Source organism: Ceratotherium simum, chromosome 32 (genome assembly GCF_057802395.1).
Source record: "Ceratotherium simum simum isolate JZ-2026a chromosome 32, ASM5780239v1, whole genome shotgun sequence".
Lineage (NCBI taxonomy): Eukaryota > Metazoa > Chordata > Mammalia > Perissodactyla > Rhinocerotidae > Ceratotherium > Ceratotherium simum.
The window spans coordinates 12512220-12799274 of record NC_141931.1 but is presented as its reverse complement, the minus strand read 5'-3'; the positions used below and the strand labels follow the sequence as shown (position 1 = coordinate 12799274).

The window sequence follows — 287055 nt, the reverse complement described above, 5'->3', positions numbered from 1 at the left end:
AATTCCTGGGTGAGGCTATCTCCAATCCAAGATGTCAAGTTTGGAAACTGACCTTGAAAGAATGAAGGATTTGTCTGCTGTGTTTTCAAATTGCCAACCCTTTCACTAAGTTAGGTGCTAGCAGATGTGGAGGCCTGTGTATACTATGGCTTATTCTGACACAAAATTCACTGTCTAGAAAATATTGATTTGTAGCTATTCTGTTTCAGAGATTAAAAGGATCAAATGACAGTATTAACTATAACTATTGCATTTACCAGTTGGTTAAGGGCCTTTGGGCTTTTAAAATTTGTCTATGTAATATTTTTCTAGTAATATGAATAATTATGTTTTGTTTTTAAGAAGTCTGGGTAGGCCTTAAAATTAGATAGATATTCAGTGATATGACTTTAAAGAATGGTGAGTTTTATTGTTTTTGTAATAATCAGTAAGTTTTTAAAAAAATTTAGGCAGTATATGAAAGGATAAAGCTAAAGGCAAAAACTTCACTCCAAATCTCACAACCCAGAAAATAGTTATTAACAAGTTAACATAATTCCAAATGCCTCTGAACCTTTGTACAGACAGAAAAACTTTTAGAAAAGTATATTCATGCTATACTATTTTAAAATAGAAAATAAAAGTTATAGCAGTTTGCTCTTTTCATGGAAGATGGAGTTTTTACTTTTTTTGTTTATTTCAGTGGGTTTAGGAAAAAGGTCTCAGTGATAAATTAGGGATAAATATAAAATATTTATAAATGGCCTCCTTTTATTAATGATTCACTAGTATTTGCTATAGAGATTTTAAGTGCTATTTATGGCTTGTCAGTTTTACAACATTCGATCAAGAATATTATACTAATAACATAATTTTGCAAGGTAGTTTGGTATAGATATTTATACAGTAAATAAAGCCTCTAATTTTCCCCATGTGTATAGAATTTGTGGTAATGCACTCTTGCTAAAATTTATACTAAAATATACAACTTATACATTACTGATGGCAAATGTTTATTCCAAGTGTTTTGTATATAAAGAAGTCCAACTCTTTGAGAACTACTGTAATTTATATCGAGTTCTCTGTTTTTTGAGTTTCCATAGCATGTATAGTTTAAATCATACAAATGTAATTATAATGCCAAAGAGAATGTCATCATTCTCCCATTTTTTTTCTTCACTAACTCAAGTATGACCTTTTTCCTAGCTGAGCGAAATGTGCCCTGTTCTCTTCAGGCCCCAGTGGCACTCAGCATTGTGGGAAGCACACAGCAGAACTAGCAGCGGGCTGGACAGAGTGTCAGGGCAGCAAGGCTCTCTGTGGTCAAGTCTCTTCAAGTCCCTAGGCTTTAGTTTTCTGAAATATGATAGTTGAGTGCAGAAGAGCACAGGCTCTAGAGTTGGAGAGCCACATTAGAATCTCAAACTACTACATCCTGACTCAGTGGCCTTCTGAAAGCTACTAATAGCAGCCATCTCATAGGATGCTGAGGACTAAACAAGGTTGAGTGGTGAGCACAGGGCCTGGTATGTAGTAAGCACTGCCACCACTAGTCTATATGAAATCTTTGTGTAAACAGAAAAAGGTGCATAGTCCTCAAGACTCTTTACTTCCATCTGGCAGAAATTGTTGTGATAGTCTGATTTTGTTAAAGCAAGACACTTTACTGCCATCTGCTGGAAAATTCTCTTAAATATGCAAATCCGTGATGTCTACCATGCGAACCACGCCCCCTTAGATGTGCTGGTGCCTTTGTGCAATACACAATCTGCAGAACTGTACACATAAGTGCTCAATAGATTGTATTTGCTACCCTTCACTTTTGTAAATGGGGTTTGGAAGAGAATTCCAGGTAAACAATGCTATTGTGTGAAGCAATTCATTTTAAAAAATCAAGGAGTCAAAGTTAATCTCTAGAAAAGAATCAGCCTTTTGTTACAAAGTCTGGAAACATTTGGGCTTACTGTTTCCCTCATTTCCTACTTCCCCCACAGAAAAGTATGTTCTACGATAAAACCTGCAATTTAAGTTAGCAGAGATACTAATTAAGCCATTACTTTTGCATTTATAAACACTGAATGTAAGACCAAATTAGAGGACCTATTTTATATATGCAAAAGCAAAGCATATTTTGGAATAATCTATATAGCCTTTTAATCTTGATTTTTAAAATTGGGTCAAGAATATATCATTATTGCAAGATGGCATATCTCTGGAAAGCAACTCTGCTGGAGCTCCATTCAGTTTTCTCCATCCTGGAACCTGGGCTGGGATATGACAGGTTTCTCTCTCTTCTAGCCAAATAGTCCCTATTGAAGGGACCATTATAGTCCCTTTTTGCACACAAAAGGGAAAATGTGGCTCATTTTCATACGTAGCAGTACAATCACAAAGAAGACTGACTAAAGTTGGATGAGGGAGAGTTTATTGATAATGGAAACACTCTCCCAGGATATAGGATTTATCACCCTAGCAAGGACTCCAGATGTTAGGTTGGCTCTTGGAAGCCTGGAGAAAGCAACAGCCCACCTAAGTGAAGTGGAAATGCCACAACTGCCATGGCAGACTGGAAGACGATATCAAATGGCTTAGAGGGGTGGGCATGCTAAGGTGCATATGCTATGTAGGGATGGAAAACCCCCCAGCTGACTCTGTTCTAAGAGAAGCCCCAGAGAACACACATTTACCAAAGTGATAAGGAATGCGTTGTTAAGAGTGTAACAATCACTGAGAACCTCCGTGGCAGCGCTCTTCTGCATGCCGGGCTCACCGGAGGAGACACTGTTACAGAACTGGGTTCCTTAATAGGGATGACAGAATCCTGAAATAATAGAAGCCAGGTGACAGTACTTAACTGTCAGAAGCAAGGTGTGTGCAATTATTGCAATGAGTTGCAAAATTGGTGTGGCATCCAGGGACCCAATCCATAGAGAGCTATAAGATTGTTAAAAGAACTCAATGTTCCTAAAGGCAAGATAAATAGGCAGTCAATAATGGTATCAATTTATAAAATCGCAATTTATAAAATAATCACAGAAAGCAATGCTGACTCCCCAATACAACACCAACCCTCAAGAAGACCAACCAACCATTTGGAGGTAAGTTGACTGCATTGGACCTCTTCCACCCTAGAAGAGGCAGGAATTCATTTTGACTAGGATTGTTATATATGCCGGGTATGAGTTTTCTTTTCCTATCCACAGGGCCCCAGCCAGCACCACCCTCTGAGGACTTAAGAATGCTTGATCTACTGACATAAGATCCCATACAACATTGCCTGGGATCAAAGAGTCCACTGGTCCTATCCCATATTGCACGGCTTCTAAGTCACTGGCGTGACAGAAAGGTGGAATGGCCTCTTAAAGACACACCTAAGGCTCCCACTTAGAGATGATACACCATGAGGTTGAGATGCCACCCTAAATCAATAATGATTATATTGTGCTGCATCCCCAATAGGTATAATACATGGGTCCAGGAACCATGGGGGGACGTAGGCATGGTCCTGCTTACTTTAATCCCCAGAGGTATACCTGGAGAGTTCATGCTTCCTGTCCCCAAAACTTTAGATTCTGTGGGTCAAGAGGTCTTGGTTCCCAGGGGGGTAATACATCATCAGTGGATACAGAGTCCCATTGTACTTCTCACTACAGCTGCCACTCAGTCACTTCAGTCTCCTTATGCCAAGAGACCAGCAGGAAAGGAATCCCTGTACTAGCAGAGATCACTGACCCTGATCAGCAGGAGGAGGTAGGGCTCTGTTACAGAATGCAGGGAGGGAAGAATGTTTGGCACACAGATGATTCCATGCGGGTCCCTTGAGGCTCCCATGCCCAGTTTTAACAGTAAACAGACAAGAACGAAAGCCTTGGTGACCAGGGCCTAAGATTCTTGGAGATGACGGTCTGGGTCACCCCACCAGGCAATCTGCCGAGAGCAGCATGGTTGCTAGCTGAGGCTGAGGCAAACCTAGAATGCACGGTGGAGAAGGGAATAAAGTATCACTTAGGCTGGAGATCCACCGCAGCTGCAGCAACTGTAGTTTTCCCACTAACCTTCTCATAAGTTTCCCCAGCAATAAAGGCCAACCAGAATCCTGGAGTTGTTGGTTACTAGGTGGGAGAACTTGCTGTAAGAAGCAAGTGGATCTGAGCACCAAAAGAGGTGAACTATAACAAATACTCCAGTGCTCCACCCATATCTGCTCTTCAGGGCCAAGGGCCAATGTACCCATCCTCCAGCTCCTGCTATTTTTCTAGTCACACCTTTTGTATCCTTACCACAGATAAGAACTGAATTAAATCTTCAACCACAACCAGAATGAACCTTAATAATTTGCTACATCTTAAAATTCACACCTTAAGTTGAACCAAAAAAAATTTAAGAACACTTAGGCAACTAGTTCAAATTGGAATCAAACTAAAGCACAACATCAAATTTTCTCAGATCCAAGCCCAAACCAAAGTTCTAGACACTTTGCACATATAACCCTGGGTAGACCCTCTGTGGCCTTAGCAGCCCTTGCTAATTAGAAGCTCCTGACTTTCCTCTGGCAGCTTAGCCGATAAATGTCTTCCAACGTGTGCTCCCACTTGAGGTTAGAATTTTTTTTAATTAACTTGCACTCAGTTATGTATTTGGTTCAGATGGGGAAGAAAACATCAGTTATTTCCCAAAAAGTAATTCCACACTCACCCAACATCATATGCTCCAGCTCGCGTCATAAAAATAAGTGACACCTGGCTGTGGTTCATTATGAAGCCATCTCAGTTCTCACCTGATGTAGCCTAATTTGAATACAGGGAGTAAAATCTTAACCTCATTAACAATGAGACTGCCTCATAGCTCAGGCAAAATCCTTGGGTTTCTCATCCAAGGGGGTGAGGGGAGGGAGTTAAAGAACCAGTATTCATGTGAAAAATTATTCTTTGAAGCCCTTAGATTGTTGCTCACACGAGAGATACAGGTCTGAGTTTAAGCCATGAGGGCAGGAACCATTCATCTTTGCATCCAGCATAGCACTTAGCATAGTTGCCTGGCACTCAGTAGGAGATCAATAAATAATTATCGAATGAATGAATCCGGCTGCAGAGTTCCATGAGCCATCCGGGTTGTTGGCTTTTTTCTGAAAGTGTAGCTCCCTCAAGCAAGAATAGGCTCTTTTCAAGCTCTATTCTGTCAGGACTGCTGCCACTTTGTTCATTCATACTCGGCTTCGGAATCTGGCTGTGCTATCAGCCACATCCTCTCAACTCAAGTTAGCAGTGCCTGAAGTAGTTCTTCTTAGGACTTTAAAATGCTAGACAAAGGACCAGTTTCAATGCAAAGAACCCACACTGTAGGATGACTGGGAGTTGGTAGCTGAGTCATTAATGGCAGCCCATCGAAGGAATTCAGCTTCTGAGGTCCTGGGCCAGCTCTCTCTGAGGAAGGCTTGGTTGTTCAACTCTTCCTTGGATTCCATGGGACACCCAAGTATCTGTCCAGTAAATTTACTTTTACTTAAGTTCTCTCCAGCTGGTTTCCATTATTTGCAAAGAGAAGAAAAGCTTTTTAGAGGAAACCAGTGTACCTAAGTTGGATGCTGGCAGAGTGACGGTGTCGCTGAAGGAAGTGGTGGGATGTAGGAAGGAAAGCTGAGTGGGGAGTTGGGGTGAAGGCTCTAAAAACAATCACCTTTCTGCCAAGAGTCAGCTGTGGACAAGAGGCTGCCAACCCGACTGTTGACCAGAGCTCAGCAGGGGGCTGCCTAGGGCCACACTGAGTAAGGTTGGTTTTCAAATACTCATTTCAAAAGCTGAATGCTTTCTCTCTGCCCTCCTCTCTGCTTTGGAATCTCGCCTATAGTTCTTGTTTTGAGTCTCCCAACCACATGTTTTGAGTTTCCTTCCCTCAGCTTCTTTTCTTTACCTTCCAAGGTGCTAACTAACTGACAAAAAGAGGGCCACACGGTCTTCTCTTTGATTCCAGGATAATTCTCTGAATTATTAGCCCTTTTATGGAGCCCAAGAAAGGGACTTAAATGGTGACTTAATCCTTGCCCCTTTTCTCCATCTTCCCAAGTATCTCATTGTGAGAATGTGGAAGGCAAATCCTGCTTCTGGTTCAAGGCTTCTATTTAGATGAGTTTATTGGGAGAAGGAGAGGCTAAATTAGGAGAAAGAGAGTTGTGAATTTACAAAAACTACACTAAATCTATGTGGGAAGAGGGAACGAATAGAGGAGGAATTTGGACTATTTATTTGCAGCATGTCTTACTGACAGTTAAATACAGTGGTTTGCTCTGTTTTCTGCCACTCGAGGGTTATTTAATTAAATTCATGACCTAGGATGCTAACCAGCCCCACATCTAAAATAATTGCTTCTCTGTTGGTGAGATGTAAAGCCAGATTGATTTTCCCCCGGCCGATAGCTCTCCTTTCTGAGTCATGAATGTCATCTCCACTCTCCTCCCCACGTAATTTGATCTCTGTATTTGATCCCTATTTAGTAATACACTTTGCTAAACAGATGTCTGAGTAATTAAAATCCCACATGGGCACATTCGGCAGTGAGTTACATCTATTTAATAGGCAGCTTAGAAACTTTTCACCCTCGGCTTTCTCCTATCCTGGTGTCATATGTCACTGGCCTGTAGCAGGCTTTAAAAATTAGAGTTCAAACCTGCTATGGTGTTTTCCTGCATTCAGAAAGCCTCCTTTTACATTTTCTGACCATGTTTTCCTCACAACTCCCTGATCTCTTTCTCCTTCAACTCACCTGGATTTTCTGTTCCGTTTTCCACCAGCGTTCAAATTCTCACTGGATGAATCATCCTACATTTCCTTCATGCCAGCACCAGCAATTAAAAAAAAAATCAGAACAAAGTTGTTATAACCATGGATTAAGAGTGCCTTTTATTTTTTTCCCCTGAGGCATAGCCAAATATTTCAGTCTGAACAATCCCCCCATTTTTTTTTTTTTTTAACTATTTGAGATCAAATACTGGAAACCTGTTTGGTTGCTACAGGTCACTGAAGGATTTTGATGGCAAAGAATTATAGAAGGAAAGAATGCATGTTTGGAGCAGGAAAGGGAAGTTAGGGAGGGCTTATTACATGGAATTTACTCGCTTTTGAGAGAGGATTTAGATGGAAATTTATTTATGAAAATGTTTATATCTAAAGAGACAATGTTCTTATGATAAACTTATGCCACTGATATCACATTACATAAAACTTGAGGTTAATGCTGTAATTTACAGTAGGTAAGGAATTTCCCTTGCGGTTGATGATGCATATCGATATTCAGAACATTTTGAAATAAGTAAAGAATATATGTATCTTTTCTGATACCTATCAATTCAGACTTGAACAAAATCAGATAAAGGAGTGGGCAACAGTCATACTAGCAAAAGGATTCTTTATCTTCTTGCTTTTAAATAGATAGCAGTCCAGTGCATTTAACACGGATCATTTCATAAAAGTAAGTTTCTCAGAACATGCATGTTTCTTGTGAAGTTCCTTTGTAGTCACAATATTGCAGAATAAAAAAATAATGTGATCAAAAAGCAAGCAACAAGTTCAGAAGTTAACTAATACTGTTTTAGTTCTGTGTAAGCAAATTCTAAAAGTATTTGCATAAACTTTATTATCATGATAGTATTTAAAAACTAGGTGAAAATTCTACTGTGCAATGGGAGCTTCATTTTGGTGGTTTAGACACAACTTCTAGCCTTGTTATTTAAACTAGTAACGGACAGGTAAGTAAACAGGCACATAAATTAACAAGATTCTTAGACAAACAATGACATGGAATAGGAGCTAGCACTTCAGGAAGGTAGATGAGTTCAACATGATGGGAATGCTGTGGATGTGATTTCTTTGACTTTCGATCATCTAGCTTCTTTAGAGACCTGATAGCTTGTGAGCTGGAATGATTTCCATTCTCACAGTGCTCAGGATAACCTCCCCTTGCCTGTTCCCAGCTCCCTTCCCCTCCATGCAGCTTGTGTTTAATCTACTTAAAACACTTCTTTCTCTGATTCCAGCCTTGTAAGCCTTGTTTTCCCCCCAGTCACTCCTTACCACATGTCCAACCATGCTCTGCTGTCAGCTTCTTTCAGATCATTAAAAAAAAAAAAAAAAGAGGGCCAGCCCGGTGTAGTAGTGGTTAAGTTCACGTGCTCTACTTCAGAGTCCTGGGGTTTGCAGGTTCAGATCCTGGGCACAGACCTACACTGCTCATCAAACCATGCTGTGGCGGCATCCCACATACAAAGTAGAGGAAGACTGGCACAGATGTTAGCTCAGGGACAATCTTTCTCAAGCAAAACAATAAAAAATAAAAGAGGAAGATTGGCAACAGATGTTAGCTCAGAGCCAATCTTCCTTACTAAAAAAAAAAAAAAAAGACTACCAATTCCAATAACCCGTTTCTGGCTTCCCACTGCTTTAGTATAAATTGGGGAGAATATTTCCTAACCTGCTCACAAAGTTGTGAGGGTCAAATGAGCTCCTGTGGATGAAAGGGCTTTGTATATGGTTACATGTGGCCAAGGAGCTTGGGCTCCAGCTCTGACTGACTGGCCCAAATACAGCTTCTAGCATTTTCTAGCTGTGTGAACTGTAGCAAGCTACTTAACTTTTCTGTACTTCAGCTTCCTAATAGGGAAAATGGAGATCATAAAAGTACCTAAATCCTGGGGTTGTTTGGTGATGATTACGTGAGACAATTCATGCATATTACGAGGTCAGAACATGCTTAGAACAGTCCCAGCTTCAAGTCCCCTAAGTGCTAGCACAAGTGTAGGCATCAGACGGTGTTTCCCATTGAGGTCAGCCAACTTCCTCAGAGCCTCCAATCACTCCAGCCTGGGGCCTCCGGGACCTGTCCTCCTTTGGGCTGGTATAGCCAGACTATATCCCTTGGGCGTGGTCTGTGACAGCTAAGGATGGGGTGGGATGTAAGAATCCTGGATGAGCACGTGGATTTGAGGATTGGCAGGAGCTTTTAATAGTCGCCTCTCTCTTGAAATCCTGTTCACTCAGCTCAGCTTCTCCTCTAACGACTTTATTTCAGATGATTTGTTTATGATGATATTTCAGTTTGATGCCTCTTTGTACTTAAAGCCACAAAGATACATCCTTCCTACTCTGTAAAATGGGGATAGTAAGAGTGTCTGCCCCTGGGCCTGTAATGAGATAAATCAAGTGAACCTCTTCCAGAGAATCTTCCTGGAAGCACAGTATTCTAGAGGTACTTTTGAAAAAGAAACTGGAGTAAAAAGCATGTGTAATCCAAATATCACCTTGTACACATGAAAAGAGGTGGAAACAAACAAAACAAAACATATAGACAACAAAAACCTAGCATTCTCAAAATGGGACAAATGATTCTTCCAAATGAATTCTCTTCTTCAGCATGGTTCCCTCTGAGTTGATGCCCATAATACAGTGCTGTTGTTGCCCAAAAGGTGTTGGAATTTCTTTTTTGAAAAGGCTTTTAAGGACTTTGGTGCAAATACTAACTGTGCCATTTTATGATATTTATGACAAATATCTGTCTACTTTGCAACTTATTTAATATTGTTTATAATTTTTTGACATACAGATGTTCTAAAATGCTTGTGCAGATAGAATGCTTTCATTATTTTGGAGTTGGTTCTTTCCCATCCAAGAATCACTTAACTATTCACTTATACTTTCTTTTACAGTTTCATTTTCACATTTGCCTCTTTAATCCATCTGGGATGTATTTCAGTATATAGTAGGAACTGAGCATCTAATCTGATTTTTTTTTCCTCCCAGACGATTGGCTGGTCCTCTTAGTACCAGTTATTGAATAATCCACATCCTCCTCATTGGTGATGCTTCATTTATTGGTATATTGAATTTTCTTTCAGGGCTCTGTTCTGAGATATTAATCTATTTATCAATCTTTTCTCAGTAGTTCAAAATCATTGTAATTATTGTAGCTTTATAATATGTATTAACATCTGGTTCAGTGAATCTCCTGTTATTACTCTTCCTTTTCAAAAGTATTCTGGCTACTCTCTCCTGTTTTTCCTCCAAACGGAAATTAATTTTTTTCAACTTCAAAAAAATCCCATTGGAATTTTGGTTAAAATCACAAATAAAGGAATAGGTACATTTATCTAGGAGAATAACAGATTCCTCAATCTTCTTGCTTTTGTGTTTTCTCTTTCTCTCTTTTTTTATATAGATCCCCTCCAGTTCTCGCCAATATTTATATGTGAATAGGATTTTTAAAAAAATATATTTCCCACAGGTTATTGCTGGATCATTGGAAAAGTTATTGATTTTTTAATAGTTACCTTATAATAGCTTTTCAACCAGATCTCTTGAGTTTTCTAGGCAAAAGTATCATCTGCAAATAAAGGCAATTTTTCTTCTGCTTTTCAATATTTTACCTATTTCTGTTTCTTGTCTTATTGTAGAATTATTTCCGCATAATTTTAAAGAATAGTGGTGATAGTAGGCATCTTTATACCTGATTTTAATAATGCCTCTACTGTCATATCATTAAGTATGGAAATTTAAAAATATACCCAAAAGTAGACTGAATAGTAAAACAAACTCTCATGTGACCACCACCTAGCCTCAACAATTATCAACATTTTTGCATTCACTTATATGCTGGATTATAAATTAATCCAGCCTTTTTGAATGCCAACTTGGAAATATCTATCCAAAAATGAATCCAGCAATTCCACTGCTATGCATTAATCCTACAAGTACACCAGCACTAATAGGCAAAGATATTCAAGGATGCTCACTGTCACTGTATATAATTGCATAAAACTAGAAAATAGCCTAAATGTTCCCCAATAGATGAGTGAAAAATTATGGTGAATTCATATAATAGTACTCAGCTATTATGAAAAATTTTGGTATATCTATGTGCTGATTCGGGAAGAGGTCCAAGGTATTTTATATAATGAAAAAAGCAAGTGCAGAACAATATGTACAGTATGATTCTATTTTTTTTTCAAAGTGGATAGTCATATGCTTTTATGTGCATGGAAAATTTCTGGAAGGATATGTAAGAAACTGTTAATAGAGGTTACCTCTGGGAAGGAGAATGAGGAGTGGTGACAGGAGGTTGAGGAATTAACTTTACACTTTCTCCTCTTCCTTACAGTTTGGCTGCCTTACCATTAGCATTATTATTATTATAAAATCTTACTAAAAGATCTGATGTTGGCTACTGGTTTAATATTTACTAAGAGGTTTTTAAAAATGTATTTGTTGTTTTAATCAAGAGGAGGTGTTAGATTTTTATCATCTATTGAGATGACAGGGTTTTTTTAATTATATGCTCTAAAAGTATAATTTGTTATTTCAATTATTTTCCTATTATTAAAACATCTTGGCATTTCTAGGAAAAAATCTACCTGATCATGTTAAAAATGAAGTACTTCATTGAATTTAATTTGTTGGTATTTTCAGGGGGAATTCTAGCATTGGATTTCTTATGTGAGTTTATATTTTTTGAGTGTTCTTTTTGTACCATTTTTGATAGACTTTATATTTGCTTCATAAAAATGAATTAAATTTTAATATCTTTATGCATTTAGAAAGAGAATTATATATCCTTCAAAATTTGCAAGAATTTGACTATATAATTTCTAGGGCTGAGACTTTTTTGATTTCTTCTCTGGATTTGATCACTTAGTTTTTCTACTTCTTCTTGATTCAATTTGGGTAATTTATGTTTTTCCAGAAAAAAAAAATGTATTAGCACATAGCTAACTACACATAGTATTCTCATATAATTAAAAAAAAAAAATTCTCCATATCTGTTATGCCTCCTTTCTCCTTTATAATTTTATTTATATTTTTTCTCTCTCTTTTTTTTTATTAAATAGGTTTGCCAGATATTTCTCTACTTTCTTCCTGTTTTTTCCAAAGAAGTACTTTTGGAATTGATAAATAATTGTTTACTGTTTTCTGATTCATTAATTTCTGTTTCAATCTTTAATTCTCCTTTTCTTGGAGTTTAATTTTTTAAAAAGCATTACTCATTTAAAGTTCATTTAACTCTATTCTTTCTTGTTCAGTTTTTCCCTGCTAAACAATGTTACTAAGCTTAGTCTGGTTTCAAATGACTTTTGGGTATTTCTAAAAATTAAACCTACTCTCAGAAGAGGTAGATTTGCTATCAAGGATGATGTCATTTAAAAGAATGTGACTCAGCCTCTTGTGGCAAATTTTCAAAGAATTCTAAAAATGGTTGAGTAGTAACAGCCATACAATTACAGCAAGCTTATGACCTGTTCTGAGGGGTCCAACACCTATTTGTACATATAAAACCTGTATGTTTGCTAGGACATTATCTGCCCTCAGATTCTGGAAAGAATCAAGTGCCAGGATTTAAAGAGAAGCTCTCACATTTGCCTGATGGTATGTGCTCTGATACTCTATGTCTGTAACCCAAGGTATTTTCAAATGTTTCTTTTTGTGACTATGTATTTACATACATTATGTGTACAGCCTGGCTTCATATTTGCTTATGATTGGATTAATCTCCAATAAAACATTTTTCAAACGCAAAGATTAAAAATTGTTCACATGATAGGAACATGTGAACATGACAAAGTTTTCTCTGCAAAAATCAATTCACTCTGATGATGTAGATGAAGGCAGAACATATTTTTAAAAATAATGTTTAATGCCCTGATAGGCCAGTTTATAAGCAATAAAAATAAGTCTCTAATAAAAAATACTATGCCAATAGGAAGGTAGATTTGCAGGTGTGACCTCCGTATGTAGAAGATCATCAGATCCCTCTGTTTGTAGATTATGTAACAGTGTTTAAGTGACCAGGAAAGGGAGGATTTTGTGGTCAAGAAAGTGGAAATGTCCTATTTAACATATGACCCTGGCCAGTGCCATCTCAAATTACTGTTGATCAAGTTACAGATGGTTGGCAAGCCAGGAGGAAGGGAAGAGAAATGTCCAACAAACCTGCAATAAACAGGAGGCCACAAAGCCAGTGGCTGTTATCATTAAAAATAGGAACTTACTAAATATTTAAAATAATGCAAAGAAAAATTGTTTTGCAAACCATTCTGGACCAGAAGTTGCTTTAAAAGGCTTCAACATATCTTCCCCTGATAATAAGATTTTAGGGAAGATAGAACATGGCTTTGTGAATGAACCAAAAACATATAACTAGACCCCCCCACCACAGAGACTAATAGCTTTATGATCATGTTTGAAAAGCATTTTCTTTGTTTTGCACCCACATGCATCTTAAGTTTTTCAAGCTTCCAAATATTTAAAACATATAAGTGCCTGTGCTCTAGGAATTTACCGTTGAAGGAAACACCACTAAGAACCAATAAATGGAAAACCAACCTTTTATCTCTACCAACTTCAAACAGAGGCACATATATATAAATTTATGTATTTAGCATTGGTCTCATCTGGTTGCCTTTTACAGTAGCAGTTTAGGGCTAATAGGACAGTAAGCCAGAGCCAAAAATCATCTTCATTTTGTTTGTTATCGTGGCTGTGAAATTTTCAGTAAAGCACAGACCTAAAGCCCAAGTGCTGCTAAAGGATTACCTAGAAAGCAGAGCCTGAGGCCAAATTTAAGTGCTAAGATTTTATTACCAGGTGTAATCCCAGGGCAGCCAGGGTGAGGAGAAATGCAAAGGCAAGCAAATACAAGGCAGTGCATCACTGAGCTTAAAACTTCACAAGAAAGTACTGCTGACTGCTCAGTCCCAAAAGACAGCTTCCAGACAAGCCATGCACAACCATTATGCCTGGGGACCCTCCGGCTATGGAGAAAAAGGGGAGGAGTTTATATGATGGCTAATTCTTGCTTTCTGTCCTCTTTGGTGCAAGTTTAACTCATGGGGCTCTAATGGGCCCACTCTTCTGGGTGTTCCACCTGCCCCTCCAGGCAACTGCCAGGGAAGCAAGAGCATGCTGAACCCCAGGGTCTTTTCACCTGAGTCTGGGACTGGTGGGAGGAGCCAGAGCCTTCTACCATCAGAGCCGTGGAGTGAAGGATGCAGTGCCAAAGCCTGACCCTCGCCCGGGGGAAGGCTGTCCTCAGGGAAAGCCACAGCAGTGGAAGCCAGATCTGTACACTGAGCAAAAGGCTAAGATGGGGATGGTGGCGGTAGGATTGAGCAAATCAAGGGAGGTGCCTAAAGCGGGTCTGGAAAGTGCATCCTTCTTGGACCTGAGCTATTCCGAGTGCTGCAGTCCGCTGATTCTCAGTGCACGAGAATGAACCACTCCCTTCAGAGACAGCACCCATTTCGCTCTCAGATTTTGTAAATCGGAAATTTTTTCCACCAACCTGTCCCTTATTCCTCAACTCCCCCTAGCCACTACTTTAACTTTTTTCCCCCAACGTTTTTTTGAGGTGTAATTCGAATGCAATAAAACGCACCCATTTGAAGACTACAGTGTGATGCATTTTGGCAACTGTTATCTGTCCTGTAGCTACCACTCCTATCAAGATACGGAATTGTTCCATCACCCCCAAAGTTCCCTCTGCTCTTTGCATTCCATCCTCTCCCGTTTCACCCCTCCCAAGGCAACTGCTTTCTGTAACTAGTTTTGCCTCTTCTAGAATTTCATAAAAACGGAATCAGACTATGCTCTTTTGTGTTTACCCTTTCCCCCACAGCATAGTGTTTCTGATCTCCATCCATGTCGCCGCGTGGATTAACACCGCGTCCCTTTTTACTGCTCGCTCTATTTTGGAGGCATTACTATTTACGCTCAAGGTCGGGCATTGTTACCTGCATTAGCTCACTTGGAATCCTCCCCACCATCCCGCTTCACAGGAGAGGGACCCGAGGCTCGGGCAGTCAGTCACCCTGGCTGCCACGCACGCCACGGCCCGGAGCCCGACCTGCGGCACCTGCTGTCAAGCCGGAGGGGGCAGACCGGGCCGGACAAACAGCCAGGCCCCGGGCGCAGGCCCTGCCCAGGCGCCCGCCCCCTCTGCCGCCGCCGCCCCAGCCGCCGGCCTCCCGGGCTGCCTGCTCCCGCTGAGCGGCCCGCGGCGGCTCCCCCAGGGACACAGGCAGCGCCGCCGCGGGGTTAAGCGCCGCCGCGCACACAGGCAGTGAGGGCAGCCGGGGCCGCCGCTTTCCGCGGACGCGTCAGCGCGCGGTCCTGGAAGCGCGCCCGGGCGGCTCACCCCGCGCCGCCCGGGCGTTTCCCTCCGCGCGCGGACGGCGCTACTTCCCGGCGAGGCCGCACCGCTGCGCTGCCTCCTCCGCCCGAGGCAGGAGGCGCGGCGGGTCTGCGCTGCCGCTTCCCGGGGTGGGCGACGCGTCCGCGCCCGCTGGCAACGGGCGAGCCAGCAGACTGGCTCGGAGTCGTCGTCTCTTCCTCCAGGCCCTCCTCGTGAGGATATTCGGAGCCTTCGTGTTGAGGACGCGGCGGAAACAAAGCAGATGGGGTCTGCGCCGTGGCGCGCAGCGGCCTGGCCGCCGCCTGACGGGAGAGCAGCTCGCTCGTCCTGACGCGGAACGTGGTGTTGGGGGCAGCACGGGGACGCACAGAGGAGCTTTGTCTGCCGAAAAGAGCTGCTGCGAAACGGCCTCTGGGAATGGCCGCCGTCAGGGGCGCGCGGGGAACCCCGGCGACTTTTCCCCTCCCATCAAAGAAAGGAAAACCTGCGTTTTTCCTCAGTACGTTTTCAGTCAGATGCGAGGCTCAGTGTCTGCGGTGGTAGAGAGCGCCCATCCACCGTCCCTGACTCTATCTCCTTCAATATTTTATTCTTTGGTTTTTATTGGCTTATGCTACTCTTAAAATTGTGTGCGTGACCAGGTTCTCGGTGGACCCTTGTGACGTCTTGTCTTTTCCTCAGAAGTGACGGAACTGGGACACTGGAGGGGGACGACGCTCACACGGGCTGAGAGCCCGAGTCCACCGCGGCGCCTCAGACAGGCTGTGACGGAGCGGCCAGCCTGAGGGAGCTGTGAGGAGAGAGCGGGAGGAGCGTGGGGCTGCTGGGGGTTGTTATTTTGGGATCCCATGACTCTATGATTTGTATGAATATCCTATGAAAGTGGCGAGAACATGGGGGGCAACTGAACCTGAGAAGGGGGCTTCCAGTCAGCTGGGAAGGCTCTGTTTGATTACAGCCACCTGCCGTGACAGAAAAGAGGGAGGTGGAACGTTGTTGGATAGCACTGAAGCGGGGGGTTAGTGCTGCCAGTCACTGCTTGTCTCCCAGACTCCTGATAGCAACTGCCTGATAATATTGCATGTTTTCCGTATTTATTTATCGGTCTCTCTCCCCACTTGGTATAAACCTGTGAGAGCTGGCAGTCGTTTGTTCGCTGCAGTTCCCTGGAGCCTAGCACAGTACCTGGCAAAGTACTTGCTGTTTTGTCAATATTTACTGAGGCAGTGAATTAAAAATCACAACACATTATTTAAAGGCATTGTGGGGAAAAAAGTAAATAAAGGCATTGTGAGAAGCACAAAACCAAAAGCCACATGACACAAGGGAAAGTTCTCTCTTCAAACTTAACTTTTTTCGTTTTGGAGCCATAGGTGAGGAATAGCAGAGAGAGAGTCGCTCCACTATTCCATTTCCCAAAGAAGAAGAATGAAAGAAGGGAGCTCTCACTTCCAGGATGCTTTCACTTCATTCTAGGGGTTGATTTTCTGAGGTAAGCCCACCAAAAATCCGTGAGGAAATGGAAGCCCTTTCTTATTGCTCGTCTGTGACCCTGGGATACGTGCACACCTCCATCTGGGACATCGGGCTTTGGGACGTTCAGAACACCTACAAGACAGACATCAGTGTGCCATAAATATTTTTCTCTGCTAGGGTTTCTGTATCATGTACTTGGAGACTCATCTGGGGACTGTGTTTCACATGAAAATGAGCTGGCTAAATCCTGCTGCTGCCTGGACACCCTTTCAAAACTTGCCCCTCAGGATGCTGATTCATAAATGATGGATTAGTTTCGAAGGAAGGGAAAATGGAGTGCTTACTTTGAGAGTGAAGAGGATCAGAATAAGCTCACCTGAGGAATGTCCTCTGTCTCAACCTCCCTTCTTTGGAACTTTTGGTTCGGAAAGGGCCATGCCTTGGCTGGGAAAGTTTATAAGACCTGTCAGAGTATACCTGACAGGTTGGAAAGTTCTTCATAAAAAATAAGTTTAAGATGTCGTATCTCAATGCCTCAATCATCCTGTAATCGTAGCATCCTGGTATTCAAAACGAGGTATCCTGAGAAATCATTCACTCCTAGAGAATACTACGTTTATTGAGCATCTATTATGTGTCAGGCATTGTTCTAGATGCTGTAGATATAGCAGTGAAAAAAAAAAACAAAAATCCCTCCCCTGTTTTATATTGTTCCGCTCCCAGGCCCCTTCCATCCTTTCACTGCAACTTTTTTCTTCCCTTGTTTTTGCCTCTCATTTCCCACCTACTTCACCCCTTTTTCAAAACTCATTTCTATTTTCTGTCTTTCACTTCATCCAAAATACGAACATATCAAAAATATGTGATGAAATGAATTTTAAAATTTAAGTCCTTTAAAAAACCTAACTTTTTACTGGAAAGAAATCCATTCCTCATATTTTTCTTTTTATGGCTATAATTTTTAAAAGTTTAAAAGTGATCTTCCTGGTTTCCTTCAGTTGGCTATTGTGTAAGGGAAGATAATTACTTTCCAGTCACCTTTCACCCTTCGATGAGGATTTTCCATTCACCCAGACTTTGCCTGACCATACCAATCTTATAGTATGATATACAATAAAACATAATGTGGAGAACAGTGATATTAAACAAATTGAACTCGTTTTTTGAAATAGAGGTGTTCCTTTCCCAGACTTTATTTTTTTAAGGAGTAAACTGAATGTTGGCTTTGAGACTCAGAATATAAATGTACAATAAGGTTTTAGTGTACACACAGTACCAGAAGGAATTTTCCAGCCTATTTTATCTTAGTTGTACCAACTCTGCTCTTTTTCACCAGTTTTCTCCCTTTCCTTCAATCTATAATGCTCACTGGCCCAAAAGTTCACTGAAGGCTATGGCTTAGCTACAATACTCCTCCTTCCCCATTTCACAGTTAAATGTGTTGTATTTCAAAGTTGCTTAAGCATTCTTCTGAACTCTCCCTATATTCCTGCTCATTCTCTTCGGCCTTAACTGAGGAAGCAAACTAACCGTCTCTCTGTCCTTCATCCTCACTCCCTCCCCACCCCAATTGCTCAAGCCTAGGGGTTAGAGCTGGATTACCCGACATGCTAGTGATTCTCAATCCTGGTTGGCATGTTAGAATCACTAGAGAGACTTTTTAAGAATACTGGCTTCTTGAACTACCCCTGACCAATTAAATTAGAATCTGTGGAGTTAGAGTCCCTTCACTGGTATTTTTATAAAGCTCTCAAGGAGATTCTAGTGAAAGCCAGTTTGAGAAGCAGTACAGTGGGTAGCTCAAGTATCTGTCTAAGGCAGTGCTTCTTAAACTTTAGTGCTTCAGACTCACCTGAAGGGCTTATTAAAACAGATTGCTAGGTCCTACATCCTTAGTTTCTGATTCAGTAGATTTGGGGTGGGGCCCAAGAATTAACATTTCTAGCAAGTTCACAGGTGATGCGGATGCTGCTGGTTCAGGGATCACACTTTGAGAACCACTGTTCTAGGACACCAGCAAAAACAGGGGCACCAAGAAAAAATGAGAGAAAAAAAATCAGATTGATATTTCAAACAAATATGATAGTTACTTCAAAGTAACTATCATGGTGCTAATCAGAAACTTTTGGGGCTTCTTTACCTTTATTTTATGGTTTAGTATGATTTTTGATTTAGAATTGTATTTGACAAGAGAGATGGAACTCCCATAATTCTTTCATTGCTAGGGGTGGCAATGAAGTCTTAATCAAGTCCTAAAAGTCTTAATCAAGCCCTACAGTTAAGTCCCCCACAAGCCAATGCATCTCTTCATGTAAACCTCAGCTTTCACTCTTCCATGAGAATGTTTCCTTCACCAGATTTTCCCTGACCATAACAAGTCTTATAGTAGCCCACACCAAAACATCATATGGAGAATAGCAAAGTAAAACACAGACACACACACACATACATAAGCACAAGCGGATCTCTCACTTCTCCCAAGAGAAAGCCGTAAGGCAGAAACAGTGTTCGTCTTCCAGGTGATAGGCAAATGTATCTTGCATGTTCAACCTTATGACAGAGAACTTGACACATGGAGGGCATGCAAATATCATTGCAGAGGACCTGTCAGGGTTATGAAAATGAAAGGTACTTTTGCTTTTGAATAACTTTCCCATCTGTTTTTGCAGTTTATCTTCTCTCTACCAGCCCATAAGATATTTCTATTTTACATGGAGAAAATCAGCTTTCAAACTTGCCCAGAAGCATACAGTTCATTAGGTATGAAGTGAGGTCTCTTGGCTCCTAAACTCTGCATTCTTTTCTCTCAAACATGCTGTAATTCTAATGCCAGAACACTGGATCTGAAGGGAAGAGAGAAAGAATTTGAGATTTTTTTTTTAATGCTGTAGAAGTGAAGTCTAAGAAAAACGTCCTACAGTTTTCAAGTCCTTGTAAGTAACGGTTATCATGTAGTTAGAAAGAATTTAGATGCAATTTATGATACCTGAGGGAAGAACAATATGAAAAGGGAGTAAAGAGAAGTAGAAAAGATTTAAGGTAAAACATCTGTACATTTAGCTAATAGTCCTAGGGCCTGAAAGGAATTCTGTTGGACCTTAAAAGAAAACAGGGCAAAAGACCCATCATTTCAGTTAACTACTGCTGTTACAAGCCACCACCAAATTAGGTAGCTTAAGCCAAGACCATTTTATTTGCTCATGATTCTTTGGGTTCGGAGTTCAGACAGGGCACAGTGAGGATGGCGCTTCTCTGCTCCACGTCGTCTTGACTGAGGTGCCTCCACTGGGGCTGGAGGATCCAAGGTGGCCTCATGTACGTGTCTGGGCCTTAGTGCTAACCGTCAGATGGGGTACCTTGGTTCTCTTCCACATTGCCCCCGCAATGTGGTCTTACATAATTCAGTAGCCTAGCTCAAGCATTTTTACATGGTGGCTGTCTTCCAAGGGGCTGAAAGGGATTACACAGCATAACTTTCAGCATATTCTCTTGGTCAAAGCAAGTCAGAGGGCCAGCATGGATTCCAGAGATTGGGAAATAGAGTCCACTCTTGATGGGAGAATGGTACAGGTACATTGCAAAAGGGATGTAGTTATGCTGAGTGAAAGAAGCCAGACACAAAAGAGTGCGTGATATATGATTCTATTTATATGAAATTCTAGAAAAGGCAAACTAATCTAGAGTGACAGAAAAGCACATCATTGGTTGTCTTGGGCTGGCGGGTGGGGATTGACAGCAAAAGGACATGAGGGAACTTTTGGGGATGATAGAAATGTTCTGTACCTTGATTGTGGTAGTGTATACACAGGTATACACATTTGTCAAAATTTGTGCATTTTATTATAATTATTAAGTAATACAGAATATTAGGTATACGGAAAAAAAGGGTAGGAAATAGGAGGTAGGAGGGACCATGGTGACCATCTTCAGAAATAATCTACTGTATGTAAAAACTTAGATCTGAAGGAAACTTTGAAGATCGTCTGGTCCAGTGCCTTCATTTTACAGATAAGGAAAGAGAAGCCCAGAAGGAGGAAATGCCGAAAGATACTGTGCTAGGTAGTGACAAAACCAGGGTTGAAACCCAGACTCCTGACCGCAGTCTTCCTGTCACTTCTTGAACAGCCTCTAAGAAGATTAGGGAAAAGGATGCTCTGGGCCTGTGTTCCACTGAAACTCACTTAGATGTGAGCATGTCTGGGAATAAGGGCTGGATCATGTGAGCTGTCGCTATCCCTTTACACTCTAGAAGTTTCCAGGGGTCTCCAATGGTCGGTATGAAAAGTCAGGACAAGAGTTGTGGGCTCTGTTCCTAGTTCTGTGAGACTAGGCACAAGTTCCTACAACTACTCCGTAAGTCGATGTCTATAATAAAGGTGAATAGAGAATATTTATAAATAGAATTGAACACTGGGGGGGAAAAAAAAGAGAGCAGCTATTCCACAGCCACCTGCTGTCTGCAGTGCTATCTTTGGGTTTCCTAGGAGGAAATTGGTGGGAAAGGACAAGGAGGGCTATGGAACTATCAAAACAGTACTATGTTCTTAGGTTTTACTAAGTTAATAAACCCACCTTTCAGGCTTGTAAGGTAAGAATTATTGCTAGCTTTCATAAAGTGTTCCATATAGTAATGTAGAGTTGAAATGATAATAAATAGTATTGCAACTCATAGTAATATGCAAACATTAGAACATATTTAGGGAATTTGAAAAAGCACATACAGTCCATTCCCTATCTTTAGTACACTTGCTTTACTCAGACAAAAATGACTTTGAACCTTGTCCAAAGTGTCTCAGATATTTGTCAGATATATTCAACTCCTTTGGATGCCAAAGAACCTTTTTAAAAAATATCTACAAGAAATGGCAGAATGCTGTGGACTGAAATGATCTGCGGCTGGTACATCAGAGAGTAATACCCTGCTGGTTGCAGGCACTTACCCAGAGAACTGTGGACTTGAACTGTAGATAGAATCTGAACCTTTTGCTAACACAAAGTCACTTTGGAAATTAGTTACCAAAACACTATAAAATGAATGATTCAGCAAGGGAAGTTTTTTCAACAGAACATCACTCTGATAGATTTCTGAAGCTTGGGTTTTTCTTCATTTTAGTTTTGGGTTGTTTCCCCATTTTTCTAATACTTATATCTTAAAAATTATTCATAGTGAATTTTTTATTAAATGAGAGGGCACTGATTTGCATCTTGAAGTTGTGGTCTCTGTCTCAAAGCTGCTGACTGGGAGGAGCCTGTTCATTCACAAACTTGAAATGCAGTTGCAGAATAACTCTGCTGGCCTAACACTAACGCCTGGTGGAAAGCGGTGCATTTATGGAAGTAGTTCAAGCCAAAGAAGTCTACTCTTGTTTGGATTACCCTATCCGAGCAGTGCTTTGGTCCTGAATGGATTCCCCTTGGTTTAAGTTGGGTTAAAGTGGGGAAAACAAAATGGGATGTAAGGGAAATCAGCCTGGGGCTCTCTTGTAGCCTAACCTCAGCAACCCTCCAAAATTTAGCTTCCTCTAGGCCAGACATTCTCAACTCTTTAGACCTTCTTAAAACTTACATTTCCACTCCATGGCTGCCACATTTTGAAATATCTGGCCTACCCAGCATGTAGTATTGTTCATAACCCTTTACTCAGGTACACGCACGTTGTGGTAAGGTTTTTTTCAATAGCGTTGGGAACCATGTACAGATCACCAGTACTAACCTTGGAACTCAGGAACCCAGCATGACACAAAACTCACAAGGGAGACACACCAAGACTTCTAGATCTTCTACATCCCTGCCAACCTGGCTCCCACTTCCCACCATCTCTGCTGTTCCTCTGGAATTGATGGTTGTTTTAATCGCCTCCTATTCATGCCATTGGTGAGGGAGTGATTCCCCCCCAGAGTTATGGGGATGGCCAGACACTGGACAGATGAGATTGACAGCAGTTTATTAGTTACCTATACTCATGGACAGGGGGAGGAGATCACCGCATACCCGGCCACGTGGAGGTTGCACTCAGGAACTGAATGAACAACCAGGAGCTGTGGGGGGCAGGCTTTTTTGTAGTATCAAAAGGGATGGGTTGCCTCCTGGCTCTCATGGGAGGATGTGATTGCTTGTTTGAGTTCTGAGGGCTGGCAGGGAACTGAAACGCACCACCCAGGGATATGCAGGAGTGCCACCTGGTCCATTTGATAAGGAAGGTGGTTTGGCTAGGGGACCTTAGAGTGAGGCAAAGGATGCAGGCCAAACTTTTCTAGTTAATACTTTCAATTTGTCACATAGCAAATGATTGCTGAATATTTTTGTGTGCCAGCACTAGATTAGGCATGGAGACTTACAGTGAATGGAACATAGTCCTTGTTTTTAAGGAGTCAGGGGAGGAGAATGAAGGACGTAAGCAAATGGTCACAATACAGAGCAATGGGTTTATGCATGTGCTGTGAGAGCACAGTTATGGGAGCAGTTCCTCCAGCCTGGGCACAGTGAAAGTCTCCACAGGGACAAGGGACAGTGGCCCCTGAGCTGGCCTTGAAGGATGAGTAGGAGTATGCCCGTCAGAGAAGGGAGAGATGGGAGCATCATATCGGAGGGATCAGCATGACCAAAGGTGGAAATGATCAAGTGATAAAAATAAGTTAAATGTTTAAAATAAGTGACAAATAGTCCAGCAAAGGCTGGGGGTAGAGGGTGGGTGGTGTTAGCATAGGGATGGGGGCAGGGATGGACACTGTCTCAGAGAGGGCAGCCTGGCATAGTCAGGGACGTTGTGCCAGGAGAGCTGCCCTGGGAGCTTTCTGCTTCTCTCACCCTCTACTCTCCACATTTCCCTCCAGTCCTTCTTTCTCCCCAGGCCTCTTCTCATATTTGAAGCATCAGATTCTGTCCTTATACTAAATGGGGGACAGGTGATGGGGGAGGGAGCAGGGAGAGATGAGATGAGAGGGAATGAGAGGAGCGTGCTACGGTTGCTGAGGAAGTGACAAGAATCACCTTCACTCACCTGACCATCTTACCAAAGGCTGCCTCTGAATACATGTGTAAAATATTATGCCAATCACTTAAGGTGCCAAGGGTCCCAGCCACAGGCCAGGCCAGCTGGGCACCTCCCAGAACCTTGTCAAGAGTGCTCAGATCCCCTGCCCTCTCATCTCCTACTCCTTCTCTGCTGCTCTTGGAATCTTCTCCATCCTCTCTCCTGCTCCCCTTGGCCAAGATGATCAGCTCTGTAAAAGCCACAAACCTCTACACACTGAGGAGGCAGGAACTAAGCAGCTGATTTTCCTGGAGTAGAAACAAGGGAGAGAGAGTTGAAGATATTTTTATCCAGTTAAGGAACACTGCCGTCAATGTTCCTACCTGAGACAGATAGATCTTTGAGCTGTCTTTATTTTCTTATACAATTCTCTGCCTTCACGTGTCCCAATCTCTTGGGTTGGAAATTGCCTCCCTTTCCTTTCTCCCTGTGTTCTCTTCTGGAAACTCCTACTCATCTTTCAAAACCTAGTTCAAAAGTCACCTCCTTAAGAAGCCTCCCTCAGGCAAACTAGTTGCTACCTCCTCCCTTAGCAACTATTTTACACTTTTTTAAAACACTGAACACATTGATGATAATTCTGTTTGCATTGCATTTCCTTCACTCATCTAAATTTCTGAGGCATTTTTGTTTCCATAGCAACCAGCAGTAACAGACACATAGTAGGTATTCAATAAAATGTGAATGAATAAAAGGGGATGAAAGCCGAAGAAAAAATTTTAAAAATCATACGTATGGATCAAGCTTCCAACTACCAATTTACAGAAAATAGAGTACAGAAAAGGATGTTAAGTGCCCCCCCAGGATACAATCAGCAAAATCTTGAGAGAGGAAACTCTTTAGGACAAACAACCCACTTTCTTGAAAAATAAATTGCAAGGGGGGGAAAAAGAGAGATGGAAGAGGATCAGCAATTTAAAAGAGACTTAGAAGACCTATGAATCAATCACAAAGCATGGACTTTATTTGGATTTGGATTTTTTAAAAAATATTACATTATGACGTGTATAAGACTGGAAATTTGAACATTGATTGACTGGATATTTGATGACTTTAAGGACTGATTGTTAATTGTTTTAGATGTGATAATGGTGTTATATTTATTTTGAAAAGAGATAGTCATTATATTTTAGAGATAAGAACGGAAACATTTATAGGTGAAATTATATGTCTGGAATTTTCTTCAAAATAGGACAGGAGGGAGGAGGTGGATGAGCGTGTGAATGGGGCAGGGTTGGCCATGGGGTTGGTGGTTGTGGGGCTGAGTGATGGGCACAGAAAGAATCAACCCTATACATATTTTTATGTATGCTTGAAATTTTTATTGCATTGTTTAAAAACAATGAAGAATTTTTAAAAATCTTGAGTGTTTCACATTTACATTTTGTGGGACAGTAACTATTTTAGTAACAGAATTAAAATTACTCCTCACCTCAATGTGAAAAAATTTTGAAGTTTAATGTATGCATATGTTTGGTTTTATTATGTACTTGTGCTAGAATATTTTCCAAAGAAAAAAAATTTATTTAAAAAAAAATAAGTAAAGCCAATTGGAAAATAGTCTTTATATTTAGAAATTCACTTTCTTAACTAATTTTTAGGAACACATCTGTTTTCTCAAGGGGATATCTATAGTGATATCTAGTTGAATCAATCAACTAGTAAACTATAGCATCTTAATATTATTACCAGTTGCAGACAGTTCTTAGATGCAAAGCAAATTTGGAAAAATGGTTTCTAAGCACAATCGTCAACAACATTAGCAATAAATAGATTTTGAAGTTTGTTCACTTCCACAAAGTCCAAAGTTCTATAAGTTAAACAGTGGGTTTCCAAGGGTGCTTATCGGTGTGGTTAAACAAGGTGTGGTGATACCCACACGGGCAGTGCTTTTGGAAAAAAAACTTCTTTGAATCAGTTTGCACGATATTGGTTACTTAGAAAGAACATTTTATTATCTGTATCTTCAACTTAACATTGCCTTCGATGTTTTTTTATGATAAATATATTGTAAAACTCAAAGATTATATATCAAAACTTGTATTTTCTTTTATCAGACTTACCCAACGTAATCTGAGGATGAGGGGTCATTTTCCCGACTCCCAGCTCCCCAAACTCTCACCGTGCCATTTATGGACGCTGAATCACTTGGTCCTTGGAACTGATGGTTACCATTAAATGTGTGTTTCATTAACATAGCAATGTTATATGTACAAGTTTAATTTAAAATATTTCTCAGTTTAATTAAAAGTACATCTCAGGGGATGGCCTGGTGGCATAGTGGTTAAGTTCGGGTGCTCTGCTTCAGCAGCCCGGGGTTTGCAGGTTTGGATCCCAGGCACGGACCTATACATCACTCATCAAGGCATGCTATGGTGGCATCCCATATGCAAAATAGAGGAAGATGGGCACAGATGTTAGCTCAGGGCTGATCTTCCTAACCAAAAAAAAAAAAAAAACTATGTCTCAGTTTCAGATGTATCTTGAGACTGTTTTTAAGGTGTGTGTGAGTGTTGTATAACTGGAAAGTGGCGGGGAGGGTAAAAACCAACCGTTATGCAATGTCTACTGTGCCAGCTAACGTGCTAAGTACTTTTCAGATATTGTTTCATTTAAGCCTCCCAATATGCAGTCAAGAAGAGCTTTACTATTTCCACTTTGCAGATGGGGAAAGTAAGGCTAAGAAAAAATAAGGAACTTTTCCAATCTCACATGTTGGGCAAAAGAAGCCAGACACAAGAGAGTCAATACTATGATTTCATTTCTATAAAAGTAAGATGTTTATATTAAAATATAAAAACATTTTCTAAGGATAAACTAGTCTGTGGTGTTAGAAATTAGGATCGTAGTAGGCCGGCCCTGTGGCTTAGCGGTTAAGTGCACGCACTCCGCTATTGGCGGCCTGGGGTTCGGATCCCAGGCGCGCACCAACACACTGCCTCTCCGGCCATGCTGAGGCCGCGTCCCACATACAGCAACTAGAAGGATGTGCAACTATGACATACAACTATCTACTGGGGCTTTGGGGAAGAAAAAAAGGAGGAGGATTGGCAATAGATGTTAGCTCAGAGCCGGTCTTCCTCAGCAAAAAGAGGAGGACTAGCATGGATGTTAGCTCAGGGCTGATCTCCCTCACAAAAAAAAAAAAAAAAAGAAATTAGGATCGTAGTTATGTGGGATAGTGACTGGGCGTGATGGAGTTCTGGGGTGCTGGTAATGTGCTGCCTCTTGATAAAGCTGCTTGTTACATGTGTCTGTTCACTTCGTGAAAATTCATTATGCTGTGCACTTGTGATTGGTCCACTGTTTTGTATGTATGTTATATGTCAATACAATTTACAAAAATGTGCAGCGAGGTCTTTGAAACTTCTCTGTTAAAGAAAGTCTTTAAAATCGTTGGTTAACTCTGACATTGTTTCTTTATTAGGAGAAGTGAACTAAATTCTGAAATCTTGTAGCATTTATAATATACAAACATCATGAGGCTTTATGTATTATTTGAAATGATTAGTCTCAAAAATTTTCTATAAAATAGTAGTTTTCTATTTACAGAAAAAGCCCATTTGCTAGCATTTTTGTAAGAAGCATTTATAAGCATTTTGTAAGAACCATATGAGTTTTTGTAGCCTGAAACTGCTTTTACATTATATCTGCTTCTTTAGAACAAAACTGTTTGCTGTTTTGTTAAGGAACTTAGAGAAATCAGTTTCTGAAGGCCAATAGCTGATTATTTCTAATCCATCAGTTTGCTAATACAGTCATATGTCACTTAACAATGGGGGTACATTCTGAGAAATGCACTCTTAGGCAATTTTGTTGTGCGAACATCATAGAGTGTACTTACACAAACCTAGATAGTATACCCTACTACACATCTAGGCTTATGATACTAATCTTATGGGACCACCATTGTATATGTGGTCTGTCATTGGCCGAAATGTTGTTATGCAACACACGACTGTAAAATAAAACACAAGAAAGCGAAAAATTCCTGGCATCAGAGTGAAATTATAATACAAAATTTCTTAAAACCGCCAGTAAACTGATATCAGTGCCACCCTGGGCCTAGAGAAGCAAAAACACAGTTTGGCATTCATACCAGTGTAAGGTGCATCACAGCTGCTCAAAGGGAGCTGTGACTATAATGTAATACAGGATTAGTAATGCTTTAAATTCAAACTCTGCCAATATACTGTGGCGTGATTAAAATCAATATGGTAAGTGTTGAGCCGGCCCTGTGGCTTAGTGGTTAAGTGTGTGTGCTCCGCTGTTGGCGGCCCGGGTTCGGATCCCGGGCGTGCACCGACGCACCGCTACTCCGGCCATGCTGAGGCCACGTCCCACATACAGCAACTAGAAGGCTGTGCAACTATGACATACAGCTATCTACTGGGGCTTTGGGGAAAAAAATAAATAAATAAAAATTTAAATATGGTAAGTGTTAAGTGAACAGTGGCCAAATGCTATGATAATAGCCCTCAATCCAACCCATTACAATGCTCCTCCTTTCCCACCAAGTTGAACGGTGAATCTGTTTTCAGGAGCTGATTTATTTCTTCCCAGCTCCTACACTTACATCCCCCTCCTTGGTTATTTTGTTGAGTAGAGAAGTCACCTTAAATCGCAAGGTCCCAAGCCAACTTTTCAAAAGGTGTCCCCTTGTAGCCCGATGTTTCCAGAAGTACCCTCAGCATTTCCTTCTTCTATAGGGCCTCATATAATACTAATAGTAGCAGTAGCAGCAGTAATAGTAATGGTATCAATAACAACAACAATAATAACAACAGCTAACATTTATATAATATTTTCTGTGTAGTAGGAGCTTGTTTTAGTCAGTTCGGGCTGCCATAACAGAATATCATAGACTGAGTGGCTTAAACTACAAACATTGATTTCTCACAGTTCTGGAGTCTGGGAAGTCAAGATCAAGGTGCTGGTGTGTCTGGTGTCTGGTGAGAGCCCACTTCCTCGTCTGCAGATGGCTGACTTCTCATGTTGTATCCTCACATGGTGGAAAGTGGAGAGAAGGCAAGCTCTCATGTCTCTTCTTATAAGGGCACTAATCCCATTCATGAGGGCTCCACTCTCATGACCTAATCACCTCCCAAAGGCCACCCTCCTCCTAATATCATCACCTTGGGGATTAGGATTTCAACATGAATTTTGGGGGGACACAAACATTCAGATATTAAACCATTTAATCCTGCCAACAACTCAGTAAGGCAACTATTAAACTATCACCCTCTTCGTTCCATTATATAGGGGAGAAAACTGAGGCACAGAGAGATGAGGGGATTTGTCTGAGGTCATGTAGCTAGTAGGGGAAGGAGTCAGGATTCTGGCTCTGGGCACCGATTCCCAACCTTGATTGCACTTTGGATTCACCTGGAGAGCTTTTTAGACTCTGGTGCCTGGGTTTCACCTGCAGTGCCCCCCACCCCCACCCCCACCCCCACCCCCAATTCCGGATTCTAATTTAATTGGTCAGGGATTTTTTTAATGATCCTTGGGCAATTCTAATGAGCTGCCAGTTTTGGTGCCTCTGGTCTGGGGCCTGGCATCTTGGCATGATAATATGCAGTCCGTGAGAAGCCCTTGAGCAGACACTATATCTTGGTTCCTATGACTTTCCCCATACTGGTTAAAGGAACAGTCAATGGAAGAAGTCTTGTTCATGAAGTAATGACAACTCCCGGGCTTTTCTTTTACCTAGCCACTGGGTCTTAGGCAAGTTCCTCAGGAGTTCCTGCAGTTTTTTCATCTGCAAAGCAAAGGGTTTGAATTGAATGATCTCCTGGTTCCTTCCAGTGCTATGAGTCTACGAAATCAATATATATCCATGAGTGGATGATCCACAGAAAATGTTTAATCTGAGGACTAGCTTCCTTCAGTCAACCTTCTTATCAATTGGTGTATGCCCAAGGAATGCACATCAATTTTATTTTTGGCCCAAGCAGAACATAATGAGGAAGGAAAGAGCCATGTGTGTTTGCATGTGTACATGTGAAAATCATTCAAAAGATAAATTAAATGATTTGGAGGGATTATCTGCTGTTTTGGATTATCCACATCACTGCTCCCTCCAATAGCGCTGATAATTGAAAGTTGCCTGTGGTCTGATTGCTGACAGCTGAAGGATCCATGTTGCCAAGGAAGCTATGGCTGTGTGCCAAGTAACGACCTGATTACTCATCCTTCTCTCTGTGCTGTCCCAGCACTCCATACTCTTCCCTCACCAGAGCGGTGTCCAGTTGCAGGAGCGTGGAAGAGAACAGCAAGTCCTCAAAATGAACAGTCCCTATTTTCTGAGGTAGAAAATACATTAGAGTGACTTTTCATCCCTCCTCAGGTCCTTTGCTCATGGACTACTTGTAGTCTACTTGTAGCCTATACCTAAGACAATAATTAAATCAAGGCGGGTCTGCATAGTCACACTGGCTTTCTACATGGAGGGTTCTGGCAAAATGCTCTCTCTTCTTCAATCTGATGCATATGGAGGTTGCCCAAAATAGTTTCTCAGAGGCTCCAAGATCAGACAAATGACCATGGCCAAGAGGCTAAGCCTTATTCCCCGTGGCTTTACAGGGACTGAGCTTAAACGAATAATTATCCTCAGCACATAGTTAATTTGGAGTGTCAGTCATATAGAATTCTGACAGCCATTTCTAAAACCAGTTTTAAACACTTGGCTTTCACCAGGGTATTAAGCGGGCATTGAACTTATGACTTCAGGGCAGTTGCACTGATGGCGGACGGCATGATCTCTGGACCACACCACCTGAAGGAGTGCCCCGTCAATGGAAAAGAGCCCACTTGGATTTCTCCATGGCCTGGGCTAATATCAGGGCTAAGGGATACTTCGTGCCATGGCAATTTGTGGACTTCAAAGGCATTCCCTGTCCTTGACTCAGTCAGTGGCCTCAGCACAGAGTCCCACAGTCCCTGAGAGGCCACGTTCTGATTTTTATTGGGTGCGCCCACCAGAGGCCAGCTCTGCACTGGTCTGCTGGGGCTTTCAGTGCTGGGACTCCAGGGCTCACCTCCGGGTTGTGTCCCCTCAACTCTGGGAAAAACCCCAAGGACAAGGGTGGCTCTACTCACCACCAGAACTGTCCTGGCTCGCAGGTTTGGCATTCCCTGTGGTAGAGTCAGCCAGACCTCAGGCACCTGCACCATCTGAGAGGCCTGGCGTCCGCTCAGTAATGGTGATTATTTCACTGAGAACCAGTCTGATTTTTACATAAATTTCAAACAAATCTTTTAAGAGTAGAGTCCTATCCTGGAGGCAGCCGGAGGGGGAGAAATTCCCTCTTAGAACATGAGCTTTGAAGTCGATTCCGACAGCTATCTTGCTCTGAGCTTTTCATGAATACAGTTGTAAACTGATTTGGGAGTTTGTCCTAATGGGCTGGAAAATATAGCTTTCCTGTGTGGGGTGGCTCAGTGAAGCCACTATTTTAAAACCATTGGAGCCCTGCAAAGAGCCCCCCTCCAACGAGATTGTTCTTGACACTTCCTGAGATCAATATAAAGAAGTTGAACCTGTGTTTCTATTGGCAGAATAGGCGAGTTCTCAGACACTCGGACACTGATTTGAGCATAGATTTGTGCCTAGACCACATAAAGAGATTACTCTGGTATCTAAGCCCTATAGGATATGTGATTTCACTATTTATACATGTCTATAGATATAACTTACTAGCTTGTCTTAATGCCTTTCTTCCAAAGAACAATTTATTTTGCCTTTAGAAAACACATTGATTTTTAAGTAATAATATAGTTTTATGAAAGAACTTCAGCCTGGTCTAAAATTGTTTTGCTGATCTGCACATTCCAGGTTTACTGGGGTGTAGAATACCAAATTGATGTCCTCTTTATCTGTTCACTATATTACTTTACGACTTTACCTATCGCCCTGAGAATACTTGTTGATAAGCATTGAGACCTATTACATTTTCCTAGTCATTGAAGGAATGTAAACTGAAACTAGAAGATAATGATTTCCCACCCATCAAATAGTCACATTAGCAAGGAAACTAATATTGCCACATATTGCTGGTGTGACATCTAGGAACATCTCCTGACACAGAATTACTTTTAAATAGGAGGAAAAGTTTTATGTACAAGTTACTCAGTACTAGTCTATTTTATAATAATAAAAAAAGTTGAAAAAACCTAAATATCTGATTACAAGGGTATCTTTGAATGACTAGCCATATTGCAATTAAAAATGGCTCTAATGGAGAGCATTGAAAATGTTTATGATATACAGCTAAGTGAGAAAGCAGCCTATAGCACAGAGTGTGAACAATGGCAACTATGTTTAAATAAAACACAAACAACCATGTATAAAATCTGTTTCTGGAGATAACGTCCACCTGCCTCCTTCAGTGGGTGCTCAGCACCTTAAGATAAAGCCCTGAAATTTAAGGCAATTCCTAGCTGAGCCCAGCCTCCCCTCCACTCCCACACTGCCCTGCTTCCATGAGACCAGCCTGCTTGCCAATGCACCCTGCCTCTGGACCTTTGCACGCGCAGTTCTCTTGTGCGGAAAATGCTTCTCTCTTCCCCATCTCAGTTCATCCCCCGGCTCTCCTTGACAAGTGTGTTTTGTACCATATGTTGATCATTTAAGGTCTTGCATTCTGCTCTAATTTTTCATGTGCTTTCATTTTTTTCATATTCATGCAAAGCAGATTTCAGGTACCCAAAAAGATGAAAGCTCCTAGGAGGCACGTGATTATTTTATCATATTTACTAAACATACCCTGGGATGTATTTCATGAACAAACCAAAGAGTTACAGGTACCCAAATCCCTTGCTGCGGGTCCCAGGGAAACTAGCAATCAGTGCTAAGTGATCCAGCCAAAAGTGGAATAAAGTTGTGTTCGAAAAGTCTTAACTCACATTGCATGACAAACTAATATTTGTGACTTAGATGCGAGGTCGCTGGCCCTGGTAGTGGCAGAGCCAGTGACTGTGAGAGAAAGGACTTGGAAGTGATGCAGCTGCCTTATGAGCCTGCACCCGGGACACTGCCCTGGTCTCCCCAAGTTCTGACCCAAGCTTGGTGCTGAGCGTTTATCCCCAGACTGGACCCTGGTTCCTATTAAACAGACTAGCCCAAGGTTGGTGGGAAGCAAAGTATCAGGCAATCTAAATAACACATAATGAAAATAGAAATGCTATATAAATCTGCCATGATTAGAAACCTACAGATCAGGAGCTGGGGCAGAATGCATGATGGCGACTACAGAATGTCCCTGAATATTATTTCTGACAATACAAAATCAATTTACATTTACTATATTTTAGAATAACCAACACACCCATATTATTTGATATCACTAACGATAGCTGCAATTGAATCTTAATGTGGTTTGTAAGCATATTCAGCAGAGGTTTATTATTTCTGAAAACGTTTCATGTAATCACAGCACTTTATCGCTGGAATTGCCAGGTTTAGTGATACAGATATATTAGATTCATAATTAAAATGCTGTTGTCTATTAATGCTACCACAGCATTTTCTCTGGAGCAGATACTTAAAAAAAAATCCTCTACATTTTCAAGGATGAGTGAACTCCTCCGTGAGGAGACATTCCCCCCTACACATGTTTATTTATTCCTATGATCAATCCAGGGAAGAATAGAGCATTATAAGAATGAGTGCTAATGAGGCCTAAGAGCACAAAAGTGGAGATGGTCATCACCTTGCCCAAACTGTGAATTAGTCCCTCCAGACTAACCACCTCTTCCGTGGTTTTAAAGTGGTGTCAATTCTGAAGGCTTGTTAAACAATGTGGTCAGAGTCATCATAGAAAAAAATATAAAGATATAAGGAAAGTTGTTTTTTAAGAAGGTTCCAGTATGGTCAGAATAGCTTATCCTATGCCCTACTCTATGGTTTAGGGAGCGACGAGGAGTCTGGTCCCCACCTGTTACCCATAGGGCTCTGGGGCAAGAGAGGATTTCCATTTATTTGCCATAACTGGGCAAACACAGTGAAGCCGGCTGACAGGCAAGAGTGAGGCAGGAGTGGACCTGGGTTGGAAGGGCAGTGGAAAAGGGTCCAGGACCATTCCTGCAGGTGTCCCTGCCCTCTACCAGCTAGGTGGTCAAAAATCTAAAAGGGTTTGGAGAGTGCTGCTCTTGGAAAGCAACAGTATATTTCCCCATGGGTGCCTAGGTGCCTCTGGCCTAAAGGAAACCAGACTTCTGGGTTTCATGCAAACCAAGGATTGGCCCCTAAAGGCTCATAATATCCTCAGATTCTTGTATAAGCTCTTTTGGCCCCTTTTGTTGACTTTTCATGAAAATCTGTATTGATAAAATGGAATTGACTAGAGCAAAGGCATCCAGCCTTTTACCACAAGAACTCTTTTTAGTATTCCCCAGCATGGACAAAAGAAGTAATCACTAATTGGTTTTCCGCTTTAAGTTCAGAGCATCTGATCAGCAGAAGGGACAAATACTCCCCCAAATTGTTGATGTACTTCTAGCCAAATGCCATGGCTCACAGCGTTTTAATCAGACTCTTACAGCGGGTCCGTGTATGATAGTTGTTAGACTTTTGGAAATCCTTAAAATAGTCTGAGGTCTCCTTTCACTGTCGTGAAGACTCTTGACAAACTGGGGCTTGTTGTGTTGAGCAGAGCAGAATCTGGGGAGGTAGAGAGGCTGGAGCAACCCGATGGAGATGCTGTGGGTCAAATGGCAGCTGGGGGCTGAGGATTCACACACCTCCTGTGACTGTGGTGGAGATGGAAGGTGGGAACTCCCAAGGTGCTGAACCATCCGTTTCCAGGTGTGGGGGTGGTTCTCCAAGAGATAGAAAGGGAAACACTTAAACTAGGTGATCCAGGGGACACAAAGATTAAACAACAACAGCAACAGCACAAAGATAAGTATTTTTAGAGCTTTCCAAAAAGCTTAAAAATGGTAAAAAGAAAAACACAAGGAGAGAATGAATAATCAAGTGTGCCCTCAGACCACAGGAGACAGATGTGTGTTAAAAGAAGGGGAGGACCATTTCAACAGGGGAAACTAGATTTAGTGAGCAGGTGCCACGTGCCAGACATTGGGTCAGGTGCTTTGTGGGGCTGGATTTTCTTACAGTAGCACAGTGAGGATCACACAGATTGTCCTCATGCCTTGTCCCCACGGACTCATGGCCAAATGCCAGCATGAAGGGGATCGTAGTCAGAGCAACAACAGTAACATCAACACCAACGGCAACAGGTCATGTTTATTGAGCCCTGACCAGGTTCAGGCACCAGGATGAGCCTTTTACCTGCATCAATTCGTTCAGTCCTGAGGACATCCTGATTATAGAGGTACTACCATGATCACCCCCATTTTACAGCTGGAAAAACTGAGGCACAGTGACTTGTCCCAGGCCAGGAAGCTAGAGAGAAGAGTGTCTGGGACCCAAATCCCAAGTCCGTCTGACTTCAGAGGCCTTGCTTATAATAATTAGACTGGGTAAACAGGAGGGGATAAAAATGAAGAGCTGCTTCACTAAAATTTCCACAGTACACAGAGAGCTAAACAGGCAGTCTCAGTGGCCATGGAGGTGGAGGCACGCATAACATGGAGCCTCGGGGCCGCGTGTGGACTGAGGCAGGCCCTGCAGCACCCAGCTCCCCCCACTCCCAGCCATACGTGGCTGCCTGCCATGAGTTGGGACAGAAAAGAAGGAAAACTGCACACTGACATGGGAACCAAGAGAGACGACTTCCACTCTCTCCAACCATCCCTTCCTCCCAAAGTCCTGCAAGTGTTTGGGAGGAATCTGGGAATCTGAGAGGAGGGCTGGAGCTCCCGCTGGGTGAGTGATACTGTGTCCTGAGAAATACGAGATTGTGACTATGGACTGGACACTGTTTTTACTCCCCAACTGGTGGGCCTGGGAAATACGGCTTACATTTCCAGGATATGAGTAGTCTGGCTGGCTGATGGGTCTCGCATCTTTTTGACATCTGTGTAGTTATTTTCTTTTTTTTTTTAATTTTTTTTAAAATTTTTATTTATTTATTTTTCCCCCAAAGCCCCAGTAGACAGTTGTATGCCACAGCTGCACATCCCTCTAGCCGCTGCACGTGGGACGCGGCCTCAGCATGGCCGGAGAAGCGGCGCGTTGGCGCGCGCCCGGGATCCGAACCCGGGCCAGCAGCAGCGGAGCGCGCGCACCTAATGGCTAAGCCACAGGGCCGCCCCTGTGTAGTTATTTTCTGAGTTGGAGTTCAAGCTTCTTTTATGCAAAGACTTCACCTGCTCCTTTGTACAGGATTTTGCTAAGTGTTGCATGAATTTCAACGTTTTGTCTCTTTTTTATGATGATGGCAAATATTACTAGGCGATAGGGATCTTCTTCAATTAAAGAGCTTCAAAGCTCTTTAATTCCAGAGGATTCTCTCCTTAACAAATACTTGGTATATTTTTCTTAGAAATGAGGAAGATGTTCCACTGCTATTTTTAAATCATTGGGTTGAGTATGTTCACAGTGTGTTAGTTCTTTTGTCTGATGGTGACACACCTTAGATTTAGTGGGTTTGAGCCCCATCTAGACCATTATTTGTCATTTGACTGCTCAGCCATCAAGTAGATTGCTTTACGATCTGATTTGATTGTTAGAGACTACCAAAGTAACCAGGAGACCACAGAAGGATGGTTCTTAGCAGGCTCTCATTGTGTCACTGCTCCACGACTTACAGTGGCTCCCCATTGCCCTTGGCATTCACCCGAAACTCCAGCCCACACTCCTATTCCTCCCAGTCATGCAGCATACAAATGTGTGCCGCATTTCATGCCTCAGCTCCTGCCTGCTCAGGGGCCTCCACCCTGTGGGGAGCTCTGGAGGAGAAACGTGCTTCACTTCCCATAGCCAGCACACTGAGGTAACTAAATGAAGACATGCTCAATCAATTTATAATTAACATACTATTCAATGGCCTGACAAGCATCACGCATTCCGAAAACCAAAGAAAGGATTTGGAATGACTGTTTTCAAGAGTGGAAAGGGAAAAAAAAAAGCTTTAAATAAGGACCGTTTACATTTGTCAGCATCTCTACCTGAAATAATAAAAAACAGAGAGCAGAAACAGCTTCATGAAAAACAGCCCGTTCAGAACCACTGAGATATATTAAAAGACACACCAGCACAGACGTTCTGCCACTTTAAAAATGTTTTGAATCCCTAATGCCAAGCAGGATGCTGGGGGCTTCTTGCAGCCAGCACCAAGTGTTGGGAAAACATAAAAAAACAAAAACAAAAAAAAACCCCTCCATGTTGACTCAGCCAAAGTAAACATTTCATTACTCCCATAATAGAGACAACTTCTTGATGGAGTGATGAAATTCCAGGTAGCCAGCTTTTCAGGTTGTATTGTACAGGCAATTTTCAGAGACACTTACTAATAGCGTGCGTGATGAAGTATTGAATTTGATCGGTTGGAGGGAGATAGAAGGTGAAAGACAGCACTGTGAGTTAGTGGAATAGGGCGCTATCAGGGGATCTGATGGATGATTGAACCCAAGGACTAGTGTGCAATGTACTAGGTGCTTGCTGACAACACCCAGAAACTTAAAAATAAACTAGTTGTTGAAAATGCAAGGAGACTGTCTCCAGGGGACATGCTAAAAGAACAAATCTCAGGCTGGTTTGTGGAATTTTTTAAAAAAGAAGAAAGAAAAGAAGGGAGGAAGAGAGTGAGAGAGAGAGAGGAAGGGAGACAGAGAGAGAAAGGGAGGAAGAAGGAGGAAGGAAGGAAGGGATGGAGGAAGGAAAAGAGAAGAAAAGCAATGACTTAAATGGCTTTGTAATTTTCCCTACTATTCACATAAGTAGCAATCACCCAGACATTCTTCAAGGCATTTCCTCATATTTTATCTGGTTTCATTCTCATCACAACCCTGAGGGAACCATTTCTTAAGTGAGGAAATGAACACACAGAGGTTAAATGACTCACCCAGGATGATCAAGCCAACAGGTCAAGGAGTGCGGACCACAGCCAATCCTCTTAACAAGCAAGCCAAGAGGGCCTGTTCTGTATTATGGAATGAACTTTCATGCCTCTTGCCTAGGGTCCCTCTGTCCTCGTGTTATTGTTCAAGTCACCATATGGAATGATTTAGAGAAAGTCTCTCTGAAGGCAGGGGCAAGGACTTAATGATGCCCAGAGATCCCCAGCCACATGACGGTTTTCCTGTGATTCTAAAAATGCATAGTGGGCCTCTGTGGAAACGGAGTCCCATGTGCAGGAAGTTGGACTTGGGCTCCGTTTCTCGTCATTGATCAGTTGCACATGTTGAGAAAGGGCATAAAAGGAGAAAAACAGATGTTCATTGATGGTCTATCTTCCTAAGGAGATCTCGTTGCTTGTCAACCAGTAGTCCTCATCCGGATCATGAGGACCTCACATAAAGTCCAGTTGACAGAGTGAGAACTCTGAATTTAGGTGGCTTCTTCCTGGAGTCTGCACCCAAGGCTCCTCATTCCCTAATCTGCTGGGCTCAAAACACTGGTGGAGTCTACACCCCTCAATCCCTGATGGTAGGCAGGCGATGGAGGCTCTCTGAGGGTGTGGGGTGGCTGAGAGGGGTCTTTGGGATGAATTTCTCTCTCTGATACTCAGATCATCTCCTGCAGAAAACCTGCTGCCTTTTTGACTCTGCAATCATTTAATGTGGTGACGAGTTGCCATAGTAACGTGATTCCTGCATCAGGTTGACATAAATTCATGCTTGCCTGGTTTAAAAAGAAAAATCGGACATTCAGTCCCTGTCAGAGAACTTATACATAGGAGCAGAGAGCAGCTATAAATCCTGACTCTGTTATTATTTTTTAACTTTTTAGCATGGGTTTGAACATATACAAAAGCGGAGACAAGTCTAACGAAGCTTCATGTGTCTGTCGCCAGCTTCAACAATTATCAACACAAGGCCAGTCTTGTTTCATTTCTGTACTCCTTCCTTCTCCAGCCCCCACCCACTGTATTATTTTTAAACAAATCCCAGCTATCATATCATTTCATCCACAAATACTTCAGTATGAGTCTCTAAAAGATAAGGACTCTATTTTTAACAAATGATTCTCACATGAATAGTAAACAGAAGATTAAAAAAAAAGGAGATTTCAGAACACAAATTCTGCCTTTCTCCCAAACCAAATTATTTAAACTGCATCTATTTCTTTTTATCAATATCTCTACTTCAGATATGACTTACATTTTGGCTTAAAATATAACAGCACTACGTAGCAGACAAAGTTCCAAGTACTTTACACGAATCATCTCATTTAATCCTTCCAACAACCTTGTGCAGTAGATACTAATACTATCCCATGTTACAGATGAGGAAAATGCGGCACAGGGAGGTTAACACCTTGGCCAATATCAAACACATGGAACGTGTAAATAAGCGAATACATTGTTTTTAGCTCCTAGTCAGGGCTAATCTTACCATTGAGATGGCTGCATGTTTAGTTTACAATTTGCAGCTTGTCAAGCAGAGCCTGCTCTCCTGTGATTTGCATTCCCGTACCTATTCCTAAGACTTGTGGGCCAGCCCTGTGGCATAGTGGTTAAGTTTGGTGCACTCTGCTTTGGCGGCCCAGGTTTGCAGGTTCAGATCCTGGGTGTGGACCTACACCACTCGTCAAGCTATGCTGTGGCAGAGACCCATACACAAAATGGAGGAAGACTGGCACAGATGTTAGCTCAGAGCAAATCTTCCTCACCAAAAAAACAAAAAAAAAAGAAAAAAAGTTGACATTAAAATCTTATGGAGCAGAAACTAAGAAGCATGCTAGGTGATTTAAGACTTATCCTCAAGACAACCACCTATCTTTATCCCCACAAGTATATTTTCAACTGTTGTATATATTCTATTAAATCCTGAACAAAGTCTTCCAATGGAAACTTTTGGAAGGTTTGAGCCCTGAGAGGCAGTGCCATGAGGTAGCCACCATGCTGGATGATGTTGCTCAAACACCTATTGGCTGTGTGACAGAAGGCAAGCAGCTGTACCTCAGCTCCTGGTGGGTACCCTTGCCCCGTCAAAACCCGACCACATTGTGTTGCTCTTATATCCTCACTGGTCTGTGTCCTTAGAGGCTCCTTGAGGCAGGAGCCAATCTGCCATACGTTGGTTTGGCTGTTTGTTCTTTCTCTGTATCTGAGCACTGAAACTGGCTCATGGTAAATAAGTTTTTCCAGATATTATGATTCTCTGAGTTCTTTTTATTTTTCTTTTGAATCAAGCAAATAATGACGTATCTGGCAGTGACTAAAATTCAGAATAGATAAAAGAAGCCATGTAACTCAGAGAAAATACAAATTTTTAAATCGAGGGGAAAGATGTTCTTGTCTGATGTTCCACCATGTCTGCCCACACTGACATTATTGAGTGTACAATTTTCCGATGCCTTGATAGACGTAGTCTTTGGAGTTGATCTTGGGAAAAGTTAGCAGTATTTTATCTGAAGTACAACATTTAACATTTATCTGAAGTTTAACGTTTTAGTGTTTAAGATTCTTAAGCTGAATTATTATTACTAATGGTTATTTTAGGTTTGTAAGAGATAGGCAAATATACAGAACAAGATCTGAAGAGGTACAGTTAAAGTCAATATTAACACAATGTTTAAGTATTTCCAAGTTATCGCAAAATACTTTCCTCACACTTAATAATACAGTAAGAAGATCATCCAGGTTTTCTGAGACTATTCTGGTTTTAAATATTTGCCCTATTGTTCCCACACGTATTTACCAGATCAGATGCCAGGTTTTGGTTTAGAAAATATTACTGTACACAGACAGCTAATAACAGTGTTAAACTTATGCATTGACTTGACACTTGACTTTCTTAAACAAGCTTGTGCTTCTTTCTGTATTTTATTCCAGGTGGCAGCAAATACTGAAACTATTGCGTATGATGTGTGCTGGGATTATATTGAAAATGATTTTTTTTTTAAAAATGTAACTGTGTAGTCTATATAGTTCAAGCCATTTCCTGAGAAATAGAAATGACCCTAGGCAAACACTGTACAAAAAACCAGAAGTTTGGTAATTTGCTCTGCCTTTTTGCTTACTATAAAAATATAGGAAACAATTTAACATATATGTCACTCATCACCTATTTTGTACATTTTTGTCGAGAAAGATTCTAAAAATGGTATTTTTGATACTGAAAGGTGTGTGTTGGTGCAGCTCATAATTGAGAAATCTCGAATTCCAGTTCAGCCAACTGACTTCTTTGTCACCATTGAGAAATGGCTTGATTTGGTGCGGCTCTCTGTAACCTGTCCCAAAGGGGATACATACGAGTCATTCCCTCTGGTTGTTGTAGAAGATGGTGAAACATCACTACAGTAAATGCCTAGGATATGCAGTCACATGTCTACGCAGTGATTCAGCATTCAACAAATATTTATTTGATACATATTTACTTTTCTACCAAAAAAATAGTCATGGATGTTATTCCAGGTTCTTGGACCCTTCACTTCCTAACTCCACACCCCTTGATTCACCCCGGAGTTGTTTTTTAACTCAACAAAAATAACCTGGAAACTGAAAAATATGTATACTGAGTGCAAAAAAGGGTTTGAAAGTGCAGAAGTCACGGTGACCGTGCCGCGGGTGAGCTGGAGGGGAAGCTTACCTGCGCGCCCTCACAGGCCCGGCAGGATGTATTGATTCCAAAAGCTTGAGAACAAAATGCAACACTCCTGCTAGATCCCCTGTGCCCCCAGGGTGCTCTCTGAGCCCGTCCCATGCTGGAAAGGCTCCAGCTCTCAAGGCAGAGGGATGGCCCTCTCACAAGCTCTCATTGGCCTTTGCCCCCACATCTCTTCGCTATTGGACACAGAGCAGGCAGGGATGTTGGCCAAATGTCATTACTGTCAATGAGAACTTCCTGCTAAATTAAATGCGACCCCTCGTCAGAAACAACATTTAAAATTGTGCTTTCTTTTGAAGCAGAGTCTGAGTGTGCCCATTTCAGAGCTCTCAGAGAAGCGGCGTTCACACCTGTATTTAACCAAAGCTCGTGATGCTAGTGCAAATCACTGACACGAGGGCTGGCCTCACTTTCCAGTCTGCAGAGTTCACCCTTCAGGCCTCTTTCAGAAACCTGTGGACAGCGGATGGAAAAATCACCTATACTGAGAGTCAGATAGTGTTGCCTTTATCTGAGAGTAAAAAAAGCCTTTTGTTGCTGCTCCCATTACAATTCAGGAGAAGCATAGAGCAAGGTCTCAATTTTACCTAAGAAATGACACCTAAAACTTTATATTTGTTTTTATTTTACTTATTTATTTATTTATTTATTTTTGCCAAGGAAGATTGTCCCTCAGCTAACATCTGTGCCCATCTTCCTCTACTTTGTATGTGGGACACCGCCACAGCATGGCCTGATGAGCCGTGCGTAGGTCTGCACCTGGGATCCGAACCTGCAAACCCCAGGACGAAGGAGCAGAGTGCGAGAGCTTAACCACTACACCACTGGGCCGGCTGCTATATTTGTTTTTGTTGATGTAAAGTTACAGTCCCTGAAACAGGTAAGGCCACTCTTTCTGGTATCATTTATTTTAAATGCAGGCATAATTCTACGGACAATAACAAATCCTGGGATGGCTTGTTGGAAGAACCAAAGCTGAAAGACTTTGAGAAGTAAATAACCCAAGAGATACCAACTTACTCTTAAACAGAACTTGGCCCCAAGATAGTAAAGTGGGTTATCAGTAATAGCTACATTTATTGAGACTTACTATGTTACAAGTACTGTGCTAAGGATATTACATGGATTACCTGATGGAATTTTCACAATAAGTAAGAAAAGTGGTAGTGTGATAATCAATTTTTAGAGGAGGAAACTGAGGCTTGGAGGTATGAACTTGTCCAAGGTCATCCAGCTAGCAAGTGGTAAAGCCTGGCAGGATTCAAATTCCCCTGCTTACTCTAATGCCTATGCTCTGTCTATCATGCCACACTATCTCTTCTAGGCTATGGATTACTCTCTCCCTCAACAGCCACGTGAGTCAGGCCATTTGAGTCAGTAAGAGTGATTTCTTTGTTCATAGGTGTTAGAACTTCATATTTTAGTTATAAGTGTGCCCAGAAGAATAAGGAAAGGAGTTGGCAGAAGTGAAATGTATTTATTATAATTCATTTTCAGAATTCTTAAAACTCCTTGAGAAATTGTATAATAGTTAAATGTTTTAAGCTAAATGAGGGAACTAACTGTAATTCTGTACATACTTTATTTTAGGATCCGGAATATGTGTTCAATTTAGTTATAAAGTGACTTTCTACAGAGTGAATGCTATTTTCCCGTTGAGTTTTCCCACTGATGAAAACTGTTGTCTATTTTTCACAGGAAATTATCCTGACTTAAAAGGGTTAAAATTATAGGAATGATCATATAGGACATCCTGGAAAACATTGTAGGAGGCTTTCATCATGTTTCCAAGTCAGGTATGGCCCCTCTCCCGTATTTTCCTACTATTATGTCTTCTCTCCTCCTAGATCACAGAGATTTCTCCCAGGAGAGAGGTTGGCTTCTCACAAATTCTTGGTGCTCTCCTTTGGACTGAGCATTTATTGAACCTTGTAGAGCTGGGAATTGCATATGACCACCATGACACCCATTAGTATGTCTTCTGCTCCACCCCTCCTGTGACTAGATTGCCCCTCATTCCTATGGACATAGGGGCAATTCCTTCACGGCCCGGCATATAAATGTTACAGCCCCACCCACCTGCCTTCTCTCCTTCAGAACCTTGTATCCATCTGTAGACTGGACATCTCTACTTGCCTGTCCTCTGGACACCTCAAATTCTTATATCTGAGATCAGACAAGACATCTTCCTCCCCAAATCTGCTCTTTCTCCAGCATTCCCCCTCCATCAACGGCTCTACCATCCATTCAGTCCCCCAAACAGAAACCCACGGTCTTCTTCACTCTCTCCTCTCTTCATTCCCCACATCCAATTGGTGGCCAGGCTTTGCCTCTACTTCCTCTGGAACCTAATCCCTTCTATCCATCCACAGTTCATTCTCAGATCAGATCTGCTTATTTCTCACCTGCATCAATGCCACGGTTCTTCCTCAACACCCACTTTAGGCACCTTCTCTGGAAGGCTTTTCTTGCCTACCTGCACCCCTCGTTTGGGCTCAATGCCCTATATGTTCACAATGCCTCTTGTGCATATCTCTGTCACAACACTTATCCTGTGTACCCTAACTGTATATTTACTTTTGTATCTCACCCCAATGCACCATAAGCTTCTTGAGGGTGGAGATTCTGGCTTATTTATGAATAGCCAGCTCCAAACAGTGCCTGACACTTGGTCATTACTCATTAATGTCTGTTGAGTAAGTGGAGGAGATTTTGCAGCTGGCCCTGTCGTCAGTGTTCCTGGGGAGATCTTGTCAGGATTGTGTGTGATTACACAGCTTATCCACCTGGGCCTTTGGCTAGGCTTGTCAGGAGTTACATTTCCTTTTCCTTTGTATCTCTGTGGTAATAATGAACAAGAACACAGCAAAATCACAGGTCAAACCGTGCTCAAACCTAGGGATTCAGTTTTTAGGCTCCATAGAGTTAACACATCTGTTTTCTACATTATTGAAAACCCAGCACACAATATACTACAATAGCTATTCAAAAATTAATAACAATAGAAGGGCCGGCCCAGTGGTGTAGTGGTTAAGTTCACACACTCTGCTTCAGTGGCCCGGGGTTCGAGGGTCTGGATCCCAGGTGCAGACCTACACACCACGCATCAAGCCATACTATGGCAGTGTCCCACATGCAAAATAGAGGGAGATTGGTACAGACGTTAGCTCAGGGACAATCTTCCTCAAGCAAAAAAGAGGAAGATTGGCAACAGATGTTAGCTCAGGGCCAATCTTCCTCACCAAAAAAAAAAAATTTAATAACAATAGAAACAATAATATAATATTTGTCACTTACTGAATGCTTCCAGTATGTTTCCTATTCTGAGCGTTAGTGCATATGTCATTTAATCCTCACAACAATTTTATAAAGTTGGTATTACTATCCCCATTTTACAGTTGAGGGCACAGAGTTAAGTGACATGCTTAAGGTCACCTGCAAGTCAGTGCTGGCACCAGGTGTGGACCCGGCTGTCTAATTCCAGAGGCCACACTCATTAGTCACTACTGCGTGAACGAGTGCACACACGACTCTGTGTCATGCACTACTCAGCCGAACTGTCAGCCAGTGAGTGACAGCTGCTGAAATATGATTTGTAAGCATAGAAAAACACAGATTTTTGTTTCTGACATCCTTTCTGATAGTCACAACTTACCCAAATTCAGGCAAATAATTTAAAATATCACACATGCTAAGTTGTTTGACATTATGTCTTTCCTTAGCTATAATTAAAAGTAGACTTCATTAAAAAGGCATTTTTCCTCAAAAAATTCATATTCTCTTCCTCCCCAGAATTATCTTTCTGGAACATATTTGTTCATATTACTTGGTTTGTGTAGGAATTGAGATTCTTTTTTTTTTTTAGAATGGGCAGAAAATATATTTATGCTAATTACACAGATTTTTGAATCTTATTTTGTCACGGTAAAAGAATGAAAACCATCTGCTCGCTGCCACCCACACCTTTTGAACAGTCTTCTAGCCTCATTGGCTTGGTTTTTACTTGTGGCCTGGGAAAGAGGACATGGGCCAGACTTGTGTTGGCACAAAATGGCCTGACTCTAAAAGCTATGTTAGCCAAAAATGTCTTCTGAACGGCAGCTCCGGGAATTACTGACAGAAACGTCCTCTGACACGACCAGCTTCAACCACGTGTGGTCAGATGGTCTCCACCCCGCTGGGCAGGTTTATGAGTGTCCTGAAAATAGTTGTGCATGATTGGTGAATGGCAAAGAGGAGAAATATGACCTTAAATTTCATGTTTTCTCTCTGACATCCACTACTCTGTATTACCAACCATAAAAATGTGATCCACTGAGACTGCTATCATGAAGCACCACAGAAATGAAGAGGAAATTAGATTCTATCAATTGAGTGCTTTACTCACCTATTTATAACGTATGTCTGCACCAAGTTCTGGGTTATAGTATCCATGTTCACAATGATGTATGACCTTTGTTTGTTTTTTTCCTCATTGTTGAGCACCAGTCCTAAGTTTGTAAATGTCGCTTAAAAACACATCTTTAGGGGTTATACCATGTGTCAAATTCTCAATGACTTAAGGAAATGTGGAACACTTTTGTTACAGTTAGGTGAATCAGTGATGTATGACAAAATTGCCAAAATGTACTTAAAAACAATTCCCCCAAGAGCTGTGCATGAATGAGTGCATTAATTATCGCTCCAATATTAAGAACTTAAAAACAAAGAAACTGTTTTCAAAATTGTTAAGCCACCCCAGTAAGCTTCCCAGATTGACTCATCCCCCAATTTGTCTGGTTTCTTAAGAAGCATGATTAGACTATACTCGCGGTAGAGAAGAAAATGTTCTAGAACAGAGAACAATCAATAGCTTAAATTGTGTCCAAAAGATTATTATTGAACTAAATGATTAGCAACTTATTAAGACAACATTAGATTAATAGCTCTTTAACATCCTTTGAAATTGAAAAATTTGAAATATAAAGTTGGAATTGAAAGGTTGTGGGAAAATTTTTAGTAAAGTGTGTATGTATGTGGGAGAAACTATACAAATACCTTTGCAATATTTGTGTGACAATATTTCAAATATAAGATTTAATGTTTTCTATGCAAAAGTGGAGTATATTAGGTGTATGCAACTGTTGAAACTCATAAAACTATAACTTGAGGTCTCTGCATTTCACTATGTATATGTAAATTTTACCTCAATTTAAACAAACCCTCAAACTCTCAAGGTCATCAAAAACAAGGAAAGTCTGAGAAACTGTCACTGCCTAAGAAGACTTGAGGACTAAATGTGAAATCTTGGATGGGATCCAAGAACAGAAAAAGGAAAAAAAAAAAATGAATGAAATCCAAATGAAGTATGGAGTCAAGTTAATAACAATGTATCAGTATTGGTTGATTAGTTGTGACAAATGTACCACACTAATGTAAGATATTAACATCAAGGGAAACTGGGGGCTGGGTGTAGGAAAACAGCCACTTTTCTGCAAGTCTGAAACTATTCCAAAATTTTAAAAGCTTATTTTAAAAAATAGAAACAAGCGGGATAAGGGGAGGTGGAGGAAAGGATAACATGGCAGTTACCCCAAGACACTACTGGAAGGTCAAGGAAATGAAAATGAAAATATCGGTATACATTATCTATTTCAAGAAATAACTGTGAACTAGCCATAAAGAGCAAACGTTTTTAATCTTCTGGGCATTAGCGTTGAATACATTACCCCTCTATCAGATTTACTTTCCCATGATAAAACCGAAATTGTCATCATTATCCCATTATGTTTTTAGCTGGGCTCACGTTAAAAAGGGTTGTACACATACAAATGGCAATGGACAGAATAAACAGTATAGTTTTTATTTTCGACGTACTATATTCCTCATTGTAAATTATCTAGTGCCACCGTTCCGTCCTGTTTAACTCCACCATCCATGAGTTACAGGCATTCTTTATATGGATAAATAGAAAAATTCATTTCGTGCCTGCCAAGATGTTTTCTTCTCAGGTGAGTGTGTGTATAGAGAGATGTGTAAAGAAAACTCGCTTACAATGCCATCTATGTCTCTTTGTTAATACGCCTTTATGCTATAATCCATAATCATTACAATTAAGTCCTACTGATGCCCCTTGTAATAAACAGGGAGTCTTCCTCATCGTTTATTGATGTGGGTGCTAACCAACCCTCGGGGCGGATCGGATGGGCCGAGCACAACGGTAAAGCAGTGTCTGGTCTGGTGTTGCCACATATGGGCCTGGGTGCCAGAGGCAGGGTACCCACAGGATGCAGCAGGATCCTTCCTTTGCGGCGCGCAGCTCCATCGGGAACACCCCTTGCGACGACAAATTCCTCTTTTTCCAGTTAATAGCTGTGGGACAGAGGCTGGTGGGGAGGCCCCGAGCTGACGTAGACTGAGACGACGAGGAGGAAGACCGGGAGGAGGAAGACGCTGGCTGCCGCCGCGGCCACGGCGAAGAGCTCCATCCTCCTCCCGCAGCCGGGACCGCCCGCTGCCAGGAGGCGCCGCGTTGCCATGGGAACCGCGGCGGCGCCCCCGCGGAACCCGCGTTTGTGACGCGAGAATCGACCCGAGCGGAGGCCCGCGCTTCCTCCCCGCCCCCACCACGCGTGCGGGGAAAACAGACTCGGACCGCGGCGTGAGGTGCGATTGCAAACGCCTCGTAAGCGTTGGCCGGTGGCTGAGAGTCCGGCCGCGCGGGGAGGCCGGTGCAGGACCGGCCCACGCAGCCCCTCCTTCCCCGCCGCACTCCCCAGGCCGGGGGCACGACCCGGGGCGCAGAGAGCCCCTCTCGCCCGTCCCAGGCTTCCGCGACGCCCTCGGACCCCGCACGGCGGAGGAACCGCAGCGCAGCCCCGCAGAAGGAGAAAGGTGGAGGGCCGACGTGAGTTTTCGCAGAACCGCCCCGAAGCGAGGCCGCCTGGAATCCTCCTCGCCCCTGCCCCGCGGCCTCTCCAGGGGAGGGAGGGAGCATAAAAGACGTTTACCCCGAGTCCTAGTTGTTGGCACAGTTCCTTAACACGCCGTCTGTCCCGGGAACTAGAAACAGATTGCAGGAAGGCAATGTTTGGGTAATTAATAAAGGGACAATAACGGGGCTTCCGAACCGCTGACTGCCCCGAGCCGGGCCGCGGGCCGGGCGGGGGCCCTGCGAGGTGCTCGGCGCCCTCGGGACGCACGGACAGCAGTTCCTTAGGGGGTCCAAACCCCGGCGCGACTTTCACCATTCACGTAGTTAGGAGAAACGCAGAAGGCGGACGATCCCCATTTCGCCCACCAAACTTTCTCCTCCCGGGTCACTGGCGGAGCTCCTGGCGCCGGAGACATCCAGGCCCTGCGCCTGGGCCTGAAAAATCCGCCTCCAGGGAGCGAAGGGCTTGTGGCTCTGGGCTATAAATATTAATAAGCTGAGAGGTTCGGGCATAATTATCTGCCTTTAATTGCAACTCAACCAAAAATCCAGCCCACTGCCACTCAGGCCCCCCTAAATCGAGATTGCTGGGTTTCGGTGTCAGGAGACTCCCTGGGCTCCAAGTCGTTCTTGGTGTCCGCTGCCCAACACGGAAACCATATGCTGCGCCTCGCCGCCTGTTAACATCACCTTCCGAGAGATTCGAGCTGACGCCCCTTCGACTTTCATTCTGTCGCCTGCTTCCGCGGCCGCCTCATGTCCCCAATTTCTCTCCCTGCCACCAGAGGACCCCGCGTCTATCCCCCCACCCCCAGACCTCGTGCTACTAAAGCAATAATCTAAGGGGTTTGACACACCGGGGCGGCCCCTGGAGGGGTGGGGTTCGCCCAGGGTTTGACCCGAAGGCACCTGTGGTGGCCCCGGCCCCGCTGCGCACAGGAAACCAGCCCTAGCGGCTCCGCCACGGCTGGGGCGCTCCGGTCCGCAGGCTCGATCTCCCCGGTGTCCCGCTGCGTCGGGGCCTCTCTGCCCCACACCCCGCCAGCCCGCTCCTTCCCCGAGGGCTCCTCCCTATGCCCCTAAGGAGCCGCGCGCGGTAGAGCAGGGGCGCGGGCTCAGCGCGCTCTCCCCGGGTCGGAGGTTGGGGCTGGGGTCGTGGGCTGGTGCATTTCGCCGCGCTTTCTCGCCGCGAGCCACCAAAGCTGAGAGCCAGGGTTTCGGCGCGGCTCCGGGGATGCTCAGCCCCGTGCTGGCTGCTCCCATCGCCCAGGACCCCCGGCCGGCGGGCTCCCGGGCGGGCTCAGGGGGTCGCCAGGAAAGGCCCGGGGTGCGGGCTCCCGCCGTCTGTCCTGCGGGCTTCGACAGCGCTGACCCACACTCCGGCCCACGCCTCCTCTGGGTGTCCGGGGGCTTGCCGAGCCGAAAGGAGGCCCCTGCTCGCTCCCCAAGCGCCGGAGCCAGCAGCAGGAAGAGGCTCTGCGACACCTAGGCGCCCGGGACGCGGGAAGGACCCCAGCCGCTCTCCTTCCGTGAGCCCTTTCGGGAGGACACATCGCCCGTCGGGCCTCCAGAGGCCCAGCTTTCTGCGCGAGAACCTGGCGACTCAGATTTCTAAGGCACCGTCGTAGGCCAGGAGGAGCTGCCGAATTGTTTCCTGCCCACTTATTTCTGTTCGAGAAGTTGAGTGCTAACGCACAGCTGCCCAAGCGGAGAGGTGCTGTCCACTCCCTAAGGGATTATTATGACCATTTAAAAATATTAATGTCCATTTACTTGATACATCCCTATTTAAATTGCATCAAGAGGAAAGTTCGAAATGCAAAATAGGATTTAGGTAAAACACCCACAGCAGTTAAATTAGTACCCATTTTATTTAAGTTAAAAATGCAGACCCATCACGGAGGTCCAATTAAAAGACACCACGTGCCCTACAACTGGAAGCATCAATTATCAGACTGTAGTGGTCACCGAGTTTCATGAATGTTAACTGTCCATTGAAATGACAAAAAGAGATCCACCTCGGAGGTCAGATGCTTGTAGCTATGTGAATTGTAGGCAGTTTCTGCAAGTTAGCTCCAGAGGCAAGATCAGCTTTTTTGCTGACCAAGTCAGTTTTCTGTAAAGTTAACATAGGCTCAAGGTTCTGGCAGCAAATGGTTAATTGCAGCCCAGAGCTGGGAGGACCCGTTTTGGTGGTCAGGGCAGGAGGTCAGTGCCAACCGCCATTAGCACTGTGGTTTGGCATCTTCCCCATTCTGCTCCCACTATCCAGCACCCAGGTCACTAGTGTGGGAAAGTAAGCTGTAGTTAGTGGCCTGGGAGGAGGTGAGGTTGAGGGCATGAGTTGCAAGACAAATGGAGGTGGCAGCAGTGGGCATTGGGACTGGCATGGGTTTTCTTTATTATTATTCCTGCACCCAGGCGGTGTTGGGTAGTTGTTAAAAGACTCAGAACTACATGAAGACAATGTGGAGTTGGCCTTCTCTAAAGGGAAGTTGAACTTGAGCTGCCTGGTTTAGAATCAGGCCTCGAGCCTGCACGGAGTAACCAGTGTTGTATCCCACTTTGCTTTCTGCCATGGTGGGTGGAGGCAGGCAGTGCTGGGAGGGGGCCAGCTACAAAGGCCTCCTGTCCCTTAGAGCACAGGAAAGCATCTGGAAATCTGCTAGTGGGAGTATTTCTCCGATTGTCTTGGAAACTCTTTCATCTCGACCAAGAAGGGTTTCACAAGGCTGAGACAGGCATTTAGAAACTGTTCTTTGCTAATGACAGTCTTGGGATCTCTCTCTCTCTCTTACACCCACCCACCCACCCACACAGACATACAAATCTGCCCTTTTTGCATTTTGTGTTAGTTAAACTTTTTAGCTTGATAAAGATCAAAGTCACGTACCAACTTGTCTCTCCAAAACCCTACACACGACTCCGAGTCCTCCCTGGCAGTTAAAGTCTGGAAGCTGTTTTTGACTTCTGCTGGTTCAGCCTCACCCCGTTCCTCCCCAGATGATGCAATACGAGAACAGGGCCCAGAAAGCTGCTGGGTCTGTCACCAGCCAGCTGAGTCTGGCCTCGAGGTGCCAGACTTTACCAAACAAGAGCTCTGCTGAGTGATCTTCCCTCCACCCTGGAGCTGCGACAGGAATGACAACATAACACCTTCCATTTTTGTAAGACCTTAGTGCTGACAAAAGTCTTGCTAGTTCCTTACAACAACTTCTTATCTGCATTTCGAGTTGAAGGAACTGAAGCCCCGGAGAGGTTAAGTGATTAGGCCAAGGCCATGTGGCGAGATGGGGGTCTTGTGAGTCTGTCCCTGGGCTGTTGCTACCACAGCTGTCACTCTAAAGTAACAGTAAACACTGTGAACTCGACTCAGTATTTACCCTGGAATTCACATTGCGTCTCCACTCTGTTTGGCCAGAGGTGGATGTAACACAACTCTCAGCAGCAGAGAAACTAATGGGTGCCCAACAAGAAACTGGGTGCAGTCTAGGCTGCAAAGCCAAAGACTCAGGTGGAGCCAGACCTTCCCACAGGACAAGGCCTTCCAGCTGGGGGACGTTACCTGAGGAAGTGGAAGCCCCTCTTTACAAAGACAGCAGAGCACAGGGGATTCCCCCCATGGTGGTGCTGGGTCCCGTGTTTCTTCTCTTCTGTCCCCTCCACCCTTGCCTGCCTTACTGGACACAGGCCCAGGCAGCTGGGCTTGATTAGCAGTGCAAGCCACGGACTGGGACAGTTTTTTTAGCCTCAGAAGCTGCAGGGTGTGACATTTATTAGCACTAGACATTGAACAATCTCAGGCCTGTAGTGCCTCCTGTATTTTATATAGCATAGACACCCAGACACGCCCGCCATTCATGGTCATGAAAACAAACTCTCATCTACACCTGGCTAGGTCTTGAGACTGTGAGACAGGGATCAAAAAGAATCGAATGTAGTCTTTCTCTCTTTTGCTTGGATTTTCATATTTGCTACTTAGAGTTGCTCATGTCCTCAGCCTGGTGGCATGGAAAATACTGGAATGAGGTAGGAAGGTTTATCAGAAGAGAGAAGATGGTATCTTTGATGTAGGGCCGGGGCTAACAAGTGTTTGAGGATTTGAAGATTTTTGTAAACTACTTATAACTGTATGAAAATTTGTGCTCAGCTGCTGTCCGCCAAAGCAGTGAGTCTGATTGGTCATGATAGCTGACATTTATGAGCACTAACTGTGTACCTGGCACTGTGCTGTCTCATTTCACCTTCATGACAACTCTATGGGGTCGTCAGTATGACCGTACCCATTTTACAGCTGAGAAAACTGAGGCATAGAGCTGTTCTGTAACAGTGTCAGTAAGTAGCAGAGTCAAGATTTGACTAAATTTTGTTCACCTGTGAACTAGCACAAGCCATCAGTCAAACGGGTGGAGCTGGTCTCACCGAACTTGTGGTCACTAATGCCAAGTGGCTTCATTTGGAAAGTAAGTCTTGACTATCTTAGCAGGAACACGAATCAAGTTTTTTTCCTCCTCCTTCCTCCCCCGCTCCCCATTAGAGCTGAGATTCCTGTGGTCGTGCCTGGAGGAAGGTGGCAAGTGGTTAAAAATGGGAGATTAGTTGCCATGAGTTCCCCTTGTAACCTATGACCCAAAGAGCTCCTCGTCGGCAGAGCCCCAAGCCGAATCCAGCCGGGCTGAAGTGTGCTAAGGAAATACCTGGTACCAGTCACTCAACATTCGATGTGTCTTAGGGCAGTGACCGTAGTGCCTTTCACACGGATTGTGTGTGTTTACAGTCCACAAAGTATACTCACTCGTGGCCTGTCATTTCAGATGTTTCCTCTTTGCACTGGGGCTTATCTCTAATTGTGGAATGAAAGGCTGTGTCCCTTGTTAGAAAGATCCCGGGCCACGCCAGCCTGCCCCAGATAGAACCGAGTGACTCGCTGTGCCCTCTAAAGGAGGAGAAGGCAGACGTGCCGCCCTCGGGTCAAAAGGAGGCAGTCTTACCCAGACACTCCCACAGGGGTTTCACTTCGTTGGGATGTGTGCTGTTTGCTCACATTTCAACTTGTTCTCCTCAATTGTTCCCAAATCAGAGTTTGGAAACCCCGCTATCTGCCGGCGATCTGCAGCAGGGCACAGAGCTGCTTTTCCTCCTAACAATCTATTTGCTCTCGGGTGACATTCAGGCAAGAGACTGGATCCAGGATGTCAGAGTAATTTCTCCAGAAAGGGGATGTGTGTTGAAGGAATTTCAGGCATCTTTTTTCTCTTCCTCCTTTTTTCCTGTCTTCGGCAAGACAGAAAGGGGGACAATCACATGCAGGTTTCCTCATATGAGTAGAAGATTCCGGTTCAGTTCCCAGGTGCGTACACCCTCTGCTGTCGCCTCTGCTTCTGTCGGCTCTATTAGGAACATTTCCAGCTCTGTGACCTCCTCCCCTTTGTTACAGGGCTGGGACTAGGTGAGGTGAGTGAGATATTTGCCTTGTGAACAAAATTTAAGGCAGTTGGTGCAAAAAATTCAGTATCAAGATAAATATTTTAATGCAATATTTAAAAAAATCAAAATTAACACAAAAAAGTCCACCATGAAGAAATAATCAAAATTTTAAATAAAAGCAGTGTTGCTGACGTTTCCTTTTGCCTCAAGCTTCAGGAGGGCTTGTCATGGTCCTGCTTTCTTGTTTATCTTTCTCTTAGGTCAGAGGAAATGAGAGAGGCGGCAGGGATAAAGCTAACTGAAATCGAGGTAATAAACCAGAGAAACGAAAGGTGAACAAAGTGAAACCAAAAGTAAAATAATGCGTTGAAAATAAGAGAGAGGATGAGAGGAAGTGACTAGGTTAATATATAAATAGCTTTTTATGAGTGCCCATTAAAGATTGTCATAGAGAACTGTTCGACTCTCAAGCTGTTATCTTGTTTTCAGTAATTGTTAAAAACCTTGCTATAGTTCAAAGTGTTTTTAGACACTTTTGTATTTCCCTTAGTCCTCCAAACATCTTTTTTAATAACAATACTCTGTGTTTTTAGGGTGCTGCTTTATTTTTCAAAACACTTTGTTTTTGCATATTATTTAATTTATTCTTCTCACATCGAAAGAGTTAGGTACGGCATGTTATCTAGTCTCAGAAAATGAGTAGATGGAATTGGAGAAGAAAAGGAAAAACCGTTTCCTGCATGCCAGGCCCTGAGTTAGATGCTCTCCATATGTTTTATTTATTTCCCCAATAACCCAGGGTTATGGATATGGTCAGCTCCTTTTTACAGATCCTGAAACTGAAATCCAGGGGAATGGGTTAATTAGTTAGTAATATTCTCAAAATATTTATTTCCTAAAAAATATGTCTTTGTTCTGGTGATTTTGGTTGTCAGGGAAGCTAAAAAAAGACCAATTAGACTAAGTTTTATTCTAGTACCAAAAAATGTTTTATGCCTCCATATCTAGTCAAAGTGACTCCAAGTTTTTCTCTTTGCTTCTTCTGAATAGCCTGTATGTACCTTTGCCAGAATGAGTCAACTTCCAAAGTGCTAGTTTGAGAGAAGTAGAGGGTCTCCTAAGGTGGAAATGTTTTGAATTAAATAGATGTAAATGATTGGTTAGGAAAGTGATTGAGTCTTTTTTCTTCTCTACAAAGTGTATTTAGTTTATTTAATATGCTGAAAACATGCTTAAAGTGTGGAATCATTCTTGTGTGGCCTGATTTTAGTACACTAATTAATTTTGTAAATAGAAGTATAACTATTAAAATAATGTTTAATCAACCACAATCCCCCCTTATATAACTATTTTTATTTTTGAATAATGCATTCACATGAACAGTTTCAATAAAAGTAAGCATATTATTTTATATTTTACTTAATATATTATTGTATAAACATCTCATGATTTCTGTAGCCTTCATTCTAAGAAAATGGCTATGCAAATTGTTTTACTGATTTACCGCAATATATTAAACCATGCCTCTGAAATGAAAAGTTAAGTTGTTTCAATTTTATTTTTTGGTCTTTAATTGCTAATGATAAATGCAGTCTGCTACTTATTAAGCACTTGCTCTGTGCCAGGCACTATGCTAGGCTCTTTAAAAGCATATACGATTTCACTTAAGGCTTGCAGAAGCCCTAGAAGGTAGGTTTTATTAATCTTGTACAGACTTGGAAACTGAGGCACAGAGTGGTGGTGGCAGACACGGGAAGGGGCTGAGCTGGGATTCAGAGTCAGCTCAGGCTGCACTCCCCCACGTGTTTTCAGTCACTCTGACAATCGAGATTGCCATGCCCCTACCTTTAGGCTTTTACTGATCAATTTCTGGAGAAGAAAAAATCTTTTTGCCTTTTCCTATGCCCTGCCATTTGCTTTCTGAGAGGGTTGCAATGGTGTATCATCCTTCTAGCAATGAAGAAGAGAACCAGTCTCACCTTCACCTTGATAACATTGGATGTTGTTATTACTTTAAAAAGATGCTACCTGGGCAGGTGTAAAATCGCAGCTTGTGGTGGTTCTGTGTAGTGCTTTGATTACAAATGAGGATAGATACATTTTTTACAGGTTTGCTAATTTGTCTTTCCTCTCATATGTGAATTGTGGTTAATATACTTTGCCCATTTATCTACTGGTGTCAATGTTTTCCTTATGAATTTGAGTGATCTCTTTATATTTTATACATCATCCTCTTTGTCTTTCAGAGCTGATTAAAATATTATCCTAGTCTGTGGTTGACCTTGTAATTTTTTGTAGACTACATTTAAAAAAGTAGTTTCTTGATTTAAATGATCAATTTTGCAGCACTGCCAGATGACTCAGTGGTGATGTGATTATTATACAGTATTATTTATCGAAACTAATTGAAGTTGATCATTTGAAGTTAGTTCGGGGTGAATTTCCTTTACTCTAACAAGTCAAGCTCAAGCTTTGCTGGAATATGGATCATATTTCTGCCATTTTCTATCATTGAAGTCAGAGACGCTTGAATAAAATCATGTAATTAGAGTAAACTTATGTAGCATTTATGTTTCTCTTTAAAAGTAATAACTTACATTTATTTTAACAGAATCCAGCATAGGCATCTCTGATTTTTATGTTTTTAGGTGTAAAAACATTTTAAAAAAAGAATAGAGACGATATTTTATTCGGGTCAACATGAGTAACGTGAAAGAATAGATTAGGTTGTTAACTCAGATTTAGTCTTCACCTTCCTCTTCCTGTACTTTCCCAAAATGGAAAAGAAAAATTTTCTGTAATCTTACTAGGTCATCTGCCAGACAGCCTCTGGGGACTACGAATGACTGCCTCCCCTAATTATAAAGCGCTTCTGAGGTGGAAATACCACGTACCTCAGAGTTAGTCTTTCCTAATTTAAGGTGTAATCTCTGACTATACACCTTAAAGTTGTGTATTTTACACAACACACACAAACATCGACTCTTTTAAAACTCATTCATGGAGGTTTTTTATTTTTGTTTAAAAAAATCTGCTCATGGGTAGTTACCAAGGCCCAGGAGCACACCCATTAGTGAAGAGAAGTCGCATGAGTAGAAGGTGTTACTCTCCCCGACTGAGTCCCCCCACCACACACAAAGTCCCTGTCTGTAAAGGTTCACCCCTAGGTGGTTCTCAGTTCTCCAGCGTCCGCCAGAGCTGGCACCACGGGCGAATCAGCACTTTGGGTAGAGTCAGACACTCCCTCACTTTTTCCTTTTTAATGTGGGAGAATATGTGTCTTCGGACATGTTGAAAGTTTCTTTGCTGCAAATACACAGAGAACAAATCTAAGTGTAAAAAGAAGTCAGGAAAATAAAACGATTACAGAGCAGTGTCTGCTCTTGGGCAATGTCAGCAGTCACCACCCCTTTGTCTTCGTGGCCACCAGTAGCCTTTACCTGGCCACATTTCCTTTCCAGAAAGGTGGCCAGAAGCAGAGACCTCTCGTTTCTCTTGGAGACCATCAACTTTTACCAAAGCTCTGCCACCAAAAATGAGTTATGTACTCTTAGAATATCTGAAGGGCTTACTGAGGTGAAGTTCAAAAATACAAATGAGTTGGAATAGGTTATATTTTACTTCCAACAGATGCTTCAAAATTGTTCAAAGCACAGTAGCTTCAGAAAACAGGATATCCTTGAACCATGAAGTTAATTTGACCCATGTGGTGTCCAGAATACCGAGGAATCCATCCTGAGAAGGGTGTACTGCCAGTGCACTCTCTCTCTCTCTCATGTTCTTCTGGGCTGCGCTATATAATCTGTTTATCCTTTGGCCTTCCTTCTCCAATTCTGACATCTTTACAGATGCTTTTCTTCCTGAATGGGTTGTATGCCCAGGCTTGCAATGTCCCTTTAAAAATCTCAACATTCACATATAAAAGAAGTGTACAAAGCCCTTTTTTGAGAAAGAAGAGTGAGAAACTGTCCTCTGCTGGCTGATGCATTGTCCTTTTCAAGAAAGCCAATTTATTTTAAACAAACTTATTGTTTACATTTTAAAAAATTCACCTGATCTTCCTCCTACATGAAGGGAAGGAGAGTCACTTAATGTAAAGACCCAGAAAAATCCTATTGGAGGAAAGATGGTGATAGTTCATAACTGCAAGTTTGAATTCAGCAGCCATTATTTATTGTATCAAAATAGTTGTTGCACTCTCTTGGTTACATTTTAGCTTCCCACGTTTGTGGAAGACCTCATCAGCAGTTCTTGGTGATTTTTGTAGACCAGAATATATTCACTTATTTTCTCTGAGGTCAAGTGTGTAAGAGCATTTTCTCTCACAGGTTGTCTTCAGCAATAAAGCTCAAGGAATACTGGAATATAAAGTGAATGCCATATCGATTTAATAGTAGCTTTTAAATGAAGTGGAAGGACCTGTGTTTAGTTAATTCAGTCATTTGTTCAGCAAACATTTATTACATGCCTGTCGCATGCCCCACTGGAAGAAGCATCTGCCAGTCCCTCTGTACTTGCTAAACCAGAGGTGTCAAACCATGTCGTCATGGCGGCCGTTTCTGTGGCTCTTCCCACCCATAATTTTATTTAATCTTCTGAATAGTGTCCAGGTAGGCATTATTACTCTCATTTTAAACATCCAGAAGCTGAGCCTTACATGGTTTCTCTCTCTCAAGCTGGTAACAGTGGAGCTGGGCTTCGCCCCACTTGGCCTAACTCCAAGTTTGGGCCTGGAATGACTTTAGGTCCCTGACAAGTTCTCCTTCAAAAGAATACTGAGGATGGAATAAAGATAGGAGGGTTGAAACTGAGGGAATCATGAAAAGTGTGAACTAAAGTCACTTTATGTCTTTTACTGTCAGTTTCATTGTGGCTGCTGATTTATTTTTAGCAGCCTGTTGTTGCCTGTTTATTGATGAAGTCATCACTCCTTAATTTAAAATTGTGGAAGTATTGTTCTAGGCCTCTAGTCATCAGTCCCCACTGGTCTCTAATACCTTGCAGCTTCCCAGGGGTTAGGTAAATCTGACCCACCTCCTCCAAGGAGCCCTCTGTGATCACTCAGGCCATGCTGCTCTCTCTTGTCTTAGACTTCCAAGCACGACCACCTACCCCTTTCACTGCGGGCTGCTCCTGAACCGTTTTCCTGTTCATGACCAGGGCAGGCCTCTCTCGTGCATTTCTTTGCAATCCTCTCTGGTGCCTTGCCCGTGGTACGCCCCTACTAAATATTTGCTAAATGTAGGAACACCACTTACTGCTTTTGAGCAATCACAGAGGTGAAAAAGACTGCCTAGTTTCATGAGGTGTTAAGTTCTCTGAAAACAGCAAGACCTCGGCAGGTGGAAAGGCTCTGCTAAAAATCGCTGTCAGTTGTTTGTTACTCCCCAAAGAAGCCAGCCTGAGAGACACGGAGTCCATGGTTCATAAAGACCGGATAAATGTTTTATATGGAAAATAAATTAGCAAATTCACTGTCAAATTCCAAATGACAAGGAAGCATGGAAAGTCACAGTTTAACTTCCTTAACAAACGTGTCACAGACAGCCAGATGACAGAGCCTGTCAGAGAAGCCATGTGTCACTTTGGGAACAGATTGCTGTCTGACATGCAGCCTACATTCCCAGGCCCATCCCTTAAGACTGGAAGAAGAATGAAATCTCACAAAACCATTTGTCATTTGACTGTACCAAAGTTTCCCTTCAATTTTGTGGGTATTTTGAAGATGTGTAGATTCCCACTTGTGAACAGCAGTGCTGTCATGGGAGTCTTTTATGGGAAGTAAAAAATATTTGAAAATCTACTCCAATTACATCATTTCGTGTACTTTGGGGTTTTGCTCGTGGCAGACATGTTATGAGTCAGATAGGGCAGACCCTACTCATTTCTTTGTCATAAAGACTTCCCAGATCTGGCCCTGGCTGCTAAGTGTATCACTGTTTGATGGATGTAATGGGGAAGTAAGAATTGCCGCACTAAAAATATGCCGAAGTATTCGGAGAGGCTGGTAGAGATAATGATGAGGGTATCGTTATCAGTGATGAGATAAGGGCAACAGTATGCTTGTGGAATGAAACTCCTAACAGAATCAGTGAACTTGTTCACAGCCCACCAGTTCAACGACAGACATGTATTGGGCACCTGCTGTTTGTCAGGTGCTGTGTTAGGTGCTGGAGAAACAATATGAAGTCGACATAGCTGCTGTTCCCCAGAAGATTGCAGTGGAGCAGGTCACACCCTGTGTCATGAGAAGAGCTGTGATAGACTTAGGTGCCCATAGTCCTTGAAGAGTTCCGCGAATTCACTTCCGGAAAATCAACTTCACTGAGTCCTCAGTCCATCACATCTCACACTTAAAAATCACGTGCAAAGAGAATATGGATCCTTTTATTGCTGAAGAAGTGGCACCTGGTGTCTCTGAGCAGCCTTATATATTAAACATAGCCCTAAATTTTGTTTTTCTTGCTCAAATGAAACATCAGGTTACTATGGCTCATGGATGAAACTTAAGTGGGACAAAACTCCAACATAAAAATAAAACCTCACTAATACAAAAGAAAGCATGGCATAATAAATGGAAAAATAGTAATAATAATAAAGGTATTAGAGGCAGACAGATCTAGGCTCAAATCCTTGCCTCAGCTGTGTGACACAGGGTGGCTTTCTCAGCTTGGCACATAGTAACTGGTAGCTAATACTATTGATGATTCTAATATCAGTAATGGACGCCATTCATTCATCAGAGCAACTGCCCGCGAAGAGGAAGAGACTCTAACTGCTCTGACGGTGGGTCTGGGAGCTCTCAGGGAAGCAGGGAGCTAGAAGTGATTTAGAAGAAAGGATTTATTGTAGGGATTAGATGATGGCATGTTCCTGCTGCCTCTGAGCCTGGGGCCTTCCTGAAGTCACTTTAGGTCGGCAGGGCCAGCAGTTGGAAGGAAAATCTGGATGCAAATAGGAGAGAGTGAGAACAAACTGGAATCCACAGGAACAAACTGGAACTTGCATTTTCTCTCATTAACCCCAACCTTGAGTAACAGGAGACATGCAGAAGGAGTTGGCACCCTTTGCCTTGGAGCTGCGTGCAGACCAAAGGTGCTGCTCCTCACCGACAAGGCAGGCCAGCAGATCATGGGCATGGGCTGCAGTGGCCCCTGGTGTCCCTCACTGACCTTCAGGGTGTCATGGCTGCCACTTGGCTCCTGCCTTCCAATCCAGTGCAAATTTCTCCTGGCCAAATCTCACCTGGAACCATGCTGGGAAGGGAATTCTGGGGAAGAGTTGCAGCTTAGCTAAACTGACACGGAATGAATCGCCACAGAAGGAAACTTACATTGCTGCGCAGCCGCAGAGCAGGCTGTTCACCTTCTCTGGATTCCTGTCCCTCCTCACTCTTCCCCCATGATAAAACAGACATGGTGCCTACTCTCATGACTCTTCCAGTCTAATGGGTGGGAGACATTAATTAAATAACCACATACATAAATGTAAAATTTCAACTATGGTTAGTGCCATGAGGGAGAGGGTACATGGTGCTCTTGAGAATGCACAAAAGGAGGATTTCACCTGATCTAATAAAAACACCTGAAATTCAATGATTAAAGTATCACTTCTCTAAAAACTCCAGATTTATCTAGAAGCACTGAGGATGCTGTTGATTTTCATCGACTCCTAAGGTCAGTCTCAGACCACCATCATCACTGATACACAACCATCATGGTGGACCAGAATGAGGAGAGCTGAAGATTATATCAAGATCTGGAGAGATTTCTTGTCGTTGTGTTATTATCTGACAAGTTAACTCTTTAGGGAATTCCAGTTCATGGACCGACAGAAATGCTGAGTCACAGAGAAGGGGGATTGGAATGGAAAGGTTAAGCAGCAACACACACCCGTGTTGCTTACCCAGTGTCCCAACAGGACATCCCATGGATTGAACCAATTTTCAACCGTAAGTCCTGGTACAACTCAGATTACTGTACGAATGTGTCACCTCAGTTGCTGAATGGACAATTTAAATATGCTCCAACTTTTTGTAAATGAACTACTTTTTCCAAAGTAGCATACAGATACTGACGTAATGCATGCTACACAAAGACAGGAACTTGTTTTTCTTGTTCCCTGTTTGCACACCTGGCATAGTCCCTGCCATGTGGTAGGTGCTCAGTAAGTGACCTGGTCAGCTCGAGCTGCTATGACAAAATACTATAGACTGAGTGGCTTATAAACAGCAGGAATTTATTTCTCATGGTTCTGGAGGCTGGTATGTCCAAGATCAAGGTGCTGGCAGATTCGCTGTCTGGTGAGAGCCCACTTCCCGGTTCATGGGTGGCTGTCTTCTCACATAACCTCACATGGTAGAAGGGATGAGGGACCTCTCTGGGGCCTCTTGTATAAGGGCACTAACCCCATTCATGAAGGCTCCACCCTCATGACCTAATCACCTCCCAAAGTCCCCACCATCACATTGAAGAGTAGGTTGCAACATACGAATTTTGGGGAGACACAAGCGTTCAATCTATAGCACTATTAGTTGAATGAATGAATCCATCCAAATGACAGGTTGGATGTCAGGATCTGCTTCGTATGTCAGGTTGCTATACTGTAACAAATATTTCGTCTTCTTCTAACAGCAGGAAAGTATAAAGAGTTTCACACTTGCATCAGGATTTGTCCAAATCAAGATCTTCCTGTATCTGGGGTCTACCATCGCCCTGACTGCTAACTTGGCTTTGACCCTCAGCTCTGGAGTGCCCTTTGGGTTCTCCATACATGGATGGAGGCAGTTGTTGTCCAGTGTTGACTCACCCCTCAGTCACCACCTCTGACTCTCATATGCGCCAAACCCAACTTGTCTCTTTGGTTTGCCCTGACGCTCAGTTTATAGAGATTCGGCTTTCTGTTTCTTGGATCTTTGTTCTATCTCTGATCTTACTCCTGCTGCCCATTCCCCACATGATCTACAGTTGTCACACCTCCAGCATATGAAGGCCAGCGTGTCAGCCGAGGCCCACAGGCTGGAACAACCCATGGGTGAGTTACCTGACATCTACACGGCAGCCACCAGCATCGTAGGTGCTGCTGAGTGGTGCCATCATAGATGTCCCAGGAGTGATTTCCTGGAGTTATATTGACTAGATGCAGAGTGAAGGGGTTAGTCCTATTTCTTAAAATGCTTTTGAAATTAGATGCCAGTCTAATTTTTTTGGTAATACTTTTGCTTAAAAAAAAAAGCAAGCTTTTCTGATTATAAGAGTAAAACATGCTCATTATAGATAATTTGCAAAACACAAGGCGTTATAAAGAAGGCACATTATCCATAGCTTACTATCTGGAGAGAATCACTGTGAACACTTAGACCCTGTTTAGATGGCACAAGGTAGGAGCCATGCCTTATGGAGTATGTGTTGTGTAAGCTACAGGGAGCACTCCCTTCCTAATCCAGGGGACTACCCATCTTGTGTTTTTCAGACGGCCCCAGAGCTGGGTGTGATAATCTAGTTTCTAAGCTGTCTTCCCTGCTGCTGTCAGAGCATCTTCCTAGAGCACAAATCTCATCTTGTCACTCCTCCCTATACCTTCCAGATAAAGTCTGTCCTCTTCGCATGACACACAAGCCTTTCTTTCTTCTTCTGTTTTTTTTTTTTGGTAATCAGCTTTATTGAGGCATAATTTACATACAATAAAATTCACTGATGTTACCTGTATAGCTCAATGAGCTTTGACAGACGTGTTTATCCATGGAACCACCACCGTCACCATCAGGTCATAGAACAATTTGCTCATTTCTTTTTGATACCACCCTCCCCTTGTCTCCAGTCCCTGCTTCATGTCAGTGTAATTTTGCCTTTTTAAAAGAATTTCATATAAAAGGAATCTTAGAGGATGTAGTATTTTGTGTCTGGCTTCCTTTCACTTATTAAAATGCTTTTTCTGTTTATCCATGATGTCGTGTGTATCAGATGTTTGTTCTTTTTCATGGTTACCTAGTATTATTCCATTGTATATATGCCCCAAACCCAACTTGTCTCTTTGGTTTGCCCAAAAAGCATACCATCATTTGCTCTTTGCTCTTTGAACAAACATATGTGAACGTATCATAATTAGTTTATCCATTCACCACTTGATGGACATTTGGGTTATTTCTAGTTTTTCACAATTCTGAATAAATCTGTTAGGAACATTTTTGTACCAGTCTTTGTGTGAGCATGTGTTTTAATTTCTCTCAGATAAATTACTAGGAGTGGGATTGCTGCATTGCATGGTAAGTATGTTTTTAACTTGATAAGAATCTCACAAACTGTTTGCACTGTGGCCAGAACGTTTCACAGTCCCTCCACTAGCATTTGAGAGCTCCAGTCATTCCACATCCTCACCAACATCTGGTATCATCCATTTTTTAAATTTTAGTCGTTCTAGTGGGTTACACGAGGCTTTTTAAGCTCATTTTATCAGCCGCCAAGTGGCCTTGTCCTGCTCTGGTCACATGGAGTCACACTCAGTTCTGGACACAGCTGCTGGCATGCTGCTTCCTCAAGTGACCAGCTTTCCCATGGGAACCCCCTGCCTTTCTCAAGGCTGAACCGGGGTCCTTGCTCTGGCACCCTCAGTCTCCAGTGCACATCAATCCTCACTGTGTTGGGTTTTTTTCTGCCTTCTCCTCTCAACTCAAAGTTGAGGGGCAGGACTAAAGAGTGGGAGGAAGTTTCCACATCTTTGCATCCCAGTGTCTACCAGAGAGTAAAGAATTATTTGTTGAGTGAAATAATGAAGAAAAAAATCTTAAGGCTTTAATATGTTTTCTAATTGACAGGATTCACTCTCCATCAAAACATGCACTCAGCCATTCTTCCAAGAATGGATTCCTGCCCATTGTCTCTCCATGAGCACCTTGGCCTTCATTTGCAAGAAAGCCACTGATGCATCCAGCCTCAGACTATGAGACACAAAACCAATAGACCTTAGTGGGACTGGGGCTCTGACTTTAACGACTCTGTGCCCATCGAAGCTGTTCGCTTATTCAAAAGTGTCTATCAAACACTCACCACGTGCAAGTACTTTGCTGGGTTCTGAGGGTACCATCCAGAAGGGCTTCAGGAAGGGGGGAACGTGGGTGAGCATCGGACAAAGCTGGAGTCATGTGGAGAGACCAGAGAAAGGTGTTCCTGGTTGCAGAGTTCCTGATTACAGAGCAGAAGGGTGGATCTAAGTCTGTCCTGTTCACACAGTGAGGTCCCAGTTAGAGCAGGGTTAGAACAGAGTTCTCCCTGTGGAGAACTGCAGCCTCTGTGATCAGAGGTGTCCATGACCAGTTGGGGGAGGCTCTGGAATGCTTGGTGAGGGGGATTGAATTGTGTCTTACAGGCAAGGGGCTGGGGGGAGGTGGGGGAAGCCTTGTTTATGTATTTATTTATTTATAACAGGGTAACAAAGTGATGAGGTCAGTATTTCAGGAAAGGATTCTGATAACCACTGGCTTTCTGGGCTCCAGGACCTCGCAGAAATGTTTCACACCTTTAGCAGCCAGGCTGGTCTCCACTCACCGAGTCTGCTTCCTCAGGACATTCACTGATACCGTAAGACCATGTCTGATGATATGTGGTCTTCCAGGTTGGATGGCTTTCCCTCTGTCCTGGCCCCATCAACAGTGGAGCAACGCTAGTGGGTAACAAGTCTAGTTTTGTTCGACTGTACTAGTCATCCATCAGGTAAGAAAAATGAACGTTGGCACAGTGACTTAGAGTTTACCGGACACCTAGGAGTTCCTAGATTCCTGGGAGATGTGGCTCTCAAGGGGCATCTTGTATAATTATGAGTATGACCACCTAGGACTCTTCTCTGTAGGCAGCTCACTGTGCCCTTGAGGGGAGGGCTTCCACAAAGTTCTGCTCAGTGGCTCGCGGACTCCTTGGTAGACGTGGGGTGAGTCCCCTGGGGCTAGGCTCAGGGACTGGGGCGGGGGTCATTGCAACTGAGAAGACAGAAGGTGCCCTCTGCACCACTGCATTTTTGATCTGTCCTCAAAGGGCACAGGCTTCCTCTGCGAACCTGCCATACTCTCAGGGAATGACCATCTTCACCTCTCACACTAGGAAATCCCCACTCGGGGGTCCCACGTGCAGAAGATTCTGTGAAGACCCCCCATAAGGCAGTTCAGGGTCTGTGAACTGCCATAAGGCAGTGTGGGCTTTACTGCCTCTTTAGACGGCTGGAAACAACATGCAGCTGGTGTGACTGAGGGAAGCAGAGCTGTCACCAGGGCTGCACCGTGGTTCTCAAAAGATGGTCCTCACCATCACCTTTTGTTTATAAACTGTTAGAGGAAATATAAAACACTGTAAATTCAAATAACCTCAAGAATATGTCTAGGGCATGAAGGGAGTCCGAGTCCCTGCACAGAACCCTGTGTCCGGAGGGGCCTCATCTTGTCCTTCTGATGGGGACTGCTCAGTCCCCTGGTGAGGCTCCTAAGGGAGGCGGCACAGCCTCAGTCCTGGATCCGTGTTTCCTGGCAAGTCTGTGTTCTCTCTCGACGTCACTACCTCAGCTCATTTCTCTCTCTCCTGTCCTCGCTCAGAATGGAAACCATCTGGCCAACCTCCTCCTCCTTGGAGGTGGTGGTTGAGTTCTGCCCTCTCACATTTTCCTCTGTAGCTTGTAGCCCTTCGTCACTTGCTGGGCATCTGAGGTACCGTGTCAGCATGAACACTCATTACCTGCCCGCCTTGTCCCGCTGCCTCCGCTCCTCCTTGGAAGCAGGTGGCGTATTCCATGTTGAATACATTAAAAAGAAAGAAAAAAGAAACCCTCCTGGTTTGTTGTTAGACCGGCTGCTTGTTAGAGACACAGTCTTCATTCCAGTGAAGTATATTCTAAACCACATGAAGGAGCTTCATGTGTGGAAAGTAATTTTTCTTCAGCAGTTGTCAGAGGCAGTGATTGAAAAAGTGTAAGTTGCCAGGTAAATTAATTAGCCAGTGAAGGGAGATATAAATATTGCTTAGTTACACATATGCAAAGGTGTTTCCTCTTCCAGGAGTGGAAGAAGTCCCGGATGGTGGAGGTCGGGATGCAAAGAGCTGCATTTAAGAGACCTGACCCTCCCTCTGGGGCGGCACTGGCCAGGCAGTGGTGAGCTGATCTGGGGAGGGTGAACGTGGAGTAGTGACAACTGGCTAACTCAGGAAGAAACCATCAGCAATTAGTAGTCAGGGAGTGGTCATCAGCAACGTGAGGGCCTGGCAGAGATGTCTGGGGGGAGGGGCCTTAGGGCAGAGAAAGAGCATTTTCAAATGGGGTCCCCAAATTACAACATTAATTTCAATGAGTTTGGATTAATGAGTATCGCTTCCCTTGGGTTCCTCCCAAATTTGGACAGAAAGAATATAGAATGAAAGGAAAGTGAGGAGATGTGAGGAGAGAGAGGGAAAAAGGACTCAGCCATTTGTAAAGTAAATGAAAAATTACTTGGTGAAATCAGACCAGGCCTGCGAGGTCTTTGACTGCTGGGAAATGCCAGTTTGTACCCGGTCATTTAGGTTGTTAAACCAGCTGTCATTGGATAGTAAAGAAAGAGCTGTTTAAATTTTGGCAGCTTGATAGACTTTTTTAAAACCTCTTTTGCAAGGTTGATTTTAACATAAATCTTGAGCAAGCATAACATGTAAAACACCACTCAGGGCCATTACAGTTATGTTAAGGTTTTATTTTCTCGCCAGCGGGATTTCTCTCTCTGCTGGTATTGTATGTGCCTGCCAAAACCATATAAAAAGCGTTCATGGAGAAAAGTTTCCAGTGCCAGCAGCCAATCCAGTTCTTTCCCAAATCTGAAGGTTAACACGGGGCCTGGAGCCTGGTGGGAAATAGATGTTAGAAAAGATGCTGAGTGGGGAACGCGCGAAGGGAAGATGAATGCATTCAGTGTCCAGCGGTCCCAGCCTCAGGGGAAGGATGCAGATGCTTCAATTCATCACAGTTAAAGCTGAAAAGACACAGAAGTTGGTGGTGTTTTTCAGTGACGTTTATCTTCTCATCTGTCACGAGTTGTTTTCTGCCAACCTGGATAAGCTGCAAAAAAAAAAAAAAAACCCCAAACCAAACCCTGCAGTTCACAATCATCGATATTCCCATTTGCACTTTTTACACAAATTTATGCCAACACACACCATCCTGTTTCCCCTCCCCCTTTTAAAATTAGGAATTATAGAAGGTCATAGGAAAAAAAAAACATTGTCTATAGTAAGTAATGGCGTTGATGAAAAACTCACACACACACACACACACACACACCCTTCCTGTGGTATTTAGAGTTACACAAACCTGTCTTGAGCTGACAGTCATATTTTTACACTGTGACATAGGCCGTATATTAGGACCATCGAGATGATAGATAAGAATTCTGAAGTCCCTGGTGATTACACTGTATGAGGAAGCCTTTGTTTAGCTGTTGGCAGCGTTCACAGGACAATGGACTTTGAGTGATATATGCAAATGTGTCCTTTTCCCATTACGGAAAGTGACCTTTATGATTAGATTGGAATAGCAACATCAATTCCTGGGTTAATATGACTTATTGGCCTAAAGGGAGGGAGCATGTTCTCCTAGCAAGATTTAAAAACTAGGAACTAGACACGTTCAATTCTACCCTTCACTGTGCTGCAGGATTCTTGTGCGATGCTAGAGAAATCCACCTTTGTGTGCCTTGTTTGCTTGCTTTGGAAATCAGGGGAAACATCTTTCCCAGGAGTGTTATGAGCCTTTAATAGTTTCACATGAAAGTCAGAAGAGATGGCTTAAATAATGTGATGACATATCAGATCCCCATACAGGACACTTTTCAGATTATTCTAAGCCCCAGTGGTATTGGCTGATTCAGGCCAGATTCAGAGATGTGCATGTCAATAAAAATGATTTTTATTTATTTAATTTTTTTATTATTTTTGTGTGTGTGTGAGGAAGATTAGCCTTGAGCTAACATCCATTGCCAATCCTCCTCCTCTTGCTGAGGAGCACTGGCCCTGAGCTAACATCTGTGCCCATCTTCCTCTATTTTATATGGGACATCTGCCACAGCATGGCTTGATAAGCAGTGCGTAGGTCCATGCCCGGGATGCGAACCCCGGGCCGCCGAAACAGAGTACACGAACTCAACCACTACACCACCAGGCTGGCCCAATAAAAATCATTTTTAAACGGAGTTGAGTTATTGTTTATTTGCAAACTGGTCATGTTGCAGCTAAATACAGAAAAGATAAGAAGGTGATTTTCCTGGAGGAGTGGTGTGGCCTCACCAAGCAAACTGCTCCCTCCAGCCACCCCCGAAGCAGGCACTGTGAGGTCAGGCTCTTGCTCTCACTTCAGGGGCAGTGGGTTTAGCTGTAAGTTAATGGCTCTTTCCATACTCATCATTATTATTTATTTGCCTTGTCATAACAACTTTACATTTTTTTGTATTTTGTTTTTGAGGAAGATTGGCCCTGAGCTAACGTCTGTTGCTAATCTTCCTCCTTTTGTTTTCCCCTCTTGTCTCCCCATAGCCCCAGTAGATAATTGTATGTCATAGTTGTACATCCTTCTAGTTGCTCTATGTGGGACATGCCTTAGCATGGCTCGATGAGCGGTGCATAGATCTGTGCCCAGGATCCGAACCTGCGAACCCCGGGCCACCGAAGCAGAGTGCATGAACTTAACTGCTATGCTACCGGGCCAGCCCCGAAACTTTACATTTTTTAAATGCCTTAAAATAACTTGACCAGTTTCTCCAAGTCAACATGTATTAAGAATTGGGGGAGAACGACAGACTAACTGAAAGACAGAGCAGGAAAAAAAAAAAATGAAAAGTAGTGTTATCATTTAAAGGAAGGAAGCACCAGCTGCTGTGAGAAAGGAGATGCCAGTACTTTCAGTTAATTAAAAAAAGTAAAGACAAGGTTTGCAACTGCGTGAACATTTATATGGGTTACACTTACTGTTTGCAAATAAAGACCCATTTTAAAGCGCTGCTGAAGTGTATGTATCAAAAGAAACTGACATTAGCTTGTTAATATATTGTTCCATGTGAAAGAGGCATTTGGCTGGGTTTCCTATTGGTTGGGTTAAAATGGTTAAGTACTTAATTGCTTAGAAAGTAATCCTATTATTTCAGATTTCATGCATAATGAATTTCTTTTCCCCTAATTTGAGGAATTATGAAGGGAAAGTGAGATTCTCTGGGAAGTTTATTTTTGAAAAAGCACTTGACAGATGCTGTAACATCTAGGCAGCCTCGGTCAGGAAGAGGCTACTGGCGGTAGATCAAGGAGCGGGTACCCGAGGGTGACTATGTGAAGCCCACGTGACAGTCAAATGAGGTGATGTCTGCCTTTGGTTCCGAGCATGAAATCACCCTAAAAACATGACTTGTTAGAAGTGGGGCATAAATGAATACTTTGTTTCATTAAAGCCTCTAATATTTCTTATAGGAAGTTGTGCATTTGAGGCAATGTCTTGGTCCCAGCATTTAATAGTAAATTTGCGCACCCAGGAGAAGTTTGGGGGAAACAGGGCATGCCTTTATTTCACCATTTCTCTCACAAATGACTAGACAAGAAGGTGATTACAAACAGACGGGGAGACAAGGACAGATGGTCAGAGGAGGTGTTGGGTGAATGGAGGAATTTCCAGCACCACGGAGCTCCCAGTACATAACGCGGGCGTCCGTAGAGATTTGTTCTGTGGACGGATGACTGGATGGACCCAGTGACAGATTTTGTGATCACAAAGAAAGGTCGGTCAATGCTTTTCCTTGTAGAACCCCCCACCCCCCACCTCAAATGATTGGGAAATGGGGACTTCTGATTAAGTTGATTAATATGCCCTAAATGAACCACTTAATTTCAAAAAAGTGTTCAAAGGCCTTAATAACATTTACACCACACAGACCAATCCAGCCATGATTTATGGGATTCTTTGATGAGTCCTAAAGCCCTTTGGGATATTGCAGTGCCTGCGCATCATTTATCATTGCACAGTTCAGCAGAAGCATTCTGTAAATTCTTGTTTTCAGATAACTTTGATTCTTGATAAATAGGAATTTATTTTACTTACATTTTTATTCTTGCTTTTAGGTTATGAAACGTGCTATTGTCTCACCTATGCTTGAAATTTTGACGGGCGAATTTTGCAGTCGGGGCTACCACAGCATTGACCTCTGTTGATGCGTTTGACCTTTGCTAAGTGGGATTCTCTGAAGTGGGCTGCTGGGGGCTCTGAGAAAGGGACCTTCTAGAAGTGAGAAGAATCTGCTAATTTAAGCCACAAGCGAAAAATTGAGGTTTTGGAATTTGTGTCATTGGGTTTCTCTTGGTGACCTTAACTATATTGACAATTCAATGGGATTGACATCTTTTTTTCTTATGCTTTTTAATCTTTTTCATTGTTCTTCAAAAATATTTTTAGGAAGTTTTCATTATTTAGATTTTTTAGTTTAGTAAAACATCTAAGGATCACTTATTCACAACATCCAAGAAGCTGAGAATTCCTCTCCTTTACCTCTCCATCCCTCTGTCTCCCCAAGACAGAGACCACACCCATCAACATGCTTTCCCCAAATGCCTATTCCAATAAAGCTTTTTTTTTTTTCTGAGTTGCCTTATAGCGCCTCTAAGATTACTCTGACAGACGGTGTGCACACACATTTTACCTGTGGAGAAAAATCAGGGCGAAGCCATCAGTCAGAGAGCTAGGTTTCAGGAGGATGTTGAGCAAGTAGCTAGATGATGATGAGACAAGGTGAAGGTGAAGAAAAATATGTCTAACACGTTGTTACAACACCTTCAGATAAAATTCTAGTCCCAACAGAAAAGCCATCAGAGCTACTTGCATACCAGGGACTGCAAAGCTGAGGTTTTTTTTGTTTTTTTTTTTTTATAATTTTATTTATTTATTTTTCTTCCCCCAAAGTCCCAGCAGATAGTTGTATGTCATAGTTGCACAGCCTTCTAGTTGCTGTATGTGGGACGCGGCCTCAGCATGGCCGGAGAAGCGGTGCGTCGGTGCACGCCCGGGGTCCGAACCCGGGCCGCCAGCAGCAGAGCACGCGCACTTAACCACTAAGCCACCAGGCCAGCCCAGAAGCTGTTTTTCTCTCACTGGAGGTGAGAGTCTGTCACATTATCTGCCTGGGAGAAAATTTTCATTGGAAGGTTGGTGAGTGGGGTGAATGGTCAGCCAGAACTCCATACCCACTCGTGTTTCCTCTTCGTTTCCCCCAGAGCCTGGGCTCCTGACGCAGTCCACCAGTTCTATGAAGTTAGAACCTTCTCCTCACTGTGTTGCTTTCTAGAACTGCCTAAAACAGTTTTCTAGAACTTTCTGATTCCGTTTGGTGACCCATTTGTTCCTGCTACCTTGGAGTCTACCTTGTTGTACCTACAAATCAAATCATAACCCTAAAACGTTGACCTTGCCCCGACATATTAAATTAGACATGGCTGACCTTGCTCCAAGACATCATATGAATATACAAGAAAGGAAGAATGAACGAGATAGAAGGACAATTGTCTGATAATTTGGTCCATAAATAGAAAGGAATGGAAACCATGGATGAAGACAGAACATTGACATACCTCTTATAACCATACAGCATCTGCAATATTGTACTCATCAATCATATTAGACAATTTTATGGAAATGATTCAGTTATTCCTTCTAAATTAATAACTTATGAATAGCTGATGAATACCCACAGTTCTGAATGATCTAGGGGACATAAGCACCTACTGTGTGCTAAGTCCTAAAACCGGTGCATCACATATATTATCTCAGTTAATCATTATAACTACCACATGAACAGATAATATTTTCCCTTTCTATAAATGTGGAAATGGAGGCTCAGAAGCCTGCCCAGGGTCATGCTGCAGAGGTGGGATTCAACCTCAAATCTGAATGATTTTAAAGTCTGTGCTCTTCTTATGATGGGATATGAAAGAAGAACCTCGAGGCTTTTCACTTGGGAGTGCAGAGTGTGCTAGGAAGACACATATCTACTCACAGGCAGCTAGCAGAGAACAGGGCCCAGACCCTGAGTATGATGGTCCCCATGGGGTGGTCACGCCTGCTGGGTACCCCTAGCCTACAGTTCTGGCATGACGTCACAGTTATCTTTCATCCTAGCCTGGAAGCTCCTTTAGTTCGTTTAATTTTACACGATCAGTAGCTCACACAAAGCTTAGTGTGTGGTAGGAGCACAATACAATTCGCTAAACAAGAGATTATGATGCATATTCTGCATAATCAAATCCTAGGGGTCTGCCTTTTCCATTCTTCTTGTGATCTTGTTTTTTGGCAGCTTTCTCTGTCTCAGGCCTGGTGTTACAGGCGTCTGGGACACCTACTCTGACAGCCCCGACACAGCCTGCGCACGCAGCCCTCTCTCCTCCTCTGCTGATGGTTACGGCTGCTCCCTGCACAAACATCAGAGCTGCTGTTGACATCTGATTCACACGTTCCCATTGTTTTTGCCCCTGTGAGAATTCTGGTTGGGGAATAACAAATAAATGAAAATAAGTGAGGAAATAAAAATGAGAATGAAGAGGAGGGGGGAAAAAAAGGTTCCACATCCTATTTTTTACAAGTCAAGTTGTAAATGCTGAATCGACATTCACTTAAAGAATAATGAGGAGGTGAATCTACATCTGGCGCCATCACTGACCCTTGTGATTCAATTTAGCCATGAGAAGGCCCTGCCAATCAGCTCCCGGGTGGTACTAGACTTCTGCAATCTGCTCAGGGCTGTTGAGAATGTGGAAGTGAGAATTTAACTCAAGGTGAACCTACAACTTTCTCTGTAAACACAAGGGCTTTAAAAGTGGCTGTGCATAACCCTATTTGCTTAATACTCAGGCAGCGATGTCTAGGAGAACAGCCTCCACGAGAAAGGAGAATGGACCGCGTGCTTGGACAGCTTGGTGGACGTCTCCGTTCCCACTGTCTTCTGAGTGCCCTTTGAAGCGTAAACCCCTGACCACTTCCCCCCCACTCCAGAGGAGGCTCAGAACAATCAAACGTGTAACCAGTCTGAGAACAAGTTGTTTATTCCCTATTTGGAGGGAATTGTAGTGAATGTGGGTAGAAGTGAGCCAGGTCACTTCCCAGCTCCCCTACCTTGGAGCCGCACTCTGGCTTCTTTATTTTACTGGAAATGAATTCCCAGAACAAGAGAGTGAGTACTCCAAGTGACAACAAAGAAAATTCTGGAAGTCAAAAGCTTTTCCCTCAATTTCAATACCATCACTCTTTTAAAGAGTTATGATTTAATTTGTATTTTGTATTTGCAAAAGGTACAAAAGGGTAGATAATGTAGAGGAAGTCTCTCTCCCATCTCTGCCTCTAAGTCATACACCTCTCCTCCCCAGGGGCAATCACTGAAACTGGTTTCTGAGATTTTCTCCTAGAGACGCTCTATGTATCTATAAGCATATATACTATATGTATATATAAATATAAATAGATATATATATTTAAAATACAAATGGGATTATCCTGTATACACTATTGGGCACCATGTTTTGGTTTGTTTTTTGTTTTTTGTTTGTCAGTTTGTCTTGGACAGATCCTTCCAACATCAGCACATTTAGAGCATCCTCATTCTTTTTAAGGGCTGTGTGGTATTCTCTTTTTTGGATACCCTCTCACTTATTTAACAGTCCCCTTCTACCAGACATTTAAATTATTTTCCATTGTTGCCAATATGAACAGTGCTTTAATGAACGTGCAGACATTATTTCACACACGTTTAAGTGTTTATGTAGGATAAATTCCTATCAAGGAATTTATAAAGGACCTATAAAGTCCTTTGACTGGTGTGTCAAAGGAGTAAGTTCTAAATACCACCATCCTCAGATGTAGGTGGACAGTGTGAGCTACCCATTTGCGGCAGCCTCCTGTCTACTCTTGGCCTCCAACTCACACCCCAGCCACACGAAACTACTAGAAAGTGCTGTGTTGCCTCAATCCTCTCCATCTACTGTTCTCTCAGCCCAAACAGTCCCTTGTTATTCATTATCCCACCTCCTCTTTTGGCACATGATCCTTTGGATCTCAAGCTAGGCAGCACCACTTCCTCTTGGCAGTTTTCTGTCTCCTCAAGAGATGGCATACTGACCTTCCTTTGTGCACCCACAACACCCGTGCTTTCGCCTATGGCAGAGAACATACAGAAAACTAACAATAAATTAGCAAACAACACGCATGAAAAAATTACAGACCGTGCGATGGACTATAAAGGAAATAAACAGAGCATTATGACAGAGAATAATGGAAGAACTTTCGTCTCATAGAATGTTCAGCATGAGAAGGAATGAGTCATGTGAAGAGCTCGGGGAAGGGCATTCCAGGATGTGGGAAGAGCAAGGACAAAGGCCCTAAGTTGGGAAGAACTTGGCTTCCTTGAGAAACAGAAACAAATCAGGTCTGGCTGGAACACAGGGAGCTGCTGGGAGAGGGGTGGATAAGATCTAAGAAACAGGCAGGGGCAAGATGACCTAAGGTGGCCATTCGAGGAGTGTGGATATTATTCTAAGTACAATGGGAAGCCATTGATGGGTTTTATATATGCGAGTGACATGTTTTGATTTACCTGTTAGGAAGAGGAGAATACATCTTTTAGTAAGAGGGTGCTTAGTGAGAGATGATGGTGGCCTGGACCAGAATGGTAGCAGTGGAAATAAGAGAGAAGTTGGTGGAATGAGATATTTTGAAAGAAGAGCCAGCTAGGATCTGCTGATTGATCGAACGTGGTGGTGAGGCAAAGAAATGAATAATGGAGGTTCTCAGGTTTCTGTCTTGAGAAACTGAATGGACTCTAGGAGCTTAAAAAACGGGGTGGCCATGGAGAAAAGTGGATGAATTCGAGGGATATTTAGGAGGGAGAATTAGGAAGATGTGATATTGTTGAACGTGGGGGAGGGGTGATGGAATTGAGGTTGGGGAGGAATGACTCACAAGATTTTGATGTATACGCCTAAATGGATGGGAGTAAGATGGGAAAAACTGGAGGAGGCCTAGGTTTGGGGGAGATAATGGCATGAATTTAGTTTGGTCTTTGCAGGATCTGTGGATTAACAGCCTTTGAAGCTCCAAGTCAAGATGATGAATAGGCAATTGGCTAAAGTTTTGGATTGCAAAGGAGAGAACTGGGTAGGAGATATATATGTAGGAGTTAATGATGTATAGTTGATAACTGGAGTCATGAAAGTGGTTGGGATTGACTCGAAACAGTTTTCTACAGTGAGCAGAGGACCCAGGCCCAAACCCAGAGGAGCTACCTCATTTAAAGCTCCGTCAGAACTTTCAGGTTTGGAGGACAATGTTGGCTGCCTAATTCTGAATCTTCCCAATTACCCTTCCAAAATGTCCATAAATCCACAAGGAGAGCAAATAAATCCACTGGTGACCCACACCTTCAGCAGTAATAGGAGACAGAGAATACCATGACAGTCAAATTACCTGTAAGTAGAAAAACCAAATTCCAACAGCTCCTGCCACCCACTCCCCACTGCAAGCCTGTGGGTGTGGCGAGCAGGGGAGAGGAAGCTCAGGAGACACAATAAAAGAGAGTAGAGGGATACAGAAAACAGAAAAAGGTCACCCCCAGAAAGAGAACGTCTGAATGCAAGTCAGGACTTGGTAATTCATAGCACCGGCTACAGGAAAGCAGCTCGAAAGTGTGCAGGAAAGGCAGTGGCATCGTGGAGAAGCATTGCTTCTGGGGGAGACTCAGCTGTAAGGAAAGGGAAGGTACCTCTTGGAGATATAGCAGTGAAGGAAAAGAAGGAAACGAGGAGAAAATGAAAGCTCCTGCAGAAACAAAAAGCATGCCAATGCCTCCCCCCACTCTACTGAGAGAATGAATGAAAATAGAAAAAAGCAGACTACATCCATACAAAACTATCGTCAAGTTAGAAAACGTAAATCAAAGTATTTCAGCTAGTGAAAATTCTCTCCAGAAAAATAACTATGAAACTGAAGAAAACTATAGCATAATACTTCAAGCTGGATTAAATATTTTCAAACAGCATTTAGGGATTTGATAAAACATCTGAACGAGACATACAAAAACTAAGAACAAAAATGAAAAGAAAAAGAGAAATGGAACAAAGGAACACTGAACTCAGGAAAATAATAGAAAAATACAAAATTCTTGTCAGAATTAAAGATTCCTATCCAAGGGAGAATAGACTCAAACAAAATTTTAATAAAGGATATTGAAGAAAAACAGGAAAAAAAATCAAGAGACGAAAAAACGAGGCAAAGATGTAAAAAAGTAAAAGTGGTTGAAATGGAAGGCAAAGTAGGTCCAACATATCTCATACTTGGAGACTCTGCAGAAGATTTAAGCAATGGAACTGAACTAATATTTAAAACTGTAATCCAAGAAAACTTTCTGGAAGGAAAAACAAAACCCTGAATCTATCTACTAAAAGGACCTACTGGCACCCCCGTTCATAGCAGCATTATTCACAATAGCCAAAAAGTGGAAGTAACCCAAGTCCCTCAGTGGATGAATGGATAAGTGAAATGTGGCATATACATACAATGGAATATTATTCAGCCTTAAAAAAGAAGGAAATTTTGACATATGCTACAACGTGGATGAACTTGAAGACATTTTGCTGAATGAAATGAGCAGGTCACAAAAAGACAAATACTTAATGATTCCACTTATATGAAGAACCCAGAGTAGTCAGGCTCGCAGAGACAGAAAGTTGGGATATAGGAGTTGTTGTTTCATTGATATAGGGTTTGTTTTGCAAGATGAAAAAGTTCTGGAGATTGGTTGCACAACAATGTGAATATACTTAATACTACTGAAGACTTGAAGATGGTTAAGATGGTAAATTTTATTTTATATGTATTTTACCACAATTTTTTTAAAAAAGGAACAACTGGGCACCTCAAAATGAACCTGGGATGATCAACTTTGAGATATCCTAGTGTGTTTGTTATCTATCGTGGTATAACAAATTACCCCCAAATTTAGCAGCTTAAAATAGCAAACAGTTATTATCTTACAGTTTCTATGGGTCAGGAATCCAGGACCAGCTTAGCTGGGTGCCTCTGCCTAAAGGTCTCCATTGCAGCTGCAATTAAGTTGTCAGTCCTGGGTCTCACCTGAAGGCTCAGTTGAGGGAGGACCTCACATGGTTTCTGGCAAGCTAAAGATCCTCATTGGCTGTTGGTAAGCCATATCAGTTCCTTGCAAAGTGGGCCTCTACATAGGGTAGCTCACAATATGACCTCTGGATTCCATCAGAGTGAGAAGCAAGAGAGCAAGAGAGGGTGAGGAAGATGGAAGCCAGAGTCTTTTTGTGACCTAATCTTGGAAGTAAGTGACTTCTCATCATTTTTGTCATATTCTATTTGTTAGAAGTGCATCACTGTTCCAGCCTACACTTGAGGGGAGGGGATTAAACAAAAGCATGAATACCAGGAGGAGGGGATTGTTGGAGGCTGCCTAATAGGCCTAGTAAAATGATTAGACTTTAAAGATAAAGAAGAAATCTGCAGGGTTTCCAGGCAAAAAGATGAAATAATTTTCAGCGGTAACAGTAGAACAGTATTTTCAATAAAATTAAGGAAAGAAAGTATGAACCAGGAAAATTATTCAGCTAAGCTATCCTTCAAGTATCAAGGCTATTGAAAAATAGTCCTGAGTGTGCAAGGACTAGGGAATACCGTACACAGGTGCTTTTCCTAAGGAATCTATTAAAGCAGGTATATTAGAGTTTTCCAGAGAAGCAGAACCAATAGGATAAATATATAGGAAAAGATTTATTGTAAGGAATTGGCTCACACAATCATGGAGGTTAAGAAGTCCCATGATCTGCCCCCTGCAAGCTGGAGGAAAGCCAGGGGTGTAATTCAGTCTGAGTCCAAAGGCCTGCGAACCAAGAGTGCCTAGAGCAGAAGCTCAATGTCCCAGTTCAAGCAATTGGGCAGGAATGGCCAAATTCTTCCTCCTTCTGCCTTTTTTTTTTTTTTTTAAAGTTTTATTTATTTATTTATTTTTTTGCAAGGAAGATCGGCCCTGAGCTAACATCCATATTAATCCTCCTCTTTTTGCTGAGGAAGACCGGCTCCAAGCTAACATCTATTGCCAATCCTCCACCTTTTTTTTTCCCCCAAAGCCCCAGTAGATAGTTGTATGTCATAGTTGCACATCCTTATAGTTGCTGTACGTGGAACGCAGCCTCAGCATGGCTGGAGAAGTGGTGTGTCGGTGCCCGCCCAGGATCCGAACCCGGGCCTCCAGTAGCGGAGCGGGCGCACTTAACCGCTAAGCCATGGGGCCGGCCCCTTCCTCTGCCTTTTTGTTCTAATCAGGCCCTCAACAGATTCGATGATGTTCACCTGCATTGGGGAGAACAAAAAAGACTGCTTTCCCCAGTCCACTAATTCAAATGCTAATTTCATCCAGAAACACCTCACAGACACACCTGGAAATAATGGTTAGCCAATTATCTGGACACCCTGTAATCCAGTCAAGTTGACGCATAAAATTAACCATCACAGCAGGGATCAGGAAACTGTGGCTGTGAACCAAATCCAGCCTACCGCTCATTTTTGTAAATAAAATTTTATTGGCACATAGCTACACCCATTCACTTGTGTGTTGTGTGTGACTGCTTTCACACAGCAGCAGACTAATTCAACAGATCCCCACAAAGCCTAAAATATTTACCATCAAGCTCATTGCTGAAAAAGTTTGCCTACTCTTATACCAGAGGATGAGCTTCATCCAATAAGAGATGATGGGAGAAACTAGCAAAAGGACTGACAGTGAGCATTCCCTATATTTAATTGTAGAGCCAAGGCTAAAATAAGGGTAGAATTAGGGGTATAAGAATAACAGATAAACGTTGTATGTTCTGAAAAAGGAAAAATGCATCTCAAAACGGGAAGAGAAGGGAGACAGGGAGGAAAGGAGAATAAGATTATATGTTGCTCTATACATAATGAGAGTCGAAGGATGCTATTAAAAGAGTGCACATGCGTCGGCATTGAGTGCCATGGCATGCTGGGTCAAGGGTCAGCTCTGCAAGATGGTGTTGGTGGCTTTCTGCGGCTGGTAGGCCAGAGCGACACCAGCATTGAGCCTGTCTTGGGGCGCCAGGTGTTTGGCCTGTGGATTTTGCCTACCGGGGAGAAGATCATGCACACTGACCAGGTTTATGTTAAAGACTACAGGAACATTCGATTGGCACGTCATCAGAAAGAGGTGAGTGAAATTTTGCCATTGATTTGACGGCCGAGCAGCCCGTAATGAGGTTGCGAGTTGAGCAATAGTGTGTGACGGCGGTGGGCGGCTCTTGGCTACGTGAAAGTGTATACAAACTTGAACAAAGAAACCCAAACTTCGAACTGCAGTTACTGTGGACTCCAGACAGCACCATCACTAGAGAGGATCTTGTGCCCTCGGTCTTAGGATGCTTTGGATATATATCAAACACTAGTTCCAGATAATAGAGAATATACCGTCTTTTTCAGTACATATGAACGTTCCTGAAAAGTGATCTTATATTAGGGCACAAAGAAAACATTGATAGGTTTTATCACAGTGAAATATTACTAACAATTTCTGAACACAATGCTGTAAAGCTGGAAATTAAAAACAAAACTAAAAACAAAAAAGGCACTTCCACCTGGAAATTTTCAAAAATTTCTGTTAACTCTTGGGTTAAAAGGGAAATGTAAACAAAAATTACAGAATTTCTCAAAAATAATGATAATGAAAAGGCTATAAATCAAGATATATATATATACACACACACATATATATACATTGTATACATATAAAAATATACGATGTATATATATGTCACTTCTATATATAAGAAGCAATGGTCAGAAAAAAATTATAGCCCTAAACACATATATCAAGTAAAATTTAAAAATGAAAATAAATGAATTAGATCTCCAGTTCAAAAATCTAGGAAAAAAAAAAATAAAATAAGCCAAACAAAAGCACGAAAATAAAGATAAATGCAGAGATTAATGAGATTAAAAACAGAAAAATAGTAGGTCAGATCTATTAATCAAAATTCTGGTTCTTTGGGAAAAAACATACAAAATAGACCACTAGCTAATTAAATCAAGAAAGAAATGTGATGACAGAAGCAGAGTGAGAGAGAGAGAGAGAGATTTGAAGATGCCACACTGCTGGCTTTGAAGATGAAAGAAGGAGCCACAAGCCCACAATGCAGGCAGCCTGAAGGTACTGGAAAAGGGAAGGGAGTGGATTCTCCCTAGGGATTCCAGAAGGAATGCAGCCCTTCTCTTGGGTATATACCTAGAAGTAGAATTCCTGAGTCATATGGTAACCTATGTTTAACCATTTGAGGAACTGCCAGACTGTTTTCCAAAGTGGCTGCACCATTTTACATTTCCAGCAGCAGTGTCTGAGGGTTCCAATTCCTCCACATCTTCAGCAAGACTTGCTATTGTCTGTCTTTTTTTGTTTTATATCCATCTCAGTGGGTGTAAGTGATCTGTGGCTTTGATTTGCATTTCCCTAATAACGATGTTGAGCATTTTTCTGTGCTTCTTGACCATTTGTATATCTTCTTTGGAGAAACACCTACTCAATTCTTTTCTCTCTTAAAAATTTGTCTCTTTTATTGTTGAGCTGTAAAAGTTCTTTATGAATTCTGAATGCAAGTCTTCTTCATTTGTTTGGAGCATCTTGGCCTTATTGTTCATTTTCCTTGACTTTCTGTATTGGTGTTTGTGCGTTCCTTAGACAAAGCAGGCACCTCTCCCAGTCTTCATGGACTGGCCTTGTACAGGAGAAGACCTCCGTCAATCAGCCCAGTCAGAGATTTTGGGGGCCTTTAACAACTCTTTCCCTCCTCAGGGAGATGCAGGTAGCTATGGTTTTCATCTGCTCCCTCTGTGCTGAGTGGAGGGTTGCGGGGAGGTACAGCATCTATTAGTTCAAACTACTGTCTCTGTTCTCCCCCATGCAACTAGACTGTGCTGACCTGGCAGAGATTCAAGACTGGTAAGACAGATGCTAGTTCTTTGGGCAGCCCTGGAGAAGTTGGGGTGGTGATACACAAATCAACTCTTTCCCTCCCTAGGGTGTAGCTGACAGCTGGGATTTTTTATTTGCTCACTCTGTGCCAGGCAGGGGGAAGACCTATGGCATTTACCAGCCCAAGCGACCATGTCTGTTTTTCCCCAGACAGCCAAACTGTGCCAGACCTATCAGAGCTCCAAGATTGGCAAGATAGAAGCCAGTCCTCTGGGGAGCCTCCTTGGGAAAGTTGGAGTGCTGGATGTGCAAACCAACCCTTCCCTTCCCCTGTGTTAAGCAGGAAGCTAGAGGGTCTCTTCCTGATCAAATGGTGCTGTGCTGGGTGCAGGGACTGCAGCCGGAGGGTATCCTGAATCTCCTTACTGACTATGATGAGTCCAGTTTTGTGTTCTCTCAGGTGCAGGAGGCTTCCAACTAGTTTCTGGATTTCTCACAAAGAGACTTTGTCTGTGAATTGTTGCTGAAGTGATGTGTTTGTGGGGGGAAGGAGGGTCTAGGGCTTCCTACTCCACCATCTGGCTTACATCACTCTTGTTTTCAGCTTGAAGGACCTTATTTATTATTTATATAGGGAAGATTTGCTAGTGACAGATTTTTCTCAGTTTTTGTTTATCTGGGAATGATTTAATATTTCATTTGTTTTTGAAAGATGGTCTTGCTGGATATAGAATTCTTGGTTGACAGTCTTTTCTTTTGGCATTTTTACTGTGTCATCCCATTGCCTCCTGGTCTCCATGGTTTCTGATGAGAAGTCAGCAAAAAAATCATATGAGGATCCCTTGTACATGATGGATGACCTTTCTCTTGCATCTTTCAAGATTCCCTCTTTGTCTTTCTATAATTTGACTATGATGTGTCTAGATGTGGATTCCTTTGAATTTGTCCTTCTTGAAGTTTGTTCAGTTTCTTGGATGTGTAGATTGTTTTTCAATCAAGTTTAGGAAGTTTTTGGCCTTCATTTCTTCAAATATTCCTTCTGCTCCTTTCCCTTTCCACTGTACTTCTGGACGTCTCGCTATTCATATATCAGTATGTTTGATGGTGTCCCACCAGTTTCTAAGGCTCTGTTTATTTCCTTTCATCGTTTCTTCGCCCCCTTTAGGCTGGATAATCTCAACTGACCTCTCTTTAAGTTTGATGATTCTTTCTTCTGCCAGTTCAAACCTGCTCTTGTACCTCTGTTGTAAATTTTTTATTTCAGTTATTGTACTTTTTAACTCTTGAATTTCTATTCTGTTTAATAATTTCTATCTCTGTATTGTTATTCTCCATTTGTTGAGACATAGTTCTCATACTTTCTTTTAATTCTTTAGGCATGGCTTCCTTTAGTTCTTTGAACATATTTATAATAATTGATTTAAAGTCACTGTTTAGTAAGTCCAACATCTAAGGTTCTTCAAGGACAGTGTCTATTAACTCCTTTTCTCCTGCTGCCCCTCCCTCCCATCATAGATAGGCCATACTCTCCTCTTTCTTTGAGTGTCTCATAATTTTTTTGTTGAAAACTGGACATTTTAAATAATATAATGAGGTAACTCTGGAAATCCGATTTCCCTCTCCCTGCCACCTACCCAGGGTTTTTGTTGTTACCATTGTTGTTGTTTGTTTATTTGCTTCATGATTTTCCTGGATTAATTCTGTAGAGTCTAAGTTCTTTATTATGTGCAGCTACTAGAGATCTGCTCATTTAGCTAATGATTGGACAGAAATTTTCGTAAATGCTTTGAATCATTAAATCTCCCCTGTGCTGAGGGACTCTGGGTGTTCGTTGGGGCACATGTTCAATGCTCTATCAGTTTATAACTGTCTTAGCCTTCATTCTTGCTTATGCAGAGCCTCAAGGTCATCTAGAGGTGAGAGATTAGTGCCCTCTCAGAACTTTCCTGGGCATGAGCACAGCCCTGTGTTTGTGCATGGACTTCTAGATCCCTGGGAATATGTTTGAGCTTTTCAAAGCCCTCTGTGTACATTTCACCTCCCAGATTGTCCTTTTCTGTTTTTTAGCTCACTTGTTTATTAGACTGGTATCATCAGCTCAGGAAACTGAGATGTAAACAATCACCACAGATTGTTTTCCCTGGGGACAGGGCCACTTCCACTGAGTGACCTCTCAATGAGGTCAAATAAAGGAAGTCCTATGAATGGGGCTGTTCCAGGGAACTTCCAGACAAGTCAAATAGTGACAGTTCTCTGGGGACGAACCTTAGGGATCGGCAAACCCATTCTGTCCCCTCCAGTGGCAGATAGGCTGCTAGTTTTCACAGTTACTGTTGTTGCGAGGGTGTTGGTTTTCAAGGTTACTGTGGAGCTGTGGAGAGAATAAGGTAAGATAAAACACAAAAAGCTCACTCTTCTTTCCAAGATTCAGTTGTTTTCTTGAATAAAGGCTCTTCAGATTGTTTCAAGCTTTTGGCTAATGTCTAGAGTTCTGAAAAAGTTGATTATGACAGTTTTTGCCAGTGTTATGATTGCTTTTATGGAGGAGTAGATTTTCAGAGGTTTTTATCCCACCATTTCAGAAATACTTCCTCTTGTTATTGAAAAAGCTCTGGAAGATCAGTATCGGTTAGAGTTCCATCAGAAAAACACGGCCAATAGGAGTTAGTTATATATGAAGAGATTTATTGCAAGGCACTGGTTTATGTGATTGTGGGGCTGTTTAGGTAAGTCCAAAACCCATAGGGCAGGCTGTCAGGAAGGGTAGGCTGGAACTCTCAGGCACAAACTGAAGCTGCTGTCCACAGGCAGAATGTCTTCTTCTGGGAAACCTAATTCTGTTCTTAAGGCCTTTCAACTAATTGAATCAGGCCTACCCAGTTACCTATAATAATCTTCCTTAAAGTAAATTGGTTATAGACTTGAATCGCATCTACAAAATACCTTCACAGCAACACTTAGATTAGTGTTGCATTGAATATTTTCATGTAGTCTCTGGGGAGACCATGGGAGTGAGCTCAGAAGGCAGCAGGTTTCAATGAGAGCTATAAACAAGGCAAGCCAAAAGTGACTGTCCAAATTAGAGGATGTACAAATTTATAGTAAGCAGTTTGACTCCACATGCATTACATGGAAGGAAATTGAAGAGGATGTCTAATATTTTGGGAAACTTGAAAGTAGAGGTGATGTGATGTAGTGCAAAGAAGACTAAGACAACCTGGCTGAAGACCTGCCCCTGTGACTTACTATCTCAGAGAGGCCACCAACCTGTCTGACCCTCAGTCTTCTCAACTGTGAAAGGAGAATGATCATTTAAAAAAAGCAGGGGTATGAGATTTAGATGAGAGAATGTGAAGGAAAATGCTTTATAAACTGTAAAGCACAATGCAGACAACTGAGTTAATATAGACTTTGTCAAAATTAAATTTCATCACACCGATGACTTAAAATCCATTTTACATAACCTCTTTTAGAATAACCAGAAAGCCAAGAGCATCTATACATCTGTGGCATACGTATCCTACACCCACGTGGGAACAGTAGACGTACGCCCAGTCAGCACATCCCAGATGCCCCTGAGACTGGTCCACTAGAGCTGTGATCAATACACACAGTTCCTTTGTATATTTTTAGCTTTTTTGCTGCTGTTTATTTTTGGTCAAAAGAGGCAATCCTCAGTTTATGGCATTTTGTTTAAAAACTAAGTCAGTCCATGTAGGAAAATATTAAAAGAAAAAATGGCCTCATAGTTAAACATTCAATGTTTGATTTTTAGAGCCTTGTGCTTGACAGTGTGAGGATATTCTGCTTTGCATGCTCGGCAGTGCATCTGCATTCATTGCAATACCACGTTCTACTCACTCTGTGATTATTTAAAGGCCTGCGAATTTTCAGTAAATTAGCTCCACAATCTGGAAAAAAAAATGGGAGTAGAGTGGGGGGTTGAGAAGGATGAATTCTATTCTCAGAATTTAAATAGAAAACGCCCTTATTTTACCCGGTCAAACCCTGGCTTGGAGATGTATAAGTACAACCAGAGCAGGAAGAAGCTCTTTTCTGGACTTTGGGGGGAAATTATCTGAGGCCATCTAAGGCACTGAATCCATAGGCCAGTGAGTTACTGACCCTCAGACTACTAGAAAGCTTGAGGGGAAAAATGCAAATTCTTATATTTTAGTACTATCATCTTTGGTAAAATTAAGTAAAAATAACACATATTAGTTGCCACAGAACCCTTAACTAATACACCTGAGGCCAAAAAAAATCAAAAGTATGTATGAAGATATTAAAGTTGTTTCTTAAGAAAATAAAATGTCACATATGTTGAAGAACTCAACCATCTGTTTTTACAGGACTTGAACAAACTGATTGACCAAATGCCTTAAAGTTATGAAACTTTTATAAATGGGTTTCTTGCATAGTCAACTCCACTGGTAACTGTGATGTTAATTTAAGATAACCACAGCAATTTACTAAAAAACAAATTCAAAAGTCAGTATAACTTCAATAAAAACCAGGGGAAATCATGAAGTTGCAACAACTTTAGTAAAAGGATGAAAGAAATCTCAGTGTCTTCAGATGGAAGGTCCAAGTTCTCTGTGGATAATATAGGAATTGAAGTCCATGGTTTTGCAGAAACTACTTTTTAATACTAAAATGAGGTTCTACTTCAGGGGTCAGCAAACTTTCTCTGAAAAGGACTAAATAGTAAAAGTTTTAGGCTTTGTGGGCCATTAGGTCTCAGTCACAACTGCTAACTCTGCCACTGTGGCTTGAAAGCAGCCATAGAAAATATGTGAATGAATGGGTGTGGTTGTGTTTCAATAGAACTTTATTTACAAAAATCATGTGGTGAGCTGGATTTGGCCCTCAGGCTATGGTTTGCTGACCCCTGCTTTAATCAATGAGAAGCTACCTTGTTTGTATATTATGAGTACAGAAAAAGGGGTGCGGGGAGGGAGAGAGAGAAAAGTGAGAGAGAGGAGAGACGAGAGGGAGAGAAGCATATTACAAGAAGTATTTAAAATTAATGATCAGTTCAGTGGGAGGGCTTAACCATTTAAGGCAGTGTTTTCCAAACTGGGCCATTCATCAGAAGTACCTGGGAAACATTTAAATTATAGATTTCTAAGTTGCACCTCCAGAGACTGCCATTCAGTAGATCTAGGAATATTTTTAAGTTGCTCAGTGAGACTCCTTGATTTAAAGTGTCAAGTGACAGTAAGAAAACACTGCTGGACTAAGAGAAAATGATAGGAAAATGGAATGATATAGAGTAACTCATAAAATGAACTGTGTAGAACATTTGTTATAAAATCCAGGAGAGTGGATGCCAGGCAGGGCTCTCCAAAGGCAGTTGAAGGGATTGGTGAAAAGAGCTTTGACAAAGGAAGGGTGTTGGTGAGGTCCTGGAGTCCTGGGAGGGTACTAGGTCCATTGCTCATGCATTCCACTTTCAACCTTGAGTTGTGGCAGAGCCGAGTTCCAACTCTGACTTTGCTGTGACCTATCATGTGGCCTTGGACAAGTCACTTAGCTTCTTGGGGCCAAGGTTTCCTCATCTATGACACCTCTTCCAGCAACAAGTGTGGGATTCTATAAAACACAGATATATCACAGTGGATTCTGAGAAATCCTAATCTTTTGTCCCTTCTCTTATGAAGTTAAACTAAACACAAGTGTTTAAGAGTGAGAGAAAATTACAGACTATGGCATTTTAACTGCCCTTTGGCAGGATTTTCAGTTGCAAAAACAGGACTAAACCAAACTTCTGAAGGACATTCGGTTTAGATGAAAAGGTACCCACTCTACTCTTCAGGGTTTCCTTTTTCATTTCTTTCTTAATTTTTTTGGTGAGAAAGATCAGCCCTGAGCTAACATCTGTTGCCAATCCTCCTCTTTTTGCTGAGGAAGATTGGCCCTGGGCTAACATCCGTGCCCATCTTCCTCTACTTTATATGTGGGACACCTGCCACAGCATGGCTTTATAAACAGTGCGTAGGTTCGTGCCCGGGCTGCCGAAGCAGAGTGCATGAACTTAACCACTACACCACTGAGCCGGCCTCCAGGGTTTCGTTCTATGAAGGAACTTTCAATAATTGCTCTAGATAACTTATCATCTCTACTTTTTCAGAGACACTTCACTGGTCTTCTGGGTCACTTTGCCACAAGTGCCTCTTTGATTGGCTGACTGTTTAAAGATTCAGTCCGTATACGAGAAGGGGGACTGAAGGATGAAGGCTGGCCAGAGGCTGAACAAGGCTATTCAGGTAACTCCTGAGCATGGGAATTCAAAAGGCACAGCAAGTTTCTGCCCTTTAGGGAGAGTAACTTTTATATTTTTAACATCGAGTCTCCACATCATGTGACTGGAGCTGAATAAAATGCTATTTAAGATGGGGAGGAAGAGATGGGGGTGTTATTCTGAGAGCTGAAGAAGGCTGTACACATGCAGTACATGCTGTGACCACTGGTTTTGTGCTAATGTAAAATTCCCAGAAAGGCCTTGTGCAGTGGTGCTGGGGTCCTTCAGAGCCCACTGATGTTAAGAACTCCAGTTTAGTTCCATGTTCAACCTCTTGGCCTTGCCCTCTCTTCACGACCCCACTTGACTGGACGCACTTATACATTATATACAGTACCACTTCATTATCTGCAGTTCCTAATCTTTTGCATTTAACCCTTCACCACTATTTCCAAAAGGATTAATGCTTCATACCAACGTTTGTCCTTCTATGAATTAGCAATAACCAATTTTCTGGGACCAATGTGAATTCAATCCAGGAAATTAAATAACCAAAATGAAAATGAATGTCTACATTCCAATTGTCCACAAAGACATCTGAATTTAAGCTCCCTGCTGAGCACAGTCAGTTCTGCCGTAATGCAACATATATGTTCCTAAAAGTCACTGCTCTGTGCAAAATCACACAATAAAAACCACAGAGCTTACGGGAATAATAGGACTAGGGGAACAACACCTAAAAACTTTATCAGTGATACATTTAAAAAAATACAAGAACCTAATAAAAATAGTAGCACAATTTTAAACATGCTAAATGGTCAGGAAATAAATGAATACCACAACAAATGTGGCAGGTCATCCTGAAAAAGACCTGAGGGGTGCCTGTGGTAGTGGGCGTCAGAAAGGCTGCAGCTCTTGGGTTGTTGTAAGGTCGAGGGAGGAGAGTGATTTGAAGTCAGATGGAAAGTTGTAACTCCAGATATGGACCAGTGTGACTCCATGACTCCTAACACGTGTTGAACTGAGGTAGCTGGTAGATGTTTGAGGGGGGTGTGTCTTGTGTATTCCCGTGTGGCACAGTTCAGCTGGTGCAGTTTTCTGTGTTCCTTGAGGACCAGAGTGCATACAGCAAATGTGAAAAGTGCATTATGCTCAAATTACTCCCTTATATATCAATCACATTAGAACACATATGCATTTTCAAAACAAGTGTTACAGCTGAACTGTGTTTGCTAACCTGGCACCAATGACAATGAAATGCTATGAAGAAGCTTTCTATCCATCAATGGTATCCCAATAGTTTTAAAAAATGCTGACACACAGAACTATGGTTGGTAAAAATTAGAAATGAAACTATATAACTTTATAGGGTGTTCGTTGAAGAGATTTCTTTTCTCTGCCTGTCCATCTTGCAATAAGTCGATTTTGTCATGGAAGTTTCTATTATAGTCATGCGTTGCTAAATGATGGGGATACGTTCTGAGAAATGCATCGTTACGTGATTTCGTTGTTGTGCAAACATCATAGAGTGTACTGAAGGGGAACAAAATTTGCCACCCCAAAATGTGTCTCTTTAACATGAGGATTCTTTTAGGCTGATTATTTTAAAGAAACAAAATACTCAAAGTTTTTGTTACCTACCTCCCCTTTGCCTAAAATAATTTAGATGAAAAAAATCTGTCTCAGGAAGCGAACTATCACCTTAGCATAACATGAACTAGGAAGTAGACGGGGGGAACCCATAAAAGCCTGCTTGTTGGGCCCCCCTCTGTGTTCTTCTGTTTCTGTGTGGCCAAACACTGGTTTTCCAAACATCTGCTCCTTTTCACCTACCTGTGAATTGCCTTCCCTTTGAAGTCCTTGACTCTCCCCACCCCTAACATCTTCCTTTGTCTTTACCTGAGAATGGTATTTAAGGTGAGGGCTTTGGCTATTTTTGTGAGTTACTCAGTTTTCCTGGGTTTCTCCCATGTATACATGTTATTAAACTTTTGTTTTTCTCCTGTTAATCTGTGTCATGTCAATTTAATTCTCAGACCAGCCAGAAGAACTTGGGTAGAGGAAAATATCTTCCTCCCCTACAGTACTTACGCAAACGTAGGTGGTATGGCCTACTACACACCTAGGCTATATGGTACTAATCTTATGGGACCACTGTCGTATATACAGTCCGTTGCTGACTGAAACATCGTTACGAGGTGCATGACTATATTTACTAATAAAATAGTTCACAGGTTGAACGCAAAGTTCTAGTTAGTGAAAAGATTCAATTTTACCTTTACTTCTTCAAGAGTGAGCCAAAGATACTCTTATTACTGAGTATTTAAAATTCGTTTGTAAGAGAGAGAAGCACAATCGAGAGAGAGGAACAAAGGATCCACCTTGTGAGTCATCAAAGTGCTTTATTTTGTAAAGCCCGGCTCATGACTGGAGTGTATTGTTAGCACTAGGAGATACAAGGCAAACTTCCTCACTCTGTCCAAATGGTTTATCGACAGAAATGAATGACAGAGATTGTTACAGACAAAAATAAAGCATTTTGTAAACTTCTAAAAGCATACACAGATTGGCCACAAAGGAAATGGTTACTCAAATAATGTACATGTACCTTATCTTTACTTCAGGGTCTCACCTTTATAGCCTTGGGTCAAAGAAACTACAGTATAACTTCAGAACACTGAAAGTGACTTGATGCCAGAATGAATGATGGGAGGGAAAAACCAAATCACAGTCTCAATTAATTTAAATGCATAAAATCCAGATTTGGACAACCATGCCACAGTGCTGTTACATCATCTGTCGAGGATAACAAATCTATGCGAAGTCAGTAGACAGTAGGAGAATGGCATTGCTGCTGGCTTCCAAAGATATGGATTTGCTGTCATCTTGTGTTTTCTGAAGTAAACCCACATACATTGGGCACAGCTGCAGTCTTGATACGCCCTGAAGTAAAGTTACTGGAAGAGGCAGTATGGCAGGGGTAATTGTTGAGTTATAAGTAATTATCGAAGGGTGGATTTTTTTTTTTTCTTTTCTGAAACTGCCTACAAAAATCATCTCGTGTTTTAAACAAAGAATTTCAAAGGCACAGCTTTAGCACAGTGTATAAGTTGATAACCTACTCTAAGCAAGTCTAATATTTTAGCTTGACGCCTTTCAGAAAATGCCGGAAAGTTGGTAAATACATGATCGATGTTGGAAATTTATAACTTGATTAAACACAATCAGCACAGTTTCGGGCAATGAACTTACAGAACCAGATTTGGGTTAAACATGTTTTTAAAACAATCATTAGGTTGATAAATGTACATCTGGAGGAAACAAAACCCTTTTCCTTTATTGCAAAAGACTGCCTACCATGTACTCTGAATAAAACATTCACCCCAAAACAGGACTGCAGGATACAGTTCAGAATATGACAAACATTATTTCACCTACACTGTAAAATGACTTTACATGTAAACTTCGAAAATCACATGCTGTACATTAAATTTTTAGATTCAAAAATATCCCTGTTTTCCTAATAATGTAAACAGTAAAACTGAGGGCTTCAGTTAAAGGGATAATTCATAACAAAATACCACTGTTTAAACAATGGTCAAACATAAACATCTTATAAGTCAGATTTGCAATCAGTAACAGGAGAATTGAGAGTTCTAATGCTCTGCTCACCTTCCCACCACGGGAGATGTAGAAACCATTGCCCAAAACTATGCACTTTTCAGGTAAGCTTTATTTTTATTTTGTAGCATTAATTTCTATATTGCAACATAAGAGTGTAACAGTGAAGACGCTCCAGGCAAGAAAAGAAAAGTAAGCGGTTTTCCTGGACATATTTACTGAGGTGAAAATGTACAGATAAAGTCACTAGGGGCATCAACTTCTTGCTGGAGGAGGGGCGTTTGTCCCCTGGACACTGGGAGTCCTGACACTGTGTGGAGGCAGAACCCTGAGGCAGGACACGCCAGAGCTGCCAGCCCTCCTTCGTCCAGTGTCAGGGGCTCGGGGTACAACTAGTAAGGAGTGTCAGCGTGCGTGGTAGAAGTGTAACATTCGCAGTAAGTTTTTTTTCTTTTAATCACCATCATTATTATTATCATCATTATTATTATCTTCATTATTATTATGAATACTGTCTCACATCTTTCAACTCCAAAAAATAAACTGATCCACAGTTTATCGTGTGATGCCAACATGGTTGGTCTGACATGCATTTCCTTCTCCCCCGCCCCCTGCATGTGCTCATTCACTCATTCATTCATTTGTCCACAGCTGGAATCAGAGGATTGTTGCCCAAACACACTCTGACTGAAGCTGATCGGTTTTCATTAGTTCATTAATTACCTTTAAAGATGCACGCGCACACGCACACTCTCACACGGGCACGCACGCACACATACACACAAGTCAGAAATAGCTAGAACAATGCTGGGAAATATCAGGTAGCTGTTAAAGCGAGTACCCCCGTATCAGTCCTCTTGGCCTGCAGTTGTAAACGAAGAGGTGGGCTTCACTGAGTTTGGTTTTCATTTGTCCCACACCAAAGCCACCTCTGTCCTTCCCGTGCTCATGTCCGTCCAAGGCCGTGCAGGAGGTTACGTCAAGATGTGGCCAATAAAGTCCAAAAAGCGCTTTGAATACTGTTCTGGGTTCACGGTCGAGATCTCCGCACCAGCCTGGGCAGTTTTAAAGGAGAGGAACATTGATGTAATTACTACTTGGTATGTACAGCAATTTCTGTCTGCAACTGAATATAAAGCTAATTTTCAAATCTGTGCAGCCTCTGCTCTTAAAACATAACTCAAAGTGTCTTAGATATTGTATCTGAATAATCAAGGTTCTTAGGAATCTGTGTGTGAAAATGAGGCAAAGAGTCGTAGGAACAACAGATATCATTATCACACACTGTGATTGCTGCACCTCTAAAAAAAAAAATCCAACTAGCCATGTTTGGGATGTTCCTTTCCAACAGCGGAATCTGTGTGGCCTACAGGCGAAGCCTTGGGGACAACAGTATTGTTTTTCAAGAGAGCAGACTGGCGATACCTTGAGAACGACTCAAACATAAACTTTGGCGAAGGGGAAACCCTGATGACAGCAACGTAAGGACTGTGCTCATTTTTCATTGCTCAGGGTTGGGGGAAGCGGCTGAGTGCTCAGAGATGAGGGGCGACAGCAGCAGCAGTAAGTTCCATGTCCGCTGCCGCGGCTCTGTCCTGGCTCTACAACCAGGTTAGACACAACACTGCTGACTGCATCTCGCCCAGAGGGGCAGGGGCTGGCTTCCCCCAGCGCAGGGCACAGGGGCGCCATTGTTCCCCTGCACAGAGCCCTGCCTGCAGCAGGGAAGCCGGCCCCTGGCGGAGGCTCGGCGGGGATTTCCTATTACGACAGGCCCGGTGCCGGCACGCGGGCTCAGCGTGGTTACCGGCCAGCTTCCTGAGCTGCAAAGGGCAAGACCAGAGTTTTACTAAGTCACCAGGTGTTATTTTTAGACAAACCATGCTCACTGGGGGACCTGTAATTTCCATGCCTGGCCTGGGCCACTGGGATCTCCATGGAGGAGCCCAGGCCTTGAAGACGGAGAATGGTTCCCAGCAGTGGCTCAACACAGCATTCCTTTGCTAAGAGTAATGTCTTGTTCTTGCAAACTGCACATGATTTGGGCCATGTGGTATATTATAGCGCTGAGCTGGTGACTTATAAGGGAGACTAGAGTGGGGCCATGTTTGCTATGGGACATTTCCAGTTTCCTATGGGATGGAATAGTACAGCAGGTTGAAGGAGGGTGGGAACAAACACAAAGCATCTCCCCAGTGTTCAGCCTGGTCATCTCATGTATCCCCCTACAAAACCCCATCAGCAAGGCATTAGGACCCCTTTATCAGTTGGGGGAGCTGAGGCTCCAAAGTGTTTCCTCACAGTCACACAACTGGGAGAGGTGAATATCAGAATGACCAGAGCCTTTAGAGGCCCCTCCCCCAACCTCCTGAAGGGACTCAGAATCGGGAAAAGGGATGGGGCAGCTGGCGCACGCATGTTTTACAGATGGTCCTCAGAAGGTTGCGATGCCAACTGCTGGGCAAGAGCTACTGTGTCCTCCCCTCTCTTACTGATGCGGGGTTTCTAACACGTTCAATGGGCCAGGTGAGCTCACGGTCGTGCTCTGCACACAGCAGGAACACCATAAATGTTGATGTGACTGAAATATTTCTGTGGCAAATGGAATATGGTTTTAGGCTGGTTCCATTGCTGGGATGACAGCCTGTGTGATTTTAAAATAGAGGAAAAGAGCCTGTAATAGAGGTTGATGTTTTGGTGTATCTTGGTTGGCTCTACACACCCTGCTGGGGAGGCACCTCTCCTTCTGGTGTGAACAAGCCAGGGTCCAAGTCCATCTCTGTAGGGTGGGCTCTATGGCTTATTTAGTGCACCTGGAAAGCCTAATGGATCCCTACAATATAAGCATAATGGATAGCCATGACTTGTGAAGTTCAGTCAGGCACGTGGGGTTCGCTGGTAGGGCAGGGGGCCGGGCTAGGTCCTGGAAAGCAATCCCATCTCTACCACTTCCTAGTGATGTGACCCCGGCAAGTTACCACTTAAGCTCTCTTCCTCAGTTTCTTCAACTGATAAACAAGGATACACTAGTGTCCCTCATAGGCTTGTCATGGAGATTCAACCAGTTAACGTATGCCTGGAATAGTGACAGTTCCGAGCAAGCACAACAAAGGTGAGGAATTCATATTATTAAACCGTGATCTTGCACTCAAAAGGTTTCTGTACTAGAGAAAATACAATTCACTGTGAGAAAAGAAATATAATACTGTGTATTTTGGAAGTGTCTGTAGTAGAGAATAGTGCTTCAGTTCTGAGTATTTCATATTAAACACTATCTTGAGCACTTTTATCTTTGAAACATTTTTCAAACAAAAAAGAATGTGTATAATATTCTAGTGATGCTTGTGTCTATTAATGTCCCTGGTGTGTAAAAAGAAGACCATGGCCGAGTTTCAGTGACTTGCCAACAGCCTAGGGGGGCGCGGTGAGAGCAGGCATTAGTGTCGGCATTCGCTGGCTCTGACCCTTGCGCTCAGAACATGGGCCCCTGCAGGGAACACGATCCACTGAAGGACTCTGAACAGCTCAGTGGAAAGGAGCAGACCTGCGCTGGCCCCTGCACTACAGACAGGATCAGGGGCCCAGGAGCAGAGGAGGAGACAAGATGCAAGATACTTACGCCATGTTTAACAGTCTTTGCAGCGTGGGCGGCTTTCTTTTTTGCGTCGTAATGAGTCAGGATGTCAATAATTGCCATAAAGTACACCTCTTTCCTAGGCGAGTCTGGAAAGGGATGAGAGTGATGATTGTGGCACATGTGACAACACCTGGAAGGGCACGAGCTGGTGACGGAGGAAGGAAGTGCTGGAGGGTAAGGGATCAGTCGTCCGAAAACAAAAAGTCCACATAACTTCTGCAAATCCCTATTAAACGGGTTAACTCTCTGTACCCAGTTCCCTCTCAACTTAACAAGTGAAAACAAAGAACATAACCCCGGGATGTTAACAGGGGAGGTCCGAGGGTGAGACTGAGTGTTTTTATTTTCTGTTAATCTGCATTTTCTTTAATGAATGTGTATTGCTTTGGTGTAAAGAAAAATGCTATTTTAAAAATATTCTATAAAACAAGTAGAAGTAATTATGCTCCTTAATCCTTTCCTACTATCAGATGCAACTGTTCACTGGATTCTCGTAGGATATAGTATCAGAACTGGATAAAGGCATATATCATCTACAGTATCTGTTTTCTAAATATTTCCACAAATATGCTGTTTCAATTATGAACAATAAGAAAAGTATGTTTGACTATATCTGGTTTTCTGTGTTGAAGAAATAATTTTGGTGAGTAAAATAAAAAGCATAACTCAAGCTCACTTGGCTGATATAGAGTTTTTTAAAACAATGATAAACTACAGTTTTTATTACTCAAAAAAAAGAGGCCTTCTTTTATCGTATCTCTAAAATATTTTTTTTTCATATATAAGTAGCTATGGTAGAATGTAATATTCTTTCAAATATCCAACTGCCCAGTATTGAGGATTAAGATCGAGAAGAGGGCCACAGACCCCTTAATGGGGGGAACAGGACAGACAGAGAGGCAAGTCAGAGATTCTCGTCCCCCACCCTGGGCCGGCTTCAGTGCTCTTGAGAAAGAAAGGGCTGGCAGAGATGAGATGCCTGCCCTACAGGGTGTCCACGGGAGGTTCAGAGTGGACCACGTACGTAGCTGCTCAGGACAGATTTGTGACACTTTAGATCCACATAAAAGAGAGAGAGCTAAGGAAAAAAACCACTTCTTACATATGTTATTTACATTTATATAAGTTTCTTACATATAGAAAATAGTTTGTGGTTTCACTCTATTCCCTCAACATCATGAAATTCAAGGACCTCAGCGTGTTACATTTCAAAACCAGAATATTACGGTTACCTTTAACATACTCTTGTCCCTAAATCAATTTACTGGGACTCTGGAGATTGAGTCTTACCGGGCAGCATGCTTTTAACTGGGGTTATGATTACTGGTAGGTAACAATGCAGAAATCAAACCACAGGTAAAAAGAACTGATGGTAACTCAGCTTACTTTCGTGGCATTTAATTCCATAAACATCAATGTTGGGATCAAACTCTCCTGGAGCCAAGGGCGGCGAGCTGTTGAGGGTGTTGCCGGGACTGTCTGGAGGGGTCCCCACGGGGTGCGTGCCGTCGCTCTCCCCCTCCTCCTCCCCGTCGTTCTCGTCACACTCCACCTCTTCCTGTTCGGCCCTCTCCACGTCGTGGATTCCCACCAGGAGGCTGTAGTCCATGAGCTTTAACTGGGCAAGAAACTGGAGGGTGGGAGGCGACATGGTCAGTTATGCCTCAAACAAAACCACAGATTTAAAGAAAACAAGCTCAGGAAAGTGCCCACGGGGGAAGGCTGTGAGTGAAGGGGCAGCAGAGTGAGAAGAGGATCTCCCTAAGGGGCGGCCAGGAGCCCCCTTTATGATGCTCCCACGGTCCCAGGCAGCTCCTCCGGCCAAAAACGTAGCCTTATGCTTGGGGCTGGCTCCGAGCTAGTGTTCTTTTCCCTGACTGCAGAGCTGGATGCTGAGAGACATTCATTTATCACATGGAGGCTGGGTTACACCAAAGAGCAGAGAGCATAACTGGCAAGGAGATGCTGAGGAAGGGAAGAGACGGATTCTCCCAACAATTAAGACTGGCTAATGGGAAGCCCAGGGACCTCCCAAGTAGCTTCCAGCCGAGTCTCTCCGAATGGTTTGTGAAAGCACTTTGAAATGCAGCACACTCTGCTGAGGAGATTATTATGCTGTCCATCACAAATAAGTAAAAGCCCAAATGTCCCAATCAACCAGCAAATGCCTGGGTCAACGCTCTGGTGAATGACCCAGTCCTTCTGTCCTGGTCGGGTTTCCTTCTGATGGAGCGGGGAGACCGGAGATGCTGAAGGTGGTTTGCTGTCCACGAGGCAGCACAGGCCGCCTCCTGTCCTCCCTCCCTCTCCTGTTCCAGCCATGGCTAGAGGGTAATGTGGGGCAAGACCTAACTCTGGGTTTTGGCTACTCCTGTCTGCCAAGTTCTTTTTTGACTTTTCATGTCATGATTTTCCTCTTCTTTTCTTCTTTTTTAGCAGATACACGCAGACACGTGACCTTAAGCACAATATTCTAACTGATCAATTAAATTGTGGGTGGCATTATTGAGGGCAGATGTGGCAGCCCATCTGCTGGCTGGAACGAGCAGCTCCCTACTCCCCAGCCGGCTGGCTCTGCACAGGGTCCAATTCCGCTCTGACCCTGGGGGTCTGAGAAGGCACATGACACTGACTCTTGGCGGACTTGGTGCCACCCTGGCTCAGTGATGCAGAGCAGCTGATGGCCTCGGGGCTACTCTGATAGAATGTAGGAAATAAACTTCCTTACACAAAGGGCAGACATATGAAATTATAGGTCTTGAAGTTCTGGCTGAAAATGACATGAAATCAATCTGCTGAGACCTGCAGAGCCATTTCTTCCCCTGAGCCTGTCGGGAAGCAGCTTGTCTCGGAGCTGAAAGAGAAGCCATGCTCCCTTTCAGACAAGGGGGCAGGACCTCAGGCTCCAGCTGTTTCCTAGAGCCTTCAGTTCCTGGCCAGCCCAGGCCCCTCCTGCCTGCTTACCCCTCCTCAGCTCCCATTTGCTTGTCTTCCCACCAGGAATCCCCTGCGGCCAGGCTTAATCTTCCTCATTTGTTTTGAGCTCAGAAAAAAGAAATGACACAAATCTTTATGTTTACATATTTAAGCAAGGTAGGAGAAACCTGATACTTAAAAATAGATAGAAGCAAAGCCTTTATCAAAAAAGAGTGCTAATGGCCAACAGGTGCCTGAAAAGGCGCTCAACATCACTAATCATCGGGAAACGCAAATCAAAACCACAGGGAGGTGTCACCTCACACCTGTTAGAATGGCGATTATCAAAAAGACAAGAGATAGCAAGTGCTGGGGGGAGAAACAGCAAGCGAGGACGTGCAGAAAAGAGAACCCTTGTGTTCTGCTGGTGGGAATGTAAATTGGTGCAGCCACTACAGAAAACTGTATGAAGGTTCCTCAGGAAATTAAAAGTAGAACTACCATATGATCCAGCAACTCCACTTCTGGGTGTATATCCAAAGGAAATGAAACCATTATCTTGAAGAGATATCTGCACCCCTATGTTCATTGCAGCATTATGCACAATAGCCAAGATACGGAAACAACCTAAGTGTCCATCGACGAATGGATCAAGAAAATGTGACACACACACACACATACCCTAGAATATTATTCAGCCTTAAAAAAGGAAGGAAATCTGCAACAATTTGGATGGACTTGGAGGGCATTATGCTAAGTGAAATAAGCCAGTGACAGAAGGACAGATACGGGATGGTATCACTTATATGTGGACTCTTAAAAAAAAAAAGTCAAACTCATAGAAACAGAGAGTAGAAAAATGGTTGCCAGTGGCTACGGGTGGGAAAAATAAAGAAGAGGTTGGTAAAAGGGTACAAACTTTCAGTTATAAGATGAATAAGCTCTGAGGATCTAATGTGTGACTATAGTCGATAACACTGTATTTTGTAATTGAAATTTGCTAAGAGCCGGCCCCGTGGTGTAGCGGTTAAGTGCGCGCGCTCTGCTGTTGGCGGCCTGGGTTCGGATCCCGGGCGCGCACCGATGCACCGCTTGTCAGGCCATGCGGTGGCAGTGTCCCATATGAAGTGGAGGAAGATGGGCACAGATGTTAGCCCAGGGCCAGTCTTCCTGAACAAAAAGAGGAGGATTTGCCTGGATGTTAGCTCAGGGCTCATCGTCCTCACAAAAAAAAAAAAAAAAAAGAAATTTGCTAAGAGAGAACTTAAATATTCTCACTAAAAAAAAAAAGATAAATAGGTGAAGTGATGCATGTGTTAACTCAATGAGGGAATCCTTTCACAACAGATATGTCTATCAAATCATCACATTATACATTTAAAATATCTTACAATTTTATTTGTCAATTATACCTCAATAAAGCTGGAAAAAAAAAATAAAGGTGTTACTCTATTAAAAAAACAAACAAAACAGAGTGCTGCTTCTCAGGCCTTGGATCAGTTTTCTGAGCGCCAGAGAACCTTCCCCAGACTCCCCCACTAAGGTCATCACAGTGCCAACCTGCCACCTCCACCTCCCTCCACCAGACTCGCTTTCTCGTGGTCAAGACTGCTCACCCTCCCATGGCAGCTGCTGGGCTTCAGGGTGCATCTGGGCAGGAACATGTGTGTGCGGGTGGCCTTCCCCATCTCGAGAATAACAGCATCATAAAACACTTGAATCCTTTACCAATACCCAGCCAGGTAGCCGGATCCCAGTTACCCTTCTGCTCCACACGGGCCCACGGACGTGGAAGAGAACTAAACGCTATGGGGCCCAGGGACAGCTGGCCTGGCACGAGGCGGGCATTTGTCCCTCATTTGCAGGAGGGCAAACAGGCTCAGAAAGATTGAAAAGAAGTTGTGCAAGGATTCAAGGCTAAGAAGTAGTGAATTCAGGACCCCGTATTCAAAGTTCTTATTCTTTATACTGCATCATGCTGCAGCTTTTCCCAAATCTTGTTCTTTATAACACCAGTAGGGAAATAATGAGTTAAACAAATCAAATGGTTTCTGAGGAGGAGGACCTCCCAAAGTTCCCGAGTACCGTGAGTCTCTGACAGTGGTATCCGCCAGAGCATGCCTCACACCAACTTGATCATGGAACCTGTTTCTCAGAACACCTAGTGGGCCTAGTGTTTTGGAAACAAGACTTGTGGGCAATATTGTATTAGATGTCCCCACTCATATCCTCTGACACCTAAGAGGCATGACGGGCAGGATGCTCACTAGTAGCCCCACTTCTGCCCCGTCTGTTGTCAAGGCGCCCAGGAGGCTGTGCCTCAGGCTGAGCTCAGCCTCTGGGCTCCTAGAGAGCAAGGTCAGGGCCTCCTCTCCTCCACTGCCCCCTCCCACGCCTAGCATGGTGCCTGGCCCTGACCCTTTTATCTAGGGGCTCTCTCTGGCCTGCTGCCCCTGCTCCCACTGCCCATCCTGGAAGCCCTCCAGAGGTCCGGGCATAGCTGGAGACACTAAAGAGTCCACGCGAGTGTGGTGGGTGCAGGGTGGGTGGGGGCTTAGCCAGGCCGAGTCCTGCTCAGCTTGTACGGTGGCAGGGCAGAGGCCCCTTCTCCCCATCCCTGCTCCCTCTGGGCCCTTGGAAGGTCCCTGGGAAGTAGTGAAGATCAGATGATACCTGAATTTTCCCCTCCAGTCCTCTGGAAAGGGAAGATCTTTTCAAAACGCAAATTTGATCCTGTCATGCTCTTGCTTAAGACCTTTCAATGATGTTTGTCTCAGGGCAGAAACAAACTCCAGAGGGCCTGGGGAGTTTAGCCCCATCACCTCTGGGGCCATCTTGAACCCTGTTCTCACCCCCTTCTGCCCCTCTCTCATCTATGCCCAGTTACCTCCCACTCGACCTTCAGATCTCAGCTGCAGACGCACTTGCTCACGGAGGCCTTTGCTGATTCTGTCTAGGCCACGTCCCCCAAGTACGGGCATGTACAGCACTGCACACTTCTCCCTAATGCCGCTTGGCTTAGCTGCACATCCATCTTGTTAGATTACTTGAGTAACTTCTGTCTTCTCCAAACCTGGCAGCCGCATGAGGGCAGGGGCTCTGGCTCTTTCTGCCCTCACTGCGCTCCTGACTCCCAGGAAGCGATGGGCTCAAGGCAGATACTCAATATTTATTGAACAAATGAATAAGGTGCCTGCTTCTTCTTCCCCAGTTCCCCCTAACTCTCCCTAATTTCCCCCAACCTCTGCCTCCAAGAAATAACCACACACACCAAATAAAAACAAAGAACAGAGCAACAACAAAAACCCTTTGTCTGAGACTGCAAGAGGCAGCACCTGTCGGAAGCAAAATGAGACCATTTACAACATATCTTTGCTCTGCAGAACAGAGTCTCTCTTTAATGTGTAGGTCTACTGTTTGACCTTCAGACAGTTGACTTTCAGATACACTTTCAAGGGTGCTTTATGTACAGAAGTAAGGGACTGCCTCTAATTAACTTGCCCAAGGTCAGACAGGGAAGGGGTGAGAACTGGGCGGGTCTCTGGGCCCAAGTCTCCCCCTTGCATCTGTGCTGCTCACAATGGCGGGCAGGCCCAGAGCTCCTTTCCTGGGCCTCCGGTCTGTGGTCACACCACTGCTTAGGCTCCTCTTCCAGTAAGGAAACGTTTGTATCCAATAAATGAAAGTGAAGTTAGCTCCCAGCACTGTGCACTAAACCATCAGAGAAATGGAAAATGCATCTCTAAGTGAGAAGCTGTCTGATATACCCAAGAAGATCAAAGAAACGAACTACAGTTCCAAATGGGTTATTTTATGTTTTCAAATCTATGAGACTGAGACAGAAATGCAAAAGACCAAGGAAAGCATGGTGGTGAAGAGTATAGGTTTTGCAAACAATCCAAGTGAAAAATAGGCAGAGGCCCTGAATAGACATTCTTCCAAAGAAGACACAGACGGCCAACAGGCACATGAAAAGATGCTCAACATCACTAATCATCAGGAAAATGCAAGTCAAACCACAATGAGATATCACCTCACACCTGTCAGAATGGCTGTCATCAGAAAGACAACAAATAAATGCTGGTGAGAATGTGAAAAAAAGGGAACCCTTGTGCACTGTTGGTGGGCATGTAAATTGGTGCAGCCACTATGGAAAACAATATGGACGTTCCTCAAAAAATTAAAAATATAACTACCACATGATCCAGGAATTCCATTTGTGGGTATTTACTCGAAGAAAACAAAAACACTAATTTGAAAAGATATATGCACCCCTATGTTCATTGCAGCAGTATTTACAATAGCCAAGATATGGAAGCAACCTAAGTGTCCACCGATAGATGAATGGATAAAAAAGATGTGGTGTGCACGCCCACACACGTACACATACACACTGGAATATTACTTAGCAATAAAAAAGAATGAAATCTTGCCTTTTGCAACAACATGGATGGACACAGAGGGTAGTACACTAAGTGAAATAAGTCAGACAGAAAGATAAATACCATATGATGATGTCACTTATATGTGGAATCTAAAAACCAAAACAGAAATAGACTCATAGATACAGAGAACAAACTGGTGGTTACCAGAGTGGGGAGGGGGTGGGGGTGGGGTTGGTCAAAATAGGTGCAGGGGATCAAGAGGTATAAACTTCCAGTTATAAAATAAATGTCATATATTTATTTTGATATGGGGATATAATACACAGCATAGGGAATATAGTCAATAATATTGTAATAACTTTGTATGGTGACAGCTGGTTTTAGAGTTAAATCATGGTGACCGTTTCATACTGTATATAAATGTCAAATATCTATGTTGTACACTTGAAACTAACATAATATTGTATGTCAACCATACTTCAATAAAAAAAGAAAAAGAAAAAAAAGACATAGGTTTTGCTGACAAGAGTGACCTATTTATTCTTCTTTAATTAAAGTATCAGATAATCTTAAAAACAACAAAAGTGTATAAGTTTTGGAGTCGGGAGATTAAATCTTATTTTTCTCACTTCCTAGCTCTGTGCCTTGCCAGTGAGTTCACCTCTCTGAGCCTCAGTTATTCTAACTATAAAACAGAACAATACCACTAACCTCACAGGGGTGTGGGAGGATTAAGAGAGAGAATGTGGCCGAGGCAATGGAAACAGTGCCTTGCATGTAACGAGGGAAGCTGGTCTTACAATCGTCCACGTTGTTATGATCATGGAAGAGGCCTTTTTTCAACAGGTATGCAATTGAAACTTGAGAGTCAGGTTCAAGTTAGGCCCAGAGGAGAAACATGTGGAAAAGCCGGTTGATTCACTAGCTCTTATCTTCACAAACTTTATTTAAAATCTCTTGTGAAGTAGAGTAAAATGAAATGTAGCAGTAAATCTCAGATTCTTGTGAGAAAATTCCTGTTGGGTATCACAAAACTACGGTGGACCGGAAGACACAGGTTGAGAGGAGAGAAAGGGGTCGAGGGTTCCACTGTTGGGGTTTGCCTCCAGCTAACACTGGGAACTTAATCCATATTTGCTCTGCTTATGTTAAGCCCTTTAAGCTTCTGACTCAAATTTAATGGTTTTTTTAAGGGCATCAGATTTCAAAGCATGAAGATTTTTCAATCTTTATCATCTTGAGGTCCCCTCCTTTCCAACTTCTTAATAATTATCTTCCAGACCTTTGATCAACCTCTTTTTCCCTAAGTATATCCCATCTAATCTGATTCCCTCATAATTAATTCCTCATTATGCCAAATCATTGTGCCAATAACGTCCTCACAATCTTTATGAGCCCTACCACAAATTCTTCTAGAAAACTATGTGGCAAAAGAGCCGTTAATAAACTCTCCTTCACAACAGATTTAAATTCACTTTATTTGCTGACTTTATTAACACATTGTTCTACTGAATTACCACCTCCCAACACATCTGTGACATAGGATTAAAATTTCAACCAGCCCTATTTAACAGTTATATTTTATCACTTCTTGAAAGTTCTAATAATCCTCCTTTGGAGTATTTATCAGAAAACAGTCTCAACTGTGCTCTCACAAACATTTTTAATTTGCATTTTATATCAGAGCAGTTAGGAGGGTGGCCTCTGACAGCCTCAAATCCTAGTCTGAATTAATAGCTGTGTGTCTTTGAGCAAATTATATAGTGTCTCTGGACTCAGTTTTCTCATCCATAAACTGGGATGATAATAGCACTCATCTGCAAGGAGTTGTTATAAGAATGAAAAGAGATAATGATGCCTGGGAAGGACTCAGACCCTACGTGCTCTGTGAATGTTGGTTGCCAACCAGTCCCCCAACCCCCGACACCCTCTCCCCTCTCACCCATTTCCAAGGTTGTGGGACCATCAACGTGCGAGTTGAGATGGCCTGTGACAGGGGTGCTCCCAGACACCACAGGGAGAATGCAGTTTGGCATTGGGTGACATTTGGATCCCAGTGTGAGCCAATGAGAGGAGAGGTAATAGTCGGCTCTCCACGGTCATGACCAGAATTGACAACAAGCAGGCCAGAAGGCAAAAGTGATTTTCACTCTCCATAGAGCACTTTCTCTTGGAGAAAAGGGCTCACATACATTTAGTTATGTGCAAAGCTATCCGAACTAAAGTACTTTTCATGAATGAATAGAACAGGATTTCAATTGCAGAAAAAAAGCAGCTAGATTCTCAAATGACAATTCTTTTTTCTACAAAAATAGGCTATTTACTGAGCTGTAATAAAATCATCTTTTACTTTAAGCATTAAGTACAAAACAGAAAAAACCTCTCACCTTCCAACCCCCCAAAAACTTGTACTCAAATTAACAGGCCAGTCAGCTAAATGAGAAAGCATGGAGCTGATGAAAAAACTAAACTAGATTAAATTCTAGCCTCATTATCAAGATCAGATGTCAAGCTACTTCACCATAATTATCTGCTTAAAAATTTAATGATGCTTCTGCATGAATTTCAAAACTAAAGACACTTTCATCAACCATTGAGAATTTTTTTTCAATGAAAGAAAGCTTTATGCCCTGTTTCCATTTCAACAAGACAGCGAAGTGCCAGAGCCATGTATGGGATTAAACTACCCAAATCCTCTAATCAACGACATTACTACAGACAACAAAGGGGTGAGAGGATCCTTCTGTAATTCAACTACAAATCTGAACTGCTTCAGTTACATTATTTCTGGAGTCTAAATATCACAGTGATATTCAGCCAACTGAAAAAAAGAGAAAACAATCTTTTTGGCAGATCACACATAACCCTAAGGGCTATTTACCATAATTGCTAAAACAATATTATTCTCAGGATCAAAGATTTGCTGATTAATGAATAAAAATCCAAAGACAGTATGTCTACCTATGATACTCAGTTACCAGATGAAGTTGACCCCAAAGTAAGAGGGAATGCTTGACTAATATGCATTTTAATAATAACCACTGACAACTGAGGAAAATAAATGCTTATTAACGAAAGACTGGAGAAAAATGTTACACGATGAAAGCAAACACTTTTATCTACTTTTTAAAGTAGACACATATCTTTTACAAATAACCAATATTTAGGTGTAATTGAACCACATACACCACGTAGGTTAAAATAATGTAAAAATGTTTTTATTAAAATAATTTGTCCTAAAAAATAATTATGGACCTAACTCGGTCAGTCTGAGTGTCTTGCACAGAAAGAGCTGTTGGAAGATTAAAAAGGAAACTGTAATAGTGCTTCTGCCCTCGTGGGGAATACGACCTAATATATGACATGCATTCTTCGGCTCAAGTCATTTTAATTGTTTTTGTTTAATGACATGAAAAAGAAAATCATTCCACAAAGGCTCTAAGTAGCAGATCTGTACTGGTATGCGGAAACAGTATTTCAAAGTAAAGAAAAAGAAAGTACACACACACACACACACATGCATATGAATGAAAGTAACAGCTGAGAAAAATTTAGTTTAGTAACTGTCTAAATTGGAAATCTCTTTGTACTGCCTTGTAACCTAACGAATTTCAAGAAAATAACTTTTTTCATGAATTTATTTCTAAAAGAATTATATAAGGAAGTCCAATGGGAAAGCTCCCAATGCTTTACGATAGAAAGGATAGGAAAAGGTATATTTTTAATTCTTAAAATAATATTTAAAAAGAAAATGGCTTCATTATAGACTAAAAGCCCATTTCCACATAGTATTTTATTTCTCACAACCATCCTCCATGACCGTGATGTCCCAAACTGTGCTGTTGCCAGTAAGGCTGGCTTGAGGGACCTAATAATGCTAATGTCATGGTGGCTGGTAGACATATTAAAGCATCAAGTGACTGAGGCTGTCCTTACCAACACCAAGCTGTGGTTTAGGGGGAACAAGCCCCAAATTCAAACAGTTACTAAACATTTCTTTGTGAAATGCTCTGCTGTTTGACAGAATGCAATATTCCCCTCCACCCAACTGGTTGCTGTGGGCAGTCAGTCTGAATGGACTTTAACTACACACAGGCTACCTCCACCAACACAAAACACAGGAACCTGAGGGTGGGGATACCCTGAAGAAGACAGCAGGAGCTTTCTTCGGTTTGTCATCTAAAGCAGAGAGGTGCTGAACCAGCATACTTCTTCTTTAAACCAGATCTGATCTTGATAGTGTACAATGTATATTTTTGTCTTGATTACAGATTTAAATAGATGGTTTTAAAAGCTCCTAAGAACCAACAGCGTTGACATTTATACAATGGGGCTATCCTTTATATTGATTTTTCTTACCTCAACATCCTTTTTCAGTTTTTCCAGGAACACCTTTTTGTTGTTGTCATCAATATAAATCTTTTGGCCCTCGTTAATGAAATCATTATCCTTTAAAGTTGGCAGTTCTTTGGCCTAAAACAAATGAGAGAGAGAATGAGAAAGAAGCTTGATTAAAATCTGAAAAACGCATATGCCTTCCAATCCTGGAGGTTAAGCTTTCACCCTTGGAAATTGAGTTTGCCCTGTTCACTGCAGGGGTCTTAGACCCAATACAACGAAATGTGAGGTGGCTTGATTACCGCAAGGGGGCACCAGTGAGCTATGACTGCTGGAAGCATTCCCACTAGGAATGGAGGGTCAGACATACCCCATATTATCAGGCTTCTGTAACACATTTCATGGTTTTCATAGGAATGAACCTGATTGCTTTCTTAGATTCACTTTCTTACAAGAGGTCTTCTAAGTATAGAATTTGTATTCTTGGAATTCTTCATCAGGAACTCTCAGTTTTCTTACTGGTACAACCCAACTCCACATTCCTCACACTTTTTGGGTAGCCTTTGCTGGGTTCATGTTTAAATTAATATGTTACCTCGTCTCATAAAAGCCCCATCCAGAATCACATCTAATTTCTGAGTCAGGGAGACTATGCAGCTGGAGGTCAGCCATCCACCCTTCCAAGACTTCCTGCTCACCACTCTGCCAAGAAGGGAATTCTGTTTTCATTTGGACAAGGTCAAAGGAAAATGTCTTCTTTTAATATAAAACGTTAAGATGAGAAGTTCTACCCTTTACAAATAAAGAGAGTGGTGGGCTTGTAACTAAACTGTACTTAGCTGATCAACACAAAGTAACGAGTGACTATCAGAACACGGGTCACAAGCAGAAAACACTTCAGCTTGTGCTCCAGCATATAGGATAATGTAGCCATATACTTTTAAATTGGTGTGGCTTATTCTATTTAACTTCGTGCAACCTGCATTCTGGGTGAGTTCAAGACCACCAAACCCCTCCTCGCGTCCTTTCAGCTAACCACAGCTAACCACAGGGTTCCAGTTGAAGGGAACCCAACATAATATATTCCCTTTCTTAGTAGAGTAACAAACACTGGAGTGGTTCCCTTTTCTGTAGGTGTGAATCAAATGAAAAAAAAAAAAAATCCAAGGAAAGAACATATTCTCCTTCCTGGTCCCCACACTGCCTCTCTCCTCCGATAAAACTCACTGGGCCTATCTACTGAACCATCTTTCAAATGCCTAAACTGCTCACTTTTTCTTTTTCTTTTATAAAATATACAGATGTATGTAAACTACTCACATCTATCTGTACACACACACATGCACATACATTATGCACTTCCAAATTAGCAGCAAAGATACTTTAACTTTAAGAAAATCTGAACAGTTTCGTGATTTTGAACTTGATACAGTGACTGCCAAAATAATTATCCTTACAAAGCAGGTGGAGCACGGCTCAGAAACCTGAAGATTCAATTCAACAAGCAGTTACTGAAAGACTGTCACGTACAGGGATGCAGAAATGAACAGGTCAACACTTCTGTTCTAAAGGCGTTTGTAATCTAGTATGAAGACACGAAAGCAAGCAGGTAGAACACAGGGCAGCCTATGTATGTGACATGTACAGATAAATAACACGGTTCTTGGGGGGAGATTGACCTACTGTCACCAACTTTTATGCCGAGTCATAGAGTCTTGAGGAAATGAAAACGCAATGCCATTCTTTATAAAAACTAAGGAGGGGCTGGGTAGATTAACCCCCTAAATTTGTCATTAATAATTTTAAAATAATGCAATAAATGTAAAAGGAAACCCTGGATGTGAAGACAGCACATTAATGTTAGATGTGATGAGTCAATCACACTAGACCTTCAGTTCTTCTATTAGAATTATAAACTTAATGAAGTTTCACAGTGAATGAAATGCAGGGATCTGAAGTTTAACAAACTCATTCAGAGGACAGCGAGAAACATGGGCAAAAAATACAAATTTGGAAGCGCCTGAGAGCAAAGGGTGGAAGCCAGATCTACACACGATAACAGAGATGGCGGAGGATCACGATGCTCTAAGTAGACCACTTGGGCGTTTCTGTCTAACTATGTTCTGGAGATGGGGGTGTGGGTGGGTGGGGTGTTAAGGTTAAGATATCTGCCTCAACTCCACAACTCATTTTATATGTGTAAGAAAAGAAAGGGAGAGGGCTCTTAAGTTTTTGTGTGAGTGAGAGAAACCTGAAGGCAGGGGTGACAGACCAGTGACAAGGCAGCAAATGACACATTAGCTATGTGTTTGTAAGACCGGTCACGTGAATGAAGATAGATGCCCTTTCAGGTTCACCCCAGCAGACTTTCCTCATGTGACAAGGAGAGCATAATCTGCCTCATAAAACTCTGGACACCCTGTACCATGTTACCAAGCTTACTTGTGAATTTCACAGGCACTAGGGATGTATTTAGATTGGATCAAGTTCAAAAAAGGGCAACCAGAATGGTTAAAAGACTTAAAGGCTTACTGAAAGGCTCCAGAGGCAAAGGCGGATCCTTAGCAGGGCAGCAGCTAGAGGAATACAACAGTGGTGGACACACACTGTACCCCCCGCCCCGCCCCCCATGCCTGTGGTACGGCAGAGCGCTTAGGAGCACCAGGGTTTGGAGACAAGAATCTCGAGCTCCCAATCCTGGTCCACTCCTTACTTGCTAGGGACAAGGGCCCGATTCCTGGACCTCTCGGGGCTGTTTGCTTATATGCAGAAGGGGGACAACACCAGCAGCAGCAGCAGCCTTCGGTTCATTCATTCAAGTGCATCGTCCCATTTACTCTTTGCAACAACCTTAACACTTATTCTTAAACTCATTTTACAGACAAGGAAACTGAGTTGAGAGGGATTATGCAACTTAGCTAAGGTCTCACAGCCTGGTAAGTGGAACTGGTAAGCCAGTTCTCACACTGAGATGGGAACCCAGGCTGCCTGACTCGTAGTCATTCAGCTAAGGTAGCGTTGTTCTGAGAATCCGACCGAAACCTGAGTCACACATTTAAATAGTGAGTGGCACTTATTATTATCATCATCGTCACCATCATCACCACTGTGAGCATTCACTAAACTGTGTGGATTTAAAGCTGGTATTACAGGTTGAGAAACCGCATACAAAATATTTTCTTAAAAAAAAAACTTGAACTTCTTTTCAACTAAGAACTAGGTGACAAAGATGAAGTCGCCTGATCATGATTCATCCTCAAGAAAACCTCACTGCTTAGCTTTTAAAATATTTCAGTATATCCCTCTGATAATAAGCAGTGTTCGTATTAAAAACACACCATTGTTTTAAAGTGAGGAAAACGATTATCATCTGAATTAATGAACTTGATAAACTCTTGGTGTAACACTGCCCACAGAGGTGATGTCTGCGGAGCAGCACAGAGACAGCTGTGGGCAGCAACAGAGCCTATCCTTTACTTTGCAACAGTGGATTATTGCACTTAGGAGAGTTTTCAAAGCCTCCAAGTCACTGGGTCTGGTTCTTTAATGGGCGTCTTTCATACCCTTTCCAGCAATGCAGAAGCAGCCGGAGGGCGGAGGAAACCACCACAGCTAACACACCAGCTCAGAAATGCTTCTTAACTGCGGACTCTCCGAGGCTGGCTTCCAGCCAGCGGTCGGCAACCTTTTGGAAGTGGTAGTAGGTTAAGTCTGTATTTATTCACTCTGAATTAAGTTCTCCTGGCCAATTTCGCATAGACTGGGGGCCTCCAAGTGTGACGGGGATTGCGGTACCATACAAGGCACCTGCTGGGAGGCGATGCCAAGAAGGACGAAGCATGGGAGGGAACTGCTCTTCCCACGCCACCCTCCCCAGTCTGCCCGGCCCTGGGCAGGGAGTCCTGCCTGGGGGCTCCAGGAGCTGCTCTCAGGAGGGAGGCTGTGTACAGCCCAGCTCTGCACCGAGTCCAGCACAGCCCCAGTGTAAGGAGGCAGGGTAATTTTCTCTGTTGCATGAGGTCATTCTACCGGGGTGGGCTGGACTCAGAGTGGCATTCACCTCTATTAATGTGACATGTAAATGCACAACCCCGGCTAAAGGCATAAGCAGAGCGACACCATTCCCCCTGCAACCTAGCTCCCCTGCTTCCATTGTTGGGATAAAATTACCAGGATGAACATCCCTCACACTTTCCTGGTGGGTGACGCCGCACCCCAAATCGATTCAGTACGGCCCAGGTTTCTACCTAGGACACAGATGAAACATGTGGTTATGTGTACAGACTGGATCCAGGCTGCCCGGGTTATATCTTAGCTTCTCCAATTATTAGCTATGTGACTTTGGGCAAGTGACTTAACCTCTCTGTGACTTGGTTTCCTCATCTTTAAATAGGGATTAGCAAGCAGCATTGTTGTGAGGATTGCACAAGTTCAATCATACATGTAAAAAGCTCAGGGGCGTGCATGCCACACGGAGAGTTATATACGAACACTGTTACTGTTATCTGCTGGTCATGTTCTCAGGTGTGGCTGGTGGATCTAGAGAAAAACTCATAACTAATAAATCCAGAGCCAGATGTAAAAAAAACGCCACAGACCTGGTGTACCCAAGCGCAAGGTTATTATTTCATGTCCCTGCATCAGACACACGAGGGAACATGGAGGGTACACGAGACAAGGTGCATTAAAGGCGACACTGGCCACAGGCTCATATCCCCCCTGCCCCCCACCTTCACAGCTCCATTCCCTGCTCTCCAAACCTCGACTGTAAATTCTCCTGGCTAGAAAAACCTATGGTCCCTATTAAAAGCTATTCCTAGTCGGAAAACCTCACTGAAAAATACCCTTCTTACTGAAACCCAAATGAGAATAAAATGTTGCTATAATAAAAATTGGATAAATTAACTTTTTGTAGTAATAAAGTATCTAGATTTTATATTAATATGGAATAAAATTTAATACTTTTATACAGATGGTCAAAGGCAGAAACGTGCTGACTTTTGTCTTACCTTAATTTTCCAGGGGTTAGTTTTTCTCAGTGAGTACATTATAATGGGGGGTACTTTAGTGAATGCTATTTTGCTGACTTGAAGCAAAAATTTACTAACTGAAATCTTAGTAGCCAGAAAACATAACCAAACTACTAGAGAGCAATAAACTCATGTGGAATATTTAATTTGCTATGAGGTGTAAAAAGAAAATTGTTTCATTATAAATGTTTTTTTCTTCTTTTTGTAATTACATTACTGGGTGAAAAGTTGGTTTCTTTTAAAGCATAGTACTATAGGCTGTTCCTCAGCAAGTTTATATTCTTCAATAGTAAGAAACACACTAGGTAACCATATTGGTCATGTCAAAAATTGTTTATGTGTAACTAAGACACAAATGAGCATGGGCGAGAGAGTTAACATATAGCAGCAACTGCCTCAGAGCCTGAAGATACCAACACGTGGATAATATTTTAAATGTATAAACGCTGCTGAATATAAATAATTACTGATTATTCCCTAGGGTTCAATAAAAGATATAAATGATCTCTAAGGACAGATTCAGCCGAGGTTTGAGGTAAAAATGGAAAAAATATGCAGAACTAACAGCTACAAAGTTCAGAGCTCTCATTTTTAGAAATGAATGTGTGCCTCCGTGGCCCGCTCAGCAGACAAAGACTCGGGAGTGAAGGCGGTGGCCGGAGAGAAGTTACAGATCCTGGGAGGGAAGGAGGCACAGGGCTCTGCTGCTTCCCATCACAGTGGTAGAAAGGAGAGAAAAAACAAGGCTTTAGAATTTCCCTTCTAATATAAAAATACTTCGCACTTTTTATAAAAACTTGAAAATTTCAAATTACTAAAAATTTTGCAGATTCTCTGAAAACAAAACCAAAAAATAAATGTTTAACAAAAGGATTTAAATTTTATATTGGTTTCAAATGTAAGTTAACCTGTTTGTAATATATATGTGTACACACACACATATATAATAATATATATTACATCATACATACATATATAATTACTCGTTTCATTGTGTTCTGTGATTTGATGTATGATTGCTGTCATTTGCATGGAGTTTAGTAATATTGGATATTTTAAGGGTTAATAAAGCCAGAAATTATTTAGAAATCTTATTTTAGTGAGAGTTAAAAAATCTAATAATCTCTTAGATGACTCAAAACACTTTTTTTTTTAATCGCAAATATTTTAAATCTCGAGCCTGCCCGGTGGTGTAGAGGTTAAGTTCACGCGTTCTGCTTCAGTGGCCCGGGGTTCACTGGTTCGGATCCTGGGCACAGACCTAAGAACTGCATATCAAGCCATGCTCAGGCAGCATCCCATGTACAAGAGCTACAACTCTACAACTATGATACACAACTATGTACGGGGGCTTTGGGGAGAAAAAGAAGGAAGATGTTAGCACAGGGCCAGTCTTCCTCAAAGAAAAACATTTTAAATCTGTATTTACAGTCAAAAAAATAACTTCAAATACACAGAATTGAAACTAAAATGATACTGGATTTTATCATTATTCTATAATTATATTAAATTACACAAAGAGTCTGTTGTATTTTAAATTACCACTAACAAGAGGAAAATAAAAAATACATGTATTTAAAATGCACAAAGCCAAAATTTATATATAGAGAGCCACGTTTTTCTTTTAGCCTGGATGAAAACCTTAATAGGGAGATGAAATGTTCTCCTGTCACACTTGAGTGTTTAATGCAAACAGGATTTTGGCACCAGAAGGTTTCAATGCAAAGGATAATATATAGCATACTACTCAGTGATTAAAGGACTTGTATTTCAGAAAGAAATGAATTTTTGTACGATGTGCTCATTTGGCAACTCATTTTAAAAAAGTCTAATTGTAAGCCTTGATGTCAAAGACTGCTGCCCGGTGTCCCCTTGATGGGCCATACTGTGACACGTGGATCTGAATACACAACATAAAAAATATGTACTAATTATTGTCTCATGTTAGGGACTGCTTCTGTTCCCGATTTACTTGTCATTCCAAGCTCACCTAAATGAAAATAAACTTGTGAAAAAAGAATAAACCCCCTTTCACCAGGATTGCCAGAAAACTTCATAAAAATCAGACTCTGGGGGGCTGAAATTACTCCAGAAATATTTCTGAAAGGGAGAGAATTTTAGGAAATCTTTATGTTGGAGCTAGGATAAAGATAATTTGATTGAATAACATCATATACGTGGTATCAATTTGGGGGTAATAAGAGATGTTAGAGATTTATAATAAAATCAGTTCTGCTTCTCAAAACATCCAAGCCACAAATTTGATACATCAAAAGGCAAATTATTGAATATGGGTAAAGTTCATAGAGAAGTAGCAAAGATAACAGATGTTTTCTCACAAAAAGCACATATAACAACCTTCTTGAACAACATAAGTGGAATGTCTATATAAGTTCATGGCTGGGGAATGACCCAACAGGTCATTAATAACCTGTAATTTCCACAATGAGAATGTATACACATTTGTGACCAGCATCTGGATGCGCAAGTTTCATAATTATTATTTTGGACCCGCTTGTCTACGTGTAAATGTAGAAAGAAGCTATACCTCAATATACTTGTGAAACAGAGCTGCAATTAAGAAGCACAAAACTGGATAAGCCCTATCATAATTTTGCAATTTAGAACTGTTAAGGCTGGTGGAACCCAGCTGTTGGTTATTTATTTTTCCTAAAATTTTCAAGCTAATATTTAAAAAGTGAAATTTATTCCTTTTCTAATATTGTTATACTCTTCAGAACATAATGGTCCTTCAACTCTAAGTGACAATGTTAATGGTGATGGCTTGGTTTTCCTCCCCAGGCTGTGATGTGACAGTTAAGTTGCAATCAAGACCTACAAAATAGGTTGGTTACAATCTGATCGGAAGATTCTGTTGCAGGGATGTCAATGGTGGTAATCTAAGAAATGTCAAACTCAAGAAGTCTGAAAACTCAAGAACTTTGCTATGTCCTATAGTTTCTGGTTTAATACTAATCTAGTGAATATCGTAATTTTATTATTTTAATAATTATACATCTGCAGCAGCTTGGCTTAAATTCAGACCACAGACGAAATTTTGGAAGTCTTCTCTCCACCCCAACTCTTTCTGGAACCAGTTGAATAAGAGTTGTCAGCTTAAAAAACTTCCCATCTCTAACAGCACTGCTCCACGTACGCTTGGGATACTGAGTTGAGTTCATTCCAGTGAAATAACAATGAATCTAAGGCAACGGGGTGTTTATACACCACCACAGGCCAGAGTGGCTTGAGGACTTTAATGCTGGCATGTAGGAGATGCTCACAAGAGTCATTGTATGTTATCTTCTTTTTCACAACTCTTCCCAAATTCCAAATGAATCGAATCTTAACTCCACTTCCCAGAATAACCCCCGTGGTTTACATTAGAGGGTTCTTAAGGCTTGCTCAGACATCTGCTAATATAATACGACGGCTCAGAACATTTTCCCCATTAATAATAGCCATCACCTTAACCCACACCTAGAACAGACAGGATTTTAGTGACTGTCAAGCCCAAGACTTCTCAAAGCAAAGCCTGCTGCCAGCCTGCACCTCTGCAGGAGAAGACAGCTTCACTGGAAACAAGAGATTCTTACAAACACTAAAGTATGAGAACCAATAATACAATCAAATCCTTTAATTTTACGAATGAGGACAAAGTCAAATGATTTATCCCCAAACCCCAAACTTCCCTTAATGCCAGAGCAGGGCTGGGACTCAAGATTCACAACTTTGGGTGCCAGGATAGGTGTTCTGAACACTGGCTGGCAAAAGGAAATGATGTACTTCTATCTGGGGAGAAAGGTAATTTTACAGAAGGTTAAAACGTCAGCTGAGTTCAGGGCCTAAGAACCTTGACAATCTCCCTTGAACTGATCATCCGCTGACGGCGGAAAAGGCAGCACTTTTTAACTGAAGGACACACTGCTGTGCTCTTGTGCCTTAGGCTCCCAGCCTGCCATCTTTGTCACCTTGCCTTTAGCTGCGGCCCAAAGAACCCGAGAGAAGTAGTAATTAATTATAATTTTTACAATTTAAAGATCACAAAAGCAATGCTGAAAACTGGTTTAGGGAAGCATTTTTCAATGTGAGGGTATTAATGATTAATTCTCCTGAACCTTCAGTTGGTAATAGGTAAAATGTCAGAGATGGTGACAGTCACTTAATTGCTAGTGCAATTCACAATGCCTAAGAATTGACAAGGCGGCTTTTGTAGCCCATTATCAAAGTGTCAACAATGATTATTGCCAATATAGTCATACAAATGCCAATTGCAGGGCAGCTGTTTTCTCTCAAATGGGTTCCAGGGAGAAGGTTATATGTTAAAAGGAATCTTCTTATTGTGACCCTAAGACTCCATTACACAGGCTTTACTTTACCTAATAAAATCAGACATGAGTTTGGTGAAGAACTGTGCAGAACGATGAACAAAATGCATATTTGTGTAAATCCCCAGGACTCTCTCTCTCAAGAACACGGGCTTTTTAAAGAGTCAGGTCAAATCCCCCAGAAATCAAGTGAGTCCAGTTATGTTTTCTTTTACTTGCCCGGATTCCCTGCTGAGTAGCTGGCTTGCTGGCAGCATGCTAAGACTGTCATTTGTAAAAAGCAGTCTGCTCAGCTATAATTACTAATTTGATGTCACACTGGAATTGCAGTGCAGCTGTGAAAAGATCGACCACCAGGGAGATTCGAGTTTCTCTGTCTCATTTAGAGGGGGCTAAACTGCTGGAGCCGTGAATGGGAGATGCCCTTCCATTAAAAAGGAAAGAATTAAGGAATAAAACAAGTCATAGCAGCTGTCAGAATCTGACAACGGTTTAAGAAAAAAAAAGCACGTTCTGCTCTTTTTTTTAAAATTCAAGACATCTGTACATGCATGTTCTGATACTTGTTGCCATGAAAGTGATTCCATTATTGTTGGAATATAACTTCTTTCTTTCCTTCAGTTCCAGCTTCATTATTATGCTAATACAAATCACACTAATTACATGTCAAGCTGAAATCGAAGGGATGGGACTTGTCGGCACCTATATCACTAAATATTTGAAATGACGGTTTTAAAACTTGTCATCAACAAGTTAAAAGTATAGGAAATTAAAAGTTATAATGACTCAAATGAAAGAACTAAGAATTCAGATTACTAATTGATGGAGGTTCTCTATGAAAATTGTTCTTTGCACCATGACAATCCTTTTGTAGAGAATATGGTTACACAAGGATAGCAATGAAAATAATATTCTTGCGAATCATTTGGTTTCATTTATAAAAGGCTAAAATGTAGAAAATAAGTATTTTTAACCTTCTCCAAATATTTCTAACCAGAGGTAACAGTGATTGTTTTGATAACATTTATGGTTTTATTTGTGAAGACAAAGAATGGCATGCTTTTTGGAAGAGTCAAAAATATTAACTGATCAGGGAAGGAAAACCTGAAAACTGACAAAAGAAGGAAAGCAAAGACATTTTTAGAACTTAAAAACCCAATGTTTCTAAGAGTTCAGCTCCATTAATACATTTCACTTATTCTTACATATTACAGTTTAGTAAATGTTACCTCAGTTGTCGTGAGATTATAAACAAACTGCCATATCAGAGAGACACGATGCCCCATTGTCAAGGCAGGCACAGGCTCCATCAATGACCAACTTTAATTACTTTTACATTCTATATCTTCAAGCTGTTTCCTCTCGCCCCTTCCCAGTGACTGTCTGTAATCTAGAAGGGCAGGTGGGATGGCCTTTTGGAGCCACTCCTTCTGGAAGAAGAGCTATCATGAACCCCAAGCCCAGAAAGAAGTAGACAGCGTTGAATTCTTCCTCAGGGCAATCGTGTAGACAATTTTACTGTTTACAAAGTGTAAGATATAGTAACAATGTTTTTGTCCATGTAGTGAATGTTTCCTTGTTCATCTTCATGATTCATGGGATCAATATGATTCTTTTGGTAATATGTCCCTTAAAAAAAGGAGAGAGAGAAAACTCCCAAACATTTAGAAGGTGGTACCACATGGTGCTCAGAAATGTGAGCTCTGGGCTGGAACCCTGGCTCCGTCACATCATAACTGTGGCACCGTGGATGAGTTACTTTCTGTCAAGTAACTTCTTTTACTCAAAGGAAATCATAATAGCAGCTACCTCATAAGGTGGTTGTAAGGATTACGTGACCAAATTCATGTAAAATTTAAAACAGTGTCTGGCATATAGTATACACTCAACAAATGTCAGTTACTATTACTTACCTTTCTAAATCCCAATATATCACAATTAACAGTAAAAAAATCAACCCCAGAATAAGGTAAGGTTTCACCTCTGCCATTGACTGTGAGAGGCAGCACGGGCACTTAAGCTTCTGGGTCTCAAATCTGTCACATGCGAGGTAGGGAAACTGAACTCTGACCTCTTAAGGTCCCTCCCATCTCTGACTTCTCTAAGCCCACCCCTAAGGGAGATGTTTTGAGGAACATCTGGCGCATATTCGATACAGGATAAAAGCATCCTGGCAGCATTCTCAGAAAAGTGGGTTTCTGTTAAACAAATTTTATAATTTCATGTCTTTTCACAGAAAGCTACACCACTATAGGGCTAAACATTTTTGGAGAGGTGGGCAGTGGAACTGTGGTGAATGCCATGGGCTTCTGGAAAGTGTGTGGTCTACAGGCAGAACAGTGGAGGGGAAGATAAGGAACTGAATGATCTGCTTCTGATGAAATATTAACAGCTACAAGGACATCAAACACTTGTGGCTTTCCTTCAGACGTGTCCTTGTTTTATGACTCAGGCTTCAGCAGCAACAACCCCATTGGCTACAACTGCGTTTCTTGGCATTGGTTATTGTCAGAGCAGACCAAGCCCTTGGTGATGGAACCTGAAGAAATCAAAATAAACAAAGGAAAAAAAAGGCCGCTAGCAGTAGTCTCAAGGGACTTGGGAACAGAGTAAAAACAGAGCCACCAACGTGGAGTAGTAGATCACGTCCACAGTTTTCCCTCGGGGGCTGGCTTCTTGTTATGATGCTGAAAAGTCTGTGTGGCTCTTTGAATAGTCCAGACTGGGATTTTCTCCTAGGAAAAAATAATACTAAAGCTTGGAGCTTCTCATGGACTAAAACATAAACACCCACTTGAGTCTTTGGCACCTGGAAGAAATGTTTAGTCATAGCAACATGGAAGTCGACCATCCATGGTTTCTGCTTCTTTTGGCCAAAGTTGGTGCCTTCAGGATGATTTACATGGTTGAAGTGTAAAAATATATTCACTAACGCACAGTAAAAAGACAAACTGTCAAAGAAGGATCCACCGTTTCCTTTTCTCTTCCTACCTCCTAACCCACTGCCATCTAGCTTCTGCTCCACCCATCATCATTGACATGGTCACCAGTGATTTCCCTGTTGGTAAGTCCAATGGGTAATTCTCAGTCTTCACCCTACCTGACCTTGCAGAAGCATCCAATTCTGGGAAAGTTCTCTTTCTCTGGTTTCAGGGATACTTCTAGAGTGCAAGTTTCATAAGAGTAGGGGCAGTGTTTGCTGAGGCATTTCTCATAATGCTTGGTAAAATGCCTGCTCATATTAGATGCTCGATAAATATTTGAAGAAATGATCCAGACTTTCCTGGCTCATCTCCTGTCTCTTCGGCTGATCCTTTGCAGGACTCTTCCTTTACCCACTCCTTAAACGATGATGTTCTTCTGGGCTGGTTCTGGACACGCTTCTCTTCTACTCCACACACCCTTCCCAGGTGACCTCATCTACTCTCCTGTCTTTGCTGATCACCCTTCCGGTGAGGTTTCTCATGCCCTTTTTCCCAGCTGAAACCCTCTCTGCAGACTCTCATGCCTATTGGGCATCTCTGTTCTGATGCCTCATTGACATTTCAAACTGTTCCTCCCTCTCTGCTCCCCTTTCAGCCAGTGGAATCAATACCTGCCCAGCTGTCCAAACCGGAAACTGGGAGTCATCCTTAACCCTGCCCTCCCTCCACACACAATCCCCAGCACAATCACCTCCCACATTCAATCTCCGAGTTCTGTGGATTCTTCTTCCTAAATCTCCCTATGATCTGTCCTCTTCCATCATCCCAACTCAGGCCCCCATCTTATCTGGGCTATTTCAACAGCACTTCCAACTGGTCCTGCTGACGTCTGTGGCCTCATCTTACCCTCCAGCTACAGCACCAAGCGCTCCCCCTCTGCACCCTTGCACATGCTGCTCTTTCTTGCCTTTTTCCTTGGCTAACTCCTACTTATCCTTCAGGTTTCCAAACATCACCTCTTCCAGGAAGCCTTACCCTGACCCCACCAAGCCAGAGTTAGGGGCCCTCACTACGTGCTTCCTATCAGAGTGCTTATCACATGATACTGTCATTTCCTCTTTAATGGCTGTATCTTCTGCTGGATGTGTCTGTGTGGTTCACTATTTTAGCCCCTGACACTGGGACAGTAACTGTAAAGATATTCACAAACACTTCTGAATGGATAAAAGTAGATTTCCAAATCTGTAAAACTCAAATCAAAACGGAATGATATCATTCTAAAAGAATTTGATTTAAAAAACAAAAAACTTGAGCCCAGTTTTCAAATGGTCAAAAGACGACACTTCCCAAGGTAATGAGGAGGAATAACCGAGAGGACAGGGGTGCCTTTCAGACAAGCAGACGTCAGTTGTGGTCAGTTTAAGTTTACATCCAGAAAGCTCCTTCCCAAACTCTTATTCGAACTGATCCTTCAAGTTGACTCTGTTTATAATCTTGCATAATAAACGAAATGTGGTTCAAGTATTACCTAATGTGCAGTGACTCAGGAAGAGATAAAAAGATGTTGTCTCCTCATTCCTAATTCTTTAAGCAAAAAAGACTCTAATCGTATCTTAACAGTTTACAGTTGGAAACGAGTTGGAAGCTCCTCCAAGACAGCATTTTACAGGTGAAGTTGAAGCTCAGCAGCCTCATTTTACTAGTGAGAAAACCCAGGCTCAGAGAGGCAAAAAAAAACAAACAAAAAAACCCAACTTAATTCAGGCCATGCCCGGCTAGTTAGCGGTAAGGACCCTGCGCGCTGTACCCACCCGTCGGGATCACAAGTTGGTGCACAGGGAGCAGCTGAGTTTTCAAGACCATGTTGCATGTGAAACGTTTCTTTCAACCACACTTAAAACTAATAACAGTGTCATTATTCAACAGAGGGGTGGCCAGCTACTCGGAGGAAGAGAACTGAAGTAGAACACTCCTCAGTTCAACACTGTGCTTCTCGCTGGGGCAGCAAGAGGAGAACCAGGAAGAACCCAGTGGTGGAAGTCCAGAAAGAACGAATGAAACCAAGAGGCACCGATGCGCAGGCCCACATGACCGCGGTGAGGACTATGTCAGGGTACTCACCTTTTCTTTGTCGCTAGCCTCTCTAGCCACTGTGGAGCCCTGAAACACAAAAACATAATAAAAACATGCACATGTGAGGCATCAGGTTTCACACGTTTAAAATATGCAGACGTTCTGGGGCAGAGCACAGAAGTCAATGAGCACCGAGTTTGCTCCGGAGCCTCATTCTGAGTGAGCTCTGTCCCCTCCCCAGTCACTACGTTCTGCTCAGTGTGCGCTGCTCCTCTGCAGGTATCCTGTCCACTCATCAACCACCCTTTCCCGATCGTGTCACTGTGCTGTCTTTTCCCTGATTCTTGTCCCTCTGCTGGAAATCAGAAAACTTGACAACTACTGAACAATAACTTACTAAACACAGGATCAAAACCACACTCTCCTTCGTGACTCAATTGCTGGAAATGGTTGGTCTTAGGGTCCTCACAGGTGAAGGGGGCCACCAGCTGGCTGCACTGACCAGTGGGGCATGAAATGCCTCTTTTCCCACACAAGGTCCTCCAGATGGGGGCGTGTCCTAGCCCTCTGCCTGCCTCCCTCGCCTGTTTTGGGCTAGTGATGAACATGTCTCCCTCACTTACTCTGAGTAAGACTCTGTGGGTGCTTCACATGGGAGATCCCTTCAGACACACATGTTCACTTGCACCTCGTCTATCCAGGCCCTCGGCTGAGCAAAGAGGTATCAAGTGGAAGCAAATACAGGTCTTGATCTCAGAGATTTCTACTCTACTGCACTGGTTTTCAAAACTCTGCCTCAGAGCTCTGGGGGTGTCCGAGGCGACCAGAGTCCACCTCAGACGGGGGCGCTTGGGGTGGAGTTCAGGAAGAGAAACCTTCTTTTGTTTGTGGAAGATTTTAATGCAAAAGAAATGTGGAAAAACGAAGGCCAGTGAATCCCTAACTATGTCAATACAATAACGGCCGTTTATTTTTTGTGCTCCTCAGTGACCACTTAGCAGTGCCTGACACTCACTGAATACACGGTTGGAGAAGGATCACAGAGCAATTTACTGCTCTCCCTCCCCCTCCAGCACCGGACACCCAGCCACGACTAGGTCAGGGGTGTGATTCGCTTACCTGACCACCTCTTAAATAGCCACTTATTGCCCCGGAATAACTGCATTAGCCAATCATTAAGAGAACTTATATGTAACTCGGGAAAAGTTAAAGTAGCTTCTAGATTGGCCATTCATAAAGAAATCAAAATTGTTACTCTATGACCATCTTCCCTGCCAGTGGCTCAGGCACTGATTAGGATGCGTACCCTGTAATTCACAGATGAGGAGACTCCTCGTATTGGGGAAGGGAGCCTTGACCAGGCCGGAGTCTCCCCCAGGGCAATTCTCCACCCCCCTGGCGCTCAGCATTCCCAGCTCCGGTGGATCTGAGAGACCCTGCTGCCAGCCCAGGGAAAATGCTCAGTTTCTTGGGGACATGTCAGAGGAGCACAAAGCTGACCCACCAAATAAAGAGGGACGGTGTGAATCGTTCATGAAGGAAAACCTGTGGCCTGTTCCATAACCACAGCACGCACCCCTCTGCACAGCTATCCCTTGCAAGGGTCTGTTCCTCCCTTTAGGGATTCTTGAATATGGGTCACAAATACCTTCCTTTACACACTGATTTCTAACAAGGAATGTTCCCAAATTAAAAAAAAAAACTGGGGACATTTGTAATACTTGAGCACTGCCTATGCTACTGGGCAGAGGAAGAAACTATTTATTCCTCTTTGTATCCTTAACCAAGTTTTTGGTGTGCGTGTGTGTTTTCCCTCCTCCAATACAATTTACCCTCCTTCTGATTCTCAGTGAAGCTTCATCCCTATGTAAATACAGATCATTAGCCTGGAAAACACTCATCCAAGTTCAAATTAATTCAGAATAAAAAATTAACACAAAAATAGGAAAGTAAGATTAGTAAGTCAAGGCCAGAGTTTGAGCTATGAATGAAATGATGCCAGATGTCCAGGTTCCATCACCGCTGAAAGTCCTGGCAAGAACAGAATTTATTTATTCTACCAGCTAAAAAGGGAGACGAAATTATGAAGTTCAAGGCAAATTCAAACTATACTGTCCAGTCTATAAGTATAATTTACATCAAGATACGTTTACTAGATGCCTACTTGAACGAGGCACTATCTTAGGCATTTCAGGGGGATAAACAAGAAAGTAGGACAAAAATTTGCCTGTAAGGCACTTACTCAGTAGCAGAATGGATGAGACAACCATATTTCATTGACCAATTCCCATATGCTATGCATTATGCTGGACAGGACATATCCATATCTCATTTAACCCTCACAACAACCCAGCAAAGGTAGGTAAAATTATCCCTTTTACAGATGAAGAAACTGAAGGTCATTAAGGTTCAGCAACTTGCACACAGCTGACAAGTGATAAAACCAGGACATGTGGCTTCAGAGGTCACTCTGGTTTCTTACATAGGCAAGTCAGACAAGCGAAGAGTCCTGTAATCCTCAACCGAGTACACTAAGTAGCACGGCAAAGGCTTCGAGAGAGAGATGGTGCTGGAAAAGTGGTGTGTAAGAGGGTGGGGATTTCTACCAGGGGCAATTCCAGGGAACAAAATGGCTATGACTTGGAGGCAGACTGAGCAAGGCTGTATTTGGGAAGCTTATATGGTTTATCCCAACTCCAGAGGGTAGGAGATGAGCCTAGACCATTTTCCCTCCCTTAGACTAGCTTTTCTCAAAGTGTGGTTCAGCACCCTGGGGTCTCAAGACCCTTTCAGGGGTCTGCAAAGTCAAACCTAGCTTTACAGTAATAGTGAGACAGTATTTGCCTTTTTCACCATCTTGATATTTGCATGGAGATTGCAAAAACAATGATGGGTAAAACTGGTGGCAGCTTAGCACAAATCCAGCAGTGGCACCAAATGGTACTAGTAGAGTTTGTCATAAAATATATATACATATATGAATATCCTTGATGAAGCAATGAAATTAGTTTTATTAAATCTTGACCCTGGAGTACACATCTTGTCGATATTCTGTGTGGGAAGTATACAATACGCACTTCTGTTTATAAAAAAGGAATGGCTTAAGAACAGTCATTTTTGTGATGGTTTGAGTTATGACCTAAACTAGCCGTGTTTTTATGAAATAACATTTTTACTTGACAGAATAACTGGCCATCTATGTTTATTCAGATCTAGGCATTTGGAATATATTTGCTCAAAGATGAACAAAGCTGCTGAGCTCATGTCGGGGGGCTGTGCGCTGTCACTTCACAGAAAACAACTGACAGAACTTGTTGCCAGTGGTAAAATTTGAGCTTTCAAGTGAAAATTAGAATTTTAAAAAACTTGTATTCACCACTCTGAGCTTGACAGCTTCTCAATACTCAGACTTTTCTGATGAGACTGGTGATGATATTAATGTGACTTCTTGATATTGTACAGTCACGCCTTGCTTATTGACAGGGATACGTTCTGACCGAGAAACTCGTTGTTAGGCAATTTTGTCACTGTGTGAACATCACAGAGTGTATTTACACAAACCTAGAGGGTATAGCCTACTGCAGACCTAGGCTGTATGGTGCTAATCTTATGGGACCACTATCATATATGTGGTCCGTCGTTGATGGAAACGTCCTTATGTGGTGCATGACTGTACAATGAAATGTGTCTGTTATTTGGAAGAGCACGTACTCAGTGAACCCATCCGTTCCAAATGACCAAAGCATGATGTATTTAGAGCAATGCATGCAGACCAGTGGATTTTAATGATTCCACATTGAAACTAAGCTTTGAGGAATTACCACTTGTCAGGTTTTGGTATAATATCAAAGTAGAATATCCACAAATTTCTGAAAAAGTTAAAACATCCTCCTCTCCTTTTCTAACTACATATTTGTTTAAGGTCTGATTTTCTTCATATACTTCAATCAAATAACAGATACTCCAACTGTCTCATATTAAGTCAGACATTAAAGAGATTTGCAAAAACGTGAAACAATGCCACCTGTCACTAAATTTTTTGATTTGGAAGATACTATAGTTATTTTTCATAAAAGTATGCTAACATAATAGTAATAATAATACATAATTTTATTATTTTAAATTAAAATAAGTATTAAAAATTTTCTCATATTAATTTCTAACATTGTAAATCTCAGTAGACATAATCTACATAAGCACAAGCTTTTGGGGGTCCTCTTTTAAGAGTGTGAAGGAATCTGAGATAAAAAAATTTGAGATCCACTGACAAAGACCAAAGAGGTTGGCAAACTTTTTCTGAAAAGAGTCAGAGGGTAAATGTTTTAAGCTTTGTGGTCCACAATGGTCTCTGTAGTAACTACTCAATTCTGCCATTATAATGTGACAGCAGCATACACAACACAGAAACAATGATCACGGCAGTATTCCAATAAAACTTTATTTACAAAAATGGCCAAGGTGGATTTGCCATGCAGGCAGGTCATAGCACACCAACTCCTAACCTGGACATTCTCCATCTAAGTCAGTGATCCTAGAAGTCAGATCATCTCACTCCACTCTCACAATTTCCAGCAGAAGGCCTCTTACTCAATGCCAATGAAATAGCCTGTCTCAGGGCCTGTTCCCTCTTCTGGAAATGTCCTTCCCTCAGCTCATTCCCTCACCTCCTTCAGGTCTGCTCCAGTGCCATCCTCCCAGTGAAACCTTCCCTGACACCCTATTTAAAACTGTATCCCTTCCCCAGCCTTCCTCATCTTTACTTCTATCCATGGCATTTATCACTTCCTAATATGCTAGATGATTGACTTAGCACTGTTGGTTATTGTCTGTCTCTTCCCACCAGAATATCAGTGCCTTGAGCACATGTTTGGTCTGTTTTTTTCATCACACTATTCCCAGCACCTGAAACAGTGCCTGGTACGTAGTTGGTGTTTAAGAAATACTTGTTGAATAAATTAGACATGATACCTCTAATATGTTCAAGGGTCTTCTGGCAAAGCCAGCAAGTGATCCTTGCTCAACACGAAGGAGTGCACGGCTCGTTGCCTGGTAGCTTTAAGCTCTGAGCACCTCCTGAGCATTTAGCACAATCAATTACAACATTTACAATGTGGATGAGTAAGCTTCATTACTTAATACAAATCAACAAAATCAATCTCACCTTTAAGTCGTATTTCCTATATACAGATAAACGGTGGCTGAACACATTTCTTGTAACAATCACATAGATTTCAACTCCATCAACATTAAGCCGGTACATGCCCAAGAATTGAGGAAGAAGGGTGATCCCATGACATTCCACTATATACTGCATAGGAGAGAAAGAAATAGGGAAAAAAAAATTATCCAATCAAAAGGTGCTTGTTCAGATGTAAAATATAACTCTTTCGCTCATGGTGTTTATACAAAGTGAAACTCTCCAACCATGAAGGTCCTATTTGCAGAAAATGACCATGTTTGTACTATTTGGCAAGGATCTGTGTTGACCATATATACACAGCTAAGAAAATTCGACTTTACCTCCAAAGAGATATTTTTTCCTAACATTCTAAACTAATTTGTCAAGTCAAAACTGGGATATAATATAATTGTGGAGAGAGCCCAGTGTTGGAAGCTGGGAGGGTTGGGCTCTAGTCCTAGCTTTTCTGTTCATCACTGAGATTGTAATGTCTGGGGAAGCTAAGCTTCCCAGCACAGCAACGGTCTGAAGGGAGGGTGCTGTGCTACCATGGAGCACTTGCTCCTGTTCTAGACACACGGAGATTCTCTGGCCCCACGTTGGGTTTCATCAAGTCCATTAGATGAGTCCCAGCTTTGACCCCATTTCCAATTAGTGTTGCAAAAATACAACACGAGTCTATAAGTCTTTAATGGCCGTACTCTAAAAGGCCACAAGATGGAGACACTTCTTAAAAGCATATCTTTATAAAATGGGTCCCACTTTACAAAGGAAAGTCAGGTTTTCCTTTCTTTCAAATGAGGGAGGAAGAAGATTTCAAAAAAGCTCTTTTATGTCCACGACACGTGTGTGAAATCTCTAAGCTATTGAATAGCATGAAGAGTATGAATCCAAAACTATAAAAATTGTACACGCTGCACGTATTTACAGAGAGATGCCTGGAAGAATGGTCAGCAAATGAAAATGGTAGAATTTTGGATAACTTTGCTTTCTTTCTTTTTTTTTAAATTATACTGCTTGAATTTTTCTGTTTTACAATGAGCATTTTATACAAGTAAGAAAGTAATTAGAATGCCCTTTCAAAATTTTTACTGGTAAACACCATCAATAAGCAACTCTCATAATATTTAACCATCTCAAGAGTTAAAAAGCCTTTAGCTTTTATCATTAAAAAAAAGATGAACAGCATCAGTATATAAGTTTGAGTTTTGCCACCCAGAATTTTGGCAGATTTTTAAGGACGCTCTGCCCTTTTTTTTTTAATCTTACTGACCATACCTGAGCTATGTATTTCAATTTGATATATCTTCTGAGTAGAGTTTCACCTCAACTTGTTCTTAATTTGAAGTCAGACCAGTGGAACATTTTCTATTTCTCTCCTTTTGAAAAACAGTAAATTAACTTGAATTTTGCTTATGCAAAACAGGTGGTAAAAAGCCCTTGGTTGAAAATAAAATTTCTCACATCTGATCTAAAGAAATGAAAAGGGTTGTTATCCCTCACCTCTGAAGAAAGATGGCTGGGTGGGCCTTAAAGATGGGCCTTAAAAACACGGAGACTATGGGAGTCTACACTGCATAAGCACGTCCACAGAACATAGGTTTGCGAGCCAGAAAGATGTGTGTATGTATCCTGGTGCCTCCATTTACCAGCTGTGGGGTCTTGGGCAAGTTACTAAATCACTCTTCATTTTAGTTTCACTTTCTGGAAAATGAGCAATATAGTTCCTACCATGAAGGTTATTGTAAGAATTACAGATAATAGTACATCAGAATACTTCACACGATACCTGTGTACTGTACTATACTCTTCCTCCCACTGCAGATGACAATAATAACAATTATTTTCATTCAAAACGCAGATAAGAAACTTGAACACTACACGCATCTGCTTTGTGCTCCAAACCAACTCACGGGTGTGTTCTGGCATCTACTCTGAGGAAGCTCACGTGACCCCTGCCCTGGTGGGACACACACTAGTTTCAGTGTGGCCGTTCAACCCCGCTCTGTGGTCTTCTGCTCAGATTATTCTCATCATGGCCTATCTTTTAAAAGTCCTGCCAGTAGAATAAGTCTCTTTGATTAAAATCTGTCTACAGGCCACAGAACACCATGGAACAGAGTGGATATTAATCATTAATCATGTTGATGAATACGTTAAAGAAACCTGAATACTATACAGGAAATCACTGACAACGTTTTTTTTTCCTAGGGAAAAACACCCACACAGATTACATTCTACAATTCCTCTGTCTTTAAGATTAAATAAATTACTACATATAAAAAATAGAACAAATTTGATCTCCTTCATCAGCAAGTTTCTACATGCACTCATTCTCAAAGGCATGGCTCACCTATGAAGGTTTTTGATGAACATCTTGAAAAATATAGATTTAATAAACTTAAAATTCCTTAGTAAATAACTATGTACAAAACTACAAACCATATTCAAGTTTCTCACATTAGATTCTAGTATTGATAAGCAGCAGTTGGTGCCAAAGGTTTAGAAAGCATTTAAGTGTCAAACTTTGCAGAAGAGAAAATTCTAACCATTTATTGAATTTCTACATGGGAGCACTGGGACAACACACTGTTTCATTTTAGTAGAGGAACGTTTCACTGGGTCTTTGAGGACCAGGGTTGAGGGACCACTGTACTCTAGCATATGTGTCACTGCAGGTGAGAGTTGACATAAAGAAGCCTGAATGTTAATCCTCTCAGATTCTTCACCAGCTGACCCAGGCAATACTGTGCACAAACTCTAACACCAGTGGGCACAGCTACAAGGATTCTGACCCACACACACTGCTAGAGGTAATCCCACAACCAGGGAGATGGTAAATTCATAGCCACAGCTTTGGCTGAGCTCTCGGCATGACTCAGCCACATCATGCTGCTGGGAGCCCTCTGGGTCCAGCTCCACATTCACTAGCTGTGTGACCTTGGGTGAATTATTCAACCTCTCTGTATCTCTGCATTTGCAGAAGAGGGTAATAATAATACTTAGCACAGAGGGTTCTGTGAAGAACATGAAGATCAGGGACATGGGACTCACAGGACTGCCAATGACTCTAGCAGGAGCAAGATGAAACCGAGACCCTGGGACAAGGGGTGGAAAAGGAAGGAAGGAAGGTGCAAGGGAGGGAGACTTCTAAGAGCACCTGATGTGTTCCTAAAATGCTCTCTGAGAAATGGATTCTATTTTAAATGCATGATAGGAACTCCCAATTTCAAGGAATCTCCACAGAACAAAGACTTTCCCAAAAAATGAACAATGTTGCATGTGCGTGTGTGTACGTATTTGCTCATAAGGTGAGGAAATATTTTTGTAAATATCAAAGAAACACTAAAAAATTATATTCCTCACTCATGTTGCTTTTAGGATCAGAACTCTGAACACTTTTGCTAGAACACAGGCTGTGTATATACAATCCTGAAGAGCGTTCCTTTCAGTGGCTCCTCAAATATGGCATCTTCCTCGGCCAGTTATTTCCACCTTTCGGGGTTCTCTCGCTCACCTGCAGCCCTGCTCTTCTCTCACGTCAAACAGAGAAGCTCTGCCTGGCACCTGGAGTGGCGCTTTCAGATGCTTGTAACTCAGCGATGACACTGAGATTTCATCTGAATAGGCACTGAATGTTCACTCCCCAATTTTTAAAAGTGAACTTGATAATTATCAATTCTTATTATGCTTACTATATGGAGCGATTCAACCACAATTATTCTTGGGGTCAGCTTCCAAATTCTCAGTGTTAAACTCACTGCATTACCTACGTTTGCATTTTAAAATGTTGTTTTTATTAAGGATTTTTCACTTTTGCATTTTCATAGCTGGACACCCCATGTCCCCTTGCTCTGTTGTTTATCATGCAGTGGCTTCTGTTTTTTTCAACAGTGTTCTCAGAAGCTTATATTTGCTGGCATTGTTTTGTCTGCAACCTGTATTTCCAACACTAACAGATTTTACTTTTTTCTGTCTTCTTTTAAAAAATCCACTTGTAAACGATTCCATGGTGTCATCAATAAAACCAAATTTTATCTCTTCATTAAGTCTCCCTTAGAACTTTTTCCTGAAAAACTGCGGCCTTGTTAGAACTGTAATGCAGTGATAAATTGATGTGGTGGAATCAGAATTTTAAAACCATATGAAATGCAACAGCCACAAGACCTGTTTCCTTTGCTCTCAGATGCTCAACAAGAATAACAAGTATTATGAATCCCCAATTTGTGGCTCTTCTCATGCAAAATGAAATGCCATTAACAGGTTCACAGCTGACTGAAGGTTTCAGCAGAGAGGACTAAGTGATGTACCGCAACAGATAAATATTTATATCTCCACATGGTAGTGTGAAGCTGGGCTCTGGCTTTTGGAAATTGCTGTTATTATCACGTTTCTCCCGTTTTTTCAGAGGCCTGAAGTGACAATTTAATATAGCATCAAATTAATACTTCAATGTAAAGTCTTGTTTCAGTTAATGTTTTTGAAAGGTTAAATTATCTGTAATCCTTATTTGTGCCTCTGGCTATGTTTATAGATCACTCCAACAACATACTTGACATAAAAGAAAGACAGAGAGAGAGAGAGAGAGAAAGACACAGAAAGAGAGGGAAAGAGAGAAAGGAGGAAAGTCAGCCAGCCTGAAAGTAAGGAGTACTTTGTTTTAGAAGGACCAAATAAACAAATAATCCAAACTTTCCTTGAATTGATATTTTGGGATAATGGTCTATAAGAGTTAGTTAATATAATTTATTTTGGTTTCAAATAGTTTTGAAGTCAAAAAAGGAATGTAAAAGTGACTACATTGAAGCTAATATAAATACAAAACTCTACTGCTTTTCTTAAACTTTATATCAGGCTTAAAAGGAACAAACATTCCTCTGCAGTGTTTACAAACATTCTTAGTACTGAGATAACGCAGAATACACTCGAATGCAAACACTGGTGCTCCTAATTTTGTTTGTTACACTATAATAAAGACCCATAAGTAACATCGTCCTTAAAGATGAAACGACTGTAAAACATACTCTATCATAAGTACAGATGGCGTTTACTCACTGACTACAATTAAAACGCAGAATGGCTGCTCCAAGCCTCACCCTGGTGAGGAGCTGGGAGAGGCCTTGCTGCCCCGCTGTGGAGCACGGTCCGCAGCCTTCAGGGGGCAGCTCCTTCTGGGTCTGCCTTCCTGTCACTTTGGCCCAACCTGGGAGCTTCTGGACGGAAGACTCCAGAGTGCCCCGCCAGACTGGCAGCTGCTTGGTGGGGCCTGCATGGCAGTTTGACTTCTTCTCCCTCTGTCCAATCCTACTTTCTTTCCTCTTCCCTACATAGGCTGTGATCCCTAATTACAACGTCTTGACCTCAAACTCTGTGGGCTTCTGCTTGGTCAAGTCACTCTGAGTGAGAGTCAGCAGACACAGGAGGCAACAAATTCAGGCCCCCAGGAACTACAGAGGTTAGGACTATCAGAAATAGAATTTGAACATAAAACTTTAAATGTAAAAATGTTTAAAGAAATAAAGGATACAGTTTCAGAGATGAGCATATAACAAGAGGTATCAGGAACGAACTGGTAGATTTTTAAAAATGGAACTTCTAGAAGGAAAAATATGATTATTAAAATAAAAAATCATTGGATAGGCGAGACAACAGATTAGAACAGCTCAAGAGAGAATTAGGACTGGGAATAGCTGAGGAAATTACCCAGAATCGAGCAGAGATGTTTGGAGATGGAAAATGGGAAAGAAAGTTAAGACATGTGGAGGCCAGATTAAGAATGTCAAATACATAGCTGTCGGTGAAACGGAAGGAGAGAACAGAGGAGACAGGCGAGGTATAAAGACAAAAGGACGATACAATTTCCAGAAAATGGAGAAAAACTGCAGCAGAAAATGTATGCTGCTGAGTGGGCTGGGCAGCTCCCTGGAAACCTGGGGACCGAATGACTAGGACGCTGGGGACAGGCTCCAAAGGTCCCCTTTAGCAAGCAGTGACTCTGCCTGCAAAGTGGACCCTGGAGATGGCAAACACCTCCCTGATATTTCTAAGAGAAAAGCAAGAAATGTGTCTGCAGCTTCTGATGGCAGAGAGGCTCTGCAGGGAGCTCCCCTGTAGTCACATGGTCCTATGGTACTTACAGGACCTAAAACTTGAACATACTTTTCAAATTTCAATTGACCTCTCCTCCAGATAGGGAACAAAAAAGCCAAAGAGTAGACTCAGAATGTTTCTCTTGTTCTAGAACACAGGTACTGCCCTGCCTCTTACAGGGCTTCATCAGCATCACCTGGGAGCATATCAGAAATGCAACATCTCAGATCCTCACCAGATCTATGGAGTCAGAAGCTACGTTTTCACAGGACGCTCGGGTGTTCTGTCTATAGTCAAAGTTTGAGAAGCACTGGGTGGAGTGTGTGATATTTTTCTCTTTCAGCGCCACACTCCCAATTTTTTAATTTTAATTTTTGGCTTTTATAGTGCCTATCTTCTCAGTTTTCCTCTATTTGTGGCTCATTCTTCAAATGATAATGCCAATGCCACTGTCCCTCCTCACGGGAGGATGAAAAGATGTACTCCAAGGAGGGTCCAGAAAAGTCAAGTGTTCACCCTAAAATCCTTCACTGAAATTTGAGGTACTAGCTAGCTTATTTAGTAAGGAGTTTAAATTTTTAGGTGTAACTTCTAGATTCAGCTAAAGTTACTAATCGTCTCCCAAATACAAAGGATAAGAAAGGATTTTTAAGTTACTTTATCAATTTTATTGATTTATCACTTCAGTCACTTTGAAATAAAAGAACAAATAAATTTAAACCCTGTATTTCAAATACTTCAAAGATTATTTCAAAGATATTCTCTCTCTCTCTCTTTTTTTTTGTTGGTGAGGGAGATTGGCCCTGAGCTAACATCTGTGCCACCGAAGTGGAGTGCATGAACTTAACCACTACGCCACCAGACTGGCCCCTCAAAGATATTCTTAATGTCATCTTCTTAAGACATTTCTTCATCATCTACACTGTAACTTTTTCCTCCCCTGAAACTTCTCGAATTTTACTGACGTTGACTCTTAATTTTAATTAAAGCTGAAGCTACATGATACTAAAACTCCCAATGAATTCAGGTCAGTGAAAAAAAAAATCAGTCAATTTAGGAGAAATAAGACATTTAAGTAGCTTCTTGCTCATTTTTTCCTTTTTGAATGCTCTTCTGACATTGTCTAGTGAATCAGTTGATAATCATCATTTATAAGACCGGAGTTTGTTCCAGCCTAGCAGAAATTTGAAGAAAAGGGTATTTACACCAAAACATTAAGTTACTTTCCCAACTATAAGAAAGAGAAAAACCAAATAAAGGAAAAGAGACTTATCAAAGTTTGCTTTGCTTAATATAAATTTTCCATTGGTCTGAGAGATGATGCCATCCTTTCTTGGCACAGATTTAGGCAGCAAATAAAGACTAGGGCAAGATGCTGGGCTTGGGGAAAAATGTAACTCCTTATGGTTCAGATCTTCCTAATTCTGTGTCAGTGCCACACTCCCAGAAACCAGGCCCCCTAGTGGACTGAAGGAGTTAATGATTTCAACACTGGGATGCAGGAAGCTGAATAGAATGGTATTTAATGATCTTATTCACTCATTTATACAGCACTCATATCCCAGGCACTGTTCTGAGCAGGTTATAAACGTCAATTCCCCTAATTCGCACAACACTGAATGAAGGAGGGACTAGCATCCAAATTTTATAGACCGAGAAGCAGGTGTAGAGAGGTTCGGTAACCTGCCCAAGGTCACACAGCTGGTCAGGGGCACAGCTGGGATTTGAAGGCTGAAGCCAGCTCCAGGGTCCATGCTCAGAACCACCTACACCACCACACTGCTGGTGAGGTTCTCAGAAAATGAACCACATGGAGAATTTATTCAAATATCTAGCAATGTTCCCTTCTCTAGAGGCTGGCCTTGTGGTAATTTTAACCTTCCAGAATATAGCTGCAACTCTGGATATAGTTCATTAAAGCAAAAAACAATGAAAGAGAAGAAAATAGAGAAGTCAAAGGGCCATCGGTAACCAAAGCTATTGGAAAGTCCATCCAATTTACTCCATAGGAGACACGCTAAAGCCTGTTCTGTCTATTGATACGCAACTGGAACAAGCCTAATTACCTGTCCAGACTGGGAAGTTCAGAAGCACAGCAAATTAGAAGGTAAAGCAACAAAGAGCAAGAAGAATTGACAGTCGCCACTGAAGCAGGAGACAGAAAATTTATAAGACGAGACAAAAATCCTAAAAGTAGTCTAGGCCCATTTAAAGTAGGAAGAAAAGGCCTAATATCCACCTCAAATGTTCTGAGCATCACTGAATGGACTAGAGAACAACAAAGCTTGGCAGGACCACTCCTGACCATAGACGGGGAGGCCCGTGTCTGATCGCACGGAATAGCTGCACCCAAGGATGCACAAGGCTGAGCTCACTGCCGTGTAACACTCATCAACACCTGGTTTGAAAGCCCATGAGAAGAGAAGCTTGAAGGACATTCAAAACCTGCCCAGTGGAAATCAGACTGGCAGAGCGCTGGCTGGGGAGCCGGTGTGCCCTGTGTCCTCCCTCTGCTCAACCGCGCCGACTCAACGCAAATGACACGTTGGTGTGGTTTCAGCAGCCCATATTAATGATTTTCTTTTAAAGTTCTATGAAATTCTTGGATGTTACACGGCTGGCTGCAAGGATGATGTTTATCTGTCACATGTCCGCTCTGTGAGGAAGGCCTTAGAGCCAACCCTATCTGATCTTAGCAGCAAGAACCGTTATGTTTCTCCTTAGCAACTGATTCATTTGGATCTTCAGACACAGGAGCTGTGTAACTGACTTATTCAGGTTTCCCTTTCCAGTTTGGCTGCTAGGACACTGGGGTCAAATTAGTGGCCCTCCATGCAGCCAGCATGCTGGTCATCACGGTGTGAAGTTTTAGGCTCAGTTCAGGCTCCATTTCGTGTCTTCCTTCCCTCGTTTCTTTCTTTTTTTTTTTGGTGAGGAAAATTGGCCCTGAGCTAACATCTGTGCCAATCTTCCTTTATTTTGTATGTGGGATGCTGCCACAGCATGGCTTGATGAACGGTGTGTAGGTCCATGCCCGGGATCCAAACCCACAAACCCCAGGCTGCCGAAGTGGAGCGCGTGAACTTAACCGCTTCTCCACCAGGCCAGCGCCCCCCTCCTCCCTTTTCTGTCTTCCTTTTTCGTCCATTTATTCTATATTGTATTTCAAACTTCTTTGAAGTTTGAAAGGCCAGCTTACATCCTTTCTAGAATTAGGTCAAGAGTAAATACATGAACAAATGAGTGAATGAATGACCTGTAGATAGGGAAACTGAGGTTCAGAGATCGCCTAAGTAACTGGTTCATAACAAGCTAGGATCTATGTCTCCTGACTTTTGACTTAGTGTCCTAAATAAATTGTATTAATAATGGTGATTCTCAATCATGAACACCCTTTAAATTGTATTTAAAATACTATTTCTAAGAAGAAAGAAAAACATAGATATTGGGTAAATGAGAAGTTTCCGGATAAAGAACATACCAAGAAAATAACTATGTTGTGTCGTGAAACTAAAGGAGCTCTTTAGTACTATGAAAGCCCCCAAAGCAAGTCAACAGACTTATTTTGATTCCCAGTGTATTTTATGTAATACTGATACGTCAAATCTGCGTGTTAGGTTCCAGTAACTACCCCAGAGAAAATGTCTCGAACTGTGATTTCTGTAGAGTCAAAAAATTCTGACCTCAAAGCTGTCATCTAGAAGTTGATATCTGACTTGCGAGTCACATCTTATTAGAATGGTATGATAGCCATTTATCAGAATAATATGTCTTCATCAGTCACTGAGGTATCACCGTGCTTTGAAAGTTCTGAGACAATTTAAAGAAAGTATAAAAAGAATGCATAAGTATGATATTAAGTTCCAGAAGGAAAGAAATGAAATAGTAGACAGTCTAAAAGGTGCATCTGTAATTGAATTCATTCAGAAGCCAGTGCCCGGGTGTCTTTACCCTCACAGGCACCATCCTGCACTGTAACATTTCCTTCGTAATAGGCAATAGCATAAGCCCTGTGGAATGAATTTCAAAAGGAAGAGATGTTATAAGAGATTTATTAGATGTTAAATGAATTTAGAGGCTGACTAATGTTTTTAGAAAACAAATTAGGGCAAGTCCCAAGTTTCCAGAAACAATATAGCTCAAAGACCTTTACAGACTTCGCTGCAATCAAAATGCGATTGATCACATTTGCAAAGGCTGGAAGAATAAGTAACTGCCAAGAAATAACCCAGGACGTTAGAGCATAAAGCATGACCATAAAGTAAGGAAGCTGACTTTTAACAGACATCTCAGAGCTCACAAATCCAAATGAGCGTTGCCTTCAGAGTAGTCACTTTGAGAGGCCGATACTTAATAATGCGATTGTTTCAAAACTCTGAGAATCCTTTAGTCAACCTTTGGTTAACACAGTCAGGGCCCTCAGCACTTTATTTTGAATATCCTCTGTGATAGTCAGTCTTCACCTCTGAGGGGGATTTGGAGCTTATTTAGGCAAAAAAAAAAAAGCAGGACGCTAAAAGCAAGTGTGTGTGTGCGCGCGCACGTGCACAAGTGGTTTAAACAGCAGTTCTGAAGATGATTGCTGCGATACTGCAAGCAGTGGTCATATTCCTGCCCTAAGACTACAGTGTCTCAAGATGACACAGTTGTTAGTGGTTATTTGACGACTTGAGATAACCACCACCACCACCACATATTGAGCGCCTCGTGTGTGGCAGACAGCGTGCTAAGTACCTGGCGTATAGTCTCCTGTAATCTTCAGGACTCCACAGTTGGGTGTTATGATCTCCATTGCATAAATGAAGAAACTGAGGCTTCACAGTCTCGAAGTCACACGGTGAGTAGGTGAGGGGCTGGGATTTGAACCCGGGATCGTCTGACACTGGACTTCATGCTCTTACAACTCCACAGTGAGTAGGGCCTCTCACAGCTCAGGGCTGGGACTCACCAGCATGTGCTCTACCAGGCAAACTCGTGCTGGCATTTATTCCACGAGAGAGAGATCACTGCTCCCGAGCGCCCTTTCATTTTATCCCCAGGCGATCGTGAAAAGGTAACACCGAGGGATGAAAAGGAGGCAGGAAGTAGACAAACACCCACTTTCTAAAATCAGAGAATTTTCTCAGCAGTAGAATGTGAGAGGTGGTGGGCCTTTCTGGGGCCAGGACAGGAAGAGACCAGTGAAAGCAGGATAGGATTTGGAGGTATAAATAGATAAACACTCAGAGATCAACACCTAATTTCTCGCATGGGCAAAACACTTCTGAAATCTTGCCAAATCTTAAGCTGGGTGATTTTAAAATGAGAATGGTAATCCTTGAGACTATTATTATAGGAGCATTTAGATGAAAAGTGTTATAGAAATAACTAATGATCTTCATCGTATAAGCATCCCGAAATGTTAACTGTCAGTAATTTGGACACAGTAATTAAGGAAAAGCCAGCTAGAGGAGATGTCAAATGTGTTCTCATCGTTTCCTAACTATATATTTAAATCTTTGGCCTTGATGGTAATTAGCCACGAACATTAACCTTCTTAGAGTTTTAAATAAAGATACTGGAAAATTACCTGGTGGTACTTCTTCAGGATGTTGTGCATTTCCGCCACGTCTTCACTTGTGATGGTCTTAATGATGTATCTCTTGTCGTAGGAAGTGTGGAAACGAGCTCCGCTCCGCGCCTGGGAGTCGTTGGGAAGGGGCGCGCTCCTGGTCAAGGAATTCTTCCCGTTGGGATGGAGGGGAGGAGGGAAGACAACCCATTAGATGTGGCTTTCTGATTTCCAGATAATTTGTTGTCATCATAAGTTTTCAAAAACATTTGTGCTTGCAAGAAATTGGTAAGTCAAGTGACAACATTTTATATTCATCATAATTCAAATTGCTAGTCTTTCAAATGAAATGAAAACAGCTTGGGTATGTAGTACGATTCTTAATGTCCTTGAAGTAGGCTAATGTCTAGAATTATAATCAAAGTTGCTTTGTTCACCTTGTTCTTTTCTGAGGTGGACAAGAGCTCAAATTTTCTTCTGAATAAAATTACATTCCAGTCATGAAAGAAAATTTTGCATTCACTGAATGTTTCGCCATAGGACAGGTATTCTGCCAAGCATTAGGCACAAAGTATTTCTCCCAATTCTGATAACATCCCCATGAGATGGTTACTATTAATAGATTCTGATTTGGTCCATCCTCCACGCCCCCGTCAGCCATTTTTGAGAACGACTAATCTCCTGGAGGGTACACAAGGAGGGGCTCTGAGCAGGGGCTCTTCTAGCATCATTTCATTCCAGTATCTGGCTCATGCTATCGACACTCTAGCTAGGGAAGTCTACCCTTTTCTCATACGTGACTGTGTTTGAAATTCCTATTTTCTTAGAGCCTCCAGGAAGCCCCTCCCCTGTCCCCCAACCTTCTTTATTATCACCCAAAAGACTAGGATTAGCAAACATCTAGCATCTGAGAAGTCTGGTCTTCACCTCTGCCAACTGCCTTCTTCAGTGTTGACTTTCCTCCCCTGCCTGGCCCACGGGATTGTGTGTGAGGGATTCAAAGGCAAGAACTTTCCCTCAACTTCCTCTCGGAAAGTGGGCATCCAAAAGCCCCAGTGAACCAAATGCTGTCTAGTTGAGGGACAGAGATATCCTCAGAGAGGTAGGTGATATCAGGGCATTATGGATTTTCAATGAAAGAGTTCCCTTTCTGTCTAGTGTACTCAAGTCTCTTTATCCTTGCCTTCCTTTCCAGATGAAATCTAATACCATCTAGCCACATGAAGGATAATTATAGTGCAGTGGCAGAGCAGCTCATGGAGTTCCTTTGCGTGCTGAGGGAAGCAGCCCATGAGCTCATTCTCGTTTCCAAGGTATTGGAAATAGGCCCGGGCACCACTGCAGCATATTATGACATTCTGAGATAGTCCATCCTGATCCGAGTGCAAGCAGGCACACTTGTCCAGTGCAGAGCCAGCACTGCCAATTAACTGAATTTGCTTTCCTTAGCTTGTTAGAAAACTGGAAAGAAGGAAAAAAAAAAATCAATGTAACTCCCAATGACTTTAAATAGCAGGATTTGGCAGTGTTAAATTATTCTGAAGACACCTGAAATTCATTAGACTGAGAAGGATGAAAATGACTTTCAGGATGAAAATGGCTATATTAACAAGAGTTTAATTCTCAATTACATTGTTTCCTCAAAAAAAAACTTCTCCTTTATACTACTTCCTACTAAGAATAAAAAGGAAGAAAATCAAAGTGAATGATCCCTTTTGGGGTTTTAAACACTAGCAAAGAAAGCAATCATTGCTCTTGGATAACAGTCTTACTTTTTCCTCCAAAATATTAATTTGCAATAAGTTATTCCAAATAAAAGAAGAACACTAGGAATCGTAAGATTACAAATTACTTTCAGGCATAAAATCAAAGCAGGAACAATCAACTTTATGACAGCCAGGCAGAACAGGTTATAAACTTTGTAAAACTGACAACACATGTAAAATAACTTTTGGGGGCAGTGGGAAATAGTAAAAGATAACTGTATTCAGCAAAGCCCAGAATTATAGCAGCATCAGTTTCGTAGATCGTTTTCTTAGGCATATTAGACAGGAAAGTAACGTTCTATCACGGACCAATGGGACAGAATGAAATTGGAAGCTGCATAGTCAGTGCTTCTCAAACTTTAACGAGCAACTGAGTCACCAAGGGATCACGTTAAAATGCAGATTCTGAGCCAGCAGGTGTGGGGTGGGGCATTAGAAGAAGCAGATGATGCTGATACAGCGGGTCTGCAGAACACAGGGGAGAACCAAGAGTTTACTGAATCGTGGCTGTGATATGTTCTGTCAGGTGCAGAGTGTGCCGAGTCTATTATTGTGTGTTGTAAGTGCATTAAGTGTGTTATAATCGCAGACTCACCTGCATCAACGCCTTTCCTATTATATTCTGTCCAACTCTGGTTTGGTTAAAATGGGAAACTTTACAGCAAAGAATAATAATTCAGTGCATTCACTGTATTAATTCATTACAGAAATGTTTAATAATACTGATTATGTTCAAGGCAACATATGCGTTTATAAAGTAAATGCCTAGTCAAATAATGTAATAACTCCTTAGCTCAGGTGCTGCTGCCTTCCCAATTCTTTGCCTTTCCCTTCAGTTTCAAAGACATTGATAATCATTTCTTACAGACTTTGCATTAGGATATTGGTCATCTCATATTGGCCTGGGATATAAAACCTTACAAATTCTAATCTTGATTCTGCGTCCACTCAATTTTTCAATAATCACATGAGTAGTCCCAACCCACAATATCTACTTCTAGTGTGTGGAAAAAAATTTTTAAGGCTCTTAGTTTTCAAATAATAAGTGAAGTCAGGAACAGACACTTTGTCAAAATTTAGAATGTACCTTTTATAATCACTATGAACATAAAATATATGAATCAAATTTATTGAAAACCTTAGACAAGCAGAAAATCAGAAGAGTAAGTGCAATTTTACCCAAAATGCATGATCCTTGGCATGATTCTAAAGCCTGGAAAGATCCAACTCAATATTTCGTATTTCTTTTCACGACATTCCTATGAGATAGGAAAAGCCAGGGACGTTTTCCCATTTGAAGAGAATGAAACTGGAGTAAACTGGAGTCTAGTAATATGCCCACGGCTCCTGCCTACAGCTTCCTCTGAGGTGACCAAAGAGGGCAATTTACAAAGACAAGATGAAACTTTTGCCGTTACTTAACACCATAACCACAGACTTTTTTTAGCCTTTGAAATAAAGTAGAACTGTTTGTGTGTGTGTGTGTAAAGGCAGTACTGTGTAATGGTAAGGTGCTGGTCTGGGACCTAGAACCTCTGTGACTCATCAACCCTTGGATATGTCACTTAGCCTCTTTGAGCCTCAGTTTCTGGGTCTGTACACGCGATGGAGAATAAGCCCAGGGGAGAGGGTGAGCTGAATTAGACCTCTACCTCGGGCTTTCTGTAACTCTAAAAATGTATTTACCCGAAGGCATGGCACATTGTGCTGGGAACTGCTGGAGAGCACGGCCCTCAGAAGGTGATTCGATATGTTTCCCAACAAAAGTCCAGTCAGAAGAGTCTAACCATCATCTCAGCAGGGGCATAGTGATGATTTAGGACATCTGGGCCAAGATCAAAGCGAAGATGACAATAGTTCTTAGAGCAGCATGAAAATAAAACTTCATAGATTCCAGATGTACTCAGGACAACCTTGGCAACAACGAGAAAACAAGCCAGGAGGCTGTGGCTATACACCAAAAGGAGTCACTGAGTGGCCTAAAAGCAGTCTGCCATCTGACAAAACTGAATATTGAGATTCCTCAGTGTGGTTGTTCTGTCACAAAGGAAAAATGAAGCACAGCTTCACACAGGGTGCTTGGAGAAGTCTGGAAGGCCAGGAGGAGAAAGGCCTGAGAGAAACAGAGCTTGGGAGTGACCTTCAGGAGCCCCCGGAGGGTCCCTTGATGAGTAAACAAATCTCATAATCAAAGAGCATTACACTTGGAAGCAACCTTGGAGATTATTCCAAACCACTCAATTTATAGAGAAGAAAACAGAGACCCAGAGAGCAGAAATGACTTGCCCATCTCAGTTCTTCAACATCCGAGTGGGCCGGAGTACGTGGAGGCCTCGCAGGGGCCTCCCGCAGAGCCTCCATCCTCCCACCACCGCTCCTCCCTGCCTGGGCTCCAGTCTGGTGGGCGTTACGATGGGATCACCAATATAGATTTTTCCGTGGTGACAAAGACCTTCTAATCACAAGCTAGAGCATGAGCCAGCTGGCACAAAACCAAACCTGTCTTTATGTTTTCCGTTTTGCCAAGTAAGACGTGTAAAAATATTATCAATAACAGCCTCAATGCGAACGCAGCCCAGAGTCTTTAATTGATGCTTTATTAACATGTGTACAAATCTATCTTGATTCATTCTAGGCCTGTTCATTACTTGACTTTAACTGAGGCGGGTAGGAGTGGGGCCCGTCTTCTCTGGAGGCAAGATCTGAGACAGATGTGTCTGAGGAACCAGGCTTTGGAACAGGAACACTGTGTGTGGCTGAGCCCCGGGCCTGGAGTCAGACAATTCATGCAGCACAAAGACAGAGCTGAAAGATGCCCAGCACTTAGTATTTCCTACAATCCTGTGGACTGTAGTGACAACATCAATCCTGAGAATTCTTCACATTTCTGACTGTGTGGCACAGGTCATCATGTCCGTTTTAATTAACTAACATGTTCTAAGAATAGTTGGAGGTGTTCATTCTCTTTTGCTCACTCGCTTTTATCTTCAGAAAACTGTCCCATCCTCTGTCCTCCTCTGCTTAAAACTGTATGGGTTTGTGCCGGCCCCGTGGCTTAGCGGTTAAGTGCACGCGCTCCGCTACTGGCGGCCCGCGTTCGGGTCCCGGGCACGCACTGATGCATTGCTTCTCCGGCCATGCTGAGGCCGTGTCCCACATACAGCAACTAGAAGGATGTGCAACTGTGACATACAACTATCTACTGGGGCTTTGGGGGAAAAAAAAGGAGGAGGATTGGCAATAGATGTTAGCTCAGAGCCGGTCTTCCTCAGCAAAAAGAGGAGGATTAGCATGGATGTTAGCTCAGGGCTGCTCTTCCTCAAAACAAACAAACAAACAAAAAACTGTATGGGTTTTCTTGGCAAAGAATGCCAAGGCTGAAAGGAGTAATCTTTTACACTGGGGATGCCGAATTCTGGGTTACTCTCTATAATATTAAGTGTGTGTGAGGGGAGGGGGCAGAGAAAAAGAAGACAACATTTGCAAGTTAAGATAAAATTTGCATGGAAGAAGGAAGGTCTCACCATTTTAAAAAATTCTTTCTCATCTTAACCACTTAATGTAAAAGTGGAAGTCTGAGATGAAGACCTGATCCAACCAAAGGCCTAAAAAGCACCATTTATAGGGTTAGTTTAGTCATCTTCAAGATAATTCCCATTTCCAAAGTAAAATATTCACTTTCAGGAACACTTGCCCTTACCTGCCTGTCTTTATGAGCAAGCTCCCAGATAAAATTACCCAGTGAGGGGCTGGCCTGGTAGGGTAGCAATTAAGTTCGTGCACTCTGCTTTGGAGGCCTGGGTTTGCTGGTTCAGATCCTGGGCGCGGACCTACGCACCGCTCATCCCGCCACGCTGAGGCAGCGTCCCACATAGAGCAACTAGAAGGATGTACAACTATGACATACAACCATCCACTGGGGCTTTGGGGAGAAAAAAGGAGGAAGATTGGCAACAGATGTTAGCTCAGGGCCAATCTTCCTCAAAAAAAAAAAAAAATTACCCAATGAAATCTACCTAGGGTTTGGAGAGATCTACTTTCATTAGAAAACAAATTCCTTATCATGGACAAAGCTTAGAGAGTTATATATTCTGTAATAAGGGGACATTTTTAAAATTCAAAATCTGGGATTCTGAACCTCTCAGTTCAAAAGTGTGAATGTGTGGGCCAGCCCGGTGGCATAGGGGTTAAGTGTGTGAGCTCCGCTGCTGGTGGCCCGGGTTCAGATCCCTGACGCACCGCTTGTCAGGCCATGCTGTGGCGGCGTCCCATATAAAGTGGAGGAAGATGGGCACAGATGTTAGCCCAGGGCCAGTCTTCCTCAGCAACAAGAGGAAGATTGGCATGGATGTTAGCTCAGGGCTGATCTTCCTCACAAAAAAAAAAACAAAAGTGTGAATGTGGACATTTGGGCTCAAAGTCACAACACAACACAAAGGCAATCAAGGGCTTATTCAACGTGTGAAATCGTCCACTGGTCTTCTCAAATGTCCTCATACACCTCCTAAGTCTACAAACCATCAGAAGAGAATACATTCACAAACCCATTAAGCATACATTCACAGAATGTTCCAAACATCAAAACCATCTCTCGATGTTAAGTTTAGCTTATTCATCCTTTTATTTAGTTTATTCATATTTTCTCAGGTTCACACTGCCATAAGCAGAGGCCTGATGACCTTTCAAGTTCCAAACAGGACTGATGATGAAGCTAGAAGGCAGGAGAGGATGGCATCAGACATGGGAGCTTTAGAAGTCAAGACTGGGTGACTCTGGGTAAGTTATTTAAGCATTTTGTGCCTCAGTTTCCATATCTGTAGGAAGGTGATAATGATGATAATAATAAGTTTGTTTGGGGGTTTAATTAGATAACACAAAGTTTTTATGATAGTACCCGGAATACAGTAACACTCAATAAACAGTGCTCTTATTATATTATTATAAAAAATTATAAATTTCAACTTGGAAGATAATGAGAGGTACAGATCAATATTGACAAGTTACTCTGTAAGTTGGTAAGCTAAAAAGGAAGAAGGACTTGTAGAATAAGTTCTTCCAGTTTGCTCTTGATTCCTTTGTCCCCCAACCCTGGCCAAGCCTCTGGTTTGCACTCAGGGAACATCGAGAGCCACACACTCTCTGTTCACTTTTACAGGTTATTTTCTACAGCCCTCAATAATAACCATTTATATTTTTAAAAGAGAATTTGAAACTTTATACAAAGAAGTTTCAAGTTGAAAATTTCTAACCCACAAGGTCTTCCTTCTATCCTTGTCCCCTGCTGACCCCCCAGCATCCTCTCAAGCCAAAGGGGAAGGAGGGATGACAGAGGGTTGGACAACTCTCCAAAGGAAGTAGAAAGCACAGGGGTGGGGATGGACAGACGGACAACAGGACAACTCCTCCCTGATAGGGAGGAGGAGGGAAAGTAGGCTGGCTAAAGATGAAAATGAATTTTAAGGTACAGGAGAGGGAAAGCCTGGGGACCCCCCGAAGTGTGGGCCTCTGTTACCTCGAGGCAGCAGCAAGAACAAGGGAGGGTGGGCAGGGCTTGAGGAGAGAGAGGAGTTTGGAAAAGCAACAGGGAACCGACCGTCTGGGAAGTCATCCGTGTAACATGCTGGGCTACCACAAAATCCACAATCCCATTCAATGCAGAGCCTTAAAAGACGTAATTCAACATTTAAAATATGGATGTAATAGAAACCCGATACAGTCTCTTGTTCTCTCCCCTGCCCACAACGGTCACTCATGCGCTGCCTTTACCAGCTTTTTCTTTCCTTTTCAGGCTGTCGGGTCTCAGCATGTGTGGTAGAAACAGAAGGAGTTAGAAGTCAAAGGCGATGAGAGCCCACCCCTTACTCTGTTATCTGATTATCTGCAAAGAAAGACAGTGGGACTTCATGGTCTCGAGGTTTTGTCTTGCTCTCCTAATTATTCAGTAATAGTTACTACTTTGACCCCAAACACCCACAGAGCACCTTGTTTTGCACATTCACACTTTTGAACTGGGGGGTTCAGAATCCCAGATTTTGAATTTAAAAATAGGTACTATTCAGTAATGGTAATAGCTCAGTAATTGTAACATTCAGTTGGTAGACACACAGGAAATGGACAATGATTTGCTAGTAGTTTGGGGGAAAAATCTAAGGATAATTGTAAACAAACTGCAAAAAACTTGCTCTATTGTTGCTACCCTTTCCTTCCATACATTTGATAGTTTCTACAATAAATTATGTAATTCCTTAAATTCACTTGTTCTAAATGGAAATACTGTTATAACTCCTACCTTCAAGAAAAAGGCAGCCAAAAGCAATGGTGGAGGGAAAAAATTCATTAATTTTAATTATTAATTATTCATGAATTCATATTGAATATAAACTAATCTTAAACCTCAAATGTTCTTCTTCCTTAACAGCTTTACTGAGATATAATGCACATACCATACAATCTACCTATTTAAAGTGTACAAATCAATGGTTTTAAGTACATTTACAAAGTTAACCATTAGGACAATGAATTTTAGAACATTTTCATCACCTCAGAAAGAAACACTGTACCCATTAGCAGTCATTCTCATTCTTCCCCCCACCCCCTCCAACTAGGAGACCACTTCCTGTCTTAAGGATTTGCCTATTCTGGACATTTCATATACATGCAATCATACAGTACACAGGCGTTTGTGACTGGCCCAAACATTCTGCTTGCAAGTCCCTGAAGCACACTCATCACCCTGAGGGGACCCTCTGTGCCAGCTGTAGACCCTGGGCTATCTCTGAACGAGTGAGGTGACACTGTGGATGCTCTCCCCTCAGTCCAGTGCTGTGGACATGTTCTAGCCAGCAAATGTTGCTTCTTAGGATGCTCCTAGGCTTGCTGGGGAGTTGGGGATAAAATGAACTGTTAGACAAAAATTGAAGTTCTACGGCAAAGCTATTAGATGCAGGGCAGGTAAGAACATGACAATGAAGTCCATTTTTACCTGGCTATCTTGCCACTTGGGAAGTGAACTTATATTTCATCACTTTCATTTTCTATAGCCAAGTATACTTCTGATCATACAACACCCTGTCTCAAACCTCAACAGCTGTGTTTGAAGTTCTGGTGCCATCTCAGCCCTCAACAAGAAATAAAGGAAGATAATGAGAGATGAAGCTCTCTCTTCAGTGGCCTTCTTACAATTATAATTGGAAATTTATTGTCATTCCCCTTAAGAAAGGGATTAATGGTGCTATCCTTCCTCCCCACTCCTCTCCAAGTTTGCATTGAAGATGTTTATTTCCGCAGTGGGAGGTCCAGGATTAGTGCAGCCTCCAGAAGGTGGAGATGTAAAGGTCAATTTAATTAGCTCATTCTTCCCACCAGTCTTCTATACTTCTCGTAAAAATGTCATGCTTTACTAACCATTACGGTCCCTGTATATTTTTTAAATACCCAAGCATTTTGAACATTTAATTCTCTTGAACTACTCATATGGTCTTATATGTATTTTTGGCTTTTTTCCATTTTGATATCAGTTTGTATTTCTGCTAAAAATCATGTATGAAAAGTTTTTATTTTCAGTCAACAGAAAGGCCACTTAAAATCAACTCTGCCATGCTCAAAGGCAAAAAAGCCACCACCTTACAAAGGGAACATGTCAACACTGTGTACAAAAATCTAAGTGACAGCCATCTACTCACGGTGACTTAATAATAGATTCAGAGATTTGACAGCTGGGAGGGCCTCAGACAGCATCGTGTCCTTCTCCCCCATTTCACAGATGAGAAAACTGAGACCTACCAGAACTGAGTGACTGGATTAAGTCACAGCGTCGATCACTGAAGATCCAAAACTCAAACTATCCTCTCAACTCCCAGGAAAATGTTCTTTTTCCTAACCTAGGCTACCTGTTTCATGGACTTGCAACCTGGAAGCCAAGCGCTGCCTTGCTGACAACTCAGGATTATGATTACACGCCTCAAATCACACAGCCCAGGAGCCGGGAGTGACCGCCCAGACAAAGCTGCTTTCTCGGTTTGCATTTGACATATCTGAGAGAGCACAGACGGTCCTCTGACCCAGTGAGAGGGGTAAAGACCAACATGCTAACTCGAACCTCATCATCAAGGATTTATTACACGCCCACTGTGTTCAAGGCCATGTGTGAAGCTCTTGGAGAATTTCAAAGAAAATCTGAGCTGCGATCCCAGGTGTAGAGTGGCTTTCATTATAGAGGGGAGCAAGACACAGGGCAATTTAACACTTATCAATAATGAAACAACTTGTAGAAAAGAACAACACAAAAATGAACGGGAATGACCAGCAGAGAAAGCAGCAGAGTCGCAGGAACTTCACAGCGTGCCACGAGATCTCCGTTAAAATTCTCAGGTTGTACTTGACTGAGATTAGGATACCAGAGACCTGTGCCCGAGGATCATGAGAAACCACCACAGCGTCCAACCCGTACCCCGGACAGGAGCTCCCTGTGGCAGGGGTGACCGGCTGTCAGCTCTTGTTGAAACTCACAAGTCATAACCCAAAGTAGGTTCAGGGGCAAGAACGCAGGCAGAGAGGAAGCCTGAGTTAGGTGGGGCAGCTTGTGGTAGCGACAGTAACTGGTTCAACTCACATGAAGGAGCAGAAAAAGCACAAGAAAAAACCTGATGATGCGGCGGGTCGTGAGGGAGTTTCCCCAAAAGTCTACCAAGAGACTTGTCCAACCTGAGGGGAGGCCTGGGGCTTTCAGCCCCGGCGAGTTTCTGTCCTTCATCCACTGTGAGGTTCACGGCAGCTCAGCTGTGAGGAGGAACAGTGACAGGGCAGGCTGAGCAAACCCAAGAGACAACAGACTGTTACAAAGCAACAGAAGAGCTTATACGGTTCAAGGAGTAAGCAAATTCAGGGTGGTGACAGCACAGGAGGAGTGGGGAGAGACCAGCACCTCTCTGCCGATCCCTCCCACACCTGGGCCTCTGCTCCTTGTCCCAATCCTGAGCACCACCTGGGATGCCCAACTGCGTGACGACCAGCCACACACAGGCACCCCAAGGTCACCTCCACATTCAAGAGGCTAAAAGCTCAGCTTCATCTTCCTCTCTCCTCCCCATCCCCATCTTCCCTCCCCCAGCGAGCGGCACCCCTGCTCTCCCAGCGTCTCAGGCCCCAACACCTCCAGCTCCCGGCCCCGGCTCCTGTGGACCATCAGCCACCACTCTTGTCAGTTTTCTCTTCTCCCTGCCTTGTGAAGCTGCTCTCTGCTTGACTCTATCAGTGCCAAGTGCCCTGGTCTGGCCTCTACTCCACCCGTTGAGATATTTCATGGCCTCCTAACTTCGTCTCCCTTGTATGCATTCTATACATAACCACCTCAATTATCTTCAGAGAATCCAGATGTCACCACATCACTGCCCTGTGCCAAATTAGCAGGGCTGCTCTCAGGCTGAAGAATCGGGTTGAGGTCTTCAGCTGATGTCCACACTCTCCACCTTCCATCTTGATCTCCCACAATCCCCCCACCACCCAGTAGCTGCACATCTCCTGAGGTCTCCCGCCCAACGCTTCAGCCCAGAAGGCTCACTTCTCTTGCTATGCCCCCCTCAGCCCTCCCTCCCTTTCTTTCTTCCACAAATATTTCTTAAGCACCTGCCCAGAGCCAGAGTGGTGCTAAACTCTGGGCCTACAGCCCGGTAAACACGCTAGACTCAGTTCCTGCCCTCAGACAGTTGAAATCATATTTGGGACATCTACATATGAAAACAAAGCGATAGACTTTATATTCTAGAGATACTGGCAGAATTTTTCTTTCAAAGTTTAGTAAACTCTGAAGGGTCTTAACAATTCAGAATTCTATTTTTAAACTTGAAACAAGAACATCAAAAGTTTAAAAAGTTAGCTTTTAAAATTAATTATTTTAAAATTAGAATTCTCTGTTACGAATACAAAGAAGAAAATGCATCAGATGCAAATAATGAGGGATTCTAATTCAGGAGACGCAGTGGGGGAGAAGTAAACCTGGTATTATCCTCCACAAAGAACAAGAGGGCTCGACTTCAATTATGTGGTGTATTTGGGTTTAACTGCATTATCTCCATCCTGCATAACCTTTTGGTTTCTGCTGGGCCATCCTCTCCTGCAGCTCAGAAACTTCAATTGAAGCTTCCCCTTGACTTCCCAGGCCTGTTATAAGAGGTTCTGATACTCTGAGAGACTGGGAAGAGGGATGCAGATATTCTTGAAGAACATTCAAAATCAAGATGTCTGGGTTTCTGTAACTCTCGTTACCATCTAGTACACAATCTGGCATGTAATAGTAAAGAAATAAAATAAAATAAATTCCTTCACCCTTTCTTCTCTTCTGCATTCCCTATGTCTAGCACAGTGGCAAATAAACACACATTGAGTTGATAGTTGTGCATGAAATCACCAACCTAAGAGAGACCAGAGCCGAAGGCGGCAGTGGTGATGGCAGAAAAGAACTACAGCAACAGTAACAGTGGAGGCCTCCGTGGGGGCATTCATCTTGAAAGACATCTTATCTTAAAAGTATGGTAATGGGGAGTCGCACTCGCCCAACAATGATCAGTAGAACAGAATTCAGCTCTGAGCATATTACAAACCAATGAGGTAATTTTAAGAAGCACTAATAAGTTGAAGAAAATTCTGAATCTCAAGGCACTGGGTGTACACACACACAAACAGGTTTACATCTGTATGTTAGGTGATACTGTTATTAATGATGAATATTCTAGAACTGTTGCTTGAATTTGTCTTCGATAGCAAGAAAAAGAAGTTTTATTTTTAAAAGACATTTGAGAAATCAAAGCCAAAGAAAAGATACAAATGTTTACGGGGACAGCAGGAATGCTTTTAGTTCTTTTCAAGAAGTTTCAGTCCGCTGACAGAGGTCAATTAGGTGGGCTCATGACTGTGATCTCCTTTGATCATATTGATCGATATTGACTTTTTTTAGGTGCAGCAGAAAGACATTCACACACACACGGCAGGTAGAGACCATTTATCCGTGTGATTTAATGTGAAGGTTTGAATATAAATGAATCAGGTTTGAATACTAAATGAACCAGACAGTTGATCTCCTTATCGCCACGGTGGTTTAAAGTCGCTTGACCGACAAGCAAGCACTTTGGAAAAATAAACACAGCAAGGTAAAGCAGAGCAGGGTGAGGCCTAGTCCCCTTTGGCAATCCAGTGCCCCCAAAAGATGATGAGACCCCAGGTCATTGATCCCACTTCTCGAATCCGATTGAGAAAGTCTTCAATTTGGTACTATGTGTGTCAACTGATACCTGTTCCTCGTTCTGGCCACAACCAATGAAACATCTGGGCAGTGGTGCATCCAGGTGCCAAGCAGCTGAGATGACAGGGCCCTCTGCTCCTGGCCTATTCCCCCTGCCAGCCTCCGCCTTCACCCCTGCAGTGCGAAGGGGCCCTCGAGGCACGCACCCAGAGCCCGAGTTGGCACAACTTCTCTTTTTTTCCAAACCAAGGAGCCAACCAAGTGGGTGGAGTCCCCACAGTTATAATGTTATCCTCAGTTTGAACTCAGGGGCCCTGCCCTGGCTGAACGTTTTTCAAGAGGTATGGACACTGGGAAAGGAACACAGGATTGAGGAAGGAAACCAGTGTATCTCGAAACATCCACCTTTTTTTTTTTTTTTTAACAGAAATACAGTTGCCAAAGAGAAAGCAGCAATTTAAATGCCCAGAGCACCAGGCATAGCTGAGGAAAGGAGGGGCGTTCAAATGATTAATTATACCCACACCATCTCCCCTCTATACTGATCTCGCAGACTAAGAGCTTAACAGACTTGCCAATTAGTTAACGTGTGAATCATCCTCCGCTTGCCTAATTTGCCTTCAGACTTTGTACTCAGCAATTTGCACTTACTTAAATATCAACTTCCGTGGTTTTGTTTTCAGGGGGAAAAAAGGTGGTAGTATTTCAGCCACTAAATTGGTCATTTTAGGGAATTTAAAAAACTACTATTATCTACTGCAGGATAGAATTCAGGAATGTAACGGGTCCATTTTAGATCTCATTTCACAGGGCTGATTATGAGAAGAAATACAAGCACTTCATTTTGGTAATGAATGGAGGAATCTAACAAGATCCTGTAGCACAGGCCCCCAAAAGTCAGTTTCTGTGAAATGCCTGTGTAGTTGTTTTATTTTTAAATTTTATTTATTTATTTATTTGCTGAGGAAGATTTGCCCTGAGCTAACATCTGTGCCAATCTTCCTCTATTTTGTATGTGGGTTGCCCCACAGCATGGCTGACAAGTGGTGCAGGTTTGAGCCCGGGATCCAAACCCGTGAGCCTGGGTTGCTGAACTGAAGAGTGCTGAACTTAACCACTATGCCATGGGGCCGGCCCCCGTTTTATTTTTTCAAAAAAAAGAGGGGATGAAGGAAGGAACACACCTGAGTTTAGCACGGGAGAGTCAGGCAGAGATTTTCTTCAGACGTCAAAGTTATCATCAGCTTTTTCATTCCTTTTAAAGTACTCAGTTTATTTTCATTTGGCCTCTTTATCCCCCCTGTCCCATTCCCCCTCAGCCCTCTGTGGGGTGCACTGAGCCTCTCAGAACCAGGGCCTCCAAGGAAGCCTTGGCCCCGGTCCACCGAGGAGGGAATGTCACCGGCAGCCTAGCCAGCACTGCTTTTTCAGAACATGGCAGCCTGGAGGCCTTTCATGCCTGAGTGAGCATGTGAGAAGTGCCTGGAAACTTGCAACAACGGAGCAGGGCAGGGCGGGGAGGCCCACAAATCTTCAGGAAAGTGTACTCACTAAGCTTGATTTGCCTCAGGGACCCTTTTCATTAAGGAAAAATACAGGGTAAGCCGTGCCAATATTCAACTTGTAAGGTCACCCAGGATGGTAATATGGCACTTAATGCAGGATTAATTAGGATTTCCCATTGAGGGCAAATGAGGGAAAGTGTTTACTAGATTTGAAGGGATTTAAAGTCAGTCAGTCCTCTCACAGTAAAAAAAAAAAAAAAGAGACTGTCGTAAAAGACCAGAAAGTAGCCCTTGCATCTCCTAACCTGGATTTCTTTCTTGGCTTTTACGAATGTGGTTGGCTATGTGAAAATCAGGTAACTGATGGCAAGCCCTTTCTTAGGAAAAATGACCACGGATCAACAGATAAGACAGCACCATGATCTCAATTTTAAAAGGTAAAATTGAGAACCAGGCAAATATTGGGAGAAACAGGCACATTTTTTACGTGGTGGGGACCAAGAGCAGAGCAAGGTGCTCCACAGAACTGTTCCCGGGATGGTGGGCTCCTGTGGGTGACAAGAGTGCTGCAGTCACTCGACCACGCCCCATCGTAGTGCACAAGTGTGGCCTCTGACAAAAACGCTGTGGGCAAGAGGCAGGGTTGGCCAATTTGAAAAGCAGCAAATCAGCAAGAACAAAAATAAATGTCTAAGATTCCAAAGTGGCCTCTGCAAATACAGGAAATGTGAATTCAACACACATGTGCACAGTTGCACAGGCTGTGGACACATTATATCAAACTCTCCCAAAGGATAATTTCTTTTCCTACCAACTACTGAAATCATATTGTGTAGAAGTCCCCAACGGAAAGAACCCTTTATTTCAGAAAGAACATTAAAAATTCCTTACGTAAAATGAAATTACTATATATAATTACTTGTAATGACAAAAATGTAAATCCCACTTATTAAAAGCAAAAGGCATGATGAAACGCATTTGAAGCAATTGTTAACAAAAGCAACTCACCTGGAAATCTTGGTCGTCGATTCCAAACCTCTCCCGCAGGTTACGGAAAACCATCGGGCAGTACTCCTTAAACTTGAAATGGCTCGGCATGTTTTCTCTGAAACAGTCATATTGTGGAATAAAGCTCAGAAAGACGAAGAGTTAACCAGACTTGAATCTGTCACTGATACCGGCTCAACACAGGTTGACATAAGGGAAGCCATATTGTACAAAAGAAACCATATTGTAACTTTGAGTGACCTCTGATTAACTAACCCAGCCGGATTTGCACCCTCCAGGAGGTATACATGCTCTGTAGATTTTATGGCCCCTCCCAGCTGCGACAAGGTGATAACTTTGTTCTTTTGAGTTCCTTAGGAACGTGGTGACCCCTGGGCAGAAAGTCTATGCTGATAGCCATCGTCAACCATAACTGAAAGATCAGAGTATAGGGCATTGCTCTGGTCTCTGATGCATATCCAGTAAAACAAAAGATGATCAGGAACTGAGACCAGATGTCTGCCCCACCTGGAGACCAGCCCCCTACATAACTGGCCTGTGGTCTTTGTTCTGTAAGATGGTTCTTTTGGACATTAGTCGGACATCTTCCCCCTTGCTAGCAAGCTGTAATAAAACCCTTTCTCTCCTCCACCTTGCTTCTCGACTACTGGCATGTCTGGTGGCGGGCAGACGACCCACCTTGGGTGGTAACACCACCATCTAGTTCTACATGTTGCCAAAGAAGCGCGTGGAGTTCCCGACCCACAGAAGGCACAGATGTGCTTCATAGAACCAACTGCCACCCACAGTACGATCCGGGAGACAGAGGGGCAGACTGACAACATCTGTCTCTTCTCAGCTTCTAGGGGTGCTGGGACTCTAGGACCTTTTTCATCCTGACCACATGTTACAGCCGCTTCCTCAAGGAAGAAGAGGTGGAGAGGAAGGGGCCACGCAGAGGGAACAGGGAAGGGAAAGCTGAGAGCTTGGAGAGTCAGGGAAGGGCAGCAGAGTGAGCCACAAACAGCGCTCCCCACACTAGTCCTCAGTTCCTAGCTGATTAGAGCTTACAAAACAACACCATCTCACTCCTTGAACGACCTATTTTATGTTTTATATAAATACCACGTTAAATTCACATAGAAAAGGTCCCCTCAAACGGTCAACCTCTAAACAGTATTATGAGAAGAAGTAACACGTTAGCTTCACATTAGAACAATGGCCCCACTAAGAAATTTCATAATTGATCCTCATGTGGGAAGGATTTCTTTGAGGCTCATCCTACTCTTCAGAACTGCTTCCTCCTTTGTGTTCACACACACACACACACACACACACACACACATATCCCCCCTCTATTGTGGTACTTTGCATACCAAATTATAGTAATTTGTGTCATTTTCCAACCACCCGCCTGACTGTAAGCTCCCTGAGGGCAGGGCATGTCTCATACGTCTTTGTATATCCGGCTGTCAATGGACTACCTAACATAAAATGACATTCAAATGAAGGAGAAATATTCTCAATGTCCAATATGGCATCCAATTATGTTTTATAAAAATGCACCTTAATTCTTTCTTGTTCTATGAAGTAGTCAGTTCTGCTCAGAAAGTAATCGTTATCAGAGTTTTGTGTAAGATAGCTAAGGTCCATAGCTGCTCAGAAATCCAAGCAATTTACAGCTTCAAACATTTAAATTGTAATGAGAATATCACTTTTAACATATAAGATATTCATAGAGAATGATATGCCATATGGCAAAAGGATATTACCCAAGAGGGACTGCTGTTGCTTTTCTGAAAATGACAGATGGTTATGTTTATCACAGGATTAACTTCATCAGCAAAACTTTACTCCCACCCATTGAAAAATAATGGGTTATAGAAATTCACAAAAATCATACTTCTGGCAGCCACATCAGTTCTAGAAAAAGTCAGTTCTAGAAAAAGTTGTTACTTTACTTACTTGTTAAAGAGGTGATTGTCCACCTTTATCTTCGAATAAGCTTTGAAGTCGTCTGGCATCAACATAACAGGGATTTGAACATGGCTCAGTTCATTGATCTAGAAAAATATAAAATAAATGGCACAGGTTATTACTATCTAGGTGGGAAGTGCTTGACTTGAACGTGTATCTTGCAAAGAAAACCTGGAAGACACAAGAACTCTCTGGCCCACCTTCCTCCCTATTCCTATCCTAGCTCATCTCTCTTGTTTTGCTCACTCTCCCATCAGACTTCACCACTGCCTCCCACCTCACATCCAGCTCCAACTCCCACTGCTCATCTCTGTCTGCTCTTGGGCCTATGGGGGCCTCTGGGATGGCAGTGGCAAGGGAGGAATTCTAGAGGGTGAACCCTCATGGCCAACTGTCCCTGTTTCTCTGCGTCAATCTTCCCATTTCTCCTCCAGAGTCCCAACCCAGAGCCCCTTTGATCACATGTCCAGAACAACTTCCCTCTGTAAAGAAAATGTTATCTGAGAAAGATGGCTTTTTAATTTCTGACATAAATAGTGGTTGAATAGATGGATTTGACTATTTCCTTACACTTTTGGGTACTCAAAAAGCAACACTGTCATTCCTGTAGTCTTTACTTTTCTTATAGGAACTAAGTTTAAAAATAAGTCTTGGGGTGAAGCATGAATTTACCAGAAGAGGAACCTTCATGAAGAAAAGGAAGGAGACATATGGCTCTGGGACTAAAAGAGAAGGAGATGGGTTGGAGAGATGTCAAGAGCAAAAGCAAAGATGTGGTTACAGAGGACAAAGGGTTGAACCAAGTTCCGTCTATGTTCCAGTGAATGGCAGGGACAGCTTTTGACACATGACTTTGAAAAAACTGAACTTTCTCTCGGTTAATTATTTTTGCATCTTGGTTCCTAAGCTCTATCTCCCTTTTTGCTCGTAATAAAAACCACATTAAAGATTTATACGTCCAGTAAAATGGAAGCTACTTGGAAGGGTTCTCAGTTACAAAAACAAAACAAAACAAACACACAAATGAGTTCCTTGATAAAGCAAAGTTGTTAACACATCGCTGGGTTCATAGAAAGTAAAGAAAATCTTCAAGACGCCTTCTTTCCCCCAAAGTGAGCCTAATCCATACGGAATGTGGTGACCATCAAGCCAGAGTGAAGGGAGGGGTTTCTCTGAAGACAGCTGCCAATTTCAACACTCAGTTGGGTCAAAGGAAAGCTGGAGAGCTCAAGTGACGGCTTCAACATTAAACTAGGACCCTTGAAGGAGGCGAAAGTGGTACCAACACCTGGTGAAAGTAAATGCAAATGTGTCTAGAGGAAAGCATGCGCAACACAGGCCTCTGGATTCCCACAGATTAAGATCAACCAAATATGAGCTCACAAAGATAACAGAGTGGGAGTCAGCAGAAACAAAACCGATGATTATTTTCAAGACTTCAGCTATTAGAATGATCAGATACAGAAGAGAAAACAAAAACTGCATGTAAAATGTATGAAGTAAAAGATAGACTAGTAAAAATGAGTAAACCATGAGACTTTCAAAATGACCAATCAGATTTTAAGAAGAATTGAGTAAAACTTTTACAAAATGAAAACTATAATTGTTGAACTGAAAACAAAACAAAAAGCCTCTAACCCAGGGCTTACACAGCAGACTGGACAAGTGGTATCCTGGAGGGTCAATCTGAGGAAGTTACCTAGAATACCACAGAGAGACAGAACGGAAATGGAACATATAAAAGAATGGTTAAGAAAAAACCAAATTATTTAAGACAGGGAGTTTGGAGTGAGTTTAAATGGAATCTTAGAGGAAGAGAATAGAGAATATGGAGAGGGGACAATATTTGAAGATATAATGGCTGAGGGCCGGCCCCGGGGCTTAGCGGTTGGTTAAGTGCCTGCACTCCACTACTGGCAGCCCGGGTTCGGATCCCGGGCGCGCACCGACGCACCGCTTCTCCGGCCATGCTGAGGCCACGTCCCACATACAGCAACTAGAAGGATGTGCAACTATGATGTATAACTATCTACTGGGGCTTTGGGGGGGGGGGAGATATAATGGCTGAGAATTTTCTACAGCTCATGAAAGTCACAATTCTGTGGATACATAATACCTAATGTATACAAGCAATCTAAGAAAAAATCCACACCTAGATACACCGCAGTTAAACTAAAGGTTATATAGATCCATCAAAACTATCTTTCAAAAATGAGAGCAAAATGAAGGCTTTCTCATATAAACAAAAACCCAGAACTTAGCTACAACAAACCTCACTAAGGGAACTTAAAAGCTTTAGAAGCATATTATTTAGACTTTAAGGTTATACTTCAGAAAGAAGGTAAATGTGTCTGGAAGGTCTGAGATAAAAAAGAATTAGTAAGCAAATAAATTGGTAAATATGAGGATAAATATAAGTAAACATCACCTATATAAAGTAATAATGCTTAATTTATAGGACTAAAAAGGACAGAAATAAACACTGAACAGCAACAGTGTGTAAGTTGGGACATAGATGGTGAAAGTTAGACAGTGTTCATATATTATTCAAGAGGAGGGTTAAAACATTAACTTTAGACTTTAAGTATTATGGTAAAGTTTCAAGGGCAAACATTAAAAGAATAGAAACAGAGTATATAACTTTCAAACTAGTAGAAGGGAAAAAGAGTAAGAAAACAAAACTAACTTTTTTAAAAAAGAAAGCAAGAAAGAAGAAAAAAATAAGCATTGCAAAAGTGGGACAAATTGAAAGTAAATGACAGAAATAAATCTGGATATATACATAATCACACTAGGCATAAATGGACTTGCAGTTAAAAATACAGATTGTCGGGGCCAGCCTGGTGGCATAGTGGTTAAGTTCGTGAGCTCCGCTTCAGTGGCCCAGGGTTCGCAGGTTTGGATCCCGGGTGCAGACCCGTGCATCGCTCATCAAGCCATGCTGTGGCAGGCATCCCACATATAAAGTAGAGGAAGATGGGCACAGATGTTAGCTCAGGGCCAATCTTCCTCAGCAAAAAGAGGGGGACTGGCAACAGAAGTTAGCTCAGGGCTAATCTTCCTCACCAAAAAATAAAATCTATCTATCTATCTATATATATATAGATAGATTGTCAAAATGAATTAAAAACTATATGCTATATGCAAGTGACACACTAAAACGTAAGAACTCAAAAAGGTTGCAAGTTAAGGAACAGAAAAAATATATTACATAGTACTCAAAATTATTGAAAAGCTAGCTTACCTTTACTAATATCAGATAAACTAATAACTTGAACACAAAAGCATTATTAAGGCTAAAGAAGGTCTGTACATAATGATAAGAGATTCAATTAGCCAGGAAGATAGACAGAATTCATATTTTATAAGTACCTAATTAGCCTGCAAGTATAGAGCCAAAATTGTTAGGACCTCAGGGAAAATGGACAATCCATCATTATAGAGGAAGATTTGACTATGCTTTCATCAATAGTTCAAATAGACAAAAAATTAAGATATAGATTTTTAAACAACACATGGAACATCATTCATTCAATATTTGCTACACACCTATTATTGCTAAGTATTCTTCCAGATGTTTTGGAAACATTGTTGAACAAAACAGATGAAGATGCCTGCCCTCCTGTAGCTGTTATTTTAGTGGGAAGAGTCAGAAAATAAAACAACAAACTTAGTAAATTACTATGTTAGAAGTAAATTATCTACCATGTTAGAAGGCTATGGAAAAAAGGAAAAGAGCAGCTCAGAAGAGCTAGGGATGTCCCTCAGTGTTAAGAGTGGGGGTCCCTGAAGTATTTAAAATAGAGTGGGCCAAGGTTTGAAAGAGATAAGGGATACAGCATTCCACTGCAAAGGCCCTGGGGCAGGGGCATGCTTGGTATGCTTGGGGCAAGGAGACCAGCATGGTTGAAGCACATTAGGTGAAGGGAGAAAGAGTTAAGAGCTGAGATCAGAGAGGTAAGGTGGAGGGGCGGTCCTTCAGGGCCGTGCAGGTCACTGGAAAGACTCGCTTTTAATCTGAACGACATGGGAGCTGTTGCAGGATTCTGGGTGGTGGGGTGATGGTATCACTTAACTTAGGGTTTAAAACGATTAGTGGGGGGGTGGGGGTGGGCACAAGTGTAGAAGCAGGGAGAACAGTTATGAGGAAGTGTAGTAATAGCCTGTTTTGAGCAGGGTGGCAGCAGTGTAGCTAGGGAAAGGGAGGCAGATTCTGGAGATGTTTTGAAAGTAGAGCCGACCTGATTTCCTGAAGTTCTCAATGTGGGAAAGACAGAAGCCACGACCGACTCCGAGGCCTTGGCCTGGGCAACCAGGAGGACAGAGCTGCTGTCAACAAGGTGGGGGAAACTTCTCCGAGTGTTCCTTATTATGCTTTTGGCATTTTGAATCATGTTAAAGAATTGTCTATTGTAAAAATTAACGACTTTAATAATTTTTTAAAAACGATGACCAAAAAACATAAGTGCAAACTATCAGGTTATTTATAAATTTTACATATATATTTATATTATATATAATATATATAATATGTAGTGTATAGTATAATATATATACATATTGTGTTGGGCACTGCACAGATTCTCAGCAGATCTCTGATACCACCCCCCTGATTTTCTGATCCACTGATTTTCGTCTGGTACTTGCTGAGTACTTACACACCAACTGCTGAGAACCCAGCTTCCCAAAGATACGACGTCATTGAAAGGAATGCAGTGCAATCTAAGTGGAAACTGTGAACTCCCTCGAGCTTGCAGTTTGCACGGTGTCCTACAGATGCTGAGTATCGCCATGTTTCCCTTGAAATTTTAAACTCTCCCGTGGCCCTCCTGGTGAATTTGCTGCAATGCCCTAGGGCACCCTGGCACAGTTTGGGTAGCACAGACATAAAAAGGAGCAGATGCTTAAAACAGTAAATGATATAATCTAATTATAGCATAAGATAATCAGAATAATCCCTCAAAATGCATTATAATTGATTATAACCTATAAACACTTTATATTCACCCCAAACAACCTTAATTACAACCACCAGTTAATCCTTAACTCATATAATCTGATGATCTACATAAATTTTCCAGCAAGTAGTTTTCTTGAGGAAACTCCCTTTAGGTTGCATTTGTGCAAGGCCAAATTACAATTCTGTTTCTGTCAAATGACTGCAATAATTTAATCAGACATCACTTTGAGCCTCTTCTATACTATATTATTAAAATCTCGTTCACCTTATGGTCCATAAAAATGTATCAAACTGCCGATTAACAAAAACACTAGACTAATTTAAAATCATATAATCTCTCCCACTCAGTTTACTCAAGTATCTGCAAAAAAATTAAAAATTATGTATCTTTGTACTAGCACTAGAATATCAAAGTTTGAAAAAAAGAGAATCAGAACTGAAAACCAAGTCTTGCAACAAGCACAATTAGAACGAAGCTGGATGACAACTAAATCAATTTTTCAACATCTTGTGGAAATATTAGAGTGTAAATAAAAACAAAGAAAGTGTACAGGGTGGCAAGGAAGGAGCAATCAACTTCCTATCGCCTTCACCAAATGATACAGAAAAAAGCTGGAGAGAAGAAAATAAAGGATTCCCATCACGTCTATGCTTCAAGTGATTACGGAGAAAGCAAAACCCAATTTGCAAGTAGGATCATCCAAACCTCTCAATTCCACCCTCGTGCTGCTGAAATCGGTATTAGTCAAAGTGTCTTCTTAAGAAAGTAAGCAGCAGAAGAGAAACTTCTGGAATCCTTTTTGCTTTATAGTTCCTGCTCTGAAAAATGTTTTGTGGAGAAAATATGAAAACCTTTTAGCCCAAATGGAATGTGTCATCTGAGAATTTCCCTTATCGATCTTCATTCACCACCCGTCCTTTCATGAGTCCAACAGGTGAGCGTCCACTCTGGGTTGGGCACTGTTCAAACACCAGCATTCACCCTCACGGTGTTTACACTCTAGAGGGGAATACACATTAAATGAAGAATTGCACAGATGTAAAATCCCAAAATGACAAGTGTCAGGACGGAGAAGGACATCATGCTACGAGCAAGCATGACAGAGGCAGGGACCAGAACCCGGGCAGTGATGCCTGGAGGAGAGGTTAGACTCAAGCAGGAGAAGACAGGTGGAGAGGGGTTCCAAGAAGTAGCGAGGCAGGTACAAAGGCCCTGCGGCAGGAGAGGGCACAGTTAACCAGAGAAATGAAAGGTTAGTGTGGTAGAAGGGCAGAAATCGAGAGGGCAAGTGATGGGATGAGGCTGAACACAAAGTCTACAAGGACTGTAAGAGGCTATTGTGGAACTCCATGAGAGGATGGTAGCCTGGAAGAGGGTGGAGGCAGCAGAGATGAAGGAAGAAGATTCCAGCACTACTGAGGTGGTACTACACGGGCTTGCCTGACAGGACAGACTGAGGACACATCCATTTACTGAGATGGAGTATTTTAAGAGAAGAGTTCATTTTTGAACTTGTTAAATGTGAGGTGCTCTTGAGACGTCTTAAGTGTGGATGTCACGTAGGCAGGTGGACATGTGGATCGGAAGTTCCCAGGGGAGGCGGGGCGGGAGATAAAAATACGTGTATCTGTGTATGACAATGGTTTCTCCTCAGGAGTAAATGAGAGGAAGGGAGGGTCTAGAGGCAGTCCTGAAGAACATCAACGGTTAATAGCCTGAAGAGGAGGATGAGCCTACAAAGCAGAAAGAGAAGAACTGGGAGGTAGGAAATGCAAGCACAGTGTCATCTCGTGGACATGAAGGAAAGATTGAGTCAGAACAAAATGGGACGAACAGTGTTGAATCCTTCTGAGAAGTCAAGTGGGATGACAAGTGGAAAAGGTTAGCGAGACTGAGCAACATGGAGGTCTCTGGCAACCTTAGCGTGAGGGGTTTTGATGGAAACTAGCAATGGAAACCAGACTGAAGTATGGTGTGGAGAGCCGACGAGGTGAGAGAATGCAGACACTGAATCGGGCTAGTTTATAAGAAGTCTGGAAGTGAAAGAGAGGAGAGAGATGAAGAGGGATGACGGATGGACGAAGGGCCTGAGAGAGAAGGGACATTCCTTGCACAGTACTTTCTGAGATGGTGGGAGGGGATGGGGTCCAAAGCATGCACGAAGGAAATGGTTTGGGGGAGGCAGCTCCTCTATTGACAAGAGGGAAAAGGGACAGGAGTTGTGCGAAAGTGGTAGAATCTGACCCAGCAAAGACAGGCTAGTCCCATCCACTGGCTCCTACTTTCTCTGGGAAGGAGGAGCCGGGGCCATCTGCTGAGACTGAGAGGCAGACTGAGGGGTTCAGAGGCTTAGAACAGAGAGAATTTGAAAAACTGACTGCAGAATATGGGAAAACAGGTTTGAAGAGAGAAATGTGGCTAGGCTCTGGGGCAGAGTTGAGAGTCCATTTGCAGTCCTTGACGGTTGACTTACAGGGAACCAAGGAACTCGTGGAGTGACATTCCAGCAGAGCTGAGCCTCAGGCTGCAGGTGAGGAGACGGGGATGGTTGGGGTCCTTCAGGTTTGAGGGTTTTGCTAGTTGGGTGTGCCACCAAGATGGCACAAGGTGTGACATAAAGAGCAATGGAGTTCCAGGCTAATCACTTGGAAATAAGAACTCAGTACAAAGGACCATAAAGAGTTTCCACTGTAGTTGATGGGGCAGCACATACACAAACAGGGTGAATACAGAGCAGCAGAGAAGAAAGGCTGGAGTCTAGACGTGAGTGCCACAGGAACTTGAGCAGGGAGCCCACTGCAACAGGCACGGGGAAGGGCTTCTGGGAGGGGTGAAGCCCGATGTGGCTTTTGACAGATGGAGAGATGGTACTAGTATTTCATTTAAATGAAATCTTCACATATCAGAGTACCCAGGAAGTGCGGAATGTTTGGCCCTTGTTCTTAGAGGAGGAAAGGGATGAGAAATCAGAGATGAGGACATTTACACCTTGGTTTACAGAGAATCATAAAATGATGAAATTAAAAGAGAACCTTGGAGATCCTACAGTCTCATCTCTCATTGTGCAGACTACAATACAGTCTGGTGTAGCTATTCCTTTATAATCGAGTAGTAGCTTGAGCCTGAGTCACATTAGACAGCTGCTTCATGGGCATTGTATCTTTCTTCCAGCTTGCCTTTCATTCACAGTGGCTTCACATTTCCTTCGGGTTTCTCTTTTCCCCAAAAAAATTCTCCCCCCAAACCTCTTGGTCAGGTGAGTAGCTAGATTTAATGACCTGTGAACAAACACTTCACAAACCAGAAGATCTACCACTTAAAAGAGGCTTTTAATTAGTAACCAATATTTTTCCATTGTGAACCTATGAGCCCTTATATTATTTTATAAGCACATTTTATTTTGTTGTATATGGGGCTCACCAGTCATTCATCTGGCCCATAACTGAAAGGCCATTTAAATTCCTGGACACCCTCTCCTTTAGCCTATTGCTTTGACTTCATACGAACTAAAATATACCTAGTTCCCATTCATGAGCGGATGCAGGTAATGACAATGAGCTATCATCTTGAATAAGGCTCAGTTAATCCTACTTGTTAGTTTCTACATTCCACATAGGCCTATGGGTTGTGAACTTTCAGATTTCAGGACAAAATTCTTGGATTTCAAAGTCCTCAGTTTGAGAAAACTTGAATTTATTAGTTTGGCATTCTACTTAGCCCAACCATTCTGTATGGCCTACCTCAAAATGGGCAGCAAAACTAATAATGGCTTATCATCATTAGTTTACATCTGCTATTATCAGCCTTCTAACAAAGCATTTACACTTTCCTTTGTCTTTCTTTATAGATACATACATAGGGAACATATTATATATAGTTCTATTTATATATGCTACATAATATGCATAAGAGGAAACAAAACGATTTGTGTTAACCGTTACTCTTTTGAAGGAAAGACTAACACCCTCCCTATAGGAATAAGCATGCATTATGAAATCCAAATAGTTTTAATTTATGGAGATAAAAGTACTTTTGGAGTTTCTTAACATTTTATTAGGTTAGTTGAACTATAAACTGAAAGCACTGGTTCTATTATTAAGGCCACATTTAAGGTTCCCTCAGGTTGCAAATTCTTACTAAACTCTCACAACAAAAGTGCAATACCACTTTACACTTGTGAAGTCCTTAATAACTGTCAAACCACTTGGGCAAAATATTTTTTCATTTTCTGTTTGTGCTGGCAGTCACATTCACAGCCCTATACAGCTCATGAGCATAAAAGCACATTGTAAATACCCCAGTGCAGAGAGGCTGGGTCTCCTGGTGCCCTGGGAAGGGCCTCTTGTTCCCGTTTATACTGTGCCAGTCACCCCCAAAACAGAATGGCGTGGACCAGCTCTGCCTTTCTGCTGAGCCACTGGGCATCACTGTGGACAGCGCTGGGGCCCAAATAAGACATAAAATAAAGAAGCTTTGTTGTCCACATCAATAGACACAGGGCAAAGGAGGGCGGGGAGGGTAAGTAAAAGGTTTTGTACAAAGTGCCCAAATGTTCCTGATTCTATCATAATTCAAGAGGGAGGGGCAGGGGAGACAGTGGTGTAGAGAGGACAATATTGGTTGACATGGTGGGGGGTGGAGGGTGGAGGATGGGGAGAGCCACGGAGGTCTAGGCTCAGCTTGGCCTTAACTCACTTTAACACTTGGCATTAACCTTGCTGCTAATCCTTAGTGGACACCTGCCAAGCATCACATTCAACACCTGGGACACAGTATCTCATCTGATCCTTACAACCCAATGGAGTAGCTACTATCATTATCCCAATTTTCCAGATAAGCACATTAAGGCTTAGTGAGATTAGATAAACTAATCCAGCCTAAGTCTTCCTCAGTCAGGCAACTCACTGAAGGACCTCAAATATAAAATTTAGGGAGGGGGACTGGCTGACCCTACGATCCTTTTGAGCTCCTGACAGCCTATGAGGTAAGATTCACAGCAACTTCATAAGATGTCCGCCTGAAATTTAAGTCTTCATTGTGTTAAAAACTTTTAAAGGATTCTTTTTTTTTTAAAAAAAAGAGTAATTAAATAGATGTTTAGAATAAACATGATTAAATGTATATTTAATTGAATATGCACCATGGTCTACTACAATTATATTACCTGTGATTTCAATAAATGCAATCTACATTTGGAAGGACCTGCATCACCAGAAAGTTATCATTTCTCTGACATTCCTTGTCATTTCAAAAAAGGGAAAATAAATGTTCCTCAAGGCTCCATTAAATCTTAATGAATCATAAATAGTATCCTTGAAGGATACAAAATCGATTTCCAAAGCAATTATTTATTTATTATGAAATTATTTATTTCATATTATTGAAAACTATGATGAACACACAGCACAGTAAAATTTATGTGGACTTTTCCTTTTAAAATACTAGATGGTCGGGGCCAGCGCCGTGGCTTAGCGGTTAAGTGTGCGCGCTCCGCTGCTGGCGGCCTGGGTTCAGATCCTGGGTGCACACCGACACACCACTTCTCCGGCCATGCTGAGGCCGCGTCCCACATACAGCAACTAGAAGGATGTGCAACTATGACATAGAACTATCTATTGGGGCTTTAGGGAAAAAAAAGGAGGAGGACTGGCAATAGATGTTAGCTCAGAGCCGGTCTTCCTCAGCAAAAAGAGGATTAGCATGGATGTTAGCTCAGGGCTGATCTTCCTCACAAAAAAAAAAAAAGATGGACAACTCAGAAAAAGTATCTCAATTCCTCTCCTTACAAGACGTTCAAATTGCTGTCCCACTCAAGTTACCTCCAACGCCGTAAAACACAGGTTTGTTTTTTTTGTGTGTGTTAGATCTGCTGACTGCAGTAAGTACTGCTCCTACAGATGTAATGCTGAATTCACACTGGCAAGAAAACAGAGTTTGTAATTAAGCTGCAAAAAATGAGAATAATAAATAGCTATTGGACAAGGAATAAATAAGTGAGACCCAGCTGGTAATAGTTCTGAAATTAAGGCATACAGAGGTGTCCCCACAAAGCCATTTCACACTGCGACATTTAAAAAATAAACAACTAATTTATACAATTTTTAAGTCAAGCAAAGAATATGTTCAAAAATTGTGAGGCATTATTAACGACACAATTAATTCAGATATATTCACTCTAAATACTATGTTCCCAGACTAATACATAATTAGTCATTGGTTTTCATTCAGGCAAGACTACACAAAAAGGATCAAGAAAAACAAAAAAAAGAAAACCTCTCACATGTAGAGTAGATACTGAGATATTTAATCTGATTATAATAGACAATTCACTATAATTATGCCATACTGAGATGAAATAGGAGGCATGCAGCTTGTGAAGCCACAGGCCCCACCGCTGGGTCTAATGGCTAGTGGATGGGAGCCACTGGGTGGGTTGTTTTCATGGCCGTATGTCCATCTGAGACTGGGGCAGGACAGGAGATGGCAAGGGTAGGAATTATCGTGAAAGGCCTGTTCACCCCTCCTCAAAGTCTCAAGACACAGATTGAAGAGGGCTTACTTTATCACCGAAACAACATTCCTACCACTTAAATATGAGTACATATTATAAAACATAATTCGATAAAAATAAAGTGGGTAGATTGTAGAGTGATAAATCTGCGCAAGAAAAGTACAAAGGAGTCAGGATCAGTAAGGGCCCCAGGGGAAAAGAACTGTAATGCATAACTCAACATGACTATTATTTTGGATACTATTTTAACTTTAATTAATTTCTTAGGGAAATCAAATAATAAATATGAGATACCAGATTCCCTAGACTCGACAAGTTTTTCAATTGCTTCTGGCTTCTACAAAAGGATCTTGACTTCCCAATAAAAAAAATGAAACAAGCTCACCATTAATGTTAAAAATCACTTTTCCCCCTCTATAGCCCTTCATATCAGTATCTGAAAATAGATACTGGATTCCACTTACTGGACTCATCCTAAAAGAAAACAAAGTTCCTTTGTGACTCTATGGTTGATAAGCATATAAAGATTCCTCCCACCAAATAATTTACTTTGAACATCTTCTGCCCTCGGGTTCATCAGTTTTAGGAAATGAATGGGTAGAAAACAAAAATTACTACTACTAGAGATAAGAGCTGAGGGTATTCCCAGAGCTACTGGAATGAATCCCAGCTGGAAGTTCTGACAGCTAGGCCCCTGATCCACAAACAGCAGGGCCATTTAAAACTTTCACTGGTTCTCCCCAAAGATATAGAAAATGACGTCAGGAGCAGTTCTAAGAGAATAGTTTCCATTGTGTGACCTAGAAAAGGTCATCAAGATTGTATGTGTCCCTCCCCATGCTCTTCTCCAGAGCCATCAGCACTCAGTATTTCTGGAGAGGGTGGAGAGACGGAGCCTGATGAAGAGCAGGGAAGCAAAGACATATCATAACTTTAAGGGTTATAAAAACAGACTTTAGGGGCTGGCCCGGTGGCGTAGCGGTTAAGTGCACCCGCTCTGCTTCGGTGGCCTGGGATTCAGATCCCGGGCGTGCACCGACACACCGCTTGTCAAGCCATGCTGTGGCGGTGTACCATATAAAGTGGAGGAAGATGGGCATGGATGTTAGCCCAGGGCCAGTCTTCCTCAGCAGAAAAAAAAAAAAAAAGAGGAGGATTGGCAGATGTTAGCTCAGGGCTGATCTTCCTCACAAAAAATAAATACATAAATAAAAACAGACTTTAAGAAATAAAGGTAGACGGCCTGGCTTACACAGAATTGTCCAAATTAGGTGCAGTACTTATGACCGCCCCTTCCAAATACCTGGGAGTAGACTTCTACAACATTCTTGTGTTACATTTGTTTGTTTGTAAACTGGAAATACCACCACCAATTTATATACCAAAGTTCATATTTTATGATTGCAGTAGCAATGCTAACATCCTTAGAACAAAGAATATCATAAAGGCACCATTTTCTCTTACTTTTTGCTACTAACTTTCTTAGCAAGTTTGGGCGGGCGGAGGCAGGGGCAGATTTCCTAAAAATTTTAATCTGATTTTTACTATCTGATACCTATTTGTAATTTCTTATTCCACATTAGAAAAAAAAAGTTAACTTGTGCATCAGCTCTCATTTGGAAAGAATTTTATAATCTTGCAATGAATATAGGTTGAAATAATTAAGAATCTTTAAAATTGAAGTCTCAATATAACTCAAGCACATAGCCTGCACTTGGTATGGTGTGCCTCTCATTACAACTTACACTGCAAATTGAATAGCAATTTGAAAGTTCTGAGGTTTCAGAAGGGTAGGCAGAGCAAATTAGAGTCAATTATAGAGGTAGAAAAAACAGGCAGCTGAAAATGTTTCTGAAACGTACTTTTATTTGTCTTGAGGCAAGAGGTCAATTTTCTACAGCTGCTCCATCGCTATTCATTCATATAGCTCCATCACTATACCATTTTAAAAAAGTTAATGTCTTTGTATTTGCAGATCAGACAAAATCAAAGATGCAAGTATATTTTAATTAAAGCCTTCTTCTGAAATGTGAGCTACCTTCAAATGTCTAGAAATAAATGCTTCATTTTGACGAGCCAAATAAAACTACTCTGATAGCAAAGCTGAGTAGAGATGTGAATCACAGCACAAAGGTCTGCCATTCCAGCTTCTATAAACTCATAGGCCCAAATTAATACACTTGGGGGGATTTTTCTGTTGAACAAGGATCATTAAGTCAATCTTTTGATTAATAGCTACTTGACTAAAATTAAAATGTCACGAGAAATATTTAAACTCTTGCTTAGAATCTTCCTTTAATTTATAACACAGACACACACACTACCATAGCCCATCTGTCAACTTGGTATCTGCAAGCTCTATCAGAGACTTCTGATGGGCAGGCCTCGCTGGCTGGCCCACTGCCAACTCCATGCAAAAGAATGAAGTCATGCTAAAATTTTACCTCCCATGAACCAAAGAATCTGACATGAAACTACTGAATTAAGGCCAAAAACTTACAGGCTATTACAGGGGTAATACTGGCTTTTAAAAATTCAAGGAAAATTTTGCCAATGAAAACAAAATCTTACAATGTGAATGTGGTCCATTCCAAAGGATCCCAGGCTGGGCCTCAGGAGACCTACAACAAAGCCCTGGTGCCACTTGAACACTGCCTAACCTTGAGCAAATTGCTCCAGCACTCGTGATCTCATTTTATACCTTTAAAAATGAGTTCAAGAATAAGAGATTACAAATGATGTATTGTTTGGCCCAGACAGTGATTTAGAAAATGTCTGAATTAATTACCAACTTTTTTCAAACTTAAGAAAATTTACATACAGATTTGGATTTCTGGCTTCTTTGAACAACAGGAAGACCTGGCATCCTGCCTGGCATCACTCATCTGGTGCTGACTAGCAGTGGGGATGCACCCTCTAGCTGGGCACGGGCCCCACCACTCCCTGTAGACTTCAGCCTAGATGACTGGGTCATTCCAGGGTTTCAGCCACCACTGGGCTCCAGTGCCCACATGCAGGAGGCAGTCCCACAAATACAAATGAATCACAAAACAACTTTCCACAGACATTCTCTTAATTCCTAGAAGAAATAGATGACCTCATAAAGTGTTTTGTTTATATGGGTGGAGGAGGGCAGGGACAAAGGTAAGAAGAGAAGCCACAGCTCCAATATTATAATCAAAGACATCGCATGATCTTGATCCTTCATTGAAATCGACATAAAGACATGGAAGGGATGTGAAACTCAGATTATATGCCTGCAGCTGCCTAGAACCATGTCTTCAGCCTATCTCCAGAAGGAGACTGACATACAGAAAAGCTGGGATAAGACAGAGAAGAGCCATGTGGAAATCACCTCATTTGAATCCCTGTGACTCTTGAGGCCAGCCGCCTACCACCTGCCATCCTTCCCAGATTCACAAACCAATCATGCCACTTGCAATTAGAAAAAAACAAATACAACACTCAAACATTTAGTGGAGGTCAAATTAACATGAACTTCATTCATCTGGGAAGCATGAATACTAGTAATGACACAAGACTCCAAGAAATTCAACTTGAAAGTTTCAAATGAACATATTTTACTTTTGACAGTCAGATATCTATCACGCCAAACAGTGTAATACTTCCTGATGTCTTTCTGTATATTCACCCTGCGATGAGGACACTATAAAAGAACAGTGCCCCAAGTGGACTGTGAAAGAGAAGCTTCCAGAAGGCACTGGAAGATGCGATGCTGACAGCAATTCTGGCAGGAGGCCCTAATGCCCACACTCCTCTGCGAGCGGGGCCTGGCTGGCTACGGAGAAGATGGGGAGGAGTTTGGTATGTAAGACAGCCGTCCCACCAGCATACCCAGAGAGGTCCACATCTGCTGAAGAAGCGAAGAGAGATGGCCATGCATTTAGAAAACCACTCTCTCACTCACACACGATCAATAAAACCTACAAGATGATGGAGGAAGGGATGGGCATGCATAGTTCAGCATTTTTTTTTTAAAGGATGTCTTCAGCAAACTTCATAGTTGGGACCTGTATCAAGATTCCAGAAGGGAAGCACTGAATTCCTGATTCGCTTAGGGTTGGACTTTTGTTTTTCTTTCCAGGAACAGAACAGAGGGGCAGCTGGTTTTACTGCACAAGAAACAACAATATGAGGAAGGTTACCACCAGGTAGTTTATATAGCTTTCCCAGATTCCTGTTTTAAGAGATGAATTGACCATGCATTTTTAGCTCCTTCCCTTCCAGCAACCCTGCTAAAATGACAATAAAGGAAGCGAGAGGTGGAAAAACAGCCACGACAAAGAAAACTGGAGAGCAGACAACAGGAGAGGAGAAATTTTAAAGAGTTTTTAAAAGACAGAAAATAAAGACAGGATTGTTAACCGAGCTAAGACGAGAGAAAGCTGCCACGTCAATGCGCGTGGTCACTCTGCTCTCACAGAAGCAGACGGGCCAAGCTCCTGGAGTTCAGGCAGCAGAAAGTGCGCTGCGTGTTGCCAACCACTGCACCCCAGGGCTGATTCCCTAGAGGACTGAACCAAAGGGGCTCCAGAGTTGGGAACACCAGGCACAGAGCAGGGCTGGGCTGGGGCACAGGAGGAGTGGAAATCTCCACTCTCACCCCTGGGACCTCAGCCCCTATCCTATCACACCCGCAGCCTGTGGCCACTGCCTGACCGGACACTGGAGGATTCCCCTCAGGAGAAAAGGCCCAAAGAAAGCTGCACAGTGGGCAACGACAGAAAGGCTGGCCCGCTCCCCAACCACCTTCACCTGCAAGTCCCCCAGCCCACAAACACTGCCACTCCGTGTCCCCAGAACGGGTGAGCCGTTTACCAGTGTCTCACTCTAAAATCTGAATGGATAGCAATGAACCACCAGACACATGAGGAAAAAAACCTCTAACGCGGAAGAGAAGGACTGAAACAAATCTATAATTTTTTCAGTGATATTTAACATCACAGAATATTAAATTACCAAATTCAGTACTTCACGAAGTACTCAAAATAATCAAGACATAGTAAGGTGAATCCTGACTATTATTTTAACCAAAAGCTGTGTATTCTTTTAACTAAAAGGAGGGATGGAAGGAGAAATGAAAAGGCATAAGAGAGCTAGAGCATCATCTATGATGGCAGAAAGTCAACAGATAATATCTACAATTGACAAATTCATAAACAACAGTATAAACCTATTGTGTAGAAATACAGGGGTAAATACCAGGGGAAATTATTATTATGTATATCTGTGCGTGCTAACATGGAAAGTTCTCTAAGAAATAGCATGAAGTGGAAAAAGCAAGATGTGTTTACTATGCTCCCATTTAGGTTTTTGAGAAAGGTTATACATTCATATATTTGTACATGAAACTTCCAGCTAGAGGAGTAGGCTTGGGGAACTGGGGTGGGGGTGAAGTTCCTCACATGCAATTTTCAAAATAACGATGGAGGGAAAAACGGAAGCAGTGATGAAGCATCTGGCTCGGGGGCATATCATATAACTCTAAGGTAATGGTGCCAACAAGGGGTGCATGCTCCCCAGCAAGGAGACAGGAGAATTTCTATTTCTATTCATTTTACATCTAAAGAAAATTAACCTTTGCAAAATTATTACACAGTTTGACATATGGCCTCATCAGTCCCGATGTCAGTCATGAGTCGTGTATTGTAAGGGAGATAACCTGAAGAAATTGTAGGAACCCCACAACTTGGAAGGGTTGGCAGCCGGAACATCAAGCCTTCGTCTAGTGTATTGCAATGAATTGCAGTTTACATGCAGCCAGCTGAGTGGACTTACAGAACACACTACCTGGTTTTAACTAAGCTAAATTAACCCTCATAAAACAAACACACGTTTAAAAGGATGCCCGAAAAGAAACTAACTGAAGCTAATACTAAAAACACAAGCACCAGTTAACAAGAATATGGCACAGCTAACAGAGAACTGAGCTCTTAGTGCTTCTTCTCTATTGCCCAAATTATGTGGTCAAGGCACTGATGATTTAATTGGACCTGAAAAGAATAATTCAAAAACAATTGAAATTATTGAGAAGACATTTACAATGTGGCCTCCCACCCATTTTGGTTAACTGATAGAAGTGCACTTTCCTAAGTGTGCGTTATGTCTTGAGATATTAGCTGATGAGAGTATGGAGCTATCAAAATGGGCGAGTCATTTAGAAACTTAGCACTCAACCTGGACACAAACGTCTATAGTTTTTTCAATGATGTTTAACATCATGTGATACCAAACCACCAAATTTAGCACTCCACAAAATTTTACTAATTTAATGATAAATGTACAGAAGCTTCTTTCTAGGTTCCTTTACCAGCAAAAGACTAAAAACCACATACCCCTCTTTATTCCTACCAAGATAAACATGGCTAAAAGTACATGAAAACCAATATGGCACCAAATTCAAATGCATTCCTTGGTCAGACAACATTGTTAGCAGATTCACAGAAAATAATGGTCTATATTCGCAGACTCGAGGATTAGAATAAACTGCACAGCCTGGGAGGTTTGCATCATTGTTGCATCATTGAATATGCTTCTGATATTTGCTAAATTACTCCATATATTCAAAGAACAACTGTGTGTGGTTGAGAGGGACGCAGAGCTCAAGTACTTTCAGAAGTTGTGGAATTTAAGAGATGAGTCATGCCCTTTTCCTGTATAAAAAGACAAGTGTTCCAAATTCGTGGACCTTTGCAGGGGTCAGAGTGTAGTGTGCTACCTAGCAGCAAAGAAATAAACACACTTGAAGCTTCCTTTCAAAGTAAAGGTGAGACTTAACATGAAATAAGAAAATAACTGCTTTTCAAGAGAAACTAATGCTTTGAAAAGAGAGGATTCTAAAAACAGATGTTGGGAAATGTTTCCACAGTTTTGCGATCTTGTTGCCAAAAACAATGTTAACTGTGTCACCTATGAAAACTCTTATATCAGCATGCTCAAAAATGAAATAGAATATTCTAACCTACTAGAAATCTTGCCAAAGAGTTTCAAGCCTATTTGTTAGAACTTTAAAAACATAATGCCTCTCAAAAATTTTGAAGTTTTCAGGAAAAATGAAATTTAACATTTGAAAGTCACCTAAAACCTTTGTCAAGTTAACTAAAACTGGTAAGATGGGCAGGAACAAGGAGTACGGTGATTTAGTAAAAATGGCCAGTGAGGGGGCCGGCCCGGTGGCGTAGTGGTTAAATTGGTGCACTCCGCTTGGGCGGCCCAGGATTCACAGATTCAGATCCTGGGCACAGACCTACACACTGCTCATCAAGCCATCCTCTCGCGGTGTCCCACATACAAAATAGAGGAAGACTGGCACAGCTGTTAGCTCAGGGACAATCTTCTTCAAGCAAACACAGAGGAAGACTGGCAACAGATGTTAGCTCAGAGCCAATCTTCCTCACCAAAAAAAAAAAAAAAAAGGCCAGTGATATGCTCCTTCCATTTGTATTTATAAATCTTTGTGAGTATATTTTTCAGCAATGAGAGCCATTAAAACTGAGAATCAAAATATACAGAACCTTAGAGGTAGGCTTAAAAAATATCAATATTAAAACAAAATTTTCAAAAAATACACAAATTATACTGCTCTCACTAAAAAATTAATCATTTTTAATGAGGGCAAAAGATTTTTTCATAGTGTTAAAATTATTTAAAAATATTTAATCTGACCTTTTTCAGTTTTTAGATACGCTATAAAAGGTATATAACATTAATATTTGCATATGAATATAATGTATAAATACATATATATGTTAGCATGCTTAGATTTCACACACATGATATATGATAAAAAATATCTGGAGTCTAACGTTCTATGGGAGATTTTTCAAAATACAATTTTCCTAGCCCTGTGGTAGGAAACAGGATATCAGGCTGTGTGTTTTGGAGAATAAGAAGTTCCCAGGTATTTTTGACACAATCCTCTCCTCCTTTGCTCCCCCACACTGAGCCAGCAGGCTCAGAGCATGCTCTGAGTATTCAGTAAGCACTGCTGAGAAAGAAACAAAATCCCATTATATTCTTGCTGGCCAGACACAGGCACACTACACAGCATTCACACTTAGCCACAGTAACACCACATTTTAAAAACTCGCAAAGAAACTTTCATATATACCTGATTTTTCCTTCATAACAACTGAGGTAGGATTATTCTCACTGAACAAATGAGACATAAAATTTAATAACTCAGCAGAGAAGGTAACAGGCCTCCCAGGGATCATTAGAAGAAAAGAGAGAAGTAGACTCATAGACACTGGACCCTAGAGTCCTGAAGGGGGTGCCCCATGGAAAGAGATGGGTCAGTCCGCTGTGGCCGGGTATTTTATGAGAAAGCCGGGGTCCAGCTGAGTCCCTTTCCGTGGGCTTGTGGGAGGATGTGTCTAGTAATCACAGGTGGGAGGTAGCATTCAAGGAGTTTGCAAAAACTTTGAAAGTTTGGGAAATAAATTTGTATCAAATGATGGCATGGGATTAATAGCACTTTTGGTATGTTAATCTCAACCTTCTAGGTTAATTTCTCCTCTGCCCCATTTCCAAAATATATTCTGTTCAAAAACTTAAGAATAACTTGCTTCTGAGCTCAGAGCTTCTCTATCTGATATGCTGAATAAGTCATGTCTTCCTGGTAAGTTACATTCTTTAGCCTAAAAGACTATTTCAAGCGTGTGTAAATGCATTTTTCTAAAAAATGAAAGCCAACAGGCAACTCAAGTTCTGTCTAAAAAAGAAATAATTGTTCAGCAAACAATAGTCTAAAGCTATTTTATTCGGAACAAGAGGATATTGTTTCTAAGACATACCAGACCACATTTCTTACAGAATTTTCTTTTGTCACTGAAAATGTACCCGAAAGTTGAGGATAAGCTCAATTTAGGTTTCAGTTTAGGTTTTAGCAAACTTACACTTTATCACGCTGAACTTCGGAAAATCACTTTTTCATACAGTTATGAATTTACTTTATATTTTGATGTAAAGCACAGGGATATGGTTTAAAAAATAATCACTAGCTCAACTGATTTCTTTTTCATAGCTGAAAATAGGTTATTTTTAACACTTAGATGCACATATACTCACAAATAAATGTACTGAAGTGTTTTACAAATAATAAAATAACCACTTTTTTTAACCTGGTAAAAAAAAAACTGTCAGCGTTTCATAACTCATTAATTTTCAAAAACATGTCACACCAATTAACATATATCTCCTATCCACAAATACTCCAAAATTCACAAACTGTCAAAAGAACAAAATTGCTACTGTTTGTTTTCATTATTTTAGGGAAAAGAGCACTTGCCATCAGAGTTTTGCATAAATAATCCTCTCCTTTCCCCACCTCCTCCCACTACATTCTGTGTATTCTACCAGCTATAAAAATAGATAAGCAAAAAAACCCCAGAGAATTAGATGACAGAGAACTGAATCTTAATTCCTAATTAGATCAACTGACATTAATTTCTTGTTCTCCACATGCTATGACCATGAATTAAGGATGCAACACATTGGACTTAATCCAGGCAGTTCTCACTGGATTTTCAACCTGGAAACTTCTAACAGGTTGGACAGGGAACTGTACCCTTAGCTGTTACAAAAGATCCAAGTTTTTTCTTTTGTCCTTATATTTCAGTCATCTTTTTTTCTGAATCATTTGAGGCTAACAGTTTTCAGGAAGATAAAGAGCAGATTGCAAGTGGACATTTAACCTGCTCCACTCCCACTCCCCTCAAGCTTTACAAATATATTTCCAGGAACAACATAGTCACTCCAAGTTAAGGTATGAGGAAAAGGATGCAGATCTTAAGTAGTACATTAGTTTCTTTAATATTTTCCCATGAATGTCTTTTTTACATTAACTCCTGGGGGCAACTTTTGCATTCACATGTATTTTCCTCCTTGATCTTAAAGGCTAAAGGTTCAGAGTCTCGAGCACGCTTTCCTTTGGAAAACATGATTTAAAGAACCTAACAAAGTTTACCAGTCAATTCTCAGTTAGAAGGCATACTTGAGAGAGAAATGTGATGTAGATAACCCCAAATTCATCTTCTGTCAACTCCAAATAAGTTCATTCCTGGTAATTTATTTTTTCTACCTCTAAACCTATTGTATGAAATTCCATGGGAATCATGAATTTTTAAAATCCTAGCAGATGAAAATCAAAATTTTCTTGTTTCATTGTTAATTATGATTTTTTTCCCCCCTTTTGTCCCATGTTATCACTTGTATCTCAGGAAAGGACAAAGGACTGGAATTGAACCTGTGTCCCTCAGTAGCAGAGAAGGACACTTCTGGCCATGCGCAAGTCACTGCTGCCTGAGGAAATGTTCAGTGATGACAAGCAGGAACTATTCAGGCCTTGGAAAGTGCAGAGGAGAGCTCAGTGGTACCAATTCAAGATAAAAACTGAAACAAAAAGAAAACTATTGTGGAACATAAACAGGAAGGTGACCAAACACGACTGCACTGCCTTTTTCTGCTCGTGAAGGATGTGAAATCTAAGAAATATTTGAAATAAACCTGCATTTCTTACACCAAAATCTAATACGTAAAGAAAGATACGGAAAGCCACTTAAAACCTTGCTGTGGTACATGACAAATGATGCTTTTCACTGCTGCCATCTAACTACGCAAGGCTTAGCTTATGTGCAAGGCCTTTCATTGTTGAATTTAAGAATCCCCATGATATTTGGTGATAGCAATTATTTGAGGAACCTAATGATTCCTTATCTAAAGACAGCCTAAGGAGAGTATGAGATTTTAAGCATGTGCTGTAACGGCAGGATAAAACAAGATTTCTCATAATGAGAGAAAACTTGGCCTGTAGTCGTCTTTTTTCCTTACTAGATTATAAGCACATTAGGCGTGAAAACTAGATTTCATTCATCTTTGTCCATTCCTGCCTGCCCCAGGGACCAACTACAAGAAATAGTTGTTGAACAAATTTTAAACTAAATCCTTCACTGATGAACTTTAAAAGTGACTTTACTCTTCTACCTAGCAAAGACAAAGCCTGATATTCATGTTGATCTCTCAGGAAACCAAAAGCTACAATGCCAATTATTAAATTCCTATTTACCAGGTTACTGAAGTTCAGACTGATAGAATGCAAGGTGACTTACTAAAAGATTACTTAACTGGCATAAAATAAATGAAATAAAATATTCTCCAAACTCTGTCTAATTTTACCAGCTGAGCAATCCTTGAGGAAGATAATGTTTGTTTCTGTACATGTGCATATCATTTTAAATTTACAAAGAACACTTTTATCTGTTATTTAAATCATCTTTATAATATATAAACCTCTGTCATCATCCAAAGGCCCAGAAATCATAGAAAAAAATGGTACCCTAAATGCTTCAGTGTATACTAAGGAAACAGTAATTCCTCATACTAAAAAACCAAAACGATAAACAAGTTCCTCTCTCATTCCCATATAATTTGTTGACAGCCAATCGAACAGAACAGAACATGTATCAGAGACTTAGGTCAACAATGCTTAAGGATATATCCATTTTTAATACACAAACACCTTTAAACTCACCATCTCTAAATAAACACTATTAAAAGCCTGAAAATGAGAAAAAAAAAAAGAAAGAAAGAAACCAGCTATTACAAGTATGCTTTATTTACATGTGGTTAAATGTTTACCTACTAGTATGCTTCAGAAATGTGGATGCATGAAGAGCTCCCTGGACCTAGGATTATTCTAAGACAAGGGCAGTAATATCTCCATTGGCACAGGAAACTGAAGAGGGATGACAATTTCTATTTCAAGGACAGCAACATATTAACTGATATAAAATAGGCTGTCCTTTTAAAAAAAATTCTATATTATATTTCAAAAAGTAACAGTGAAATGTTGCTTTCACTGTTTATGTTCTCTATATCTAAGTAGATAATATATAAACAATACAGACAATATTTAGACAACATAGATAATATATAAACAACATATAGATAATATATAAACAACACTGAAGATAAATTTAAATTACAAATAATAACATCCAAATGTAAAGTTTCAGGTGGCTTACCATTTTCACTGAGGAGACAGGCCTAATCTCACCAAACTTTAGGAAATGTCATTTTCCTAATTTGTTGATTTGTTAACCCAAGCTCACCAGTTTTCTCCTATCTTTTTTCACACTCTAGAGGCAATCTACTTCCTATAAAGTGTTACTTCACACAAAGACAACAGAGCCTATAATTACTGATGGCAATAAATGTGTTCAATTGTAAAGGGGGGAAAAAACCATCCTTCCTTCCTAAAAGATTTCTTTCAAAATGGGATTAAGAAAAGAAGATACTGGGCCAGCCCCAGCGGGCTAGTGGTTAGTTTGGCACACTCCATTTTGGTGGCCCGATTCAGTTCCTGGGCGCCGACCTACACCACTCATCTGTCAGTGGCCATGTTGTGGTGGTGGCTCACATACAAAAAGAGGAAGATCAGCAGTGGATGTTAGCTCAGGGTGAATCATCCTCAGCGAAAAAAAAAAAAAAAAAGGAAAATATTTTACTTTCACTAAATGATGAAAAAAGGAAGAGGTATGAGTGTTGCTATAGTCTGAATGTCTGTGTCCCCCTAAAATTCATATGCTGAAATTTTAACCCCAAAAGATGATGGCATTAGGTGATGAGACCTTTGGGAGGTGCTTACATCATGAGGATGGGGCCCTCACGAGTGGGATTAGTGCCCTTCAAGCAACCCCACCCAGAGATCCCTAGACCCTTCCATCATGTGAGGACAGAGAGAGAAGGAGCCACCTATGAACCAGGAAGAGGGCCCTTGCCAACACATGACCACGCCGGTGCCTGGATCTTGGACTTGCCAGCCTCCAACACTGTGAGAAATAAATTTCTGTTGTTTATAAGCCACCCAACCTGTGGTATTTTGATATAGCAGCCCAAGTGAACTAAGACAGATGTTCTCCCCAAAAGTCTGACCTTGCAGTTGATTGTACCATATACATGATGCTCCGGACTTGGTAAGCAGGTTCCACCTGACTAAAAGACTAAAAAAGCTTGCCCACTAGGGTAGGTTTCCAACCACAGGCCACAGCATGAAGTGAAGCTGTTAATGATACCATGCCATCTCCTCTACCCAATTGCTAACTTTAATAACTTACAATGCCCTTGATGATCATGATAGTGTAATTACATGGTTTATACTATCCTCTAACCCTATGACAGAGAACACTAAAACTGAGTCCTGATGGTGTATATTATATATTGTGCTGTTATGAAGATTGTTTCAAATGTCCTACTTTGTAGCTATTCAGAATATATTACATGTTGCTACTTAGATATTAAAATACAGAATTACAAAATGACTGTTAAAAATATAACTGGATAGACATGATCTTTACAACATATGAAATGGAGATTTGGCAATGAAAACTACTATACCTTGTAAATGTGAATCCACTGAGTTAGCAACTTCTAGAACTGCTGTATTTGTTCACTTTACAGCAATGATCCTAGTGTTCTGTTTTTAGACATCAGCAAATGGATGATTATCAGCAAAACATTAGAATGAGCTACGGAAGATAGCAAAAAACTCGAAAACAACAACAAAAAACTCTTGTTCTCCAAGCCTTGGTTTCAGGAACCACAACACCCATCTGAAGCTCAGGCAAGATGTGCAAATTGGCGGTCTGACTCATCATCTATCAATTACTGCACTGTACCTGGGCTGAGTCCTCTCACCTTCCTCTGTCAGCCATCCCAATTAAGCGAGCAGACTCAGGCAAGGTTTGACACATCAATTCTCTTCTTCTTTTTACAAGAGTAAATACTAATGAATAGCAAGATGGAAACAGGGGTGAGGAAGGTTGGCAGGAACTAAGACGACAATTTCTCACAGGTCAGGAGCCAAGTTGCGTACGCTGCCCAGAAGGCAGCATAGTAAGACCATAATACGCTACCACACCAAACGATGTGCTTTGCACTTGGTACTGACAGGCAATAAAAAGTTGCTTTGTTTTAGTGATAATTCCTCTTCCAAATATTTCTTTTCAAATAGGCTTTTTGTAAATAATGATAATAGTTTGTAACCCACAGAATAAGAACCTATGACTTCACGCTAAGATAGACAGATAGACAGAGAAAAGGAAGCTATTCCTTACAGTAGAATTCCAACTGATAAATGTAGACGGAATGATGGAAATAAAAAAATCACCAATTGGCAAATACTATAGTAATAACTGTTTCAGGCAAGAATCACCAACGGATACTAAAATTAGTGAACAAAAGTATGGTGAGAAACAGAATATTTACATAGTCTCCAAGTATCTCCCCACAAAATATTTATTAAGAACAAAGGGGAAAATAGTAACTTTACAGGGAAGAAATCTGATTACCACTATAACGAAGATATCAAAGTTATCAGTAATGGGAAAAATCAACATGGCATGTCTTCTGATATAATGCACTGAGATGGACCCAGCATCAATAATCTAGGTGTTCTGATGAAAAATGCATAATCTAAATTCTATCATTAGGAAACAAACCCTAATGGAGAGCCATCCTACAAAATAACTAGTTGGCATTCTTCATCGAAGGTTTCCGGTAAAAGATCCAGAGACGCATATAAAGATTGAGAAACTGGTCCAGATTGGAGACTGAGACATGACAACCAAATGCAACATGTGATCCTAGACCAGAAAGGAAACAAAAATGGGACAGCTGGGGAAATGTGAATAAGATCTATAGATTACTTATGGTAATAAGTATATTATTGTATCAGTGTTAATTTTCTGATCTTCATTAACTGTACTCTTGATTATGTAAGATAACATCTGGATAAAGGGTATATGGGAATTCTTTGTATTTTTTTTTTGCCACATTTTTATACATCTGAAATTATTTCAAAATGAGAAGTAAAAAAAAAAAAAAATTAAAATTGTGTTTTTAGTACAGTACATCCTCTATTGCATCTCTCCCTAATAATCTGCACCCCACTTACTGAAGTTACCAACTTGGTCTTACCTCAATTTGCAGTTCTTATGCCACATATGCATCTTACATAGTATTAACTAGAATATTCCTCTCACACCCCATTGGGATAAGAGTATCATCTGTTCTATTCCATGAGCAAGAAGCATGTTCCTCAAGTAAGATTTACACTTACATCCCAGGCACCTAGCTCAGTGTTGAATGAATGAATGAATAAATGAATCTTTAAGGCTTATTTTTAAAAAATAAAAATTATAGGAAAAAAGACAAGGGGAACAGGGCATGAATTAACTGTTACATTATCAAGTTTTATGAATAATACCCAGTCAAGAAAAAAACATAAGCCTTACTTTTGGAAAGTAGTTGAGTTTTATTTTTTGCTTTATATTCTTTAGTTTTCTATTTGTACAGCACTTTTCATCCTTAGCATTCATCACTTCTAAAAATTAACAACAGCAACACATCCTCAAGGCTAACATTTATTTAGGGCTTACTACGTGTCACGTGTCTAACTGCTCCACAGTCTTTCTTATGCAATCACCTTAACAACCCTGTGAAATGGACAGGATTATTACACCTCCCCCCAACCCTTTACAGATAAGGAAACTGAGACTAACAGCGGTTAAGTGACTGGCTCAAGGTCACCACGACATCTACAGAGTGCGGTCTGATTCTGTTCACAAGGTCAGTGCAACTCCAGAACCTGGGCTCCCAGCCATGGCACTCAACTGCCTCTTGTCTTATATACACGTAAATAAATGAAAAGGACATGAATCTCAAAAAGAAAAAAAAACAACACAAAACCAGTTCAATTACTTAAATTAACAGAAGGAAAACTGCTTAAGGGGCATATGGCAACTACATAAAACAAACACAAAGCTTCCACGTGAAATACCTTATCTCCTTGAAATGTATGCAACTTTCTGCTCTTTTTGTTTTACCCAGTCACTTACAGTAAAAATTCCTCATGAAAAAATCTCAGCTTTGCCTCATTTATTAGTAAAGAGAGGGACAAAATGTCATCCTCATCATTCAGTGTAAGCTGGGGCTCTGGATGCTCCTCAGAGCCTGGAGCAAAGTGTGCAGGGAGAAGGGGCGACACGGGCGAAAACCCCAAGAGGGAAGGGGTCAGAGACGAGGCGGGTGCTGATTCCTTCTCAACCAGGCTGTCATTCCTTGATGCCACACCCAAAAGCTGTTGATAATTTTATGCCCTAAAAACACTTTACAAAACTGATAACTGAAGAAGCGAGCCAACATATACTAAACACATTAGCGGAGTTTTGTTTTCTCAAATCCTTGCCCCAGGATGGGGGCAACTGGGCATAAGGAAGTGCGAGTCCACGTGTAGACGAAAGGAGTATAAGTCTTTTCAAGGCCTCTCAGATGCAGTGATGGGAGCACGGATTTCGAGCCACGTGCCTGGAGTTGCCGTGAGGGTGAATTGAATCCCACAATAGTGGCTGGCACTTGGTGACCCCGCCTTACTGTCACTGTCGTCAATATCCCCAAAATGCTGCTCCAGAGCAGGTCCTTAGTAAATCTTTGCTGACTTTCATCTAAAATAAAATGTGGTTAAATCAAAATGTGATTATTTGGCTTAGAGTCATCACGACCCCACAACTAAAGTGAGAAACTGCAGCTGAGGGTCCACACAACCCCGATCGCCTATAAAATGTCCATCCACAAATTACAGCCCAGACCGAAGAACTCAGCAGAAGAGGATGGGGAGAAGTGGCCTCCACCAAAACAGGATTTTGTTCCAGAAGTGGCATTGCCTGTTTCCCTTCATTACCAGCAGCAAATCTAAGACAACTCTACATCACACCTTTTGTTATGAGAAACTGTAATGTCTTTCTCGGGTGTACCACCTTCCTCTCCTATAGTACTTCTTGTTTACTGTTCATGTTCATTTCCTTAGTGGTTGCAGACCTGGGGAACACTTAGACACTTGCTGACAATGCTGTTCAAACAGCTTTAGAACTCTGTATACTTTTCTCTTTAGCTTTTTGCAGCAGCCTCATATTCTGCATACATCACTGCTCACCTGTTTGGCATGTACTTACTTGTTTATTACAATTAAATAGCATCTTCAAAAAGTCCGAATTTAGAAAACTAATTCAGAGGTGGTTGTTCCCATTATAAAAGGAGATTGCTTTAAAGAAGCATTCACTGAAGTATTCTTTTCAGAGGCCCAATTCTCTCTGTGGTGTCTGCCTCTCAGTTGAGCAGAGTGCAAAGTTTTTTACGAAGCATACATTTTTTAAACTATGGAGAAACCATTTAGGAAGGAGCACACACGATTATTACATGAAGCAAAAATCACCTCTAATATTACCAAATACTTATGGACCTGTACTAAGCTGAAGAATGTTTCCCTTAACTGTCAAGTTTCATTGTTCTCTTCCAAAAGCAACCTCTAAACTTTGTGGTGTGTGCCCTCCTCCCAAATTTTCCAATTTGTGTAAAATCTGCCCTTCAGATAGGAGATAATTTATGTTTTAGAGATCTATGTAGTGAAGGGAGACTAAGGGGAGTGGGTTTCAAAACCAAATGACAGAAACAGACATATGTAAGATGCGTGAAAAGTGCCAGCAGCTTTGGGGGGAGAGAGAGATGAATAAGTGGAGCACACGGGATTTTTAGGGTAATGAAAATACTCTGTGATACTGTAATGGTGGATACATATCAGTACGCATGTGTCAAAGCCCCCAAAATGTGTAACACAGATGAACCCTGATATAAACTATGGAGTCTGGGTGATGATGATGTGTCAACGTTGGTTCATCAGTTGTAACAAATGTACCACCTGGTGCAGGATGTTGATGGTGGGGGAGCCTGGGCGGGAGGGGGTATGTGGGAACTCTCACTACTTTTCCCTTGATTTTGTTCTGAACCTAAAACTTCTCTAAAAAATAAAGTCTATGAATTAAAAAAAAAAAGTGCTAGCAGCATGATATGGAATGCATGAAGCAGTATCGAGAAGGAAGAGACTGCTATTCATTGAGTTTGAGGAGATATTGGAGCCAGACCTTGAAGGAGGGAAAGGACTTGGGTTTGGATAAGAGTCACTAACATGGAAAATGACAGAGAAGGACTTCAAGGAACTAAACTGACAGGACTTTAGGTGCCAGGCTGGGACAGCTGGTTTCTGTCTTGTGGGCAGGGAGGAGTCGTGGAAGGTTTCGAGGCAGGGAGTTATAACATAAGGACAGTCTAAGGATTTAGCTCCTTACTGTGTGGAATTTGGAGCAAGGACGAAGCCTGGAGGCCAGGAATCACAGTGAGGGCCTGAGACGATGAGCTGGGGCACAGCATGTGGTGGTTGGGACACAGAAGAGGAGGGAGGGGAGGGGCTAAGAATGCTTAAGAGGTTTTGAGCCTTTGAGACTAGAACAGTGAAGCCATTACCGAAAATAGGAAATACAGAAAGAGAAGTACATTCAGGGTATGTCGAAGATGAATTATTTTGGGTGTGCACAGATTATTCATGTGGAAATGTCTGACATGCAGCTACAAATGTGCTTCTGACGCCAAAAACGTTTAGAAGTAATCGGCAAAGAGATATTAATTAAAGCTTCAGGGGGAGCTGCAGCTATAGGAACTGATAATATCACAATGGGATTCATTCAGAGTGAAAAAGAAAATGGCCAGAATCTTCAGGAAGAGGACTCGGCAAAGGAGTCTGAAAAGGAGTGTCTGGAGATGGAAGAACCAGAAGGGAATAGGCAATGTTCCCTCCTGGCCACACGTGGAGAAGTAGAGACACCTACCTCTATCATCACAAATAATTTAGTATGCCCCCCCCCCTTCATTGCAGGGGGATACTGATATGCAAAAACGACACTATTTTTGCTTAATATAATATGTTTTGGCTTAACATAGATACTGTTAAGCAAAAACTACACTGTTACTTTGTGAAAGTTTACAATCTAGGACAGGGAATGCAGACATGTACTTTGGATTTGAAGTAGAGACTTCCAAAATACAAATTCGAGGTATGAGTATGTGGTAGATTGCATATGAATCATCCCCAATGAATCACACCTCCCTGTATCCACACTTTTATGTAGCCCTCTCCCACAGTGACTCTGGTCTTGGCCATGAGGCTAGTTTCGGCCAGTGGGACATCAGCAGATGAGACCACACGCAGAAGCCTGACAAGTGCCTGTGCCCTGGGCTTGTTCCCTGTGATGCTGCAGCTGTGACGCCCCCAGCTGACCACCAGACCCATGAGCAGGGCCATCGGGGGCCATCCAGCTCCAGTGGGTTCCCTAGGTGACTGCAGCCACAAGAATGAGACAAGAAGAACCGCCCAGCAGAGCCTAGCTCAGAATGCAGAGTCACGAGCAAAGGCAGCTGTTGTTTCAAGCCACTAGCTTGTGGGATGATTCATTGTACAGCAATAAATAACTGCAACAGAACATTTTAAAGGTGGGGGCAAAGCACATATATGTAGAGAGACAAGGAAGAATAAATGTGGAGAAAGCTTTAGCTTCAGAATGGAAGGTTATATCTATATCTGCATCTATATATTTAACCCACGGAAGATTGAAAATGGCCCCATGATTGGAATCCTGGATAGGTTCCCCAGGGACTAAGCACTTTTTCCACTTGGCTCTTTTTAAACTATTATATTTGCACCTGTTGATTCCATCCATAATAATCTACAAATAGAGATTCTAGAACTGAAAGGCAGAAAGGATCTAGAGATGACCAACAGATGAGGAAATTAAAACCCAAGAAGTGACTCATTCCTAAAGCACCACAACTAATTACTTTTAGTGTCAAAACCAGTATCAGAGCTGCTGCCACTCAGCCCGATGTGCTGTGGGCTCTATGAACCTGCCCAGTCATAACCACACACTCTGCATACTTGAGCCTGTCTGTGTTCTATTCAGAGATTCGCTGTCCTCAAGAAAGCCGGCCTTTCTCATGCTCTAGTACACAGGAGACACGTGGTCTCTCTGCGCAGCCAGGCTCAGCGGTTGGATGGAATAACCCTGGTGGTGCTCAGAGAAGCAAGGCTGAGCCAAGGCTGGGAGCATGAAGTGCACTGGCTAAAAGCTCACGGTAACCATGCTGCTGAGACAAGACCAGAATTCAGGCCATCGCCACCTAAGCAACCACAGGAACAAAGAGCGAGCCGCCATAAAACCCCACAACACATGTTTATGAAACACTTAGCCTCGGGGCAACCAAGTCTCAGGATGTACAGTACTTGTTTACCAGAAGAGTCTCACAAGTACACTCTGAAACAGACATGTCTGATTCACAGGACAATTCGAATGAATAATTTGAAAATAAGTGTGAAGACAGTTCTGTAATGGATCTATAAATGAACACCATCTCTGGAAAATCGGCCCTTTGGTGATCCCGTGCTCTGCAGTTTGGTGGGCTTACTCCCCTACCACTTCTCTTTCTGAACAGTCCCCCAGGACCAAGGCCTACTGTGGAATTCGCACTAACGATCCCAGTGGGGCTCCAGGAGGGCTGTATTTTGGATAATAATCTGTACTTTGAAGCAGGTTTCATCTCCCAGGTTGACTGTACTTGCTAAGAATAAATTAATATAGTGAAAATAAAAGGCATTAGGTTTTGATGTAAAAAATACCCCTAGATGATATGAACTTAGGGGTAGGGACATTAAAAGCATATCATATTAAATGAACTCCATTCATCCCTACCACTGTCCCTTTTCTTTGAATAATCTCTTTGTATCTCCCTATTAAGTTTCCATATGGCCACGTCCTTTGGTTAATTTGGCATAAACTTACAACATCTCGCAATCACTCCTCTTCTCCCCTCCACACAGAATCAGTTTTCCTGACTTCCTGTCTTCAATTATCCTTAAAGTATGTCTTAAAGTCTTCCATACTTAAGCATGAAACCAAAAGGAAGGGCAGGAAGAGGCCAGCGCAACTCCTCATGTGCTCCTTCCCTCTTCTTTTTCCCTACTTTCTCTTGATGTCAACTAAACATTTTTCAAAATACACATTTTAAATAGAAATTGTCTATTACCATTCCACTAGTGAACAGGGATCATTTTTAAAAGGCAGGGGGAAAATACACTTTTCTGTTGTTATTCTATGTTCAACCACCAAAAATTCTCTGATACACTTTTTTGGCTTTTGTTTTAAAAGGATTCTGTGGGGCCTTGAAGTTCAACAAAGGAGAAGGTCTAAAAATAACGGTCCCTTGGGATATTTATCACAGTTTTTAAAAAAAATCAAAAGTATTAGGCCCAAGTAAGAATCTTTCTTGTAACTATCCACATTTTTTAATGTTCACAGATCTCCAGCACTTGTTTAAAAATAAATAAAAGTGTGTTTGTTAACACCACCCTGAGGGTGCACTGTGACTAACAGGGTAGTTAAGCTGGAAAGTATATTCTCAAGGCCATAGACAGAAGCACCAGCCTAGATCTTCAACTGGTGGCAGCAAAATCAAATTAGTTTGATTATACTGATAGGAAAAACAATTACGGTTGTTTCAGCATAGTAACGTTTCGGTCAGTGACAGACTGCATATAGGACAATGGTCCCATAAGATTAGCACCACACAGCCTAGGTGTGTAGTAGGCTATACCATCTAGGTTTGTGTAAGTACACTCCATGATGTTTGCACAACAAAATTGCTTAATGACTCATTTCTCAGATCATATCCCTGTCATGAAGTGAAACAAGACTGTACTCATGGTAAAACTCATGGTCAGGAATGAGGGGTGGGGGAAAGACGAATTCTCAATACAGGGCACCCACCAAATCAAAGACATCAGAGAAAAAATATAAACAGCATGTAAATTAGGCAATAAAAGGCAAATAGAGATAATCCAATGAAGCCAAGAAAGAACACCTGAAGCCCATTTAGGTCGTTGTCAATCTTTACCATGACAGTAAGCAAACCAAAAGTGCTCAGAGAAACCACACCCCAAAACACCCTCCTTGGCTCCCGTTGACTTTGTACTTAAGAGAAATTAAAGAAATATAAAAAGAATTTACACTTTAATTAATTTAGAGACACAAAATAAATATTTCTCTTAATTTCTCCACTCAAGAGTCAAGATTAAGAGCTTTTTTAAAAGAAAAAAAGTGTGTATACACCCAACTTTTATCAGGTCCAAACTGACTTAGAAATGAGCAGAAAAATAAGTGGATAATAAACCCAGGAATACAAATTGATAAAAACACAGAGCATGCTCCATCACAGAAGGAAACCCTACTCTAAAATTTCTTTAAAATTAGAGCACAATTTTTCACAACACAAAATGCCTCTAATTTTCCTAATTAAAATTGAAATTATCCTGAATGGACAATTTGCTAGAGCTAATAAAAAGAAGGAGCCACAGCTTAAAATTGAACGTCTTTTTTAGTGATCTCTTCCTTTCAATGAGCATAAAAGGATTTTTATGAACTAAAAAGTTGTATTTAATTCACAGAAGCAGGAACAATTAGTCCTGTAATGTTTTCATCTGCACAAATTCATACTCCCTTCTTCAGAACACGTGAAGGAAATTACTATGCTGAATTTCATCCAGCTTCCAGCCGTATTTCAATTTTCAAACTTAATTAAAACTGGCAGTCTTACCGAGAAGAATCACATTTCAATCAAATGGCTGTGTTGTCTTTTTTTTTTAAGAAAAAGGAAAAGAAAAATCAGGATGTCCCACGCAATGGATTAACAGTGCTTTGATTAGAATTGAAAGCTATGAGTTAAACAGGTGTTCCGAATTACCACTTTTATTAAAACACAATCCTTTACGTGAAGCTCACTGGATTTTTCATTAGTTCTAGAATATTGAAAGAAAATGTTTGTTTGGCTTAACATACTAGGGTCTCATAAATCACGGAAGAATGATGACGGTATTACATCCGGGAAATTCACTCCTTCAGCATCCCCCTGGGTACCACCAGGTATTTTAGAACCAAAAGAAATCTTGGCAACAATCAAATGCTCTTTCTACAGACAGAAGAGCACCCCCGGTTATGGGGCGGGGCGAAATGAGAAATGAGATTCATCCCCTCGAAGCGTCAGCTTGTTACCAACACAGGGTCTTTTTCGTGGGAATGACGCATTACATGAAAGCCTTTAAGGGGCAGCAGAATTGGCTGTAAGGGCAGCAGCTGTGGCAGCAAGACAGGCTGGTGGAGACCCACTGCCCCACAGAGGGCCCAGGGAGTGGATTATGCTGATGCTGTGTAATAAGGCAGCCCTCCCGGTGACCTGGGCACCGCCTCCGGGATTTGCCTGCCCTGTTCATGGAGTTCCGCTGAAAGAGACAATTATGGGCACATCCTAATATTCAGGCTTCTTGCTAGATCCAATTATTTACCTTCTTTCTCATCCTGGGGAAAACGGAATCTAGACTCCAGTGATTGACACTAAGTTGCTTAAGCATGGCTCACTTTTGTATTCCCTAATGCAACGTGGAAATAAAGTGCGCAGCTGAGACAGAGGAGAAGCAGTTGTAGTTAGATGAAGGAGCACGATATTTAATATTCTATATAAACATATAGCAAGGATGGGGAGCCTAATGAGATCTAGGGGAAAATTATCAAGCAAAAAAGCAATAAACAGTTCTAAGAACCAAGAGAAAGATTTGGGAAAATAATATTTTTATTCACATTCCACTTTGAATAAATATTTTAATGCCTCCATCTTATATGATCAAGCCTTATCAACTAGACAAATGGCAATATACGCTTGTGGAATAGCAGTGTTTTAAAAATTTATCATCATAAATCTTATTGTAAATTTATTATATTCTATGATAAATGATGCTGTGGACAGAAACAGCCGTTTTAGATTTGGAGGGTACTTTGTAGACCACCTAATTTAACTCCCTCATTTTGTAAATGAAGAGCCTGAGGCCCAAGGTCATTCATGGAAAAACTGGGCGAAACCTCTGAACTCCAACCGCCCAGCCAGAGGTCTCGGCTTTTACCCATAGCCTGAATGAAATGGTCCTAAGCTTACCAAGGCCACTCTCTGCCACTAAAACACTGTCTCCAAAGATGGATCCTCGGTAGATCACATAAAGGCGCTGACTTGGACATAAGAGGTGAATTTCTGTTCTCATCAAGAGACCTCATATAACTCATTTAATACATACTCGACCCTCTCTTTTGAATGTCTAGCTCACCACCCACATCCCTCCCCACACTCACCTGCTTGCCACAAGAGAAAGGATTTGATATACTGTGACCCTTTCCCTGGCCATCAGAATTCCCTACTCCCCACCGTAGCTGCCTTGAACAGGGCTGACCCCAGCCCCAAGAGGTCCTGGTGGCATCTGCAGCCCTGGTTCCTGCTGTGCTGCAGGCTTTGGTTTCCAGAATGCACCCTAGTATCCTGGAGACAAAGCCCTCTTTTTGCTTAGCTAGACTCGGCTATAATACTGAATTGTAAAATTAACCCAGGTAAAACACTGTTAATTTCATGATCAACTTTCCTGAGAACACCGATGATTCTGGCAGTGCACAATAACAGATCAACAAAGAGGACTACATCTGAATGCCAATTTTCCAGGAGACACAAGGAAGAAACAACTTCTGTTTTCTGTAGGCTGGCTCTTTGGTCATGAAGGACCCACCTCCGGGGAGGTGATGTCCCTCTCCATGAAGACAGTGCTTGTCCCCCAAATGTGGCTGGAGAAAAACCCAAGAGGAGAGGGAGAAAGGAAGGGAAGATTAAGATTTACTTGGACTTCTGTCTATATTCTTACCTTAAAAAATAATTCAGATAGTCTGCCATCTCACACAAAAGAATGTATGCCAGTGCTAATAACTGATATTTTGCTTGCCTTTTGCTTCTAGTTATCTTGTACTCATCTAATAGGTGGTGGTTTTAAGTACTACACATATTTTTCTTACCAACAGCCTAGAGCTCTGAGAGACAGAAAGCAGATTTGTTTGGATGGCAGAAAATCAAGACCACCCTTACTTCTGCTGAGAATAATTGTTTGGAATGCCATCTGTTTATCAGAGAGTAAAAGCTACAGTATATACATCGAGTTTCTAACTTACGAGGGACACTTTTTCTTCCCCTTTTGAACCCGAGCAGGAGTCAGCAGCCAAGGTGGTCCTCCTGAGATCTCCAGAAGGGAGCACGCTCTCTTTATACCCACCTGCTGAGTATGCGAGTTAGCAAAGATCCAAAAAAGAAAGACAAAGATTATCTAGTTAGACCATTCTTGAGATAAATCGGCTGATACTTTTTCTTTAATTACTGCCTTCTATGTATGTAGATTGAATAGAACTCCCACTCGTCTTACAGAAAAGAATCAGCCGGAAAAAAAAAACCAGGATGCAAGTTGCCTAGGCTATAAACTCAGCTGACCCATGGATGTTTTCTCTCCTTAAAACAAATAAACAATATTGTTTACTTATACTACAAAGTTTTTTCCAACAAGGATTGAAACCCACTTTCTAAAAACAGCCTTTATTGCTCTCTGGCAAAAGCAGAATAGGAAACACAAGGCCTCATAACTCCTATGACCAATACTCTTCTCACTGTTCCCGGGCTTGAAGAAGTCTGTGAAGAGCACGTCTGTGAAGAGCACGTCTGTGTGCCCACAGGCCGCTGTCTGTAGCACAGTATACAGTCTTTCTAGATAATTCGGTATCTAAATACTGTGTGTACGTGTGTGTGTTTTCCTGCTTTGTCTTAAAGTAGATGTGTCATTATTTTGTGAAATTTGGGTTTGAGGTCGAGACAGGGACACAGATAAGAAAACAAAAGGAGGGATAGGAGGCATGAGTTAGAGATAAACACGCACTCCTGGGATTTGACAGTCGAGGCACCCCAGCTTAAACCCCATCTGAGACCCACCTGTTCTATACAATGCGGAAGACAATCGGTTTGAAAAAAATGACCATAATTCAGTGTGCCTTCAATTACATGAAAAAGCAAAGTGACTGGTATGATGGTTGACAGGCAATGCTTCTTCCCACAAATAGCCATCTCACCTTTGTTCCAAGTAATAAGGGAATTACCCCTGAAAGGTCACAGAGAACTTTCGGCACATGGGGCCCATTGAGGAAGCTGGCACACTAAGCCACAGTAAATGACCCAACAAAATATGCTACTGACAACAGGTATATATGCCATGACCCTTTGGGATTTTATACAACAAAATCTGCAGTGAGTCACAGGAGAATTCAGCATTAGCCCTGGAAACAGAGGGCTGAGAACAACAAAACAAAAACAATGTGTGAAAAAAAATAAGAATTATGTTCCAAGAAAAGCATTTAGAAGATAAATATATCAAGGAGAACATCTCAGCCACATCTTTACTCCTAGTAGAACCATCCTTATCTAAAATCCTTGCTGAATCCTTTCCTACATCTAGGCATCCTTCCAGGCTGTTCAAATTTGATCTCTTTCCTCCTGTAGTGGGCCTGGGATATTCCAGCTCTGACTAATTTTCCTTCCAGTCTCTGGGCCCCTGGAGGACATTTAACAGACCGTTCAGTGTGTTTATTGTAGAGTTTTCTCTCTCTTTTTCTGCAAAGGTTGTATCTTAAAGTATAATGAGTAAGTAAAAAGAAAAAAAATTAGGTACCAAATAATGAGTGATATTATGCATAGAAAATATTCAAGACATCTGAAAAACTAGCACTCATTTAAAAGGAGGGGCACATCTGTGTAATACAGTCATTCTGTTAATATTCTGTTAGCTGACATTAAATGGCCCTCAGGTTATTACTGTATCAAAGAAGAGGAAAGTAATGTAAAGGAAATTTCTCCCACAAAACAGCTTCTTTTCATTATTCCTCTTATTCAAATTCTTATGAATATCTTTGAGAATCTTTAACCACTTGTTCCAGACAATGAACGTTCTGCCTCTTCTAAGTATTTTCCCTCAGAATGAAAAACACTCATTAATATTTGACTCTTTCCTGTCATTTCGTACATCTCTCTGATTTTATGGGAGGGACTCTGAAACACTTGATCTTTATTTTATGCAGTTTATCTCCAGGAAGAACAGAAAACTGATTAACCACAATCAAACATAAAAAAATTCCCTTGCTCTTGTGGTCTGAAATGGGCACATTTTCTTCACATGCTTCAAGGCAGCAAACAGAATTGAATGTAACTATTTAAAACATCCTCCAAGCCTAACAAGCAAGAAGTAGCTTTGCCAGACCACAGTGTCTTGGAGAGATCAATTTGGCCAATAAAGGCTGGAGACTATACACATTCCTGAAATAAGAAAGCACAGAGATATTTGTGATCACCAGAACATAGCCCATACACGTTTGCTTGGGGGCAGTAAGCGCATACCAATATATTACCTTCAAGAATTAATCCTCTGACTTCCCTCAAAGTCTCATTTTTACAAGTCAGAAAGCCCTGATAAAAACAATTCACTAATGTACGCATTGTAATATTTTCATTCATAGTTCTAATTGGAGTTTAACTATATATCATTCAATTTTTCAGACTAAAAACTTCTCCAGAAATTCTTGCAGATGTAAGATTGAGCGTGCATTTGTTTAATGGATTCTCTAGAAGGCTTTGCCAAATTCGAAACGTTCCATCATGCATTTATTCACGTTATCAAGCAACTGATGAATAATTGAACATCTCCCTGTATTCCACTATCAGATGGGTCTGTAATGTCTCTAAGTTTCTTTGTCCATTGATTACAATTATTCTATTCAAAAGGGGAAGTTTCTTCATTAAGTTCATTTTTAAACATTTTAAAATTTAAAACATTTAAACATTTTAAAAATATTAACTTGGCTATCAAATGAACCATCTTCCACATAAAAAGGGCAGAGTGACTGGAATCACTGTTGAATTTGAGAGAAGACCCTGAACCAAAATACAATCAAATTGCCATTTCTTTTCTATGTATGTGCCACGTTGTGTCTGGTACAGGGCAACATGTCTGGCCACGGCATTATAAGGAAACACGCTCTCTGTGCTCCAGGAGTGAATAAAGTCCCTTGAGGGTTGACAATGCCCACACAAGGAAGAAGTTTGAGAGCATGGGGAACGGAACATAAAGAGTGTACACAAGGCTGACGGGTAATCTGAACACACTAACCCACTCACCTCTGAAGTGTGAGTATGCACACGAGAAGTAACACAGGAACAGGGCCCATGGCTACGTAACGGAACAGACTCACTCGGTAGGAGGGATAAAACAAGACCACAGCCGACCCCTTGGTGACATGCATAGTGCACGAAGGAAGACCAGCCCTAGGCAAAATGCTTAAGCAGATTCATTCTTCAGCAAACCATCACCAGCCTTCTCTGTAGTCTTCTTACGACCTTTCACACTACCCTCCCCTCCCATGCAGTCACAAAAGGCCCCAGTATTTGCTGCAAGAGACTGTCAGGTGTACCCACATTATCTGTTTATACCTTATCTGTTCTCGTTCATCCTCTGACTCCCATTACTCAATAAACTCCTTGGGGACGCAAGCTACTTTTCAGGCCAGAACCCATCCATGGGATCTGGTTCAATAAACACTGGTTCAGCTAAACTAACATGCCACCAAACCATGCCCAAAACTTCTCCCCCACCAAAACTGCTCTGCCCTGCCATGTGCCCCACTCCCTTGGGGTCTTCTCAGGGGATAGCTGATCTAATGATTCATCGGAGGAATGTATTAGTTGGTGTAAATGTTTTGCTGTTAGGTCACTAACTCTTCCTTAGCCTCAGTTTTCTCAACCATAAAATGAAATATAAACATCTGCCCTACATCCTTCACTATGAAATAAAGTACACTATAATAGCACTATATAAATGTGAGGTCGTATTTTAGCAAGATTTTGTTAATAATCTGGATTTCTGGTCTCAAAAGTATAGTCTCTCATTTAGGTATCACTCTGGCATGTCAAGATAGTAATATAACAGAAATAAATTCATTCTTTCTCTTAAATTAGCTTTTCCAGGCATAGTCTAGCTGCCAGCAGAACTGGACACATGAATCAATCTCTGTAGTTTTTAAAAGTGGCTTATTTTCAAAAATAAAAATATTCCCCGTAAACTCAATGAAGAGATTCCTCTTTTTGGAAATACACTGATTTTACTTGAATTTTCTTTCCCATCTATTACTGGGTGTTGCTGCTCCAGCCGACTTCTACAAGTCAGAGTCACCTGGGCTCGGCCCTCTCCTGCTACATCCTCTCCCACGGCTCCCTCTTCCACTGTATGGCTCTGTATGTCATCGAAAGGTGACGCTCCCAGATCTGTCACCCAGCCCACATCTTCCCTCTGAGATCCAGACTTCTATATCCAATGGCTTCCTCGACATCTCCTCTTAAATGGCTCAAAAGCACTCACTACCCAATTATGCGGAAACCAGGGAATTTTATTCTGGACACTTCTTTCATCCTACTCCCCACACCCAATCACTCTCTGAGTCCCGAAGAGTCTGTCTCCCTAAATACGCATCCAGACCTCTGTTTCTCTCCATCTCCACTGCCACCACCCTAATCCAAGCCACTCCCACCCACCTCTGATCTAGTCTGTCTTGCACACCAGGCTCTGCACTGGCCTCCTGGTTTTGGCTGCTTCCCTCCTCCAAGCTACTCCCCAAACTGCTGGGATGGTTTAAAGACACTCATCTGCTGTCACCCTCATACTCAAATGATGACTTCCAATTGCTTTTAGGAAAAATCCTTCTTGTGACCTCAAAGCCCTGCCTGATCCGACTGGACCCAACTCCCCAGCCCCGTCACCTCTCACTCCCTTACACGGGCCTTCTCTCTCCTTCCAACAAACCTCAGGCCTCACCCGTGCTTCCTCGGCCTGGAATTCTCCTACCCACCCCACTTCCTGCTTCGCCTGGAAACTCAACCCCACCTTCGGGCCTCAGCTTAAATGCATCTTCCTTGAGAGGCCTTCTAGCACCCCATCCCTATCTCTAGTTTAGATTAAGTCCCCTTATTATTCATTCTAAGCATCATGTACATGTCCTTTCCAGCCTCATCAGGATTGTCATTATTGCTATTTGTGTGTTGTGTTTAGTGTCTGTCTCCCCTCGACAGCAAACCCCATGAGAGCAGACCAGGACTGCCATTTAGTGCTACTCCTGTAGTCAGCTCAGCCAAGATCACAGCAGTGCCGGTGCCCTGGCCACTGCTCATTCCCAATTCCCACCTCCTTCTTACGTGCCTTCCCGTAATGCTGAGGCTCAGGGGCTAACAATTACATTTCTCAGGGCTGGCCTGGTGGCGTAGTGGTTACATTCACGCACTCTACTTTGGCAGCCCAGGGTTCACGGGTTAGATGCTGGGAGCGGACCTACACACTGCTCATCCAGCCATGATGTGGTGGCATCCCTCATACAAAACAGAGGAAGATGGGCACGGATGTTAGCTCAGGGACAATCTTTCTCAAGCAAAAAGAGGAAGATTGGCAACAGATGTTAGCTCAGGGCCAATCTTCCTCACACACACACACAAAATTACATTTCTCAAACTTCCTTGCCAGTAGCCATCTGGATATAAAATCACAATTCCCACCCTCCGGCTCAACCTACAGCCACTTCTTTAGCATTTTCAAAGACTGTTTGAGCCACTATTAATACCCACTAATACACTTAATTTCTTATTATCTATCTTCAGTAGATTCTATTTTCTATCACTGAACCCTGACTCATGCAGTGCTGAGTACAGGTTGAATAACCACTGAATATTCATGAACGAATTTATAAACTACACACATGACAATTCTTTAACTATCCACTTGAGCAACTGTCTTATAGACCACTGAATTGTGACATTTTGTGGGGTGACTCTCTTTGCAAAGCAATGTCTTCAGAGTGATCAACACTGTGGTTCTATTTCATGTAATAAGTAAAATCAGAAAGTTTAAATATCTATGATAAAACACGTCAAGCATATTATTTTATGGGTGGAAGGTTGCATTTGCTTTTAAAATAGTCAAATGTGTATGAAAACTAAAAATCAAAAAAGTATCACTGTGATAAATTCAGTCTTATAACTCAGGTTATATTTAACATGTGCAACACAGGGAAATGGAAAATGATATTTGTTCAATGAACAATATACAAATAATTCTCAACTGAAAGTGCTGCTCCTTGTTCTACTTAAATATTGCTTTAAAATGTTTATGAGAAAGGGCCATCCCTGGGGGTATGAATCATACTGTAAGTTAAGTTCAGGGCCACACCAAGGACAACGCTAACACAAAAAGTACCATTTTAAAGAACAGATAAGGAAGAATGTATGGAAAAGGAGGAAAGTCTGCCTCAGATATGGGGGTGTGGGAGATAAGGAAATGAAGTGAGGCAGAATAGGTTCTGCAAATAAAGCGACTTCCTCCCCTGTTCTCCCCACCCAGTCATGCTGAGGGATCCCCTAACACCCTGGGCCACGCTGATGGGAAACATTTACTTTCAAACTTCTAAATCTTTTTGTCTTTGCTGCACAGGCCAGTGTCACTGGGGAAGTGAACTGTTGGCATCAATAGGTGAACAGGTTCCATCCACCCATCTTCATCCTTCTCTTAATGACTCAATTCAGCAGATCCGCACTGTGCGTGCCGGCCGTGCATGAGGCAGACAGAAAAGAGGAAGACAGTTCCTGCCCATAAGCAGCTTAGAACTTGGTGGTTCAAGAGCTGCACGGAGCAGCGGACACCTCTTCAGGTGGCTTCAAGAATCACGTTGTGAGATGGTGCTCTGGGAGTTCCGCAATTGCTCTATCAATCTGACACTCCGAAAGCTAGTGGAGACTTGGGTGAAGGTCTGTAATTTGAATAACTGACAATCTGTAGCTCAGTATTAATGCCAAGACGAAACAACTGTAGCCTCCGAAGGGCCCGTCCATTTTGTAAATGGTGGGGTTTTTGGTGGGGACAGCGATGTCCCTGCTTGCTACAGGGCAGAGATTTAATAACGTGGAATAAAGGAACCCCCCGCTGGCTAGGGGTTCTGGGATGGGAAACGACTTTCTGCTGCATACAGACGCCCAAGGCATTCATATTTCCAGTTTAATTTTGGAAAACAGATGTTTCTGTAAATTTTTCAGGAAAATTTAATCTCATAATTATTTCCAGAAATGCTATGAAAACGTTTCTGAAGGATGAATTACTTTATTTCCTTGAGGTCGGTCAGTCAGTCATTCAGCACTTACTGAACTTCCCCCTAGGAGAGAAATCAACTATTAAAGAAATGGAAAACAAGGCTCTCACTTTCCAAGAATTTACTGTGTGAGGAGAAAAAAATGTAGAAAATGGATACTTATAGTAGACAAATGATTCAAATCACAAAGTATAAAAAATTACAAATGAGAGAATCCTATTAACAACTACACCTGTGAAAGGCATTCTTAACATGGGCCAAGATTTTAGAATTGAAAAAATGGTGGTGGGAGGGCAGGTGGTTAACTAGACTGAACAGCACCAGTTTGGTTGTCTCTGGGAGGAAGCAGTCTTCAAGGAAAGGTAAGTTTTAATGAGATGCAAAGGTGGTCATCCATGCAATTCCCAACAAAGGGATCTGGTCCTATTGCTCGTTGGGGTCAAGTTCTCCTCAATGTTTGCAGCAACGCGGTGCCATAGAAAGCAAACTGATCTGGTTATGTAATCCCAGGCAAGTTAGAACCTCTGAGCCCTCTCCTCACACTTTGAAATAGGGATTATAATATCATCCAGCCACATCACAAGGTATCAAATGAGATATGCGTGAGTGCTTTGAAAACCGTGAAAGGTTATGGCTGTGACATTTCAAATTAAAGAAAGCCAAAGAGGAAGGCTATGGCAAAAGCAGGCCATGGCTTCGCCTGAGGAGAACACAGGGGAAAGAAATGAGTGGACTAAGGAAACAGAGCCTCATAGGAGAGAGGAGAGCAAATTCTTGTAGGGGAGGGAGGAGAAGGGGCGTATGCAAGAGAAGCTGATGGTTCAAATAACAATTTGATCCAACACCAAGGGAGCAGAGCTCCATAGTTTTTTAAGGAAAGATGAGTTCTTAAACCAATACGAGAGGCAATGTGGAAATAACTTCACAATATGCATTAGGGAGTGGGTATTACTTCCTTTCACTCAATAAAGACTGTGCTGAGAGACACTAGCAAGTAGGTTGTTAGAAGATCTCTTGAGCAGCGTCTTGAAACATGTGCCTACACGCTAGACACAGCGGTTATAACTTAGATTACACCTGCTGTCTGTTCTCACTGCTCCTCCGTCTACAGACATGGACGGTATCTTCTGGGCTGGAGCCCTTTGCAGGAGGTCAAGGCCTTTGTGACTGCTGCCTCGACTTTCAGAACTGTGGTAACTCGTGTTCTGCCTTTGCAGAAACCTGTTGCCCACGTTTCAAATGCTGTCTCTTGATTTAGCCTGTTCACAGCTGTGTGGTCTTTTTAATTTGTTTTGAAAATACAGGTAAGTCTAAAGAACAGAGGCAACCACATATCATTTTGATGTATTTCTTTCTAGGCTTTTGGGTTCTAAGTAGTTTGCAGATGGCTGAGCTCATAGAATAAACCCTTCTGTAGCTCAGTTTTTCTCATTTAAAAAATTCTTCAAAATATTTTAATGAGTAGGTGCTCAGTAACTATGGATTGAAATGCAAGCATGACTAAATGGCTAGAAAATATTCTAACATGCATCTGTACCATACTTCATTTTTTTTTTATGGTGTTGAACCACTCCCCAGTATTTTGTCACATACATGATTTGTTCAGGGCGAGAGTTTAGTTTCTCGGTTCCTTTCTCAGGCCGAGGGCTGTGTCTATTGTGTAGTGTTGCATCGTTCCGCTGGAGACTCACAAAGGGCTGGAATGGACACCATCAATTCTGACAACATTAGCATCACTGCCATCAGCCTCATTAGCATCTTGGGAGGGTCAAACCAAGAAGCCCACCTCCATAAGGGTCAAGTTCATATGAAGCAGTGATGCCCCAATCACTCCAGCCCTCGATTATGTCCTCCTCTCAATTCCTACAGCACATTTAATGAAATTGTTAAGTAATCATCCCCTAATTGTTTGATGTCACGTTATTTCTTTTTCTCTTGGATTAGTCCTGTCTCCCTGTGATGGACACCTGCTGTTCTTGCTGCTCAGCATCTATTCAGTTCCTTGTGGTGACAGTGTCCGTGTTCTTAGCTGCCACATCAGCCCTTCTCTGACTCCCAGCCCAGCTCCAGAAGTGGAACATGTGAACTGCGCCCAAGAAATAAGCTTTCCATTCCCCTGGACGTGGCGACTGCATCAGGGACAGATACACGACCCAATTTGGACCAGTGACAGTCAGGCCCAAGACTTTTATGCATTAGGGGAAGAGATACTTTCCCACTGGACTCAGTGATGAAAATGTAGGGCTGGGGCTGTTGAGGCTTCTTGCTAGCACAAGGGTGAAGACAAAGCAAACACGAAGAAAGTGGAGTTGAGACAAAAAGAATAAACCAGGAAGTGGTAAACTCTGCGAGCCTCAGACAACCGGATTTTTGTACACGTGGGTCAGTTAGCTCCTTTCTTGATTAAACCAGCTTGAGTTATTTTCTGTTACTTGCAAAATCAATTAAAACAAAATCAAGCCCTAAATCATTTGCCAGTTACATTTTAAACTCCCTGAGCATAAAAGTGTCCTCTGGTTCTGAACAATACCAAGCACAGTGTTCAATGAATGTTTCATGTACACCTTGGGTCCGGGGCTATGTTTTATTTCGCTTTGTTCTGTCCCAACACTTTATACTGTGATGGAAACATCGAACATCTGTTACTTCTCAGAACTCAGGCCTCCAACTGGAATAAAACCCTCTCCTAAGCATCAACTCCATCACACCCTGCTGGTGGAGACAATGCTGTTAGCAGGACAGTGCTTCCTGCCCTCTGCATGTCCCTCCGACGTCCAAGAAGAATAGCTGGGAATAATCCCAAAGCACTTAGGGCAATGAGTGATTTTTAGGAACACAGCACCAGTCTTCTGTCAACACCTCCAAAATTCAAGGAACTAATATTTGCCTTTTCCAGGAACGTCTTATATTTTATTTTTTACTTTTGTGGGCCTATAACAACTCCTCCGAGAGCAATGTCAGATTTTTCTGTTCACCTGATGGATCTCCAAAAAAAATGCCTTTAATCTCCATACTCCAAAGCACAGAAAAAGCTCTGTGTTATTGAAAGAAAGACTATTCTGACAAAAAAATACTAAAACCGGGACCGGCCTGGTGGCGCAAGTGGTTAAGTGCACGCTCCCCTGCAGCGGCCCGGGGTTCGCCAGTTCTGATCCCCGGCGTGCACTGACGCACTGCTTGTCAGGCCATGCTGTGGCGGCGTCCCATATAAAGTAGAGGAAGATGGGCATGGATGTTAGCCCAGGGCCAGTCTTCCTCAGCAAAAAGAGGAGGATTGGCAGATGTTAGCCCAGGACCGATCTTCCTCACCAAAAAAAAAAAAAAAATACTAAAACTAATTTAGATTCTACAGTAGTAAACATTAAGTGTCTTTATTCTTTTTTTTTTATTGTGGTAAGAACACTTAACATGAGATCTACTCTCGACAAATTTTTAAGTGTACAATACAGTAATGTTAACTATAGGCACAATGTTGTACAGCAGATCTCTAGAACTTAATCATCTTGCTCCTTGTTCTCTTTTTTTTTTTTTGGCTGAGGGAGATTTGCCTTGAGCTAACATCTGTTGCCAATCTTTCTCTTTTTTTCTTGCTTGAGGAAGATTGTCCCTGAGCTCAAGATTGCCTTGAGCTAACATCTGTGCCAATCTTCCTCTATTTTATATGTGGGACGCCACCACAGCATGGCTGACAAGTGGTGCAGGTCTGTGCCCAGGATGCAAAGCTGCGAACCCGGGCTGCTGAAGCAGAGCACGCAAACTAAACCACTACAACACAGGGCCAGCGCCCTTGCTCTCTGTTCTTAACATAAATGTCTTCTAAAAGAATCTGCCCACCAAAGAAAACAGGGACCTGATGACACAACTTGAATTTTGGAAATGTGTTTTCTATCACATAGGACTCTCTGAAAGGCAAAAAGTATAGCTGGCCTGTCCACCCGAAAGGCCAAAAGCCCAGGCATGGGATGAGAGAGAGTAGATGGGAATTTGTTATTAATACTAAGGCTTTTAAAATGGGTGCAACCATGCTAAATTTTGGATCCAGTAACTTTTCTTTTTTTTTGATGGATATAAACTAGCGCTACTGCAAAATCATTTTCAAATGGACTCACAAATAGGACCTACCTATTTTTTGGGCTACAAACCCTAGTGAGGTCACCACTACAGAAATATGTGGCGCCAGAAGCACAGACAGGAAAAGAAACATGTAATTTTTTCCAAGCAATCAGCTATGAATAAAATGCAAAAATACTTTACTCACTCTGGAGGGAAATTGTTTTCTATAAACTTCTTTTGTTGTTCTTTTCAGAATTAGACTTTCAAGGGTTTGCTCTACTTTGAATATGTGGCAGCAAAATGTCATGCCACAATATAAATCATTTTATAAAAATATTGCCAATTAGAAAATGTAACAGTTATAAAAAATGACTCAAAGTGTTGAATGTGACCTAAACTGCAATGAAAGAGATTTATTCCTGGAAAGAATTGCAACACTTTGCAACATAATATCATCTTTAACACTTGAACTACATGCACTGGTAGAGAAATCGACCATGACATGAATGTTTCATACACATATAGGAATCTAAGAACTTTTAAAACATACCTGTTACACCAATGCAAATACATTAAAAAGAAAAACAAGAAGGATAATAGGCTTAAACTACCAAAATACACTGAGACAGTGAAAATAACTCAAATTCAAGAACCACAATTAGAAGAAATTCCATACCTATTTGTTTGGGGAAAAAAAACTTGAATAGATGAGAAGCTTCTTTGACTAGATTTTTACCAGATCTGCTCTCTCTCTTCAACCTAGTAGGATTATATAGTTGCTATGTAGCAAAGATCCCATAGGGATGGGAATGAAGACATTCTCCTTTTTAATTAACTCTAAGCTGCTACCCTAAACCCAGTAATATTCCAGGCATTTTACATATATTATCTCATAAAGTTTGCAGAACAATTCCATCAGATATGAAAGTTTATCTCTATTTTAAAGAAGAGAAAACTGAGTTCAGAAAAATTAAATCACGCGCTCAAGATCACAAGGTCATACTTGAGGCCACAACAAAACCCAGAGCTTTTCATGTCCTCTTGATAAGAACTCCATAATGCCCCTAAGCAGATCTCCAGGCTCCTTGAGAGTGCCGGGGGCAGCTCAGCGCCGTGGAATGTGCACCAACCAGAATCCAGGGCATCTGCAGTCAGCCCTGGCTCCCCCGCAGGCCAGACAAACCACCTCTCTTCTGGCTTCAGCTCATGAGGAAGTTGGACTGGCTGGGTCCTGGTTCCTGCTTCTAAGAGTTGAATTCGATTTGAACAATGTGGCTTTAACCAGGCTTCAAGGATTTTCTTCTTTCCCTAAGCATATACCACCCAATATCTTCATAATACTTGTTACAAAACGACTCAACTTCCATGAGGACTAACTGGACAAAAGGCCTTCATTGAACAGCCATAAAGGACAGATCTGTTGGGGATCTCTTTCTAGAGGTTATTTTCAGGGTGATAAGTCTGTGGTAGAGCTGGTTATCTTTAGGGTAGCTTCAACATCACACGTCTTATGAAGCTTGCCCTGCAGCCCACACACCTCCCACCCACAGAACTCTCAGTCCCTCCCAGCTGCAAGGTACAGACTCTGTGTCCTTAACGCACCACACAAGCTTTGATCATTGTTTCCATGACTTTCTGCCTTGCTAGATGTCAGATCCTTGAGGGCATCAAGACCATCTCACTTATCCCTACGTCCCCAGCACCTAGCCCTTGCTACAATGCTGAGCACATAATCAGTGTTCAATGAATATTTACTTGAATATTGAATTTTCTTTTTTTGTTAAGGCAGGCAGGAAGGTAGATGAGAGAAAAGAATCTAGATGATCTATATGCTTTATGACTCACAGGATCCCATGAAACACATGCCACATACAGGCCTGTCTCATTTTGCACAAAAGATTTTCCTGAAAGGTAAGGAGATTTACCAATTGATTCATCGTACTAATAACTTTCAAGAATCTTAAGCTTAATATCAAATGTAGCATTTCCTTCATATTTTTCTTCAATAATCTGTCATCCCCCATCTCCTGACAACAATAAATACTTAAGTCCACTAGCGAGCCTCTATAACTCAAGAAAATTTGCAGGATTTTTTTACAGGAAAAAAATGTGTCATGAAACCCGACCACCACCTCAGTTAATCTACATTGTTAAAGACGTGAGTGTTTTAACTCAGACCATTTATTCATCCTTACAGTTGCAAACCACAACATGACAAAATCATTTATCTGCAACCGCCTAAATGAATCAGATGGAGTTTTCCCAAGAAAGATACATGTTTATCCTCCAAATTCATCTTGTTTTTAATTCCGGCTTCTGTATATTAGGCTATACCTATCTGTACAAATGCTTTTAATATAGGAGAACAAAAACAGGAACCATCGCGTGTTCTGAAACCAGGCCATGGAACCCTGTCAATCAAGGACACCCTCCTCTCTCAATGCCCTGTCCCCAAGGTGGGACCAATCAAGAAGGCTTCAAAGGAGGGGGCCATTTTAACCCAAGTTGGAAGGGGCAGGACAGAGGGAGCAGACTATGGGAGCGATGTTTCCTAATAACGGAAGAACAGGGCTGCAATAATAAAGAAGGAAGCAGAAAAGCAGTGTGCTTGTACAGCAAAGGGATCCTTGTCAGACATGGGAAATCCTACCAACAGGGTGGACAGAAGCTCAAGGCTCACAGAACGCCCTTGAGCCACTCAGTCCTTTCCCTTTCCCAGCTGCTCCTTTGCCAGTGTGCAAGCAGCTAGCCCACTGCTTCTTCACATTCTGCAGCACGTTCTTCACACCTAATTGCATAGTGTAAGTCGGGGTGCACTTTTAAATTAAACCATAAGCTCCCTGGGGTCAAGGAATTTGCTTTTCACTGATGTTCTCTCCCTTCCCCTGATACCCGCTACATGGAGTAGGTTCCCAACAAATGCATTTTGAGTGAATGAATCAATACATGAGCATATTATTTTCAGTGTTTCTGAGCAGGGAGTTACAGATACTGGACGCAGATTCTAGGGCTGAAGACCAGAGAGAAGAGGCTGAAAATGAGAAAACTAGTCACAGGAGGAAAAGCATAGACAAACGCTGGGGAAAATGAGGAGAGGGAATGGGATGTGGAAAGAATCCTATGAAAATTCCGAGGCCAAAATGGATCTCACAACTTGTGAGAATAAAAATTCCTTAACCAGTAGAAACGACAGCCTTGACAGTTTATTAGGAATCTAGCTGTGAAAAACTGCGTGCAAGATATGACATGAGGAAAACACAAGCAAAGACCCACCACTAATGCTAGAGGAAGCAGAAAGGAAAAGCTCTCTATCTAATCTCTACCTTCAAAACTGGGTTTGGCAACACTCCCTATTTACTACATTCTCCACTTTCCTACTGCACCACGTTTTCATTTTTTAAAATAGATTAAAATCGTTTCATCTAGGCATCTACATTTTTTCTATCAGACTGCTTTCTTCCATCAGCTATATCTCCTATCCTCCCACACTCCAAATCCTTTCCTTTTCCCCTTTCCTGAATATAATTCAAAGAACCAAGAGCCTTTTGTAAGATCAGAAGAGTTTTCTCTCTGGTTTGGGTCCAACATTTCAGGGAGATTCTGCTGAATGCAGAAGAGGATTTCTGAAATGTTATGCTGTGAGGTTTGCAAAAGGCAACCTCAATTTGATATTTGTGAGCATGCCAATAGATGTGATCGCCAACATTCTGCACATAATTAAGGATTCTTGCCTTCAGCTTTGCCCTTTAATATGCAGGGCACATCATTGTTCATCTGGGGGGAGGAGGGGGATACACTCCCGGGCTAGATGAAAAGCTCATTTGACAAGATGTGAAGTCAAGTAATGTAAAAGGAACCTTCAGCCTGAAGACCACTGGAATGGCTTTGAAACTCACAGGCTTCCACCAGGAAATGAAAAAATTATACTAGCAGAGTGTATCTGGACACTGAGAGGTGGGGAAATGGCTAAAAGCCAATGGTGGGGACATCCAAAGACTATGCTACACATTGTCCCCATAAAATCTGACCACCTGACCAAGCTAGGAGAAAGCCAGGAACCTGCAAGCCTGGGTTTAGAGTGAAATGCACACATCTCAGTGGGTCTGAGACAAGCAATGCAGCCCACACGCAGTTCTGCAACATCCAGGATATGCTGGCCCAGGATGAGGAGGGAGGGCAGGCAGTTGGTAAACTCCAAAACTCTGAGATCAGTCTGGAATTTGGATATATACATATACCTGCCATACCGGTGACCACTGGTAGATCAACCATTTGAGCTTCATGTCAGCAGTAAATTGAGAGAATCCTGACAATTCTAGCTAGATTTAAATCCTTGGCTTTCCAATTAACTAGCTGTGTGATCTCATAGGACATATTTCTGAGCCTATTTCCTTTTCTGTAAAAAGGTCTGTTTGTTGTGACTGTAACACAGTAGTAGGGGTTTAACATATATTTGCTAAATTAGTCAATAAAGGAACACTTAATTGAAATAATGTATGCAAAGAACTGGCATACAATTGATGCTTAATAAATATTCACTACTTTGACCCTTCTCTTCCCCTCTAACTTGAAGCAACGCTTTGTGTGTATTTTCCATGTGGTTTTCTGTTTGGCTTTTTCTTAATCTATCAAATGAACAAAGTCATTTTTTTTCTAGTTATAAAATTAATACAAGTTCATTATAGAAGGTGAACATATTACACATTACATTTGTAAATTGAGAAATGTATTTGTATGTAGGCACCATATTTCATTAAAGATTTGAGGTTTATATCAGAATGCTAAAAAAAATGCAAAGAGAAAATAAAATCATTCTTCCATCATCCACGGACATCACTGTGTTTTGATATATATCCCTCCAGACCTTTTTCCAGGCAATGCTCTATAAATATTTCTTTTTCAAAAATGGAAATCATACTGTATTATTTTGCAAATTAATTCTTTACCAGTTTTGCATATAAATACACAGTTACATCATGATTAATATTAATAGGACTCAACTGTATGGCCATGCCATAACCATCCTCTCACTGTTGTACATTTATAATTTTTGGCCATTATAAACAGAGCTCATGATAAACATCACTGTACCTACATTTTTTTGAACATGTTTCTAATTAGCTAAATCATGATAAATTCCGGGAGTGAAATTACTGAGTTAGAGGTGTACATATTTTAAGGCACTGAAAAAATATATATGTATATTTATATGTATATATACCAAACTGTTGTCCAAAAAGACATTATATTCTTATCAGCAATGTATAAATGTTGTTTTAATTTACATTGATTACTACTATGGTTGAACATTTTCACGTTTACTGGTTTATTTATATTTCTTTATCTGTGGTTTTTTGTTCATATTTTTCAACCATTTTCTACTGAATTGTTTTTTCCTGATCATACACACACAAAATAGTATACCTTTATGAATCCCAGTTTTTCTCCACTTTTTCTTTTGATAAGCCTTGATAATAAGTTTTCATTTTTATGTGGTTAAATCTATTAATCTTTCCCTTTATATTTTCAGTTTGGGGTCCATGTGTTTTTAAACAAAAATTATACAATTTTGAAATATTTTACTTAATATTTAATACTAATAAATGTTTTACAGACTTAACACAAAAGAAACAGCTTTATGATAATTATACAAATTACTATTTCAAAGCCACAAATACTTTCATTTGTAAACTAAGACATGTATTTATATGTGGGTGCACATTTCATTAAAGGTTTGGAGTTTATATCATAATGCTAAAAACACAAAACTGAATATGAGACATCATTGTTCTTTTCACCACTGCATTAAGTTTTATCTTTGTTCACATCATACAGATATGGGGTTCTGAAAAAAATTCAAATAGAAAAAAATTAGGAAAAAATATAAAACACTACGGTAATACTAATACCTAAGAGAGCCACCATTAATATTTTGAACATTTTATATACATATCTTTATGCAGATATTCAATACATACATATATACACATATATACTTCTACATAAACAACTGGCTCTATATCTGTCTTATCACTTCACTTTTTCCTCTAACCTTCCTGCCACTCCCAAACCTCACAGCCAATGAGGACACTTGGTTGGTATGTATAATGAAAAAAGCAACATAGAGACATGCTTTTAAACTATGGATAATATTACATACACTTCTCTAAACCTTCCTTTCCCTAAACTACATCATAGAGTTCACTCAATTGGTCTAACTCCTACTCAATTAGCCTAACTCACTTTTAATAGCTCCTTAATATTCCAGAGTACGAATGTACTACAATTTATTTGGCCATTCCACTACTGAAGGTCTTTCACTTTGTTTCCAATGTTTTGATGCTACACACAAGCATGCAATAAATGTACTTGTATATATATAACCTTACTAACCAGTGCTTTTATTTCTATGGGATAGATTATCAGGAGTAGGACTGTGGGATCAAAGGCTATACATATTTTTAATTTTGATAGATATTTTCAGACGGCTTTCCAGAAAAACTATAAACACATAACATTCTCTACAATGTTTGAGATAGGTTTCTAGTAAACTTGACCAAATAAAAGTTGACTTATCACCCACATCCTGAGGAAAATATTAAATACCCAATGAATACATTTTAATTATTCCCCCCAAATTCCAATGATACAGTTTGTGCTACTTTTACTACCCTCTTTGTTTCCCAATAACACTAATCTAATTATTAATGCTACATAAGAAAACACAGACAAGATTATATGACACAAATTTTTCCACCATGAACTTCAAAATAAACATCTGAAAAATGTTGAGAGCTATAATGACTTTAAAATATACTGAATAATTTACTGATTATCAACTACAGTTTTTAGGTTGGCCATTTTAACGACAGGCAGGGGGGAACTAGGTATGTACAAGAGTCACAAGAGAAACCAGCCCCCTCCAACGCCTCCTTCCCCAATTTACGAAAGAAAAGCTTTTTCTGCAGCAGGAAGGCATTAATTTAGAAAGTCTGTTTTGAAAATTTATCAATCCAAAAAGATATAATTAAATACTTAGGGAGAACCGAGGAGCAAAATTCTACTCAGAAGGCAACTCCAAACCCGAAGGCGAACACAGCCACTCTGTCAACATCTTGCAGCTGGCTTATCATCAGACGCTCGCTTCAGCCTGCACAAACCCCACCTGTGGTTCTTCTTAAGCGCCCAAGCACCCACTGCACTGTTTCCGGGCACCTGCTTTTCAACAGGCCCATCTGAAACAGAGCTTTTCAAGCAGTCCCTTGCATTTGATAAACCCTACCCCTCTGCTCCCCAAATACACATTTTCCCACTACATTTGTAAAAAGTTTTTAATAGTTCTATGCTGATAAGAGTAATATGCCAGTACGGCATCAGAACCACCAACATTGGCATCTCCGCAAGAAAGCTAATCATTGGTGGATGCCATTCTGTATGTCGTACGTAACAAGGGCAAGTGAATCCATTCACTACTTGCTTTAGTAAAACTTACTTTTAAGTAAAATACATTGACAATACTAATAATTATACCAAATACAATGAAAAGAAAAAATACTCATGTTTCTAACCCATAGATGGTAACTTTGTAAAAATAATAATGGGTTAGCTGGCACAGAAATCTTCATCAGATTCAGAATATTTTCCACATCATGTAAAACACCTTATTTTACCATGTATCAGTGGTACTAATGGCTTCATATGATGCTTAAAAGAGCAAGATCTTGATCAAGTAGCAAGAAAATTAAATAACTAATGTTCAATTACATTTCATTAAATAGCCTTAAATTAATTTCTCATATAGGAAAAAAAAGGAACCAGCAAATTTTGATGTGTGCATTCAAATACCGCATATTACTCTTGAAATAGTGCATGATTATTTCATACAACTCCAAACTACATCATGGTAGCAAAAACCTTAAGATCCCACTATAAACTCCTTGTCTTTCAATGTGATGGCTTTCATCCAAAAGTTTAAAGAGGGCGAGTCACATCTATGTGATTCTAATCATTATTCAACAAATGAAGGATCACTTATAAAACTAATGGTCATAAAAACAATTAACACCTAACAAAAGAACTATTTCTCATGTTACATTCCATGGACACACATTTTCAAACCAACATACTAATACAAAGGGTATAAAATTGAAATTCTCTTGGAAAGTGAATCCTTTACTTGTATTTCTTCTTAACTAGAAAATGTGTGTGTCTTTCAGACAGCTTTCCCCAGAGACTAATAACCTGTAAAAAGAACATTTTAAAAAAAAACTTTGAACAGCAGTTTTAACACCCCTCCAAAATATTTTAGAAGTAGGTCATGCTTTCATGATTTATATGACTCTTAACCATGGAAAATCCTGAAGTTTTCAGTGGACTTATATGTAATATTTTTTAATCAGTCTTTAAAAATCTCTGCGTTAAAAAGTTTTAAAGATTCTCTAAAAGTTTCTCAGTAGGTATTTTCATCACCAACTATCACTAACCAAAAGACAATGGGTTGATTTCAAAGTAAAATTAAGACCTTTCCTGGCTAATTAGCAAAAAGCTTTTCTTCTTTACTGTATGTTAGACGATCTAGATGCTTCTGGATCACATTTCAACACGGTACAAAGTAAAAGCCCCTTGTTGGCTTATAAGTTAGGCAGCTCCCAACTCAGAATGCATTCTCCCTAGTATACAATGTCCTAAAGAAAAGGTGGGTTTCTAAACTAGTCTGCAAAATTCTATATGACCCATTTGTAAATGAAACACTATACATGTGTTTCAATGCAGAAAATAATTTTCCTTGCAATATGCATTCTATCATCAATATTAGACATTAAACAAAAACAAAATACTAACGGAAATTATATAAGAAATATTTACTTCTCTTGAAGTCCAGTGCTTGAAGCAAAACACAATTTGGGTGGTTTTTGTGAAAAAAAAAAAAGATCATTTAATAGTAAACTTTCGGGATTATTTTCATGTCTGGCTTCTGTTAACTCAATTACCCGTTTTAATATGTTTCATTTTTAATAAAACATCCTGGCTTCAATACTCACTCTTTTGTTGCTTGCTGATAACAACACACTATCATTATATAGAAAATTATTAGTTTAAATTTGTTTAGGAAAAGCATGTTTAACTGCTGATAACAACACACTATCATTATATAGAAAATTATTAGTTTAAATTTGTTTAGGAAAAGCATGTTTAACTGGAGAGAAAGACCATTTGAACATTTCTACAGAGCTTTCAAGAGCTCTGCAGACTGAGGACACTGTACTTAAGTCTCCCTTTACTTCAAAATTTACGGTTCTGAAATTCTTTGATAGGTAAGTGTCACAGGTTCTAACCATATGTTTTTCAACTAAAATCAGGGGAGATTTTTTGGTACACAAAGAGAAAGAGTAAAAAGGAAAATAGGAGAGGTTGAAGATCAAAAAAGAGGGAAGGACAAGATATGTATTGTTAAAAGGAAACAACAGGCTCCAAACGGAGTCATCAGTGCTTAGCCCCACGTTAGCAAACCAAGACTTAATGCCTAACATCACTGCAGTTTCAACCTCTCCCAGGAATGTGATCTTAAACCAGTCAATCTGGAATTTCCTGGTCAGCAGTAGTGAGGTAATCTGCCTGACAGACCCCTTCCGTCCCCCAAAGAAAGATGAAGTAATCCGCTCTTTCCTTGTTCCTGCCCCCTTCTGCCTATCAAAGTCTCCCATTCTGTACAGCTCTTCTCTACAGCTCTTCAGAGCTCCTTTCTATTTGCTAGACAGGATGCTGTCCAATTCATGAATCATTGAATAAAGCCAATAAGATCTTCAGATTTGCTCCACTGAATTTTATTTTTTAACAGTATGTATAAATGAAAAAAAAAAAAAAAACCTGTCTGAAGTGGAAACTAAGCTATGAAAGAAAGAGAGAGGAGAAAGGACAACTCTGCCTACATCATTTGTCTCCACTGAGTTAACAGAGCAAAGGCTTATGGTGGAAAGAGGACAAAGCCGTGGACACAGCAGTTCAGACCTGGTGTGCCTGCTGGAGTGGCAGCTCACACTCAGAGAATGCCAAGGACACAGATGGTTTTCAACTTGTCAAGTTCCAGGTGCAGGTACCGGGGACCTGGAAGACTCGGCATATTCACTTTTTATATTTTTATCAAATAATCATCACTAGCAAAAAATACGGTTTTCTGATTTCTAATCTGCACAGTTTTTTTGCAGAAGCACAGTGTAGATGAATATGAGCTGTCTGCTGGCATACTGACCGTGGTTACAGAAAGGGAGGCTGCACTAGCCACCAGACGCAGAGTGCGTCATCTCAGTGTTGTTTACTGGGTCTCAGCATTTATCCAGATATAAATTACTGTCCAACATTACAATGATCTATACCGTTTCTTGGTCCCTCCATCAACTGCAATCTTTTCTTTCATTTTTTTCGAGGAAGATTGCCCCTCAGCTAACATCTGTGCCAATCTTCCTCTACTTTGTATGCGGGTCACCGCCACAGCATGGCTGCTGACGAGTGGGGTAGGTCCGCGGCCGGGAAGTGAACCCAGGCCGCCGAAGCAGAGCAGGCGGAACTTAACCAGTAGGCCATGGGGCCAGCCCCCAATTGCAGTCTTTTAACAGAGTAATCATAACAACACACGTAAGTGAAAACTCATTTTGACAACTAAAAAAATAAGATTGCACATCCATTCTTCAAGTTTTACCTGATTAATTTCTCCCAGATGTAAACAGCTATGCTCTTACTTCCTCTGCAGGGTGCCCACTCCTAAGTCCATGGGTTGATTTATTCATCCTCTCATTCAACAATTATTTATTGCATAGGTACTGTGTACCAGGATCTATTCTAGGGGTTGATAGTGCAATTAATGATGACTGTAATTTTTGCATTTTTTGCTCATTCATATTTTCTTTTTTCCATAATGAGAATATATTGTTTATATAATTTTTAAAGCTAAATTAGTAAGAACTCACTTTTATACTTCTCCATGGTTTTTAGAAACCATGGAGTTCACGTCACACCATAGAAATCATAAAAAATACCACTGACTACTTGACATATTATAATAAACTGGAATTTACCATTAATCCTAAAAATGCTGGATTATCTTCTTTCAGTAAAGATCCTCGCTAGGGATAGTAACATAATTCTAACCTTTTAAAAAAAATGGCAAAACAGTTGATAAGTTTTGCTTCTAATATAAGTGTGACACTGGAAACTATTGTTTGACTGCAATTAAAGTTACAGCCGCAGTGAGCACAAAGTTCCTGAAATGAATGGACTCAGAGTGACAGAGAGCAGAGAGGAAAACATCATACTGGCGTCTGGAGAAGATCATCAGCCTGGGCATCCAGTAGCTAATGACTGTGTGTGAATACTCTTCCTTTCACTGAGTAGCACCAGGCACTGTGGTGAATACTAGCGCTTACAGTAATATCTTAGAGAAGACTAGGGGAAAGCATTATATATATAACTATATATATATAGTCATGCATCACTTAACAACGGGATACATTCTGAGAAATGCATCGTTAGGCGATTTTGTCATTGTGCAAACATCGAAGAGTGTACTTACACACACCTAGAAGGTATAGCCTACTGCACACCTAGGCCAGATGGTACTAATCTTATGGGACCACCATCGTATATGCAGTCTGCTGTTGATCAAAAGGTAATTATGTGGCGCATGACTGTATATAATATGCACATATAATTTTTTATACACACACATGAAACAAAAATATATTAGTCTAAAATATCAAAATAGCTAATTCAGTAAGCCATTAGTTTAATGTACTTGGCAATAAACAATGGTAGAAATATGAATAAATAAAAATGTGGAGAAAGAAGGGGGAAGAAAGACCTGGTGAACCTTAACTACTGGTCTCTTCTGGATGGAGACAACACACTGATTAATTTTTAATAAGAGCTTGATGTTCAGTGATTACTATGGACGGACACTGTTCTGAGGCATTTACCTAAACCATCTTATTTAATCTTCATGACCACGTGATCAGGGCAGGCAGCTGCAAGGTGGCAGTCTGGATGTCCGGCACTGCTGGAAACACAGCAATAAACAAGACGGCCAAGGTCCCGCCACAGGGTGCCTGATGCCGTGTGAGTAATCACAGGTGCGTGAGCAATTACACCCAGGGTGCTGGGGGGCCACAGGTGTGCAACCAGATCTAAGGGGCCAGGACAAGCCTTCTTGAGGAAATGTCATTTAAGCTGAGATGAAAAACGTTTACTGAGAAGAGACAGTTCTCACTTTCAATTGCCTTAATTTCCAGATTTAGTTAGAATCTATACCTATACACACAAATTAACCAGGCCTCTCCTCCAAGAATAGTTTTGTAGCTAAATGTAGAGAAGCTGTTGTTCTCTCATGGAGTAGGCAGGGCCTTTACCATGAAGAAACATAAAAATGTCTGGACTAGCACCCACTGGGAAGAAGAAATTATCAAAATAACCAATAACGTGTTAAGATGAAATAATTTCTTTTGGCAACCGAGGTCTCAACGTAGATCAAAATCACTACAAAAACACGGAGCTATGCTTTACATATACTCTGTAACAACAAAAACCATAGAAGGGACATCTCAACAGAAAGCAAAGGTTCTTCCTCAAAAAGACTTCTTGAATTCTTAGTCTCGTAAGGATAAAGACCAATCAACAATATGCAATTACTGTTATATTAAAGAAAAACAAAAAAGGAGCCTAGCCATCTAACACCTTTCATTCCATTACACCATGAATAATATATCAGCTCAAGCACCGGCAGACGATGCTCCCCCTGGCTGCCCCACCAGCAAGTAGGGGAGGGATGGGGCTAAAAACAGTCAGAATCTAACGTACTGCCCTTCAACAGTGAGTCCATTTACACCTTCACATCTGCTTCCAGAGAATTACAAAAACGGATAAAGAGATTCCTTACCCATAGTGATTTAACCTTAAAAACATGCTCACTTCAATTTCTTATATATGCATATTTCTCACTAATGGCAATGTTTGAAAATACAAAGCATGTGTGTCAAGGTGCAGCTGAGAACATGTATAAGGACAAATTCAGCCAAACGTGTGGGACATCTGCACATAGGGGGGACGGGAACAGGGGAGGGACCAGAGAAAACAGAAACGAACATTTAAGTCCAGAGGAAATGGATGCAGAAATAAATTCCAGAAGACAGATTAAGAAGGGGCAGAAAGAGACACATGGAGTCTTTCACAATAAGACAGACACAGAGATAAAGATCAACAGATCCAGAAAGGGAAACATAAGGAAGAGTCTGAGAACTCACACATGAGTCATACCAACCTTGATTTAGGATGTCCTTGTTCAAAATGTTGCCAAACTCCAGACAACAAATACCCAGCCCTCAAGGGCTGAAAAAGGTGGGCTGGCAGGTTAATATGCTATTAACCAAGAAGCAGCAAAGGGGATCAGGATATGATATTCCAAAATACGCTGTTTTGACATAAGAATTATTTTGAGCTGCAGGTATCTGAGTTCCTGAAATCCTGTATCTGCCTAAAAGCAGAACCTCTCAAAAGAACTCAGGGTTATAAACCCCGTCCCTGGGAGCAACTCTGATCTTTTCTCGGAGAGGAGAGGTCAGCACTACACCAGGACAGACTTTGTCACAAACTATCGTATCTCCCTTCTGTTCTCCTGAGGGCACATTTATCTTTCCAGAGAGTCATCTGCTTTTCCAGAAGTACCCTTTCCCTCCCTCCCTTTCCCCTACTAAATTAGGTAGATAGACCACAAATTCTAACCACTCCTTTGAGTTACTCATCCTTGGGTGCTCGTCTGTGTCTGTGTGCTGCACGTGTTGTTAAACTTGTGTTCGTTTTTCCCTTATTAACTTGTCTTTTGTAAGTCTAATTTACAGGGCCCAGTCAATGATCCTAAGATGGGTAAAGGAAAAAAAAGATAAGTTTTTCCTCTCCTACATCAGCAACGTGAAATTTTTCAAGGAAAAGAGTGAGTTGCTTAGAAGTCTTCTAATATTAACACTGCCTCATTTTCAGGTGCAGAAACAGATCTAGAGATCTCATTCTTGCAGCCTCATCTCCTGCCTCCCCATCCAGGGCCAGCTCCTGGATTGGTAACTCCTTTAAACATACCTGGGTACTATCTGACTTGCTGTGCAATTGCCTCTGGCCTGAATGCCCTACAAAGCCCCTGATCCCCCAGGGCGATAATTTCTACCGAGTTCAAGTATCGCCTCCTCCAGGAAGTCTTCCCCACTGCTCTCACCAAGGATGGTTTGGGTTCCTTCCCTATGTCACAAAATGGTCCATATACATTATCATTATACTTATATGGATGATCCTCCAACTAAACTGATTCCTTAGGGGCAGGAACTAGTATTTATTCCTTTTTGTTTTTCTGGAACTTAATGCAGGAAAATGCAATCAATGTTTATGAATGAATTAATTAAAATGACCACAACAGTCAAAGGCAGACCTAGAACCAGAACTTGGTGTCTCAGTTCTGGTCCAGGAGTCTAGTTTAAAGTCAAGGGCATACTAAACTCAAAGTAGCATGCAATATCGAGAAAGAAATGCTAAAAGGTATACAAATCATTCTAACGGCATTTAAATATATACCAAACACAATTCCAAAACAACCATAACTACCTTTTCTATTTCTGTAGCATCTCACACCAGACCCTTCTGAGAAAAGGGGGAAAAATCCCACTATTCATCTAATTGTGGACTATGATATAATAGGGAGATAGAAAGCACTGTTCCCAACCCAGCCAGTAATAAACGAGACCCTCAAGCAGGATGATTGACAGTCCTTATAATTTTATCCCAGGGAGAACAATGATAGATACTATTTTTATTCATACCAGTATTTAATCCTTTTTCCTCACTAATATACTGGACAGCACTAATTTCTATGGGTTAATTACACATTCCCTCAAACAGAATAGGTTTTTCTTGAGCTTTGTTTTACTGAATTCACAGAACCATCCCAGAGGAATATTACAGCCAAATGAAAAGTCATTTCAACCAACTGAAAGACCAACTTATTTTCTGCAGAAATATGCTGTGCAAGCAAGGCTTCTTTACTCCACCCTCCTGGTTCTACACAGAACCTTTGCTTTTCTTCTGCTTCTTCCTGTTTCCAATGTGGTGTCATATCTATTTCGTGCATGCTGACAACCAAACATTTAACCACAGGGACAGACTTTCACTTTCCTTAACATCTTAGACTCAGAGCAACTAGCAGACACTGCCTTGCACATGGTGGGTTTTTACAAAACACTAACTAGCCTTGACATCTGTATTGACATTGGGATCCACTAATAATTCCTTTCATCTTCTATCATTTCTTTCAGTGCATCCTCCCTTCAAAAGCACTGGTTCCATGCTCATCAGACACCTTCACTCCTAAGAATCATGCTACAGTGATGAGAGAGAGAGAGAAGATGGAAGAGACTTGGGAGCAAACAGGGGGAGGCTAGCTGCTTTTGCCACTCAAATCTTGTCCCTTCAAAGTCCAATTATGCAGTCAACAAATATTTATTGTGCATCTACTTTATGCCAGTTACTAAACTAGGTGAAGTTCTTTATTCTTAGTCTCAGCTTACAATGGATGGATACATTTTCTGAAAATGGAATTTTGTAATTACAGATTCCTTACAGCAGGTAAAAAATTTTATTTAGACTACTAACCAGGTTTGTTTTATTAAGAAATTCCCAGAGCCAGCCCTCATGGTCTAGCAGTTAAAGTTCGGTGTGCTCCACTTCAGCAGCCTGGGTTCAGTTCCCAGGCATAGAACCACACCACTCCTCTGTCAGTAGCCATGCTGTGGCAGCGGCTCACATAGAAGAACTAGAAGGACCTACAACTAGAATATACAACTGTGTACTGGGGCTTTGGGGAGGGAAAAAAAAAAGAAGATGATTGGCAACAGATGTTAGCTCAGGGGGAATCTTTCCCAGCAAAAAAAAAAAAAAAAAAGAGGGGCCAGCCCAGTGGCATAGCGGTTAAGTTCGCATGCTCTGCTTCGGTGGCCTGGGGTTCGCAGGTTCGGATCTCAGGCACGGACCTACACACCGCTTGTCAAGCCATGTTGTGGCAGCATCCCATATAAAGTAGAGGAGCATGGGCACGGATGTCAGCCCAGGGCCAATCTTCCTCAGCAAAAACAGGAGGATTGGCAATGGATGTTAGCTCAGGGCTAATCTTCCTCACAAAAAAAAAAAAAAGAAAGAAATTTCCAACCATACTATCCTTGGGCAGTTAAAAGATAGCCAAGGTAACCAGTAATCAAGGAGAACTTATTTAATTGCCTTAAGAGAACATAGCTCAGCGTGGTCCATCATTGGTATGTGACATCTTTCTGGTCCTTCATTCTTACTATTTACATTGTTTATTATTCACACAATGTTGATTGGTACATTGATTATTGGAAACATCTGTATTAATACAAGAGTGGAGAAAGTAGCACGCAAGTGAAATTCTTCTATCATAGCCACCATTCCAATGAAGTACTACCTGACACCTCTGCCTTAATTCTTAGAAAAAACAGTAAATAAGACAGGTCAGTAAACAAGCCATTATAAGTAAGGAAAACAGTCTCCTTAACTAGCAGGATGGTTCCCTTAAATGATCATTGTAGTACATTTCTTATGACACAAGAACTACAGTTCCACAAATGGGCTGTCACATCCACTCCACATTGTGTCTGGAGAAGAGAAACATGGCCAGGAAGTGTTACAGCCTTACTAATCCTTGGTCATCATCCTTGAATGCTATTTCTTTGAGATTTCCTGACTTTAGAAGAAGGACATTGATTTACATTTTGGCAAAATAACATAATTTATTGTACATAATCTATTACTTAAATACTTTGGGGACGCTGGTTAATATTTCCCAACTACGATTCACAGGCAAATGGACAAATTGCTGCCCCCTCACGGCCACCACTCCATCTCTGTGCTCTATAAAGGCAGTCTGCAGTTTGGCTCCTTCTCTTCCTCACGCCTCTCCTCTTTTGGTCTCCTCCTAAGGTTCAGTGTAGAGCATTTTTCAAATGTATTATTCCACTGACAGCAGAGGCTCAAAGACTACGGTCCAGATAAGATGTGTTTTCATTTCACAGAAGTTTCTTCTACTTGATAAAACTCTTTGCCAAGTTGCATTAAATAGCATATAAGGTTACAACTGCATCTAAATTAATCAAAACATAGTCCCTCCTTTTAACAACTAGCACCAAGAATGACGCATCGCTCCCAAATGGAAATGTGACCACCCCAGACACCCAGTACTAGTCAGTCCTGAGTCAGAATCTATAGTTCAACCTTCAACTTGATCACGTCTCAGCTTTCTGCCTCAATACCTGAACAAAATGGCATTTAAGGTACATATTGCCTGATCAAGAGGGGTACTCTGTAAAAACCTGAATGTGACAGGAAAAAGTTATAGGTGGTGAGTCTCTTCATCTGATACATCATTTTACTATCAAAGAGACTTCCCAATATGGAGGAACAAAGGTAAGAGACTAACCAAGGGGAATGTTTGGACTCAATGATGGGCCATGAGGGAGACATTTTTTAACAGCTACCTATGATCCAGCTATGCACAGGCCCTTCCTGCTGAAGAATCATAGAGCGAGAGAGAGCAGGACGTAAAGGATTCATTTGTTCAAGGAAACTTTACTGAGCAGCTACTACATCGCCAGGCACTGTTCCAGGTGCTAAAGGTACCGTGGGGAACAAAAGAGAAAAATCCCTGATGGGAGCTTCTTACTATGAGCAGACAGACGATAAAAAAAACCCACAGAGAACGTCAGGTAGTACTATGTGCTACGGGGGAAAAAGGCTGAGGGAAGAGGGATGGGAAGGATGGGGGCTGTGGTTTTGTAAGAGGGACTCAGGCAGGACAGGCCTCTGATAATTCTTTAGGGGTTACCTGAATAACTGAGGGGCCAAGCAGTTCAGGACTGTCACTGCCGTGTGTGTGTGTGTGTGTGTGTGCACACGCGCGTGTGAGAGAGACAGAGTGTGTGTGTATTATACAGACATTAACCAGAGTTTAGGACTATACCTGGCAGAGGGTTAGTCTGATACAAGCAGCACTGCCAATACTAGAAATATAAAAAAAGCACATTATTTTATGGCAAATTCCTTATATTTCTCTCTGATGTTATAATTAGGGCATTCTAGTCATTTTTTTAAATTTAGTGTGTAGACAGTTTCTGTAATCTATGAGTTTCACACCAAGACAGTAAAGCAGATGACAATATGTACGTTTTTCGAAAGAGGAGGTGTTGGACGTGCCTGAGTTGAGCTTTCCTGCCGTGGTGCATTTGCTCACCGCGGAGTCACGAGGGAGTCACCGGGGGGTGTCACCCAGGAGTCCGTGCTGGGCCCACCCCTGCTGCAGGCTACGTTATAGTAGGGAGTCAGACGAAACTTGCCGGGCAAGTCAAATAATTAAATACCTACAAGTTGTAAAAGTATCAAGGAAACAAACAGGAGGCTTTCAGAGAACAGGGCTGAGGGGCAGGTCTGTTGAGACGTGAGGATCAGGGAAGAACTCTCTGAGGAGCCCTCAGGAGGGAGAGCAGAAGGTCCCGACAGGCTGGGAGGCAGCCTTTAGGCTCCTGCCACACCTCGCTGTGCAGGAGCCGAGCCGCAGGTCACGTGCTCCACAGCCCCAGCCCTGGTGGCCGGCGTGTGGGACCCCACAGAACGATGAGACAGAATTGCTCTGAGATGATAAATATTAAAGATGAGTCATAGGTTCACTGGAGTTCGGTCCACTATCCTCTCTACTTTTGAAATGTTTTCAAGTTTCCATGTAATAAAAAGTTTTAAAAAATGCCCTCAGGCTGGCCCGGTGGCTTAGCGGTTAGGTGCTCCAGCTCCGCTGCTGGCGACCCGGGTTCGGATCCTGGGCGCGCACCGACACACCGCTTCTCCAGCCATGCTGAGGCCGGGTCCCACATACAGCAACTAGAAAGATGTGCAGCTATGACATACAACTATCTACTGGGGCTTTGGGGGAAAAAAAATAAATAAATAAAATTATAAAAAAAAAAAAAGCCCTCAAAAGCATTTGTAGTTGTCAGTTTCCCACAAATTATTTGCTTAGTTTAAATCATACTAAGCAATAACAGATCCTAAAACCATCAGAAAAAAATTTTTAAATGAAGCTAAAATATAACTTAGAATCTCAATCAGTCACTAAGGCACTCAAGTGGGCTTCTAGCAGAAGGATAAATAATGGCAACAATTTGAAGGTTTATTAAAACGAGGCTGAGTGGGTTTCAATGAAGAGTCTATATGATAGGCCACTAAGGGCTCTTAAAAGAATCTAAAAATACTAAAACACTCGTCTGCCACCCCGGTCCTTCTAAATGAAAAGGTGACCATTAATCCTGTTAACACCGATTTTACAGGGCCTGGACATCAGTTAAGGCCCCCGTAAGTTTTTCACTCTTTTTAAACCAATAGTTACAAATGATATAAAAATTATACTCATTTATTTGACTTTGATTTTTAAAACGTCTTTGTCACGAGCATCTGAAAAACATCAGGTGCATCTATTTTAGCCCTGCCAATCCCCCTTTCAATGATACAATTAAATAAGTGAGCAATTAAATACCACTTATGGGACCTCAGCGAAGAGCCCGCACAGACTCCCCTCTCCCCAGAGACATCCCATCAGTGTATCCATCAACGTACTCAGGGTGCGTGTGTATCTTTACGCGGCCCCTCAATGCTGTTTTAGCAGTGCAATGGCGAAGAAAACACAAACAATAAATCCAAACGGAAGACAGGGCATGACGACGGACATTTCTCAGCGGCTGTTTCCAAACCTTTCTGCACTTCTTGCACTCTGTTGCTCTATGCAAAGCAGTCTATTCTCTCACCTTAAAGGAGGTAAAGCAAACAAGCTGTTGAAAGAGTAACAGACCACAGGGCAACTCGGCTCTCTGAAATGAATTTGCTGTGATGAAAAGCTCTTTCACAGAGGATTCATAATCGTTTTTCCTAACCAGCTGATTAGAGTGTTCAAATTCCAATGTAGGATAAATCTTAACAACTTCAATTTAGGTGAGTGGAAGCTTCCCATTCCATCCCAGATAATGTATCCTGTAGGAATAAAGGCACCAAAACAAAATAACATATGTACAAGGATTTTTGCAGTCTTATTTGTGGCAAAACCCAAAAAACTGGAAATAAGACTTTATGCTCATCAACAGGTTATGGTTGAATACATTCGGGTAAATTTATAGCACAAAATATCATGCAGCTATTAAAAAGAATGTGTTCCATATGTATTGTCCTGGAGGGGTCTCCATTCTTTTAAAAACCTGGCAGGACTAGCTGCAGAGTTAAAAATAAATGAACACAATACTATATTTAAAAATTCTCTAAAACCTTTGGGACTTTGGTTTAGGCAATCATTTCTTAGATATGACACCAAAGGCAGAAGCAACGCCAAAAAACTAGATAATCCAGACTACATCAACACTGAAGATGTTAATGATGCAAATAATCCTATCAAGAAAGTGAAAGAAAACCTACAAAATAGGAGACAAGATTTGCAAATTACATCTCTGACAAGGGACTTGTATCCAGAAGAATTCTCACAACTCAATAATAAAAAGACAAATAACCTAATTAAAAATGGGCAAAATATTTGAATATTTCTCCAAAGACAATATAAAAATGGCCAATAAGCATATGAAAAGATGCTCAACATCATTAGCCATGAGGGAAATGTGAATCAAAACCACAGTGAGATACCACTGCACACCCTCTGGGATAGCTATAATCAAAAAGACAACATCAAGTGTTGGCAAGGATGTAGTGAAATCAGAACCCTCAAACTTCAGATGTAGGAATGCAAAATGATACAACTGCTTTGGAAAACAGTTTGGTAATTCCTTAGAAAGTTAGACATAAGAGTTACCATATGACCCAATATTTTCACTCCTAGGTATATACCCAAGAAAAATGAAAACATATGTCCACACAAAAACTTGTACATGAATGGTCATAACAGCATTATTCATAACTGTCAAAAGATGGAAACAACCCAAATGTCCATCAATTGATGAATGGATAAATAAAATGTGGTCTATCCATACAATGTAATATTATTCGACCATTAAAAGGAATGAAATGTTGCTACATGCTACAAAATAGATGAACCTTGAAAACATTATGCTAAGTGAAAAAAGTCAGTCACAAAAAACATACATAAATCTATAGAGACAGGAAGTAGAGTTGTGGTTGACTAGGGCTGCTGGTAGGAACCGGGAGGGAGATGGGTTTTGGTTTCTTTTAGAGGGGACAAAAATGTTCTCAAATTAGATTGTGATAATGGTTACAGAATCCTGTGAATATACTAAAAAACACTGAATTGTACACTTTAAATGGTATTTAACATGTACATTTGTATGATATGTTAATTATAGCTCAATAAACCTGGTTTTAAAAAAAAGTTTGGTTTAAAAGAAATTTCTCTAACTAGCAAACCTGGAAATAGAAAATGAAGACCATGTAATACCTTTGAATTATGTGAATTTTTTATAATCCACTTAAATAGGCCACTGTGGTCATTAAAAATTATGTTTTTGAAATATATTTAATGATGGCATACTACTACACAAATAAAGCAGAATATAAAACTATACATATTTATAATTTTATAAAATAATATGTTTGTAAAGAAATGGCTAGAACAAACACTGATCCTCTCTAGATGGCAGAATTATGAGTAATTTAAATATTGTGCTTTAGTTTTGTATTCCTTTCTAAATTTTCTCCAATAAGCATATATTACTTCTATAATCATAAAAATAACTAATTTTTCAGATGAACCACATACACCAGGAACTCGAGCATGCAACTGCAGTATTATTTAACTACAGTTGTTTATTAACATCCTATATGAGAATATTTTTTCCCTTCCATCTTTCATAGTAAAAAGTCACATAGATCTCCAAACTTTTTCAGTTAGATAATACTGCATACCAAAGCACTTCAAAACTCAGTGGCTTAAAACCACCACCATTTTATTGGCTCCCAACTACAAGAGTCAAGAATTCGAATAGGGCTCAGCCACGTGGTATTCCTGTGTCAGCTCTCACATCCAAGATGACCCCACTCTTGGGTCTGGGTCTTGGTGATGGCTGTTAGTCGGAGTGCCTTCCTTCTCTGCCATGTCCCTTCTTGTAGGCCAGCTCAAGCCTCTTCTACCTGGTGGCTGGTTGTCAGGAGGGTGAAACAGAAGCTGTAAGGCCTCTAAAGGCCTGAAGTCACACAGCATCACAATCACCATATTCTATTAGTCAAAGTTAGTCAGAGGGCCAACCCAGATTCCAGGGGAAGAGAAAAAGACTCTGCCTCCTGAGGAGAAGAGGTATGTGCACACAACAATGGGAAGAATTGTTGGGGAACCTATTTGCAGACAATTAGAGACACATACCCAGAAGAAGACAATTTCCAATAGAGTGAACCCTTGGCTGTCGAGATAAATACATTATAGAAAAACTTTGTGTTTGATGAAAGGCTGCCGTGTGGCTCCTATTTTCTACTGTCCTTATAAAACAAGACACCTGCCCTACCGAGAAAATGTTGGCCCTTTCATTTGATAAAAATCACATTCTGTTTGCTAGAACTTTACTACTTAAAAAAAAAAAATCACAGAGAAACGGAGACAACCTCTAAGTTCAGATGTTAGTAATATTTTGCCCACAGCAGGGATATATGCTAAATATTCTAGGCTTTGCGGGCCATACGGTCTCTGTCATAACTAGTCAACTCTGCTGGACGGTAGCCCCAAAGCAGCTATAGGCAGTATGTAAACAAGGGAGGGTGGCTGTCTTTCAATAAACATATTTATGGACACTGAAATTTGAATTTCATATAATTTTCATATGTCAGGAAATATTCTTCTTTTAATTTTTTTTTTTTTAACAATTCTCATGTATGTATGCAAAAACCATTCCCTACTGCAAAAACAGGCAGTAGGCCTAATTGGGCCCACGGGCCACAGTTTGCCAATCCCTGTGCTATAATTAATATAAAATTTTTTATATTAAAAAAGATATAATAAAAATGCCAAAAGAAGAAATACTGAGTACCTTATACACATACCCACATATGTTCCCGGTACAGAATACTCAACCTTTGGCTACTAAATTTTTCACTCTCCTCAAACTGCTCCACTTAACAGCCAATTTTACCTTTCATTCAACTTTTCTCCTTCCATCAATTATTAGTTTCTTTTGTTACTGATAACTGTAAGGCCTGTTCACTTCCTTTGTGCCTGGAGACAATAATAGCCCTCAAACATCAAGTATGCACACTTTCCCTTTATTTACTAGAAAATGCCAGCAACCTACAGATTAAGAAACTACCCTATTCTGGTTATTTTATTCTTAATCTAGTGTTTTATTTTTAACTGATAAAGCAAACTCCTGATGACCACATCATGAGCAGTGTCCACGAACCTAAAAAAAGTGCTGACAACTAAACACTTGTCAGATTAGCTGAAAACATACAAAAGGAACAAACAACACTACCGGTGGCGGCAGGCAGGAACAAGCTGATAAGCATAGATACTACTACAGGGCCTCTACAATACCAAGACTATCTGTTCCCACATTAAACCGGCCTCATCTGTAAATTCCTCCACACTTGAATCGGGCTCCTAGTGACTCTATTCCAAGAGGGATATAACCAGATGTTAACTAGGGTCAACTACCACAATTAACCCCTGTTTGGAACACTTGGTATTCTCACCAGGCATCTGCAGAAGCACAGATGGTCTGATAATCTTTAAACACGCATCATCTGCGTCTGAAAATTCTGGCATTCTGAAGACCCAGGAAACGAACGCTGTGCGATCATCTACCCCATCACCTGAAGTCCTTTTTTCACACAAGACTCATCTTTTGGAGCCTCCCGCTTTTTTGCCTTGCAGAGGCCATCTCTGATACCAAAGAAAAGAAAATGCTTGTTTAACATGAGTACAACACAAAAATGAGGAAACTTCATATTGGGTCAAGTCAATAAACTTATACTATTCAACCCTCAGCCTCTAACAAGGGGAGCTATGAGATGACAGATGACTCTCTATGATCTCAACTCTTCAAAGTTATGCTAAGACCACAGAGAGTCAAGATTTCCTTGAAGGTCTTAATAGCATTCACATTTTACATTCCTACTTCATTACGTATAGTTTGCTGTCACATTTTAAGCCACTGCAGAGGCAGACTTGACACGTGGTGCGTACTGATCCAGAGTTTCCCAAACACGGAGGTGGGACAAGCGCCCGGGACCTGAGTCAGAGTTGGGTTTGATCCTGACTCCACTCCTTTTAGCGTCAACTTAGCCAAGTCACTCTTTCCGGGCTGTTTTCTCATCTGTCAGAATGTGCACACCACCACCTGCCCTCTCTCCTCTCGGTGTTGTGTAAGGGCCAAGCAAACGGCAAAGGCGCAATGTTTTGTAAACGTGAAAACAGAAGTTATTTTCTTTTATCATAAACCTTCCTCCTCGAGCGTCAACAACTATCTTTTGTTCCATTCTTCAGGGTCTGATAAAGAAGTCTGTTTCGCCTGTTTTGTCTTGTTTTTGGATTGCAGCTTCATCTTGCAAGACTGAAGAGTCCTTTATGATTTTAATTTCTTCTCTTGGTTTGGTACCTCTTTTAGCTGTCCTTCTTAACCCTTCCCGGCTCTCTTATAGATTTCCTACCAAACAGCAAATGAATACGCGTGTAGGCACACGCACACACAATTCAAAGTGTCAGATCTTGAAATATCATCTTTACACCTGTCCTGCAACTGCCCAGCATCTCCTGGTCGTCATCGGCTACAGCAGGCGCACAGCAGCCAAATACCTACTAGAACAGTCTGAATGATCCTGTTCTGAAACACTAACAAGAAGTGTGGAGCCCGGTGTTTTTTATGTGATAATGTGGACTCTCTTGTTGTTGCTCTAAATGCATTACCTTACATTTCTCTGGACGCAATTTAGCACGCTGACTCCTCACTCCCAGTTTCAGATCTGCAGCAAACCCTCTTTCCGTTTACTGTTGCCATTCGCTGGTTTACTATCTACAAATGCTTAATATCAAAAGGTAAATTTAGGCAATTTCAAAGCTATTACTGACTGGGTCTTTTTTAATTAAAAACCAGCAAATCATCTATGGTATTAACAGTCAGTCAAAAATAAGTATCCTTTGACACTATCCCTTGTTTTTTCTGTCATAGTCAGACCCTCTACTTCTTTTGCCAAAGGAAACTGTCAAAAAACGTTTAAAGCTTCTCTCTCTGTGCCCCCCCCTTAAAGCTGACATTCAATGTGTTTTATCATTATTCTTTGAACTGTACTTGCTCATGTCATTATATTCTCTTGTCTAGATATGACATATTCATAATAAAAATTATACCCACTGATTCTCCTTGTCCTCTTAAAGATATTTCCTACCTCAAAAAAAAAAAAAAAAGCTACATTAATGAAACAATTTATATCTACCAGAAAACCTGAAGTTCCCTCCCAGTATACAAGATCAGCACTCACTCCCCGTTATCAAAAGGATCCCTGATCTACAGGGCACCAGAGTCTCTGGAAGCACCGTCCTTGTAAGCAGAGTCACCTGCTAAATACTGTTACAATGTCTCAGGCATGTGGCAAAGTGACCATTTGTAAAGTACCCTTGAGTTCTTTGAAAACTTCTGGGAAAATGTCCAGTCTATTACTGCTGCTTCCTAGCATTTCACTGCCCTGCCAAATCATTTCAAGTTGTGCTCTGGTGTCTCCTTTCAGTATTTCTTATGCCCATCTTGCTTGCAGCTGTCTCACTTCAGCTGGCCATGCAAAGCTGCTTAACTTTTTGTATTGTTGGCTATTTCTGCAAGCGTCCAGCCTAGTAAAACAGTGAGTTAGTAAGGATTATTTTCATGCTTGTGGAACAGATGCAAAGAAAAAAAACCTCATTATTGGTGGCAGTCTTGTCATTTAATGTCAACTATGGCAGGTGGGCCATGTATATTTTCTCAAGAATTCTAAAATTTACATTTTCAATAGGATTTTGATTCTTAAAATGGTTCTGCTTTAATTTTGAGTGTTTAAAATGATGGAATGGAAATTATAACATTCTGTAATTATAACAATGTATAATTACATTGCATAAGAGATTATATGCATATATATATTTATTTTTTTGCTGAGAAAGATTTGCCCTGAGCTAACATCTGTTGCCAATCTTCCTCTATTTTGTATGTGGGTTACCGCCACAGCATGGCTGCCGACAAGTGGTATAGGTCCACGCCCAGGAACCGAACCCGGGCCACCAAAGTGGAGTGCGCCAATCTTAACCACTGGGCCACAGGGTCAGCTCAATACATATAACTTTTAAGAAGAGTTTATTAACAAAAGTACCTGTGCATACTCTTCAACTGATTTTCTTTTTTTTACCCAATGTTTTTAATATTTATATGAGGTCAAGCACTTACTGCTAAATAGGCAGAATGGGCTAGGATGTAAGAATCAAAGTCTACTTCTCTGAACCATAATATCAACTGTAATCAATTTCAGAAGAAAAGTGAATCATTAAAAATTTTCCTTGTGAAATTTTGGTGTTCTTGGTCATTTGATACCAGTAATAATTATAGTTTTGTAATAATTTACTTTTTATATATGAATGTAAGTAGATTCAACACCACACTACCCCATTCCCTCTCGTTTCAATATTTATTCTTGAGTGAGGGGAAGGATGGACTTTTAGCTGGCAGGTCAGAAATGCTGCACAAACCCAGCTCTACCCAGGGGAGTGCACTCTGCTGTGAATGTTCATCCATCTCGTCTACCACTGCGGGGAAGAAACTTTGAAACATGCTGACCCAGCACTTACTCAGATAATTTCAGGAACAGGAAACCCAGTATTCCCAAAGGCAGCTGACTGCAACCTTGGACAACTTGAACTCCTAGTTGGTTGCTCGTATCTACCGAAGGAAAATCTAATCTCCCAATCGTTTCCACATATTATATTTTAATTAAACCTCACAAATGAACTGAGGAAGAGGACTTGGAACCCCCAGCTTCCTTTCAGAGATCTGAAAAGTGATATCAGTAGGTGTCAAAAGGACTATTTGCTTCCTGACAGTTATTCTAGATTGAGGAGCCAATCAATAATTGAAGAAAGCAAGCTCTTCTTTCTGTTTTCATCTATGAATAAAGGAGAACATGGTAACAAGTAGATTAGTGACATTTCCATATTTTAAATTTGAAAATGAATACAGTTTATGTTTTATTAGAGATGAGTAAAGGGCCTACCAAAATGAGAATAATTTGATTTTTTTTTTTTTTTGGTGAGGAAGATTGGCCCCTAGATAACATCTGTTGCCAATCTTCCTCTTTTTGCTGAGGAAGATTAGCCCTGAGCTAACATCTGTGCCCATCTTCCTCCATTTTGTATGGGGGATGCTGACACAGCATGGTTTGATGAGTGGTGTGTAGGTCTGCATCCAGGATCTGAACCCACGAACCCCAGGCTACCAAAGTGGAGTGCTCGAACTCAACCACTATGCCACTGGGCCAGCCCCTGAAACATTTTTAAAGAAGAAAATTTTCTGAATTCATGAAGAAAGCAATGATGCATAGAAAAATTTGAAATGGATAACATAACACAAAATAGTTAAAATACAGTATCAATAGAGAACAGGATGCTATACAGACTTAAAATGAAAGATTATATCTAACAATCCTGCACACAGTCTCAGATATCAGGCACAACATTGAGAACCACCTTATGGAATTTATGTATATATTTCTTCAGTAGTAGTGATGGCATATGGTGGGAAAACTGCCCAATCTCCAAAAGCATGAAATGTTTTACTCACAAAAGTTGAGGCATTCCTATCCCAAGTTCCTTACATATATGCGCACCCAGGACCAAGAGCAAAGGATCTGGGCTTGTTATAATTTATCATACGTCTCAAAATAATCCACTATAATCAAGAATTAGATTCAAGAAAGAAATCACATAAAGATTCCTTCATCTGTCTATAACTTTAAAGACACTGATCCATCCTTTTCTTCTTTCTTGGCAATTTTTTCTTCTAAGTTTCGTAAAACTGGGTTTGCTGGAACTCTTCAGCGGCTGCTGGACCAGGCCCAGCCTTGGAGCTCCCTGTCCGTCCCTTCCTCCTCCCGCTCCTCTTTCTCCCTGGGCCCACCCAGAGCAACGCCCCTTTCATGAGCTTGTGACATACTAAGCTGACCCCTGAGCCTCAGTTAACAATGGCCCCAACGTCTAAAAATGTTAATAAACCAACCAACTGCTCTGCCATGTCACTAACTCCTTAGATGAAACAGATACATGTCTTTCTCTGTGAACAACATTGAAGGAATGTATGGCTTCAATTTGGAAACGTAAATAATGCATCAAGGTATTACTTTGGAAAAAGTGGAACCATGCGAGAGCAACCTAACAAAGCTTAACCCCACAAACGGATGGTGTTGCTACAACACCCATGGTATCTTGACTGACTGCTCGAGGTTTTCTTCAGCAATGTTTTCATGTCAAAAGAGACAGATCACTCTAAGTACATCATAGAATCAGGCCAGAATTTGCTTATTACTCTTTCCAAACACTTGAGCCCAGCAGAAAGAAAAAAACCTTGTAATTGCTTATCCCAAGCAAATATTTTATTCTAATTAAGTATTTCTTTAAACGGGCATTAATCTGGACCTGATTAGCATTACATCAACAGCAGCAGTCGAATCCTAACAATAATAATAAACAGCAGTTAACAGTGCCAGGTACTATCCTAGGAGTTTTATGCACATTAACACATTTAATCCTCAAAACTACCCTACTTTGGGGGTGATGGGAGAACAACCCTATGAGGTAGGTGCCAGCACTATCCCCATTGTACAAATAAGAAAATTGAGGCACAGAGGTTAATTCATTTGCCCAAGATCACAGAGCTAATAAGTGATGGGGCCAGGATTTGAACCCAGTCACTCTGGCTCCTAAGTCCAAACTCTTGGGGCACCACGCTAACCGCCTTCCATAAGCCTTCAATACAGCATCAGGTCACATTTAAATCATTAGGGTTCCCCCTCCTTGCAAATCAATCAACTCCAGTGATTTCTTTAGGATTACCTACCATCTTAATGTGTTTTCCATGGACTGCAAGATTTTAAATAAAATTCTGAAAGATTTTCATTTCTCCCCTTGTGGAAGAGTGATATAAAAGTCAAGTATCTCCCTTTCAAGAGAATTTTTCTTCAAAGAGCACAAATACGGAAGAAGGGGAAAAGACTGAACATTTACTGAGTGCACTATAACTATTAACACTGCCAGACGATTCTGAATTCCTTATCTCATTTTGTCCTCATTAATAACACGGCAATAAATATCAACTCCATTTTACAGATGAGAAAAATTGAGCTTCAAAGGATATACAACTTGCCCAAGGCAAATGGAAAGCCTAGAATTTCAAACAGTCGGGCTCCAACGCCAACCCTTTTTTTATTATGCAACGCTGCCTGGATTGTGAAATCAATATATGCTTCCTCTAAACAAGAAAAACATTAACACAGGGATTCAATGCAAACACAAGAGCAGTGGGGTATAAACGGACTGTGGGGCACTTGGGCAAACATTTCTACCTCCGCCTTGTCCTGGCACTTGCTCCATCTAGACTAAAGGACGAAAAGCACACGTTCTCATATGTGGTCCCACGTAACACCCTGAGGGAGGCAGAAGAGGTGGTGGTATCCTCATTTTACAAATACGGAAACTGGATGGTTAGAGTAAAGCCTGAAGAAATGCTGGAGGCTCAACCAGCATTTGACAACCTGTGTCAAATGACAGTAACTGTGCACACGGGCCACGACACTCCAGTTTACTCAGGTAGCATTCAGATGGTGGCTGCCATGCAGCTGAGCCCACAGCTGACACTCCCTCAGCCTGGCTACATCAGGCTTGTGCCCTTGTCCTTGTCATCACACCTCCCCAGTACCTGCACGGTCTTCCAGGACCTCACAGGTAAAAAGCCTGGAATGCTTCTCTGGATACCATCACTTTCTTCTTCCCATCGGTATATGTTGGAACCCCAGATTATTCTTATTCTCACACTCCTTCTCCTCCTCTCAGAAGTACTGACTTCTGTCTAAATATCAAAGTCTATTTCTTTGCATATGCATCATCATACAAGAAGAGTGGTGGTTTTTTTCCTCCAGAAGTACATATAAAACTTTTTGGTTACTGAGTTTTTAAAACTTTATTCCTATTTTCATAGTACAACATAAGTCCTTACACCATCATTTGTGTAAAATAGGACACCACTGACAATCGTTCATTATTTATGCATGTCTGACCTGATTCCACGAACAAGGAGGTGGCTCGTCCATCATTGCCACGTCTGGATGTCATTTCCTGTGTTTTCAGTTGGAAGCTCCTCACAGAAAGGGAAACCCTGCTCTCCAGACATGCTTGACACACAGGGCCTTAGTAAGTGACTCTCAAGAACAGACTTCAAAGCAGCACTAACTTCTCAAAAATGAGCTTTCTTGATAACATTTCTAATAATTACTGAATAGGAGAGCTGCTGAAAGCAACTTAGAACTAGAAGCAAGACTCTAAAGGCCTTGTCATTGCCAATCTGGACCACATATCAGAAACCTGTTAGTGTCTCAGACAATAGAAAATAGTCTAAAATCCACACAGATTATTTGAGGGCTAGCATAGGGTAGGATATTATGGGAGCTGTATTAAGATTCTTCCATCATAAGAGTAAGCACTTGCTCTCTCTCATCCTACATGTTGTCTTCCCTGCTCTGCAGCTCAGAATTTGGAGGCTTCAACTGAGTATTACTTTGAATGCTTCTGAGCAATACCCACGGCCTGCCTGTGACAGATGGCCCTTCATGAGGATGAGTTCACAACTCAGATTCTTATTTTACCTAATAAAACATGGTCTTCACTACCTACATACCAAGATACCTACAATAAACGCATCTTCCTTTAGTCAACGATGCCTTCAGGCACTCAATAATCACCTCACAAAGTGACCAATTTGTCACTTTCTTTCTTTTCCAGACTGGAAAAATTGATTCTTGAAGCAATCATTTATGCAAGCTTTATCTCGGTATTCAGCCAGATTAGGAGAAGGCCATACACTTGGGCTACTTCACTCTGAGTTCCCACTTCTGTGTCACATCTTGCCCTTGGCTTTCACAGAACTCAATAATAAATAGTTAATGCATATCCAATAATTTTAATCCTCTTTTAATCTATTGGGGTCATTCATTTTGTGGTTTAATCCCCTTCACAGCAAATTTCCCTCAGAATCAGGAAGTGAAAATAAACCAGTATTTGCCCTCCCATTAGACATGGACAGTTATATCTGAGCCTTGCTTTCTCATGGCAGCTAAGAAATTCAGACCTAAGTTTCAAATTCAAATATCATAGTGTCCTTAACTAGGACTGTGCAAACTTTTATGGGAAATACATATTTCCCTCTCCTCCTTGACAATTGGATATTTTACCCTATTTTCTTTTTGTTTTATTTTACCTATGCTTTCATTGTTTGAATCTCAAAAGCTTCTTGAGAGTAGACAAGTTATAAGGATTTCATCTTCATTACTAAAGAGAGTCAGAGTGATGTTATATTGCATCTTGATTCACTTAGAAGGCTACTTCTCAGGAAATGAGACTCTACTTATGAGTATCCTTCACGTTTCAATAATGTCTAGATGAAGCATGTGTCTACGGTAAAAAGGAAGGAAAAAGAAAAAAATAAAGATAATTTCAAGGCCATATGGTTGGGAAGCAAAAAAACAGCAGAGAGATTTGAGAAGGAAATTGGTCTCTAGGACGTCAGATGTCCTCAGATCTCCACTACGTCGCACCTGGGTAGCTGTTGGTCTTCGACACGCCATCCAGAGATGAACTTAATACAGACAGCGAGCCTGGTGCTGAGTCGGGAAATGTAATTCTAGTCCTGGCTCGACCACTGAGTGCTGCTGTCTCTTTATTTCTTGTCTGTTCTCTCATCTATAAAATAAAGGGATTTAAAAAAAAAATTACATGGACCATCTGGTTCTAACATTTTATGATTTTTGAGATGGAATCTAAGAAATGCAGAGAACCAGATGACAGCGGTATAAATCTGGGGTCACTCCTTCATTTACACACTCCACTTGCAGAATCTCCTAAGGGGTGTATATGGGGGAAGACAACCTGCTGGGTGCACGAAGAAACTACCAGAACCTCTATTTATAGTTATACCGGCACCCTCATTTGGATTCACATGTTAGATGGCCCCTCTGTCCTCCATTTAAGTTTATTTATGGCAGGATGTCATCTATGTAGTATAAAAAACAAAACCTTTAAGTAACGGTGGGGAGCGACCCCCAAAATATTCTGCACCATACAGGGGCGTTATAGTTATCTCATGACAAGACACACAAAAGAATTGTCTTAAGGATGATTAACATATTTTTTTCACATGAATAGAATTTGCTTTAAATTTCCTGACCTACTTACTCTATGACCACAAGTGGCTGTCAGTAATATGTTACCAGGCAGATTTTTTTTTTAATGAGCTTACTTAATCAGTCCCTTCAAGGTAAAGAGGAGATTTCTAACAAGTACAAGAAAATATCTGCCTTTTGGAAAGAAACTCATACTATGGAGAAAGCATGTTGAAAAGAGAGGGGTTTTGTATCTACAGAGAACTTAAGAATACTCTTCTAATCTATTTTAAAATTTCAGTGAATGTAAAAGATTTTCCTTTGAACCCCTATCCTTATTAATAGAAACTGCAATACATTTTGTGAGAACTTAATGATATCAAGGAAAACAGAAATTTACCAGAAAAATTTTAACCAAAACTTTTGTATAACTGGTAGATTGTGTGAAAATGAGAATCGCTAGTTAATAAATGTAGTCAATAATGCACTGCATCCAGTTGGATCAATATGTCTTTGTGAGGTAACTTTTTTTAACTATTGTAAGTTGTAAAACCAAATAGCAAAAATAAATTGAATGTAGGACCAGACTTTCAAATTGCTTTATCACAAAGTGTTCACCAAGATTTTTAAAAACAATGTTACAAATTCACCCATGTAACCTTCATTTAAAAAAACATATTAATAATAATTTTTAATGAGTGAGTTTTTAGCTGTTAACATTTAATCTTAGTGTATCCTTTTAAAACTTGTGTATTATAAAACAAACATAAGATAATGCAGTCGTACACACATGAAACATATAAATAAAAATTCATATATTGAGGGCATATGCTCAAATTACTCACTGAGGAGATGCACAATAAAAACTTGGATACTTATAGGTAAATCAGTGGTAATCACTCCCGTTTATCTCTGCTTTTCTCAAGCTCGCAAAAAGTAACGACTTTTAGAATCATTTATTACTTAATCGTTTTTCCCAATACAATCAATAATGCTTTTTTTCTCTTTGGTGAGGAAGATTAGCCCTAAGCTAACATCTGTTGCCAATCCTCTTATTTTGCTGAGGAAGATTAGCCCTGAGCTAACATCCATGCCCATCTTCCTCTACTTTATATGCGGGACACCTGCCAGAGCATGGCTTGATAAGCAGTGCATAGGTCTGTGCCAGGATCCGAACCTGCAAACCCCAGGCTGCCGAAGAGGAGCACGCAAACTTAACCACTATGCCACCAGGCCGGTCTCTCAAAGGGATTTCCTGGGATGTCTACCCAAAGAAAAAAATCCCTTATACCAAGCAAATATATCTATTTCACAAATAGAAATTTACAAGTTATTTCTCCCTCATCAAATTCAATATGTAAAAAATTTCTTCCCACTCATCATACCTAAGAACGTGTCTTGTTTTCCTCATTATAAAAGTATTGCATGCTCAGGGCTGGCCCCTTGGCTTAGCAGTTAAGTGCATGTGCTCCGCTACTGGCAGCCCGGGTTTGGATCCCGGGCACCCACTGACACACCACTTCTCCGGCCATGCTGAGTCCGCGTTCCACATACAGCAACTAGAAGGATGTGCAACTATGACATACAACTGTCTACTGGGGCTTTGGGGAAAAAAAGGAGGAGGATTGGCAATAGATGTTAGCTCAGAGCCGGTCTTCCTCAGCAAAAAAAAAAAAGTATTGCATGCTCAAAATTTTTAAAAAAGTCAAACTATAAAAAAAATATGTAGAAAGTGAAAAATAATCTACAATCCCTCTGCTCCTCAGAGAGAGATGTAATCTTTTCAGAACATGTCCTCACTCAGCATATCACAGTCACTTCATAGCAGTGCACTGACCTCCATAAACATATTTAATGGCTACAAACTATTTCAATACACAGATACATCATATTTTTTTAGCCCAAATATCACATTAAAGGATATTTATATTATTTCCAATTTGTTTATTATTATAAAAGCTCAGTGTTTTGGTTTTTGTTTTTTAAGGAAATACGGGATTAAAAGGTCTCTCTTCAGCTGGTATATCCAACAGTTATAAGCAAATGTTTCCAGCTGAACTCATTTTTTAAGACTGTTCCACATGTCATCAGAACAGTCTTTTCTTCTTATAAATAACCAAATTGAAATGAATTCTTAAATAGTCTCTCATTTTTGAGGTTCAGAAATCAGAATAAATTTGTTCTGAAATAGGATGTGGCCACTCTGGTTAAGTAAAAAACAACTCATTCCATTCAAAATATTACTTTGTACTGAAGCTTTTTTGAACTCTTGCTGAAAGTTTTCACACAAGGAAACAAGGTACTTTCTTTTTTTTTTTTTTTAATTTTATTTATTTCTTTCTTTTTCCCCAAAGTCCCAGTAGATAGTTGTATGTCATAGCTGCACATCCTTCTAGTTGCTGTATGTGGGACGTGGCCTCAGCATGGCCAGAGACGCGGCGCGTCGGTGCGCGCCCGGGATCCAAACCCAGGCCGCCAGCAGCAGAGCGCGAGCACTTAACTGCTAAGTCACGGCGCCGGCCCAACAAGGTACTTTCTTAAAAACAGAAAGAGCATAGAACATTTATATTCATAATTCTGTGACTTATAAAACATGAATTAAAGAGAATTCTTTAACAAGATAGAATATTTTCTGCTTTTTGTGTCGAACATTTAATATTTTAAAATAATAATAGGATAGGAATAATTCTCTATTAGGTAATTACCCATGTATATTACCATCTTTTATAAAAGGGCCTTAATTTTCTACTTAATTCAAGCTTTAAAAAATAAAAATCAATTAAGGTTCAATTTTAAAAGAAATGTACTATCCAGGGGCTAATTTTAAAGCCTGCATCCATCTGAAATAGTCAATAATTTAGGCACCTGAAAATTGGCAACTGCAGTTACCAATGTCACAATAAAAGATATCCACATAAAGTGGAAATAACAGTTTATCTGGATGGCTTGGGTTTACAAACATGACCTTTCCTTTCTTTACAAGAGAGCTCTGCCTTTGTTCCTTCAATTTTCTTCAATGTTCTCAGTTCTTTTTCTTCAGCCAAAGAGAAATGTTACTTTTAATATTATGTAAAAGATTTAAATATTAAAATAGGAAATTTTATTATATTATGAAAATACACAACAGGGCCAGCCCTGTGGCCTAGTGGTTAAGTTCTGTGCACTCCGTTTTAGCAGCCCAGGTTCAGTTCCCCAGCGTGGACCTACACCTCTCGTCGGCAGCCATGCTGTGGCGGTGACCCACATACAAAATAGAGGAAGACGGGCACAGATGTCAGTTCAGGGTGAATCTTCCTCAGCAAAAAAGAAAAAAAACCCCACAATATACTCATTCACTTCTGCTAAAAGGAAAAATTACATTGCTTTCTCCTTCCTGAATATCAGTTCTCTAACAGAAAAGAGCCGGGCACTCAGTCTTCTGGCGAAGCTTCAGCCTCCCGTACCTGGCCTTCCCAGGTTGCAGAATGTTTGTAAAGTAAGCACAGGTGACTAACATATTTACATCAGATAACGCTGAGCAGAGTGGACAACACACAGAACCCAGCTCCAAGCCAAGTGACAGCACTACAGAGGGGAGATAACACTCAACCTTTAAAAAGCAAACACAACGCTCTAATCGCGGACTCCAGTGGATGTCACATCACATTTTCTGAACAGCTTCATCTGAATCATCCGTAGGTCGAGTCTAACGTGAAGCAGTGAGACTGGATCACCAAGTACAAATCCCTGCCCATTAGACTTCTATTGGAAGGACTCTGCCTGCCACTACACGCCGTGGGTTGGGTGTAATGTAAGTCACATAGGGGAGGCCTGTTGAAGTGAGCCAGCCATAAACAGTGGACACCACACTGCTTCTGGGACCCAAGGACTCTCTGCCTGACACATGACCAACCTCCCCTGACCCAAGCTACCGCTGTCCAACTCTACCTCAACCCCAAATGCCAGACCTTGCACTTGGGGGAAAGCACACGGTTGGTCTTGCTGCTTATATTTTTTTTAAAACAAACAAAAGAAAGAAAATTATCAAGGTTTCTGTTTCAGAGAACCTAAGGATTCTAAAGCAGAATGAAGAACAATTTTGTGAAAAGTGGGTCAGTTGAAAGCAGCTTTCCTTAGAGGGCAGGGTCCTCAGTTAGCCTGCGTGGTGCCAGTCCTCTCTCCGCCAGACGTGAGGCCCCCACACTGCCCATGTGTGCACCTCTTTTGTTGAGTTGCCTAAAGTTCCTCTAAACAGAGCTTTTAATGGGTTAAAAGCAACCTCTAGAGCCAGCCCTGATGGCCTAGTGGCTAAAGTTCAGCGCTCTCACCACTTCAGCAGCCCAGGTTCATTTCCTTGTCATGGAACCACCCACGTGTCAGTTGCCATGCTGTGGCAGAAGATCACATGGAAGAACTAGAGGGACTTACAACTAGGATATACAACCAGGCACTGGGGCTTTGAGAAGAGGAGAAAAAAAAAAAGGAAAATTGGCAACAGATGTTAGCTCAGGGCCAATCTTTCTCTGCAAAAAAAAAAAAAGCATCCTCTAAAAACAATATGTAAAGAAAAGCATATCTTTTTTATTCCAATCTTTGCTGTTCAACTTAGAAATAGTCAAAACAAGGAGATGTGGTAAAGAAGCTCTCAGCCACGTTGCTGGAACTGTAACTGGTGCAACCCTCTTTGAAAGCAACTTGGTAACACATACCAAGAGCCTTAACGTATTCATACCCTCTGACCAAGTAAGTCCTCAACATGGGAATCTGTTCTAAGAAAATCATCCAAAATAGCGAAAAGTTTTGTACAGGGAGATGTTGACTGCAGCATTATTTATGGTAGCAAAAAATTGGAATCAATGTATAGACTAGTAAAATCAATGTATAGACTATAGACAATGTATAGACTTCATTAGACTATTAGGCAGTCATTAAAAATTATCAGTGGTGGGGCCGGCCTGGTGGCGTAGCGGTTAACTTCGAGAGTTCCGCTTTGGTGGCCCAGTGTTTGCCAGTTCAAATCCTGGGCACAGACCTACTCACGGCTCATCAAGCCATGCTGAGGCAGCATCCCACATAGAAGAGCTACAACTCTACAACTATGATACACAACTATGCACTGGGGCTTTGTGGAGAAAAAAGGAAAAAAAAAGAAAAAAGAGGAAGATTGGTAACAGATGTCAGCACAGGGCCAATCTTCCTCAAAGGAAAAACAACAACAACAAAAATTATCACTGTGAAAAACACATGATATGAGGAAATATATAGACAGTATAATCTCAAAGAGACAAAAAAAAAAAGACATTGGAAAGATACACACCAAAACATTAACACTGGTTGCTTCTGGAGATAATGATTATGGTAATTCTTCACTATATTTATCTATATTTTTCAAGTTTTTCATAGAGAAAATATACCATATATTATTATATATAAGTACTTATTAGAACTTAAATTCCACTGAAACCATAAATGTTTCTAGTTCATCTAAATAAACATAAAAAGAAAGAAGTTTTATATAATACTAAATAAAAATATTCACTATTGGCTGGATCAATTCTTCATTTACTGGAATTGGATCAAACCTGGATGAAATCTTCATCAGCATGTTTTAAATTTGTGAACATCTGATGCCAAAACTGCAAAAGAAAAGTGAATAAGCAAAGGGACACACTAGTTTCTCCTAACCTTTTTTTTTTTCATTTAAAATGTCTCTCAAATTTCCTCCTGTCCTCCTACTTTGGCTCAACGTGCCAAAAAAGTAAAAAGTAAGTGCCTTACGGGTTTATCATAATTGTTTCTGAATAGTTCTTTCTAGGACAAAGCCTTTGAACTTTTCATCTGTGTGCAGGCAGATTCTAATTTATGAATGGGTTGTGTTCCGAACGTTCTTTTGTAAGTTGGCTGCTTGTTTCTATGGGGAAATATATTCCAAGTGCCAATGTAGTAAAAGATCTATGAGGGAGGGGTCAGTTAAAAAAGTTTCTTCTTGGTTTCTGGGCACAGAAGAAAGCTAGAGCACATTTTCAAAAGGTGAAGTTGATGAATAGCACAGGGAGACAGGGGATTTTGGAGCATGGAAACACAAGGAGTCAGGGCTGACTTTGTGAAAGATATAGGAACACGCTAGACACCTGGGAGTGAGAGAGTGGAGGGCAACACAGTCGGGCAGGAGGAAGAGTTACTAAGGAAATTCAAATGCACCCATAAAGAAATTAAGCTTCTGCTTGTTTAGATCTGTGTCTTCAAACTTTTAAGACTGTGGATGACTCAGCTGGGAAGGCTTCTATCAATTTACACCTGGTGATCCCTGGAAACAAAGCAATGACAACGATGGTGTATTTATTTAGGAGTAGGAGGATCCCAGCCTGGGCATACAGTCATGCAAAATACACTGTAAATATAAATGTTTCTATTACAATGCAGTATATGCTGCTGAAAAACTTTAAGTTCTGTATACACACTAGAAACAGATTTTAGGTAGACCACTCAAAACTTATGGAATTCTATCACCAGAACGCTGAAGGGCCGGCCCTGTGGCTTGGTGGTTAAGTGCACGCGCTGCAATGCTGGTGGCCCGGGTTCGGATCCCGGGTGCGCATCGAGGCACCACTTCTCCGTCCATCCTGAGGTCGAGTCCCACATACAGCAACTAGAAGGATGTGCAGCTATGACATACAACTATCTACTGGGGCTTTGGGGGGAAAAAATAAAATAAATAAAAAGAACGCTGAAAAAAATAAAATGCTAAAAATATACATATCAGTTTTCAAAACTGTTTAATTCTAATTAAATACAGAATGGACTTTGTCTTTAAAAATGCAGTTGTGAATATCACTCAATGTTCACGTAAGGAACGATGGAGCTTACAAGTGATACAGATGAGGGCGAAATGCATGAAGATTGGAGAGAACCTTGAAATTAGTACCTCCAAGACAGAGCACCCGGCCACGTGAGTCAAGAGGAAGAACAAGGATGAGTGGGCAGCATCCACAGTCCCGTTGTCCTACCTGGTCTGCCACCTTCGCTGCATTAGTGTAATTTTCATCCAGCTGCTGTTACCTGGATGCGCTAAGCAGTGACGTGCTCAAGGAAAATCGTGTATAAACCAATGTCTGCATCATACACCATCATTCCCTATTTACCAATCTAGTGTAAGCCAATTTGTATTATAGAAACATGCATAAAGCAGAAAAGACCACAAATTATGCATTTTCTAAAGCAGATTCAAATCTGTAAGGGAACTTCAGAAATACTTTCTTTTCTATTGTCCAGCCTAAACAGCACCTGAAAGCTTCCTCCAGGACACCAATGCTTAGGCATCTGACATAAGAAATTTTGGATGCATGACCCGAGAAAAGTAGGATGACGCAGGGCAGCTGCTGGCGCACAGAGCACCTCTGTGCTCATCAGAAAATGAGCTTCCTCAGATGGGCATGGATGTTAGCCCAGGGCCAGTCTTCCTCAGCAAAAAGAGGAGGATTGGCAGATGTTAGCTCAGGGCCGGTCTTCCTCACCAAAAAGAAAAAGAAAGAAAGAAAATGAGCTTCCTCTGTGTGGGCAAGTTACAAAAACGGAGCCCGTCTCTGGCTCCTGCAGCCCCTGCCACGGTGCAGGTGGCATTACTGATTTCAGCACCACCACCACCCCCAGTCCTCCCTCCCAGGCGCCTTTGGGCAGGTGATGTTGCATGCCATGCCACAGAGGTCATTCCTGGGGGGATTAATATGCAATACCTGCCTCAAAGTCCAGGTTGAAGAAACAAAGGCAAAGCACGTTTATTACAATTACAAATAACACTAAGCCCTGAATGTTAGAGTGTCCAGCAACTTGCAGATACGATCCTAATCCTAAATGACCAAACCTCATGAAATTAATGCAAACAGAAGAAATGTTAATAAGAATATGTGCAAAAGAATGGAAATGAATAAAACCGTAAAAATAGAAGATGGGATGTATCCCAGCACCTGCAGAAAGGTTCTGCAGTCCCCGAATTGCCACATGCCCTTCATGCTTCTGTACATGCTCCTTACTCCGCCTATAGCCTGTCTTCTCCAGTCTCTTCACCAGGTTAATTACAATTCATTGCTCAGGATCCAACTCAAGTAGCACTAACTCTATCCGGGCAGTGTATTAATCCTCTGTTGCCGTAGTATCTGTGCATACAGCCTGGGGGCAGGGTGCCCACCCAGGAGGATTTCAAGGTTTGAGAACTGTCACGGTGCCTCCACTCAGGTGCCGCCCAGCAGCTGCACCCGCACTACAGGAGACTTTGCTCCTGTGGCCACAGTTGGCTGGATCTGATGGTCGCCAACTCTCTTTGTGTCTCCTCCTTTCTCTCACTCTTAAGAAATCTGAAATTAGGATGCAGTATGTATGATTAATTGCCATCAGAAATTACCTGGATCTGGGGGCAAATAAGCTTAGGGGCTGTGTAGGGTGTACTTGCACAAAGCAGTGGAGATAAGACAATGTTCTTAGAGAACAGCTTCATAACAAGTGATGCAAAGATGAGAGAGCAAGTGAGGAAGGAGCTCAGGATCCTGCTCCAGGTGCGGCTCAGCTGAGGTTCCTGCCCATCTGTTGCATGAGTTACCCAGTAACTGCCACCCGGCCTCTGTTTTTCCCTTTAGCTAATGCGAAGTGTGTGACTCTCATTTACGAGCACATAAACCTTGCATGAGGCACTTCTGTTCATTCACCAATTTACCTCCTTATTGACATAACTATATGCCTCTCTTCCCTGTAAGACTGTGCATTCCTTACAAGCCAAAATTGTCTTTTTCATACTTCTTTCTCTAAGGCCTTAGAGAAAATACTTTAAAAAACCCAAACCAATTATAGGCTATTGGTATTAGAACTTTAGATATGAAAAGGACACTTTTCACAAAATGACGTACTTGTTAAAGCTGGACCATTAAACCACATCTCAGGAATCTACTTCCATCATGAACATCAAATGCTGAATTATCTATCAAATGCTGGATTTATCTATAAAATGTAACATTTGTGAAAACTTTGAAATTGGAAATATCCTTTCCACATATTAGTAAACATAAGTGCAGATAATACACACTTTCTGGCTAACAGCCCAAAAGTTAACGATAATGTAATGAAGAGTATGGAGGGTAAGAAAAGCATTTAGGTACCCAAACTAGAACACCTCGGGGTCGCCCTCCACTCCTTCCATCCATCCCCTCATGTAGTTACCAAATCCAGCTGATTCTACTTTTGAACCACCTCTTGGGCATGCCCTTTCTCTTCACCTCCACTGCACTGCCCTTGCTCAGGCTCTGGTCATCTCTTAGCAAGAGGACAGCAGTGGCTTCCTGAGAGTCCCCCTTCCTGTCGCACTGAGTCCCCTCACTCATCCATCCCTGGGACAGCCACAAAACCACCCGACCACCCCAGGGCTCTGACTTGTCATCCTTTCTCTTAAGAAACTTTTATGCTGATTTTCTACTTTTGTTACTAGGGTGGAACTAGGTTATTCAGATCAACTCTGCCCCTGGAAGCAACTAACCATCCTCAATAAAATATTTTTTAAACAACTTCTTAAAGGCATCAAAGCATTGAAGAGGCGGGATTTACCTCGCCGAAACCTAAGTGAAAGCTGGATGTAAGAGCAGTCAGCTAGCCATGGAAGCCACTTGGGCTCTGAGGGCTCTGATGGTCTCTGGGTTGAGATGAATAGAAGTCAGAGCCTAGAGCCCATCCAAGGTGGGGAGGTCTAATGGGAAACCCTTTCTCCTTAAGGCAGGGACCCAAAGGACCATACCCTCAAGGTAAGAGTGAACCAAAAATAAACCCATTCGACCCCCCAGGGAACCAGAGCTGTGCGGTCCAACAAGCTCCAAGCTATGAGTGTAGTTTAAGATGGGCTTGGTCTGGAGCACCCCCAGCCACCTGGCCAAAGCAAACAATCCTCTCTGGAGGGACGCACTTTCACCTTAAGACTTAAAGAATCCTCCCCAAATAACTGTCTAAGAGAAACGAGCAGCTCACAGCCAAAAATAACCAAGCAAACATGGGAATGAGGCATCATGAATGAGAACCAGCAGACATAACACAGTAGAAAGAGATCCACAGAGATGCGAGATTGGGAGTATCACTATTCTCACGACGTTTAAAGAAATCTTAAATTTAACTTACGGCACACTTCTGAACACTGGAATTTTCAGAAGCATACCTGAAGCCATTAAAAGACCCACACTACATAGAATAAATCTGAAATAACACTGCAGTGCACTCTTCTATATAACAATGTCTCAGATTGTTTAGAAATGCATTCATGGTCCTCATACAACTCGTCTGGTGGCCTTCAACATTCTGCCGTTCTATGAGATAGTATTTACTCTCTGAGCCTTCTCTGCTCTGTTCACAAGGCAAAGTTCTTGCAGGCTGCTGTAAACATACGCGCTCTCTCTGGCATCTGCTCACGGTTACCCCACACCTCTTATCACCAGCTCGCATGCATTGCACAACTCGCTCCGCAAAATGCTCTCAATACTGTGCTCAATCATAGCAAGAATAAATTTTACACACTGACGAAAATTTAATGTGGAAGGGCTCACGGTACACCTGTTAAGCACTAATGGCCTACGGTTTAGAGAGTCCCGGCTCCACTCACTCATTCAATAATATTTATTGGGCGCCTACTGCATACAAGCACTATTCTAGGCGTGGGGCTACAGCAGTAAATAAGTCTCAGCTGCTGTGGAACTTAACATCCTGGGCGGGGGAGATAAATAACAAATACGTTAACAGCTTGGTTTCTGATAGTGTTAACTGTCACAAAGAAAAAAAACAGAGAGACATACGAGAGTGAGAGGCTCCTTTAGATGAGGAGGTCAGAGAGGCCATGTAAGAAACCAACCCTTTTAGCTGAGAGACTAAAATGAACCAGCGCAAGGGCCAGCCATTCAAAGACCTGAGGGAAGAATATTCCAGACAAAGAGGACAGTAAATGCAGAAGCTCTGCCGCTGCTCTAGGCTTGGCTTGTTTAAGGAACAGAAAAGACCAGTGTGGCTGGAATGAAGAAGTCACAAAGAGCATAGTGAAGGATGAGGGCAAAGGCGGAAGCAGGGCTAGGCAAGTAAGAGCTTGCAGGCCAGAGAAAAGAGTTTGAGTTTTATCCGTAATGCAACAGGAACCCTCTGGAAAGTTTTCACTGAAGAAGTGACAAGATATTTACATTTCAGAAAGATCATTCTGCCACTGCTGTAGAGTTTGGAATCAAATAGGGCAAGGGTGGATACAGGCAGACCCACAGACTACTGCAGTGTTCTAGAGAAAGAGAATTTATATGGGAAAAGAGAAATATGCAGATTCAGGACTCAAAAATGGGAGTGGTGGTGATAAAAAGAGAGGAACCAAGGTTGGTTCCTAGGCTTTTGGCTGAAGCAGAGTGAGAAAGGGGGAAAGTGACGGGAGAGGGAGGCGGGCTTGAGCACCCAGGTAGATGGTGCTCCATTTACTGAGATGGGGAAGAAACTGGGCATGACAGGAGGCGGTACAGTAGGTGGGAGCAAGAATCAAGAGTCCTGTTTGGGACACATCTGAGTATTCAAGCGAAGATATCTGGTAAGAAACTGAATATGGAGCCCGGCAGGGAAGTCAGAGGTGAAGATATCAATTTCTCAATCATCAGCATGAAGTGGTATCAAAAGCCAGGAGACTAAGTAAGATCATGTAGATAAAATATATGTAGTTACAGAAGACCGTGGAGTTCTGGAGCATTCCAACACTTAGAGACTGGATAAAGGAGGAGGAACCTGATAAGGCACCAAGGAGTGGCTGGTGAGGCAGAAGGAAAACAAGAAATGACAAAAAGAGGTGACCCCTGGATTTGAAAACGTGACCGCCGCTGGTGATGCTCCGAGCTTCCTCAGAGTGCTGAGGATGAAAGCTAGGTGGGAGTAAGAGACAGAGAGAGTGGCAGGAGACGGTGGGGGGGGGGGCAGGAACTAGAGACAACAGGAGACAGCGCCTATAGACAAGGCTTGTCAACTTTTGCTCTAAAAAGGAACAGAGAAACAGTGGACGCTGCAGTGAGAGATGTGACGCCAGAGGAGAGTTTTTGTTGTGATGGCTGTTTATTTTGTTTTCAAGATGGGAGGTCGCAGAACAGCGAGCAGTCCAATAGAAAGTGCTGGAGTCATGGCAATAGTCCGCAGCCACCCTGTCCGATTCAGTAGCCACTACCCACACGTGGCTGCTGAGCACTTGATGTGACACACTGACTCTTAAGATTTAATTCTAATTAAATGAAATTTACATAGCCATGTGTGACTAGCAGCTACTGAACTTGACAATGCAGCCCCTGGCATGTTTGCAGGCTAATGGATTCAGCTGTCCAAAAGTTAGCGGACTGGGTGGTGGGAAGAATGGAAGTTGATGGCTTCTCTTAGTTCAGTGTCTTCTAAAGCATTAAAGGTTGTCAGCTGGGGGAAGGCAAAGGGACAAAACACAAGAGGGAAGTTTAAGGAGAGGGAAATGTGAGCAATAGTTTCAAAGAGCAGAGAACGTAGGGAATAGTAAAGTTTCAGGGTTGAGCATCACATGAGAATTACGGTAAATTTTAAAGTGGCCCTTGTCAGAACTGCTACTAAGTTTTTCGCTGGCAAACATCAGCTGCTCGGCCCTTTAAAATCTGGCCTCAAACTACCTTTTCCACCACCTCCTAAAATTCTCCATCATTTACCTCTGTGGTTTCAATCTTCTTGGTAGCACAACCTTTTTTCCTCTGTACATATTTTCCCTTGTATATAGACAGTATGCATTCAGTTCCCCCAGTTAAAAAGAAAAAACAAGACAAGGACAAAAGCTGCTCTGGATGAAGCTGAGGGAGCCCTGGGTTTGAAACCAAAGATTTACCCTCGCCAGTGCTTCTCAAAGTGGAATGTGCATACAAATCACCTGTCCACCATTAATATGCGCATTCTGCTCCAGAAGGCGTGCAGAGAGGCCCACAATTCTGCATTTCTAACAGGCTCCTGGGTGATGGCTGATGCCACTGTTCTGCGGATCACACTTGGAGTGAGTGGCAAGGCTCTAGGCCACAGCCATACCAGACCACTCACCATTCTCCACTCAGTCTGCTTTCTTTTCCCAGTGTTGTCCCCTTGCCATATATGCCTTTCCTCGCCTTCTCCAGCTGGGAGATTCTACTGCATCTTCAAGGCCCTCTCAATGTCAGCACCTCTTCAACTCTTCTCCAAGAGTCCTGGGCAGAAGTAATCATGAGCCCATCCCTGCCCCCATCTCCCACCACTTTCCCCCTTTCTCATTCTGCTCCAGCCACACAGGCTTCCTTGCAGTTTCCTAAACATGCCAAGCCAGCACTAGCCTCAGGGCCTTTGCACGAGCTGTTCCTTCTGCCTAAAATGTGCTTCCTCCACATATCCTCATGTCCAACCCCTTCATCTCCTTCATCCCCCTACTCAAATGTCTTCTTTATAAGGTTTATACTCTGACCACCCTATTTAATACGCTCCATGCCCACCAGTCCTGATACTTTAGTTATTTACATATATGTGTACGCATACATCTGTTTCCCCTGCACTTATAAGCAATTTGAGGGCAGGGTCCACAATATACTCATTTTGCATCCCAAGCACCTTGCACAGTGTCTCTTACATTTTTTTTTTTTAAAAAAGGTAAAATATCAAATCAATAGCTGACATGCCTTGCAAGTAACGAATCTGAATTAAATTTTTGACACCTCAAGCAACCTGACCACTAGTGGAAGCATTAGAGATACAAGAGAGAACATTATGACAAAATAGATACAGAAATTAAAGCAAGGGCACAAAGATAATTCTAAAATGGTTAATTTGTAACTCAAAGATGCACAAGGATGCCAAGTGCAATGGTGACTTTATATCTATGAACCAGGATAATGTAACAACTAATTTAACATGCGCTCTAATAATTTTTCAAGTTTTATCATTTAAAATACTTGTTTAAAGATAATAAATGACAGCTAACATTTATGAAGAACTTACCACGTGCCAGCAATTCTTTAGGCATCTTACAAGTACCAATTTATTGAATGCACACAAACCTCTGTAATAGGTACTATTATTATCTCCTTTTATAGAGAAGGAACTGAGAAAGAGAAGCTAAACCACTCACTCCAGGCCACACAGCCAACCAACCAGTGCAGCGCCAAAGCCGGAGCTCTTACCCACTGTGGACAGGTGAAAAACGATAAAGACTTTGAATGTAAAGGCTTATTTTTAGGTAGGTTACTGTTTTAAAACTCCCTATAACACTTTTTATGAATAAATTATATATATCCTACATGCTTTGAATATAAGCAATGATTTTCTTTCTGTAAAGGAAAAATAGTTTTTTCTCCATATTAATACTCTGTCAAAGTATAGCTTATAAGACTAAGGGAAGGCAAGAAGGAAAGAAATGAGGAACTCCCAGGCATGGCCCAGGCAGCTCTGCCCCGTCTCGGGCCATCCTCTCAGCTTCCGGTGCTCTATCACACAATGTTCCGGGGCTATTCGGTTTCCGTGGCCAATTTTTTCAAAAGTGGGTGGCCAGATCCTTCTTCTTAGTCTGTCAGCTCTGCTGAAACCTGTCCACCATGGGTGACCCTGCTGGTATCTGAAATACTGGTGGCAGAGCCTTCAGCATCACAGCGACACGCAGCCGTCCCAGTATGACACTGACAGACGGGTGGTGTGGTTCCCCGACCAGAAACGAACCCGGGCCATGGAGGTAAGAGCCCAAATCTTAACCACTAGACCCCTAGGACTGGCTACTGTGATCTCAGCAGGTAATTAATTCCACCTATGCACGGTCCTATGTACTACTCTCCCTGGCTACTGGGTGCTCTCCCACATTTCCCACCCTATACCATGCCACATTTACTCTTGCAAGGGTTCTTAACTAGGTTCCACAAACCCCCAACTGGTTCATGGATAGAATTCAGGGGATCTGTGAACTTAGCAGGATGTATCTTATGTATTTGCATTTATTCCTTCAAAAGCATTATGCTAAGCAGTCCACAGCCTTCACTTTGTCATAGAGGTCCATGACAAAAAAGGAAACGTGAATAAAAGAAGATACAGGGAAATAAGGTGGGAGGTATTTTTTAACAGCTCAAGAAAGGGCAATAAATCTAGTTAGGATTGGCAGAGGTGAGAATGGGAAGGAAGAGATGGAGTCAAGGAAAATACCCAGGTATTTCCTAAATGAAATGGCATCTTTCACCTTCCTTCTACTTCTAACCTAAAAAGAGAAGCTGCCTCTACTTCCACTCATTCGCTCCTTAAATCTCTAAGAGCGCGCACACACACGAATCAACCACTCTCAAAAAGTACATCCACAAACGTCATGATCTCTGGAGCACCTAATTCTACTGGCCTTCTTGCTGAGTTTTCTCTTGCTTCTTGTTTCTTCTTTCTCTGTCCTTCCCTCAAAGGCAAGTAAGTGTCCCCAAGGTTCCAACTTCTCCCTCAGAGACCTATTTTACCCTCATGGCTTCCTGCCAATCCTGCGTGGACAATGCTCAATTCTCCAGCCCAGCCCTAACCTTGCTTCTGAGCTCTAATCCCACCTTCCAACATCCCACAAGTGGGCACTGTCGCTAGAGTATCCATTGCCATCACCTGCAAGTCAACATTTCTTCTTTTTTTTGAGGAGATAGATTCGCCCTGAGCTAACATCTATTGCCAACCACCCCCTACCCCCCACCGAAGCTCCAGTGCATGGTTGTATATCCTAGTTGTAAGTCCTTCTAGTTCTTCTATGTGAGCCGCTGCCACAGCATGGCAACTGACTGACAGGTGGTGTGGTTCCACACCCGGGGAACAAATCCGGGCCAGCAAAGCGGTCAGAGCACCAAACTTTAACCACTATGCCAGCAGGGCTGGCTCTCAATATTTCTTAAATCAAAAAAATTTTATCCTTTTTAACGCGCAGTTCCTTCTCCTAACTTTTCTAACTCTATCACCGGTCACCATCCTTCCAAGAATTCATCCTATGCAGTCAGGGGACAAATCCTGAACATTTCTCCTTATTTTTAATGATATTCCTTCTACTGTTTTGCTACTCAAAGTGTAGCCCATGGACCAGCAGCGTCAACATCACCTAAAGGCATGACACCTGCAGAATCTCAGGATTCACCCCAGACCTGCTGAGTCAGAATCGGCATTTTTTAAATGTCCCCAAGTGATTCATGTACACATTAAATTTTGAGAAGCACTTGTATTGTGCTTATGAATATGCTCCTAGCTAACTGCATCTGAATTTGATCATTTTTAGGTATCAATTACAGAATCCTTATTATGTGTTAATTACAGTGCTAGGCTGTAAATACATTATCTTACTTAACCCTCCAAATAATCCTGTGAGGTAATCATCTGCTTTTTAAGAATGTGTAAATTGAGGTTCAAGTGGATAAGTCATCAGCTCAAAGAGCCCATAAACAATAGACGCAGGATTTGCACCTAATCTTCTGACCACACACCATTTGGCCAAACTGCACAAATTTCCTTAAATTCCAAAATTTGTATTTCAAAGGGTGTGTTGGCAGAATTAATTACTCTGGTTGACTGCGTTTTCTAATCAACTAAGGTAGATTTTGTTTATTACAATTCTGGCTGAAAATCTTTCGAATAGCAGACAATCATGCCGTAGAAAGAGAAATCATTGCTCTCCCCTGGGCATCATTCTGAATACTCAACTGCACTCTAAGGTATCTAAGGAGAAATGGAGAAGAAAAAGTATTCTGTTCTCAGGATAATCCCAAATGTTAGGGGGTATACCATGACTTGTCTAATAATAAACTTTGTGTACATCTGCTTGGCAATCTTCTTTCCACTAAAAAGTAAACGGAAGAAAAAAAGTAGTGCGAGAATAGTTCTTGAATTAACGATTAGTTGGGTTCCGTTCAATGTCTAGCTAAGTATTATTTTAACTGCCTCATTATATTCCATTCAGTCAATATTTCATAGTCATTCATTTCATTTTTAAACCTAGTTTCCTTATCTTTTTCAGGGCCCAAATATAAATCCACAAACCTAAAAGACATCACTATTTCCCCAATATATTATTTACCTATTTCAAGTCCCTGACTTTGCTGAGAATGTAACAAAAGCTATGGGGTCTCTACCCAGAAAACCGCATATTCGCCAAAACACAGCTGGTGGACACCGAGATAAGCAACCCGGCTCTATTCCTAGGACAGATACCTGCCCGATACAGCCTGGCTGGGCCCCCTCCCTTCTTTTGGGGACTGTTCTTCCCCCAACTCCAACAGGTAGGAGCTGCCATTGTTCCATAACTGCTTAGTCCAAAGGGAGGCCCCAACTGATTGAAGCCAGAGCAACTGGAATCCCTCCATGGGATTTTTACAACTGAATCGAAGACAGAAAGTCCCTTTTAGGGGGCAGAAATGACAAAATGTGAAATTCAGGAACCATCAGTTCCCTGCCCTGTGCAGGAAACCAATCAGCTATGAACAAGAAGAAAGCCAAGACAGACAGAAAAATCCCGACAGCACCCAAGCACCTGATCCCAATTGTTCTGGAAGCCCAGCCCTATTCCTGTTCTTCTCCCGGTTTGATTCATTCTTCCTTCCACAGTGACAGACCTCCAAAACCCTCCCACTATTTTAAATTTTTGCCGAAGCTCATTTGTGTTTCTACGGCTTGCGATCCAAAGATTTTAACACTAATACTGGCTACTTCTAAACACTATACTTACTTTAAACAAGTTTTATGTTCTTTAAAATTTTTCTATACAGATAATGTCTTCCTCTAGATATTTAAATAGGTTTTTAAATATTAATATCTAAAAGGCTCACATTTCACTCTGCATAAAAATCTTTGAGAATATCTATTTAAAACAAGACTTGGCTCCTATCGTTCCACATGCTCCACACACCATTAAAATACAACTTTAAGAAGCTAGCTGCCTGATCGTTTTTAGTTTAATTCCAAATGTAACAAGACAAAATTGCCTTCTTAAGTCATCTTTCCCTTTATGTATTCAATTAGATTCTCTGCTTAAAATACTTAAAATAAAAATTGGCAATGATCCATCCACTGATGGGTATTTTAAGTTAGAAAGCAGCAACATATCAAATGAACCACACAAAGTCAGGCTGATTCTTGTTGTTGAAAATTACCACCACGATGGACTTGAAAATTTCCACCTTAATTGCAATTTTTACATTTTAATCAAATAGACTTTGACTTAATAGACTACAATGCAGTCCAACTACAATCAACCCACCCAACTCTTAGTTCACACATCCCTTAAAATCACATTTCCTTCCCTCTGGTCATGGGTGTGAAAATTCCCTGAATGCTGCTGCATTTGCAAGGTTATAATAGTAATGCAACTTTTGTTATATACTACTAGTATTCCTAGTCTACGGCTCCTAATATAATGCTACGAACCTAGTGGATTATAAAAATAGTTGAATCTTGAAGTTAAAAAAAAAACTTGGAAATCATCCAGTCCAATCCCCTTATTTCACAGATGCAAACATTGATACAAAAACTAGTTAACATGCCCAAGGTCAACAGAATTAGAGAAAGAACTGGAATACAGATCCAATGAGCTTTTTACCATAATACGTAGAAGATTCCCAATCACCTTATAAGATGCCTACATGATGAGATAAATATGCCGTTCCCCTTAGTGTTCCAAATGTATGGTTATTTCTTTTTTTTTTTAATTTTATTTATTTATTTTTTCCCCCAAAGCCCCAGTAGATAGTTGTATGTCATAGTTGCACAGCCTTCTAGTTGCTGTATGTGGGACACGGCCTCAGCATGGCCGGAGAAGCGGTGCTTCGGTGCGCGCCCGGGATCGGAACCCGGGCTGCCAGCAGCGCAGCGCACGCACTTAACCGCCAAGCCACGGGGCCGCCCCATGTATGGTTATCTCTAATTGTCCTTAAGACAAACCCAAATGAATTTTAAAAGCATGAAATTGCTATATATTCATGACAAATCTTTTCCCATTAATTCTGATCACATTAGAAATGTAGGGAAAAACTGATGTGAATGATCTGTTCCTTCTCTGCTATGCTTTGTCAAATATCCCCATTCATATACAACACTATGCTTGGTCCTTCTTAACAATGCTGACATATTTATTCTCATACTATAAACTTTGGTGCACACAAGGTCATATAAAAACATTTATCTAATGTCAGTCTTTGTCACCTAAAATGAAATCAACCAGAAATACATGGCACTAAGTGCTTAGATTTCATCTTTATATATATGTCCTTTCTTTTTTTCAAAAATAAGAAAGAAAATTGACATTTTGAAAAACAAGGCTGTGAAACAGACCTTTCTTATGTCAACTTAGAGCCCTCAAAATAAAGATATTTGGACAAAAATATGAGGGGCATTTTAAGCAATCTTTTGCACAGTGGCTGACCCTATGTGCCCAATATAATTTGCTGAATGAATAACATTGTTACATTACATACTATGGAAACTTGACTCCTTTTATGACGATACTTAGAATTGCTAACTTTTCTTGTAGGCAAAAGAAAATAACATGAAATTCACTGTCTACAAATCATACATTATTTTATAAGCCTTAAGTAGTTGCAAAATATTTCCAACTAGCAAGAAAGTCTAAACAAATGTAGCAATTCATAAATATAAGGTAGCAACACAAGTGGTTACAGTAAAACATGCACAATTAGAAGATTTTCCAAAGTAAACTGGAATTCAGACTAATTCTCAGACTCTTTTTCAGCAGCATATTGTTGACACTACTTTACTAGATTAAACTCAGATACAAACATACTCCTGACCAAAACACAACTCCAAAGGAGATAAAAGCACCCATAAATACAGAACTAACAACATAAATTTTTTTAAAAAGGAAACTAACAAGAGAAATAATAAAAAAAGCTTTACAGAATTAGACATAACTCTAAATTGTAGACTTATTTATTACGTAGGAAAAATTTCATTTTATTTACTATAATAAAACAGGAGAGTTTTGGTGCATTAATATATGCTGTTGTAAAAGCTTACATTCCTAATTGCTAAAGAAGTTGTCAGGAAGTTAAAATGAACTTCAAGAAATCAGGCGTTAGGCTGATAGACATAATCATTTCTCAACCTTCTTAAAAACAGTCACTCCATGCAAACACAATCAATCCTGGTACTGTTTCACCTTTTTCCCCAGCTCAGCTGGCAGAAGAAAAATACAAAATACAATGCTTTTGAGCCATTTTAAACACCTTCATTAAATTGAAACTGTTCTTTAAAACACCAACATGGTTTTCTGTCATTTCTATTATGCTGAAAGGAACACACAGACATCCATTGAAATCAAAAGTAGGGAAACCAAGCTTACACTTTTCCTCAGATGCCAAGTGACTGCAGTGAGTAAGGTCATGGCCAAAATTCACAGGCTCATTTAAACTTTCACGGCTCAGCCAACAGCTCCGATCATGTTTCCTGATTCTAAGGAGATTAAAACTGCAGGAGTTTCTCGCTGGAAGATCAGCAGGAGGCTTTTTCAGACCCTCAAACCGCAGTCCGCATAGCCCGCAGCGGCGCACCTTCCATCACCTCCGGCTGGGTGTTAAGCTAACCTTTCCAAGCGCTCTCCTCCAGCCTTTTAAACAAACTCCCCAAACGGGTGCAGTCAAACCAAGACCACCTTCTATCCGCGCCTGCCAAGACTCCCTCCCGCTGTCATCCCCCGGGCCGCCCTTCCGCAGTCGGTGACTTCGGCCTGGCTCCCCAAGGTGGGGGAGGAGGAGTGGGGAGGAAGACTCCCCGCCAAGCAGCTCCTCAGCCGGCACAGCGGCAGGGCGATGCGGGCGAGAGCAGAGGAAGATGCTAAAACACCAGTGCCATATTTACACTGGCTTTTTCTCTGCCAAAAAGATTCCTTGTATCCAATGATACCGCCTTTAAAGGAAAAAAAGGACCTAAGCACTAAAGCCGCTGCTCCAATCTCCCGGATCTCCACTATTTTCATCCCTGTTCGCCCGCGGGGAGGCTCCGGACGCTCCTAGCCTGGGACAGGTACACCTGCGCGGAGGACCCGGCCGCCCCACCGCCGCCAGCAGAAGGGAGCGATCGCCAGGACACTGATCCCAGCAGCCCCCGCCGGGGCTGACAGCCCAGGCGCAGCCGGGCCCCGCACAAACTTCCCAGTTCCGGGGGTGCGGGGACAGACCCGCGGGCGGACGGCCGCGGGGCGGCACTGGCCGCCGGGTTCAAACGCAGACGGAACCCCTCGCCCTGCACCCGGCCCTACGTCCAAAGGGGGTCCAAGTGGCGCCCAGGTGGCCCGGAGGGGCGGGCGCGCGCCGCGGGGCTGGGGGCACCGAGGCGCCGCGGCGGGCGGGCAGCCCCGGAGGGAGAGCAGCCGGAGGGCCGGGGCCCCGCTGGGGCTCCCCGCCCCGCAGCAGCTGCAGCAGGAGGAGGAGGGGAGCGAGGAGGAAGAGGAGGAGGAGGAGGAAAGGGACTGCGCGCCGCAGCCCGAGCCCTTACCGAGTGGTTTACCCCCCACATCAGGACGCTGAGCAGCGGATCGCTGGCCCGAAAGAGCTTCACTTTCTGCGCTACGAAGTGCTTCTTCTTGGTCTTGGTCTTGCTCGCTAGGACGGAGGACCCCAGGTTGCTGGGGGTCGCCATGGCCGCCGCCTCTGTCCCCTCCACCGCCGCGCTCCCGAGGCCGGGGACCCGCCCTCTCTACACGCCGGCCCGGGGAGGCAGCCGCATCCCCCCGGCGGCGGCCCCGGCGCGCCGTGCCCCGCTCCGACCGCCGGCGCGCTCGGCCCCGCTCGGCCCGCTTTGCCCGCTCGGCCCGGCTGGGGACGGAGGCTGCGCTCGGCTCGCGCCCGGCCCGGATCCCGCGCCCGCCGCGGCTCGGTGCTCAGCCCGCGGCTGGACCAGGCGCGCCGCGAGCGGCTTCCGCGTTGGGCGCCGGCGTCATGACGCAGGGGGCGGGCGGGCAGCAGCTGCGGCGCCGCCAGGCGGGGCGCGGGGCGCGGCCGCGGGACCGTTAAGCTGCGCCTTCGCGCTCCGGCTCCCGCTCGGGCTCCGCGGGGCCCGGCCGCCCCCTGTCTGTGCGCTGGCGAGCTCCGGGCCGCCGCTCCCGGCCCGCTGAGGAGGCCGCGGGGGGCGCGTGCGGCGCGGGGAGCAGGAGGACGCCTGCAGGGCATCCCCTCCTGCTCCCCAGGAAGGAAGGATGGGGAGAGTGGGGAGGTCGGAGGAGGGCGGTGGTCAGGCGAGTGAAGGAGGCTCAGGGAACGACCACTCACCGTGCCAAAAGTCAGGAGAGCTAGTGAGACCTGAAATACTACATGGAGACCAGGGCTTCCCTCGCACCGAGGGAAAGGAGCAGGGCGCATCGTTGGCCGCCTCCCGAAGTGGGGCGGGAATGAATTTCTTAATCCCTTTGTGCCTTTAACCATCGGGCCTTTAGGACCCTGGACTTGGGCCTTCCCACACTCTCGGAGTGATGCAGAAGGGAGACTCCCGCCTAATACCCTGGGCTGTCATTTCTACCACCACCAAAACCCTCCCTGGGCAAGACTTTACATTCCTCATCGGGAGCCCTTGGTTTGGCCAGGCCGATCATGCCCGAAGTTGCACCTTCATCTACGGTGTTCCTTACATCCCTGAATTAGCCCTTCTTAATACTGGGACTACCTGACCCAGCTGAGTCAGCTACCATTCCAAGTATGTCTAAAAACCTGCCAACTCTATATCTTCCTCGGTAATCATGATGCTGTTCTAGGACTTACCCTGACTCAGGGCACTGGGCAAGCATGTTCTCTATTGTCATTATTACTCCACTCAAATACCTATTGTGTGGATACCTACTGTGTGTTTGGTAATCTGCTTGGTTCTGTCAGGGAGACAAAGGATGACAGACCCTTGTCCCTTGAGGAGCGTGAGTCTCATGGAGATGGGGAGTACAGGTCATGTGGTCGCCTTCATTTGCTCCTCCTCTTTCTCTCACGGTTCTTTACACGTCGGGGTTGCCCCAAAGTCCTCTTGGAGTTCTTTCCCTCTTGTTTCATACTGCTGTACAAAATGATGTCTGCTCCCCCAGCATCAACCATCACCACTCTTAGTGGTTAAAAAAACACACCTAAATTTGTGGTAAGAAGACGTGTGGTAGCGCAGTTCTCCCACTTATTCAGCGAATCAGTTCTCTCTCTGAGCATCAGGTTCTTTGTGTTATCCCTATTGTGTTAACAATAGGGATAATCAGACACAGATGTCACTTTAGGGACTACTCTGGGCCTGGTAGTATAATTCTGCCCTACTACTTTATAGGGTGTTTGTTAGAATCAAAATCAACAGTGGACAATGGCTATGAAAAGCCCTTTGTAATCATACAGCACTATACACATACAAGATAAAAGGTAAGTATTTGCAGATAACTCATAAATTCTCCCTGGACCCTGGAGAAATGCCTGGTTGAACATCTCTACATCAATTGTCCACAGGCACCTAAAAAGGTGTCTAAAACAAAGTTCAGCATCTTTCTCCATCCCACGTGTTGCTTCATTTTTCTATTATGTTAGAAAAGGCATTCATATCACTCAATTACCCTAGCTAGAAGTTCATTTGTTTAACAAACTTTTGTTGACCCAGGATTGAAAGCTTAGCATCATCATTGATTATTGCCTCTCAGCACCACTCCACATAAACCCCTTTACCAGGCCCTGCCCTTGAAAACAATTGTGCTCAAATATTATCTCTTCTCCGGTGCTCTCACAATCCTCCTAGTTGAAATTAATCCACTCACTTCAGTGCTTCCGTAGTACTTTTGTTTCATAACAGCTCTATTGTACTTAACTGTATATTAATAATGCAAGACAATAGGCTAGCTGTAAATGCTGAAAAACTGAATTTAGGGATGACAGTGTTGAATGAGCCTACAGGAAGGGGAGATGGATACCCGTGGGCACTGTCAAGTGAGGTTTTAAGTAGGAGGGTGGTAAGCTACGATGGGGAGCACGAGGTGTCATCTCTGTTGGGGGCAGACAGGGGCATAGGCATGGAGATGAAAATCCATGTGATATTGTCAGATAGTAAGGAGACTTGCAGCTTTTAAAGGACAGAATTTTTTTTCCAGCTGTGTTACGATATAATTGACATGTAACATTCGGTAAGCTTAAGGTGTACAATTTGATGATTTGATACATGTAATATTGTGAAATGATTACCACAATAAGGTTAGTTAACACCTCCATCACACATAATTACCATTTGTGTGTATGTGTAGGTGTTGATGAGAACATTTAAGATTTACGTTCTTAGCAACTTTCAAGTATATAATACAGTACTGTAAAGGGATAGGATTTTTGGTGAGTTAAGTTGCTTTGAAAGGCATTTCATATAATGCCATTCATAAATAGGTCATTAAATGACTTTGCCAATGACCTCTCACATTAACTTTGTACTCTGCAGAGGGAGTGTGTGATACAGGAGTTTGAGAGTCACAGAAATGACCTCAGAAAGTACCTAATCCACTTCTCAAATTATATGCATTAGACAACTGAGATCAAGAGAAATTTAAATGATTTCCTGCCTTGTTGGGAGACAAAAAACTCTTTGAAGGCAGAGTCCATGTGGCACTCACTCTGTATCCTCCCAATGAACCTAATATACTCCCTTTCCATAGCACTTATGGCAAAGTTTTGGTGAATAAATGAAAAGGAAATTTTCACCTCTCACAACAAAGTTACACGTAAAGATTCCACACCCAGGAAATGTTTGTGCAAGTCTCCATTCGGATATAGTTTACCGGGAAATTAGGTTAGATTAGAGGTAGTATTTAAATTTGAGGATTAGATACTGTGTGGGTTTAGCAATGTAGCAATTTGATCACTGTTTTCATCTGGAGTTTGTGTGATAAGGAAACAATGCGTATATCCTTGGTTCAGTACCTTATTCAGGCTGCTCGTGTTGTCAAGGATTGAAGCAGCCCAACTGCCAGCATTCAACAATGATCTTAACCAGAGGCATGGCTAGAGAAAGAAGAGCAAGGAAGTTCCATCTCAGGATGGGCATGTGGTCTTGTCAGTCAAGGAGAATGCTGCTCCTACCCCTTTGCATTTGGCCTGTTGGGCTGTTGATCCAGGTTCCAAGGCCATCACAGCTGCAAGAAATGCTCCAGCAGCCAAGTTCCCTAAGAAGACAGAAGGAAATGGGAAGCTTGAAAGCCTCCCACTACTGACTTGTTTCTGTTTGTTATTCCTGTTGCTTCTCACTTTCTTTTACTGTAACCAACTGTATTTACTATTCTAGAAGAGCATGGTAAAAGTATAATGTTGACTAAAGTATATGATACCAGAAATGGAGGTTGAAATAGAGTGGATGCTCTGATTTTTTATTTTATTACCATTTTCATAAAAAAATAGCTTCCTCAATTGAATGATTCCAAGAAGAATTCTTCGTTGAGAAGAGGAATTCAGTAACTTCCTTAGTGCTATTTGGAAGCTTTTATGCTTTTCATTGCTCTGTCAGGAGATCAGAGCAAGATTTGGGACAATTCCATTCTATCTTCTGTAGTGTCATCCAGAGCTTTGCCATTCAAAATGCTATGATTTTGGAAGACCATTATTAAAGTGCATATACAGTCAAACCCAGCCAAAATGCAATAAATGGGATCCAAGAATTCAGTTATGACATGTGAGTTACTTTTGGGAGGGAAGGTATTGACATAATGCGGTACAGCTTGCCATCTGGGAGTTCTGAGGGTCTAGCTGTGCTGTCCAAATCCCTCCTGGGATGGCTGTGGTTTGGCACCAGCTGGTAGAGGTTGTCCACCGAACTGAAATATTGATGGTGAATCTCCTGGCTTCTGCAGCTGGCTAGGACTTCCAGGACAGTGGCAGCAATTCCAGGAATTTACCACTTAGTTGGCAGCTGTTTTGTTGGCCTGACTTGGGGAGATTGGACTGGGAGAAGACTGGATGTAAGGAGCCAACACATAGGGTAACACTACCATCCTGCCCCCACTTCCTCTCCACTCCCCAAGCAGAGGATGAGAACTTGAACAGCCCCCTTAGAAGACAGGAGGCTGTGTGGAGGACAGGAGTCAATCTCCAATGGCATTATATCTTTATTATGTATACTTTTATAATGGAAATAGTAACTTCCAACATCGGAGAGCAATTAATGACAGTAGATCCATATGGCAGACTTTAACACAACCAGCAAAAATGATACTTTCACAGAAAATGTAATGACATAAAATATCATGATATTAATATAAGTGAAAAAACAGGATACAAAATTGTATATAGGTATGGTTTTAATATTATAAAATGTGTATGTGTATGTATATGTGTAAAAGACTAAAATAAAATATGTCATACTGGTAACAGTGATATATAAGGAGTGCAGTTTGGATTATGGATAATTTAAAAAATATATTTCTGCATTTTCCAAATTTTCTAAAATGCATATATATTACTTTAATAATAATTTTTAAAAATGCAACAATCTTTTCTGGTTAAATAAATAACAGAATAATGGCATTTAACATAGTAGCCCAATTCCTATAAGAGAATAGCCTTTTAAGTTACTCCTTGCTGTATATTATAGTTATTTTTGAACTAAGTCTGTACTGGAACAGACTATTTTCCTATATGTAGGGGGAGAGGAAGGTCGCCTGAGACCGCAAAGAATCCTTAAGAGAAAGGAAGTCTATGAATATGAGGAAAATAGAAGTAGTGTTGTTTTATCTATTAGGCATCATATTCCCAATGCTTAGGGCTTATGACTTTTTAATTTTTTTTTTTAGAAAAACCTTGAGATCAGAGAAAAAAACTGACTCCAAAAAAATGCTGCGAAATTAATATTAATAATAAACATTTTATTAACTATCTATAACACAATACTATCAAGTTTATTAAATTATCAAAAATGCATTATATTTACAAGCATTTTGTGAATTAGCCTTTCTTATTTTACAAGTATACATAATGATTGATAAAAAAGATGATAAAGAGCCAATCCAAAATTAAATGTTAGTCATAGCCAAAAATTCCAAGAGTAAAATTATAAAAACCTTTTCTAATATATTTTACAGCAAGTGTATTGTAGTAAATGTGAGATATGAACTCATTTTACTATGTTTGATATGATGAGGGGGTGAAGCCTCCAAAAATAAGAATGCCCAGCACTTAAGGGACGAAGGGAGATTCTATTCTTTGTTGATCAACAATACCATACAAATTGGTGTGACCTTCAGAAGCCAACGCTGAATAAAAAGACCAGAGGAATCAGAAGATTTTAGCCTGAGCCTTTTGCCCCGGCTAAGGGAAAAGTCTGTGATATCCAGAAGCAGCAAGTAAAGGGACCCCAGCTGTGTGGAGGCTGGTGGGGACCCTGCTAGGGAGAGAGGAAGCCCTGTAAGGTGCCTGTGAATTTGCCCCAATCCCTTACGGCTGTGGCACGAGTTAAGTCTGACTATCAAGGCAGTTGGTATTTCCCTCAGTTATTTATTTTTTCATTGGCACTTCGGAAAAATGCATTCATGCAACCAACATTTATTAATTGCACCTACTATGTGCCAGATAACATGCTAGGTACTGCATATGATTTCTTCCTTCCTAGAGTACAGTCTGAGAGGATACAGAGCAAAAGCAAATAAACAGCTAATCCTATAATTACAGATTGTGGGTTCTGAAGGTAATACACCCAGTGCAGTAATAGAAAATAAGCAAACTGTCAGGGAAAATCTCTCCAAGGGAGATATATATAAGCCTGAAAGATGAGAGGCAGTCACCATCGAGAATGAGGTGAAGAGTGATGGGACAGAGGGGTCATTGGCGTGAGAACTGTTCTAGAACCCAAAGGAAGCCTGCCTTGGCAAGGCAGGCAGAAGTCAGGTCATTGAGCCCCTGGCAAGGATTTGAATTTTATTCCAAGTGCAACAGGAGCACTTGGGAAGCTGAAGATTTGTTTATAAGAAGATAGTGGCTCCTGTGTGGAGAATAGATTGAAGGAACGTAAACGCCAAAATAGAAAGACGAGTGAACTATTACTGGAATCCACGTAAGAGATGATAGTGGTTTGGACTAAAGTCTTGACAATAAAATTCATCTACAAAAGGCAGTCATGTTTTAATGTGGATGGGGGCAGAGAAAGTGCAAACTTGGCCTCACTGCCAAAGGGGTGCACAGTGGACCATCTCAGTCGCTCCTTCGTTTGTGATTTTAACATTCCTTCAATCAAGGGGCACCTGGTTTAAGCACCTGTTGCTCTTAATGAGAAAGCAGCTAAAGAGAAATCTCACCTAAAGTCCACTTTAATGGAGTTATTTTTAATTCTAAAATATAGTATAAGCTATACGGATGCTACACTAAAGAAAACCTAGAGAAATAGTTGATGTGTATGTTTGAAACACATCCAAAGAAATGTAACTTAAGATCAGCATAAGGAAAATGCACACAGCAGTCTTCGTGCTGCTGTATCCAACAGTCAGAGATGGGATGGTTCCCACGGTCTTCGCCGCCCCGGAGAACCCAATGGAAGGTAGGAACCATAGCCTTGAGCGTTGGCGAGAGACCGAGTGTCTGAGTTGGTGAACCCCGTGCAGGTCCAGTCCTTCAACCCAGGGGGAAGAATTGAAGTGGGAAAGAGGAACAAGGGGTTCTGGAGAGATTCCCATTCCTACTCTGGCTGTTCCCACTTCCCCCTCACTGCTCTCAGTTCCTGAAATCAGCTGTTTCGGCGTCCTGCGTAAGCAGAAGCAGCACCGCAGCAATCAGTCGGGAGGTGCGCCGTGAGACCTCCCTTAGACACATCTGTGTCCCACACACCCCTTCTCCCAAACCTGGGGAGCCTCCATTTTAGCACCCCGATTTTACCCCAGAGAGTTATATAGAAGTCTGCACATCCACTGAGTTTTCTCTGTCTTCTATTCAAAGACCTCAGAATTCTATGCCCGAGTGTTCCACAGTTTTGGGTTTGGGGACCTAGTGTGTAAAGTACTGGTTACTTCCAGTCTTAATAATCTGATGTCCATCCTGGCCTCCCAGACATGCCTTGGTCACTTTAACAAGTCTCTCAAACTTGAAAGGGGTGGAGTGGGGCTTTGGCAGTTGCTTAGACCCAGAAGAGTACCTTTTAAATCCCTTATATATTTTTAGTACCAGCTAACATTCAAATGTTGCACTAAAAGGAAGGTATAGATGAAACAGTTGTTACATGAAATTCTAGGCCTGAATTTTAAAGATAGGAGACTGTTAATCACTCATAATATTCATGCCCTTTGTTTGTGCTTTCATCGTAAATATGACGTGGTTCTTCCCTAGAGAGTTGGCAGAAAACTTTCAATAAAGAATCTTGCTCTTTATTAATTTGGGCTTTTTCTGTTTTAGCTTTTATATTAGTAGGTCATAATAGTGGGGTTTTAAAATTTGATAAAATAGAACTCGGGGACTAATCCTAAGTCAGAGATAGATTTATTATCATTTTTTCCCTCATGCATTCATTACATACGTGTTGAGGTCCTAGAAGGTTCTAGGCACAAAGATGAATAATACACATTCCTTGCCCTTGTGGAACCATAGTTTAGTGGAGAAGATAAACCCAGGAGCCAAATATTTTCCATACTGTGTGGTATACAGGCTCTAGCAAGGCTATAGGGGTGCATGGAAAAAGACAACTCGATTAGCCTGTGGGAGTGGAGGAAAGAAGGAAAGGTGGGTGGTCAGACCCAGAGAAGGCGATCCTGAAATGATGCTGCTTGAGTTAAAAAAAGAAAGTTTAGGGGCCAGCCCCATGGCATAGCGGTTAAGTTCACGCATTTGGCTTCAGAGGCCCAGGGTTTGCCGCCAGTTGGGATCCTCGGCGCTGATGTACTCACTGCTCATAATCAAGCCATGCTGAGGCAGTGTCCCACATAGAAGAGCTACAGCTCTACAACTATGATACACAACTATATACTGGGACTTTGGGGAGGGAAAAAAAGAAAAAAGAGGAAGATTGGCAACAGATGTTAGCACAGGGCCAATCTTCCTCAAAAAGAAAAAATTTGTGCAGCATAATCACAGCATCTTTTCATTTCATTGTTGTAGTTATACAAAAAGTAGCTAAATGCATTCCTGTAAAAAGTTCACACAGTAAGAAGGGCAGGAACTAAAAAGGGAAAGTCCCCTCCCACTTCTCCTCTACACCCATTTGTATAAATGGGAAAATACTGTATACATATTGTTCTGTGAACTTGCTTTCTTTCTACTTAACACTATGCATTGGAGATCTTTCCATACTGAAGTAAGAGGGATGGATCTCAGTGTCACAAACCTCATATATACAAAATTGTCATTTTCTTAATCCATCCTGCACTTCATTTAGTTCTTAGCTGAATAGCAGAGAACTTGATCCAGTCCCTTTGAGATAAAAGTGGTCAATTCTGAGTTTTTCTCAGTTTTTATTAGGTAAATGCTCAGTGAAAGTCAATTTCCCTTCTCCCTAGGAGTGACCCGGGATGGAGGCAGGAGGCTATGTGTCGTGGCTTGGGGATAGAGACCACTGATGGATTGTGGGCATCCTCACCTCCTGGCATCCACCGAGATGACCTCCATCACAGTATGATCTCTTCTACTCAGGCCCCCATGCTCTGGAAACTTCTCAGCTAGTCTCCAGTTCCCTTCAGGCCCCCCCTTCTCCTCTTAGCCACCTCTGCCTCTCTAAGAGGATCCCCGGGGCTTTGGGCTGCCCTCACCCTTCCACCTGGAACCTCAATCAGTCAGTGCTACTCTATGCCCTGTTTTTTCTCTGAGGCTTTCCACCTTCTGAGACATCCCTGATAATCAGGGCCTAGATCTTTCTGGTCTGGGATGCCTTCCAACCCACACCGGGGGCCCATTCTGTAGCTCTCCTACTCTAAGAAAACCTCCCAGCTACACCGAGTGTTTTTTTCCATCTCCTTCTAAAAAGCATGTGTTCATCGCAAACTATTATTTAAGGATGAACTTTATGCTCGAGTCCTTTGGATACTTGGCTTTTGGCTACACAAAAACCTTCAAACACCTTGATTTTCAAGACTATTACTTTCACTGTGAGTTTCAAGTACCTATTTTGGAAGGGAAAGCCAAGGATTTCAGCTTTATATTTTCTGCTCTTTAGCCTTTCTCTGGGGCACTAAGCATCAGCTTTGTCACTGCCTGGATACATATCAAATAGAGATAATAGTGGTACCTACTGTAAATGGTTGTTGTGAGGATCAATATAAATTAAACAATATATTAAAATATTATATAATATTAATATATAATTAACATAAATTAAAGAAATAATTATTAAATAAATAATTTAAATATAAATTAAATAATTAAATATATTAATTATCTAATATTATATTAATATTTAATATATTACATAATTTAATAATAAATTAACATAATAATTAAATAAATTAACATAAAGCACTTTTTACAGTACCTGGCAAATGGTAAGTGCTCAACAGTTGTTTCCGTTATTATTCATTCATGCAACAAATATTTGTTGAGCATCTACTGTGTGCTGGACCATGTTTTAAGCCCTGGGATAGTGAATAAAACAGATTAAGACACCTGTTCTCAGGGAGCTTTCAGAGTAGAAAAATATCGAGGACGTTAGTTGGGAAAATAACTAAGGAGTAACACAAAGAAGAGGAGGAAGAAAGTGTTGGAGAGGGCTTGCAGTTTTAGACAGCACAGCCAGGGAAAACCTCACTGAGGAGATGTTTGAGTAAGGATCTGAAGGAGGAAGGGAGCAGGCCAGGCAGGTACCTGCAGAGTGTTTCTGGCAGAATGCCAGCAGTGCAAAGGCTCTAGTGCAGAAAGGGTAAAAGGAAAAACTAGAATGGAAAGCCATGAGTTTATGTCGCAAAATATTATCCCACCACATTAGTGTCTATAGAAGGACATCACTGTTTTTTTTTTTTTTTTGATGAGGAAGATTGGCCCTGAGCTAACATCTGTTGCCTACCTCCCCTTTTTGCTTGGGAAAGATTGGTCCTGAGCTAACATCTGTGCCAGTCCTCCTCTAGTTTGTACATGGGTTGCCACCACAGCATGGTTTGATGAGTGGTGTAGGTTCATGACCGGGATCTGAACCTGCGAACCCTGGGCGGCCCAAGTGGAGAGTGCTAAACCTAACCACTATGCCGCCAGGCCTGAACATCACTTTTTAACTACTTCATGGTTTCGTGTTATAGCGGGGATTGGCAAACTGTTTCCTGAAGGCCAAATCTGTCTGCCACCTGTTTTTGTACATAAAGTTTTATGGAAACACAACCATGCTCATCATTTACATGTTGTCTACGGCTGCTTCGTGCCACAACAGCAGAGGTGGATAGCTAGATCATGTGACCTGCTAAAATAATTACTATCTGGCTCTTTACTGAAGAAAGTTTGCCAACTCCTGCTATGCAGGTATTGGCACTTATTTAACTAATCCCCTATGCTCAACAAATTATGTTAATATTCTTTTGGTTGTAAGATTTGCAAATTTGTTTTAAACTAGTTTTAGCAAAATTAGGGAAATTACTGGCTTATTGAAGTGGAAGATTCAGGCATAGCCAGATCTGGAGACTGAATGATTGCTTCAAAGATTAATGTTTCCATATCTTGATCATCTCTGCGTGTGTGTATTGGTTTCATTCTGGAGCCGGCTCTCTTCATGTGCCACAGAGGATGACCCCTGACAGCCCCTAGCCCAACAACAGCTCTGCAAAGTGAGCTTCTTTGTACCAGTGTCCATCTATTGCTTCTGCGGCGGGTCTCAGATTGGCCCTGTTGGAATCAGTGCACACCTCTGGATCTAGCCCTGGGTCCAGGGAAATGAGACGCTGGGGTTGGCCAAGACTCAGTCCTGTTCTCATCATTGTGCCCGGAGAGAGGAAGGCGCTTGTATTAATCAGGATTCTCCAGAGAAACAAAACCAATATATATAGACATAGGGAAAGAGATTTCCTATGAGGGTTGACTTATCAAACTGTGGAGGCTGAGAAGTCCCGTGGCCAGCCCAGGAAAGTTGGTGGTGTAGTTCCAGTCTAAACCGGAAGGCCTGAGAACAGGGGGCCAATGGTGTAACTCCAAGTTCAAAGGCCCAAGAACCAGTAGCACTGATGTTCAAAGTCAGAAGAAGAAGGCTGTCCTGGCCCAAGCAGAGAGCAAATTCGCCCTTCCTCTGCCTTATGTTCTATTCACGCCCTTCACGGATTGGGTGATGCCCACCCATGTTGGTGAGGGCGATCTTCATTGTTCAGTCTACTGATTCAAATGCTAATCTCTTCCAGAAACACCCCCACAGACACTCCCAGAAATAATGTTTTACTAGCTACCTGGACATCCCTTAGCGCAGTCAAGTTTACACATTAAATTAACTGTCATAGGGTTATTGTGATTGACAACCCCACCTGCACTAAGTGAAATGGAAAGAGGTGCTTCCCCCAAGAAAGGAATGCTGAGCAGATCACAAACCGGCACACGTACTGTTGTTGGCAGGTTTTCACTACTGTATGAAAATCATTTCAATGAACTGCTTTATATATCTTTTTATACAAATGTACTAGTACTTCTCTAAGATAGGTACCTAGAGGTATAATTAATAGGTTATGGCAAATTGCTTTCCAAAAGTGATTTGCCAATTTACTTCCTGACAGTGTATGAAATGCTTTTCTTCCCATACCCTCACCAATCTTGGATACTCTCAGTCTTTGAAAATGTTGCCAATCTAATGAGCAAAATAAGACCCTTGATTTTTTTTTTAAATTTGCATTTCCCTAATTAGAACTGGGGCAAGTCGTCTTTTCATCTTCGCTGACTGTTGCAAGTCAGGTCCTGGGAAGCAGATGCTGAGACGGAGATTAGGGTGCAGGAAATTATTAGGGAGTGCTCTTTTGATTAACGCCTGTGGGGGCAGGGAAGGAAGCAGGATTCCGCGTGGGGAAAGTTGGGCTGCACAATAGAGAGCTCAGCTGACCTCTTGGTGATCTCCAGAGCTAGGATGGCCCTTTGGAGTTGTCCTGCCTTAGAGGATGGTGGCCAAGCCCTCATACCCCTGCATTCCCCAGTCCTTGGAGGAGGGCTGCCCTGGGAAAGTGCGTGCCTTTGGGTGAGGTGACTCTTTTCCACTGAGAGTCATTCCCAGAGAGGGCTGACAGCTGAGGACAGTCAGCCAGCAACCGTCTCAGCAGCTGGGGGAATAAATCCTTCAGGACTGGAGCACAGCACAGCGAACATTATACTAACTATATTTATTAATTTGTGAACTGGCTGTTCATAGTTTTTCTGTTTCTTTATTGATTTGTAGTAGTGCTTTATTCTGGATATTCATGCTTTGTATTTAATATGTGTTGCAAATATTTTATCTTATTCTATTGCTGGTCTTCAACGTTAAGAGGTCATTTATTTTAAAGACCTGTTACATTTTTAGATAGTCAAATTTGTCCCCATTTCCCTTCTCCCAGATTATAAAAGTAGTTTATATTTTCTTTGAATACTTATGCGCTTCTTTTTAAATGTCTAGCTGTTTAATTCCTCTGGAGTTTATTTTTCATTCATGGTAAGAGTTAATGCCCCAGCACCATATAGTTAAATGAACTATTCTCTACAGACTGATGTAAAAGGGAATATATACTATTAAATTTTCATTTAGATGGAAATATTTTTTGGCCCTCCAATTCCAGTGATCTGTTATCTATTCTTTTCTGAATACCTCATTTTTAAATCACTGTATTTTTATATTTTTGTATCTGGTTAGTCAAATCCTCCAACATGACTCAATTTTTTTCAAAAATTTGTGGCTATACTTAAGCATTTTCTCTGTTATGAACTTGAAAATGAACTTGTTTTATTGAGATTGTATTAAATTTATAGATTAAACTGAAACATTACAACTTATAACACTGAGACTTCTCATCTAAGAACATCTGTATCTATTTTTTAAAAGTTTTTTTAATTACCTTCAGTAAAGCTTTATCATTTCCTTCACATAGGCTTGATATAATTCTTGTTAGGTTTACTTTTAAGTATTTTTCTCTTCTCTCCCCTTTTGTCAACGCAATCTTTTGTTTTCTTCCAATGATGTAATATGTTATGCATGTGACAATATGCTGGTTTGATTATTAGCATTTTATTGTATCTCTGTTTATAAGTAAAATTGGTTTATAATGACATTCTTTTTTTTTTTTTTTTGCTGAGAAAGACTCCCCCTGAGCTAACATCTATTGCCAATCTTCTCTATTTTGTATGTGGGTTGCCGCCACAACATGGCTGCCAACAAGTGGTGTAGGTCCATGCCTGGGAACTGAACCCAGACCACCAAAGTGGAGTGTTCCAAACTTAACCACTAGGCCACAGGCGGGCCCTATAGTGATATTCTTATTAATAAATCTTACGTGGTTTTGGTAACAGATAAGTTAGGAAGTTTTACGTGTTTTTTTCTATCATATTTAAGTAAAATATGATTCATCTGTTCTTTAGAAGTATAGCAGAACCCACTCATAAAACCCTCTTGGGGGGCTGGCCTGGTGGTGTAGTGGTTAAGTTTGCCCGTTCCGCTTTGGCGGCCTGGGATTCGCCAATTTGGATCCTGGGCGCAGACCTACTCACTGCTCATTAAGCCACGCTGAGGCGGCGTCCCACATAAAAGAGCTACAACTCTACAACTATGATACACAGCTATGTACTGGGGCTTTGGGGAGAAGAAAGAAAAAGAGGAAGATTGTCAACAGACGTTCGTGCAGGGCCAATCTTCCTCAAAAAAAAAAAAACCCTCTTGGCATAGTGTCTATTTCAGGGTTTTTTGTAGTTATTTATCTGTTCAATTTTTTATTTTCTTGACAATTTTGATAATATACATGTTTCTAGAGAATTAAGCACTTAGGCTTTATATTTCATTGATATAAATTTCTACATAGTATTCTATCAATTAATATCTTTTATACGGATAGTTATGTAAAATTTCAGGTTGTATTCTCTTTGTTTTTTTCTTGATCCTATTTGACAAAATTCCAGCTATTTTTATTTTGAGGAAGATTTGTCCTGAGCTAACATCTGTTGCCAGCCTTCCTCCTTTTTTCCTTTTTTTTTTTTTTCCTCCCTAAAGCCCCAGTAGATAGCTGTATGTCGTGGTTGTACATCCTTCTAGTTCTTCTATGTGGGATGCTGCCTCAGCATGGCTTGATGAGCGGTGGGTATGTCTGTGCCCAGGATCTGAATTGGCAAACCCCAGGCCACTGAAGCGGAGTGCACAAACTTAACCGCTATGCCACGGGGCTGGCCCCCTAATTCCAGCTATTTTATTCTTCCTTTCAGAAAAAGTTTTATTGATTAAAGTAGTTCTTCTGGTTTTTTTTTTTATAGCTTTAATTTCAGCTTTTAAATTTCTTAATTCCTTTCCTTGGATTATTTTGTTCTTTTTCTAGATTCTTGAGTTGAATGATTAGATGTTTTGTTTATTTATTTTTAATCTTTCTTCTTTTCTAATATATGCCTTTAGGTCTATAAATTTTTCTCTGATTACCACTCTGCCTGCATCTCACAGCTGTAAAGTTTTCTCATGTTTGCTCTTTTCTAAAGAGTTTGTAATTTTATTTTGAATGTCCTTTTGAACCTAATAGTTATTTGGAAATGAGGGACAAAATATAACAAAAAATATTTTTACTAAGTAGCTCAGCTGAAATGAAAAAGAAATCTCTAGGAGCCGGAAATAAAGAATGAAATGATTTAAGTGAGTGAGAATGATGTCATCTTTGCCATATTTCAAGGCCGGAGGGGCAGTGTGCTAAGGTTTTAAAGCCTGGGAGTCATGACCTTGGGTCTGCACAGGTTTTCAAGCTGGAACTGAGCTCTGTATGTGAAGCCTGACCTCAAGAGTCTGCCCCACCCGTGAAAATGGTAGCAGAAAGAACTCTACCCACTGGCCTGGTGAAAGGGCAAAGAAGTTTGCCATTCACCTAGGTGAGTGGTTGGGCAGGCTACTTCCTGCAACTCTACTAAGTTCATAGGAAAACATAAGCATTTTTGGCAGACTTTTAGTTTCCTATTGGTGCTGTAACAAATTATAGTAAATTTGACAGAACACTGTGGCATGTCAGAGGGCAGCTTCTCCCTCATATTAGATCAAGTGAGGGGTACCTCCAAGAGAGCTTAGCATGGGAATATGGAGGATGTGACAAATTAGTGGCTTAAAACAAAAAGTTTAGAGCCAGCCTTGATGGCCTAGTGGTTAAAGTTTGGCGTGCTCCACTCTGGCGGCCTGGGATTTGGTTCCCTGGCATGGAACCACAGAACCACTCGTCTGTCAGTAGGCGTGCTATGGTGGCAGCTCACATAGAAGAACCAGAAGGACTTACAACTAGAATATATAACTATGTACTGGGGCTTTGGGGAGGAAAAAAAAAAAAAAAGAGGAAGATTGACAACAGATGTTAGCTCAGGGCAAATTTTTCCCAGCAAAAAAAAAAATATTATCTTACAGTTCTAGAGATCAGAAGTTTGAAATGGATTTCACTGGCTAAACTCAAGGTGTTAACAGATCTGCGTGCTTGGAACTTTCTATTCTGGCCTTCTTTGAGGCCTGTGTTTAAGGTATGTTCCTCTAGAGAGGATTCTAGCATAGGCCTTTTTTTGCCATAGAAACAGTGGGAATCCGGCTCCCCTAGCTGGGTGAGTGCTGGGGGTACAGTGAGGGACTTTTCAACCCTCTGTTGTTACTCTACCCAGAGCCAAGGCCAAAACAGGCAAATATTCTTTTTCGAGGCATATCTTTTCTGGTTCACCCACTTATGATGTCATCTTTAGGGGAAAGTCCTGGCTTTTGCGGGTATCCTCTAGTCTGACCTGTTACTCTGCTTAGTTTTCAGTTTCTGGGCCATCAGGGAGCTGCAGATGCCCTCAGGTTAAATGCTGGCTTGAATGATTGTGAAATCATGCTTTCTGGTGCTTTGTGACCTCTGACGGTTTTCCCTTCTTTTCTTGACAGCAGAGAAACATTCTTTTGAAATTTTTTTCCCTATTTTTATCCATCATTTAAAAATGATTCTGTACATGGATCGTTACACCAAATTTACCAAATTGCTGGAAACTGAGGTTATAAGACCATGTTTTAGAAGATAATTACTGAGAATTTTTCAGAAAGTCATAAAGGCTCTAATTTAAGAAGATACCTAGTCTGGAGCAGAGATGAATTAAAATATTAACAACTAAACACGTATTAGTAAACTGCAAAATATCAAAGACAATGAAAAAATATTATGGATAGAGAAATAAGTCACCTAAAAAGAATGACAAACTGATAGTATGTCTCTCATTTGCAACATTAGCTGCCATATGACAATGGATTACTAAGGGTAAGTAGCCATCAACTGAAGAATCTATACTGAACTAAACTATACAGTATCTCTTCCATCAGATTGGCACAGATTTGAAAAAATTTAACTATACGAAGTATTTACACTGGTCAAGATGTGGGGACATCAGAAATCTCAGCCATGGCTGGTGGAGTGTAAATTGGTGCAACTTCTTTGCACAAGCTGGAAATATCTAGTGAAGCGCAAGATGTATGTTTCCTATGACTCAGCGACCCCACATCTCTGGGAAATGCTTTTACATATACGTACAGAACCGTATACAGGGGCCAGCCCCATGGCATAGTGGTTAAGTCTGGTGTTCTCTACTTCGGTGGCCTGGGTTTGCCGGTTCAGATCCCAGGTGCAGACCTACACCACTTGTCAAGCCATGCGGTGGCAGCAAGCCACATACAAGATAGAGAAAGATTGGCACAGATGTTAGCTCAGGGCTAATCTTCCTCATCAAAAAAAAAAAAAGTGTATACAAAAGTATCCACTGCAGAATTATTGTAATGGGAAAAAATTAGAAGCAACCTAAATATTTATCAGTAGAATGGATCGCTGAATTGAAGATGTCACAGCAGCTAAAGTGAATGAACTTGATCTTATTTATTAAATGGATACATTATATGTCGAATAAATCTCAATAAAACTGGAAAAAATAAATGGATAGATACTTTATTTTGAATTAAAAAAATATCACAGAAAGATATACATTTATATAAATTAAGAAACAGCAGACATAGAAAAAAAGCTTTCTGCCCTCCCCCATCCGGCTAAAAGCAGAACAAACACTTCTATTTGTAAAGGTCTCTCTCTCCTGTACCAGGCAGGGAAGAACAATTCTTTTTTGTTGATGTTGGTTCATTTAAAAAATTTTTTTCCAGTTTTATTGAGATATAACTAAAATATAACATTGTTTTAGTTTAAAGTGTATAACATGAGGATTTGATATAAGTAGATATTGCAAAGTGATTACCATCGTAAGTTTAGTTAATACCCATCCCCTCACATAGTTACAAAATTTTTTTTCTTATGATGAGAACTTTTAAGGTCTACTCTCTTGGCAACTTTCAAATATACAATACAGTATTGTTAACTGTAGTCACCGTGCTGTACACTAGAGAACAACTCTTAATCACCTGATCACCAGAGATGGCTCTAGACTCTTATCAGCCCAGAGAGGATTCCGCATGACAGATCTTACTAAACAGCCCTATCGTCCATTAGCTTCCACATATATTTACCTTCCCACAGTTTGCAACCCCTAAAAGCCTAAACTCCTTTCCTTTGTCTTGTCACTTCTCTACAAATTTATTGTTCTCTGTTAAGATGCTATATAAGCCCCAAGTTCTAACCCACCTTCGAGTTACTCATCACTAAGTTTTCACCATGTGTATTAATAAACTCTGTTTTTCTTTTATTAATCTGTCCTTTGTCAGTTAAATTTCTAGGGCCCCAGCAGTAGAACCTAGGAGGACAGAGGAAAAGTTTTCTTCCTCCTCCTCTACAGTGTATATAGCCAGCCCTGGTGGTCTAGTGGTTAAGATTCATCACTTGCACTATACCGCCCTGGGTTCGTTTCCCGGGCAGGGAACCACACCATCTGTCGGTTGTCATACTGTGGTGGCTGTGTGTTGCTGTGATGTTGAAAGCTTTGTCACCAGCGTTTCAAATACTGGACAGGTCTCAGCAGAGCTTCCAAACTAACACTGACTATGAAGAAGGACCTGGCAACCCACTTCTAAAAAACTGGCCATGGCCTTGAAAAGCCTATGAATAGCAGTAGAGTATCTGTCTGATATAGTGCTGAAAGGTGAGAGAATGGTGCAGAAAGACCAGGCAGGGCTCCGCTCTGCTGCACACAGGGTCACTAGGAATCAGAACAGTCACGGCACTAACAATATCAAATGGTGTATATATTAAAAATACATCAAGTAATCCCATATATTATTTATGGAGACATATATATATAATAAAAGTATAAAAACAGGGCAGAAAATTGACCATTTTAGTAAGGGAGGGCAGAGGTAAATGGGATAAGAACGGACTGCGGTACCTGTAATATTTTATTTCTTAAAAACAAAAAGAGGGCTGGCCCTGTGGCGCAGTGGTTAAGTGCGTGCGCTCCACTGCTGGCGGCCTGGGTTCAGATCCCAGGCATGCACCACTTGTCAGACCATGCTGTGGTGGTGTCCCATATAAAGTGGAGGAAGATTGGCACGGATGTTAGCTCAGGGCCAGTCTTCTTCAGCAAAAAGGGGAGGATTGGCATGGATGTTAGCTCAGGGCTGGTCTTCCTCAGCAAAAAGGGGAGGATTGGCATGGATGTTAGCTCAGGGCTGGTCTTCCTCACTACAAAAAAAAAAAAAAGATCTAAACAAATATAAAAAAAGTTAACCTTTAAAAAATTTCGTTGGCAGGTATGTGCTGTTATATTATTCTCTGTACTTTTCAAGTTTATGTATAATACATAAAAATGAGGATACGTAAGACTGTCTAATGTATCTTTCCATATGTTTGGTACAGGTTTTCTTAAAATATAACTCTTCAATTAAGTTTATTAATTATAGAAGCTTAATCCTCTATATTTTTACTAATTTTTTAATCTTTTTTATTTTTAAGGTGTTTTGTCAAATTTTCTTTTATATTAAAACCATTTTTGAGCTGGCCCTGGGGCTTAGCGGTTAATTGTGTGCGCTCCGCTGCTGGCGGCCTGGGTTCGGATCCCGGGTGTGCACTGATGCACCGCTTCTCCGGCCATGCTGAGGCCGTGTCCCACATACAGCAACTAGAAGGCTGTGCAACTATGACATACAACTATCTACTGGGGCTTTGGGGGGAAAAATAAATAAATAAAAATTAAAACCATTTTTACTGTATATGTTTTGAAGTTACATCATTAGGTGTATAAAGATTCATGACTTTTGCATATTTCTGGTAAAATTACGTTTATCAATATGAAAAGTCTTTATTTTTAAAATAGTTTTTACGTTTTCTATTTTTTCTGATATTATTATTACTTTTTGGTAGCAGGTTGCTTCTTGTCCCTTTATTTTCAAACTGTGTCATTCTGTTTTTTATAGCTCTTGCAAACAGCAATACTGGATCTGTTTTCTGCTTGCCAGTCAAATGTACTTTCATTTCACTCTTTAGTTATGTGTTGCTACATAAGAAACCACTCCAAAACTCAAAACAACTACCATTTTATTTGCTTAATATTTCAATGAGTCAACTGGGGGTTTCTTCTGCTGGTCCTGTTTGAGACCACTCATGCAGATGCAGTCATCTCGTGGTTCCACTGGGACCTCTCTCCCACGTCTGGCTGTTGGTGCTGACACTCAGCTGGACCTCTCTGTCTACACGGTCTCTCACCCTAAAGGAGGCTACTCTGGGCCTCTTCACCTACAGCAGCAGTTCAAGAGGGCGATAGCAGAAGCTACAAAACGTCTTGAGGCCTAAGCTCAGAAGACCCGTAACATCACTTCATCATTCTACTGGTCAAAGCAAATCACAAGCCAGCCTGGATTTGGGGGGCAGAGAAGGATACTCCATCACTAGATGGGAGGAATGGCAAAGTATCATCATAAAGGGTCACGTGTTTACAATGTGAGGAACTATTTCACCATCACTGCAGGCAATCTACCATAATGTTGGATTGATCAAATGTGTGCTTTGTTTTATTTTTTGCTTCTAGTGGCTTGGAAATTATTTCTATTCTTATAATGATATAATTAAAATTATAACCTATACATTTGATCCATTTACTCTATCCACCCGCATCCTCTCTTCACCCTGTCCGCTCAACCCTTCCCTGCAAGGTTGATGTGTATGGACCCCAGCAGTGGTCTCCCTTGCCCTCTGACTTATGATTGGGTTTGGCAAGTAGGAAGCCTTAGGTGGAGATCAGAGGAAGGGAAGACAGGAGATTGGAGTACTGATTCCCTCAGTTCCCTCTCTTTGTAACTGATCATTCCTGTTCACCTTTAGATGCCAGTGCTACTCGTTGGAGCTTATCTCGGGTGATTGTGGAAAGGGACAACATGATGCTGTGTGAAGCACGCTAGCAGCTTGCTGTACGGGTGTGGGGTTTCCCTGTTCCTTGTGAGTGTTACCATTTATCTTGGGGTGCTACTTTTCTCTCAGGCCCAACACGCATTCTCTGCGCTAACCTGAAGTTAAGACAATGTTGCCCATTGCTAAGGAAAACAAGAAGAAGACAAGGAGGAGCGTAATTGTGAGGACTGTTCAGAATGCGTTCCCCAAGTGATCACCCGCATAGTCAACTCAGGACTCCCATTCGTTTGCTCCTTGTGCTCTTTCCTCTGAGCTTGGTGCACCTCTGGAACCTCTCCCATCTATGACAATGTGACCTCCCACCTTGAAAGGTCTGACTTCTCATCCAGGGACCACTGTAGTGCACCTTGTTTGTTAACATAGGACACTTCGAAAAAAAAATTAATTCAGTCTCAAAGCTTATATTTCCCCACTGCTGTTTGTTTATACCCCCAAATTTTATTGCTTTGTTGAGTATTTTAGGAAATTGTGCAAGAGTGCCACATCTTAAACATTTTATTACGAATGTGGTGTTTTCCTCAACTGAGAGGGTGCAGTGCCATGAAATCTGCTTGTCTAGTTAAGTGACGATTCTGGATGAAAATTAGACAATTGCTCAACTACATTGCAGAGATAGCCAAGAATCTTGTGTTGTTTCTTTTGTGACATAAACAGATGTATGGCCCTCGTGGTAAATAGGGAATGAGAGTTCGATATGCAAAATCATTCCAAAGAAAAGGTATGTTGCTACAGAGAGATATCCTACAGTTAAATTCTTGTTAATTTACATTTTCCACTACCTTGATAATGTTTACTCTGTTTAAAAGAGCTGAAAACCAGCGACATTTAGACTGTCATGCATTCCTCAAAAGTAAGCCTGTAAAATAATAAAAATATATATATTGGTTACTGCCCCCGTTCCTGACACAGAGCTCCTGAAACTGAAACCCTTGTAAATAGAGATGCTAGGAGAATCTTTTGTTGTAATATTTAGTCTTTGACCCCAGTTCCCAGCACAGAGTTCCTAAAACCCTTGTAATTTCCTAAGTGATAAAAGCACTGGGAGCATGTTTTGTTCTAATATTTGGTCCTTGACCCTGGTTCCTGACACAGGGCTCCTATATCCCTTGGAATTTCCTAGGTGATAGGAGTGTCTAATGAGGTAACTCTGGGTGGGCTTCTGGGTAGGGGCTGGTCACCAGAAAGACCAAGCCATGATTAAAAGCTTGGAATTTTCAGCCCCACCCTTCATTCTCTAGAGAGGGGAAAGAGCTGGAAATGGAGTTAACAACTGATCATGCCTGAGAAAACCTCCATAAAATCTCAATAGTATGGGATTCAGAGAGCTTCTAGCTTCCTATACCAGGAGGGTGACACATCCCAACTCCACGGGGACAGAAGCTCTTATGCCTGGGACCCTCCCAGACCTCGCCCTATCTATCTCTTCATCTGGCTGTTCACTGTATCCTTTATCATATCCTTTAATAAACTGGTAAATGTAAGTAAGTGTTCCCTTGAGTTATGTGAGCTATTCTAGCAAATAATTGAACCCAAGGGGCAGAGGTTCATGGGAACCTCTGATTTGTAGCTGTGTTGGACAGAAGTTGTGGGTAACCTGGGGACCTATTGCCTGCAACTGGCATCTGAAATGAGGGGCAGTGCCATGGGACTGGGCCCTTAACTCCAGGTAGATAGTGTCAGAATTGAGTTAAATTGTAGGACACCCAGCTGGTGTCACAGAATTGCTTGTACGAGGAAACCCCCCCAACATCTGGTGTCAGAAGTGTTGTGAGTATGGTTGTAGTGTGAGGGCAAAGGGAAAACACAGGAGGAATACTCATTTTTTCCTTAACAAAGCTCTATAAAAAGATAAATGGAATATATATAGATTCTAGAAAACTCAAAGCATCAGTAAGGAAAAACCTCCATACTCCCATTCTAATTTTAGAACAATGAAAACTATAGTCACTCTAAATGTAGTAACATATCCTCCTACAACTTAGGAAACACTTCCTTTGACTACTTCACAACCCAACTGTAGATCGAGAATTTTTAGTTACAACAGTCATCAGCATACCAAAATCCAAATCAGCTTTTACTATTCTGATAGAACTGCAATATTTTGGGTCATCTGGAACAGGTACAGGGTAGGAATAGAACATAGCTGGTACATAAACCATTTAAATTTTTTTGTCCAAAATCTTTATTATATTAAAAATGTGACCTTTGAGAAAGTTGTGGGACTTCCTGTGCTTCAGTTTCTTGTCTTAGATAAGAAAGATAATATTCTTTTCTTTCCAATTTAGCCTTGCTTACCAAACATTAATATACCTTTGATGGTCTTTTGTTCTCTATCCCTGTCTCAGTTAGCTTTTGCTGTGTAACAAACCACCCCGCAACTTAGTGGCTTCAATGCAATCATTTCTTTTGCTTGTGAGTCTGCAGATCAGCAATTTGGACTGAGCTCAGCTGGGCAGTTCTACTGGTCTTGGCTGGGTTCACTCATGGATCTGTGGGCAGCTTCCAGGTACACTTGGAGCTAGTTGGTCTTGGAGGCTCAGCTGGGATGGCTCATCTCTTAGCTGGGACCACATCACCTAGTTTCTCATTATTCAATAGAATATTCCAGGCTTTTCCAGGAGCTGCAAGAGAGCAGACCCTAACTTACAAGTGCTTTTCAAGTCTCCACTTGTGTCACATTTGCTGATGTTACATTGGCCAAAGCAAGTCACATGACCAAGCCCAGATTCAAAGAGTGGAGAAATAGACACCACCCCTCAATGGAAGAATTTGCAAAATCACTTCACAAGGGCATGGATGCAGGGAGGGGAAGAATTTATGGCTATTTTCACAATCTCTCCATTCTCTTCAAGACCAACGTTACATTGATATGAAGTATTATTTACCACAATGTAACGCCAAGTTCTCATGAATGTTTTCATTGTTAAATTATGTTATCAGAATCTCTGGTTGAGTGTAAATATTGAAATGTTTTCTAATGAACCTTTCTGAAATACAAGCACTATGTAATCTTTTACTGATATGCCTTGTTAAAACAAATGAACAACACACAACAACCTCAAAATGACTTACAAATGTTAACATTGTAAAAGATTTCTGTGTTTAAAAAGTTATTCTTCTTAGATAATGTTACCCTTTTAGATTAAAATAACATTCAATATATTAAATTTATTTATATATTCCTGTAAATACTTATGTGGTATGGTGGGGAAAGCAGGAGGTAGAAGACTTGGGGGCTAGTCTTAGTTTTGCCTCTAATTTTTTGCAATATTAGGCAAATCACTTAATCTCTTGAAGGGTCAGTTTCTTCATTTATATAATAGATGGTCTGGAGAACAAAATCTATGTTTCATTTCAGCAGTAAAACTGTGCATTTTCTTTTCAGGAACACATCTATGGCAAAAACAAAACAAAATGAAACCCAGGTATGTATAAGAATAGAAACATCAAAGTCTTTAGCCAGAGTCTCGATTATTGGAAATTATTAGAAAAATTACCTATGTAGCTTCCTGGTTGTAGGTAGAAGTCAGACTATTTCTCTTTCACTACATATCCCATTTTGTTATAGTTCAATTCTACTTAAAAATATAATAAAATGAAATAATGGAACTGAAATTCTTTTAATAAAACAATTTTTTAAAAGCCTTTTTAAAAAAATTGCTGAACAATTGTGCTTAGACTTAGCTCAAGATTAGAAAACTATCTCTAAAGGAAGACATGGGCATCCTTAACATTGGCATATTTAGTATTTCTTGCTTAAGATTTCCTCTTTTTTCATTGTTTTTATAATTTGATTGCACTATAATTCTCTGAAAAGAGAGAACCCAGAGAATATTCTATACATTTTCCCATTGATACCAAAATAACTAATTTCACATCTGCACATAAATGAGAGGCCAAATAGCATGGGGGAGGAGGACAGCAATTTGAACAGGGATTATCTAATCATTCAAAGTAGAAATTCATCCTCAAGATGGACAATATGTGGATTGCAGTGCTTGTAAGCTGCCTTCTTGTAACTTACACAACATTAAATTTAAGACTTTTAGAATATGCACATCAGTGCAAATAATCCTTTGAGGAAAAAGAATTCCTATCATTAACAGCATGTGTCATTTGAAATGAGTCTTTCTTGTGCCTTATCTTCCTGATCTCTCAGCTGCAACTGGGGCTATTGGCCACTTCCTCCTTCTTGAAGCTCTTTCCTCCTTTAACTTCTGAGACTGGCCGTTTCTTACTTCTGCTTTCATTTCTCTGAGCATTCCTCACTGCTCCTCACCTCACTTGTTCCTCTTGCCTCTTAAATATTATTATCCGTCAGGTTCCATCCTCAGCCTTCTCTTCTTTCCCTGCCCACTCTCATCTACTCCTGTGGCTAAAATTACCACCACTGTCTACATTGTTAACTCCCAAATCTCCTCGTCTAATCTGGAGCTCTCTCCCAAGTGTTAGATTCATGGATGTTCTCTGGGCACCTTCAACTCAATGAGTCTACGATGGAACTCATTATCGTTTCCCAACAAAACTGCTGTTTTTCCTGTGTGTGTGTGTTTTGCCTCAGTTAATGAGAAGACCCATATGAGTCTTTATATATTAAGTTCTAAAGCTACTTCCCAGCCCCTGGTGGCTCCCCATGCACTTCTTCCTTTCTTTGCCACATGTTGCAAGGAGGTGATAATACTCATTTTATCACTTGGGGGTTTTGCTGTGGACAGGACTCAATATCCTCTAGCTGCCTCCCCCAAATAAGCAAAAGGTTACTTCTTTTTTAAAGCATTTTATTGGGAGACAGGGAGTATATTCTGAAAATAACACAATACAAAGTAAAATAATTCACTAACCAAATATTTATTGAGTACCTACTCTGTGCCAGGTGCTGGAAATACCATGGCGAGCACAAATGGACGTTGGCTTTTTATTGACCTCTGAGTCTGGGAAGAAGGGGTGTGCAGAAGGTGAGAAATAGACCTTAAGTAAATAATCACACAAATACATGTGAATTTCCGACTGTGACAAGTGCAATGAAGAAGTGGTTCCCAGAGCGAGTCTATAATAGCGTGGTTTAGTCTAGGCGGGGAGCCTGCGTGAAAGACTTCCCCTGAGGAAGCTTATCCGGAGCCAATATCTAGAAGATAACGTGGTAGATTGATTGTCAAATTGTCCCAATTATTTCTGTCCCTTTACAAAGTGACTTTGCAACTCCTCCCATCAGGAAAATCTATTTCATGATCCTTCTTAGCTGAGCTGACTTTGTGACTTACCTTAACCAATACAATGCGGAAGAAGTGATGTTGGGTCGATTCAGAACTTAGGCGTTAAGGGGCTTTGTGCACGACCATTTACCATCTGAAAATCCTGACACTGCTATATGAATAAGCTGGGCTAGGCTGTTGGAAGACAAAAGACACATGGCCCAGTCGCTGCTGACACCTTAACTAACAACTAGCTAACTGCCAGACATATGAATGAGGCCATCCAGACCAGCCAGGCCCGAGCTGACCTGTTAAGCAAGCACAGATCCATGAGTGAGCCAACCGAGATCAGCTGACCTGGCCCAGAGCAGCTGAACCATCCAGCTGACCCATAGATCTCCAAGCCATAATCAGTGTTTATTGTTTTAAGAGACTGAGTTTTGAAATATTTATTAGTCATAACAGCTAACTGATACAGATGAGTAGGGATTAACTAGGCAAAGGGACCGTATGTGCAAATCCGTGTGTGAGAAGGAAACATTGCAGGTTCCTGGAACTGAAAGACCTGTGTAGACGAATCATAACAGCCTGGGGAAATGATGTGAGCTGGTTCTGAGTGGGTAGGGGCAGGGCTATGCAGAGCCTGGTAGTACATGTTCAAGGCTTGAGTCTTGATTCTAAGAGCAATGGGAGACCACATGAAAATTTTAAGCAGGAAGGCTGCATGGCTAGATTTGAGTTTTGAAATGTGTCTGAAGTACGAAGAACAGATTCAACGGGGCCAGCATAGAAACAGGGAAAACGTTGCAATAGTTAGGTGAGTGACCAAAATAGTGTCTATTAGCACGGTGAGGGGGACGGGGCCACAACCTTGCCCAACTCCTTCCCTCTGTGGTTCATCAGAATGGCTGTCACTGGATTTTTGCGGTGCATCCCTTGGGAGCTGGGAGTGGAGAGAACTGGATGGATTCAAGAGACAGCTGGGAAGTAAGATAACAGGTGGTGGTGATTGATGGGATATTGCAAATGGTGGATTTCTAGGGACATATCCAGGGTAGCTGCTGGTTTCTTTCTTGATGGGTGACACCAATCATTGAGATAGAGAACAACGAAAGAAGATCAAATTTGGAGAGAATGATTGTAAGTTTGGATTTAGACATGTTGATTTTGAAATGCCTTTGAGATTCCCGAGAAGACATCCAAGAAGGCAGTTGGGTAGACGGGGCTAGAGCTCAGATGAGAGGTCTGGTTAGAAACATTTTTATCTATCTATCTATTTTCTTTCTTTATTTATTATTGATGTCATAATAGTTTATAATTGTGAAATTTCAGTTGTACATTATTACTTGTCAGTCACCATATAAATGCACCCCTTCATCCCTTGTGCCCACCCCCCAACACCCTACTCCCTGGTAACTACCAAACTGTTCTCTCTGTTCGTGTGTTAGTTTATCTTCCACATATGAGTGAAATCATACAATGTTTGTCTTTCTCTGTCTGGCTTATTTCACTTAACATAATACCCTCCAGATCCATCCATGTTGTTGCAAATGGGACGATTTTGTCTTTTTTTTATGACTGAGTAGTATTCCATTGTATATATATACCATATCTTTATCCAATCATCAGTCGATGGACACTTGGGTGGCTTCCGCTTCTTGGCTATTGTGAATAATGCTGCAGTGAACATAGGAGTGCACAAGCCTCTTTGGATTGTTGATTTCAGGTTCTTTGGATAAATACCCAATAGTGGGATAGCTGGATCATAAGGTGTTTCTATTTTTAATTTTTTGAGGCATCTCCATACTGTTTTCCATAGAGGCCGCACCAGTTTGCATTTCCACCAGCAGTGAATCAGGGTTCCCTTTTCTCCACAACCTCTCCAACATTTGTTGTTTTTTGTCTTCATGATTATAGCTATTCTAACGGGTATAGGCGATATCTTAGTGTAGTTTTGATTTGCATTTCCCTGATGATTAGTGGTGTTGAACGTCTTTTCATGTGCCTATTGGCTATCTGTATATCTGGAAACATTTTTTTGAGTCATTTTTGTTTATGGGGTCCAAAAGCTTGAAAGACCTGTCTTCAAGAAAGAATCTCACCAGGTTTTAGGTTACTGGTTCAAAGTTCCTAATGCCGTCAGAGATGGTCACTGAGCTCTTGGGACTTTTGTTTTCAGAAATTACTTCTAATGTGAGGCTCACACATCATCTCTTCTTTCTGGCCAATGGTGGGCTATTATCTCTTTTGCATATTACTTAATCCCAAAGAAACAATAAAAACAGGTGCTATTTTTTGAAACCACCGGACTGAATGCCATTCATCTAAGTGGAATTCTGGGGTACACCAAAACGATCACTTTTGTACTTTTCCTTACAAAGAGACACCTAAAAACCTCAGCAATTATTTCTTCTTCAGCTTACATCTCAAATCCACTGTGTGATAGATCCTTTTTTTTTTTTTCCGGTGGCCCTGAGCTAACATCTGTGCCTGTCTTCCTCCATTTTGTATGTGGGACTCTGCCACAGCATGGCTTGACCAGCAGTGCGTAGGTCCACCCCCCCAGGATCCAAACCTGTGAACCCCAGACCTCCAGAGTAGAGCGCATGAACTTAACCACTACGCCACCTGCCCGGCCCCATAATAGATCCTGCTGCTTGCACTTCTCCTGAATATATCCCATTCACTTATCATGTCTTGGTCTATTTCTAGGTCCCTCATTTGCCTCTAGTTTTATTTTCCCCCAATACAATTTTTAGACAGCTGCCAGAGTGCTTTTTCTAAAATGCCAATCTGACTATATCACTATCCTGAAGTACTCTCAGGATAAGGTGCAAACTCCTGGGGACAGCTTTCAAAAGCTTTCTGACCTAGAGCTATGGACTTTTCCAACCTAACTTCTTGCCACTGACTTCCCCACTCCCCAAATCTACTTCTGGCCTTACAGAACTCCTTTCATTTCTTGACTGTACTTCTGTGATACTTTAAAATAGGTTTCTAGGAAGAAAAGCATGTAAAACAGCTTGTACTTGCTTAGTGATAGGCCAAATCGAAGCCATAAGTAATAGCGCTGAGCAAGCACAAAGGCACTGTTAGAAAGGTCATGTTAAATAAATAGCCCGGGTCGCTTAGCTTGATATAGTGGTAGCTGAAATTGAGCTTTTGGCAGCTGCAATCAAATCGAAGTTCCAGGATCACATTTGCCTCATGCTTATAAAATTGTTATACATGCTTGGTTATTGCTGTATTTCATGGTTCATTCCATTTCAACAGTGAACCTAGAATTTATTTCATGTTGCCGTAATTACTCTCTAAGCATATTTAACTTCCGTACCATAGTACTCAGTTCTTAGTCATGACTATTAATTTTATTCCCTTCTTATGAAGTAGAGAAAATATTTTATACAAAGAGTCATTATCTATTTTTCTTGGAATTTTTCTTTTCCTTTGAAAGGAAGGATTTTTTTACTTTGAAACTTTTGAAGATTATTTTGGCGTTATTCATCTGTTCTGTTCCAAATGGTTTAAAAATATTCATCATTTTTGTCAGATGGTAAACAACAAAATACTACTTTAGGTTTAGAAGACAAAGAAAAATGTCTTTGGTTTCATTTAAGTTCTTTAGAAAGAATTTCCGTAACGTTAGCACATAATAAAAATTTGGAAACAAAGGATAAACCCAAATCTGGAAGGCGATTACCAGCAAACCACTGGATCCACCGCATACGTGTGTGAAGAACTGCATGACACAATTCCCAGGGTTTTAATAATCTCCAGAAACTTCTCGATCACAGCTAATAAAACATAATGGTGTAGCGTCCCATATGTTTTTACTAAAGTCCACGGCATTTTATACCTATATTCCACATATAATTAAAAACTTGGTAATTTCTTTGCAGATGGGCGAATACTGTTGTATATAGAATTAGTAATGTTGAAAGTATTTTTGTTTTAAGTAGTCTCACAAATCCTTCTCATCATTAGATCCA

The 287055-nt window shown here is 41.6% G+C and overlaps 1 protein-coding gene across 2 annotated transcripts; it reads right to left on the bottom strand.

The window, feature by feature from the left end:
- Positions 1-90313: 90313 nt before the first annotated feature.
- Positions 90314-257324, bottom strand: PIP4K2A (phosphatidylinositol-5-phosphate 4-kinase type 2 alpha). 2 transcript variants are annotated; one of them, XM_004425300.3, is made up of 10 exons: positions 256973-257324; positions 155463-155560; positions 153519-153615; positions 138022-138174; positions 126345-126491; positions 121232-121270; positions 106850-106963; positions 96576-96819; positions 95172-95275; positions 90314-92607 (listed from the first exon to the last, which is right to left on the bottom strand). In XM_004425300.3, the coding sequence occupies exons 1-10, from the start codon at positions 257114-257116 to the stop codon at positions 92527-92529; spliced, it is 1221 nt and encodes a 406-aa protein (XP_004425357.1). In that variant the 5' UTR covers positions 257117-257324; the 3' UTR covers positions 90314-92526. The 2 variants fall into 2 exon arrangements, with proteins under 2 accessions (XP_004425357.1, XP_087276878.1); XM_087420752.1 differs by lacking the exon at positions 256973-257324 and adding an exon at positions 234929-235030.
- Positions 257325-287055: the final 29731 nt, after the last annotated feature.

Bases quoted from the DNA above. Each gene is read 5' to 3' on its own strand.
- PIP4K2A (XM_004425300.3), bottom strand. From the start codon at position 257,116: ATGGCGACCCCCAGCAACCTGGGGTCCTCCGTCCTAGCGAGCAAGACC. The intron at 155,561-256,972 runs GTAAGGGCTCGG...ATATTTTTCTAG, and splicing joins TGTGGGGGGTAAACCACTCG to ATCAATGAACTGAGCCATGT. The intron at 121,271-126,344 runs GTGAGATTGATT...TTTGTGTTTCAG, and splicing joins ATAGGAAATACGACTTAAAG to GGCTCCACAGTGGCTAGAGA.